Consider the following 213,370-nt stretch of genomic DNA (forward strand, 5'->3'; position numbering starts at 1 on the left):
CAGAGAGGCTGTAAAAAAAGTCAGAGCTGATTTCATTACAAAGTCGGACCTGGCAAAAAGAAAAGTGGGTTGGGCAGATAATGGCCAGTGAACCTGAACAACCTGATCTCGGCCTGAGCTGGGGCACAGGTCCAGCAATTTTGGAGCGAGAGGACCTAAGCAGACAGGGAAGGAGCAAGCTCACAGGTGAAGCTTTAGAAACTATGCCCTTCTAAACTGTACATAATACACTGAGCTACAAAGTGCTTTGTGTGCTACAGGGCAATTTCCGATCAGCATTGTCTTTATTTTCCTTATATCTGATTTGGGATTCTAGATGAACATCTTGCATTCATTGGTGCTGCTGAAATCAGCAGGGGTTGTGCTCTGAGCACACAAAGTAAGGTAGAATGCTAAGTATTCCAGAAACATTGTGTCCTGGGCAATTTAAATTGGGCTTCTAGGCTTCATGAGTAATATCATACCTCAGTTCTCTTGCAGATCAGAAGGTTCTTTTAAATTGTAAATGAAGTAATGAATAAAGTTGTTACAAAGCATTCATGTGCTCCCTGGATGAGTGTGAAGGGATGGTCTGAGTTATGAGAAAATAAGATAAATGTGCAGTGTGGAGATTATCTTTCATTTTTTCCTTTGTGCACATTTGCCTGCTGCAGCTATGCTTTGTGTTGTATGTTGGTTTTATTACTGGGCAATGCTTTGCAATAACCATAGAATCACAGAATGGCCTGGGTTGAAAAGGACCTCAAAGTTTCAAGCCCCCTGCCCTGGGCATGTTTGCCAACCACTAGACCAGACTGCCCAGAGCCACATCCAGCTTTGAACCATCAGAGAGACGGTTTGGTAGCTGGCTTTTGATGGGCAGATTATCAAGAGGAACCCTGACAGGGACTCTGGTGTGAGAAGAGATGGTTGCTCTGGAGCACCATGAGGATGCTCTTGGAAGGCTCTTCTTCTCCATTAGTGATATAAAGCATCATAGTCCTTTGTGGAAGGTCTTGTGGCTTTCTAAGCAAGTTGATTTTTCCCAGTTCCACATACATCCCCATGTGCTATGTTCAGGTGACCTGGCCAGGCTCTCTCCTGTGGCACATTGCTCCAGAGATGCTGCCTACAGGCTCCTTGCTATACCTCTTGGGTGCCTTTTGGTTGACAAGAACTAGATTTCCTAACTCATGCAAGGCCACACCTGCTTTCTTCCCTTTATTTCAGTATCTTTATAGTTACCGAATGTCCTCCTTTTGGAGTGAAGGAGGAGAAATGTCACATGTGACATGCTGTGACCCTATGGCCATCCTCCTGTGGTCCTGTGGCCATCTGAACATAGGTCTTCCTCTGGCGGCTACCCTGTGCTGGAGCTGTGTCTCTGCCCCAAGGTAAGAGCTTTGTCTGTTGTCAGTCATGTCTTTGGTTATCCGTAGATATCTTTCTTTAAAGCCTGGCTCTATTTCCTTTGGAGCTTTCAGACATGCTCATTCCTACATCATCCATATCCATCTCAATATTTGCACTACAAGTCTCTACAGACTCATTTTCAAAGCTGTTTTAATCCACACTTGTACAGTGTCAGTTTGTGGTCCACCACATCCATCAAGCCTTGGAGAAGTCCATGAGAAAACCCCTCTGCTTCTTACAAGACCGACCACAGCCAAGGGGCAAGACCAGGCTGCAAAGGACCAAGGACATAGCAGGGGGTTGGAATTGGATGATTCAAACCATTCTGTTATTGTATGATTATAGGATCATTTTTTGACTAGAGAATGCATCCTCTGTAAAATGAATCAATTAAGGTCACATAGGTAAAGTTAGTGCTGGCATCTCTGGATGGGTAGGAAGGGCAACTGATATCATCTACCTGGACTTGTGAAATGGTCTTGTACCACATCCTTATTTCTAAATTGGAGAGATATGGATTTGAAGGCTGGACAACTTGGTGGATAAATAATTGGTTGGATGGTCACAGCCAGAGGGCTGTCGTCGATGACTATATGTCCGGGTGGGGGCTGGTCATGAGTGGTGTTCCCCAGAGGACCACCTTGGAACTGGTGCTCTTCAACATAGAATCAAAGAATCATACAATCCTTAGAGTTGGATCTTTATCAATGACATATACAGTGGGATTGAGTGCTCCCTCAGCAAGTTTGCTGATGACACCAATCTGAGTGGTGCCGCTGATACAATACAAGCAGGGGACGATGTCCAGGGGGACCTGGGCAGACTCAAAAAGTGAGAACATGAGAACATCATAAGGTTCAGCAAGGCTGTGAGGAAGGTATTGTGGTTGGGTTGGGCAATCCCAGATATGCGAGAGAAGAACTCCCTGAGAGAAGCCCTACAGAGAAAGAATTGGGGATTCTGGTGGACAAAAAACTGGATGTGAGTCAGTAGTGTGCGCTTGCAGCCCAGAAGGTCAACTGTGTTCTGGGCTGCATCAACAGGGGGGTGGCAAAAGGGAGAGACAGAGGGGATTGTTCCCCTCTACTCAACTCTTGTGAGGGCCCTTCTGCAGTACTGTGCCAGGCCTGGGGCCCCCCAGTACAGGAAATATGTGGAGCAGTTGGAGTGCATCCAGAGGAGGGCCACAAAGATGATCAAAGGCCTGGAGCACCTCTCCTATGGAGACAGGCTGAGTTGGGCTTGTTCAGCTTGGAGAAGAGAAGGCTGCAGGGAGACTTCATTGCAGCCTTGCAGTACTTGGAAGGAACTTAGAAGCAGGAGGGACTGACTTTTTATGCAGTGTAATGGTGACAGAGACAAGGAGAAATGGCTTTTGATTAAGGGAGGAGATTTAGCTTAGATGTTAGGAAGGAATTATTTAGTCAGAGGGCGGTGAGGCCCTGGCACAGCTGCCCAGAGAGCTGTGCTGCCCCATCCCTGGAGGTGTTCAAAGCCAGGTTGGATGGGCCCTGGGCAGCCTGAACTGGTGGGGGGCAACCAGCCCATGGCAGGGATTGGGGCTGGGTGGGCTTTGCGTTCCCTTCCAACCCAAACCATTCTATGATTTTAAGATTATGTGACTCTATGATCTTCAAAACTTTGAGTGGTTGCCACTGCAATTTTCGTGGTTTCTGAAGATTGCTATTTGTATTCAAAAGCAAAATCATTTCTACTGGCAGTACTGTTTTTGTCTTTTTGTAACTCCTGAAAAATATTCCAGGACAGCTGGCCTATGAAAATTATCTTAAGATCTGTGAATTCATAAATATTAATTCAGTATTTCTAACAGTATTTTATTAATTTCCTTCACGTAGAATTAGGGAGAGACCTTGAAAGGGAACAAAGGTGATGCCAGCCTGTGTCTGGCAGCTTGTGCTATTCTGAACAGCTCTCAGGGGAGAATAAAGCCTTTCTTGCACTTGTTGTCACGTGAGGTTTTTCCCTTCCAGCTTTCATTCCATTCTTACTTCTGTCCCTCTCCTCTCTGTCCTTAAGGCAATTAAGGGAAATATCTGCTGAATGGGGACTTAAAGGCAGCACTTTGCTGTCACAATCCCAAGTGATACAAGAATTACTCAAGATTCTATGCCATTGCTGGACCTTCTCATTTTCCTCCTGCTCCAGCTGCAGCAGGACATGGTGCTGCTCAGCATCGGTGCTCTGAAGGCAGAACATTCCCAACCTCCCTAAGCATTTAAGCTGAACTGATGCTTGCAAGTGAATGTGATGATGACTTTTTCAAAGCTGACAGTGCAGAATATTCACAAAGCCTCTTTCTGTGATAGGTATAAGGAAGCCAAGACTCCTTGAATCACAGAATCACAGAATTGTAGGGGTTGGAAGAACCTCTGGAGATCATTGAGTCCATCCCTCTCGCTACAGCAGGCTCCCTATAGCGATTGCCCTGGAAAGTTTGACCACAGAACGTCACTAGGGAAAAGATGACAGATTTTCCCTGTATGAAATGAATTTCAGCTTCTTTTGGCATTCTGTCTGACTGCAGGGCAGCCCACCTTCCTCCTGTCAGTGCAGGATGCATGTGTTCTCCTCTCTATTGGTGGAGAGCGGAAGAGGACTGCTAAAAACAGCAATTGGAACCTCAGGAACATTAATGCTATTATCTCAGAGAGGGCATCAAGTGCTATCTCCAGACTGTCTTTACTTTCACTTCTCTTACAGAAAAAATACCACAAGTTTCCAGAGACTTGAAAATCTCATGTTTCTGGTGAGTAGAAACCACCTCCTAATTTTTTTTAATGAATGCCTTTAGCTAGCTACTACTAGTTAACACAGATGTGACTTTTATCTCAGGATCTCAAAGCACTTCCCAAAGGTTGATCCCCTTGTCCACATTTCTGTGCCACAAAGAGCAGTGGTACCCCATCCTTCAGTTACTGAGGACCTTAACATTTGCACTGAGCCATACCAGATAAGTTTCATTGCTGTTTTCTGTGCTCATTTGGGTACTGCAAGCACAGCCATCACACGGCCACTGGCAGGTAGGTATTCCTGCTGAAGTTAGTCTGTAATGGACTTAGAAAAAGCAGTAAGTATCTACTTTAAGCGCCTGGCTAGTAGAAATATGTCCTAAGAGTCTCAGGAATATCTGATCCCTCAAAACACACTGACCTGTCTCTGACACACAGATAAAGCCCCAGAAAAGCAGATTCTACTGTTCCCTAGGAGTTTGACTGTTACTCAGAGCTGCTTTTTTTCATCAAATTTTTGAGGGCTGGTGGCTAAGTGCAGCAGGTCCTGCTTCTGACAGTCTGGTAGCCTGCAGCCAAGCCACTAGCTGGGATGGTTGTGCCAACAGAGGCATGAATCACTAAAACAGCTCTCAGAGGCCTGTCTGCAAGAACTTGTCTCAGCCCTGGTAGCTGTCACCTCCCCAAAGCCCCCCCTACATTGTGACTCACAGTCAGAATGGCTGAGGTTGGACAGACCTCTGTGTGCATCTTGTCCAACCTCAGCTCCAGCAGGGACATGTGAAACAGGGTGCCCAGTGCCATGTCCAAGAGGCTTTGGAAGATCTTCAAGAAGGGAGACTTTCAAAATCCATCTGGATATGGTTCTGGGCAACTCATAACTTGCTCTTGTCATTTGCTCTCTTATTTACCCATTTTCTTTGTTATACTCGTGGGAGTGAAGCCAAGACTCTCACACTGTTCCCCTACAGCCCTGCTGTTGAAGCCCAGCAGAAGGGCAGCTCATGCTCCTGCCAGGGGCACAACAGGGTGGGCAGATGGAGGTGAAGTGGCAGGGGTAGATAATACTTTGTCTCTGCTGCTCCAGATTCCCAATCTTATGTCTTAGAGTCATAGAATTACCAAGATTGGAAAAAACCTCCAGAGTTACCTAGTCCAACCATCCACCTACTACCAATATTGCCTCACCAATATTACCCCACTAACCACCTTCCTTAGTACCACATATAGATGGTTTGTGAACACATCTGAGGACGGTGACTCCATCACCTCCCTGGGCAGCCACTGCAATGCCTGACCACTCTCGCGGAGAAGAAATTTTTCCTAATATCCAACCTGAACCTCCCCTGGTGCAACCTGAAGGCTTTGGGTTTCAGTCTGTGGCTTGCAGCAGCTCCTCTTTCATCTCACTCACATGTGGCAGTCATTTCACTGTTAAATCCTTCCTTGTACTACTGCTTTAAGCATCTCAAATAACATATAAGGATTCACTTTATATCACTTCTTCAAGGGACGTGTTCCCTGGAGCCTGAGTCAGATGTTCTGAAGGCTTCGGTTTTTATAGGAGCAGCTTTGGGCTGTCACTAGGGAAACTGAACCAAGAAGACCCTTTGAATCACCATCTATTCTCCTGGGAACTGTGTCCTCCACAGACTATCCCTGGGTTTTAGACTTGAAGGCTTTCTGTCACTGTGATGCTAGAGCAAACCTCCTGGTTTCTGCCTGAGGCTGAGCACCTTCTGAGGATCCTTACAGAGGCAGGGATGAATCTAGGCATCACTGTGGTGTCCTGGTCAGAATAAAAAGTGCTTTTATGGAAAGGGAAAGAGAAAGGGAGAAAGGGGAAGGGGAACGGGAAGGGAAAGAGGAAGGAGAAAGGGGAGGGGAAAGGAAGGGAAGAGAGGGGAGGGGACAGGAGGGGAGTACAACAACAAACCAACAAACCAACCAATCAAACTAGCTCAATAACCAAAGGTCTACCAAGGATTCCTGGCTCTGAGGTGTGAGCTCCATTGTTGCCACTGTGTGTAGAGCCAGATCCATCTAGATCAGATATGTGACGGCACATAGCACTGGACTTTAGGGATATTCCTGTGACCCTAAGACATGATTTATATTTTTTATTCTTTTCAGTTCAAAACACTATATTGCAAAAGTATGCACTAATAGTGACGTTCTAATAATGCAAACCTGAAGACAGGTACTGGATGTCCTGGAATCATGTCATCAGAGCCTTTAGGTGCAAAACTAAAGATATGTTGTAGGTATGTGTAGGCACTGGGGACCAAACTGATATTGTCTCATACCTACTGCCTTTTGAGAGCTGTTTCTCAAATGAACTATTCCCAGAAACTTGCCTGGAAATTGCCTTGGAGAAAGCTCTTTGGAACAGCCCAAAATACGGCTCAGGAATGAGCTGAGAGCCGAAGGAGGACAGCAGGGATCAAAACCTTGACTCTTTTATTTTGTAGTGCAAACATATTCCTAGCTGTCAAATAGGCAAATAGCCCTTGGAGATGTTTTCATCCTGCAATTGTTTTGAGTTGTGAAGCATCCAATAGAACTGTCATCCCATTTCAGCATGAGTAAGAGGAGAGAAGCAAACAAAACAATTCTATTGATGCTAGTGGAGATGTTTCACTTCCATTGCTTTAGGCACGTAAGGTTTTGAAGAATATGAGAGTTAAAATGTTGAACAGAATAATCACTTTCTGAAATTATGTTAGTTGGGGGGTTGTAGCTAATGATCTTTGAAGTTCCTTCCAACACAGGCCATTCTGTAATTTTATGATTTAGTGCATTCTCTTGAATATTCCATTATGAGGAAAAAAAAAACAATATTCCAACATAATGCTTTGATAAATTTTCTCACAGTCATCCAGTTGGCTGTGATGTGATTGCATTACCCCACACAGTGAAATCCAGAAGATTTATGCCTGCTCAAACTATACAGAGTCATCTTTTCCAATCTGCTCTTCTAAAGAGCATGCTTCACTTCCTGACTCGCATAAAAATCTTCTCAGGTCTTCTTCAAAGAGCATCTCCCTCTAGAGGAAATCTGAGAGATGTAACCAAAGGAAGTGCAGGATCTGAGGCTTGGTGTTGGCAGTTATGTTTGCAGACTTGCTAGTTTTGGTGCCTCATCATTGCATTAGCTACACCAGGTCACTCTGCTGGCTGCACAATTGTTAAGCTGAATAATTTCCTGAGAGGTGAGTAACTGCCAATCACTTCCCAGAGAAATGTTAGAACAATTAAAAAAAAATCATTTGTGTGTGAGAATAGCAATCCTCAAGACATTCAAAGAAATCCACTAGGAAACAACAGCAAAACAAATGCCAGGATTTACCCACTATATAAAAGCAGGTTTTGTGATGTCCTTTATGGAGAGTTTACAAACAGAGTAGAAAGGGGCATTTTGGTTATGGATTTGGATATTTTGGTGACGGCAGAGTAATAATGAGACTTAGTGCTGTCACAACACTTGGAAGAGATCACACCTTTTTCCATCTTGTTTTTCTGCAAACCTTATGTTTTCCCAAATTTTGGCTTCTTACTCCAATCCAATTTTCCCTTCCTCCATCAATTTGTTGCAGTTACTTTTCCCCTTTACCCTAATCCAACAAAGGCTCGATTTTCCCCATAGAATTTCTTGGACTACATCCCTGGCTTTCCTGAGCACAAGAAAAATATGATCTTGTCAAAAGACTTTTAAAAAGTAACTATTAAACTAAGCCTATTTTTCTGAGTCTCTACCAAATTTCACCTTCACAATAATGGGGAGAACAATTTGAGCTTTTCAAATAGAAGCATACCAAAATGCCTCCCAAGCCTCCAATGTTGTTCTTCAAATGGCTGCCACCTCCTTATCATCTCTTGTGTAGAACAGCAGCTCAGTACAACATGAGCATCAAAGAACATGAGAATGACGAGACTGCCCCAGGTGACCTTGTCTTCTTTGAATTAAAGAAAGCTTTTCTTTGTTGAAACACAGAATGTGTTCAAAAGTTCCCTCTCTGGTATGAAAAGCTGATCGTTGTTCCTAGATCCTGCTGTAACTGTTCTTCAGTGGACTTTTCTCCTTAAAGAAAGTGCCATAAGCACATGCAGAACATGCTGAAGATTTTTGCTGGAACAGTGACAAGCAGGATTAAGATTCCACAGTGAAGAAGACTTCAGCAAACGTGCTACCAGCAACATCCTCCACCTCTTGCTTTGCCATTATCCTCTGAGAACCAGGAGAAGGGAGTCCTCCCTGCCCCTGAAGTGCCCAGTGGTGAATCATAGAATCATAGAATCACTCAGGTTGGAAAAGACCTTAAAGATCATTGAGTCCAACCATGACCTAACTGAAGGGACACAAGATCATGGCTGACTTATTAAAGAGGTGGGAGTGAGAATTACTCTACTTCTGCTGTGGGCCTTTGGCAGAAGCTCTGAGATGGTGGAATCAATTTGAATGTGTGTGCAATGGTGGTTTGCCTAAGCAACTGCCCACAGCTAGAAACATGTTCCTGTTGCTATGGGAGTATCAAAACCCTGAGGCAAACACTGTGCCTGGACTCCAGCTCTTCATCCCTCCTGGTGCTGAGATTCAGTGATGCCTAATTTTGTAAGAAAGGAAGACTTCTGCTCATTCCCTCTGGTTTTGTGGATGAGTGAGCTCTCTTCGAGCAAGAAATCTTCATCAGTGACATAGATGATGGCATCGAGTGCACCACCAGCTGTTTATGAGGGTGGATAGTGATAGGACAAGGAGGAATGGTTTTAAACTGAGACAGGGGAGGTTTAGGTTAGATATTAGGAGGGAGTTTTTCACACAGAGGGTGGTGACACACTGGAACAGGTTGCCCAAGGAGGCTGTGGATGCCCCATCCCTGGAGGCATTCAAGGCCAGGCTGGATGTGGCTCTGGGCAGCCTGCTCTGGTGGTTGGTGACCCTGCACATAGCAGGGGATTGAAACCAGGTGATCATTGTGGTCCTTTTCAACCCAGGCCATTCTATGATTCTATGATTCTATGATTCTATGATTCTATGAAGTACTGCGCTGTTGCTATGAGAGAAGGGTTTTTCAGGCAGATACAAGAAGAATGAAGCAAGTGCTGTTGATCTGAAACGAAATAGCAGTTGTGGGAAGCATTTCCTACAGCTGTTTTTGGCATTAGGTACCACACATATTTCCCTGCCCCTCCACTTACTGACTTCATTAGGTTGTTTTCTGAAGAGTTAGTTTAGTCCTCTGTCTATGGCTGCTGCATATTAATGAAACAGTGTTTGTCAAGGCTGAGAAGTCATACAATTCTTCCGTCTCCCTCTTCTCTCAAGCATGCAGAGGTTGTTGTTACCTACATCTGTCCCCTTCAAAAATTCAGCAGCAAATCAGGCCTGCACTTGAAAACAGTAAGTTGACCACAGAATACTACTAAAGGATTAGAAAAAAGCATTTGGATTTAGCCAGGCTGTGGTTTGGGTACTGAGAGTGTGGGACCACCTCATGCCTCAGCCTTACAAATACCCTCTACTGCTGTCAAACTCATCACTCTTGGACAGAAGTTCCTACTTCCAAAGTTCTAAAATTCCATCACCAAGTAACTTGTATTTTCTGTAATAACAAGCAATCAAACAAAAAAAGCTCTAAAATACTAAGCATTCAGTGCTATTGTATGTCTAAACTCTTTAGTTTGTCCTTTAGTTTGTATTCAGCTCTGGACATGTTTGGTTGTGCTCTTTGGTAGCTGGTCTATGCACACTGTGCACTGAGCTGCCCTGCGGAGTTCATAAAACAGAACAAAACAGCCACTGAAACAGAGTCCTTCTCCAGTTAGCAGTGAAACCCACACTGCCTGTTTTCAGAGAAGGCTGAAGTTACAGTGAGAGCATTCACAGGGCCTAGGTCTGAAAGAGTGCTGAAAGACTACAGTTCTGTGCTTCTGTGATGCTGTGGTTCTGTGTACCTCCCGCTGCTCGGCCCATGCCTAGTGTTGTCCCATTGGTAGCCACTGTTGACTACTGAGACAGAGAGAATACCAGGATAGACAGTGTTCATCCTGACTGTCCTTACAATGCTCTCCGGAAGGCCTGGCTGCTGGGACATGGGCTGCAAGAACTGTGGTTGGTAGAAGTGCTCTTGGTCTAGAACCATTTCAGTTCAGGACATTTTTCTTCCTCATACCATGCTAAATCCACAGGGGAAAAAAAAAATGTATTACTCTCTTTGTTTCACTTAGATGAATAACTCAACATCCCCTGAGCTGGCCATTGATTGAACAATAAGATCATACATACAATGGAAAAGATAAAATAATCCAGGCGATGATTAGGTGTCAGGAAAACACTCGTGTAGTGATGACAACAATTCACTGAAGGAAATGTGCTCTAAATTCATTAAAAGTGGAATTACGAGCTTTCTTAAGTTGGCCCTATAGCACAGCCTTCCTGCACAGGCTTTTCAAATCAGACTCCAGGCCTGGACATATGCTTGGCATCAAAACTCCTGAAGGAAGTCCTGCTGAAAAACCACTCACCATTCTCAGTAAGAGAAACAAATCATGTACCTAAAATCCATCCTTTGTTCTGGAAGACTGATAACAAGTTTTAAAACTCCCCAGGAAGCTAAGAGCTACTGAGTGGTGTCAGAAGGCACAAAGAGGAGCTGGTGAGCAACTCTCCCATTTTAGGAGAATTATTTGATATCAAAATGACGTAGAGAGAACACTCAAAGGATGGCACAAAGCCAACTTAAATCTCAACTTTTAACTTCCTAATGTATTTTTAAAAAGACAGATGGATGTAAATGTTTCTAGAAATAATGTAGAGATGAACACACTAAATATGGGCCCTTTCCTTAATATCTAAATAGGAATTTTGCTCATCCTTCTAAAGAAGTAAAATACAGTGGGAGCGGTGCTACGAAATTAAAGTAGAACTGAACCAAGCAGTTGCTGCAATGCATCTTAGAACAACCAGATGCATCTGAAGACGGACATGTTTTGAGGGACTTGGTTAGTAGGCAAGGTGGCCACGGGTGGATGGTTGGACTAGATGATCTTAGAGGTCTCTTCCAACCTTGATGATCCTATGATTCTAAGAGCTCAAGCGTGCTGAGAAAGCGGCCAGTTCTTAGACAGTAAATTGCTACATGGAGTAGCTATCTTGTGCTGATGTTTCATTGACAGCTTTTTACAGCTTTTTTAGTTAAATAAATTTTGAACCAAAATTATCAGAGCAAAATTAACTATGAGAACAAAATGAAATGAACACTTTAACTGCCATGCAAAGAGTTTGCACAGGTTGTAGCATCGGGCTGCTCATACTGCACTGAGGTTGTTCAGATGTTCTTTAACTAAGTTCTTTACTATGAGAGTGGTGAGGTGCTGGAACAGGCTGCCCAGAGAGGTTGTAGATGCCCTGGAGGTGTTCAAGGCCAGGTTGGATGGGGCCCTGGGCAGCCTGGTCTAGTATTAAATGTGGAGATTGGTGGCCCTGCATGTGGCAGGGGGTTGCAGCTTGATGATCCTTGAGGTCCCTTCCAACCCTGACCCTTCTGTGATTCTGATTATGATTCTATGAGACGCTGACGTAGAATCCTCAGCCATTTACACTGCTGTAGTTCACAAAATTAATTTTATTTAAATAACCAAGAATGGATACATGCTTTATTGAAAACCTTGGAAGACAACAAGAGACTCACTGAAGCAAGTCATACTATTAAACACAAAAAGATTTAGTAAAAGGTACCGTTCATAAACATGAAACACATTACCTTCAGGAGCTTCATGTTTTAAAGACTAAGAGCTCGTTACTTATATAAACAGTTCAAACACACCCTCATCACTAAACCTTAGTATTGCACTACTGCTCCTCTGAAAACATCCAAAGCACAAGGGGTAGACAACCAAACGATTTTCTCTGAATGACAGCAGCACAGGGATCTGCACTGGGATCAGCAGAGTGGTCAGCAGCTCATGGCCACGCTGTGAGCTCATCTTAGTCCTTCAGGAGTATTTGCATGCTTCTCTTTCTGAAACGCAGACTTGGCAGAGGCAGTGACATCAGGGAGCCTTATGGAAGGCATCCATGGGATAGTCCTTGAGAATACAATTGATGTGGATGGACCTGGTTGTGCCAATCCATGTCAGGTTACGCATCCAACCAACACACCACACCACTGCAGAGTGGTGCATCTGCAGTACCCACACATAACATGGCATCAGCATAGCCAGAGACAGTACAGAAAAGGTCAGAGTGGTTGTGGGTTTGCTGGGAGAAGTAAGCAGCAGCTCAGGCCATACCCAACATACACCCCATTTCTTGCCAGTAATGCGGTGCACATTAGGATGGCAGCTGTGCTACAATCCTACAATATAAAGATTTAGCACAATATTATGACTTCAAGACTTCCTTTCAAATAAAGTTCCCCTTAGCTGGAAATCATTCCATAACCAACGTGTTCTTGTAAAACCAACACAATGTGTCTTATAGCAGCACTTGGGATCCATTTGTCTAGCAAGAGCAGCCAATTCAAGCAGGTGCATTATCTCTTTGAAATCTGCTGCAGCACATCAACAGTTCAGTGCAAAGGCTGTAACACTGATTCTTCTTTTATTCCTCATTCTCAGCACGGAGAACGCTAGCAGGCAAGAACAAAAGACATCGATGAACTGGAAAATGGAAGGCTTACCTAGCCATAACAGGCGTTAAAAAGACAACTAGAGGAGGTGACAGACAAGAGTCTTCAATTACAATAACACAGAGGATGCACAGAACAAGTGCACTCATAGCATCTGTGAAAGATATGCATCGTCATATCTGACCATCACACCCCACCCACCAAACCCTGTGCCCAAAATTCAAGACAAAGTTCATATTTATGTTCACAGAAGGTAGAGGACCTGGGCAGAGCAGGATGACATGGAAGCTGAATGCTACATTCCCTAAACCCTATATTAACAAGCTGGGACACTTTTCCAATTAACAAACACTCCTCTTTCCTTCGTCCAAACCACTTCAGCTTCTTATCTTTAATTACAATTCAGTCATGGGACATGAGGGGGAGCAACCTTTCTTTGTGTGCACATCCCTGTCACGTTGCCTATGGGGAGCTTAGCTCTGCTGAGGCACTCAAGATGCTGCTCCAGTACAATAAAAATGTCTTCTCAGGTGGGTTTTGGAAAACAGCACAGACAATTTTGCATCTGATACCACTAACACATTGAAACCCGTTCCAAATACACAAACATAAAAAAGATTTTCTACAGATTACAAAATGGAGCCAACTTCTCCAATCTTCAGTCTAAACTCCCAGAAGGATATGTTAGTCACTAAGACCGAAACAACTGACAACAGAAATGAGCCCAACATTTAGCTTATGTATCAATACAGTTTGTATAAAAAATGTTAAGACATTATTTTAGGAATACATAGAAAAATCAAAATCCCTAAAATCTGCAGTACCCCCTTACACTATGACTGCAGATCCTTTTTCCATCAGTGCCAAGTGAATAATAACACACTTCACTGTTGAGATGATTCAAGACATCTTGGGCTGAACACAGCAACCCCTATTTTTCCTGTGAAGACACAGCCAAGACCAGTGGCCAGCCACCACCTGGTACATGCTTAACCAGATTCAATAAACAAACAAACAAACAACCCCTTCAATAGGGGAGAGAGCCCCCACATGCCTCATTGAGATGGCCAAGCCCAGTGGAGCAGCATGTCAGAACACAGCATAGCCATCTCTTTTTGATGTGTGCAGGGCTGTTTCCCACCTCTGTACAAAATAGTGCCCTTTTCCGATGCTGGCTTCATGTGCATTGAGTGCATTTCACTTGTTACTCACAATAGGGGTTTCTTTTTTTGTACTTCTTGGTTCCTGTGTTTTGTTCTTTCTTTCTTTCTTTTTTTTTTCTTCAAGAAATAATGAAAGTCTACAGCATGCTTTTTCGGGTATGCGACTGACGCCTGTTATTCAACAAGCAGTCTGTAAACTGGTCTGTCCTCTGAGGAGCTGTCAGGCTCCCAGGACAGTTGCACTTCAAGAGCAGAGCAGCACCTTGTGTTCAGCACAGTGAAGGCAGAGGAAAGCCCTCTTGCAGCAGCACGAAGCTCCTGCATGCGGTGGCTGGAAGGCATCAGCATGAAGAGTCAATAAGTCTCTGGCGAAGCTTTTTATCTTCTTTCTGGCCCACGTGGCCACCTGCATCACGGTCTGCCAAAACTAAGCAGAAAGTAAACTTTTAGAAGTGACAAGCCATCAAATCACTCAACATTCTTGTTTGCAAAACTGCAGCAATGCAAAGATGGGGCAAAAAGAACAGAGGCAAGCTCTTATCAGTGTTGCCCAGTGCCAGGAAAAGAGGCAATGGGCACAAACTACAACACAGGATGTTCTCTCTGAACAACAGGAAAATTTCTCTGCTGTGCAGGTGATAGAGCAGTGGCACAGGCTGCCCAGAGGCTGTGGGGTCTCCTCCTTGGAGATCTCCAAAAGCCACCTGGACACAGCCCTGGGCACTCTGCTTCGGTTGGGGTTGGGCTACATGGACCCAGAGGACTCTTCTAACATCAGCCATTCTGTGATTCTGTGATACCCCATCCTCTTATCCCAGACACTAACCAGCATGTCCTCCTGTGCATTTCAAAGTCAACATTTACCACAATTTTGTTAACATTAATCAATTAAATTAAAGCTAATTAAAACAAGATATCACTAGCAACAGATGAAAAGATGGGGAGAAATGGGAGAATCTTTGCTGGTGGACAGTGAAATCCATCAGTCAGAACAAGAGGGCTCTGCCAGCCAAAGTGAGTCACCACATGGCAGCCTCTCTCTGTAGCAAATTTTAACATATCTTCAAGCATCTGTTTGTTCCACTCTAAACACAAGGAAACTTGAAGCCTCTGAAGTGTTTTTGTGAAATGAAAAGACTTTCAAAAGTTCTGCTTTTTGGTAAAAGTGAGTCAGATTTTCCTTAGCTTCTTCAGGTCATTAAGCAGACACCTCAACCTTCAGCTCTTCAATCCTCGTAGCAAAACAACCCACCTGTATCTTCAAGAAGGGTCACATTTAAAAGGAAAACTACGTTCTACCAGAAGTACTCCAACTTTCTCCTCTAGAACTGGCTGCCATAAGTGTTCTTTGTACAGGTTAAAATAATCCTCACTGTTCCTTCTTGTTTCCCCCGTAGTATAAATCCACTTCTCCAAACCTCAGCCAAGAACTGCTTGACCAAAGCACGGAGGAACAGTTACCCTCTGGATGCTGCTGCTTTTTTTTTTTGTATTAAATGCAGGGGCAAGGATAACTGAAAAGACAGCAATTTCATGTTTTTGTGCTGCTGAATGTTTCAAAGCATCTTCACTTCTACAAGTGAAGGACTTTGTGAGGAGGCAGGCCATGGGTCTGAGCTGTTTCACTGGGATGCAGGTGCTAGTGTCCTGCTGCTTCTGCAGGGACATCGGTGGCAGTGGCCATGCTTACATCAAATGGAAAAAAAGATTTGCCACCCTTTTTGCCTCTCTCTGGATATCTGGCTTCTCTTCAATAACTTGGCACTGGATTAGAATCACATTTAAAATACACTACATTAAAAAAAAAACATAACTCTTTTTTTAGCACAGAATATAACCCCACATCTTCTATAACAATTGCTCAGAGCCAGTAAAGTCTGGAAGATGATGGGACTATTCAGAGAACAAGTGCACCAATCCAGATCCTGACTCACCATTTTGGCAAAAACCACTTTGCAGATGATCTGCCTTTCTCTCTGCTTAATGAACAAAACACACTCGCTGGCCTTCCTTTGTCAGTTTCTGTTCCTCTGCCAGCAGCTTTTCTGAATACCACACTTATTTTTACATTAATCTAAATCTTCTGCTATATGTAAATGAAGTTATAGCAGTTATACTGCAGACAACACAGAAAAATATAAACAGGTCCGTTTTCTTGTAGAACATATTAAAGTGTGTTTGATAGAATACACACCTAGATGCGACTGGCATTGTTTTTTTTTTGTTTTTTTTTTTCCTTGTTCTCTTTTAAAGAAAGCTTAGGCCGCCTTACCTTGTAACTCTGTTGCATCTTTTTCCAACTCTTCTACAGCTGCTTCCTTCGGCTTCCCCGGCACAGCCATCCTTGGTTTCCCATCAACAGTATCTGTCTTAATTGTGCCAAGGTTTATCAAAAGTTGCATGACATCAAACTTCTCGGAAACCGCAATGTTCTCCAGCACTTTGAGGCATTTATATGATTTCAGCTCACTCACGTTTTCCTCAAGAAAGAGGATGTAAAGGCTTAAGTCATCTAAACTCTTGGACTTCAGCTTCAGAACGTCGAAAGTGGGCAGGATTTCATACACTTTGAGAATGCCCGAATTCCACCGGAAGGGAACAAACATTGCGTACACCACCAGGGGCATCACTAGGAGATAGACTATCAGGTTAATGTAGCTGAGCACCTTGAAGACACCAACAGCAATCAGCTTGCACTGAACCACTTCTGGAACAGTTGTGTCATTCTTTAAGATCCCTGTTTTAATGGTGCAGAGAAACTCGTCGCTCAAAGAGGAGAGGCTGATGTAGTAGCCCAGGTAGAGGCAGGCAATGAAAATAATCACGAGAGTGAGCAAACGACAGAAAATGTATTTGATTATTAAGCATTTGGAATTCTTCTTTGTCTTCAAGTACTGCTCCACAATTGGGTATTTAAAGTGGCTTTCGGAAATTTCCCACAAGCTGTAAGAGAGAGAAAAAAAAACCTAAGTCACACAGACTGGATGATACACCTATCTTAAATTTCTGATCAGCCTAATCCTTGAAAGTAGACACGAGGTTGGGTTTTCTCCTATTGGGGTAAATCAGCAGTAGACCTATGATAGCCAATGGAAAGATAACAGCAGTTACATGAAGAATAATGACAATCTTACACAGAAAAGCCACTTATAGAGCTCAGACGTTGGAAAATGGAAAAAGGGTATTTCCCTCACAGCAAAAAAAACTTTTGTTCCTTGCAATATGAAACAGGCATAGCGTGTACATCCACAAGGCAAAACAGACTCTCAAGAACTCATTCAGTTTACAGTAGCCTTTTCATTGTCTTTCCCTCGCCAAGGCAAACACAGAGGAGCAGATCTCCTGAGACCCCAATGCACTGCTCCTACCTGAGTCTGCATAGAGAAATGGGTGTCCCACTGAGGGTGAAGCAGACACTGGATCTGGTTGGAGCAGAGCACCAATTTGATCAGAAGGTTTGCTTTTTTGCTTATGTTGTTTGATTTTCTTTCTTTCTTTGGTGGGGGTTTTCGTGTGGCTTTTGTTCATTTGTTTTGCTGTTGTGTTTGCTGTTTTTTTTCTTTGATTTACCCAGCAACTCTGCAGACCCAGATCTAAAAGGGCAGGAGACAAGGAACTGGCTCTGTTTCGCACTGACAAGTGAGGACCACAGCTCCTCTTGTTTTCTTATCTCAGTGGGTAAAACTAACTGTTACAATGAAAAAAACAAAACAAAACAGGACATCTCAGGTAATTAATAATTGGAAGAGCTAATCAAACGTTTTCTTTGTTCAAAAAAAAAAAAAAATTGCAAGTTCCAGCTCCAAGTTCTCACTGTAATGATTTCCAATGTCTTTTTATTTAATCAATTTAAAAAGGTGTTGAGCCACCACTGAATCTTTCACAACAAATATCTTTGTGAGGGCAGGTGCCACATCTGGTCAGAGCTTAAGGAGAACAGCAAAGAAAGCCAAGCTGCAGCATCCTACCTCTGTGTCAAGTTTTCATTAGCAGCTGGAATGAAGTCAGTGGGGTCTCTGGGGTCTCCGCTACGGACACTATTTGCAGCTTTGATTGCTCTGTTATAGGCTTTGTCAAGCTCTTCCATGATAAATTTCAGGTCTGAAGAGAGGTGAGGTGCTGCTGTGAAGCGCCAGAAGAGACATGGTAGGTACAGCAGGATGGCCACGAGCAGAAGGATGTATGGGAAGAACTGAAGGGAGAAGAAAAGTTCAGATTAGGCCCCACCTGGGTATGGAATAAGCCAGCCATCATCCCCCATAAGCCTATTACATTCCCCATAAGCCCACTACATTCCCAAGAACCTTCTTTAAATGTTTCTACTAAACTGACTTTTTGTTACCAGGGACATGCAGGGCAGTTAAATCCCTTTTCACTCAGCTCCAGTAACCTCAGTGCTGCTTAGAACTTAAAAAAAAAAAAACAACAACACACACCACCACGAAAAAGCAAAATAAAGTTACCATGATCCTGACAATAGTCCCCATTGCTTAGGGAAAGGGCTGAAGAAAGCATAAAGCACAACAGCCTCAAGTCTTTCTTCTATTCATCACCAAGTAGGAGCTTTTTCACCATAAAATTAAATCTCCAACTCACTCCAGCTTCTGGAGAGAACCTATTATCTATCTGCTGTGACTTCCTATTCAAGGTATATGTTATACTCATACATAACATTACACTTACAGAGCCATGATGTACAATCTAGTTGGACAAGACATTACTATAGGGTACTGAGCAATTTGACTGCCCTTTAATTCAATATATTAAACTGTTGATAGTTTCACTGAACGCAAATCGAGCTTTAGTTCCTATGGAATTTTAAGTTAGGTGTGATGAAGAAATTCGGATTAGGCTTAAGCTATCTTCAGTGGTACAGCTGCACACATGCACGTCCACTGGAAAAGCTAAAGGGGAATTTTAGAGACAAGTTGGGCTGGAATCATTAGTCATCAAGTGGGACAGTTCTGCTTACATCAGTGGATCAACAGATATTTACAAGGCGAGAATCTAGACCTAATATCAGCTTGTGTTTGCATTAAGCAGGGGAGATTAACGCTTCGTATGCACAAAATAAATAATCTGATGATGCTGAGCATCTATCCAGGAATGCTGCTTCTAATATCATTCACCAATGTATCATCATTATTAATGCTAGAGTTGTATATGATATGTTAGCAGGGAAATGAAAACTGACTACTTAAAGGAGCTTCATTCAGCATTTGGAGACCATAAAATGAACCAGATTTTGGGATGTGCACGCTGTCTGCATAGCAGTCACACTGGAAATATGTGATATGCTGTAAGATACAGCCATGAAAAGTATTAAATAGCCACAGAAAGCAAAGAATGTTCTGTTGAAAGATCAGCTTTTCCTTGCGACCGTTTTTATAAATTCATAACTTAACTCAGTATTCCCTCCAAGTCCATACTACCTTCTTCTGCACCACTAAGCCACGCTCACTGCAGGGGTGGCCTTGCATTACCCCCAGGTGCAATGCTCTGACACTTCCAGTGGGGTTTTGCAGACATAGCATCAACTGAAACCAGCAGCTCAAGAATCTGCCCTTCTTATTTATCACTGTGGACAATGCCATCAGGTCTCTTATGTCAAAGTCCTGATCACTTACATTGCCCATACCTTTAGGGTCTCCTAGACATGTTCTTTCAGCCCTCTGAATTCCCTATTATCTAGAAGGAACCTCTGCTACCTATGAACACAAATTTATCTAAGCTCCTTATCCCAGACTTCTGTGACACCTTTTCCATGAGCCTCAACAAAGGCTAAATGATTGCTACAAATCTGTTTGACTTAACTTACTTCTGCCATACACCTCTTAACACCCTTCCACTGGTGCCAGGCGGAGAAAGAAACATTCCCTAAATGAGTAAGGAGCCACCAATGCATCTTACATTGGTTTATACGACTTGGATTCACCACTCATTCCTTTGAAGTTTTACAAGCATAAGAGGGCTTATGAATTCTCTTCCTGATCCTCACTACTGCAAAAAACATTGCCTGGTTAGCCCCTCAGATTTCTTGCCAATAAGAGACATGGCAAAAAGCACGATGGTTGACACACTGAAGGTGCAGCCCCAAACTTGCATTGTCCCAGTCCCTGAGTCTTTCTTTACCTGGACAAAGGCTCTGGTGGCACATTCTGCACTTACGTAGCAAGTAACAGTTGTGATGCTCTGCCCCAGACCTTCTCCAAGCCCACCCACCTCCCTGCCCTCCTACAACCTACTTCGCTTGCATTTTTTCCTTCCCCTGACTCCTTTACCACTGTTTCTTCACCTACAGCCATCATACTATTGGGATGCATACAAAGGCACGTCACTAAATTCCCCTCACAAGGTTCTTTAAAATCCCAAAGCTGCAGCAGATGGAAGCATGAAGAAACTCTATGAAACTCTTTGAAATGGTCACAAAATCAGAGCAGCAGCACAACCATTAGCCCAGCTCTTTTGGTTTGGAAAGAAAGCCTGTGTTTGTCAGTCCTTCCACAGCACCTGATGCTTCACTCCATCCTTCGTGGATTCTGGCTCCTTTTAAAAAGGAAGGGCATTTGTTCCATTTGTTAACAGCAGGCTTACATAACTAGCCAATTGTTCTGAATCATTACATTTTGGGGTCCTGAACCAACAGGCAGAAGTGAAAATGCAAACTCATTCAGCACGAGTCCTAGGTTTTAGAACAACAGACTTGGATTACCCTGCTCATCTGACTGCATTTAGAGTCATGCACAAAGACTTCTCATTTTATGAAATCAACACTGTGGCATTCACACATGGATGTGCATGTGCAATATGCCCCTTTTTATATATTTACTTCAAAGGCAATGAAAAAAGGGGAACTGCTGCTCCAGTCCTGGGCAGTTTGTAGTAACCAGATGAAACGGGAAGTAGCACTGACCTTGAGAGCTATACAGTTACTTCCCTAAAAGTAAAACTCAGTTTTACTTTGCTGTTTATCAAGTTCCTTTCCAAAGGCAATTTCACAGTGTTGGATTTAAAGTAGTATATGACATGGCACAACACAGAAAGTAGAACATGCACATTAGAACAGGTAAAATATCCTATGGTGTGACATGTTCTTTTCTGAACTTCATGAGTGAACTGTAGTAAGGGCTATAACACCTGGAGGCCCTGAGCTTCCATCTCCACCCAGTGCAAGAGGAAAACCAAAGGAAAGGCAAAGGCCCAACAAGTCTGGCACTCAAAAACAGAGAAGAGGAGCTTCAGCTACATTGCTCCAAGTTTGGGAGGTGCTCAGCATAGGTAATGTTTGATTATTTGCCAGGATTTGGACTTGATAATCCTTATGGGTCCTTTCCAACTCAGGATATTCTATGTTTCTATGATTATTATACTGTGTGATTATGATTCCGCACAAGAGTAATGCATGCACCAGAGACTCACAACTAGATCTTCCTATAAGTTTTCTGCCAAGCACATTTGAGCTCCAATGGAAGTACTTCCCTTGGTTGGTCACCTAGTCTGATAGTAGCCTTTGTCAAACCATCAGCTCCGAAAGGAGGCCCAGCACTACAAAGCCAAGCACTCAATTCCCTCATCCTGTTCTGCTGCAGCTCATTTAACTCCACTAATCTTGAGCACTGCATGCTTTACAGGCTGTACCTTAACTCCTCCTCAAAGCCAAGAGCATCTCAAACTTGAGCAGGATGTACAGAAGAGTCATGATGTAGAGCCACGATCCCCCATTTCAGCACAGAATGTGGTTCATGTGGTTTTCAGTCTTTACTTGCAAGAGCAGCCTTGACGGTTAGCTCTAAACAAATCAGCTATGCACACCAAAATACTTATCCTCATAGACGTGTGCTGTTTTCTTACATCCCCGATGAGAACTAGGTTGAGCAGTTTTAAATCAATACTATGAATGGAGAAGAAAAATAACCCTCATGTATGGAGTAGGAACTCTAGAAATCTATTTAGAAAATACAAAGTCATAACTATTTATTCAAGCGTCTGCAATTGATTCTCCCATGGAAGTTACCTGCACAAATTGAGTGCATGTTTTCCAAAACGTCTTACTGGGAGTCGTGAACACTTTGGTTCAGATGAATTTTCAGAATGACATGAACTATCCTCACTACATTTCCGTTCCCAGTGCACATACACAGTCTACAGTGACAGATCTAGTGCTGCAAATATCAGAATGAATTCCAAATACTCTCTTGACGTGGTTTTTTGCCATCTTTTATTGAAAGGTCCTCCACAAAACGTATCCACCTGAACAACTGGAAGCTACTGTTTAGCAACATACTATGGTCACAGCTCCAAATAACAGCAATTAGCCAAGTACAGTGCAGATCAGCTGCCCAACATCCAGCACACACTGTCACAGCTGTTTACAGGAGTCTTCCCAGGCTTTAAAGAAGCTGGAAAGTAGAAGATCCCAGGCTATTTCTAAGATCTCTGTTCTCTTCCCCTACTAAACGCCCTTCTGAGTTTCTAGAGGTTGACTTGCCTTCTTGAAGACATATGGCTCAGTCCCTTTGAACTAATCACTGAGAACTCAGCTAATTCAGCAATCAAAATGCATACGTGAGACACAAGAAGTGTCTGAGTAATGATTCTGTGTATACAGATAAGATGATTGAATCAAAGGATTGTCTTTTAAAAATGCATCATCTTCACACTCTCCTGAAGATGAGGGAAAAATCAGACTAAAACCTAAACGAGCCTGTTATATACGCCCAGAGAAGTGGATGCTCCATTATTGGAGACATTCAGTATCATACTGGTCAGGGCTCCAAGCACCAGGTCTAGCTGTAGGTGTCCCTGTAAACGAGCTGGACTAGATAGCCTTTAAGGGTCCCTTCCAACTCAAACGATTCTATGGTTCTAGGATATAGCATCCTCAGCTTCAATCATACTAAGATACTGTAAGTACACAGAAGGCAAGCTGAAAGGGCTTCTTAATGACTTCTTCATATGCTCAAATACAGTCTTGAGATTCAAAGAAAAAGCAGTTGCCAAAAGTGCAGTGATCTATTTGATAGGACTTGAGACTTGGATAAAGGCAGCGGGCAGAAAGTGAGAACCACCTCTGTGAAATTACAGAAAAAAAACATTTTCTCATTTTGCAGCATCTTCAGTCCTTATTTATTTTGGGCAAACACTATTAAAATGATTGCAAACATTCAGACTTGTACTATGGTTAATAGTGCAAAACACTAGGTCAATCACAGAATCACAGAACCATAGGATGGTTTGGGTTGGAAGGGACCTTAAAGCCTACCCAGCTCCACCCCCTGCCATGGGCTGGTTGCCCCCACCAGCTCAGGCTGCCCAGAGCAACATCCAGCCTGGCCTTGAGCACCTCCAGGGATGGGGCAGCACAGCTCTCTAGACAGCAGTGCCAGGGCCTCATCACCTCTGATCACCTCATCACAGTAATAATACTCTCTGAACAATAACACAAAGCTGTTAAACTGCCCGAGTCTGAATGACAGCCTTGAGAAAATTGACAGGCATACAGTAATACTAAACAAAGAAGGAAGCATTGAAGCACTTCTACTGATTTAGGATCAAAATATTTTTCATTAAACGATAACAATGAAGTACCAGCTTCTTCAGTCCCAAATTCCTACGAGCCAACAGGAAGAGTTCAAACAAACGAAGCATGCCCCAAACTGGCTGACAGCAACAAATTCTTCCAGAACCAAAGCTATTAAGCTCCCTCTGGATACAACCCTGTTCCTATTGCATGAGATGTTTCACCAGCTTTCAGAGCAGAAGCATGTACTGTAAATGACTCATCACTCTAAAGGTTACCACGTGGTTGAGAGACTGACCTGCCTCCAGAATCGAAAGTGAACTTCAAACCATGCATGACCTTTTTTATTCCTCCTGTTATTTGCTCTTTGCTACAATACAGCTTAAAAGCTGTTTTTCCAGATTCAAATAGTAAGGCTAATGAGACTAAACTAGCTAAAACACCACACAAAGAATGGTTCAGAAATGTATCTGTGTTCTATTTTCCTTGCACTGACAGTCTCTAATCCCTCTGGGTGGGGCTTTATTGGTGAAAGATGAGGAATCCTCAATCAACTGGGAAGTTGTTACCAGCCTGGTAACAACTGTGATAGTAATCATATCAACAACTCACTAAAGAACCTCAGGAGGGTTCGTATATCTACAGATAAGCAATTCAGAAAGCAACCCACATGTCCACAGTACATGTCAGTTCTATTACTTTCCCCACAACTTGCCTAGTTGCTATGTTTGGTGCCTACCAAAGCCGCTAAGATAACACACATTGGTCTCCCGTTTGTACCTGTATAAACCTCTCTGTGTACGATGCATTAAAAGACTTCACAGTACAGTCTTCTCCTTGACTAGACTGGCCACTCACAGAGGCCAAAAGCTTGTTTCCATTCCAGTTCAAAACAAAGTTATATTTTATCAAAACAGACCATCATCTTTAGAGATAAGAAGCAAATAAAGGGAGCAAATATGAGGGCTGCCTCTTATTTTATTATGCTGGCCTATGACCACAGAGACAAGTGTTGGTGGGATGGCAGTAGAGGCTGAACCTTCCCATCAATATCCCATTACATTTTGTTATTGTGTGACAGATGGCAGCAGAGGGGCAGTCTGACAAAATAGTGCCTGATATGGAAGTGTGGATGAAGCAAAGGTGTGTCACTGAATTCCTCCATACAGAAGGAATTGCTCCCACTGACATTTATTGATGCTTGCTGAAATTTTTTGGAGACTTAACAGTGGATGTGAGCACAGTGAGGCAGTGGGTGGTGAGGTTCAGCAGTGGTAGCAGCAGGTCACCTCTGCTGTATCCTTAAGCATAACTTGAGGGATAACGCCCTCAATAAAATGCTTTAGCTTTTTGTAAACTCTGAAGTTGTCAGGCAATTGGACTTAATGGTCTCTGTAGGTCTTTCCAACTAACCATTCTCTTCCATCCCATCCCATCCCACTGGCTGGCCTCCAAGCAGCATGTGCAGTTCTGACAGCTGCCTCACTGGCAGGGCTGGGGGCCAAGCATGGGTGCAGAGGTTAGGCCCAGGCACCCTGGCCCAGATACAAGCTGTGACTCAGCTGTCTGGATGCACTGCTCAATGCCAGCCTGCAGGGTTTCAAAAGGAAACATCACATACCATTTGCCATAGAGGAACTGTGGCAATAAGAGCCTTGCAGAGATTCCTGAGACAGCGCCAGTCAGCAAATTAACATGGGCTGTGTCATGTCAGTATGACACAAAGGCTTATTTGCCATAGCTGGCAAACTAAGAGATTTGCAGCTGCAATTGCCAGCTATCAACTGTAGCATAAAGTTCAATTAAAAGAGACAGGTAACAAGAAATCATTTCCAGGGCCCCGCCTGCCCAAGCAGACTGATGTCCCTGCAGCTTCAGTCTCCATAGGCCTGGCTGAAGTGAACTAGGGCACTCATTGAGCAAAGATGAGTTCAGGCTGGAAGCCAACAACTCTGGCTTTAATATTCATGAAATGAAGGACCTCAAGGTCCAGGTTATGAGAGGAGCTCACCGGGGAAAGCAGTAGTAAACCCTTACAGCCAGGGTTCTGGGGCAAGAAATGAAAGAGAGGTAGCCCTGAACTGCCTGTCCGAGGAGATCCAACCAGCTGACTGGACAATAAAAGCTGAGGCACTGGATGTGCCAGTAGAGCCCAGAAAAACAGGCACTGCAGGTCCCAGAGCCAAGCTGCCTCTAACACCAGGTCCTCATCCCACGGCCACTGGGGTGATTTGCTGGGACACAAAACTGTGGCTTGAATGGGAGCAGCACAGCTTCTAGCAGTGCTGCTCCCAAGGTAATAAAACAGCACATAACAAAATCCATACATCCACAGAGCTCCTGCAGTGTTTCTGACTTCATCATCAGCACTGCCCAAACATTTAAGTCAGAATCTGCAACTCATATCAAAACTCATCCAACCCCTTTGAGCCATCTCAGGTATCTCAGAACCCACTGCACTTTGCAGCACTTTCCCTTGTTGGGAACTCCTAATGACACTGCTTTGCTTGCAGTAGTGAAAGGCTTAATGGGAACAACCTGAGAAGCTCAGAAAAGCTTCTCAGAAAAGCACACAGAAACATGTTGGTGCCCATTATATACTCCACCTCTCCCAAAATCCATATCTGCCCTGCATCCAACTTTCTCCAACTGACCAAGTATAACACAATAAAAATATCAAATATTTTTACTATCCTGCTTTCCAAAATTAAGGTTTTGATACAGCATTAAGTCAGCTGCTGTGTCTTGAATCCTGAAGCTAAAGCAGTTCTTTAAAAACATGCTGGGCACCTAGCTCCAGGGCAACACATCAACATTACTCTTTTGTCAGCTAACTGGTGACATTTGTTATCCTAGAAAAACAGATCCTTTATTTATAAGCAGAAAATGTCTCTTCCAACTCTACCCCTTTGGAATTAAGAAAAAGAAAACATTCTCTCTAAAAACAGAAAGTCAAGTCAAAGCCAGGGATAACATCAGAGAAGAATCATAGAATCACAGCATCCATAGAATGGTTTGGGCTGGAAGGGACATTATAGATCATCCAGCTCCAAACCCTGCCAGGACAGGGACACCTTCTACTAGATCACTTTGCCCAGAGTCCCATCCAATCTAGCCTTGAGCATCTCAAGAGATGGGGCATCCGCAGCTCCTTTGGGCAAAAGAGGAGGAATGAGAAAGGGAATGTAAAGGCAGGCTTCTACATGTGGCCACTGTTTCCATGAGGAGACCTGTACGTACTTTATGAAGCCAGAGGGGAATGTTCTCCAGGTTGTTGTAGGCTGGCTGCTTTTGCTGCACTGCTGCCCAGCAATAGGAGTCCACGTAGGCAGCCTGGCGCCAGGAGAAGGAGCTGGGGGCAAAGCAGCTAATCTGGGCACCTGGAAAACAGAGTAGAAGGGATCATGCACTCAAAAGATGAAAGAAAATAAATCAAACTTAGGAAAAAAAAGCTCACACTTGTGATTTTGCTGCATCCAAAGCTATTACATTGAGAGTAGGAAGTATAGCAGCTCTGAGAATCACTGAATTCCCACAGAACTGCACCCGGAACTCCCACCGGGACTCTCTAATATCTCCTAAATGTTGAAACAGATGCTAGAAACATCTATCTAGACCTAATAGGTCTACTTTCATAATTCTGGGGGAAAGACTGTTACCTCTCAGACCCCTCTTCCTCAGATTGGCCAAAGGAAAGCCAACAGATGAAAAGTGTGATCACAATAGGCTGGTTTCCCAAGGAAGCAGCTACCACAGCATACCGTCTTAATCCCAAGTGCTCACCCCTCACATGTATTGAAAGAAGACCTCAAATATTATTCCCTCAGCCCTGCAGTCCATGTAGTAATGCAAAGGCAGGTGTGTCCCACACTTATTCTGCCTCTGAGCATGAGCTTTGACTTTGGGTTCAGCTTAGCCCTGCTGTAACTGCTGGCAGAGCAGGTGTGGTCCCCAGGATCTTCCAAGGATCTCCAGGTTCATTCTCACCAGCACAGGGCCAGGCACACCACAGCCATCTCTGCTCACTCCCAGCACTTCTCCAGCTGCTCTGGCACTTAGATGTAAAATTGAGGCACTAAGTGACAGCCAGAACAGCCTCAGCCCTAGAGTCAAATTCTGCTCTGACCAGATTACAGGCAGCAGCTAAGTCTTCCTGAAATGTGTATCAAGGAGGAAAAGTGGTTATTTGACATGGAGCATCAGTGGCCCCTTAGGGCCTGAGTAGCCAGTAACATAGGACAAGGGGTTTTGTTTTTCCTTTGGAAGCTGAGACAGCCACAGCAAAAAGTTTTGTAAAGTTTTCAGTGGACTTTCCTAGATGCTGGAACACAACAGCTGTTTCACCAAATGTTTACATAAAGTGGAAGTCACTCTTCCTTGAGAACCTCTATGCCAAGAAGAGCCTCCGACGCCTCCTCCAGCACAACACAAATGTCAAAAGAGCAAAAAAGGGAAATACTGCTACTTTTTTCTTTCCTTTTCTCAAAGTTAGTGGTAGATGGCATCACATCATGCTTTATGAGAGTACGTTTCTGTACAAGAATCTTGAACCTCTTTGCTAATTTACCCTCTAGAGAATAAGAACTGCTTCTGTAACAGAAGATGACTGCACTGGCTTTGTAACTCGTACAGCCTTTTTACAATGTAGCACAGCAAAGGGGCATTATAAATGAAAGCTTTTCCCTATGACTCACTATAACAATTATTAGTGAGGCTGTAGTATCATAATGATGGAGTCTGATCTGTCACAAGCCTCCCTTATGGAAAACAAGTTGCTGTTTATCAGCCCAGAGCTCACGTGGTTTAACTAACTTGCACAACACAAGCTCTTGCACTCTCCCAAAGCTTCAGAAGTTTCTGCTTTGCAGAGAAATTCCCATTACCTGTGAAAGAAATAACCTGCAGAGAAAAAAAAAAAAAAAGGAGAAAAGAAGGATGCAATTGGAGTGTCTCCGTCCTTGATGGGTACCATTTATGCTCTGCTTTCCCTAACAAACCCCCTGCTGCTGGCTGAGTGCAGCAGGAAACAAGTGGCCCTTTCATGGGGTGAGCAACAGAAGTGTTCAGCAAGATGCTTTGTCCTGTCTGTGTCTGTTCATCTGCAAAAAGAATGACATGCAGGGTGTTCATTCTCATGAATGGGCGTGAAATCACTGAAAGTGAGAGAGCCCTTAAATCAGTGATGCACAAGGCAGCTTCCACTGTGGTGTAGACACAGCTTCCTACCAGAACAGGCACAGCAATCCCAGGACAGCAAGCTCAGCTCTTCAGATCCCCACCACTTCAGCCCAGACTTAGGAGACCTTCAGACCTTCATCCAGGAGTCCAGCAGGTCAGAGACAGACAGCAGCAGCAGATAGGGACTCTCCAGTTACCACCCTGCTGCTTAATTAACTTAGTGCAGTTCTGCTTGTAAATTCTTGTTAATATAAGTACATCTTTGCACTAATCATGGTGCAAAGAGATTACATCTTCGTGCATTATCTCCACCGAACACAGATTACTCAATGCATCTGAAAGTCAACATGATTTTACATCCTTTTTCCCTTCCTTCTCCCCTCCAAAGGGACACGCAGGTCGCCTGTGTGACCTCAACTGGAGAGCAGCAAGTTGAGCTGTACCCCTGCCCAGCTCCACACAGCTTCATGCTCACCTTGCCAATACCATCCAGTGTCTCCTCTGTGCCTGGAAAACCCTTTTTTTTTTTTTTTTTTTTTTTTTTTTGCAGCTGGTCTCTGCAACTCCTATCCAGCATGGGGCAGCCCGTAGGTCGAGGTCCCACCCTGGCGACATTGTTTCATCTCCCAAGGAAAAATCCCTGATTGAAAGGGCAGAGTCCCAGTTCAGTAGATGACTGCCTTGCTGGCAAGCAAAGTGACACCTCAGGCTGTGCCTCATCCCTCACCAAGGCAGGTACCAGCAGGAAGCACTGGTTTTGTCCCCAGCAGCCCAACACCTCTCTTCCCACCAAGGCATCTAATTAAGAAACTAAAAGAGAATGCTTCCAAGAATCAATGTTAACCACATGCTGTAGTGCTTTTCCTGAACTGAGGTCAGGTGGTTTGTAGCTAAATAGATTAAACCTTCAGTGAGTAATTACTGCTTCCTACTGCACCGCAATCATTGGGAAGAGATTTGCATAGGCTCAGATGAAAACTCAGCCATTAATTACTACCATAATGACGAACTGGGCAAAATGAACCAGCCATGATATTCAAATACCTGATTTTATCCAGCAAGAATTAGCGACACCAGCAGCCACAAACAGGAAAATCAAGCAACATGTACACAATGTACAGACTGCCAGGCACCATCCAGCACACACTCTTCTCACCAATATTAAAAGACAACAAACAACCTCACACTTAAAAATATAAAAAAAAAGATGCCCTAATGCATGCCAAAGGAGAAGAAACTGGATGTGTGGGTGTGCATGCATGTATTAACAGCAGACCAGAAGGAATGTGTTCATTAGATTTATAGATGCCTCTTACAGACCAAAGTGGCACATTGGGTGAAGGAGACTCACTGTGTTCAAGAAGGGATCATGAGGGAGCTATAGTAGGAAAAAAACAACTGTTTGCCAAGGCTGACTTTAGCAATGGGGAAGCAGAACACAAAGCCCAGGTGATGCCGTATTTAAGCAGAGGAGCCATCAGGTGTCTGTCCCACTCCATGGGGCTGGGAGCTGTTCCTCAGGGAACTCACAAAACCAGGCAGTGGGAAAAGAGCTAGGTGTTGACCAGGAAAGCCTTCAGAGTGACAGATTTGTTTAATAATTGGAAAAAAAAAAAACCCTTCCCAATGAAATTCCCACCAATGAGATACAAAAACTATAAAAAGTTTCTCTTCACCCAAAGGAGAAATATCTCAGAGCTGGTGCAATGAATCTTTGGCTTCATTGCTGCTACCCCAATCCTCTGGCAATGTCAGAGGGCCACAGTGCTTTAAAACAAATTTTGGTCCCCAAAACAGCTTTCCATCATTTCTGTAAGAAATGAAAGCCTTGCTCTGTAGAAGTTGAGCAGAAAAGATTCTCCTCACTGACAGCTGAAGATATTCACCCAAAGGCAATTTGGACTTGCCAGTGAAGCAAACATTGCAGCAGGTTTGGGTTGGAAGCTCTTTGCTGCAGGTTTGGTTGGAAGGCTTGTCCCTGACAACAGGTACTTCTGATCTTCACTGAGGACTCTTCATGTGCCAAAGAGTAGCATGGCATGTGCTGCCATGGAAAAACCATGATCAGCAAATCACTAGAACATCCAGGGTGACACGAGCCAGCACTGTGCACTTATGGCCTGGAAGACCAACTGTATCCTGGGCTGCATCAACAGAGGCCAGCAGGGCAACGGAGGTGATCATCCCTCTCTACTCGGCCTTCCTGAGAACCCATCTGGAGTACAGCGCTGGTCCCCAGCACAAGAAGGATGTGGAGCTCTTGGAGCAGGTCCAGAAGAGGCCACAAAGATGCTTAGAGGGCTGGAGCATCTTCCCTATGAAAAAAGCTGAGGGAGGTGGGCTTGTTCAGCCTGGAGAAGAGAAGGCTCTGGGTAGACCTAGCTGCAGCCTTCTGGTACCTGAAGAGAGCTTAACAGGAGGGAGACCAACTTTTTCACAGTCTGATAGTGATGGAACAAGGGGGAACGGCTTTAATCTAAAAGAGGGAAAACTTAGGTTAGCAGTTAGGGAGAAATTTTTCACTCTGAAGGCGATGAAGTGGAAAGAGTTTGGGGAGGGTGAGAAGCACTGCTTCACAGTCAGTCCTCTCATGAATGCTCCCAATTTTAACAAATAAAAGCACAAGGCACAGCCCACATCTCAGCACGCAGCCTGCTTCAGCAGCACTGGGGAATGTCCTCTGAGCTCCCAGCCAGAAGCTCCATAGTAATAGTCTTTGGCCTAATGACTCCCAAACTAACCTAGCTATCACAGAAGTCACATGGTCAGATTGTTTCCCAAAAGCCAACCCCATGTCTTGTGAACATGAAAGCAGACATACCAGCAAGAAGGGTCAGCAAGGGGCTAGCAGCAGAAGCAAGAAGTCCAGTCCAAAAGATAAGGCTAATCCCCTTCATACCTCCTGTTCTACTGTCCGAGGCATCTCAAAGTCTACACACAGTCTCTTGGCAGAGATGAGAACTAAAACAAACAAGGAAAAAAAATATCCTCCCAGAAACTAGGTGGGATTTGAGCAGCACACAGAAGTTTGTCACCAGTTGGAAAACCCAAGACAGTCACTGGGAACATTAATCCTACGGTATACATGGCACAGGGTAGGGCCTCCCCACCTATGGGCACCTCCAGCACAGCAAGGTGAGTGCAACCTGAGGTCATTAGGGACAATAATACTCATTCAGTGCTACAAATTCTCATTTTGACAGACACATACCACTGCTGTGGGCTTGTCTGTGGTCAGGTACTTCCCAACCTGTCACAACTGATACGCTCATAGTACTACCCAAACCTTCATGTTGGTTATACCCAAGTTTAAGTGTTTTTACTTAGCACATGATGGTTTCCTGGTCCTGGGAAGCTGTCCAAGGGTTTGTTATGTCATATAATAAGCATAGATATTATAAGGAGGATTAACTCATGCTAGCAATACACGAGCCAGACATAGAATCATAAAATCATTTGAGTTGGAAAGGACCTTTATTAAAGGCCATTGAGTCCAACCCCCCTGCAGTGGACAGGAACACCCACAGTTTGATCAGGTGCACAGAGTCCTGTCCAGCTTGACCCTGAATGTCTTCAAGGACAGGGCATCCACCATCTCTCTGGGCAACTTGTGCCAACTTGTACCTCATCACACTTAGCGTAAAAAACTTTGTTCTTATATCCAGCTTAAATCTCCCTCTTTTAGTTTGAAACCATTTCCCCTTGTCCTATCACAACAGACCCTGCTGAAGAGTCTATCCCCTTCTTTCTTACAGCCCCTCTTTAGATAATGAGAGGCTGCCCTCTGGTTTCCCCAGAGCCTGCTCTTCTCCAGGCTGAACAGCTCCAGTTCTCTCTGCCTGTTTCAATTTCCTCTCTACCCAACGTGTTTAGGGATTGTCTTGTTGCCCTGGAAGGGTCTGGATGTGCCACTTTCCTCCACGCAGTTCCACAAAGCCCTCTGTGCTCTGAGATGCAGCAGCTGTCACAGCACTTGCTGTGAGGCAGAGGGCTTTGGAGACTTCTCCCTGCCCTTCTCCATACAGTGAGGCTGACAAAGCCCTAAGAAGTGGCACTGAAAGAGATTTCAACTGCCCATGTCTCAGTGATGGAGTAGTACCTGACCACCTGTGGTGTATTCACCCTAAAAACTGCTGAATGCCATAGGAAACAATGTAAAGCAGTCATGTAACACATATGTGCACAACGCTGTTCAAATCCTCACAACCGTATGATTATTTCCCAATTCCCAGTAGAAAACAGTATCAAATATATAGAGAGTACAACTAAGAACAAACTCAGGCAAATTCTCCCCTCCCCTGCAGCATACAGACAAGCAGAGCAGGGGCCTGCAGGGCTCCCCGATGGAGCACAGTGGATGTTACCATGCCTCCTGCATAGAAATCCTTTGCAATACACGAACTGAATCTCATCTGGTATCTGAAACTTCTATCAAAACAAGAATTTACTTGATAGAATCAGAAAACCTTTGTAAAGGTATTAATCATTTCTCATAAGCAACAGCAAACACAGATGGGATTAAAATTGCAGTTATAGGCCCCTGTGCTGCAACTGAGCACCAAACAGCAGGAAGGCAACAGCTGAAGTTGCCAAGGTACTTTAGGTGGGAAGAATATAATTATCACAATAGAAATAGGATCTGACCACTCGTTTTTGCAAAGTGCAGGCAATTTTTGTATGCAGAGGAAGAGACATTTCCATGTTGTGATTCACACATTGCTTTCACAACCACTCCAGACTTGGGGTTGCCCTTCCTCAGACCCAAAACAGACCCTACCATTTTCTCTCAGTTTAGCAACCCTGAGCTAAAAAGCACAACTGCATCAGGAAGCATTTGAAACAAATACTTACTTTCCATTCCAACACTGGCTCCACACCAGTGCCCAGGAAAGTGCCAAGACCCAATGCATCCCTCAAAACACCTTAAAAAGAAGAGCTCCTGCTCGGCAGTCAGCGCAGCGTGGAGCACAGGCAGCACACTGAGCAACTATCACTTTCTGTACGGAAACCACGTGGGTAGCTTTGCTCACACAGGGGCCTGCCAGCACATGGTTGGTCTTTTTCTTTTTGAAACACAGGAGCTGGCTTTCAAGCTTCAGGTTTTCTTCTGACGGGTTCTCAAGATCACAAGTAAAAAAATAGGGATACAAGGTGTATCCCTGGTGTGCAAAACACAGTGTATACTTAAATTTGTGCTTTGTGAATCTGCTGTCAATTTGAATGTTCACATTTGTGCTTTGTGAATCTGCTGTCAACAGAGTCAATCTGAATCATTTTCATATTGAAAGGTGCTGTATATGCCACACACCAGGGCCCAAACATTCGGTTAGTGAAAATGAGATCTTCGCTCATCCAAAAGAAAGGAAACTTTCACCAAACTCAGCAATTCAGCTGCAGGTTGGAGCTTTGCATAGAGGAGGAAAGTAGCTTTAAACTAAAAGAGGGGAGATTTAGGTTAGATGTTAAGAAGAAATTCTTTACTCATAGAATGGTGAGGCCCTGGTACAGCTGCCCAGAGAGCTATGGTGCCTCATCCCTGGAGATGCTCGAGGCCGGGCTGGATGGGCTCTGGGCAGCCTGAGCTGGTGGGGGGCAACCAGCCCACAGCAGGGGTTGGGGATGGGTGTGCTTTAAGTTCCCTTCCAACCCAAACCATTCTATGGTTTAATGATTCTCTGAAAAATGAAAGAAATACTGCTGCAGGGCTCAGCAGAGACCTTGGTGGGCAGACGTTGCTTCCAACTGAGCTGGGCACAGCACTTTCAGAGAGGAAAATGGAGGAAGAACAGATCCACACATGAACTACTTTGTGCACCTGCACAGCCCTTAAAATGAGAGCCTTCTTTTTTGTTGCTTCAAGAAGACAAGTGCACTTGTCGTAGCTGATGTGAAATGAAGAGGTTCGCTTATAGAAACGCTTCTGTGCCCTTTCAGTCTCTGACTGACCAAAGTACCATGGGACATGGTTGTCCTCAGCTCTCCCGCTTGGTTGTTTCCAAGTTCTGCATCAAAACCACATCTACTGAACCAGCCATGGCATTAGATGCATAGATAAGGTGCATAGGGCACCTTATCTATTACGCAGTTTGAGATCTGATTAGTGCCATACATGATGTTTTTCATAGAATCACGGAATCATTAAGGTAGGAAAAGACCACTAAGCTCACCATGCCCACTGCCCACATCCCTCAGTGCCGCATCCCCACGGCTCTCGAACACCTCCAAGCACGCTCTGCCCTGACCCCGACCGGACCCCCGGTGCCGAGCCCCTTCCCAAACCCCGGCGCTCGCTGCGCTGCCCCCGCCCCGCCCAAGCCTTTGTGTGCCGCGGGGAGGGGGCGGCGGGGGGCGGTTACCGATGGAGACCTCCTGGGCGAAGGCGAGGGAGATGAGGAGCAGCGGCAGCCCCACGGCGATGCAGGTGACGATCTTGTCCAGCGCCAGCTCCAGCCGCAGTCCTTTGTAACGCGTCTCGGGCGGCTCCTTCAGCAAGAAGTCCGAGAAGACGTACTCGGTGGCGATGTGCGCGATGGCCATGGCGGGCGCGGCTCGGCTCGGCTCGGCCCGGCTCGGCGCGGCGCGGCTCGGCTCGGCTCGGCTCGGCTCCGCCCCGCCCGGTTCGGCTCGGCTCCGCCCAGCAGCGCCCAGCAGCGCCCACAGCGCCCGGCCCTGCGCCGCCCCCTCGCGGCTGCTGCCATCCGTTCGCGCGGCGGTGCTGCTGGCGTGGTCTGGTGTGTTACGGGCTGAGCCCTGCGGCCCTTATCCCGTCGCTGGGCACCGCTGGAGCCTGGCTTCTAATTCATACAGCCCGGTCAGGCGTTTGTACGCACTGATATCGAGCACTGTGTAACACAACATAAGGATGTAAAACCATGAAAGAATGTCCAAAGGACGGCTACAAGGATGGGGAAGGGTCTAAGGGCGAGACCTATGAGAGGCGGCTGAGCTCAGCCCAGAGCAGAGCAGGCTGAGGGGAGGCCTGATGGCAGCTGCAGCTCCTCACAGGGAGCGGAGAGCAGCGCTGAGCTCTGCTCTGTGTGACAGCTACAGGGCTGAGGGAACAGCATGGAGCTGTGACAGGGGAGGGCAGCTGGGGGTGAGGGAAAGGGTCTGCACCAGAGGGCGATGGGCATGGAACAGCCTGCCCAGGGCAGTGGGCACGGCCCCAAACTGCTGGAGCTTAGGGAGTGTTTGGACAGTGCTCTCAGACATTGGGTTTGGGTTTTGGGTTGTGCTGTGTGGAATTGGGAGTTGGACTGATGATCCCCCTGATCAGGATGAGGAGGCTGATGAGGCCTTCCAAAAGCAACTGGATGTAGCATCACGTTCCCAGGCACTGGTGCGTATGGGGGACTTCAATTATCCAGATATTTGCTGGACGACCAACATGGCCAGGCACACACGGTCCAGATGGTTCTTGCAGTGCGTTGAAGACAACTTTCTGATGCAGGTGGTGGAGGAACTGACGTGGGGAGGGGTGTTACTGGACCTTATTCTCACCAACAGGGATGGACTTGTTAAGGAAATAAAGGTTGGGGGCAGTGTGGGTTGTAGTGATCATGAGATGGTGGAGTTCAAGATCCTGAGTGGAAGAAGCAAAGCAATAAGTAGGATTGCTACCCTGGACTTTAGGAGAGCCAACTTCAATCTCTTCCGGGACCTACTTGGAGCTATCCCGTGGGCTCGGGTGTTAGAAGGTAAGGGGGCCTCTGAGAGCTGGTCAGCATTTAAACAGCTCTTCTTCCAAGCTCAGGATCGGTGCGTCCCTGTGAGCAAGAAATCGGGAAAAAGTGGCAGGAGACCTTTGTGGATGAACAAGGAGCTCATGCGCAAGCTCAAAGGAAAGAAGAAGGTCCATGAAATGTGGAAAAAAGGGTCTGACCACTTGGGAAGAATATAGGAATGTAGTCAGGGCCTGCAGGGATGCAACGAGGAAGGCTAAAGCCCGTCTGGAATTGAATCTAGCTAAAGTGATAAAGGATAATAAAAAAGGCTTCTTCAAGTATGTTAACAGCAAAAGGAAAACTAGAGAGAATGTGGACCCCTTACTAAGTGAGGGGGGGATTCTCATAATGGGGGATGCTGAGAAGGCAGAGATACTGAATGACTTCTTTACTTCCATCTTCAGTGAAAAGGCTCTCCCGCAGGAATCCCACACCCTGGAGGTTAGGGAGAGGATCTGAGGAATGGGAGACTTCCCTTTGGTCAGGAAAGAGGACGTGCATGAGCACCTAGGCAGTACTAAGGTCCACAAGTCCATGGGACCTGATGGGGTGCATTCACGGGTGCTGAGGGAGCTGGCGGAGATCATTGCCGAACCGCTCTCCATCATTTTTGAGAGGTCTTGGACAACAGGGGAGGTCCCTGAAGACTGGAGGATAGCCAATGTCACTCCGGTCTTCAAAAAGGGCAAGAAGGAAGATCCGGGTAATTATAGGCCTGTCAGCCTCACCTCTGTCCCTGGAAAGGTGATGGAACAGCTTGTGCTGGATACCATCTCCAGACAACTGGGAGAAAAGGAGGTTATCAGGAGTAGTCAGCATGGGTTCACCAAGGGGAGGTCGTGCTCGACCAACTTGGTGGCCTTCTATGATGCTGTCACATGCTGGGTGGATGGGAGAAGAGCGATAGATGTAATCTACCTTGATTTTAGAAAGGCGTTTGATACTGTCTCCCACGACATCCTTATAACAAAGCTGAGGAAGTGTGGGATAGATGAGTGGACAGTGAGGTGGGTTGAGAACTGGCTGACTGGCAGAGCGCAGAGGGTCGTCGTTGGTGGTGCAGAGTCTGGCTGGAGACCTGTAACCAGTGGTGTCCGCCAGGGGTCTGTGCTGGGTCCGGTCTTGTTCAACATCTTCATCAATGACCTTGATGAGGGGATAGTGGCCACCCTCAGCAAGTTTGCTGATGGTACGAAGTTGGGAGGATTGGCTGACACGCCTGAAGGCTGTGCTGCCATTCAGCAAGACCTGGACAGGCTGGAGAGCTGGGCAGTAAGAAACCGGATGAGGTTCAACAAAAGCAAGTGTAGGGTCTTACACCTAGGGAGGAATAATTGCATGCACCAATACAGGCTGGGGGATGAGCTGCTGGAGAGGAGCTCTGCAGAGAGGGACCTGGGCGTCCTGGTGGATGACAGGTTGGCCATGAGCCAGCAGTGTGCCCTCGTGGCCAAAAAGGCCAATGGCATTCTGGGGTGCACTAAGAAGAGTGTGTCCAGCAGGTCGAGGGAGGTGATCCTCCCCCTCTACTCTGCCCTGGTAAGGCCTCATCTGGAGTACTGTGTCCAGTTCTGGGCTCCCCAGTACAAAAAAGACAGGGATCTCTTGGAAAGAGTCCAGCGGAGGGCCACAAAGATGGTGAAGGGCCTGGAGCATCTCCCCTATGAAGAAAGGCTAAGTGAACTGGGTCTGCTTAGCCTTGAGAAAAGACAACTGAGAGGGGACCTGATCCAGGTTTATAAATATCTGAGGTGTGGCGGCCATAGTGGTGAGGCCAGTCTCTTTTCAGTGGTACGTGGAGACAGGACGAGGGGAAACGGACATAAGCTGCAGCATAGGAAGTTTCGCACGAATGTGCGTAAGAACTTCTTCACGGTGAGGGTGACAGAGCACTGGAACAGGCTGCCCAGGGAGGTTGTGGAGTCTCCTTCTCTGGAGATATTCAAGTCTCGCCTGGACGCCTACCTGTGCGACCTGGTGTAGGGAACCTGCTTTGGCAGGGGGGTTGGTCTCGATGATCTCTAGAGGTCCCTTCCAACCCCTACAATTCTGTGATTCTGTGATTCTGTGATTCTGTGATTCTTATGGGTCCCTTCCAACTCAGGCTATTCTGTGATTCCATGATAAGATCCCCCACAGTTGCTTCCCTTTTCCAGCTCTCAGCTTCTCCTTGGTCAAGAAATGCTCTAAGCCATGCACAGTAGAGTTTCCTCCAGCCTAAGTGTTTCATCTCCACTGCCACATCTCAAGTTGTTTTTATAGGACTCATCTCCAATAACCTTTAACTGGCTTTGCCCCCTCCTTTAGATTTTTTTCCTTTTTTAATTTCTGTTAGCCCAAGTACCCTCAGCCCTCTGTCCAGGAGTTACAGAGGTGATCATCCACCTCAGCTGTGGCTTTCTGTACTGCTTCTGCCCAAAAACACAGCCCGTTCCCTTCTCCCCCAGCTCTCTGTTTGCAAAATCTGTGCTATCTGCTTTCAATTGTCCTTTCCATTTTTTCCAAGCCCTGATCCAACAAAATCATTCCTCACACAGAAATAGTTCTGCAACTCCAATTCCCTTTCTTGTTCTTTCTGGGTTGTTGTTAGATGGCATCCTTCCCTGGATGGGGCCAGGGCTGTGACTCATGCTGTATTCAGGATGCAGGTGCCCCAGACATCTATGTCACAGTGCCATGATGCTTTCTGGCTTGCTCTGTCCTTAATTCCTAGCAGTCTCTGATATCCACTTGCCTTTCTGCCCAGCTAACTTTGTTTTTGAACTATCATAGCTAAGGTTCCATTTTTGAGATGCATAGACAGTGTGGTGCTTTTAGAGCTGGGACTGTGTTTTTCAGCTACCATTAACTTATCAGAATGTTTTTTATCACTCAGAACCACAATGTACTTTTGCAGGTTTTTATACTCAGCATCATTTTTCTTGCTGCATGCACTTGTGTCTGTCACTTAACTCAGCCACCCTTTTTCTTTGCCCAGAGAGCTGTGGTGCCCCATCACTGGAGCCTCTCAAGGCCAGGTTGGATGGGTCCTGGGCAGCCTGAGCTGATGGAGGCAACCAGCCCGTGGCAGGGGTTGGAACTGGCTTTAAGGTTCTTTCCAACCCAAACCGTTCTGTGATTCTATGATTTTTTCACATCACTTGCAAAAAGCAGTGAAATGCAGAGGTCCTTGTACCCCATGGATGATTTCCACCTTGCTATCTGTCAATCCCTGTCTTTTAACCAGTTAGTTAGCCTTCAAGGGCCTTTTCTCTCACCCTACAGTGACTTTGTTTCTTTGAGAAACTTCAGCTAACTTTGACTTCCCAAATGTTTTATGGAGATGTAAGCAGGCTATTGTTCAAAACCATCAGTAAGGCACAATTTCCTTTGAGGAAAAAAAAAGAAAAAAAGAAGGTTTATTCTGCCATCATCTGTTTGGCCACTTTTTGATCACTTTTTCCATAGTTTTAGAACAGTAACTGCCAGCTTCAACTGTGTGGGTCTCAGGGCTGCTCACAGCCTTGAGTGTATGCAGGGTTGGGGCATCTACTACCTCTGCAACCTGTGCCTACACATCACTTACTGTAAAAAATGCTTTCCTTACAACCTGAATCTCCCCTCTTTCAGTTTGAAAACGTTTCCCCTTGTCCTGTCACAACAGACCTGCTGAAGAGCCTGTCCCCCTCTTTCTTACAGCCCCTTTAGATACTGAAAGCCACTCTCAGGTTTCCCCGCAGCCTTCTCTTCTCAAGGCTGAACAGCCACAGCTCTCTCAGCGTGTATTCATAGGAAAGATGTTCCATCCCTTGGACCCTCCTCTGGATGTGCTCCAACAGCTCCATGTCTGCTGTACTGAGGACTCCATATCTGGATGAAGTGCTCCAGGTGAGGCCTCACAGCAAGGAGCAGAGGAGCAGGATCACCTCCCTTGCCCTGCTGGCTGTGCTGTTCTGGCTGCAGCTCAGGATACGGTTGGCTCTCTGGGCTGTGAAGGCACGTTGCTGAGGTTGTCGTGAGCCAGTTGCAGATCTTGCACTTGGCTCTGTTGAACCTCATAAGGTTCACATGCGGCCACTGTTCGGGCCTGTTTAGGTCTCTCTGGATGGCATCCTGTCCATTGGGCACGTTGACTGCACCACATTTGGTTGATTTGCTCTGCATTCCTGCTGGTGCTTAAGCCCATCACAGATGCTGCCCTTCATTGAAGATACTTTCCACAACTCCTCAATGCAGGGCATGCCTCTGCCTGCACGAGGCAGGCAGGTAAGGCTAAATGCTGTGCTTTATGCTCTCTGTGATGCCTTCTGGTCTCTGTGACAGCCTCTGTTACCCAGGCAAACTGTGATGATGTCCCAAGGCCTTGAGGGCCTCTGGAGGCTTCGTTCTTGTTTCCCAGCCTCCATTCAGCTGAGAAGTGTGCCAAGTGAAATAAGCTGTGCCAGAAGGTTTGTACAAATAACCAGATCTTTATCAGCCTTGTCATCATTTTGGCTGGCTACTATGGAAAAAAATATATTTATGATTCTTTTTCTAAAATGTCAGACCCGTTAGCTACTCTGAAAGGAAAAGTATCAAATAATTTCCTTTATTAACTGTGAATATTTAAGTGAAAGGCTTTAGTTTTTGTATGTAGACAGAGAGCAAATGTTCTGTGCAGTGCTTTTGGACAGAAATAGATCTCAATCTTAATGTTTACAAAGTAGAAAGATAACAGGGTATGGGGGTATCTATTTTTATCAGCTCAAGGGATTTAGAAAATGAGTGTGGAAGTGTTTATTGCTATAGCATAACTCCTGTGTGGGCCCAGTCTTGCAGTTCTACTTCACGTGCATGCTCTTAAATAACTGAGAAAACAAGGAATCAAGAATCAACTGACAAGCACCCAGGAAACTTCTACATCTCAAATACCCGAGCACTGACCCAGGACATCACTAAGCTGCAGTAGGAGGGATGGGCAGCACAATTCCCTGCATTTGAACGAACTTCAAAGTACAGAACTGGGGGAAAAATAATAGAAAAGAACAGCAAAGTGGATTTACATTCAAAATCAGCTTTGGATCAACAGTTTCACAGATGTGTTTGTTCTGAAGTTCCTCTGCAAGAGCTGTAGCTGACGTGAGCAGCTGGCTGGCAAGAGTGAGTGCTATGTAATTAGACACGAGCTATAAACATTCAAGTAGTATTAAATACAGCCTGATTCTGTCTGTCTTCTCTGCAGAGCACAGATATCAGCATCCCAATTAAAGTTTGTGAATGAAGCACTGCTCGATGCAGAGAAGAGTTACAGAGTCAGGACCACAACGAGCAGCAATCACAAAGTATAACTTCATTGGGGCTGCTCAGGGCTAGATTTTTAAAGGGATTAACAAATCTGTTGCAGATGCTGAGCTTCATCAGGTGCTAAAGTATGTTGATAGGTACTTAAATGCCTTTAAAAATCTATCCCCAGTGCACAGCTTCCTCATTTAACAGGACAAAGGGAACAAAAAAAAAGGGGAAATCAGTTAAATGCTGATGAATTCATTGATGCTGACTCTGGCATAAGACTGGCTTCTCTTTGGGAAACCTCAGGAACTTGCAAACTTACACCTGTGCCTTCAGGAGCTGGATGCTAAAGCAGTGTGCGCCCTGTGGTTCTGCACAGAGCACACGGGTGCAATCCTGCCCGCTCCATCCTCCCATGGGAACGTTGGCCAAGAGATGTGGTGCCTCGGGCACAGCTGAGTGGCGGGGGTGGGGATAGCATTGGGTGATACATGGCCCTTTCCTGCAGTTCTCAGGAGTGCTGGCAATGGGATGGGACTTCCAGAGTGTGTCTTGTTCTAGCAGTAGCAGCAGCGTTTTGTGAAACCCGGCATGGCTCTGTGGATGGTGCTGAAAGTGGGGATTTACAGGAAATCTGCTAGAAGTGCACTTTTGTCATTCAGAGCCTGATACTGGATCCTGCTTCCTTGGTGGGTGATGAGGGAGAGGAAGGCCAATGTGGTCAACAGCAGAATGAGTCCGACGGAAACAAAGGCTGCGAGCATCAGGCTGGCTTCTCCAGGAGTCAGAGTTTTGTCAAAGACGTTGTCCCCTTGGCTGTCAGGATCTGTGCAAAGAGAAGTGCTTCATGAGGAATCCACACATGAACGTGGAAAGTTTGAAATGATGTTGTAAAAAATCCATACCCTTTGCGGTGGTCCTATTTTGTGCAGTAGTTGTACCATAAGCTGCTGTCGTCAGTCCTTCTTCTGAAGAGGCTTCCAGCTCTGTGCAGAGAAAGAAAGAATGCCAGCAGAGTTGAAAGGTTTGAAAAACAGTGGGAAAGTAGCACTGGTTTTCCCGAGTTCCTTCTACCTTTGTAATCTGAACAGAAATCCTGATTACATCAGCACAATTATAAATACATTGCTCCAGGCAGCTCTGTGGACTAAGTCCACTTTATCTAGTCTGTTGCTTCACTTCTGCATTTGCTTGAAATTTCAAAGCCAGAAGGGATAAAATGCATAAAATAAATTCACCTTGTCTAAGGAAGGAGGATTTGGGCTACATGTGGCATTACATTTCTCATTCTGCCCCGCCAAGGTTACAGGAACAAGGCATGCCTGCTGGGGCTGTGCAGTCCCTGCAGAGGAATGTGGGAAGCATCGACTGTGCTACCTGAGGCAGGAGATGCTGGACCTGGGTGTTTTGTGAAATTCTGTGACATGGAGGTGCTCACAAAGCATTTTTTACTTCATCTGCAAGTGGTGGAAGAGATCAGCAGCTCTGAGAAAGTTTGCCAACTTAATCAAAGGAACACCTCTTTCTTGGGCTGCATGAACAACCAAGAAAATGGAGCATCTTATAGCCCAGCTGATCTCTGCCTGTGCAAGAAGGAATGAGAGCATTCCTGTGAGCCAAAGCTGACTGCAGGAAGGAACCAGCAGGACTAAAAGACAGCTTTGCAGTTGCCTTCTGCACCACCTGTGGATGACTTGTGGTCTGCAGGCTGTCAGTGCCTCTGGGGAGGCTTTGTTGAAGCACCAACTGCTTTCACATTGCAGAATGCAGCAAAGCTGTCTGTTCCTTCCCACGTCATTCAGGCACCCCCATATGATGCTGACTGCCCAGGGCAGCATGCTGTGATTTCCAGGTGCTTCCCTGGAATGTGCGCAGTGCTGAGTCACCTGGCTTCCCTGCCTTTCACCCACATCACTGTGATACCACTTCAGAGCCCTAGGATGTATTTCTGCTACTGCACCTGATTTATTGATGGTGTAGGTAGTTTCCATGCCAGCGTGTATGTGGTCAGCTACATGGCAGTGCAGAAGCCACGTCCCAGGGTTTTCTGCTACAAGTTCAACAGTTTGGAAAGTCCCAGGAAAAAGGTCATATACATCTCCTCTGTGGTCTTTATCTGTCTGTGGCAAGGCAAAATCAGAATTGTAAGTGTCCTGCCTTACTGCATCCAAATACCCCCCAGGCACTGAAATATTCCAATTAGACTTTTTACTCTTTGAGGCAGATAAAAGGCTTCTTGTCAGCCTTACAGAGGGAAGCTGAGGCTCCCAGGAAATCTACATTTTATCAATTAATTAATTTGCAAAAGGGGTTTCCTCCTAAAGACTTCAGGTAGTGGTTGAGCTCAGGTATCGCCCTCTGAAAAACATATTTTTCTGATAGTCCTCCCAGTGCCAAGCTGTCACAACATCAAACTGTTGTGAGTAGGGAGAACTCTGCTCTCCTCCCTCCGTCTTCCCTTGTAGCTGTGGGTAAGCACGCATTTCAACCCACGTGACCATTTCCTCTAATAGTGACATGCATTCATGTTCTATAATAGGTTCAGACTTGTAGAAGCATTGCAAGGAACCCTTTCATTTTGTGTCTCCCTTACAGGCATATCTCCCACTGATCTCAGTTATCAGCAGGGCTATGTGCTCACATTGCAAAAATAGCCCAGCACTTGGACTTTTTTTTTTTCGGGAATTTCTCATCACGCTGTTAAATGTGATTCATTTTACCAACCTTGAAGATGAAGGTCTGTGCATGGAAATGGACTGTATGTACATCTACTTCATTACCCATTCCTATCAAATACCAGTTTGTCTTATCACCGTCATTCATGGTTAGACCCAGGAGACTGTTATAAATCTTCCCATTGATTGCTGGAAGAATGACAAAATAGAACTGATTAATAACTGGCTATGAAATGGGTGATGATAATCATCAGGCACCATCTGTACTTTCTCTCCAAGGAGAATGGGTGCCCAGCACAAGTGCCAGGTCAAGGGCTCTCTGTAGTGACTGCAGGGAGAGTCATGTTTCTGTTTCACCTAAGTGCATAGCAGCAACCATTTAGTTGTCTCGAGAAGCACCAGGTAGTGTTTTCACCTGTTGAGGTCAATCTCCTGAACAAACTGGGGTTTTGCTGACAAGTCCCATGGAAGAAGAGGAAACAGTAATTGCCTAAAATGAGTAGAACCTGTAGAAGCAGAAGTTTGCTTTGCCAGGGCTGTTCCTGCCCCTATTTGTTCTGTTCTGTCTGGCTCCTGGGCTGATTGCTTCTACAGACACAGATTTAAAACATCACCCTTGCATTCCTACAAGTCAACAAAGAAGGCAGCTCCCAAACGACAAGGGAATTTTGGCAGGGCAGCCTCTCCCCACAAGGATAAGACTGAACTAGCTCGTCTTGGCTGGGCCTCATGAAATCTTTTTGTTGCAGTTTATAAGGTGTCACATGGTTGGATAGTTGCAAGCTAAGCCAACATCTTCCTAAAAGTAAACCTCTATCCTCTTGGCTGCTGCCACGAGTCCTACATACCATGCTTGCTGTTGCCTTCCACAAAATTCTTAGTGGAATTAAAATCATCAGGACTCTTGTGAAGGTATGTTTCAATATTCTCTTTTAAATACCAGGATTTGTTTTCATCGAACACCATAAACAGAAGAGTAAATTCACGATCAATGTCTTTTCTCAGGCCATTTTTATCTAGAATTCCTTTTCTGCAAACTACAAGAGGGCCAATCAGACCACTGTATGTGTCCTGAAATGAAATAAAAATGTGTTACAGATTTTCTAGTTCATCCAGTTATGAAATAAACACAAATAGGCAACACATTAAATAAAGATAGAATATCTGAGGAAAAAAGTGAGAAAAAAATCATGACTTCATCTGCTTAAGCATGTCTTTCTTGTTACATTTTAGTCCCAAGTTTTAAAGTGCCTTCACCCCAAATCCCTTCAACTATTCTTTAAGGAGGGAATCATATTATCATAGTGTATCCCTGAGGATTTCAGTAGATTAAAATAACCAAGACACGTGCAACTGTTAGCAAAGATGACAAAGCATCCAGCTCAGTAAACCTTTTCTCCAACTTGTGCTCCTTGTGGAAACATCTTGCAAGACAGAATATCTAAAACAACCAACTGTAATAATAATAACCTTCTTGGTTACCTTTACAAAATTTGCTGTTGAATAGTAAACCCAAGTGATACAGTTGGGATCTGTTTTCCCAGGGCCAGATCGCTCTGGGACATTCCATCTGTAGGTGTTTATTTCCCCTGAAACAAAGAAAAATGTTTAGCAAGAACAGCTGCGTGTCAGAAGCTTTGAGTAGCACGTAACTGATAGCTGTTACTCTCCCCATCAAAAAATGATCTGCATCAAAGCTTCCCGTGAAAGCACGTGGGAATGGCATGTGCTCATGTTTCTGCATTCCAGAAGGTCGGTGAGGTTCCAGTGATGTAAAAGAAGGCAATATCACCTCCAAAAGGAGATCTGCAAATGGTGCTGGGAGCAGTAACACCCCACAGAGGGAATCTGTTCAGAGATTCAGTTTCTCAGCCTTCACCCTGGGCAAACTGGTAGATAAATGGTCTTGGAGGCCAATGCTTTAGGTCTGTTGAAATTGTAGGGAGCCAGGCTTCAGAAAATATTTCCTGGACTTTCTCAGTTGAAAGGGGCACCACAACACAGCCATTGCCACCAGGACTTTGGAGAAGGTGCTGCAGCACTATGTTGGCTCTTGTCTGGGAAAGGAGAGCTGATTAAATATCAGAACTGCTGCTGACTGGGAATGCCAGGAAGGACCCTTCCCTCTTCCCACTAAGCCACTGTTCCTTTGCAGTTGCTGAAGAGTCCCCGTTCCTTCCCCAGATCCATCACCTCTCTCTCATCCTCCCTGAGGGTAAGCAGAGATTCACTGATCTCTGATTCTTAAAAACAATCTGATGAGGAAATGACTTGTTTGGATGAGGCTCAGTTCTCTGCATTGAACACAGACATGTCTGTATTCAGATGAACTGACTATGCTATGTGTTCCCATTTGCTGGGAATTTATTTTTTTTCTGGTGCTCCAGCAAATAAAGGTCAGGAGGACAAGAAGTGGTCAACACCTTGTCCTTCTAAGTGCCAGATAAATGCTGAACAGTTTCTTTCCTAGAAGTTTTCAGGGCAACAAAACCTGAGAAAAAACTGGTAACACAGAATCATAGAATCACTAAGGTTGGAAAAGACCTCCAAGATCATCCAGTCCAACCATCCACCTATCATCAATAGTTCTCACTAAACCATGTCCTTCAACATGCTACAAGCCAGGGTAAAACAAAGAAATCCTGGAATTGTTGACCATTGCCTTGGTACAGTCACAACCCAACAGCTGCCAAGGCTGTGGGCACAGGAGCAAAAGAGAGTTTTCAAGCTTAAATGGTCATGAATTGACTGAAGTAGCTTTGCGTCACAGAGCCACTGCACTGTTTTGGTGGTTCAAGGACGTGGTTTAGCAGAGGGTCGTTAGGGTGGTACAGCTGGTTGCAGTTGGACTTGATCTGTAAGGTCTTTTCCAAGGTGAGCAATTCTATGATTCTGTGATTATGATTCATGCAATAGTGGCTGCTACTGTATGGCAATACCTAAAGACTCAAATAGCACTATATATAGGATAGGCCTATATAGGATGGGTCTCACAATGTAAATTAAGTAATATCATTTATTCTTACAGCAAAAGAACATTTTGTGCATTACAGCACAGGCTTACTGACCTAGCAGAGAACAAAAAGGCTTTCAAGGTGTACCACTACACTAACAGGACAGAAAACTAACAAGAAACTCATCAGTCTCAGAGCCATTCAGCCATTCTTGCCATGGGGACAAACACCACTTCTATTAGTCCCAGTGATGGCTTGTTTGGCTTAAATAGGACTGGATGGGCTCTGGGCAGCTTAGGGTGAGCAGCCAGCCAGGACCTCTAGGTGCAGGTGGAGGTGCTGAACAACCTAGGAATTACTTGAGCTTTGAGAGATTTGTTCTTCTTGTTAACTGCTGATTGCAAAAGCCTGAGGAAAAGCCTGCCCTGCAGGCTGGCTGACAGTACTCCTTTTGCAGACCCTAAGCCATCCCAAGCCTGCTCCCACGTGGATACGGGAGATACTACAGCAATGTGCACAGCACAACGCCTCCACTCTACAAACCCGGTGAGCAGAAACAGGCAGAGCTAAATACTGCCAACTGCAACTCTACCCCCGAGTTTCTCCATTTCTGAAACATTTTTAGAGCATCGCCCTGGCGCTAAACACTTTTAGGCTTCCCTGACTATGACTATGGGCTTTCTAATGCATTTTGGAAGTTGCAAGGGGAAACTACGTTCCTGTTTCTACCCTGATACGAACAAAGGCTCATTTTGTGCCTGAACGTGCTCAGTTTGTGCCTGAATGTGCTCACTTGATCAAGAACCTACACACACAACAACACAGAGAACTGCATCTGAATAAACACTGAGCATAATTTGCCTGGAAGAACACATAAGTGTGAATAAGCTTGAAGGAGGGAACATCATTCGTATGTTAACATATTTTTTTTTTATATATGGCCTTTGTAGCTGAAAGAAAAACAATGAGCACAGCCTTACCTGGGAGGGTGATTGGTGCCTCAGTTTGTTCCTCACAACCCACTTCTTCTACTCCATGTGCACTTATTGAATAAGGCCTGCTGGCTTTGTTCTTGAACACAATCAGCACAGAGTCACCCACCTCGGCATGAAGCAGTGGCCCTAAATGGAAACAGAAGATGCCAGAGTGATTAATGCCTCTTTTCTGAATTGTAACCATCTTCCAATAGCTCGGCCTTGGAAAGGAGCCTTGGTCTTTCCTGAAGCCCTCAGGCTCTTCTGCTCTTCCAGTGAAGCCATCAAAACCAGTCTGTTATCTCTGCCACTGAAAAATTCCATATATAGACATAATTTCTTTTTTTCTTTTTAGACAGTAGGAGAGATAATTCACTCTGGAAACAGGTCTCTGAGCAGTTTGTTTTTCAGGAAAACTTTTGTGGATTGTTTTCAGCAGCTTTTGACAGGTGCTTATCAAATTATTTCCTTCAGTTTTGCTCTTCAAAAATAAAAAGGAGATGTCAAATATATTCCTATACAGAAGTAGCATTTATATGGAGTTGACTATTTTACGATTGGTTGTTGCCCACTTCTCATCCCATAGAACCAGCTGATGGTTATTTTATGACATATACAAAACTTTATCTTGCCCAGTTCCAGATAAAAATCTATCCGCTTGTTGAATTATCTATCTACAATGCTTTCCCCATGTTACATGCTCTGATGTTAAGGTGCATCCTGTAAGGTCCATTTTTGCATCTTCCCTGTTAGGATTCTTTCAGAAACTCTGTACTTCATATCTGAGAATAAATCATCCAACTTTAAGTGTAAGAAAGCATTCTTACACTCAGCACTTATGCAAGCTTGATTTAAAATCACCAATAGCTTGGAATAGTCATCAGTGTTATCTCTTTTCCGTGTTAACAAAGCTGGAAAAACTCTTTGTTTTTAAGCTACCCTCTCACTTATCATGTCAGTCTGTGAGCCATGGGAGCTACTTGCCCAGGATTTCCAAGTGTTCCTCCTCTTCTGTCCTCTCTTTGCGCTGCGTAAAGTTCCCATTTGTATACTCCCTGTAAACCACTTTCTTGTATTTTGTACCAATTAGATCTTCCCCTTGGCTGAGAAAAATGTGCCCGTAGCTGCAAAATAAAAAGGGAAAAATGTAAAGCACAAAGTTTACCTGTCTAAATGCTCATTATAGTTGTGTTATACATAATAGATGTGACAGGAACATAAGGCTTGGTCCAATGTGATGATTTATGCAAAGCCTTGTGTACTGTAGGAGCTTTTACACAGCAAGTAATAACAATGATAATCCTCCCTAAATGTACACTGTCTTCAAAGCCAAGGACATACTGCACTCACCACAAACATCTGGGAACACAAATCCTTCAGCCAACAGAACAGCTTCAAGCTATGAGTGGCTTTGGTCACTCACTCCAGTGCATCCGTACCCCAACAAAAGACACTGTCTTTCCCTGCAGACCTGAATCATGGCTTGGGTTGGAAGGGACCCCAAGGATCACCAAATTCCAGCTCCCTGCCACTAGATCAAGTACTAGATCAGATTGCCCTGGGCCCCATCCAGCCTGGCCATGAACACCTCCACGGATGGGGCATCCACCACTGGGCAACCTGTTCAGCACCTCACCACTCTCAGTAAAAACTTTCCCCTGACATCTCACCTAATTCTCCCCTCCTTTAGTTTAAAACTGCTCCCCCTTGTCCTTTTACTATGTATCCTAGGAAAAAGTCGATTTCCCTGGTATTTATAAGCTCCCTTTAAATACTGGAAGGCATGTTATCACAATGCCTGCTTTCACTATTTTTTTGATATGGGTGAGATCAGGGAACGTTAGGAAGATAACCACAGCCTAACCTTGTGAGAGCAAATGCTATCACCAGAGGTAAGAGAAGGTTGCTATACCCTGGAGAGATTTCCTTTCCCCTCCTGCTGCAGGATGCTCTTCGAACCTCCAGCACCTGCTGCTGAGGCGGGTTCGAGCACTGCCTGGCCGCCAGGGGGCACTGGCGAGCTGTCCTGTTCATGGCTGCTCCTCCCCGAGCTCCCCCTGCCGGCCGAGCTCCCAGTGCACTGCGTACGAGCTGAAAATGCCCAGCAGCGTGCAGTGAACAGCAGCCTTTTGGCAGTAGTGGATTTAATATCCTCTTCATCACTCATAAGATTGTGCGGTAGAAGCCCTAAGCCTTCTGCACGGAGCAAAATGGACAGTCCCTTACTTCGGCTGACTAGCAGTGCTGCGCCCCACACCCACCAAACTTCTTGTTTTGTGTACCTTTCCTCGTTGCTGCTGATATTGTAAATCCTTGGTGCTGAGCTCTTATTTGAGGCATAGTCCCACTCCACCTCCTCCGCAGCGATGTAGTAGAGCCTGACGGCACTGCGCTGCTGCTGGGCTCGGCTGGCATTGCGGCAGCTGCTGACCTCGTAGAGGTGCTTCATCCCTCCGACAAAGTGATCGAAAGTCCTGCAAACCACTTTGAATGTGCCTGGGAAGGAAAGTTCTTGAGATGGAGGTGACTGTGAAAGCAAGTAACCTGGCAAATTGACTCCCCTGCTTTGTTCATCTCTGGTCTGTCATCCAAAAAAATGAACCCTAATCTGTGATGCTGTATAGAAAGCCAGGTGAGGGGCAGTTTATATCACTTTTGCAAAACTAAGATGGCTGAAAGGGAAACTAGTTGGTAATGTGAGCAAGCATCAGTCATCTCCTTTAGTCATCACATAGACTGTGGCCATGAGATGTCTCAGAGTGGGCACCCAGGAGTCCTATGTGTACCTCACCAACCTCAATTAAGGCATGGAGGAGCAGAGTGTGTGTTTCAGTTATGCATGCTCAGCTCAGTGGACCAAGATTAGAAGCATAATCCTGCCTAGTCTGGATCTCAGTCCACTCATTCCACTTCTAGGGTAGAAGTGGGGGAAAAGGTAAAGTAATGTGCTGTTAAGAAAAATCACAGGTGGTGGTGACTGTAAAGATCTGATCATTCATTCATGTCTGCTTGTGGCCAGTAGAGGATTAGCTGTCAAAGAATAATGGGCTCCCAGACTCTGTTATTCAGTGTAATTCCTAGAGCGCGGTTTTCTGATGGACAGTGGAATGTATAGAATACACACTAGAAATGAACCTGCTGCCTTGCAGAGCTCTACTCTTTGGTGTACATATACATTTCATTTTCAGCACCTTGCCAGAAAAGCAGTCCTGCCTGAATTCTCAGCTGCACTAAGTCCCCAAAGTCCAGATAGAATCACAGAATGGCTGAGCTGGGAAGGGACCTCTGTGTCCATCTGCTCCAACCCCTGCTTCAGCAGGGACACCCAGAGCAGGATGCCCAGGGCCATGTCCATGTGGCTTTGGAAGGTCTCCAAGGAGGAAACCACAGCTTCTGGGCAGCCTGTGCCACTGTTCTGTCATCCATGCAGCACAGAATCACTTTCTGGTGTTCAGAGAGAACCAACTGTTTTCCAGTTTGTGCCCATTGGCTCTTGTTGTGGCACGGACCACCACTGACAAGAGCCTGGCTCCTTCTTCACTGCCTATCCCCACTCTTTCTCTCTCCCTCACACTTCCTATCTCTCTGGTTGTTCTTTAGGCTGCCTGATTTCTGTGAGTGCCAGAACACCAAGATAAGCATAGGAACATACCCACACGGTCTGGCTGCATCAGTGCTGTCCCTGATAAATGAGGAAACAAGGCCAGGCCATCCCTCGTTGTCCCTCTTAGGTCGATGTTGTTTCCTTGAAATTGAACTCCGTGCATGTCATAGTGACTTCCCAGTCCGATGAGGTGCCAGGAGACCTTGTCATCCTTGCACATGGCCAAGCCTGGCAGGTTACCAAACAAGTAACCGTTGACAGCTAGAGGAGAAGAAAAGAGCCCGGTTAGTGGCTCAGCACAGAGCCTCCCATCACCTCTGTGGCAAGAAATTTGCAACTGAGCAAGTCATAACTTTAATTAGAGGGGCATTCTGTGAAGCAAAGGTAGCAGCAGAAGAGACCAGTTAATGTTTAAATGCTGTTCTTACAAGCTCTTAGCTCCTACATTTTTCTTAACCTATAAAATCTTGTAATAATCCCTTGTAGGGATTTAGAGATTCTCCTCTAAACTTTCCAGAGTGCTTCACAGTTGCTGGTTAAATATATAAATCAGGTACCTCCTTTTCAGTCTGGAGAAAGTATAACCAGATAATTGAGGACATGGAGTAGGATATAAAAAATTTCAGTTCTGATGCAGCTTTCCTATGTGATACTGACTTCTGATTTCCATCTTTACTCCCAAAATGTATCTCTTTTAAATTTCATCATGAGATGCCACCTCATAACAGATAAATAAAATAGAAGGGTCCAGAAAGTCTAGAGGTGAGTTTATTGTAAATGTATTCAAAGAGGGACAATCACTGCAGGGTGACAGTTGGAGACATTGTACCTGCAGTGCCTGCGCACATTTCGCTCAGTAGTTAACTGTTCACTATCAGTACATATTCTTGATGCTCTCAGGACAACCAAATCACAGGTTATGTAAAGTTGCTCAAGTCTGTCCATGTCAGGAATAATGTTGAGGATATCTGTGCCGAAGTCAGACATTTACGTACAGAAGTGATGTTTTAAACCATGACTGGACATTTCCTTAGTCTTCACCCCTCCTTTGATGGAGTGGTCACTGCCCAAGTGGAGCTGGCAGAGCAGAGAGGGTGAACCTTCATTGCTGGAGACAGTGTCAAGCCCTGTGGCTACACTGGAATCACCAGTGAACATCAACTTTTTCTGCAGCTGATGTGTGACTCTGGCATTATACCTTCTTACAGACCTAAGGCTACACTCCATTTCCCTTTCTCCAGCTGTAGTTGATATGTGGTTGCAGTCCTTGTTAATGTGTCAAGGATTCAACATTCAAAGGACATCAGGAACCAGCCATATACTGACTGACAACTTTCCACCTCACCCTCCAAGGCATTGCAGTCAGCTGTGAATGAGGACAAATTTTGTCATTGATGACTGAAGAAAAGATATCATTAACAGATATATTTCATACCATGCATTTTGTTGGATTCCTTGAAATCTGCATCATTTTCATCTACTTTTGAAGGGTCTCCAGTAAAAGCTTCAATATTCTTGTTCAGATACCAGCTGTCATTTTCATCGAAGATTGAAAAGAGGAGGTAGAATTCTCTATCTATTCCTTTCTGTAGCCAAGGAGAAAGCCAACACACTAAAATGAGTCTGCAAAGAATTATCCTAGTGAAAAATTATCTTTTTTTAATAACAACTATATATATATATATATATATAAAGCTGCAACTGCTTTCTTCCTATGTCCTTTTAGAGCATTTGGATTCGCACTCTTCAATGAGCCAGAAGAAAAAAAGAAATCCAGTGAGGATGAAAAGATGCAGTCATTGCTAATGAATGCATGGAAAAGATGGAAAACCAAGGGACAAGTCTGAGTGCTGGGGAATACCAGTTTCACCTTCTTATCCATCCCATAGGTCAGCTTTTACCCTGAGGAATGACATTTTTTCAAACTTTTAGATTTGAGCTGGGAACAGTGCAAATCCATTCTCCCCACAGCCCACCACCCTGCTGTTTTGGAGAAGCCATTCTCCACTTCGAGCACCTGCATTCCGTTCTCATTCAGTGAGTTCTTCCGACAGACCAGCAAAGGCCCCACCAGGCCAGAGCTGGTGTCCTTGACAGCGTCAGTGGCTGAGTAGTACAGGTAGGTGAGGCATGGTGGGTCACTTTCACTTGGACCTCCATTTTCAGGCACTCTCCATTTGTACGTGAAGGTTTCACCTGGCTTAACATGGGCTCCTGGCTTCATATATCCTATAGAGAGAAAGTAGAGAAAGACAAAAGTTATGGGAAGTTTATGTCCTCCAGAATACAACTCTTGGGTGGGAGTCAGGCATAGCCTCTGGTTTCTGCAGACAGGTTCAAGCACCATCCTATAGATTGGTGGCTTATAGCATAGGGACATCTCCAGAGCCCCATGCCATGGGAACACATGGACCCATTCCTTGCCAAACAAGTTTGACACAGACACTGACATAAAGCTATTTGAATTATCTGGATTTGGTCAGACTAAGCATGCAGAGCTCATCTTTTCTTTTAATTGGCTTCCTCTAATGTCTGTAGCTTACCTGCCCTATCGTGAGATTCATCTGAGATGCAACCGCAGACTCTGAATTCTCATTAAGCACCAACAAAGCAATTACATCAGCAAGTGGAGCTAAAGCTGTGACTGCTTAGAAATTCAAAGCAAATCCTGTAATTGTTTCTTTTTGATTTTGCAGCAATGCACAGGAAGCTCTGTTAGAGTCTCCAAAGAGAGGTTGGTGTTACTTTTTTCAGAAGTTAATTCTGGTGATTGTCTGCTGTCTTATATCCTATTCACCTGCATAGGGTGAATGGAGCATCACTCAGGCAGCGTAGCTACATTAAGAGTGTGCTGGTATCCACACAGAGAGCATTGTTATGAAGAAATAAATCTGGCATCAAATCTTCCTCTCCAAAGACCCAGAGGTGAACCAGTCACACTACTGCTTAATGGTCAGATTTGGTTTCATTCTGCTCTACACCAAAGGGTGCAATGCCAATGGATACTGTTAACACAGGGTTTAAACAGAAGCACAACAGGACTACAAGGAGAGAGAAAAAGCTGCCTTTTTATTAGATAACTATATCTGGTGTGGGTGGCATTAGAATACAGTGACTTCAAGGCTGAAATCAACCTAGATATTTTAGGATACAGCAGAGCCTGCTAGAAAGTGGGCTGTGTTGCACAGTCAACAATTGGAGACAAAAGAATTAGATTCAAGCCTTTTGTGTGATTTTATGACTTCGTGTGTTGACCTAATTCTCTCAGCACAATTCTCCAAAGAAGGATTATATTGTGGGAGTTTCTTTTTGATGTGTTGTGGTGGAAGCAAAACAATTTAGACAACAAGAAAACTAACTTTCTCTTCAATGCTGCAAATGCAGCAAACACATTTCCACAATATTATCTCTATAGGTGCTATGGTTAGGATTCGACTCATCTAACACAAGCTCTCTAAATCTTGGATATGTGTCCTGACCCTAATCTAGTCTCCTTTTGTAGTGAGCAGAGATAGAGACATCTCCAAGGGTGACCTACTGTCTCCTGAAATAAGTGTTCAAAGTAAATGGGATTTTGCACCTTCTGAAGGGGCTGTTTCTTGCCTCTGACTGAAGGAATTTCCTACCAATTAGACATGACACAGTACATTTAATGGTTAAATTTTGATTATAAAGATCCTATCTTTGCACAAAATGAGAGGAAGCCCTTGGTAAACATTCTGCTCCAGTGTTTACATATTTAGGAGGATCAGTAAGAAACATTACTGCTTCACATTCTGGGTCAATCAGATAAAAGATGCCTGGATGTTGACTATCCTGGGAACGAAGGAAGTAAAATAGCTGACCTGAGTTAGAAGATCAGATGTGAAGGAGTTCAGACCTGTGGATAGCTATATGCAAAAACTCAGCAAGATCACCATGGCATCATCATGCCAGATCCTATGCAACACTATTTTGGAGCACGCCCAGAGTACAGCTGGGGATATATACTGTTAGATCAGAAATCATGTGAATTGGACTGGGCTTCTGGCTTGTACTCAGCATTAACGAATGGACCTCAGCTAATTTCAGCCACCTTGCTGGGCACATGTCCAAAGGAAAGAACCAGGACAGAGGCAGACTGGGGGGTTCCTTGTGGCATTTAGGGAAGACATAAACTAATCAAATCATCCCTTCTATGCCTTAATATCCACAAAAAGGGCAAAGCTACAGAGCAACAGAAGATCTGTAGATACATGCATTCCGAATGTGACAATGCCACATTGCAGTAAAAACTTACCATCTAAGTAGGGTGCACCTTCTGACAGTTTGCTGAAGCTTACACCGTGGGCCATAATGCTATAGCTCCTTCTGGCTTTGTTGGCAAAAGTAACTAGCACTGTATCTCCCACTTCAGCTTTTATAACGGGGCCTTAAAGAGAGAGGGTAAGGGAAGGTATTAGAAGAACTGTTGACAAATGTATTCCCATCTAAACAAGATGAAGCTGGCTGGCAGCTGAATCCATTAATTTCCCCTCTGGATCCAAGAGGACTTCTGCTTTCAAATCCAATGGAATTGCAGGATGGGAAAATATTCACTGTACCAAGTATTCCCAGGTGTTTCATGTTCTCTGGCTGAATCTTCCTTTTACTGAACGTTGCGTCGGTATATTCCACATAGCGAACCTTCCAGTATAGCCCTCCTATTCTGTCAATCCCTTGTGTAAAATATATTGCAGATTCACTGTGAAATTAACAAATTGAACTGGTTAATTAACTGGATGTTTGGGCAGAAACCTTAATTCAGGATAAAGATATCACCCCAGCCATGGAAGAAATGATCTCCCAAGTCATTAGTTTGCATACACTTTTTCCAGCTCCCTAGAGGAGATATTACTGACCTGAATTACTATATACCTGAAAGCTATATATTAGTTAACAAATGGACATTCACTGTGCATTAAACTTTAGGGTGTTCAACTTAGTGCCATGTCAACTTACCTCTAACTACCTTAGGGCAAGACCTGTGCCATTCCTTGTTCTCAGTGGGTTTCTAATCTTTAGTTTTCCTGGGCCGCAATACAATTCATCTCCTAATCTTTAGTTTTCCTGGGCTGCAATACAATTCATCTCCATCAGCAATCCTGAGGGGGTAATCTGCCATTATGGCACTCTGTGATGCACTCATTTCAAATGTGAAAGCTGCCTGAGGAATCTCAACGTAAGGGCTTGCTTACATCACCAGGGCTCACTTTCTCCACAGACATAATTGTGGAGAGAGATAAGTGCTTCCAGAAGGCAACTACTAAGCATCGCAGTTACAGATCCAATTTCTCAACAAGGATGTTTAAATCCTCCCTGCCCTATCCAATTAAAATTAATAACAGTGCAGGCCCTCGCCCTGGTGAATCACAGTGGGATGTTATCCAACTCTTGAAATAAAAGCACGGCAGGAGAAGATGAGAAAGCTTACCTGCCAGTGGCATTTAAGCCCTGCCCAGTGAATTTATCATAACCGTCAGGTCCATAATTCCAGAGAACTTCTTCAGCAGCAATATAGTATCTTCTTTTGTGACTGAGTGGTGAAGGTCGAGACAGGTTTTTTTGGCAGACCTGTACATCATACAGTGCCTCCATGCCACCTGGGAGGAAAAAGAATCTGGAGACAGTCCTTGGCCAGCTGCGCAGTCAGTAATCTCATGGATACAAATGCACATTTAGAACCCTCTAGGCAGGAGCTACATGGATTGGAAAACATGACTAGGATCATTTGTGTAAATTTCTATTTCTAGACACTTCCTCCTTCTACAAGCTTCTCTTGCAAGCCGTTTATCATACCACTGGTGAAAATTGCTGAAATCCATGACACACTTTTGTGGGTTTATTTACTCAATTCCCCAATCTGGGTAAGAATGCAAAGGGATTTTGGGGACTGCAGTGCCTGCTGAAATGTGCAACATGGTATCACCTCATCTGGACTCCCACTGAAAAAGCTGGTTCATTACAGCACTGAAGACGTTTGTTGTTTGCCAAAATCAAGTCTCTGCATAATATAAATCCCACTGAATGCAATGTGCAAGTTCTTAAAAGTAAAAATCATCACAATTCATGACTGTATCTGATATCATAATTACACATTGCCTGCTGCTGCCAACCTAGTTTATGCTTTCAGGCTCTTGCACCATACAAATATATCATCATCATCATCATATTTCTTCATGTAAAGGTTTCTTACCAATCCGTATTTACAACTTTGGCCCAACATACATAATTTACCCTGGAAACTGAATTCATGATATATTTCTGGTGAAGTACTTCTGAAAGTGTCAGTCAGAGATGTCAAATCTCACTTCCAATGGAAACATCTCTGCTTTCTTTTTCTAGAGCAACAGAGGCTGAAATTTCTGTACCTGAAAAGATCAGGGATATCAGTAACACCATACCTCGTAAATGCTCGTTAACTTGGCACGTTATCAGCCACCTCCCGGGGTTCCCAGGAGTCATCTCTGCTGTGATGAACGTTGCTGCAAACAGACCGATGACATCTGCCCTCTGGTCTCTGCTAGTGAACGTGTGGCCATAGAAGTACGCAGCGTGGATATCTATTTCACTTCCCATGCCAAACAAGTGCCAGGACATGGGAGTGTCAGCACACATCTCCAAGCCAGGGAGATTTCCATAAATATAACCATTAATTGCTAAAAACAAAAGTAGAAGATTTTATGAGAGGGAAAAGAGAAGTGCCAAATGCATCTGACTTCATTTCTGAAGACAATTCTTTCCTGACCCAGAAAAGAAACTACAGATGCCCACACTCATTCCCTAGCTGAATAAAATATTCACAGGCTCCCAGATGAAGGATGCATTTTTGAGCACCCAGCTTACAGCTCTGGATGATCAATCTGCCCAAATTCTCTGGTTGGGTCCATGAAAAACTTCCTGGGTCATATCAAGATATTACAAAGGCCCAGTCAGCAGCAAGAAGGCCTAATAATGAAGTTAATTTGTTCTGCAGGCACTTAGGATGTCTGGAATCTTTTCTCTTTAATTCTGAGTCACAAGTACACTATTGTACATCTGGCTCAGGCAATATAAATTGAAAAATCATCTTATCAGTCAAATCAGTTTAGTCAGCTTTGTCTTCTTGAGCTTCCACATCTGACAATGTATCAGGACATTAGAAGAATGAGATTCACATTTTGCAAAATAATTTAGCTCCTAGGTTCCATGAAGCTTCTTAGCCCAAATTTCCAAATAGCACAAAATACTCTTACTGAACTCCAAAGGGCAAGAAATAGCAGTACCAGCTAGCCCACCAGTCTCGAGACCTTTTGAGAGCCAGAATTGTTGGACTCTTCCAATATACACATCTCAAAGTGCTCTTCAGCTTCTTTTCTCTTTTCACAGCTCATTAAGTGGTCACCAAAAATTTTACATCTATTGCCCAAGATAACATGCTAAACAAGTGGCAGAGCTGGATACGAAAACCAAATCTCCTTACTGCAATCCACTGTGTTGTGTTATGTTTAGGGAAAGGCTTTTATCAACACTTCAACATCTCAATCCATTTCGTACTGACACAGATAAGGGAGAGGCATCACAAGAGACAGAAAGTCCTAGTGATATGAAGAGCCTGATTACTGCTGTAAGTCACCATTTGCTCAAGAGTCCTGCTCACCATGCATTCGGTTGCTGGTCTGGAAACCTTCATCCTCTTTGTTAACTGTGGCTGGTTCTAAGCAGAAGGTATTTATATTCTCATCGAGGTACCAGCTGACATTTTCATCTATAATGCTAAACATCAGGGCAAAAGCATTAGCAGCACCAGTCCTTTCTATTGAGGTCTCATCTGCAGTTCCTAAATAGCAAACGAAAAGGAAAGTGCTAAAAAAGCCTTGGAGGGGATTGAATTTTAAAATGACAGTAGCTTTGGAGCATTCAAGGAAATATAGCAGTCTGCCCATGGTCAGGTTGAATCTTACCTGACTTTACCCCTTCAAGACACCTTAGTTCCACCTCCCAAACCTTTGAGTAGATGGGTGCATTCAGTAGGTAGCTTATCTCATCTAAGTCATATCGAGCTTTGATGAGCTTGACACAAGCACAAGTAGCTGCCAAAAGCTGTGGTCCCCATTTCCCCATCTTTGTCGCACTGCTTCCAACCCTGCCTCTTAGTATTACCATCCCAAAGGTAATACTAAGCCTAACCCAGCTGGTCAGAAATTAAGGAGAGGCAAGTGATGGCCTGCATTCCTGTTGCATTGAAGCAGCTTGTGAGGTATGCCCTCAGAACAGCTAAATATATGTGGTTCACTCTCCATGGATTAGCAAGGAAAGATAGACAGTTAGCTAGGACTAGATATTTACATTTTAATAGGTTTAAGATGGGATGAGTACAATCTATTCAGGCTAAGCTGAGAATCACTATCTGAGGGATCACAGGAGTGGCAACACAGGTTATTATTAACCATTGACAGATTTATATTTCATCTACTCGTCCTGCCTGTCTCTGAAACCCTGAAAACTTTTTGCTTTCCCTGTGTTGCCTAGGTTGGGACCCCAGAGCCTCTCAATCCACCCATCACCATCAGAGGGAGGAGGACTGAGGCATTGGCATTATGTAGATATCCACCTTGAAAAAGTCAACACTGAACATGCAGATAAGCCAGGCTTTCAGGCATGCTGTCTCCTAGTTTCATGTATTATCCTACAGTCTTCAGATCAGTTTCATCTACTCAGGAAGTGCTGTATGTTCCCCAGGACAAAAAAAGTCTGAGACGTTTTATTGTCAATTATTAGGAAATCAGGCCTGTTCTCTCCACATTTAAGCCTTTTTCTGGACATACAACCATTGTTTCAGGTATATGTTCTGTACTTTTGTAAAATTAGAGCTGGTTTTGTACTACAGGAGATAGTGGAAAGGTAGAAAATTTACATGTGTCCCAAATGGAGAAGGGACAATTTCTCACCTGACAGATAGAGTTAGTACATGGCTATTGGAATAAAGTACAAAGGAGAGGATGTCCCCTCAGCTGTTTAGGGCACATTCCCATGTGGCTCTGATATAAAACCAATATGCAAAACTCCGTAAGAAAAAAAAAATGACAAGGGGGTTTCAGGTTTGTAAGCACCAATGTAGAAGTCACCCACCCGACTCTAATTTCACTTCCTGGGCCAGGAGTCTCTTCATTATCCTGAAATGATCCCAGTTAGGGCACATTTATTTTTGGTGTCAGTCATGACCAGCTGGCCACAGAGCATGCTGTAGTACCTCCACCAGCTGAGGGAAATCTCTTGTGAAACTGAAGGGGAGCAGAAGGGGATTGTCCCAGAGCCATACCTACCCTGGGATGCTCCTGGAATGGCCCAGCTATTCCTTGCCCCTTTTTATGGGCTATGTAGGGATAGATTCTAGACCATCATGTTTATACCTGTAAGCAAAAATGACTGTTAAGATGCCAAGCTTGGCAGAGGGGCTTGCTTTATCAGTGTTTCTAGCTCAGTACCTTTTTTACAAACCAGCAGTGGCCCAATTAAACCAGATGCAATATCTCTTGGGGTGTCAATGTGAGAATGGTAAATCCAAGTCAAGCAGTTTGAGTCTGTCAAAGTTGGGGAATAACTTTTCCTTACTGGCCATGTGTAGGTGTAATTTCCACCAGGAACAACAAAATCATCCTCTTTGCTTTTACCACCAGTTCCATCAGGGTAAAGTGCTCCTGATAAATTTAAAAAGAAAGAAAGAAAATTCTTAGCCTCACCTTAGCTGTTCTCCTTAAATAAACGTGTGATTTCTTCTATTTTATCACAGCTTTCAAAGACAAGAACTGCTCTCACAAACTAAGAATCACTAAAAAATTGTGAAAATTTTCAGATGTTCTTGTAAAAAAGCCAAAACATGTTGACAGTTAAAATCAATTACTTATCAGTAGATGAAGCTTTACAATTCATTTAAGACACTTCAATTTTTCTTTTTCTCTTTACTCTTATCAAACATATACACATTTTGTTTGTTAACATTGTATATCTTCTCACAGAATACTGATGAGAGCAATAAGTATGGGCAAATCATGGAATTGTTAAGGTTGGAAAGACTTCCAAGATCATCTAGTCCAGCCATCAGTCCATGCCTGTGACAGCTCTAGAACATGTCACTCAGTGATCTTTTTTCTTGGAAATCTCCAGAGATGGTGACTCCACCACCCCCACCACTCACACATACGTAAGTTTTGGATTCTGAAAATGAAATCATGTGTGTTACAAACCTACAAAGAGTAAAAACATTTACATACAAGAACTCTATCAATTGAAACAGGCTAGAAGTAGAAAGGAGGAGGGAAAATACTTCAGTGACTAATAATTTGGGAAAATAATACAGGAAAAAAGACCCACCTAACCTGTTTCAGTGCTGGATTTATCCTGGGCATCAAAGGTTTGTGGCCAAAGGTTTTAAGAAATTAGTATGTTCCTGGTTTTAGTCATCAGTTGCAACTACCAATGAGTTTATGAGAGGATGATCTAAAGTCTTCTGATGTCAATGGCCAGAACAATAAGGACTTGGACAAACTTCTAGCCCTGACATTCACTACTTCAGGGGAAATGGAGAAGAGAGAAAGGCACAAACCAGCTTTTACCTTCAGATTCCTTGTCGTAGAAGACCCCATGTGGATGCACTGAGTATGGACGGGAAGCAAAGTTTTTTAAATGGATGATAAAGACATCCTCTTCTTCTGCCTTCAGGACTGGCCCAAGAAACCCCAGCCAGGCTGCCTTGGGGATTTCCTGGGAATATGTGTCATCTGTGTATTGCCTAAAAATAGCCTTTTTGTACACACGCCCTATCCGGTTGGCTCCTCTTGTTGCATACACACTTGCAAACCTAATGTTGAGAAGGGAAAATAATTCAGAGACAAAAACTCATTGGAGAGTTGATCAACTGATGCTTACAGATGAATGGTTCCCTGAGGCATATCACACAGACTGACATGTGAGGAGTCAATCTGGACAACAGTATTGGCACCCATTCCCCTTTCTGTTCAGTAACAGCCATCTACAGATCTGGTCTTTGGTGCTACAACTCCTAACTTGAGAATCAGGCACTTGGGCCTTTCTGTGCATTTTTAGTACCTTCTCCCTCTTTAGAGAGGGTGAAAACTCACATCTAAATACTTGACAATTCAGAAGGAGAAGAAAACCAAATTCTTTAAAGGTTTCTCTGAAGCTAGTAAGAGTGATTGTAAATTATTTGTTTGGCAACCCAGAAGAGTAGCATATTTTTGCATGAAATTAATAATTTCTACATTCCAGAACCTATATCTTATAGCAACGTCAAGTGATGCACAGCACATCTTGTGGTCAGTGGTTGGCTGTTAAATTCCTACTCCCTTTAATTCCTGAAATGCACTTGCAGTCTAAAATCATCTGGTTCCACATTCCCACTGGTTCCCATCGTGCCCTTCCTCACATCAAAGAGGCCACACACCATCAGGAATTTTTTTTCTATGCAGGCACTTGCACAAGTTTTAATTAATTGATTAAATTGCCTCCTACCTTTCCTCTGGACAAAACAAATGCACTGACATTCTTTATGCCATAAGTTTTCCTTGACCGTCTTTTTTGAAAGCTTTCCAATATTTCTCTTTCTCTTTTGAAGACAGAAACAAGAACTTCACATAACATACAAATAATATTCCAGCTAAAGGAGGACATACACTCAGTCAGTATTTCTTACACACCCAGAAAATGGTTTTGCTCATTTAATTATAACTGGCAACCAATTTTAGGCTATCTGTTATGATATTTAATCTTTACTTCTCTCTAGAATGCATCTAACAAGTACAGTGCACACTCTCCATGTCTAAATATCTTACACAGTGTCTGGAGGACACCTCTTTGCCACACAAACATGGCTATTACACCTCTGTGGCCACTATCTAAACCAAATCCGTGAAGCGATTCACATATAAAGGTCTCTAAAAAGAATGCTTTTACATTTGTTTATAACATGAATCATCAAGAGCTATTTTGGTATAAATGGAAGCACTGCCATAACACTGCTGTGTCAGAAGCAGTTGCTTAGGACAGAGGGGAAGAGACAGAAGCTTCTCAGTCTGATCCATCACTAAATAAGTTATGGTAGATATTAGTTAAGGAATGAGTTGCCAATAAGTCTGGATTTTTAGCAAATCAGCAGCTCTGCAGTAACTGTGTGCATAGCAAGACTTGGCACGTAACCCTGTGCTCACTAAGATGATACCTTCCCTGCCTGGGGGAAGAGGTGCTACCTCAGAATAGTAGGTGGTAGTAGTAGAAGTACAATGTAAACACCCATGCTTTCTTACCTCATGGCAATGTATTCCTGCGGCTAGGCCCTAATTTGAATTATAAATTGCTCTTATGGCTCTGGCTCTCTGGCCAGACAACATTGCATGCATAACTACAGACCCCTGGGATACACTGACTGCTCTGCACAAAAGCTCTACTCCAGAGAAACTGTACGCTTTTGAACAGGCATGGCCATGCTTGACATGAGTCTCATTCCTGTGAATGCATAGAACAAAGATCCTAAAACCCATTTAGGAATTTAAGTTCCAAGGAAATCATCCTAGAAAAACCTGTGGGCTCAGGCGCCAGAAACTTCCTTGGTGCCTAAAGCTGTGCTACAGGACTTCTTAGATAGCATTTCTATTGATCGGATCTGTGCCACTTAAAGACATCTAGGAGACGGGGGAAAAAAAAGTCCTTTTAATGCCAGCTTTCTGAAAGGATATCCATTCAAATCCTCCATCCTTTCACAGCTGCCGAGCCCACTGTCCATGTAACAGGTACCAGCCAGTCACAAGGCAGGTGATGCTCTTCTGTGCTGAACATCAAGGGATAAAGCAGTCATGGAGCCAGAAAGGGATCACAGCACAGATGAAGCAACCACCTGACTCTGTTTAACAGTGCGTTTTAGTTAAACATTTTCCAAGAGTAAACGTCAAATCAGCTCTGGGAGACAAATTCCCACACCCCAATAATGCCTAAGCTATTGGTTCCAGATTCAGGCTCATCCATAGCTCCCTTCCTTCCAGACCAACACTTTCCAAAGGGCAGAAGAGTTTACTGCTCAAAGTGCCATGATGATGCCCTGGACATTTCTTGGAGTGCAGACACTTCAGCCTCACTCCTTCTACAGTCCAGGAAAGGATAGAGTCCACTTCTTCTGCTTACACAGAGACATGCATGTATTTTCAACATGTCCTTGCCACCCTCAACAACCTGACAGAGAGCACAATGGCTGCTGTGAGTTCCACTCTAAATGTCCAGCTTCCCCATTTCCTCCCAGAGGATTTCTGCAGTGCCCACCTCATCTTTTCAAGCAGCTGGTAGCTGTGTATCTTTACATGTGTTGCTGTGCTGCACAATACAATGTTTAAAATCCTTTTCAGAAAGTCTGACTGCACTGAAACTAATGCTATCAGCCATGAGAAGCTCATAGAAAAGATGCATGCGTGTGAGTGACTTCTTTTCACCCCCATTTGTCTGGACCAATTGGTCACCATCATGTGAGCACACTGTGGGGCTGATAGCTCTATGCAGTGCCACAGAGCAGCCAGAGGATGGGTCAGAGGGTGCTGGCACTGACTTGTTCCCATGTCTTCTGCTGCTCTTTCTGTAGGACACAGAGTTTCACACCTGTCCCTCTTCTTTCTTTCATGCCAGTGTTTCACAATGTCTCTGCTGTTGTTGTTGGCACACCCTGATTCCTTCCCATTTTCAGAGTCTCTTAGAGAGATTTTCACTGCTCTGGGACTTCATTTTGCATCTTTGACAACAGCATTCTCAAAGTTCATTCCCATCTCCTGATGGAGTATGCTTCCTGGGGAAACATTGTCCCATTTCAGCCACCTACTTAAACATCTCTTTTAGCTGTATCTCCTTTCATTCTTTCCCACTCACTGTGTTTCCAACATATTATTGCGGCAGCAACTTCTCCAAATGCTGTAACAGGTAAACAAATCCAAATCTCCAAAACTGCCTTCGCTTTTTACTTCAAGTGATTATGATGTGTCTGTTCTACTTGGTACCACATGCCAAATGTCTCCTATCTCTCATTTGTCCTCTGCTTCAAGCAGACAAACCTCCCTGTTTCTTCATGATCTCCTGCTCACTAGAAATCATTTCATCTTCCTCATGGCTTCATGATACCAGTGCCCGAACCTCCTGAATGTCCTGTGTGGAAGTCCTTCTCTTGTTTCTGCATCTGATTTCATTTTGCCAGTTGACCATTCCCAGCCATTCTTAAGCTCCAAGAAAAGAGGGCAGTGCAGGAGTTATTAATAGGCAATGAACTCTCATTCTTTTAAATTAATATTAATGTAATTATAGTAAGCCATTCCTCTGTAGTGATGAGTATTGCATCTCTTCCAAACAAGAGTGTCGTGAAGACTCAACTTCAATGAATTCAAGATGAGACATACAGATAATCTGCCATCTCAGGTGAAGACCATGAGTTAAGTGTAGTTTCTACACCTATTTGTTTTATCACACAAAAAATGCATTTTATCTTACTTATGTTACCTTTGATTTTTAGAAGTAAGGTGCTTCTGTACAGTAAGAGAGCTGCACACTATGCACAAATAGTAGAACAAATAGTACAGTGCATGGAGTCAGACTCCTCGCTAATACAGTTCTGAAGCCTGCTGAGTTGGTTTGTCACTTTAATCCCCGCTGAAAACACTTCGAACAGCTGCCAGATACAGAGCCTTGAGTTTTCTCCTGCTGTTAACATGCCCAATAGCTGATGCATGCTCCTAGGTACAACTGTGGGTAAACACAATCTTTGTTTTCTGGTTATTATTCCACTGAAGTCCCATAGATTTTGCATTGGCAATACAAATTTTTCCCTAAAATCCATTGTTGATGAAACTTTTTTCTCTGCTGTCTTCACATACTCTACCACTGGGTTTATAAGAGATCTTTTCTCTGAAATCCCCCAGCTTTCCGAGGGATGGAGTAGGCAGGGAGAGTGCCCATGGCTCCAAGCTGCCCCTGTCGTGTTAACCTCTGGATTGTGCCTTCTGTTCAGCACAACCTTCTGCCAGGCAAGTTCAAGATCTATGCTGGGGGGATGGCTGGTCGAGGGGTTCAGTGGTACCTGCTCCCATTTGTTGATGGTGCCCTGATGACACAGCATCAAAAAGCAGGATGAGTTTTGTGTCCTCAAACAACAGAGAAACTTTGTGCTCAAGGGACATCTGAGGCCTTATCTGACCCACAATTGCAGCTAGAGAGGTCAGTAAAACCCCAAAAGCTTTGATGAAGCTCTGAAGTGTCACTGGTTAACTATGGCTATAATGGTTTCTCTCTTTCGATGATCTCTTTCTTCCACTGAATTCAGTGATGAAACTCCCCCTAGACTTCACTAGAGCCAGGATTTCATCTTTAATACCCTTTGGATGTTGACTCTTCCCACAGAGATCTTTTCTGCTGATGCAATTGGGTCATCTGGCCACATAATGACTCAGCCATGAGTTTAGCACCTGTGACGGCAGTTTTAATGTCATCCTCTGGGTGGGATCTCCTCACAGGCAAGTTGCACAAACTGTGTTTGACATTGTGGTAACAAAAAATACCCGTTAGTGCTGGTGGGTGCATGACTTAGCCCAGATAAATGCAGGCTTGGTGGCCTAAGGAGAAGAGATGAGTGGTTACTTTTAAGGCAAAACTTAATGACCTCTATCACAAGCAGTACAAGATTTAAGTGCCTATCGTATAAACTAGCACCAAATTAATTTAAGAGAGGTTATCAACCAAACTTTGATCCTCAGGGCTGAGCCATAGTAGGAAGGGAAAGACTAACGTAAGTCAAACCACATCATCCTGTTGCATTTTTCTTTTGAAAGGCCATGGCCTTTATGGCTATTAAAGGCAGCGGGCAATATTTGAACTTGCCTTCCCACTGCAGTGATATCCGTATCCTAACTCACAACATCTCACAGGGATCTGCAGCATGTCTGGCAAAACAGATAGCACCTTGCATCCTGCACATTCTATCCACTATGGTTTAATGATGTCAGCTCTTTCACCAGTTATATCAGGTGGGACAGGATGCTGAACACCTCAGCTTGCCCATATTCAGTGGCTGTAATTTGGATCCAGCTGTAGTTTCCAAAGTTCTGGGTGCTTTAGCAAATGTCACTTTGATGTTTGAAGGAAGAACTGAGAGTGTAATGCTTTAGTCTCATTCATAACAGCCCAAATTATGAGAGCTGATGGAACAGCTCAAGGCTTCAAGTGGACTAGACAGATGGCAAAGGCAGCAGCCTCATTATTCTTTTTACACAAGAAGCACTGTTGCACAGCAAGATACACGAGCTGTGCAAGCAGCAGGCTGGCCCTTGAGCACTGCAGCAACAGATCATCATGAAAATTAACATCCAAGCTGAATAGTGATGTTAACACAGAGCTGTATTTGAGTTAATCAGCTCTGACGAGAGGCAGCCTTTTCCTCTCACACCCAGGGAGGTGCTGATGCAGCTCCACGGCTACTGGCTCACTCAGCACCAGCAGGAACCCAGCAGTACTGCCTTGTGCCAGATCCTACTCCCCTAATTTTTAGCTCCTTGCCTCAGCCACAGGAGTCTCCTTTCCATAAAACAGCCTCATTGCTGCAAGATCTAAAGACTGAGGGAGAACTCAGCTTTGGCATGGCAGTGTTGAAAATCATCTTTATAATCTCACTATCTGATCCAAGTAATGTGACACTTTCCATTACGTGGTTGCTAACTCAGCACTTTTGTTAAGTTGCAAAGAATAAGTGGTTTTGATTATATCTCTGTGGGCTAGCTGGAATCAAAGGGAACATCCCTTTTTGTATGTGCACCAGCACTTTTAGAGATAATCAGTTTGTCTGCAAGGTCTTCATCTGCACTTCCCTGTCAATAAAACTGGGATAGTGCCCCATCAGATGGGTACTGCAAGGATGCATCACAGGTTGAGAAGTGCTGGGCTCAGCGAGCCTGAGTGCTGCTGTATGCAGAACATGGCTGGCTCAAAATGCATCCCTGCCTCAATCCAGGAGCTGATCCTTAAACTTCATTAATACAACTGTGCTTTTCTTACTCCCCATAGGAACCAGTTAGTTAGCTGAAGGGTTAAGCCATTAGTATGCAACTTTAAATTTACATTAGAAGCTACTCTAAAGAGTTGAATAGTCAAAAAAGCTGTTATTTCTTCTCTTCTTCCACGTGTCTATGCCAATAGGCCATTAATCTAGAATACAGCAGCTTTACTCTGGCCTAATTTAATACAGTTTACAAAGTAAACTAGTTCCAGGAATCATTTTTTGCAGTAGAAGGCTTCATGTAGGGACTGCACCACAAACACTCCCCAAGCTTGGGATGTAGAGTCCACCTTAAAATCCAGATTACATTTCCTCTGTGGGTAAACCCTTTGGAATTTGCATTCTCTAATTATTACATTACAACACTGACTGAAGACGCAAGCTATCATTTCTCCCTGTTGTGCCATGAAAAAGGCATTATATTAATGTCTCAGACTTTAAAGTAAATGTGCCACTTGTGTCCATGGATCTCAAAGCACAGACAGATTTAAAAGTACATTTTACAGAATAGTCTTTCTGCAAAATGAGGGAGGATCTGTCAATAGCTGTCCTTCACTTAAAGCTCCTTCCTTTCCAGTGAGAGATCTTCCAATTTAGGGAGGGGAGAAAGTTTTCCTACAAAAAGAGTAGGATGTGAGAAATTCCAGCATTTAACACAACTTAAGAACAACTTTTCCAGCAAAGAACATTTTAATAGGCTGGGGAAAAAGTATCAACCTGAATTCAGTTTAAAAGGGTAACACATATTGACTTGGATGCTAACTGGGACCTCCAGTTGTTAGTAGCATAAGCATAAGATTTTGCTGAAAAATAAAACTCCTTCTTGCCTCCTTACAGTGGAAAAAATGCTTACTTTATGAAATCTAGATAATAGTGATTCTGAATTTGCCAGCCACTAGAGAAAAGTCCTGCTTTGCCTGGGACTGTCAGAAAGGACATTAATGTCTAAATCATGGGACAAAATATAGTAGTATAGCTTTCAATGTGCCTACAGACCTGGTATAGACACTGGACCTCCTCACTCACTCACAGCTCCCATCCCATCCCTAAGCTTAAACTCAGAGGAAAGATTCCAAATTGTGTTGCCAAAGATACTGATTAAATCTGAAAATATTCCCAGGCATGTCTGAAGGCCACATGGTAGAAAGTCACTGAGGATCTGTGCCGTCTCCAGTTCATGTTTAGGCCAGTTCTCCTGGCACAGGAAGGATGTGCAGCCAACCCCGGCAGTGTAGCATGACAACTGATGCCTGCTTTCCTCTGAACTGAGGCACAGTTCATCACAGTGTTACCTATGCACTCCACTTTCAGCACAGGCAGTTGCCAGGACTTCAGTGTGTCCATTCACAGTTGTATGTAAGTACTTGCTTAAACAGATATCTTAAATGGAGATCTCCACACTTGCACACATTGCAGATAATATTCTTGTATCACACTGCAACTATTATACACATTTGAATTTTACAACGTCATACCAAACCTCCAAACTTTTCATCTCACCATGAGCAAACTCTCCTCTACATCCTATTGCCAAGATATGTGCTTGACTGTGGTGAAGTTTCACTTTGGACAACATGTCCCAGAAATGCTTGCCTCTCCATGAAATGCACACAGATGATTTTTAACCCCTTTTGAATCTGTTCTAAAATCCTCTAATCCTCTCTTGTGTTGTCCAGAGAGACTGTGGGGACTCCTCCTTTCTCCTCCTTGGAGATCTTCCAAAGCCACCTGGACATGGCCCTGGGCATCCTGCTCTGGCTGTCCCCAGTGGAGCAGGTGTTGGGCCAGATGGACCTGGAGGTCCCTGCCAACCTCAGCCATTCAGTGATCTTGTAACCCACTATGTGTTGACTCCCTGACAAATATCAGTTACTTAATGTCGCCATCAAGTACGCAAAAACTACCACTTAGCCATGATGGAAGAGAACTCTTGCCTTTAAGTCAAAATCCTGCCTGTGAGAACATCACCAATAGAACACAAAATGAAAAAAAAAAATGAATAGAAAAAGTACATCTTAAGACATTCACAGTGACATTAGCCATGTTAGTCTATTTCATTCAGAACTGTCGCTACCTTTCCAAAATACGAGAGCCCCCAGTGACTTACTTGTCCTCTAAGAGGTTCTGTCCTGTGATCAGATTCTTCCCAGACGGTGCATAGTCCCAGTTCTCTTCCACAATCCCAAGGTAATAGGTTCTGATTCTTGTTTCCACCACTGCAAACAGACAGAAGAACCCAAGAGTACGAAAGCAGCCACCACCCCACAAGGGAGGCATTTGTAGTGATTGCAAGGCTGGCAGCAGGCAGGCAGCAGCAGGATGCACCACGGGGAGCTCACCTCTCCCTCCTGGCTCTTGACAAGTTATAAATAAGGAATGGACAGAGCAAAGCTCCTCCTTTCCAGCAGGTTAGGACTGGGATAGGTAGAGAGCTCAGCTATGCAGAGCAGGGTTAGGGAGGAGGCTGCTGCCATAGCAGGACTCTTGCCAACCCTTTGGTGAATACATAAATTGCTCACCTACCTGTCCAGGCTACAGCCAGTCAGTGTTTCTTGGAAGACACACTGTTTTTTTGGGGGGACTGGGACTGGTTTTTTTGTCCTCCCTTTTCCAGATTGCTTGGTATGGCATACTGGGATAAGGGTTTTTTTGGTTTGTTTGTTTGTTGTTGGTTTTTGTCTCTTTGCCATCTCTTTCAATTTCTTTTCTAAAAATTTTATTTTATTATTTTTAACTCTTTTATCATGTCTGAGATTTATAAAGCTAGCATCTTGCTGCCTTCATTGGGTTTATTCAATGACATAACATTAGTTTATAATTCAGCTTTATCAGAGAGAGAAAAAGGGAATTTGCTAGTACCTCCCACATTTCTAGGATTTTCTAACCAATTTCCTAAGATGTCACAAAGTCTGGATGTCAGATTTGGAGTGACCAAATTGAGGGACATTTTTGCAAAGATTTCTGGAAATCAGCGCCTCTGTAAGATCCTTTTGTTTGGACAATAAGAATTAAGGCACAAAGATGAACCCTATCTTAAACTTGCAAGTTAACATGCCCACATAGCTCTCTAGAAATTCCCTTCTTTTGTAGTCTGACTCCCTCTAGGAGGATATCATGAATCATATTGATATTACTATCATCTTGGCGAAGACGAATGCAATCCTATACACGTATGAATCAATAGAATTTCCTAAACCATTTAGGTAATATTCTCAAGAAATCATCTAGGTGACAAGATCTTTGAAGTCATTAAGAGAGACATTAAACGTTGCTGTTCTGTAATGCAGCATTACACTCGGAACTCGTTTCCAGCTATGACACTTGTGAAATTCCCTTTCCACTCCAGAGCTATCTGATTTATTTCATTTGTAATTAATGATTAACATTTGCTAAGGATATCAGAAGCTTCTCAGATGAATTTGGTGGCCACAAGTTTATCTACATGAATAATAACCTATCTCTGCAATGTAAATGCATTTTTATGTGACAGTTGCATGAGGTTCACCCTCTGGCATTCAACAGTAACAGCTACACATACCTTCAGCAGCACCAGGTGCCTCCCTGTCACTGGCATGCAATTTGCTATGAAGCCACATGCACCTCAGAAAGCAGGTGAAGTTCACAATAGCCCATAAGGACTCACCTCAAGTAAGACACAGTGCACAGATGCAAGGAGGACCTGACCAAAGAAGATCTCCATTTCTTCAGGTTACACTTTGCATCTCTTTAGTGGGGAGCACTGACAGACCAATACACTTGGGTAAGGATGCAAACAACTGCAAATGATCATTTCAATTTAGATGTAATAGCAAAAGACCCTTAGCTGTGAGCTGCTCTCTGATACATGCTGATGCTCATTATATGGTTTATCCCGAGGGGGAATGGTTTTAAACTGAGACTGGGGAGGTTTAAGTTAGATATTAGGAGGAAGTTTTTCACAAAGATGGTGGTGACACACTGGAACAGGTTGCCCAAGGACGTTATGGATGCCCCATCTCTGGAGACATTCAAGGCCAGGCTGGATGTGGCTCTGGGCAGCCTGCTCTGGTGGTTGGTGACCCTGCACATAGCAGGGGGCTGAAACGTGATGATCTTTGTGGTCCTTTTCAACCCAGGCCATTCTATGATTCTATGATTCTATGATTCTATGATCCTGGCCAGGCCAATTGACCAATGGACAATGAGAAGGAGAAGAAGTGACATAACAGTATAGATGCTGTTCAGAAATGCAGATCCTCAGAAATGGCACCCACTGGCTTCCTGGTAACCTTGAAGACTTTGCTCATCTCTGTGCTCTGCTGCTGAAAAGCCGTGCTTCCCATCCTCTTTGCATCCCACATCTGCCCAAGTCAACTCTTTCAAAATACCAACACTTAAAAATCCTTTTCCACTGCTTTGTTGGGTCACTCAGTTCTCAAATGATGCCAACTAATAGTACTGGGATGCTAAAAGGCATAATTGGGAAAGAAAAGAAAAGACGGTTACTGCAGTACAGGCAGAGGCTTTCCAACTGGTGACACAGCTATCAAACAGCAGCCTGCTGCTGGTGATGGAGCTGGGAAAAGGCTGAGATGATGCTTGCAGGTAGATCCCACTGTGGTCTTTGCACAGAGCCTAGGATCCTGCAACTCCTACAGTAAGAGCCTCCTTTGCTCAATGCAGCTGTCCTGAGCCCAGGCAAACTCTGAGCATTGTGTTCTGTCTCTCATGCACTTGAGTTTAGAGAACTAGATGCCTGTTATGTGAATGTTTATTGCCGAAGTTTTACATTTGAATAGGACATAGCTTTCTTTAGAAGTTAACGAGCACTCAGAATGAAATTGTATACAGTTTGCTTAAATCGACAACTTGCATGGCTTTGTAGATATTTAATGACCAGATACAGGGCAAATTTCATCCAGATATATATAACCTGCTGTCTATTTGCTTTTTTGTAACTAAGGAGTTTTGTTATATGTTTAACAGAAGTCTATGGATGTGGACTCACGCAATTCAAAGTACTTTGAGCTGATGGGGAAGAGGAAGTGTCTAATTGTGAGCTGGCACGTGATGACACAATAGGCATATAAACAGTGTTATGTCCTAGTTTTCCTATTGCTTCTCATGCCTGGGATTGGGTCCTGGCTGCTCGCTGCCAGAAAAATCACTCAAAATCCAAATAGAAAGTTAACTTCCTTGTCTTGTACTGTAAAATTTATTTGTGTAACAGGAATAATGTATAGACACCAGCATCCTATATCAGAAACGTGTTGTAAGCCTGGTAAACGCCTTAGCTTGGCTTCAGTATTTACTAGATCTGGCACCCTGTATACCCTTTGCATCCACATATTAACAGTTAATTACCTTGTCACATCATTAAAACCAGGCACATTTACATTCCGGAGAGGTGCTGTGGAGGTGAGTCAGAAAAAGATGAAAGAATGGCTGTTTTGTCCTTGCATCAGGAATATTTCTGGGAAGTTCCCCTCTGGCAGTGAGGTAATAGGATCAAGTCTGTCCCTTTGTTCAGGATCTTTTCAGCAGCAGGGTTGGACACTGGCTCCTCTGAGACTTTCTGTCCTTCTGAAGGCTAAAATTGGTGCATGACTGGGTTGTGAAGTTTTGTAATGTGGAGCAATATTTACAGGTCTGAAGGGCGAATATCTTGAGTACCATTTCGTGCATGAGTCCTGAAACATGACCAAAGAAATTGGAGCTTTCTTTTGAAGTACCTCAGGAACAATTGCAATAATTAATGTACTAAAACCTAGTCTCGTGCCACCTAATGATAATAAATTAACTAGAATACCTCAGTTAACCTCATGATGGACATAAGGTCAATGAAGAGAGATTTTGGATATACTAATCTGCATAGACTAGCCTTCAGTTCCTTCATATTACCCGTCATGAATTCAGAGATGAGCACTTGAATTAAATTACCTTCTACTAAGAGCTGGCTTGTACTCTCCACTGAGCAGAGGATGAGCTGCTGCTCGAGCAGATTAGCTCTCCAGTTCCCTCTGCTTCTTCCTGAGGGCAACACAGCTCTCACTCCTGAATGCTCATTTCTGGTCCATCTGCTATGGAAGTTTAGCGTCTGTGCTGCAACCCAGGCTGGGGGATTGATCCACCTGCTTCCTGGTGGACAGGCCCAGGTAGGACCAGGTAAGATTGCCCTCAGCTGGTACTGCCACCAAACCTGGATCTGTGCCTATAGCTATCCCAAGGGGACAAAGAGCATCTGTAGTAAAGCTGGAAACTAAGTTACACCCTCCCAAACTTCACACCACTCTTTTAACCAAGCCATCCTTCCCCTTCCTCTGTTTTTCCCCACTCCCCAGACATGAACACGTTAAATGCAAAAACCTCACACTGGCAAAGAACAGTTTCACTTGCACTTTTTACTTGTTTTCTGAATCGCAGCAGTAGTAAGCAGAAGGTAAGGCTCACTTCACAGATTTGGATAGTCACACGAGCTGTATTAGAATTAGTTGAATCTTTTGAGTTCGTACTGATAGATTGGGAATCTGAAAAACCATGTTATCTCTATGGCTTCCACCATTTCTGCTTTCAGTTCTGCTTGTGACTGTAGTGAGAAAGACTTTCTTGACAGTTATCCAGATACCACTATTGCAAAATACTTACCTGCATGCACCTCTGTGCAGACATTCTACTTGCACAACAGCTACTTTGGTACATTAGAATTTGCAGACAAACCTTGAGCCAAGGTGTGACATGCAAAAAGGGTTCCTGCTATGTCAGAACCAGATCACAGATACTTTTTTTTCCAGCATGTTTTTGAACCGAATCCTACATCTGCCACGTTGAGGATGTAGGGAGATTCCAAAGATGATTTTAGACTGGAAAAAACGATACTATGTTGGACAAAAAGCGACTTAAATTCAAAGATTGTAAACAGGCGCTATAATAGGAAGAAAGACCTTTAACATCCGAGACAGCCAGCGCGGCTTCACCAGGGGAAGCATGACCAATCTGGTGGCCTTCTATTGATGGAGTAACAGCATCAGTGGATAAGGGGAAGGCGACCAATGTCATTTACCTGGACTTGAGCAAGGCCTTTGACATGGTCCCCCACCACATCCTTATCTCCAAATTGGAGGGATGTGGATCTGATGGGTGGACTACTCGATGGATAAGAAACTGGTTGAAAGGCCGCAGACAGAGGGTAGTCATCAATGGCTCTATGATCAGGTGGAGGCTGGCAACGAGCAGCGTCCAGCAGGGGTCTGTCTTGGGACCAGTGCTCATTGACATCTTTGTCAATGACATTGATGATGGAATCGAGTGCACCCTCAGCAAGCTGAGTGGTGCAGCTGACACGGTTGAACGAAGGGATGCCATTCAGAGGGACCTTGAGAGGCTAGAAAGGTGGGCCTGGGTGAACCTGATGAGGTTCAACATGGCAAAGTGCAGAGTTTTGCACTTGGGCCAGAGGAATTCCAGGCATCCATACAGACTGGAAGGAGTGGTCCTTGAGAGCAGCCCTGTGGAGAGGGACCAGGGGGTCTTGATAGATGAATAACTTAACATGAGCCAGCAGGGTGCCCTTGCAGCTCGGAAAGCAAATGGTATCCTGGGCTCCATCATAAGACGGGTGGCCAGCAGGGACAGGGAGGTGGTTGCCCCTCTCTACTCTGCTCTTGTGAGGCCCCATCTGCAGTACTGTGTCCAGGTCTGGAGCCTCCAGTACAAGAAAGACAGGGAGCTGTTGGAGAGGGTCCAGAAGAGGGCCACAAAGATGATCAGGGGGCTGGAGCACCTCCCCTATGAAGACAGGTTGAGGGAGCTGGGCTTGTTCAGTCTGGAGAAAAGAAGGCTGCGGGGTGACCTCATTGCAGCCTTCCAGTACCTAAAGGGAGCCTACAAACAGGAGGGAAATCAACTCTTTGAAAGGGTAGATAACTGCAGGACAAGGGGGAATGGTTTTAAGTTGAGGGAGGGAAGATTGAGTTTGGATGTCAGGGGGAAGTTCTTTACAGAGAGAGTGGTGAGGTGCTGGAACAGGCTACCCAAAGAGGCTGTGGATGCCCCGTCCCTTGAGGTGTTCAAGGCCAGTTTGGATGGGGCCCTGGGCAGCCTGGTCTAGTACTGAATGTGGAGGTTGGTGGCCCTGCCTGTGGCAGGGGGGTTGGAGATTCATGATCCTTGAGGTCCCTTTCAATCCTGGCTATTCTGTGATTCTGTGTAACACCGCATGAAAGGAGGTACTAGTTTGAAAAGATTATAATAAATTGCCAAATAGCCTGGGCAAATGAAACACATTCAGCCTCAAAAACCATTAAAGAGCAACTAAAAAAAAAGAAGTTTTGATCCTAATTAAGAGAAGCTTCTTATGTATGGTAACTCATGTAACATCTGCACTGTTAAAACAAGGCTAATACCTCGACAGAACTTCAAGGCACACTATTTATGAGTTTTTATAGTGATGCCCATTGTAGCACCTAACAAACATGAAAGGGCTTAACTTTACGTCATCACTGTGGGGCAGAGCGTGTTTATTAACCCTATTAAACAAATGAGGAAAGAGGAAGGTTAGGTAACTTCCAGGCACTCGTGAGGGACTGCAGCTGTGTCTTCTGGCTCCCAGTCCAGCACTGGGATCAGCAGCCCTCCTGCCTTCCCAGTCTGCATGAAGACAATGGAGATGGGGTTCTTGTTGGACTTTCCCTCTTCACAGGAACAATGTTTGCATTGTGAAACCCTTTCATACTCACCTTTGCTGCCAGCTTGTAGGAACACCATCACCAAGGAGTCTTGTCTCTCCCCTGAGCAGCTCTGCTGCCTGCCCGCTCTCCTCCATCTACTCCATGGGCACCATGGGCATCATTTCCATCTCACCTCATGGCATTGACCTACTTACTCTAGAGAGAAACAGGCTCTTTTGTTTTCCTCCTATGAGATCATTGCCCCATTTTCTCTCTGGATAAATATATGAATTGTGGTGAGAAACCTCAGCACTGGAAAACGAACCCAGACTATTTAATGCTGATAGCACAGAGAACAGTACTGAGCACTGTGGGGGGAAAAAAATAAAGAAGTGATGCCACTGTGTCTACACAAGTAGCTTCCAAATTATTCCTTGTTGTAGACTCACCTCTGTCAGAAAAAGCCATCCCCAAGAGTGGTGTAGATCCCCAAATTCCCAGCAGGCTTTCTCTACATTCTTTGGAGTCTGCTGATTGAATGTGAGGGTGATTTGTGTGGTGGAGTAGCTAACAGAAGTTACCTGCTGTCCTGACATCTCCTTCCATCCAGTCCCTCCATCTGAAAATAGCAAGTGGGGAAAATGTCATGACCCTGTGAAGGTCTGGATGACTGCCCACAGTGAGATAATTTATGGGACCTGCATGTGACTGCCAGCACTTGTAAAATCTTTCAATTGTTTCTATGAGGCTTTGCAATAAAGACCAGCCCTGTTGCTCTCCACTGACTCTGGTTCTTTCTATTTAAAGAAGCCTACACTACAGCTGGCGTGCCAATGACACAGAGTGAAAACCTTTCAGGCCTGGCATTAAAAAAGAGAAGGCACAGTATGTGGAAAGAAAAAACAATCCTTTCCCTTCCACCAACCAAATTATTCTTCTGAGTAACCCAACTGCATTTGAGCGATCACCTTGAAGATTTTGCTGTGGTCTTCCAAAACATCATTTGCCTTTGTTTTGACATCAAAAGCTAATATTAAATCTTACATAGTTTCCTTCTGAAGGTTTCTTCTCTGCCTAGCTCTTACTCAGTCTCACCTTTCCACTGCCAGGGATGATGTGGTACAAGAAAGACATGCAGGAGGCAAGATGAATACGGGTTAAGACCCTGGTGTTGAGTCAGAGCTCCTGTCATCCTTGCAAGTAAGGGCTTGTACACATCATGGAAGGGATGCAGCCTGGTAAGCTCTCACCATGTACACACGACTGAGTAAATTTGCCAGCTCATTTGCAGATCCTTCTCTGGAAGGGTTGCGAAGTGAAAGACAAGTGTGCCTTTGCAACTGTGGCTGCCTCAGGCTGCTGGAGTGCTTCTGCACTGGACTCCACTTCTGTTTCTGAAAATGGGAATAACTCGGAGTCACCTCAGCTCTGCCTACTCCTGCTGATGCTGACATGGTGCAGGTGGAGGTCCCTCCTCTCCCCATCCAGGTTAGTGGTTCACATGGGCATCTTCATGAATCACAGTGCTGAAGAAGCCTCCTCCAGCTCCTGCAGGTCCTAGGGCAGATCACACGTGTCCACAGGCTGTATGCTTTGGAAATAAAAAGTAGACATCAAAACCCAAATTTGAGTGCTTGAGAAAACAGTCTCAGCCTCAGAAGTGCTGAGCAACCTTCCCCAGTGGAGGAGACCTGGTTTTAGCTGACTAATTGTAAGCATTCAGTTAGCCTTCACTTCTCTGTGTGCTCATCTCCAAAGTCGGGATCATTATATCTGACTCCCTCTCCAGGTATTTGGAAGCTAATTTAGTTAATGCTTATTAAGCACTTTAAGGTCTTCAGATGAAAGGAGCCGCAGATAGGCAAAGCACTGCTACTACTATTAATTATTTCTATTGTGCAAGTAGACATGAAAGCAGCAAAGGTGGTGATTACTTGCTTCCTTTACAAGTGGCAAGACACAGAGCAAATACGCAGACAGAGACCCTCCCTTCCCTGCAGCGCTCCTAATCTCAGCAGCCAGATAAACCAGACAAAGGGCAGGGAAAGGAGCATCAGCCCAGGGAAAGGTGGTGCATGCAGTGACTTATTACTGCACACGTATTTTTGGCAACAGCTGCTTTTAAAATGTGCCCTGTTAGCCAAAAAAGGACGATATTGCCTTTCTAGGGTACTAAAAGTCATAAGTCAGGCTCTCAAGAAGATTTTCTATTTTCTTTCAAGAGATAGTAAATCTACTTCTTTCTTTGGTATCTAACTTTTGAGCAGATCAGATTTTCAGGATTTTCTCTGCAGCCAGGAAAAGTGAAAACGTTTCACAAAGAAATGCTGACATTTTCAATATGCAAGTTTCAGTTTGAAAGCATCAGGCACATTAACAGCACTACCAGTTCACTGCCAGCTGGCTGCTGTGCAGGAAGGACGTGTGTGGGTGCTAGATGGTAGCTTGTCCTCCCTCCCACATGCCCAGTGAGTCCATCACCTGTCTTGGATGGACAGGGAGACTGTGACAATTTGCTTTCTATAGTGATGAGACTCTGCAGTGATTTATTCATTTATCTAATGCCTAATACAGGCAGACATATGGAGGAAAGCAGAGCAATACCAAATACCTCAGCCAGATGTTGAAATCCCTCGTGTGGCTGCAAAAGGACTCAGTGGGAAGCAGAGCCAGTGGTGCAGTGGGATGGGGATGCCGGGGTGGGGTGTGCTGATGGAAACCATCACAGCTTTCCTTCAGAGCAAGAGGATCATGGAGGTGAAGCTTGGGCAGGGGGGCACCAGTTGGCACCTGCCTGCTTCTCCTCCTGCAGGGATGGCTTCAATCCATCTGTGGAAGGAGGTTGTAGCTGGATCCACAATATCCTGGGGGAATCTAGCATCCTCTGAACTGGTTAAATGGCATCAAGCCTCCTTTGGCTGCTGTATGAACCCAAGTGGTTTTCCTGTTTACTTTATCCCAAGTAAAGGCACCCAGTTCATTTGATACCAGTCGGTGAACATGTCTGGGACAACATCAGATTCATTTTTTGGTGAGCTAACTGTGTGAGGAAGATGCCTGAAGCTAGCACCAGATATGTGCTGTTACAACAGTTCTTAAAAGAATCCCAGCCTCCTTCATAACCAATGCTTATAAGGAAGTGGCAGCAATGTTTCTGGAAGTCATAGGTAGATGTATCCTTATCTCGTAACAGCCATATACCATAATGATGCAAGCATCATAAGGAGATGAAAATAGCTTTAAAAAGCTGAACCAGCTGTCCACCATGCACTATTTCAACTTTCCTGCATTACATCCTTTGGCTTGCACTACTCTCTGTCCCATGAACACTGACGATGAATTTCTTGGCCAGATAAGATACAGCTACAAAACCTGGGGGAGAACAGGGTGAGATGTGACTCCTGGAGAAAGACCTCCAGGATTTCATTTTTTAAATGTGTGTGGGTTCATCTTTCTGAGCTCTTTTACGACCCTGTCTCCACCCAATACCCTCCCACTCTGGATTCTTTCCCAGCCTCTGCAGACCTGCCATCATGGCAGAGTTAAATCGCATCCTGCCCTTAGGTCAACTTTGGCCCACGTCCTAAAAAAAAGAGCCAAGAAATAAAATGAGTGTATGCCAGACTCATTGTTCATCTTTTTTAAGTCTTCTTCATGCTGGCTGTGGTATAGCAGTAGGGCTGAGCCATGGAGTGGGGACCAAAACCCATGGCAGCACAGAACCACCTCTATGGACATGACATGGTGATGGGCACAAAGGGCAGTGCAGCTGCTTCTGAGCCACACTACTGTGCTGCTGTCTTGTCTTCTCTCTCTGATATATCACAGTCCTTCCCAAAACCACACAGCCACAGAATCTCTGGAGTCACTTGGTCCAAGACCCTCCTACAGCAGGGCCACCTGGAGAAGACTGCTCAGAACCATATCCAGCCGTCTTTAGGGATGGAGATGATATACCTCTAAGGATGAGGAGATGTGTGAATACACAGAGACAGGCAGGCCACTCATTTTCAGAAGAGACCTATAATTATACCTACTTTCAGTACCAAATTTTAGACAACAAAAAAGGTGCCTACAGTCTACCTTCTACCTTCACCCTCTAGAAAACTCCTTAAACTGCCTTCCAGTTGTAGTGATAGAAACAGCAAAGTCTAATTGGCTTGAAGATGGAGATTGCTTCATTTCTCTGAAAGTTCTGTGATGCAGTTGTCTGTGCAAGCATAGAATCACTTTCAGAAACCAAACACTTTGGAAAGTATTGCCCTAATTGACTTGGGCCGTTCTGTTGAAAGTGGCAAGTAAAGATGTAAAATATCCTTTTGACATTCTGTTGGCCCATACTAACAACTCCAGGGGCAAAGGAGATGCACTATACTCTCTTCAACCAGCTGGAAAAAAAAACAGACAGATCTTTGGACTTGAAGAGCTGATGCATTTCCAAAGGCTCACCCGGTTTTTCCCACATATATCTATTTCTCCAGTGCAGGCTGAAGTAAGCAGTAAGCAGATATGCTGGCAAGCACTAATTCTGCCTAGAAACCTGGCCTTGTTTACATGTTTGAAACATCACATCACAGTTACACCAGCACAATCAGGATTGATTTTTTTTTTTTTTTTGGCATCAAACCAGATGGGAACACTGGAAGGCAGGACAGTCCCCTCAGAATAACAAGACACCAAGTGATCACTCTCAGCCTACAGGCTGATGCTCTCCTCTCTCTGCTTCAGCTGCTGTCACAGGTGCCTCAGCTTCAAACTAGGTTTTCAATTTCCCCAGTCAAGTCAAAGGTTTCTCTGTTTGACCAGAAATATCAACCTGAGCTACAGACATCTTCCTTCCTGATAGTGTCAAACAGTTTTCAAGCACAATCAGCAATTTTAAACAAAACACAGATTTCATAGAATCATAGAACGAATTGGGTCAGAAGGGACCCCAAGGATCACCAAGTTCTAATTCCCCTGGCACATGCAGGTACTGGATCAGATCGTTCAGGGCCCCATCCAACCTGGCTGTGAACACCTCCAGGGATGGAGCATTCACAGCCTCTCTGGGCAGCCCGTTCAGCATCTCACCAATCTCTCAGTAAAAAACTTCCCCCTGACATCAAATCTAAATCTTCTCTCATTTAGTTTAAAATCATTCCCCCTTTGTCTATCACTATCCATGTAAAAAGTTGACTTTCCTCATGTTCATAAACTTCCTTTAAATACTGGAAGGCTGCAGTGAGGTCTCCATCAGCCTGTCTTTGTAGGGGAGGTGCTCCAGTCCTTTGATCATCTTCATGGCCCTCCTCTGGACCCTTTCCAACAGCTCCACATCTTTTCTGTGTTGGATGCCCCAGACCTGGCCACAGTACTCCAGCTGGGGCCTCATGAGGGCAGAGCAGAGGGACACATTCACTTCCCTCGCCCTGCTGGCCACCCATCTTCTGATGGAACCCAGTTTCTGTAACATATTCCCAATGTTTACTCCTCATTATTTATGGCTCTCAGGGAGAAAGATCAAGTTAGGAAGAGAGAAGAGGAATCAGCATAAGAAGTACCACTTCTCTCATTTAACAGGTAACCAGGGGTATTTCCAATGGATCCTGTTTTTAGCTCCTAATTTACCTTCACTGAGCACAGTCTGGGACAAACCACAGTGAGAAAACACGGGGGTGAGAAATGCCCCTCAGCCAAAACCAGAAAGTAGTGTTGCATGAAACCAGCAAAATGAAAGCACAAACCTCTAATTATTTTAATATTGGAGAACGACGTTGTTGCTCGATGTGAGGTGCACAAACAACCCCTGGCCACAGGTCATGGTTCACTGGCATTTCAGAAAACAGGGACACTGGCACCATGCTTTCCCTGGACAAAACAGCTGGGTAACAAAATAGAATGAGCTTTAGGATAAAACCAACAAGCATATATCTGCACAAGAGGTGGGTAATTGCTTTGCTGGGCGGTCTTTGCCAGATGTCATTTGAGTACTGTTCCAACACAGCATACAGGAGATCTTATGCAGGGCATCGGCTGTGCAAACCTAGGGTGCTCTGGGCACAGAGACTGCTAACCACAGGGCTCGTTCCCATAAGACTGTCTCCTAGTGGTGATATGAGTGTCCCTAGAGGCAATGATGTGCCAGAGGGTGAAAACCTGTGCTCCTGATACTCCTGGATACAGGCAGGCCTGTTAGCTGGGTGCCTGCTCCAGAACAGTAGGGCCAGCTGGGGCTCAATGCCCGGCCCACAGACCTGCTCAGGGCAAGCTCACCTCTCCTGGCAGCATTTTGACTGAGCACAGTGGTTTCTTCCTTAAGAAAACCTCCTTTTCCTTCAAAGTGTCGTGGGAAGCAACGACGACAGATTGTGCTCTGGTTCCAGAGAGGAATACATTGAACTGAGTGGAGCATTGCTGTGCACCTGGGATAACTCTCTGACTTCACCTGGAACTTATACTCAAATAAATGGCAGCAGAACTGCCTGGCTCCTTTTTACACAGAGTATGAACAACAAAAAAGCATTTTCTGATTAGTGCTGCAGCCGCACTCCAAGTGGGACACATCTATTAATAGAGTAAGTGGGCAGTCAGATATGCCCTTCAGAAACGCATGTGGCCGCAGATCTTCAGTTTCTAACTCACACGTTGCACCACCCAGGGAAATTGTAATGCTGGATCTGTTCTCATGCCTAGCTTGGTGAACAGGAGCATTTGCATATTTACATCTCTTCTCTACACGTGCTATAAAATGAAACTGGAAAATTAACTTAAGAGTTTTTGGCACAGTAAGTCAATATAATCAGAAGGCATTGATCAGTGGAACACAGAATGCTTTCATTGCCTTCAAAGTCGATACTGCAGAGGGAAAAATAGATGTACACAATTGTAAACACTCAGCCACAAAACACTTCACAGACAGCATTCAGTTCTTATGAATATTTTACGGGTTTTGGTGTTTTGGTTTGTGTTTTGTTAGTTTGTTTTTCCACTTCTCTAGTCTGTCACTTCAGAGAAGTTGAACACTTAAAAAAAAAACAGACAAGAGCCAAACTAAGCTCTCTGATGCTAATACAATCTTCACTTTGGTGACTGAAAACATAGGATTAAATATCCTGTGCTCTGCCTCATTCTGTGCTGTTCTTCTTTTTTCAGTGGAAAAGTCTTCAGTAGGCATAAAATGGGCCTGCTCCTATATTTTTAATGCTTTTCCCTTTGAGGTCACAGGGAAAGAGCTAGATTTCTGCATTTTAAGCTAGACAGAGACTGTTCAATACTCATCAAAGACTGAATACAGATCTTAGTAATCTGCAATTCTGAACTGCAAATCTAAACACATTCCCAAAGCAGTAAGGCAGAACTGTGTTTAATACAGCTATAATAATATACAGTATATTAATTTTTCAGTAATGGCTTGAAGCCCTTGTCATTGCCTGAGCACTTGAGCACAAAGTGCTGCACAAACACCGATGACAACACTGAATTTGTCCCAGACAGTTCCAAATCTCTGCAGCAGTACAAAAGACAACAGCTTTCTGTAGCTAATGGAAAAGCACAGTATAATAATTGTTCTGCTCATTATGCTTGTTCGAAAAACTATTAGGTGTTCTGTGGCAAATGGCACTGAGAAATATCTGAGATTAAGAGACAGTTTATCAAACTGACAGGTATCAAATCATCTAGATACTAAATGATGTCATAGATAAAGATAGGCTGTGGAAAATGAAGGGAAGAAATTTCCAGAGGTCAGCAAAGGAACACAGACAGGACACAGTTTCTATGAGAAAGTGCAGGGGTGAACCTTGCACACCATCCCAGAGGTCTATGAACTGTGCAAAATAAGAGAAAAACAGAATCCGAGTCACAGATTCTGACCCCAAATGAGATCTTTAGCTAGGTGAGAATAGGAAAGACAGGATCTTAGAGATATTATAAGAGTCTACTCTAAAACTCCAAGCAACCAGGATATGAGACTTAAGAGGAGGTTCACCTTAAGTATCATTACAAACTTTCCTTATTTGCTTCTTAACTCATTACAGAAGCTGGCAGTCTTCTCCAGCTAGCCCACCTGGCAGTGTAAACTGCTGACGGTGTTTAAGTTGTTCTAAATTGAAGTCTTTAAATGACATTAGACCTTTTGTTTTTGCCCTGTCAAAGTCTACCTAAGACTTACTTGCAAATTTTAATTTAATAAAATTTAATAAAAATCTGAATTTTGGGGCATGGACTCAATAGTTCAGCTCAGTTACCATCTCTTTTGCAATTTACACTATAAATAATTTTATTTGCCTGAGATTACTCTAGAGATTTTTCAAGATTTTCAATACAGTTGAGTAAGGATGATTACAGCTTTTCTTGCACCCTCTGCTGCTAGTGGTATTAAGTATGCAGCCCAGGATCTTATGTCCCAGGCTTTGCCCTGTGCTTTTGTAGCCATGCTGCCACACTGGCTGTCCTCATAGATGAGATTCATCTAACTGCAAGATCCCAACATCTGTATTTCATGTATTTCACAGAATCACAGAATTGCAGAGGTTGGAAGGGACCTCAAGAGATCAATGTGTCCAACCCCCTGCTAAAACAGGTTCCCTACAATTGGTCACACAGGTAGCCGTCCAGATGGTTCTTGAATATGTCCACAGAAGGAGATTCCACAACCTCTCTGGGAAACCTGTCCCAGTACTCAATCATCCGTACTGTAAAAACGTTCTTCTGCATGTTTGTTCAAAACTTCCTATGTTCAAGTTTTAGGCCATTACTCCTTGTCCTATCGCTACACACCGCCAAGAAGAGCCTGGCCTCATCTATTTGCCTCCCACCTCCTTTCAGATATTTGTAAACATTCATCAGCTCCCCTCTCAGTCTTCTTTTCCCCAGTCTGAACAAACCCAGGTTACTCAGCATTTCCTCACATGGGAGATGCTCCAGGCCCTCATCTTTGTAGCTCTGTGTGGACCCCTTCCAGGAGATCCCTGTCTTTTTTGAACCGGGGAACCCAGAATAAGTATGTGAACAACCCTGCAGTAGTTTCTTAAAAAGGTTGAGTGACTTTTTTTTCCTCAAAAGAGTTTTTTCACCAGGAATAACATAGCCTAGGATGGTGTGGACCTTACAGACATCTAAAATCATGTGAGTTGGATTCCACCCAAAATGACCAAACTTTCACAGTGTGAAACTTTTTCCAAAGATGAGTACAGGCTACTAACAGAAGAAAAGTGGTGAGGTCGAGTGTGTGAATATTCACAAAAACTCAGTTTCTTCCCCGAAAAAGTATTATCTGCACAAAAGCTATCAACTCATCTTCCCTTTTGGGCTGAAAGCATAGTGTTTTGGAGTAAAGTCAATGCCAAATTTTAACAGATGAAAGCTTGTTGTGCAGAAGACAATTCTGCACCAATTGCTGGACATTACTGCACCATTTTCTTGTGCTTTGACCACATTTTCTGCAATGCAGAGCATGCTCCCTTTTGTGCTTTTTCACCTCTCCTCCCCTCTTCATATTCTCACAGCTGAAATGGTTGTGGTAGCACAGAGGGCTCCACGGATCCTAAATTTGTGTCCTGGGGCACCAAGGCATTGACCGCTGGAACACTGCCCTCAAATAATCAATTGGACAGGGTGGCACGCAAGAATTGCGCTGGCCAACCAGCAGCAAGTTGGGGTATTTCCTCACTCTCTGGAGAGGAAGCACTATTTGTTTAATAGAGGTCACCATCTGAAAACATTGCTGTGCTCTTTTGGGCTGCCACACTCCAGGAAAGAGGAGCTGGGAAGCTGGACGTCGGCTGTGGGAAGCTCTGGGGCCTGGAGGCCATTTTGGTTCTGGTAAGCACAGGTTTTTGCCTTCTTGCATTTGTGTTACAAAGAAAAGCCTTCTAAAACCCTGGCTAACAATTAGAAGCTCACTCTTGCTGCCTTGCCTAACAAAGCTGCAGACAAAGAGTGCTTTTGTTTGCTGAATTAATAAAGCATTTTGAACGCTTCTGGCAATCCAGAGTGTTTTCCTAAGCCATAATAACATGGCCATATCATCTGATGTGTGCAGGTAGAACAGCTGCATTGATTCTGGCAGCGGAGGCTCTCATTAGATCTGGTAATTGTGGCAATTCTCCTTTCAGCGGGAAGTGGTGTTGAGATAGGTCAGGGCTGGAACCCTCCCAGAATAAATCTGCACTCTTCCAGCCGAAGCGACGTTGTGCTCCTGTGCACCAGGTGAGAACCAGGCCCTGCGGCTACGTGTGAAAGATGCTCGCCAACAAGTCTCAGCTAAATGGGAGGAGGCAAGGCTGTGCCTGTGCTTGCTTGCTTCTCTCTGTGAGGGAGCAGATGAGGTTGGGCAAATGTATGGAAAAGCGAATGTGGGAACAAAGTGAGAAAGTGGGCAGGAAAAGGTCAGCATAAAAATGCATTGGATATTTGGATAAAATGTCCAGTATTTTTTCCATCCCCTCCCCGCTTCATCCTTCTTTTGCACATTGTCTGTTTGGTTAGATTTTTATCTTTTGAAGCCAGTTTTTTGTTTGTTTGTTTGTTTGTTTGTTTTAATCCAGATGCTTGCAAAATGCCTTGCCCAAATTTAAGCATTATATAAACAACAGGTAATGACCATAAACTAAGAAACACATCTGTTAAATGTTCCTTTCTGAAATAGTTTAATGCTGGATAACTCATTTTAAGGCTGGATTAAAACACATAATGTGATTATGAAGTACTCAGAAGATAATGCAGATAAGCAGAGTGCTCTTATTAAATTCATAGTCACAGAGATCAATTTTTTGCTGTAGAAATGCAAACTCAGAAGTCTCTGGCAATCTCAAAGACCTTGCAGCAATATCCTGCATCCCTCCAAATCAGAAGTCTGTCTTCATGCCTTACCTCATTTATTTCGCTGTCTTCATTCTGTCAATGAAGCTAGGTTCAGTACGCCTCTGGTTTTCTCAAATATGTTCCTGCTCTCTCCCATTTGAGCCTTTTGCTTGGGAACACAACCCAGACTGATTTATGTACTCCCAGCCTGCTTAATACCTTCCCAACATGAACTTTTGACACAGAACTTGCAGGATTAGCCAATGCACGTGACTAAATTGAGGCACTTTTCATAGTTTACTGCCTTGGCTATTATAAAAACTATTTGCACATAAAAAACAAGGCATACTTGTGTGCACGGGTGTGTGTGCATGAATAACACAGTGTACCAAAAGGATGGGTATCCAGATCACCTTCCTTCTTTTATAACTTGTTCATTGTAAAGCAAAGCCTTCTTTGTCAAAAGCCATTGACTTTCTCTGAGAACAGAAACTTACAGATTTAAATGTTGCGGTTTTATGCATTTGAAAGCCTTAAACTGTCATGAAGTGATGATAAGAACCATAGAATGGTTTGGTTTAGAAGGGACTTCAAAGATCATCTCCTCTAATCCCCTGTCAAGGGTAAGGACATCTCTCACTAGATCAGGCTGCCCAGAACCCCATGCAACCTGGTCTTGAACTCTTCCAGGGACGGGGCATGCACAGCTTTCTTGGGCAATCTGTTCCAATGCCTCACCACTCTCATTATGAAAAATTTCTTTCTAACATCCAATCTAAATCTACCCTCTTTCAAATTAAAACCATTGTCCCTACGAGCCCTGGTGAAAAGCCTTTCTCCATCTTTCTTATAAGCCCTTTTAAATACTGAAAGGTCACAGTATGGTCTTTCCAGATCATTCTTATCTCCAGGCTACACTTCCTGATCATGAAGAAGTTGTGATCAGTTTCCAGGAGTCTGAATCTCCCAGTCTTACTTGGAGAAATGTATATGGATCCAGTTTTGAACTGATCGGCCTTCTCTTTGGCTATAGATCGCAGCTTGGGTGTAGTAGGAACTGGAGTTGTTTGGTTTGGTGAAGGGGAATCTAATAGCAACCTACACCACTACTAGAGGGAGTGACAAGGGTGACGGAGTGGTAGGAGAGGATAAAATAAGGAGCAACAGCAGTGTTTCCAGCTTGTGAAGTTCATATAAGACATGAGGAAAGATGTTTTCACTCAGATGATGTGGCAGTCCTGCAACAAATCACCAAAAGTAGTGATCATAACTCCATGCTTGGGGCTTTTCAAGGCTCAGCCACACAAAGCTAGGGCCAATGCAGATACCTAGCGCCACCAGGGTGGCAGCCCTGGTTTCAGCAGGAGGTTGGGCTGGAGACCTGCAGAGATCTCTTCCAACCAAAGCCTTATCTGTGATGATTCTTTGCTTGCAAAAAATGATTCTTTGGGTTTAAAAGAAAAAATGTTGACCACTGTAAAATGTTAAGCTGCAGTTTTGCACATTAAGTCAGATCTCTGAAAATGAGGTGGAATGGCTCTCTGACCTACCCTTAGCATATAGCCACGGAACTAGATGTGCTTACAGTTTTTCTGCATACTTTATCATGCGTGCCAAGCAGCCCCATAACCAATAGTCTTATCTACTCTTATCTGTAGATTTAGCATGTCACAGGAAACAGCCATGTTTATCCACCTCTTACTGTCTCTATAGTTTTGACTGAAGTGCACCCATAAAATCATAGAATGGTTTGGGTTGGAAGGGACCCCAAGAATCATCAAGTTCCAACCCCCTGTCTGTGGCAGGGCCACTAACCTCCAGGTCTGGTACTAGACCAGGTCATCAGGTACTACACCATCTCATCTTCTACACAAGGCCTAAGTCCCACCAGAAAATCTGCCAGGTAGGGTATCCATTTGTGTGGCCACAGTGCTGTTCTCAATGTTCCCAATGGTCAGGCAATTGCCTGTTAACGACTGAAATATAACTCTCCATCCATTTCATACGAACATCTGTTTATTCCTGGTAATTTTAAATAAATCTAATTTAAACAATCCAGTTTGGAATAATTCCATTTTAAATAAAGGCTATGAAGAGAACAGGCTTTGTATGACAATACTGCGCATGTCAGTCTTAACTAGAACATTTTTTGATTCACAACTGATTCCTCTTTCACTAAGAAGGAAAACTGCTGAAATTCTGTGCCTCCAGTGCAGCAGTAATCCAAACCTTACTGCATCTTTCCCCAGCAGAGAGCCACCATGTGCACAGGGAAGTGTTCGAGGTGCATTGGGATCACCCTGTTCCCGCTGGCTGCGTGTGCTATGGTCTCCAACATCCTCCTGTTCTTCCCCAATGGACAAGTTCTGCAGCTCAGTGAGATAACCGATCTGGTCTGGTTTTTCCAAGGCATTCTGGGAGCTGGAATACTGGTAAGAGAGAAGAGTTTCTTCTGTTTGTTTTCTAGAACTTCTGCTAATGTAACAAAAATCATGTTAATTCCTTTTCAGAAGCATCCGAGTAGGTTAACTGGGAAGGTAGAGTGCAGAGATGAGAAAGTGCATTCAAGACTAAAAAAGTCCCAGTTTCTGAAATACAGTCTATTTCTGAAATAAACATCAGCTTCTCCAGATCATGAGTAAGACTGCCTTTCCACTGTGAACAACAGTGATGTGGGTGATCATGTCTTTGCAGTCGAAGCATAGATGAGGTCCTAAACTAGCCAGAGGTGGTGAGCTTTCACCTTGGATACAATCCTTCCTTATTCCTCTCACTGATTTTATTCTTACAGAACCTATCTAAAAATATTAAGGGCAAAACTGAAATGTGTTTTGATAGGTGTTCATTAGTGACCCAGCCACTACTGTGTGAATGTGGAGCTGAAAAGGACTTGAACCCCAAATGCCTCCCACACTCCTCCACACTCAGCTCCTCTTGGATTTGGTCTGGTTTGTGCGTGCTGTTTTGTGACCAGTTCTCCATTCCAAAACTCAGAAAAAAATTGAATATCCGTAACCAGAAGGGAACATATTTGAGAATAGTGATATTTCCAGTTCATTAGAAGCCCACTCTGTGCATGTTCTTTCAGTTATCCACTCAGATGCAGGCAAAAAGCTGAGCAAGTGACATGCATATGACAAGCAGTGGATGTCACACAGCCATATTACTCACACGGAGCTTGAACGTAAGCAATGAGTGTGTGGAAGGAAGCTTAAAGGAAGAACTACATGAGAGACTGATGGAAAATTGGTATCACTGCAAGCCCAGGAGTCATTGGCGTTCAATGAAAGGAAAGGCAAATGTCAAGCATGAAAGAATCACAAGCTCATTCAAAATATGCCTTCTTTTAAGGCTGCCACAGAGGCTTTCCTGTGGTCAGCAATGCATACTTTAAAAATGAGAACAGCAAAGGGAGAGGGAAGGAAGCATTTGCATTGGCCTTCACAACACAGACACCAGCAGTAGGAGTAATTATCAATCCACAAATATTGCCATTGAGTGTACATGTTTTCCAGAAGACAGTATGAGAAATGCCAACAGGTGGAGTAGGGAAAGATCATCGGCTCCATCTTTCAGGTGCTGGAAGCATGGAAAAATGGCATCTGGCTCCTGGGCCGTAGGAGAAGTAAAGCAGAGTGCAAGAATACACCATGAGTGGAGCCCAGGCAATATCCTGACTCCACAATAAGAAAGACTGGGCTGCATAGCTCTCTGCCATAAAAATATACTTGCCTCCAACTGGAAAATCAACCCACTGATGGATCTGATGGATACCCAGGTCTTCAGCACATTCCTCAGCTGAGCAGCCAGTCTCGCTCTTTCTTTCTCCTACTGTTGCTTCTCTAATGGGAATTTACATGACATGAAAACCTTTCCATTTACTTATTTCCGAAGTTTAGGTTATAAAGAAATGAAGATTCTCTCCACGTGCCATAGTAACATCCTTACTGATGGGAAGCCTGTGTGAAGCACTGGGAAATGCCTGTTTGAGTCATGGCTCACTTGCAGTCCTCATTTTACAGACAGCAGCCAAATCTAGCAAATTCTCATTCCTGGATCAAAAAGCAGGTGTTTATAATCAGATAGTGAAAAAAAAAAAAAAAAAAAAAAAAGCTGCCAGGCAGACCCTTCATGATGAGCCAGGCTAATAAATTAAAGTGCTTACAGCTTAGATGAGAAACCTCTGATGAAGAGAGAGTTCTGAAGGAAGGGGTACACTCATTCAATGGGATGAAGTGCTAACTTCCCCTAAAAGCCAGGTGGCAATGTACTGGGACTGCCTTGGGGACCACTTGTGTTTAAGAGTTGGCTATTTTCAGGATAAGGTCATTTAATCTCACTTTTCTACCCTTGCAAGACTCCATTGTGGTTGAAGAATCACTGTAGGTGCTGGAGGCTGTCCCTGAGGGGAGCATAAAATGTAATTAGGAGTAAATTCACCAGGAAATGTTTTGGGGCTACAAGCCTAAGGAGGTTTTGTAACACTGCCCTGCACAGTCTTAAATGGATATTCACACTATACACATAAATTCCCTGGACTTCATTCACTATGAACATTCGGCTCTTCATCTCCTACATGAGACAACATCTCATGCTGATTTTACATCTTTTCCATTTTTCTTTTTCTTTTTTTTTCTTTCCTCCTCCTTTCATTAACTTCACAGGGACCATTTCCTACTTTGTAAGATACTGTTTTCTTACACAGCTGTGTGAAATGCATGCAGTAATAGTGGTGGGCAGACAGAAGGCAGCAGGAGCGCTTTGGCTGTAAAGCTAAACTGATAAAAAGCTTTCTTGCCCTCTGGCTACCAAACTAATTGCAGCCTTTCCTATCTCCAGAGCACCTGTGTAAGTGGCATTACGTCCTGAGATACAGATGGTTGCTGACTGCACTGTATCTGTCCAGATCCACCTGTTGATTACCATGGAGAAAGCTGATATGAACTGGGAGTTCCCTGCTGAGTGAAGTCCATTGTGAAGGTTTTCTGGAAGCTTAGCACGAAGAACAAAAGCTAGATGTGTTTCAGGAAGCTTAAAACTGATTTCCCAATTATAATTTAGACCAGGATGCATAAAGAATTTAAACGACCATAACTAAAGTTGTGCCAGGGGAGGGTCAGACTGGATATTAGGAAAAATTTCTTTTCAGAAATAGTGGTGATACACTGGCACATGCTGCCCAGGAAGGTGGTGGAGTCACACAAAAAAATTGTGTGCATGTGACACTGAGGGACGTGGTGTGTGGGCATGGTGAGGATGGGTTGATGGTTGAACAAGGTGATCTTGGAGGTCTTTTCCAACCTTAATGATTCCGTGAGTCTATGATCCCTATTCTGCAGGGATACAGAAATCTCTTTAGATTCTACTAAAGTGAAAGTCAAGAGGGAAGGGTTTTGTTTTGGCTCATGGAAATTTTTACTCTCTCAAGATAACATGTTTATCTTTATTATATTTTTTTTTCATGAAAATTCAAAATTCCCATTCCAGCTCAGGCAGTATCCCACAGGATAAAACATTCAACTGAGGAAGAAGAAGGAGGGCATGGCACAAATCATGACTATGGCTTATGCAAGCAAAATGTGGATGGCTTTATCTAAATCCCAATGATCTGACCACAGCCTGCTTCCTACAGATACTCCTCCAGGCCCATCCATTGGAGCAGTCCCAGCTTGGGTCAGGGAGAGAGACTGACTGACCAGTGCAGCCTTCCTAGCACTTAAATGGGAGGTGGAGGATGGAAATTCAAGTTCGAGACCAGCAAAAGGCAAAATAATTGGCCTCCTATCTCCATTGCTCCAGTAGCAAACTCTAATAGTGGAGCAGGAGGAAATATTTCAAGAGCAGAAATTATATTTTGTCAGAACAAAACCAAACAATCTCCTGCTAAAAATAAGCAGTATAGCTTCAGATAGCTTTAGCAGGCAGAATTACTGCGTTAGAAGCTTGCCAGGCAACTGTAATGCCACTCTTCTTCCTTAGTTACTTTCAGCAAGCACGGGCACCTCAACTGGTGTAATTCACAGAGATGAGCTAGAAGGTAGTTTGCATTTGAGGAACGTGGTGCTTCAGCTCCTAGACTTCAACAGCCACCCAAGCAGAAGGACTGTGAGCCAATCCAACTTATGCTTTTCTCGCAGGTTGTTTTGCCAGCATTCATGATGCTGGGAGCAGGCGGAGCAGGATGTTGCGCTAACAGATGTGGGGTAAGTAGATGTGTTGAAATGGTGCTGTGGGGTTTGCACAATAGCTCTGAAATGGCTGCTCAGCAGGTGGAAATGTAAAATAACAAATCGTCACACCACCATCAGCAGCCAAGTCATGGAAAAGCAGAAGAAGAGCTTGATTTGCAGCGTCTCTGGGCTGGGGCTAAGAGCTCATTTAGCTAACAAGAATGTAATGATATTGCAGACACTGATATGACGGGAATTGTACTCAGCCAGGCAGGTACTGGGGCATTTAGCCACAGCACTGAGGGTAGGGGAAGCAAAGATACTTCACCTCACCTTGCAAAAAGTAAAGCATGTCTCCTGCTTCCTCCTGCTTGAAGTGATGGTCCTCTTTCCTTTAAACTCCTCCATGGCAATTTTCTTTTCCATAGATTTATCCCTACTCACCTCTGTATGGGCAGATAGGGCACCTGCCAAAAGCCAGAGCTTCCACGGCTGGCACTTAGGAACCAGCACTGCTTCCCAAGGGCTGGTCCCCATGGGAGGCTCTCACCCATAGCATGCATTTGCTCAAGGGCTGTGTACATGAGAGGTGCAAATGCAACTTGAACTCTCTGTCATCCAAAGGCCAGAGAGACTTTTTCTCTTGATAATTAAGAAAATTATAAAGCAGCATATTATACAGACATGTCCATTAATTTTCATGCCCAGGGCACAGACTTCTCTGAGGCCATCATCATTAGCAGGAATAAACTGACTTATGTGTTTTTTTTTTCAGTCTGTATCCTCCCCAAGAGCGACCTATAGTAAGAGATTCCATGCAATAAAGCACTTCTGTACTCTCCAATTTATGTTTAGTTTGATACATGAAATAATCTTTACCTCTTCAAGATTTTTCATTTACTTAGTTGACTTGAATAACACAAAAATAACATTCTTCATTAGGACATCAGTGAGTACGTCCCAAAGGACAAGCCATTACATTGATTTCACTGAATGTCATGTTCACATCAAGGAGGATTTGCTAATGATGGACAAGCAGGCCAACTGCAGAGCTGGGATGTGAGCTTTCCAGTCTCCCTTCTTCCCAACAATAAGCAGTACACAGCAAAAGTCAAAGTCCCAGGACAGGCTGTGTTTCTCCCTCCTCGCACTGACTCCTGCGGTATCACGGTGTTGCCAGTAGCCCACATCTGCAGACCTCCACATGCTCCTCTGCTCACCACCACCCTCCTTTTGATGTCTGAGATGTCCCAGCTATGCCCCTTGGTGGCTAGATATCCTGTCTATACTTTCCCAGCACTGATAGGCAATGGGCAAACTGTTCTTCCTCTGCCTTATTTGAACTGGATAATCCTTATGGGTCCCTTCCCACTCAGGATATTCTACAATTCTATGATTTTAATTTGCTGTTATAGAGGCATACAACAAACATCACTGAGAAAATGGTTTGTGTTCTGCTCTATCTGTAGAAAGAGAGCCAATGGCCAGATGATGAAGCTTCTCAGCCTACACTAGCGAAAAGTCTTGATGAGGACAAAATTTCAAAAGATTTGAAATATCTGACTTCCATGACCATGGAAATTGCCCACTTCTTGACAGTGGAAACGAAAGTAGCTGTACAAGCCATCCAATTGCATAAACAGCATGTAGCCCAACATAGATACGAGATGGGTGCACAGGCAAAAAACAAGCTGCTATGAATGACATTAAAGAGCATATTCCCTGCAAAGCCCCTGGGGAGAAGTGATTTCTAAGCAGTGTGAAACATAGGAGTTGGACTTAATGATCATCGTAGGTGTCTTCCAACTTGAGATATTCTACAATTCTATAAAAGAGGTAACTTTTGTAGGGAGATCTGAAGACCAATGATGTGTTTCTTCAGGAGAAAAAATCTTAGCAAAAATTTGCTTTGGGGATAGTGGGAAGAAATGCGCAGAGACCCACAAGGTTGCTCAGACACCCTGTCAATATGGGCTGTGTACCAAAGCTGGGAATGTTGTGAGTCACCAGGCTCTGTAGAGCAGAGGAGCTCTGGGACTGGTTCAAACATGCACAGTAGCAGTTCTGAGAGGATCTGAGATGAGGTCCGCAGGTCTTGGTGGCTTGTCCACCATCTTCCACCCACTGGCAGAGAAATAACACTCAATACAGCTGCTCAGGCATCACTGAGGTCCAAGGATAGTTTCTGCTTAAGTACCTTAGAAGTAAAATGGTCACTTAGACAATGCTCAGCATGGCTTTTCAAAGAAAAAGAAAAAGGGCTGGAGAACCCATAGTACTTCGAATTATTACTCAATCAGAACATTACCATTTTCCTCAGGGTTGAGACTCTGTCCTATGATCATTTGTGCAATTCCTAGTTTAATAACTCCAGACTTCATCACAGTCTTTCCATGCTAAGTATCAACAACAATAGTAATAATAATTACTAGTTTCTCATTGTTTTATTCATCTTTTTTGTTCTCCAGTTCATAGTGATTATGTGCTGCATTGAGTAATTTTTTTATTAATCCATTTAAAATTGTTGCTGGCCGATGCATCTAGATGGCTTCTTCTTCTTGCATTATGAAGTAAAGATTTTGAAAAGTAAGAGATGTAGAAAGTGTTCAGTGTCCTGCAGCTTAGCATGTACACCACTGACAGCATTAGCAGCACTGGCACAAGGAAAAAAGCCCCTTGAAAAACAGCTTATGTCATTGCCTCAGCAAACATACGTCAGCACGTCCCACTACACCTTCCTTAGCAGTTACTAATAGAACAAGAATAACTATAACAGCTTTCCAGACCAACCAACTTAGATAAGCAAGATATCCAGATCCAGATAGCTTATTAATTCCTGAAAAACAACAACAACAACAACAAAAAAAACAACAAAAACAAACTTGGAAACAGAAAAACAGGGCAAAAAGGAGCAGTGCAGAGCAGTACCACCTGGGACACAAGAAACTTCACCAAAGCAGCTGGTGCAAATGCTCAAAGAATGAATGCTAAAAGTCTTCATTAGCTAACACAGACAGACTAACTATGTGAAGAATAAAGCATTGAAACTGCAGAAGAAAGTAAAAACAGTCAGCAAAATCAGCAAAAATGATAGCAAAATATTTTCAGGAAGTAGTCAGGCCAACACCATGAGAAAATAAGAATTTATACAAACTCAAGCATCCCAGCTTAGACTTAATACTGTAACTGAAAAACAAATGAGGAAATTATATATATATATATATAAAATAAAAGTGATAAGTGAAAATGTATAACAAGGGTAAATGATGAACAGTTGAGATGATGAAACAATTAACAAAATTGGATTTCCATACAATGTGCAACAATCCCCAAAATCTCCAGAACCATAGAATTAGTGGGCAGCTGTGTCTAGCAAACACCAAGAAGAACCAGTTCAACAGCTACACTGCAGAAACAACTGCAGCTGAGTCCCCTTCAGTGACAAGTAAACCTTTGGCTATATGATCATAGGCACAGTAAAGGAAGTATGTGAGATGAAGCCAAGCATGAAGCCAAGAGATTTCAAAGGAGAAAATCCTGTGTTTAAGAACAATCATGAAAGCTAGCCCCAACAGATACTACTAGTACTACCAGTACTAGTATTAACCACTCTAAAACAGTAATAGAAAGAAAGCATTTGTCTTTCTTTATCATAATTGTCAATGGGTCTGTTGTGCTGAGATAAAAGTAATCATAATCATAAACGAAGTCATTTAACCAAGATGTAGAACTCACAGATGAAGTAAAGGAGAAAACAGACAGGGAGTAATGGTTCAGCTCAGGTAGGAGTTTCAGACGCAGTATCAGTCACTCACCGTCACTGCGAAGCACAGCTGGTGATCTTATTATGAGAGACAAGGCATCAGCTACAACCCAGGCACTGCTTTGATCCAGGACAATACCAGACTGCCTACATTTTGCTGACCATAACCCTCCAGTAAGACACAACTCAGCCACTGTGCGGATAAAGACAAGAGCATCCAGCTTGGCAAAAATCAGACAGAATTGTGGATCAGTATGATGAAATAAGTTTCCCAAGATACCCCAGCAATTTGCAATCCAGGGATTGCTATAGAGGTGAAGAACACACAAAATGAGTCAATTCACAGGCTGACAACAGGCAAGAATGTGATTCTGTGATTCTGTGAAAGAATGTACAAAAAGCAGTAATGTCATCCTCCGGCAAGCTGGAAACTGCATCCACCAGCTTGAACATGCCTGTATAGGGAATTGTTTTCAAGACTGTGTCATAAATCTCCAGAGTGGACAGTGGATATTTCCATTTGACTCTGTAATACAGAGCTCTGCAGAGCAGCTGACATTAGGACCTTCCTTTTGGACTGATAGTTGTCACTGGGATTTGCTGGCTATGGGGAAATGGAGGCCTGAGGTGCCTGGCTTCCATCCCAAGTCATGGATGGGAGTATTCTCCATGTGCTTCCTCAGACTTGCTTGTGCCCTAACCCTTAGGCCACAGGGTTTCTTCTCTCTTCTTCTTGGCGGAGCTGTGAACAACCACAAGCTTTGTTAAGGACTCTTCACTGAACTAGTGGGTTGCCTGTCCCAGATGCAACACTAGTAGCACCTGCCTGAGTGTCTTATTCCTATTTACAGACAGCAATACATCCCATACATTAGTGGAAATCTGCCCCAGAACAAAGGGAACAGTTCTGTGGAGGTAAAGAAACACAGAATATCCCAAGCTGGAAGGGACCCACCAAGGATCACTGAGTCCAACTCCTGGCTCCACACAAAACTGCCCAAAACCCCTATGGCTGAGAATGCTGTCTAAAAGATGTGTTCTGCCTCCAAAGGAATATGCTCCTGACAGCTTATAGAGAAAATAAAGAGCATATTATAAACAAAATGTGTTTTTAAAACATGATTAGTATTTGTTAAAATTCTACAAATCTAAAATGCGAAAGTATCTCTTTTTGTTTGAAAATCTTGGCACCTGATGTACTACTGGTTGACATAAGATCTGAAATACACTTGAAATTAAATAGCTTTCTATGTATTTAATTATTAAAACCAACATTACATTGAGAAGGGTTAATTCTCAATTTATGCCAGTTTTTGACTTAAGTCAAACAGACCATGGAGATAAATGGAGAAAATACCTAAAAAAGGGTACCCAAAATACTATCGTAGAAACACAGAATGGTTTGGGTTAAAAGAGACCTTAAAGCTCATTCAGGGAACCTGCTGTGGGCTGGCTGCCCCCCACCAGCTCAGGCTGCCCAGGCCCCATCCAACCTGGCCTTGAACACCTCCAGGGATGGGGCACCACAGCTCTCTGGGCAGCCTATTCATTTGAAGCCACCATTTATTCACTGCCACGTGGACCAGAATTTTCAACATGAGTGGTGGTTACCACATTTCAAGCTATTGCAAAATGAAGGAAAGCAGCAATAAGAAAGACTGTTACATTTCTCATCAATTGGCAAAATATTATTAATGCATACTTCACTGCTTTCATACCTGGTTCAGAAACTGCTTTCTTCAGTTGGTTCAAGGGCTGAGAGAGGTGCTCTGGGAGAATAATTTGGAATGACAAGGCATATGAAATAGACCACATCATATCACAGTTTCATTCATGGCTCATCAGATTTATAACAATAAAATTAAGAAAAATTAAATCTCTGGTCTTACCTACTTTTAAAAGTAAAACACATACAATCTGAAAACTTTTAATATCTAGGATAGCTGAACTAGTTAGAAGTCAACTATCTTTTATTCCACAGATATCATCCTATGACTTTTATCATATAGTAGGAAACAGATAGCTTCCTTCCCATTCAACGTAAGTTTTCCATGATATTTGGAGCCTGTGAGTGTGTGCTAATGAAGGTCTTCTCCCTTTCAGATGCTGCTGTCAGTGCTTCTGGCTCTGCTGGGGTTTGCAGGAGCAGTGTACTGCGCAGTCTTCTCCTCAATGGGGTTGATTGGGGGCCCTCTGTGTGACACGGGTGATGGAGAATACCTCTATCCTTTCAGAAACAACACTCTAGAGTGAGTATGACTTACAGGCTCCTCTCAGTTTGTGTTCTCTGATTTCACTGTTCTTCTTTTCACAGAAAACTTTTTTTTTAAGTGAACAGATGGTCAACACTGTCTACACCCAAACTCATGCTCCTCTGAGCTGGCATGTTCCAGCTGGTCATCCCTTTGGCCAAGAGCTTACCTATAGGCAAAATGCCTACGTTTCTCCCATTGTGCTTGTCAGCAACCCCTTGTGCATGTCGCACCATGCCTTCAAAAGGCAGCTGAGCGATGAGCTGTGACTATCATCAGAGTCAAGAGGAAGTATTTGATAATTATGCCATATTAATCTGTTAAATCAACATGAATTGAGTCTACTCTGCCTACTTCTGAGAAGTAAAACAAAAATCTCCTTTGATCCTTTAAAGGCAAACTTGGCAATGACACTCTTCAAGCCAGACCTAGAGATGATGGATGGGCTGACATACCTCAGCAGAAAAGGAGAATATGGAGAAATATTTTAAAATCATTAGATACCTTTCCCCTTAGGTTTTAGCAGTGCTATAAGCATGCAGAAAAGCATGGGTATAGTCATTAATTGCACCTCTGCAAAGGGAATCCTAAAGAGAATCACCAGATTTACCAATTGCAGAGACTCCCTTTTCACACTGTGCAAACAAATTCAAAAAATGTAAAGCCAGAAAATGCCAAGTTGTTCTATAATGGCATACAGGTGAAAGCATTCTCAAATTCATATTTTCTAATACTCTGCCAATTATTCTTCTTTATAACAGATACAATTATTTGTTCAACCAGACAACATGGAGCATTTGCAAAGAACCTGAAAATATCATCCTTTGGAATATTGTCCTTTTCTCTGTTCTCCTGGCCATTGGTGTGATTGAAGCAATTCTTTGCTTAATTCAAGTCACCAATGGACTAATTGGCTTTGTGTGTGGCACATGTATGAGGAGAAGAAAGGTTGGTATGCAGTAAAAGATAGCAGAGAGCTTTACATTCTTACCACTTCTTTAATGGTAATGGTAGGTAATCAGAGAGAGATGCACAAACCCGAACTGAATACCTCTGGAAAGCAGAAGCAGCTCAGATGCATTTGCCCATTATCAGTCTCCATCTCAGTGTAGACTGGGATAACTCAGCTCTCAGATATTTCAGAATAGCTGAGAAGTGTGATACTTCCCATATTCAGTTGCACATTTGTGTTCCTGCTCAAGAAGACTTTTGGATAAAGTGTAATGGCCCTCCAAAAATGTGCAGATGGGAAATATAAGAAATAGAGGAATTGTAATTGGTAGTAGAAGTGTCATTTTACAAAACAGTAGAAAACTTATTTCCCATTTCATTTATCACCACTGCTTCCTTTCCAATCTTTGCTTTCATTGTACAAGATGCTTGCATGAAGCCTGATATCCCTCTGGAATATTAATTAACCATTTTTCATTCACTGCCTTTCAGACAAACATTTCGGGAATGTGAACCACCTGCAGGGGATACCAAGACATGCCTTGAGCTGCAAAGTCATATATTACAAAAATGATGCATTGTGCTGTATTTATGAGGGGGAACAAAGAAACCCGCAAATGTTCAGCAGCTTCAGGGGGGGTAAAATGGATTTTTTAAATGAAGAAATCAAGGTTGAAAATGGCTAGGTCATTTACATCTAAGACTCCAGATTTTCATCTGTCTAAATACTCCTGCTGAAACTCAGGTAGAGTCAGAAACACAGATCTGTCTGGTCCAGTCTGCCATGTTTATGTATAAAGTAAAGTCCCCACACAGAAGCTCACCATTTGCCCTCTTGTGTTCATGGGAAACCAAATCACTGACAATGTGTGCATTTATCAACTGCACAAAGCAAGATGTAAATAGCTCTGCCTGGATGAAAATAGTTTCCTGCCTTCTCCAGACTTACCTTGAGCTCACGTGTGTTCCTCTTAACTTGCTACCCAGGAACCCAGTTTTACTTTAGGATCCACAGAGAATATATTGAGTTGCACCCACAGCACTGCAGAGTCAAATGAAGCACACAGACTTCAGCTTCCTTCAGGCACCCTGGATCCAAATCCCTTTCTTTGCTATCTTGCTGTCACCAAAGCCCAATTCTTCAGGTGCTACTGCTACATGCAGTAGCCCTGGAAGACCATTTTGGTCAACGTAGACCATATATTTTGGAGCAAGAGTTTAACTAAGTGCAAAGGAGAACCTCAGCATCAATTTTGCCCTCACAAGACTGTGTAGAAATCTCACTAAATTCTGCACAGCTTTGTAGGGCTGTTGTAGAATAGATCACATGCATGAGCAATTAACTGGTAAAGAAAAACATTAAATGAATAAGGCGAGTAATTACACACAGCACAACAGTAACAAATCAGAGATATAATCTGAAAGGCAGCAAATTGCGTAAGTCTTACTGTTATAGCAACAGTAATCCCAAGGAGGATCTGTGTAATTCTCCACCATCATTCGCAGTCAAGCCTTTCATGCCAAAGCCCATGACTGGCAAGTTTCAGAATCCCCATCGCGTCACTGTCTTCCTCAAAGGCTATTCTTGGGCATGCCCCTGACTTCACCGAGTCAGGCAAACTGTAAGAAAATTGTTATCCATCCTGAATGCCTGTAGAGAGTTATGAAAACCTAAATATATCTAAAACTGTTGGAATCCATTTTCCAAAAAGTGGCACTTACGTTTTCTCATTCAAGTGTTCATATTTCTGTATTGTAGCATGAGAGAAAGCCTTCTGTGCACAGCCAGACCTTCTACACACATACATGGCCATATGTGCCATCCTCTAATGCAGCACACGAACCCTTTGCAAAAACTGGTGAAAGAAATGTCAGTAGTAAGAGGAGCACCTGGACACTTCCTTGAAGCATAACTTCACCCCTGGAAGCAAGCAGCTTGATCTATGAAGTTTAAAATACCTGTTGTAAAGAGAGTGTAAGACTCGTTGAGGTTTGCCAGTGTGATTTAGGTGCATCCAAACTTGCCAGGTGACCTCAAATCTGATGTGCATTGTAAGCAGCAAAGCCTGGGCAATACCACCATAAAAAACAAAACAAAACAAAACAAAAAAAACAGACACCAATTGATTCAACTGTGAAGGAAGTCAAGGAGGCAGCCAGAAGGATGCTCAGTATGTAGTCAGATTGAGAGACAGGAGTGATGAGATCTTCACAGCCCTTAAACATCAGTCCTGCCCTCATCCTTGAAGTTTTTTCACCCTGTTTCTTATCTCAACAAGAGATTCAGTTTGTGCTGCAGCAGGACCAGTACAAGGAAAGATACCCATCTGTATCTAGCATCCCACGGAAAGGTAAATGTACTGCTGCCATCTGTTTGTTCCCAGCTGTCCTGCCCTAGGGATGCTTAGTGTTGTGTCTGTATGTTAATGGGGACACCTCTGTAATCACTGGTTTCACTGACATATGTAAATATTAAATATTGCTATTCTGAAATTGTGTTCTGCTTTGATTGTGTGACCTAAATGGCTCATGGCTTCAAACTAGAATTGGTGTTGCTACTGATTCCCTTTTTTTTCCAAAATGGAAATAATTATTTCTTTTTTTGTACTGGACGCATGAAGAATTTAGTAAAACTAAGGAACTCACAATATTCTTCTGTATCTTCTTTTATTACTACTTATCCCTTATCTGTCTTCAATCTAACTACCTACCTATACATCTATCGTTTCATATCTATATTTTCACCCTAAAGAATTACAGTCAAAACTCAGACAGATATAATGACCAACTATTTACAGGGATTAAAAAAAAAAAAAAGTTGAATTCTTCTCTTCCTCCTACAGCTGAAACTGATGCAGAAGATCAGCCAGATACAAAGCTTTGCTGGTCAGAAGAGATAATACTCCTTGTTAGGATAATAAATGAGAGAAAGTGTTCCTGAGATTACCTTGGCACAGTAATAAAACTGTAGACCAAGCACAATATTTGAAAAACTGCTTCAGAGACAAATGGCCTGGTGCTGTAGCTGCCAGGGCTAAGGATGTGATTCTATATCTGGGCTGGAAACCACAGGCTGGGACAGTTGAGTATCTCAAGTATTTATCCTTTGTGTCAATGAAGATATCCTAGAATATCCTGACTGCAGGTGCTCTATAATATCTGCTTTCCCATACAGACATCTCAGGGACATCTCCTCTCCTCTCCTCTCCTCTCCTCTCCTCTCCTCTCCTCTCCTCTTCCTCTCCTCTCCTCTCCTCTCCTCTCCTCTCCTCTCCTCTCCTCTCCTCTCTCCTCTCCTCTCCTCTTCCTCTCCTCTCCTCTCCTCTCCTCTCCTCTCCTCTCCTCTCCTCTCCTCTCCTCTCCTCTCCTCTCCTCTCCTCTCCTCTCCTCTCTCTCCTCTCCTCTCCTCTCCTCTCCTCTCCTCTCCTCCCCTTTTCCCTTTTCCCTTTTCCCTTTTCCCTTTTCCCTCTCCCTTCTCCTTCTTTTTATAAAATAGATGCAATAACTGAGAGTCACCTAGTGGCAAAAGAGCACAACAACAGACTCAGTGGCGAATTGGTCTTAATGCAATTTCATGCTTGTACAATGCTTCTTGTAGACACTACATATCAGCAAAATCACCCCAGTTTCAATTACATTACATACACTTTTTCTCTAGTCTCTTTCATCTCAGTGTGTAAAGTTCTCACTTACATTTTGTCCTACAACAACTGTTCTACATCCTTCTCAAAAGAGTGTTGAGGCTGCCCAGGGAGGTGGTGGAGTCACAGTCCCTGGAGGTGTTCAAGAAATGTGGAGATGTGGCACTGAGGGATGTGGTGTGTGGGCATGGTGGAGTTGGGTTGATGGTTGGACTGGATGATCTTGGAGGTTTTTTCCAACCTTAACCATTCTATGACTCTATGAAATGAAGATGTGCTGCCTTCGTATCTCAGAAAGCAGTGCCTTCGGTGGGTCAGCAGTAAATCTCCTTTCCCCACTCCCTGGGCTTATTTTGATTATTATTGTAGGTTTAGTTCAGACAGCTTTGAAAGACGCAGCCTCAGCCCTATCTGCTGTGTTAGCCTTGGACCTAGAACCTAGAGAAATATGGACTATTTTCATAACATTGCATATCAGACAAAATATAACATTTCCCCTCTTTTAAGCCAAGCTTATTACCCCTCACATCAGTGCTCATTGGCTGTTACCAGCAGTAATTCCTGCTCTCTTATTCCCCACTCCTCATAAAAGAAAGATTTAGGTATTTCCTGAAGAAAGAGGAAGACAGAAAAACTGCCACTTCTCAACTTTGGGTTTTATATCTCTGTTTCATCTCCTGCAAAGGACAAGAAACGAATACTCATCAGTTTACAAGGCAACACTCATCTTTTTTTTCTGTTTTTTTTTTTTTCTGTGACTATCAAAGAATATAGCCATCAATCCACTATCCATATCTAAGACCTAAATTAAACAACAGAAAATGGCTCTAAATATACCAGGATTGGTATCTTTGAGTGTATTTTTTACGTTCACTTTAGCTGCTGGAATTTGGGCTTCGTGGAAAAGCAGAAAGAAGCAGCAGAATCAAAACCCAACTGAAATGGCCATCGTTGGAGGCAGGAATATAAATGTTTGCATTGGATTGTTTACTGCAACTGGTAAGCTTTCTTAAAGGACTTTTAACTTCTTCTTAAAACTTATTCTTCTTAAAATGCATGCACTACACAAATCTGGGGGCCGTTTTCTTTTCAAAGCAAGTTGCCTTTAATGTCAGGGCAGATTTTACCTGAGTGTGGCTTAAAAGGAGTATGGTTTCATGAATCATTTGGGGATGAATTCTTCCAAACCTCTTCACACTGAGCAGAACCTCATGTTTATGTAGATTAAATTAAAGAGCTTAATTTAGGAGTTTAGTTAAGAGCTGGAGAGTTTAATTTAAGAGTGCCTGAAGAATGTGACACTTTTCATTAAGGAAGACTTGTGGTCTTAATCTTGAACTAGTTTCTGTTATCCAGCATTTTTCTCCGGGATCAAACCAGTTGAAACAAACTGTTCCTGGCACTGAGCACTTGCTGGGAGCTACAAGGTGAAGTTTTCCCCCCTTCCCTCTCCGCTGCCCTCCTCTTCCATCTTCTCTTCTTGCTGCCTGGCATCAGCTGAAATTTGCTTTTCTGCCTTTTTTTTTTCTTTTTTTTTTCTTTCAAAGGCAGCTCAGGTGATATTTGTCTGAGTAAGACACCTAAGTCCAGGCTGCAAGTTTGCTCTGCTAACTGCAGTGCCTGCTTGCATTTCCTTTCCTAGTGTCTACTTCATTCCCAGAGTAAGCAGTACTCGTGAAGGATGGCCTATCAGCCACAGCAGAATACCAAACACAATTCTCTTTGTTCTAGCAAAAGTCTTCCAGTGAGAAAAAAATGAAATGCAAGATGAGCATATTCAGATTGCCTTTAAATACCTGAACACTGAGCTTTTCTGTGAATGAATTCTTTTTGAACTCAGGAATTATTTAGATTGAGACTCTAACAGTTACCTTCCCTCAGCAGGCATGATGAGTGCTCACTCTGGGGTGAGATTTGTATCAGAAACTAGGAGTGTGATTAACTGCTTGTATAAGAAAATGGTTTACAAGGTTGCACTGTCCCACAGGACAAGATGAAGATGTGCACCACAAGATTTACCTTTGTGTCTTTCATGTTTGCAGCCACCTGGGTTGGAGGAGCATACATCAATGGCACAGCTGAAATTGTCTACCTGCCTTCCAAAGGACTGCTGTGGGTCCAAGCGCCTGTGGGGTTTGCCTTGTCCCTTCTTATTGGTAAAGAATCAGGGAACAAAACCGAATGAGTGCATTAAATTGCGTAACAGAGTGTAGAGTATTTTAAATGTGATTTTGTTCCTCCAGTTTCAAAAAAACCCAGAATAAGTATTGATGTTGCTGCTTTCCAAACAGAAACATAAGGAATCAAGGTAGCTCGGAGCTGGTGTAGAGCTCTGTCTGCTTGGAGCAATTTATGCTACAAAAATCTCATCTGATAGTTTTGGGAACCTGTGTATATGTGGATGTAACTTTTTACTGTAGTCTGTTAGTCACCAACTACTGAGAGTATCAGTATCATCTGATTTTTTCCTGTGAAATTTTTCTGTGATGAACCTTTGTGATTTTGCCACTGAAGCCTTATCTCAGGGTGAATTGGTGATGCATCCAGCTGCGTCCCACTCAACAGCTGTTCACAGTTTTGTTGAAACTGAGACCCACTGGTTTCTGGTCCAATCAAGTCTGCAGTTTCCTACATCTGTTCCAATACCCAGAAATTACTGTGCTTGCACTGAGGTTCTTGCTGAGATTGAGGTTTCTTCCAGTCCACAGTGAGTTATACCATAACTCTATGGACACTGGAAGATTAAAGCGAGAAGACCTGTGCAGACCTTTGCACAGAGATTTCTAAAGGAACAATAGCCTTTATTCTCAAGTCAGAGAAAAGAGTCCAACTGACGTGAATATGAATCAGGCTTGGAAATATACTGCCAGCATTTCTTATGTGAGCAATTCTTACTAATGAAACTGGGGAGTGCAGGTCTAATCCTGCAATCTTTACTCAGGTCAGCAGTGCCCAGACAAGCAGTTCTGTTGGCTTCGGGGTTAGGCACAATACGTACTTTTTGGTTTTAATGAGATGGCTGTATGACTGAAGACTAATATTTAGATGAGGGTGGGTGAAACTCAGCTCGGTGCACAGATTAAAACAATATAATTCTGGGAAGGGACAGTAAAGACACCTAAATGAAAATGTAACTAGAAAAGTAAGTTATATCAACATGTTGCATCACATGGACAAGGACAGAAGTTCATCTATTTTTCGCCAAATATTCAACACCTCTGACGTGTTCCATGGGAAGCATTTCAGGAGACTGTGTCTCAGGTAGGTTGGTCATTGGAGATGAAGACAGACCAAGTCTGGATAGGTGTGCTCTGAGCTAATTTCTGAATTTCTGTTACAGTCGATGGAAATGTCCTTCAAATGCTCAATGAATCAAGATTTCAACTCAGTCTTAAGTCTATAGAATCATAGGATTGTTTGAGTTGGAAGGGTCATCTAATCCATCTCCTCTTGCAGTGAACAGGGACACCTGCAGCTAGATCAGGTTGCTCAGAGCCCCGTCCAGGGATGCCCTAGAGGTTTGTGCCTGGATTCCAGCAGCTACTCCTGAGACATGTACGAGTACCAAAAGTGGAGGACCATACCTATCAGCTGTAGATGTGCCTGATGACCTAGAATCTCTCAGATAGATGAAATCCCCCATTTAAGCAACTGGATCATTTCCTGGTCTTTGCTGTATCATTCCATAGGTTCCATTGAGGATGAATTTCACACTCACTATACAAATTTGAAATATATTCAACTGCTGTAGCATTCTTACATTGTATAATATGCTCAAAATTCTATTAAAATGTAAACTCTTCTGGTAGGTGGTTTCTTCTTTGTAAATCCAATGAGATCCAAGAATTACATGACAGTGATGGATCCCCTTCAGGAAGCATACGGGAACATGATGGGAAGCTTACTTTTTATTCCTCCACTGCTCGGAGAGGTGTTCTGGTTTGCAGCTATCCTGGCATCTCTGGGTAAGTAACAATTTTGCTGTTATATTTATTGAAATTCATATGACACAAATCACAGAGTAAAGTACACATGTGGTAACTGAGTTGGACTAAACTGTGGAAAGTTGTGCTTCATGTCTCTTTTTCTGAGAGGAACAAAAATATTTCCAATTTCTGGAAAATATTCTCTTAAATGGCAGTATCCATGATATTGTAACTGAAGGTTCTGGCAATATGATTTAGTACCTTCATCTTGTCTGTGGGAGAAAAGGTGCAAGGAGTCAAACTGACTGGGCTAAGGCCATGTAGGAAGGGTACCTGGGCTCCCTTGGGTCCTCACTGCATGCTTTCTGCTAGATCATGCACTCCTCCACCAACATGGTGTGCTGACTTCAAGAGAGTGATGTATCCTTATTTACTCTGTATTCTACATGTATGAAATCTCCATTAAAACATTTGACTGCTGTCCTTGTCTGCAGGAGCAACAATGAGGGTCATCTTGGATATCGGAGGCTCTTTAGCTATTACCCTCTCAGCATGCACAGTCATACTCTACACTCTACTGGGAGGCCTCTACTCTGTTGCATACACAGATGTCATCCAGTTGGTTTTCGTTACCTTCAGCCTGGCAAGTCCTGTGCATTTCTTTGTTACCATTTTCCTAACCAAGGGACAAAATCTTTCTCTTTTCAGCATGTCTTCATGAAAATAATTTGATCAGTATTATTTCTTTATCCTCTTCAGAACAAGTCTCCTGAAAGGTCTTAAAATTCTTATGCATTTTAGACATTGCTGACACAAGCTATTGGCCTTGCTGGATGACAAGCTGCTCTCAAGTAAGGTCAGCAGAGCTCGTCTAGGACAATCTTGGCTGGAAATGAGACAGATTTGTCTACTGAAGTGATTCATATACTTGATGATGTCATGAACCAGAAACATGTAGACTTAGAGTAAGGAAAGTGGGGAAAGGAAGGCTCCAAGTCTGGGTTTAAGATTATGTAGCTTTATACTCTACACGTTAACTGGATTTCAATGTCTGAATAAATTTTCCTAGAACAAGGATCCTGAAGAAATGTTAAACTATTTCAATCTCTATCCTAGTTGGTCTGTATTCCCTTTGCCCTGATAAACTCTGCAACAGAAAGTATTTACTACACTGCAACTCATAAACATTACCAAGACCCCTGGATTGGAAAAATAGAAAAACAGTATCTTGGAAGGTGGCTGGATGACTTCTTCTACCTGGTATGGAATATTTTCTTGGACAAGTGATTCTGAGAAGTAATTATATGGGATTTTCTGTATGGAAAGCTTATGGATTCTTCCAATAGTACTAAAATGCACTGGGCAGGGGCAGGATGAGGTATAAAACTTTCTCTCAGCCATTCTGCTGAATGGACCTCAGCACACTGAATGGACCTGGAAAAGGCAGTGCTTAGCTCTGAATAGGAAAGGAGGGGTAGGAAAGCATTCTGCATCCGTGTAAAGGAATATACCTCTCGAGTAAGACCATCCAGACAACTAATTCTACTCCTGACACAAAATGAGGCACTTCCTACCACCTGATATCTTGGTTTTTCAGCCTCAATAATGTGCTTTTAACATATTTACGTAAAATTTTCTCTATCTGAGAAAATCTATTAAAACAGCTCTATTGCAGGTCATCACCATGGTGCAAAGAATGATGCCATTGGCTCCACTGCACAACTCTGCTTTTGAGCTACCAATATAGCCAGGACTGCAGTGGGTTGTTACAATCTCACTAGATTGGTAATGTGAACACACAGAAGCTTGTCTTTGCTTGGTGAGGACAGAATCTTCAGATTTCATCTGATGCAATTTGTCTGTTAAGCAAGTGAAAATAATTATTCACATTTTATTATGATTTTTTTATATAAGTTATACTCTAGTTAACTTTAGGCAGATTTTGACAAAAGTTGCATTCTTGAAAAACTTATCTTCAGCTGTCCTTCCTCTGACTCTCCTTTACCATGGCAGAGAACCTATTTCTCAACTTTCTCCATTTGCAAAAGCTTTAACCTGTTTTGATCGAAATTTCACAACCATTGCAATTAAAACAAAGGATGCCCTCAATGAGAAATATTCAGCCTCAGTGACTAAAGCTGGGCAAAGTTTATGCATTTGAAGAGAGGGTTTAATAACAGGAAAGATTATCAACCATCTGAATGAATAGATGATACCATATAGCAAGCAGGAATCCAATAATTACTGCTGTTAACATCTGAATATTTCAGGTGCTTGGGAGCATCCCATGGCAAACTTTCTTCCAAAGAGTGCTGTCTTCTGCCTCACCCAGCCAGGCAAGGTTCATCTCCTACCTCTCTGGAGTAGGATGCTTTTTAATGGCCATCCCCTCCGTGTTCATTGGGGCAGTTGCAGCATCAACAGGTAAAGCTGAATTATTTGTATCTGAATAATGAACATGTTTTTTGCCAAAGCTGTTTAAAACAAGAGACAAAAAAGCCCTGATCAAATTTCCTACTAATGCATGCCAACTGCCTAAAAACCCACTATGGGAGATGTGGCCACCAAGCTAGAAGTCTGTACCAGAAATGTAGAGCCCTAGAGACATTTAAACCACCTCCAAATCTGCCTAAAGCTATTTCATTGTGGTGAAATGATTTTTCATGCACGTTGCAGTGAGGAAAGAGGAAGGCAGAACCATAAAACATTGTATAATCAGGCTTTCCTAGAAATGTTATGCTTGCTTCTCTTAATGCCTTCTGCACATAAGACCCAATAGTGCTACTATAGATTGCTTTTGATATTCAGGAGAAAATCTGCTTGGATGAATCAAGATCAGTTCCATAAACCCACAACCCCCACCCAGAGGAGTTCAGTCCTATGTTGACAGTGAGCAGGGTTAAATAGCAGCCAGATCACTGAATATTTATAGAAATCAACTGAAATTCATCAGTCATTAGGGACATCAGAGCAAAACTTCCTTCTCCTCTGAGAGACCTCTGATAAGTGAAGTCTAGAAGACTGATCTTCAAACATCTCATTCTTAGAAAAACATGAAACACAGCTATTTCTCCTGATGCTGCTGGTAAAAAGGAAAAACGTTGATCTAGTAAGAACTGCAGCATGCTTAGGAAATCACAGGAGATTATAAGAGAATACAACAGATGAATACAAGTCCAAAAATGCTTAGCAGGCTTCAGTCCTTAGCTCTGCTGTGATTGGTTTCTATTGAAAGAAATGTCAATGAAGGATCTGTTGTGAGTTTTTCTTCTTCTGTCTTAAAGATTGGAATCAGACAAGCTATGGTCTTCCAAGTCCACTCGAGAGAGGAGAATCTGCTATGATACTGCCATTTGTTTTACACTACCTCTGCCCAGCATACATCTCCATTGCTGGCTTGGGAGCCATCGCTGCTGCTGCAATGTCTTCTGCAGACTCAGCTCTTCTCTCTGCTGGCTCCATGTTTGCTCACAATATCTACAGAAAAATTTTGAGGAAAAAGGTACTTTGTTAAAGCGTTCAGCAGCTTTGGTGTCAGGATAGATGTTTTTGTTTCGGGATAGATGCAAACTTAGTCTGCACTGCCCACAGTTAGAAGTGTCTGTCCTTCAGCTGCTCAATTGAGCTCTGGAGGCAGATTTTGAAACAGAGGTCAGGGCTATTCATAGAATCATATTATCCACAGAATGGTTTGAGATGAAAGGGACCATAAAGCCCATCCAGTTCTAATACCCTGGCACAGGTGGGGCCACCTTCTACTAGACCAGGGTGCTCAAACCCTGAACACTTCCTTGATGGAACAAACACTGCCTTGAACACTTCCAGGGATGGGACATCTACAGCTTCTCTGGTAACCTGTGCCTTTTTTTTTAATTCAAAACCACTACCCCACTACTACTCTCCCACCTCTCCAACCTGTCCAGGTGTCCCTCTGGATGGAATCCCTTCCATACAGTATATCAACTACACTATGCAGCTTGGAGTTGTATCCTCAGCAGGGATACAAATACCCACAACAGTGAGCTTTGCTCTTCATAAGAGAACTGACAAAAAAAATTGACCAAGATATGAACAGAAATAGCATAAAATCAACCCTCAGGATTAGAGGGTGCAGCTCCATTGTGCGCTGTGGGAGCCATGATCAAACGGGAAACCCAACGTGCCTGCTGGAAGCAGTGAGGCCTGGGGTGGGACCCAGTCTAGGGCAAGGCAGTGCTGTGGTAATGTTACAGTCTCCTCTTTTACAGGCTACAGACAGAGAGGTCTTATGGGCCATGAGGACCTCCATGCTGGTGTTTGGGGCTGGGGCTGCCAGTCTGGCTTTTTACTCCAACTCTGTCTACGACCTGTGGTTCCTCAGCGGGGAGCTGGTTTATGCCCTGCTTTTTCCACAGCTGTGTTGTGCCCTCTTTGCTCCCAGCAGCAACACGTATGGTTCGGCTGCTGGTTTTTTGGTTGGACTCCTCCTGAGGCTGCTGGCAGGGGAACCTGCCCTGAAAATCCCCCCTATCATCTGCTATCCAGTCTGCTCCCTCCTGGATGGGTCCTACGTGCAGCTCTTCCCCTATAAGACATTCACCATGCTTTTCACCTTGGGAACGATCATTGCTGTTTCATATCTGGCTACAGTTTTGTTTCAGAGAAACCTTCTTCCCCGCAGATGGGATGTTTGCAATGTTCTGGGGGAAACCAGCACTCACACCCCCCTGCATCAGATGGACAAACAGACTGGTTTGCAAACAGTGCCATTGGAAGAGAATCGTGATTAAGCGTGGGACCTTGAAAGGACATGGTGCATTCAGCAATTAGAGTTTGGCACTGCTCTTCCCTTTGCTTTCTTCAGTAACAAATTATTTAAAGTCCTCACGGAGTAATAAAGACGCACTCCATTCATGCAAGGAGAATGAGTGAGCTCAGAGTCTGCCATGATTAAAGGCACACAGTGATGGGGCATGATCCTGTGGTAGTGACCAAGGGGCACCCTGGGCCCAAGTGATGTTTAGGGTGTCCCTTGTTTCCCACCTGAAGGCAAGGCTACTAATCGTGCTCCAACATTTATGATGTTCTCAAGTCACGTAGTTTTCTCACCTCAAAAGAGACAAATTAATGTTTAATAGATTGAGCACAACTGATTAAAAAAAAAAAAAAAGAAAAAAGTGCACAAATCTGTTCCCATTGAGCAGGGTTTTAGTGTAACAGCTAGGGTTTTAGTGTAAGCTTTCTTGGAGAGGGGGATCAGATGTAAAACAGAGATTATTGAATGCCATGTAATCTCTGCAGAGTCAATCAGCAATATTAGTTCTACACTAGTCTTTGTATTATTTAGGAAGCTTTTGCATACGCTTCTCCCCAGCTGTGGTCTAAGGTTACACCGTCCATCTAATGCTACATGGTTGTGGTGAGGATGTCCCTTCTTGTATGACCTGGTCTGGCAGAGCAGATGAGCAAGGTCATGGAGCCATAGAATCACAGAATCATTCAATCATTGTATGGTTTGTGTTAGAAGGGACCTTAAAAGCTACTTAGCACCAAACTCCTGCCATGGGCTGGTTGCCCACACCAGCTCAGGCTGCCCAGGGCCTCATCAGCCTAGTCTTGAGCACCTCCAGGGATGGGGCACCACAGCTCTTTGGGCAGCTGTGCCAGAGCCTCACCACCCCCATTTAGGGGCCTAAATCCACCCATACATCCAACAGAGCTGGGAAGCTCCTCACCACCAAACCTTTGCAGAGCAGTTGAGGGAGCTGCTGTGCATGGAAACGCCTGGCATGGGAGAGAAGATGCATACTGACATATCCTCAATACCCCACAGCAGAACAGCTGGTTGTCAGCTGAGTGGAGAGGATGAAAGCAATATGCTATTTAGTGAGCTGCTTCCAGCAAACACTGTGCACATACACAATGAAAAGCAATGCTGATGCCACCATGCACTTCTGTGTCACACTCCTTGAGGATCCATGTGCTACTCCCATTAATATCAAGGCATGGTGCAGTGGCCTGGGTCAAGAACTGGCAGCCCTTTACTCTAGATACGGCTTCCTGCCCTCCACAGGGAGCACCCTTTAAAATACCTTCCCAAGTGTCATCCTCAGGAAGACAGAAATCCTGATGCTTATCAGAAAGATATCATATAACCTCGTGCTTCACCCTATTGTTGGTAGACATCTATATACAGCAGTTCTGTTGATATGCTTTGTTAAACCCAGTCCACAAGTTCATTCCTGTATATCTAGAGACTGTGTTTAATTAAAATACATGTTTAGAGAAAGGAAAAACAGCTGTTTCGAAAATTAAATGCCCCAGGCAGTTACCCACTGAAATCTTTCATGCTCTAGTGATGTGAGTGGGAGTATGTGAGGTTGTACTCAGTTAAGGGAGACACCAAAGCTATCATTACCATAGCGCCAGAAGAACTGGGCTGCTGTTAAAACACAGTTGCTATATGCTCATTCCAGCATACCCTCCTGATTTAGGAATGACCTAGTTTGGGTAACCAGACATCCATCTGTGTGGAGCAGGTGGAGCAGACCAAAACTTACAAAATGCACTTGCATAAGGGCACAGACCTGCTGTATGGCCCAGTCAAAAACATAACTCCAAATCCCTCATGCAAGGTAAGCATCCTAACCACTGACCACCCTACCCAATGGCTGTGAAGGGTAAATGACTAGATCTGGACATACCTTTTCGCCACTCAGGTTGTCCAGAGAGGTGGCAGAAGCCTCATTCCTGGAGACACTCAAGGTCAGGCTGGATGGGCACCTGATCTAATGTAGGTATCCCTGTTCACTGCAGGGGAGCTGGACTAGGTGGCCTTTAAAGGCCCCTTCCAACTCAAACAATTCTATGGTTCTATAATTCTGTGACATAGTTGAAGAGCGTCACCACCACAGTCACATCACCACTAACAGCCACATCACAGCCACAGTCACATCACCTCCTGACATCATCATAGAAAACTTGCAGTGACTTCAGATAGGAATGCCTTGGCGCTGTAGTGGGGTACCTGGCACACTCAGCACATGCTTTGCCCTTACAAAGCTCCTCTGAATTCAATACTGCTGAAATACACTCTGCTGTGTGTGGAGAGCCTGAAATGGCTAAGATACAATTACTGTAACTCTCCTGAATGCTTACCATTTTTCATCCTTATATGACTCCCTCCTCAGAACATTAAAAGGAAAACATTCATCAAGGTCAGGCAAAGTTTTGAAAGCAATTAGCTGCAAGTAAAATAAATATAAAAACAATTCCAGTCTGTACTTAATGACAAAATGCCTCGTTGTTCCAGTCCAGCACAGCCAGTGCCTTTTAGGTACTGCCAGCATAGGAGATGTTGACCCAGCGCACACGAAATCATTCCTCTCACAGGTTGATGCCTCCAGTTCATTTAAGTCTTTTTTCTTTGTCCCCTCTTTGTAAAAAAAAAATTGCCTGGGGACTGGGGGGTCCCAGTGTGCCCTTCTATTTGTGGATTTACTACCTTTGTATCCTAGATATGTCCATGACAAGATGTCTGTACAGCTCAGGTTTTCATTAACACAAATGATATATAGCTCAGTTTTCCTTTAGTTTTGCTGGGAAATGTCTTTCTTCAACACCAAACAACTTCAAGAAGAGTCAATATTTTGTTTCAGTTCTTTGGCCAAATGGACAAAGAGGACTGGGGTTCTTTGTTTTTCTTCTTAGATCAGTTTGTGTTTTTCTAATATTCTGTCGGACTCTTGAAGCAATGTAGGAACTATCTTGCCAGAGATGTCTATTTTCCTCCTTGTTGCTGCAGTTCCCCCAACCATCTATCCTGTCTGACTCTGGAGGTGCTCTGGACAGGCTGGACTCCACAAATACACTTTTAGGAACTCATTTGGTTGACTTGTCCTTTACTTTCCCAATTCTTTAGAGAGTGACAGCGTTTTAACATTTAATTCCAAGAAGGATTTGTGAGAGCTTTGAAAGAAAGCTGTGTAACACATTGAGAACGCTTATTTTACATGAGTTGAGACATTCTGTTCAGAGTTGGAGGGCAGTTTTCCTGGTCTGTCTAACTCACAATTCTGAAGCACTGGAGGTCCAACATAACAGAAATCCAGCTTAGCTTGCTGCATGTCCTTGTTTACAAAAACTGTCAAAAATTGGGGAAAAAAAGGCTGGAATGGTCTAGATTCTTAATGTGAAAATAAATGTGATAACGACTCTTCAAGGCTCAAGGTGTCATTGCAGTTTGTCCATGACAACAAATAGAAAGATTATAGAAATGGAGAAAAGAGGAAAAAACAGATTAAATTAGCAGCTGGATGGGGTTTGGGTCAGCTGCCTTAGAGGAGATTAAGAGCCTTTTGAACATTGCTTCTGCTGGACACTCTGTGGGACAGGGAAAGGATGCAAGGGACTGAAATGCTAAATGACTGTTGGAGTAGATAATCCTAGTGGTCTTTTCCAACCTCAATGATTCAGCAATTCTGTCATGATGTGAAATGCATCAGCATGGTGAAGCAGACCCAGGCATCTATGTCAATTAGTGGAGTGAATGCAATCAGACCATGGGAGATGTTAGAGCTTGTGTAGCCCACTAGAATAGCAATGGAAGACCACAGAAGCTGGAGGAACCAAATCTAGTTCAATCTCAGCGTGATCTGGAATGAACTGTTTCCAGAGTGGCAGCTGAGTTTTGGTTTGGAAGAAACTAAAAAAGATAGAGACGTTTTACACAGTCTGACAGTGATAGGACAAAGGGGAAGGGTTTAAAACTAAAAGAGGGGAGCTTTAGGTTATATGTCAGAAGGAAATTCTTTACTCAGAGGTGGAGAGGACCTGGCACTGATGCCCAAAGAGTTGTGGTGCCCCATCCCTGGAGGTGCTCAAGGCCAGCTTGGATGGGCCCTGGCAGCCTGAGCTGGTGTGGGGTGACCAGCCCATGGCAGGAGTTGGAACTGGATGGGCTTTGAGGTCCCTTGCAACCCAAACCATCCTATGATTCAACGAGTCTGTGATTCTATGGTTCTAAGACTCTACGATTAATACACTACGCTCATGCAAAGACAATAATCAATGCCCTAGGACCTGGGAATGAACTGAGAGGATGAAATATTTACAGCAAGCAGACTTGGAGCAACAAACGCCAGCACCTGGGCAGTATGACAACATCTCCTGGCAGGCAGGATCCAGTGTGTTGCCTTGGGCTTCACTGACATTTTTAGACTTCATCTTCTGTGAAGCAGCTGGGCTGCTATCAAATGGCAATTTGATTAAGAAGCAAGAACAATGAAAAATCAGTGCTTTGTACATTAGGTAAATTAACAGATTAACTGAAAGGTCTTGAAATGTAATTACAAGCAGAAAATCATCATCTAGTATGTGAATCTCTAGTGAGGTTGATTCTTGGCACTATCCTATTGAACTGCATTTATTGATGGCTGAGTAGGCAATGAAATGCAGCCCTCATCCTGTCCTCAGCCGGGCAAACAAATGTGATGCACTTCAGTATGGGCTAATGGACAGTCTAAAACAGATGACTAGAGTCAGATCAGGTGAATCGAAGCCTAATACTCAGTACAAATACTTGCTGAAAGAAGCCTTGAGTGATGCAATGAAATGTAGCGTTGAAAGTTATTCGAATCATAACAAGAGCATGTTCCTGTTGCTTTGGTAACATCTCTTCTCTCACAGATAGGGCTTATGGAAAGATCACAGAATCCAAGAATGGTTGATATTGGAAAGTTAAAACTAAACAAATTCAGAATACGGACAAGGGTCAGCTTTGTAAACTGTAAGGTCCATTAAATGTTATAAATGTTAGAGCAATTTGCAAAGGATTGAGATGGATTCCTCATCACTGAAAATGCTACAGTGTAATGGGAAGCTTTTCTGAAAGTTGTGCTCTGTTTTACATGGAAGTTTATTCAGGAGAGATCTGATTGTGATGTCCAGCCCCAAAATCAGATCAGCGAACACCAGTGATGCATTCTGTTCACTCTCAATACCTAGTTACTAAGTCCAAGTGTAAGGAGCATCTTAACATAGAATCATAAAATGCTTTAGGTAAGAGGGGACCTCAAAGTTGCTTGTAAAGCATGTATAATATCTGAGAGCCCTTATCTAAGTGTGGTCTATGCCAGGACAATAAAACACTCATGTAGAAAAGACTGTTTACTGTCAACAAGTGATACCAAAACTCACTCAGACAATCCTGCAGGCTGAGTTAGTATGGGAAAGGACCCACCATACTCTCCAGGAGCTGAATGTCACCATAGTCAGCCCTCCTCTGCCCTGCATGACTTGGAGAATTGGGTTGGTTTGGAATTTGGAAGGTTCAGGAGGTGATGTACAGTAGAGGCTGCACTCACTGCTGCCCCTGCTCTGCTGTTGTAGGTGAGAGAGCACTTAAGTCAAGTCTGTGAAGTTTTATTTGGACCACAACACTCATCATACCCCCCTGGTGTGAGTGGCAGGCAGGGATTTTGTCACTGGTCAAAACTGAAGAGTCTCTTATTCTTCAAATAGGTTTTGAGAAAGTACTAAAAAGTCAGGATGACTTAAGACTCTTTTCTCTTAAAGCTTGCAGCTCTGTCATGTCCTGTGAGGTGTGCCCTGTTGTGCAGTGTCAACGTTCTCACCTCCTCACTAAATGTTTTAGGGACAGATTTCTTCCAGCTCTCCATTCGCACACCTCAGATGCAGAGGCTTTGATAATTTACTCTCTAGCACCACCTAAACGCAGCTCCGAGTAACAGAAACCAGCTCTCCTTTTACGGAACCCAAACGAAGCCCTGCCAGTGTCCTCACCAGGAGGCACAGGTTGCCACCATGAGCCATCTCCTGCCACTTGCTGGATAGAAGTGTACCTCCCAAAGTCTTTGAGGTCCCTTCCAACCCAAGCCATTCTACGATCCTTTGCCTGCAGTCCCTCCCTGCTTACCATGCACCATGTGCCTCTGTTGGGAGGTCCACTGCTGACTGCGATGGTTTGCATGACCTTCACCAAGCACACCACACTCCTACAAATTAGAGGCAAAAAATAAATGAAATTTTTACCTCTGGAATGTTCATGGCAGTCCTTAAGTTCTTCCCACACACACAGGCTGAGATGGGGAGCTGGGGCCACAGCTCTAATTGCTGTTGTGATATTCATGATGCTCCATGAGGAATCCACCCCTTGTGCATGTACAAGGGTCTGAGCTGGGGCTGCCCTGGGTTACCCACACTTGCTGCCACAGCAGACACCATAATTACACCAGTATACTCAATCACATCATTATTCAAAAGACCACATGCCTAAAATGCTTCAGCGGTCATTCTGCAGGGCTGGATGGATTTGATTTGATTCACTTTGGTGCTGCTCATTCCCAGCTTTTCCCACATGCCCAGACAAGGGTAGTGAGGCCAGGAGCACTGAGCACAGCTGGCTGGGGGGCACGTGGCTCAGAACTTCTGCAAGCTCAGAGAGCTAAAACAGAATGATAGACTCACAGAGGTGTAGAATGGCTTGGGTTGGAAGGGACCTCAAAGATCACCAAGTTCCAACCTCATCATAAAACAGGTGGAAAAAGGCTTCCGCTTTTGGCAGCTTGGTTAGACCAAGTGAGGACACGGCTGTGCTGACAGAGCAGGTCACAGGACATCCTTTGCACCAAGTGAAATGAAATGGAGAGTTGTCAGGTGATCTGCATAAAAATACCTACTGCGATATTTAAATGGTCTGTTTAATCTAGACTTAGTTTAATCATGTTTAATTATTGCCTTGCTTAATTATAACTCCAGCTTAATTCTTTTTAATTTCTCACCAAATCTGTGCGTATCACTCCTCTGGCATCTCAGGACAGTGACCAAATTAGACAAGGGCAATAGGCCTAATCTCTTGAGACATCCCAGGGTTTGTGATGACAAAGTGCCGGTGTGGTAATGAAGAGGAGAAAACCAAAGCTTGCAGGGAAAGGAGGGAAAGTTGAAGAGTCCATCTTTTTTTTAAGATTGTTTTCCTTTTGCATGCAGTGGATAGATGTGCCATTCCTATAGCTGAAAATATTTACACTCCTGATAGTGAATAATACAAAATCACAGAATAGAATCATAGAAGGTTGGAAAAGACCTTAAGACCATCCAGTCCAACTGTTCACTATCACCAATATTCCCCACTAAACCACATCTCCAAGTACTACATCTACCCTATCCTTAAACACCTCCAGGGATGGTGACTCTACCACCTCCCTGGGCAGCCTGTGCCAATGCCTCACCACCCTTATTGTCAAAACTTTCCCTTATATCCAGTCTAAATATCTTCGAAAACGATTTGACGATTCTTACATGTGACAAAAGCTGCTTTTGTATCTTTATTTGTGTGGTACCACACTAATTAGGCTCTTTTCTAGATAACACATAGTAACCTCAGACCTCAGATACTGATTTCATGTGAAGGATTATATGATTACTGACCTTCTGGTATCATGGCCAAACCAGAACATAAATATTGTTATTTTATCACAAACATATTGTTATTTTCCTGGTATTATCTTGTCTTCATTTTCTGTTTCTTGTGGGGCTAACATTCCACAATAAATGAAATCCAGTTGTTCCTTTCCATCCCACCTCCCCAAAAGTGTCCACACTTGCTCTGCATTTCCCATTTGGTGGGTGAGAGCCTTGCTGTTGAATGAAAATCAAGATAAAAAAGAGAGCACAACCTGCTTGTGGGATTTTGGAGCCTAGCCCAGGGGAAAGAATCATGAACTTAATCACTACAAAGGAATCAAATTCTTGAACAGCTTTAGATGAATCGAACAAGATTTTGAAATATTTACCAACTATTAATCTTGATGATGCCTTATACTGCTTTAATTTATAGCGCTGGGCTATAAAATTTGAGAAACAAACCTCCAAATGGCACATATACATCTCTCTGGGTGAGATGGTGTGCCTGTGTCACCAGATGCCCACCAACTACATCAGTCTGGGTATCCCATCCCAGCAGCTTTGGTAAAAGTGATGCAGAGATGCAGCCATTAGCTTCCTTCAGCATCTGGGAGCACCCTGATGGCAGATCACAGAATCATAAAATCTTTAAAGTAGGAAAAAACCTCTAAGATCATCAAGTCAAACCATCAACCCATCCCCACAGTGCCCACTGAACCATGTCCCTCAGTGTCACATCTCCATCTCTCCTGATGTCCTCCGGGTAACTGGAGCTGCAGTGCCCATGTCTGTGCTGGGGACTAAAAGCAGGAGGAGAGAGTGCCAGCTCCTCAATACAAGCAAGAATCTCTTCTAATTTAGCAGGGTGTGGGTATGTTTTTAAGGTCAAACCTGCCTTGGCTGGTTCAGTGGCTGCTTCTTGGGGTGAAGCTGTTTCTCCTGGCATGGTTTGTAGGGTACAAATCACATCTCACTTTTAAGGTTTTTGTCCCAGTGTCTTAGACATCGTCTGCAGGTGTGTGCAGTGTGCATGATGAGTTGGACCAAGAAGAGGGAAGGAAGATCACAAGGGTACTCAGTGGCACTGCAATCACCTGGACATCCCTACTTGAAGTACTTTGATTTGATAAATGTTATTTCCAAATGGGAAAGCATCTGTGCTTCCTCACATATTCATTCCTATGTCATTCAAAGGTGAAATTCACTTTGTTTCTTCTTTTCCTCTATTTTCCTCCCAAATCCTCAGACCTCAAACCACAGAGAGACTCAGCTCAGATAGCTCAAATAACAGAGGAATGCTGACAGACCAGCACTGCCCTGAGCCTCTCCTATTGCAGCTATTGATTCATCCAGGGTGAGAGAAGGGCTTTTTGTGCCACACGTCTGCCAAAACAGTGAACAGACAAAAAGAAAACGTTTAGACATAATGAAGATTTGGTCATTTTCTACTTTGAAGGGCTTTTTTCATCTTCTGTGGAAGGGAGGAACATTTTTTAAGACTGAAATCTCACCATCCTCTCAATGAATGTCCTTTCCACTTCCAAAAGGATGGAATAAGGCAAGCCTGGATCACTGACAGTATATGGAGGAGGAAGCTGCAGGAAGCTGCCTCTTTCCCTTATTTCTCTGGCACACGGCTTAGTTGCTGGCCCAGACCTCCCCACCAACTGCATCTACCAAAAGCATCTTAAAGAAACATGGAGCTGACCTTCTGACCCTGCAGATGCAGTGTCATCCAATCCATGGTGACGTTTCTTATCTGAATTTTCTCTGGTGGTGAAATTGCCTCTTACATAAGGTTAGAACTGCTGTGCACTTCTAACACTGGGGAATTTATTTTTTTGTTTTCATTAGCAAAAGGCAAGGTCAGGCCTTTGTCTTCTGTCCAAAAACACATCAAAGGCGAAGGATGAGTAAAAAAACACAACAACAACAACAACAACAACAAAACCTCTGTTAAAGCATTTCAGAGTACTCATGCAGCATATTAGAGAGTGAAAAGAGCTTCCTGGCTCCTATCTGACTGTTGTTGCAGTTGTTAATGTGGTTTTGTTCCATTATTAATGACAGCAGCAGAAAAAATCAGACCTTGAAGACAAACTTGAGAGACTCTCAGAGAGCAAAGCGGAGAGGGAAACCCTTAAAGCAGGAGGAATAAGTGAAGGGAAGGAGGAAATAAAATAAATACTGGAGTTAATCATGCAGCAATAAAGCTCTCCAGGTGTCTCTGGTGCTGTATGGATGGTGAAACGAATCTTTCACAAAGTCTATAAATCATTCCCAGAGCTGGCTGCTTTAAGGGCACTTTGTAATTAAACATGGAAAAACTGCTTACTTACAGCCTGCGCTTTATTGTTTGATATGCTTGTGCTCTCTAGAACTGCTGCTTGGAAAAGTGATTAAATTACGCCCAGAAGAGCAGCACTAATGGATGAAACCTCCATAACCCAGAGCAGTGTATCATTCCTCCATTTGAATGCAGCAGGACAGGATTTCAATAAAAAGCTTAGTTAGGAAAATGCATGATGAATATGCCGAGCTAAGTAATCTCAGCATTAATGACCCACTTTACAGCTTTCCTGTAAAGTTTCTCTGGTTTAGCTGCCACATCTGCTAGAGCTCTCCTATTGCATTTTGGATGCTGGGGGTGACTGGGGCTACTGATCACCTGGGATTGCCACAACTCAGGCATTAAGGTTAGATTAGGTTAAACTAGGTTAAATGAGGTTAGATTATTTTAGATATGTTGGATGTTAATAAAAAACATTATATGAACTCCTTGAAGTCAAACAGTTTGTGCCAGGGGCCACAAACCACTGTGTTCAGACATTGCTGAGGGCATGGATGGCCTTTCTAAAGCCATTAGAGCCCTTAAGTGATGCTTCTCATGCAGTAAACTCACAGAACTATAGAAAGGTTTCAGTTGAAAGGGACCTCAAAGCCCACCCAGCCCCAACCCCTGCCATGGGCTGGTTGCCCCCAACCAGCTCAGCTGCCCAGGGCCCATCCAACCTGGCCTTGAGCACCTCCAGGGATGGGGCACCACAGCTCTATGAGAAGCAGTGCCAGGGCTTCACCACCTTCTGAGTACAGAATTTCTTCATAGCATCAAACCTAAGCTTCTCTTCTTTTAGTTTAAAGCGATTCCCTCTTGTCCTATCACTATAAAAAGTTGTTCTCTTTTCTGCTTGTAAGCTCCCTTCAAGTACTGGAAGGTCACAATGAAGTCTCCCCAGAGCCCTCTCTTCTCCAGACCGAACAAGCCCAACTCCCTCAGCCTTTCTTCACAGGAGGGGTGCTCCAGCTCAACCCCCTGCTATTTAGGAAAGCAGATTGGGATTCAGCCTGTAGGTGGGCACACATCAGACTGGCCCACACCAGGCACTGCAGAGCTCCTCAAGCCATCCAGCTCACAGGGATGAGGGACACTGAGACAGAAGGTGAAAACTCCACACACATGGTTTGCTGTAGAAGTTGGCACTTGTAATGACTTTTCAGGTAGTAAATCCTGTGAGCTGCTGAGCTGAATCTTGAGAAACTCTACAAGGAATTGGGGCAGGAGCAATCAGGCTGAGTTTCCTCCTTGACCCATGTCCCCAGCAGCAGCCCTATGGCCTGGAATCTGATTAAATACTTCCTTAATACTGACTTTTTTCTCGTATACTGCAGGGTGTTTCTTGAGGCACAAGTTTGGTTGGTTGGTTTTGGTTGGATGTTTTTTCTTACTTCAATGTTCAATAATTTTCCCTCTAAAAAGAAGGAATAAAAATGTCTTTGCTGTTAATCATTGATGCTGAAAACAATTACCCATTTCTTATCCCAAGACTGAACACTTGCTGTATGCTGCAAAGCCAAAACTTCCACTATCTGGGAAGCACTTGTGATCTGGATTTCAATTTCATGGCTGCCACCTGTCATCAATAGAGCAGATTAAATCAATGGAATCAGTGTGATACATTTTAAATTACTCACAGTTAAATCCATTTTATATGAGCTCTTGCCCCATATGTTACGCTGCCAAAACAGGTCATTGAGCCAAGAGCCCAAAAACAATTTAATAAAGGCTCAAAGAAATGAATAGGGATAATGGCATAAAGTTACATCGCCATGAGACCTTCAATGCTTTGAGGAATAAAACTGCCATGAAGAGATGGGGTCAGGAAGAAATTTGCCACTGGGGCTCTCCTGAGGGAAGGACCCCATTGTTTTTTGCTGTAATATCATTTTCAGCACAAGCACAATGCTGGCTTGATCGAGAGAAGGGGAAATCACAGGAGCAGCTCACACAGATGTGGTGAATTTTGTGGGCTCTGTGCAGAGGATGTGGACTCTCGGACACGCCAGCACCATGGTTGTGCAGGATGCAAAACTTGTGCAGAGCTCTCGCTGACCTCTCTTGCTCTTGTACCCTCACCTGACATCCCGTTCTTGAGCTCTCAGGGATGTACCAGGTGTCAGGCAAGCTGGAGAATTTACTGCATTGTGATTAAAAGCTGAGCCCTGGAGTTCATGGAGGTTGCATCCTCTCTAGTCAAGGGCTGAGCTAAGAGCTTGAGGGCTCACTTCTCACCTCCGCTTTGTTGCCTCCTGTACTGGGGCTGTGCTCCTGCAGGAGCTGTCTGTGGCCCCTGCATGAGTCAGGGGATGAATATGGCATCTGGTAGTGACCATTTCTAAGCAAGGATCCATTCTCAGGAGTGGGGCACTTGCATGTTTTTCAATCCTGTTTCTCCTACCTCTTACTGTCCTAGCTTTTCTGAAGGGACGACCAGCATTTCTGGGGGCTTCTTCCAGAAGGTGAGAGGGAGACTCAGTACTTACGCTGGACATGGAGTGACGGGAACAGACACATTTTCCAGTACGGTCATCTGAGATGGTGACTGCCCCCTTGGGACAGAGGTGCTCTCTCTCATCTTTATCCATGTGAGACTGTTCAAAGAATCACAGAATGGCTGAAGCTGGGGGGCTCCCCAACTCCATCTGCTCCAACCCCTGCTCAGCAGGGACACCCAGAGCAGGGTGCCCAGGGCTGTGTCCAGGTGGCTTTGGGAGATCTCCAAGGAGGAGATCCCACAGCCTTTGTGTAACCTGTGGCACTGCTCCATCACCTGCACAGCACAGAGGTGCTTCGGGTGGTCAGAGGGAACTTCCTGTGTGCCAGTTTGTGCCCACCGCCTCCTGTCCTGGCACTGGGCACCCCTGACAAGAGCCTATCCATAAGTACCACCCCTCGGGTACTTATGGACATTAATGAGATCCCCCTGAGCCTCCTCATCTCCAAGCTGAACGGTCCCAGCTCTCAGCCTTAGACAAAAGGTTTCAATTTTGGGTGACTCTGTGTAGAGCCAGCCGGACTCGACCATCCTTGTGGGTCATTAAGGTCGGAAAAGACCTCCAAGATCACCACGTCCAACCCCAGCCCGCCCCACCGTACCCGCGACCCTCAGCGCCACATCTCCACGGTTCCCGAACACCTCCAGGGACGGTGACTCCACCCCCTCCCTGAGCAGCCCGTGCCAGCGCCTCACCACCCTCGCTGAGAAGAAATGCTTCCTAATACCCACCTCGAGCCTCCCTAGCGCAACTTAAGGCCATTCCCTCTCGTCCTATCGCTGTTACGTGCGAGCAGAGCCGACCCCCACCCGGCCACAACCTCCCCTTTCAGCTCGGGCTCTGCCACGCGGTTCCCTTGGCGGCCAATTGCATCCCGCGATCGTATCGGGGCAGCGAGGAGAGGCGCGGGCAAGGCTCAGCGGGGAGGAAGAGGAGGGAGAGCGGCGAGGAAGAGGCCTGCAGCCCGTTCTCGCGGGCCCCGCCCGGCGAGGTCAATGCCGGCGCCGCGGCCGCTCTCCAATGAGATCTCTGCGGGGCTGTCGGAGACGCGGTGCCATCGTGGGGACCGTCACCCTCTGCCTGGCGGCCGGCTGGGCTCTGCAGAGTAAGTGTGCCCGCTCCCCTTCCTTCCTCCTGCACGCACCCGCCACGCTTGGCCGCGCCTGGCCGCTTGCGGGCGCTGGGTGCGATGTTTGCTCTGCGGGCTGCTGCGCTTCTCTTGGATCCAACCGGCAGGACCGCGTGTCACAAATATTTGTCGGTGTTTAGATCTTGCGGTGCTGCGTTTGGCTCCGTGGGCTGCATGGGGAGCTCACGTATTTGCAGATAGTTCAGTGGAAGGTGTCTCTTTTTAACATTTACCTTGCAGTCATATATTCAAAAGAACTGCCTTTATCACAGCATTAGAAGGCACTGCAGAGAGACTGTCAGCTCAGCTCTAGTCAGAAACAGAGCAAAAGGCCTTTAAATAAACGCGGGGAACTGAAAACAATGAGAGCAATTTGCAGTGGTTACCAGAAGTTCCGTCTGTTTATCTCACTGTCACAAAGCCCTTTCCCTGGGTCTGCTCTGTCTCTGGTGAAGGCACAGCCTGCCCGAGAACGCCGCGGTGCTGTGGGAGGGCACGGTGAGCATGTGTGAGCATGGTGAGAACCCGCAGAGGGAGAATCCCAGCGGTCGTGTCTTGGGAAGAGCTGAGGTCCCACCGCTGTTCCCAGCTCAGCAGCAGCAGTCAGGCCACTGCTACTGAGGGTGGGTGAGCTGAACCAGGAAAAGGCCGCCCCTGTGCTTTATCTGCCTTCGGTCTGGTTTGATTTCTGCAGGCAGGAAACCCAGTTTGAGCCTCTTGCCAAGTATCACTAACGTGCCATTAACTCAAAAACTACGTGTGCCCATTGAAACTCAAATGTTTGGTGTTCTTCCAAATCCTCATGCAGGAAAACCCTCATGCAAGTAGGGTTATTGCAGTTAAACATTAAACAAAATGATCCATTCTGTTTAGCAGTTATGAGCAGCTCCATAATCACATTAGTGGGAAGTGTGTGATAATTATTCTTTCGTATACATTTTTGCCTAGAAGTTGGTGCAAAACAGCAACAAGGTCCCTCTGATGATATGTGATTTATCTGCACTGGCAGATAGCTGACTGTCCTGACGTAGCTGTTCTCTCAAACACTGCTAACATACTATTTCTGATTTAAAGCCTACATGACATCTCCAGCAGCCTGCTGTGTCCCTCTCATTATGCAAACACGATGAAGTCCTTGCCAAATCTTCATGTATTTAAGCTTGCTACAGTCCTTGCTTTGTGGGGATGATTAGTTGATATAATAGCTTACTTTGGCCGTGGCAACTAAGATTTCCATTTTAAACCTAGAACTACTTCAAAGGCAAGCCAGTTACTGATGAACACAAAAGCATTACTCTTGATCCACAGCATGAGGTAAATAAAGCAGGTTTTGTATTTCTTCAGAATGTTTGTTGTCATTTTAGTGGGGGATTAGGTTGACTTGGTCTGTCTGAGGTCCCTATAAACTGGAACGTTGTAATTGACTTTGGAAATCATAAATGCCATCCCTGTTTTGTTTGTTTGTTAAATGCTTGGCAATTGAGTTGTAAATACATCACTGTGAAACGTACCGACTTCAGGGACATAGGAGAGATGGAGCTTTGGACTGTTCATGAAAGACAGTTCATTTACCTCTGAGGAGGTGGTGGGTTACAGGGCCTTGAGAGCTTATGAAGAAAGTGCAGCACCTACTTTTCCCATACATGATAAAATACATTAAGGATGAGGTTTATGAGAACATGATGTGATTTCCATTTCTCCATTTGAGGTAATCAAAAGACCAGAGCTTCACACTTCCTTCTCAGAAAGACCCTTCCAAACTGGTTCCTCGAAACACTGAAACACAAGCTGTTACTTGTCCTATAAGATACAAACATTTCTCCTGACAACAACCAAACAAAAATACGTATTTAGTCTTAAGTTAGATACGTGTATTCCTACTGCGGTCAACAGAGAGAGAAACTCCTGTCCTGAAGTCACTAAGATAAGATGAATTGCCCTCCCAAGAGGTCCCACCCTGCCCAGGATACTCAACTGCTGCATCCCTCCTGCACTCATTGCCCCCTTTGTCTTTCAGCTCCTGGAGGAGTGTCATTAATTGTCCCACAGCCCAACATCAACGCAACGGTGGCACAAAATATCCTCCTCTCTGTTGAGTACTCCTGTAGAGGCATTGCCACTGTGGAGTGGAAACATGTGTCGAGCTGGGGCACCACCAAAATTGTGGAGTGGAAAAGTGGGAATTACATCAACATATCCAGCGCCTATAAGGACAGAGTGACTACTTTTGAAAATGGTTCTATACAGCTTCTGAACGTGGGCATGAGAGATGCTGGCTACTATTTTATCACAGTCACAGAGGAGTATGGAACCAACACCTATGGCACCATCATACTCAATGTTTATGGTATGAAACTCATGGGAGTTCTTAGCCTTACCCTGTGTTTAAACCCTAACCCGCTCATAAGCATTTTCATAACATCACGCATTTCTGCCCTCTTTGCAGAGATTATCTATGAAGATTTACATTTCGTAGTGGTTCTCTTTGTATTTCTTGCTGCAGTATCTGCCATTTTGATCTGCTTCATGTGGCTGTGTAACAAATCCCTCTACCTGTTCCAGAAGAAGACACATAAGCTAACAGGTATCTAAGAATGCAGCCAAGATACATGTTTTTCCAATCTGAGAAATTTGAGAAACTCACTCATGGTTTGAGCTGTAAAGGTGTGAAGCGGTGACATAGAAAAACGAAATTGGAAGGGCTTGGCTGAGTCATCCTGTTTAACTCTTTACTAACACAGGCAACTGAATAATAGGTATTTAATTGAAAAAGATCCACAGGACATCTACCTTATATTTTATATCAGAAACCAGAGAACAGTTCCCTACATCGTTAGCTGCCGCTGTTTTTTCACAGTGGACACACAGCTCATGAGCTTCTGTAGCTACTGAAAATGTTCTTGCCATGCCAGAATACAGAGTTTGGGTAAAGCCTCTCCTTCCTCCAGTTAAAGCCAATTTTCCTATGCAGCAAGAGTTCTTCAGAGTCTGAATTCAGTGCACTCCTTGGCAGACTTCAAGAATACTACAGTTCTGGAGACTTGTTCTGTCACCATCCAGAACAGGATCCAATGACTTATGTCTCAGTCCACCTTAGGAGAGCCCTCCTTTGGAAGTCATGGAGCCCTGTGGACTTTGTTTCACTTTTCATAGTGCTTTTTGTCTTGTACTCGACAACTGCTGTCACATTCAGGGTTTTGAGGGACTTATTATGTGGTCAGATATTTTGAAAAGATGTACTTAAAACCAAATTCTAGATGAGTAAACTGTAGTTAATATTAAAAATGTCTCAGCTATTAACATGGAGTTGTTAAATTTGCAATGCTGACTTCCCATCCATTTGCCAATCAATAATTTCATCCTTTCATTTGCAGCAAGTACAACTGAAGAAATTGAATTGGAAACCATTGAGTGTTAGCCAAGGACTGTCTCATAACAAAAATAACAACTCTACCTCAGGAGAAAGTATTGGCAAGAAAAGCCAGAAGGAACCTAAAAGGTAAAGTATTTGTGACTACCCTAAAAAATTCCTGACTTGCAGAGCTAATACAGGACTTGAAATCAGCAGTGTCTGATGGAGTTGTTTTGACCTGTTACGATTTCAGCTCTGCTAGTCAGAGTACGTGTTCATGGATGAGCACAAACACATTTTTGTGGCTAACTAATAAAATCCACAGCCTCTGCCACTTCTAAAAACAACCAACCAATAATATCTACCTGTAAGAAAATGATGGTGTTCCTGAAGGACACTTGCATTTTGGCTACAGCAAGTCCCCTGTTATACACAGAATAGCCATTAGGATCACTCTACATAATAAATTTAGTGTCTAATTACAATATTACATTAAAAAATTAACTGCAAGGGTTGAATCCTGTTTATTATGCATGTGCTGCTACTTTCAGTCATAAGGAATTTCCCAAAGCTCTGAACATAAGCTGTAATTCTCTCTGAGACAAAACTGACATTGAAATAATGCCAAGATGGTCAAAGTTCCTCTGCTTATGCTTGCAGTTGTTTACACTGCCCAGGGACATGAACACACATTTTATGACATTACTAGGAAAGGCTGTCAAACAAGGAACTGTGCACAGGCACTGAAGATGATGCTGTCTGAAATGATTGGAGGATATAAAACTGACCCCACATCAGTAGAGTGGCAGAACATTGAAAATGTAAGAGACCAATGGCTAGTCTGTGTCTACAGATACCGCATGGCTTTTTGAGCTTAACTGCTGCTACTGCCTCTTCCACACTTCAGCTCACTTGCTTCATAAAGCTTTTACGAGTCATAGAATCATAGAATTGTTTGAGTTGGAAGGGACCTTTCAAGGCCATCTGGTCCAACCCTCCTGCAGTGAGCCGGGACATCTGCAGCTTAATAAGGCGCTCATAGCCCCATCCAGTCTGACTTTGAGTGTCTCCAGGCTTGGGTCATCCACCACCTCTCTCGGGTGATAGTTTCCCTCTTCTCAAGGACAGCTGTGCTCAGCAGCTGAGATACCACAGGTTTGATCCATGAAAACAAAGAATTTCCTATCAAGTGCATAACAGTGCAGATAGAAGCCACAAAGGCTTTTTCCAAAGCGTTTGGAACACAACATTTCTGAAAAACCAGCCCCAGACTGAACTGGCCATTTGCGGCGCAAAGGGCCTTACACCCACTCATTAATTCAGGTGTTAGACTCAGCTGGCTGCTCCTTCCTGCATCCAGGAAGTAAGAAACTGAAAAATAAATGAAAATCCCAGATAAAACACAGCTCAACGAAGAAGCAGTTTGTTCCAGTTCTTCACACTAAGTATGCATTGCCAGTCCTCTGCATGTCTGAGTGAATTTAACCTAAGTGACACAGAAGCTGAAAGTGTTCCTTTAACTTCTTTAAGTTTGAAGTACTCTGAAAGGTATTCATATAGCATATAGAATACTTTTATTTCTGCATACCTATTTCCATTTATTACTTTTAATTCCCAAATCTTAGAACTTAAACAATGTGAATAGGCTTTGTATCTAGAGTTGCTTAGAAAATATGGTAAGTGCAGCTGACATTTAAAACCATTTCTTGCCTACAAATTTCCTTGAATAAATGTGACAAGTCAGAAAATGTATGCAGGCACGAATGCCTCGAGTCAAAAGTTGGTGACCACTGAAAACCCTTACAGTGTACATGCATTGTAAAAGCAAAGAGAAGTTCCCAGCTAGCATAGTAGAGCCCTGCAGAGAATGACCTGGGGGTCTTGATAGATGAAAAACTTAACATGAGCCAGTAGTGTGCTCCTGCAGCTCAGAAAGCAAATGGTATCCTGGGCTCCATCAGCAGAAGGGTGTCCAGCAGGGACAGGGAGGTGGTTGTCCCCCTCTACTCTGCTCTTGTGAGGCCCCATCTGCAGTACTGTGTCCAGGTCAAGAGCCTCCAGTACAAGAAAGACAGGGAGCTGTTGGAGAGAGTCCAGAAGAGGGCCACAAAGATGATCAGGGGACTGGAGCACCTCCCCTGTGAAGACAGGCTGAGGAAGCTGGGCTTGTTCAGCCTGGAGAAAAGAAGGCTGCAGGGTGACCTCATTGCAGCCTTCCAGTACCTAAAGGGAGCCTACAAACAGGAGGAATCAACTCTTTGAAATGGGTAGATAACTGCAGGACAAGGGTTTTAACTTGAAGGACGGAAGATTTAGGTTGGATGCCAGGGGGAAGTTCTTTACAGAGAGTGAAGTGATGGAACAGGCTGTCCAGAGAGGTTGTGGATGCCCCATCCCTGGAGGTGTTTAAGGCCAGTTTGGATGGGGCCCTGGGCAGCCTGGTCTAGTATTAAACGTGGAGGTTGGTGGCCCTGCATGCAGCAGGGGGGTTGGAGCTTCACAATCCTTGAGGGCTCTTTCAACCCTGGCCATTCTGTGATTCTGTGATTTATAGTTGGAGCTTTCAGCTTGGTGAAAGATACAGCAGCATCAGCTACCCAGCCTTGGCTATTGATGCTTTTAGATAGCGATAGCCAGAGGAACAAGGAGGGTTTCAAAAAATATTCAGTGACAACATACAGTAACTAGACTACACACTGCTTTTCCGATAGACAACTCCTTGCTGAAAAATGTTATCCAAATTTTAAAATGGTTACAGGTACAGTAATAAATTATTCCCAATTCTGTGAAACTGGTATTTGCCAATAATATTACTTATTGCGGTAACTGATATAAAGAACGTGAGGATAAAATGCCAGTGGCAGCCCATTGCTGCACAGGAGCTGGCTGAAGAATTTAAAATTTTACTGCAAGCTGTTAAAAAAGTATAAGTTTAGAAATTAACAGCAATTTATTTTCTGCTTATAAACTACATGCAAAACTGCAGCAAAAGGTAATGTTTAGAAGATTCCAAGTGATCAAGGAGATTAATGCATTTTGCATTTAAACTGTAATTAAAGAGATGTCCAAGTTCACAAAATTGCTTTGGTAATCAAGTATAAATGTCTTAGACCTCTATTAATGTATCCATCTTGTGTTTAAAGGCATGCTGCTAAGAGCTCCAAGTTTGTCTCTCAATTTAGAGGTCATATCAGCCTGTTTTCCATCAGTACTGAATACCCACGGATTCCTTTTGTAAAAGGCACTCTGCAGGCTCCTAACCACGCAGTGTTGGTTTTTTTACTAACAGCTAAGCCTGAAAGTCTAAACAACTCTCTGCGCCCATAACGTGCGTGCGCTTCTGAAACAAGATAAATGATCCCTCTGCATCCTTCTTTTTCCTCCAGAAGGAAACAAATCCTGCAAACACGACAACTTAATAGCTCCAAAGTGATTATCTGGTAACGAAGTGCTTCTTTGACAAAGAGGCCGCTGTTCCATGCAGACTTGTCAGTTGAGGTTGAAAACAGCAAAGTATACAGATCAATTTGATTAATTTTTCATACGTACTTCTGATTTTGGATGAGATCTGTTGTGCTGTGTCAGGTGCACAACGTGCATCAGGCTGCAGTGCCACCCCCTGTTCAGTAAGGAGCAAAACCCCACCTGCTAGCCAAGCAAAATGAGAACAGCAGTTGTGTAAGATTCACCCACCTCGAGATCATCAAGAGACCTTTGTGCTATTTTCAACCGTGATTTTTTCAATTTCATGAATTATCCAAGACACCTTATGAGAAATGCCTTTCTCTCCTACAGTCCAGTTGCACATACGTAAGACCTTCAAGGAACTGAAATAACAGTATGTTCCACAATGGAAAATTTCAACACAGTATAATAGCTGCTTTGGATACACCCTGAACAGCAGCTTGCCAAAAACAGTTGCTTAATAGGCATTTCTAACAGCTATTCCATATTGCTCAAGAACATAGCAAAAGAACAACTGTCACTACAGAAGTATGATGTTTAATTCAAGCACGTTCTATGTGCAAAAAGTTCTCTTCTGTATATGTATGTATATACATACCTTGTAACACAATATGGATGAAAATCTTAACCAGCTTACACAGACCAGTTTCAAAAAGACCTTTAGCCATTAATAACAAAACAAAAGGAAAATTGGGCAAAACTTCAGTAGAAACATCAAGGCAGCTGTAATTACAACAAAGAAAGAGAAACAAACAAAATTACCTCTTGAAGACCTCAAGGGAGCTGACCTCTAAGAGAATACTATCATTTTTCTGAATGGCAGTGAGTGCCAGGGCAGAAAACAAAGAACAGGCTAACTATGAAGATCCAAAGCTTACTGCATGAGTTACCCGCTCTTCCTCTCTTCCCAGTCTGTTCTTTCTAGACACGAATTTACACAAAAAAGTTACAAAAATTCAAATTGGCAGGAGAATTTTACACGAAGATAAAGATCATTTCCTCTACAAGCTTGCAAACAACAGAAATTGCAAGCAAAGTAACATATACTGCATAAAGTCATCTACAGCCACATCACAAGCAGTGACTTTATAACCCTCAACACTACTGTGCCTCTCCACAAGAAATTCAGTGGGTGACCCAGAGCCACATCAGTGTAGTGCAGAGGTATTCCCTCAACCCCCAAGCCAAGAACATCACACACTGAAGACTTGTAACTTGAAATTTAAGCAATGGTACTTCCCTCGTGATATAAGCCACTAAAAGGTTTATCAGTTGCACAGCTTAAATGTCAGAATTTTCTTTTTATCAGAAACATTTGTAAAAATCTGTTCAGAAAAAGCAGAGGCTGGGAAGGAAAGGGTATCATTTTGAGCAGGCACCTTTCATACAGCAAAGGACTTCTGAATTTCATTTTATAGAAGAAAAATACAATAATCACTCAGGTGTTGGTCTATAGAACAGCCTGCAAAGGTACAGCTAAAAGAAACTTTTGGAAAAAGCTGTATTGCACATCATTGATAATGCTTTATTATCAACCCTACAACAGATGCATCTGTACAGGAAATAAATTTGGTTCTGTTTTCTTGTATAGCCCCACAGGCTGAATTATCTTTTGTTGCACAGGCAGCACAGCAATGACTCAAAGCCCCCATGAGGAGACAGAGATGATCAGCATGGAGTTAGGGCTGCCATGAGCAGCTCCATTTTATACACGAAGTTGCGCCCTTCCATTTTATTCCACTGGACTTCCTTGAAGGGCCCTCGAAGATGGTTCCATTTGTTGTCCTGCAGTACGTCGCCCTTGGGGAGATCTTTGCACTGACTCCGTGGAAACTGAACCATCACTTTGCTGCCACTTTCAGGACCATTACGTACTGTGATGAACAAAGATTTTATGAGTATTTTTACTTGTGTTAAATACCCTCCCTCATGTATGCAGTACATTATTGTTGAGGCAATTCCAAACATGCTGGAAACAAATGACAAATTGCCTTACATACGTTTATGTTGTAAGCTGATTTCACATTTTTTCTCTACAGTTTTTATGTTGGCACTGCTCTTTGCTAAAGCAAACCAAAGAAACATTTGACAAACAATCCAGAGAATACACATTTCACATGAAGTGCAAGGAAAAACAGCCTTAGTAATGTCAAGTTGTCGGATGGTTTTCTTCTTTTTTTCCCTACTTAATTCTTATCTCCAAGGTGATCCCTAGCATTCTGTTCCAAAAAGTACATTCTAATTCTCATGAGCTGCATCTATTAAATATTTATTCCTATTGGATACCTCTCTGGAGAGGAATGAAGTCAGGACTGCTGTTATCATCAAACTGCAAAATTGGTGGAGAGAGGGTGGTATTCTCCAAGTCTAGGTGACAGTTTTTTCGCTTGTGTTTCTTTGTTGTATTGTTTTTTTTCTTTTGGTGGTGGTGGGCTCATTATTTGGTTAAGGAGGTAACACTCAGCTTTCCCAAACATTACACCTGTGGCAGCAGATCAAAATTGCTGTATGACCACTTCAGATTTGAGAAGCACAGGTGGACACACACCTTATGCACTAACCAAAACTAACACACGTGGATCCAGAAGCTACCTCAGCTGCCAGTTCTTTGCCTATGAAAGGTAATCTTCAAAATGTAGACCAGAGGAGAGGGAAAGGCACCTTCATCTAGTCCAAACCCCTGGCACAAAGCAAGGTCTTCAAGAACAGGTCAGAAAGATTTTCAGTCAGGTTTTGAAGATGGAGGTTCCACAGCCTCTTGGGGCAACCTGGGTCCAACCATCCTCACAGTGAAAAAGACTACTGTGGTTAAATGAAATTTCCTTATATCAGTTTGTGCCCATGGCTGGGTGCCACTGAAAAGAGCCTGGCTTCATTCTCACTGCACTCTTCCCTTCAGGTATTTATGGATACTAATGATGTCACCCCTCAGCCTCCTCTTCCCCAGACTCAACAGTCTGAACTCCCTCAGCCCTTCCTCACAGGAGAGGTGCTCCAGTCCCTTGATGGTCCTTGTGGCTGTTTATTGGAATTGCTCCAGCACGTCCATGCCTCTCCTGTACTGGAGAACTCAGCACCGGACACAGGACTCCAGCTGTGGCCCTACCAGTGCTAAGCAGACAGAAAAGATCCCTTCCTTCGACCTGCTGACAAGGCTCTGTGTGATGCAGTACAAAAAGCTGCTGGCCTTTGTCACAAGTACATATTCTGGCACTCTTGGGCAGCTTGCTGGTGTCTGGGCTTGTTCCTCCTCATGTGTGGGACTTAGCACTGCCCTTTACTGAACACTCTGAGGTTCCTGCCAGCCCAGTTCTCAATTTGTTCAAGTCTCTTAGAATGGCAGCACACACGTTATCACTATCAGCTACTTCTCATTTTTGTATCACCAGCAAACCTGCCCTAACATCCAGCTGCTCTAGGCAGCTGTGGTCCCAGTACTGAACTCAGGGTTATACCACACTTCTGGCATCCAGCTGGATTTCGTGGCTGAGGATCACAACCTTTTAAGCCTGGCAATTCAGCCAGCCTAGCTCCTATTCCATCACTCTGTCAATCAAGGGGGATGTTGGCGTACAGTCTCAAAAATCCTGCTAAAATAGAAAACATCCCTTGTTCTGCCCTCACTTACTGAATTAGTTATCTCACTGTAAAAAGCTTTTGGGCTGATTGAGCGTAATTTCCCCTTCATAAATTGATGTCAGCTACTCCCAATCACCTTACGTCCTTAATATGTTTGGAAACTGTTGTGTTTTTTTTACCCCTTCACCTTTTTAGTAACTGCAGTGAGCTGAGCAGATTGGGGTTTCCCATTCTTCTTCTTTAATATATGACACAGGCCTTTTTCCTGTCATCAGGAATCTCTCCTGACCAACAGGACCTTTAACGGATCAAGAGTGGATTTACAGTGACACAAACCAGGTCCTTCAGCGCTCACAGACACATCCTACATCATTCTTTGTTCTAGACTCACAGAATCATCACTCAACTTCAGTAAGGAGGGTCAAGTTAAGTCTGTGATCCACATCATGGGGTCGTGGGATTTCTGAAGGTCAGTCTTAAGACCAAGGGAAAGAAGATATCAGGTACTTTAGCCTTCTTCATGTCCTGAGCTACCAGGTCCTGTCCCCACTTAGCAGCAGGCCCAGGCTTTCCCTAGGCTTTCTTTTGCTGCTGATGTATTGACTGAAGCTCTTCTTACTACTCTGTATGTCCCACACCAAATCCAATCCCAGATGCACTTTAGCTTTCCTATTCCCATCCCTGAATTCTCAAGCAGCATCTCAGGTCACCTGCTCCCATTTTTTGTGGCTTTTTTCATCTGAGGTGAATCATAACTCCTTGTTCATGCAGACTTTCTGACACCTTTGCACAACTCGGTGCACATGCAAATGATTATTCTTGATCTGAAAGAGGTGATCTTCAGAAAAAAAAAAAAAAAGAAAAAAATAACAACCACCACCACCAACTACCTCTTCTGGACTCCTCTGTCTCTTCATAGAACAGCATCCCAGGTGATTCATCCAAGCAGATCCCTACAGAACATTCTGTGCTCCTTAAGCCCAGAGTTGTGATCTGTTGTTTACCTTATTCCCTCCTCTCAAGATCACAATGGTTTCTGCAATCTGTTTTTTCTATGTCAGTTCCAAGAACTATTTTCATGCTTGTCTAAGTCAAACCTAGTTTAATAATTAAATGGCTACTTGGCAAAGTACTCATTCTCTCTAGGTGCCAATTCCATACACAAGAGATCATTTCTAGAATATTTTGCTATAAGTTGTCATTGTTCTAAAAAATCCTGGAGCCTGATTTTAGGGGAAAACTTAAAAACCCTTTAGAACTCTGTACACATTTGAAATAGAAAGTATTACCTGAAATGGCATAGTCTCCATTTGGTGATGCTACAGTTATTGCAGATGCATTGCCAATACTCTCCACTGGCCCCAGGCCAACGTGATTACTGAAGCTCAGCACGTGCCATCCCATAACTTTTGCAAGCTGCTGAACTGCATGTACTTGGTGCTGCGACATCTGAAAGGTGACAAGAGGTTCGTCCTCTCATCAGTATTTGCAACCATAAAATGAAATACAGAGGAACTATGACTGTTTTTTTTTGTGTGTGGTTTTGTTGTTGTTTGGGTTTCTTTTCTTTGCCTGTTTTTGTTTTTTTAGTGGTGGTTGTTTTGGGGTTTGTTTGTTGTTTTTTTTTTTTAAACACGTTATATATGTCAGTATAGCTTTGTAGGCAGAGGCAACCACTATACCAAGTACACTACTCAGCCAGATGACTTTTTAAAGTACTGCTTTCAATTAGCAAAAAAATAACCTAACTGTTATGAAAAGGATTTTGAAATATCTTTTCTTGGACAAAGATCTTTGCTGTAAATATCTAAAATACCATTACAAATATGTATTAACTTTGTGAACTCATATAAAGGTTGAGGTTCTCTGGCACATGATTATCTCCATTAATGCTCAAAGGCTTTAAACTTTGAACTTCAACAACTTACAAGTTCAGAAGAGAATGTTTTTCCACATCAAAATGTAACACTTGTTGCAAAGAATAACCCAGCACTGTTAGCAGTTCTCTGAAAGTCTAAAAACATGTCTTCATGAAGAGATACCATCAACAGAATCTGTTTCAACTTGTTTTCTTTGTGTTGTGGAGTTTGATGCAACTGCACCAGGCCAAGCACTGTTATTAAAGACCTGTATTTTGACTATTTAAAGTGTGTATTAGGGAGACTCTCACTTCTGAACAGAACCAGCAGCTTGCTCCACGCAATTAACAAGCCTCAGTTCAAATATCAGCTGATTTAATAATGGTTGCTGCAAAGCAATCATTAACAACACAGTGCTGAAATGACAGTAATTGCAGGCTCATTAAGATCTCTAGATTGGATTTGGTTACAGTAAGCTTAATATATCGAATACCTTGTAGCCTGCTCTCACTGGCTTGTTCTGAAGTCAGCAAAAAACCTACTGCTCTGAAAATGATGTCAATATCAGTAGTATTTTTAATGGAAGGGCAAAAAACTGATTGCTGCTGGTGACCCGGTATTACATTTTAGTAGCAGTTGCTAAATTCACTATACAAACATACTGGAAAATCCAGTCATCCACCTTTCCCATAGGCAATAACTTCATTTCAAGTTTTCTAATGTTTTCTACACAGATAAAGGTGAGATTTTCACTTCTGTTCCCCAAAATACCAGAAGAAAAGGAAGAACAAAGTATACAAGTATACCTGAGATAAAAGGAAATCCTGCAGCTCTTGCTCTTGATGAGACAGTGTAATAACTCTTCCATCTCTGTGCACTACTCTGATTTGTTCAACTCCAATGTTGAGCTGTAGTTGAATGGATCTTTGAAAACAAGATACACATGTATTCAAAATGCATTATAACACTTCAGAAAATAGGAACACAGAATTCTTCTGATTAATTGATAAGAACTCTAAGATAAGGATAGTGCAAAGCCCGTGGAATACAGTAATAACTTCAAACATCTCAATTACACCATTCACCACAACATTCCCCTTTAGAATGCAGGGCAAATGTATTCCATGGCACATTTCCAGAGGTGGTCCACTGCTTGTTCAAGTCAAGTCCTGAGGTACCTCACAGCTCCCTCCTTGCCTCTATGCCCATTTCCTTCCAAAAGACAGGGGAAAATTTACTAAGGGATGGTTCTATCCTGCTGTCAAGACTTAAGCAGCACACGTACTCTGGAACTGCAAACTGCACCAGCGCCTGCAACATGCTCCATAGTGTGGACACAGCCAAAGAGAGCTGCCCAAAATGGCCAAAGGGTGCTAAGGCAACCAGCTCACCTACCTGAACCTATTAGTGAATGCACCAATGGTCAGCACGTAGGCATTTGTTTCCACTACTTGAAGACTCAGACTTCAATGACAATACAGTAATAACATAAATTACACGAGCTTCACACATTTCAGTGCTTCTGTAACCAAGCGAGGGCAGAGCACTGACTAACTCTCCAGGCCCAGGTTGGAAGCTTAAAGACAAGCATGTACAGAAACACTCTATGTTCAGCTATCTCCATACACCCCTGTCCTAAAGAACCACTTTCTTCTTTGAATCTTTCCCTGAAGGAAACTACTAGATAGCTACTTACTAAGTTTCTCCATTAAATGTACTGTAAAGTGGGTGAGGAGGTAGCTGTTCCTTCCCACCACTCAAAATCACAACAGTTGTACACAAAAACAGGCTCCTAGCTTTCTGTTTTACAGCAAATCTAAAATTGGGGGTTGAAACTAGATGATCCTTTTGTGGCCCTTTTCAACTCAGAACATTCTGTGATTCTATGAAAATTGCAATGCACCACTTGTATATGCTGTGCTACTGCAACGCCAGTTTACAAATAGAAAGATACAAATGTTTTCATACTTACTTGCATATCTGTTCGTATCCTTGAGAAGTTATTAGAACTTTAACACTGGATTCATATACATCATTTATATTTGACCAGTGGGCCTGAATCTGAGGATCCTCAATACGACTAGCCAGACTGTCAATGGTTCGAGCAGTTCTAGAGGAGAAAGAGACATTCCACTCAAAATAATATTGCTAATTTGTGCTGTTATCTTCTTTAAAGGAAATGAGTGGATGTACTTCAAAATTCTAGCTGCAAATTAAATATGGCTGTTTTCTGTGTCTATTTCACATATATTCTGCAGAAATATTGATGCAGTATTACTCAGTATCAACTACTCAGCAAAGAACATTAAAAAGTATAACTATTAGCAGCCTCCATCACAGCTGTCACAGACCTCACTGAAAGGAGAAATTCAGATTTCTCTAGCCAAGTGTTGTGTGATCATACATTGTTATTCTTCTCAGTACTTAAACAATCAAAGAATAGAAACTGAACACTGACGAAAATCCTGTTTTCCATAATGACACATTTCACTGCACAGCACGTGACCCACCTGCGCCTCAGAAAGATGTGTTTTGCCTGTTTTATGATCTTTTCCAGAAGTCCTTCGTTTGACTGCAAAGAACTGATTTCATTTTTATCAAAAGCCTGTGGTCCTGCTAGTCTCATTCTCTTGTGGCCAAAAGGGGCACTTGCTGGATGTGGCATCACTGTGGAGCTCAAAGTTTGCTTGTGACACTGCAAACAATTGTTAAAAGAGAAAGTAGACCAAATAATACAACTGCAAGATTTAATATGCATACTCTGAATACGCTGCTTCACATCAAATCTTAAGACTGTTGCCTTTTTCACATGACTTCATGGCTTGTGGAGCCACATCCTATGGATAGGAACACTTTCTGGAACACGCTTTCACAACTGCTTAGACATCTGCACTTTCTCTGTTCAGGAAGGGAGCACATCTCTACCTATTTCCCCAGGTCTTCCCATTCAATTACATGACAATCTAAAGCACTGAAGCAGTGATCAGGCCTTAAGTGATGCAAAGTTACTGCAGACATTTATTGTTCTTTTCTTGTGGAAGTATAATCTGAATCAATGCTCAATTCATTAAGTACTTGGCAAACACTAATTACACACAGAGGTAGAAAAGGGAAACTGATGAGCTGGACTGAAGGAACCTTTGCATGGCTTTTCCCAAGTGAGCAGCCAGGCTTAAGCTTTGGTTCAGAACTAGTGTGCCATTAAAGCACAGCTGGAACCCCTTAGTCACCAACGCACAGTAAACCTGACCAGCAGTTTGCTTCACAGAAATGGACAGAAATTTACTGGCCTCTAGTGGCCATCTGTTATTACAGCAGTGCATCAAGGCATGCAAGTCTAAACACAAGCCAAAAAAAGCCCCCTCCAATACTGGACTATGAATGCATTACCTCTCTGATAAGCTGATGCAAATTATGTTCCAGAACATAGAGATGATCCTCAGGATTCTGTTTTTCCGAAGCAGACTTCTGTGATTTTTTGTCATTGGAAGAGTGACACAGAGAAATAGACAACTGCAAACCTGTGCAAAGCAGGTTTAAAAAGATGATTAAAAAAATAATAAGGACACAGTTTCCAAGCAGGCTGTTGAGAACTTATTCTTCACCTTATACAGACATTAGCTTTACAACCAACATTCACTATCTTAGAGAAAAAAAATGTAGAAATCAAACAATGGAGAACACAGCAGCAAAAGCAGGTAACAGGTAAGTGTTGACAGCCCAACTACTACCTCAACAGATTTATTTCATGCCTATTTTTACAACTCAAACCCTCACACACAGGGAAAAAAAAAAAAGAAAAGGTAGTTGTGTATCCCTTGTATGAATTCAGTAGCTCTGACCCATCTTCATCTTCTCTAATTGTCCCCATTGAAGAGCATCACCCTTAATTCCACAGATAACCCATTAACTCACCTCTAAAGTTTCACCTACATGAAGCAATGATCTATGCAAAGCTCCCACATATGTACCTATCAGTTGACAAAACAATGTTAAGTACTACTGACAAAACCAAAAGTCTGTATAATAAAATGAGTAAATTAGAAAATGAAGTGTATTAGTTGAATTTTACTGTAATTAGCAAGTAAAATTTTGGGAAACTCTTTTTCAAAATCTTTGAAAAGCAAGGTTAACTTTGCTTTGTTTCTTAAACTAAAAGAAAAAAAAAAAGTCTCATAAAACAGAATTTCAGTCTGTAATTAAGCAAGTAATCCTACCTGGGAAAGGCTGAGAGATGATTTGATTTTTCACAACAATGTGAGGAATTTGTGATTTAATTTGAACAGCTTCTCTTGACAGCTGGGCAAAGATTTCTTTACACAGGAGAACATTCTGTGCAGTTTCCAGTTTTGTCTGCCAGTGCGGAGTACCTGAAAATATAAATTCACATCTTCAGAAAAGTAAAGAGAAGCTGCCTTTCTGTCACATACCAGATATTCTACAGTAGTTGCCTGAATGTCACCACTTGAGTAGTAAGGTGGTATTAATGGTTTTAAACTGAGACAGGAGAGGTTTAGGTTAGATATTAGGGGGAAGTTTTTCCACCCAGAGGGAGGTGACACACTGGAACAGGTTGCCCAAGGAGGCTGTGGATGCCCCATCCCTGGAGGCATTCAAGGCCAGGCTGGATGTGGCTCTGGGCAGCCTGCTCTGGTGGCTGGCGACCCTGCACATAGCAGGGGGTTGAAACTAGGTGAGCACTGTGGGCCTTCTCAACCCAGGCCATTCTATGATTCTTCTACAAATTGAGTATTTCACAGAATTTATTTAGATTAAATAAGTATATTCTTGTCCACTCTTCTTTAAAGCTTTATGTGAGAATTTTCAAATTAAATATCACCCACAAATCTACTTCTTGAGAACGCACCCAGAAAATAACATACCTGGTTTTGATTTTGGCATTGGTCTTTTAAAGAGATTGACTGTCCCAAGGTCACCAATGTCTGGAGCTTGTTTCTGAATAGAAACCTATGTGGAAAAATAAGAAAAAAGAAAAAAAGAAAAAGGTTATCTGAAGTTTATTCTTGTTTGCAAGCATGCAAATAGCATAAAATCCATGCTACTGTATTGAAGTTTCTGGCAAACCTTTATATAGGCTGATCCTTCTAAATCACTTGGGATTTGAACATCCAAAGGACAGTAATCCTCAGGTATCTTTTTATCCAGGTCGATGTCGGTGTTTTTAATCACTTCAAATGTGCCATGATGAAGGAAAAGGGAACCTAATCAAAGAAGAACAAAGACACATAAAGTAGAATCCTAAAATCATCCAGGTTGGAAAAGATCTTCAAGATCATCAAGTCCAGCCATCAATCTGATTTACCAAGTCCCATCACTAAACCATGTCCCTTAGTACATGTCCACGTATCCATTACATATCTCCACACTGGGACACCACCACCTCCCTGGGCAGCCTTTCGAACCTTAAACTACCCGCCCCATGAAGAAACTCTTTCCAGTATCCAATCTAATTTCTCCTGATACAACTTGAGACCATTTCCTTGTACCCTATCGCTTGTCACCTAAGAAAAGAGACCAACACTCTCCTTGCTGTAACCACAGAATCACAGAATGGCCAGGGTTGAAAGGGACCTCAAGGACTGTGAAGCTCCAAACCCCCCTGCCACATGCAGGGCCACCAACCTCCACATTTAATACTAGACCAGGCTGCCCAGGGCCCCATCCTGGCCTTGAACACCTCCAGGGATGGGGCATCCACAACCTCTCTGGGCAGCCTGTTCCAGCACCTCACTACTCTCATAGTAAAGAACTTCCTCCTGACATCCAAACTCAATCTTCCCTCCTTCAACTTAAAACCATTTCCCCTTGTCCTGCTTCTATCTACCCATTTCAAAGAGTTGATTCCCCTCCTGTTTGTAGGCTCCCTTTAGGTACTGAGAGGCTGCAATGAGGTCACCCTGCAGCCTTCTTTTCTCCAAGCTGAACAAGCCCAGCTCCTTCAACCTGTCTTCATAGGGGAGATGTTCCAGCCCCCTGATCATCTTTGTGGTCCTCCTCTGGACCCTCTCCAATAGCTCTCTGTCTTTCTTGTACTGGGGGCTCCAGACCTGGACACATACTGCAGATGGGGCTTCATAAGAGCAGAGTAGAGGGGGACAATCGCCTCCTTGTCCCTTCTGGCCATCCCTCTTCTGATGGAGCCCAGGATAGCATTTGTTTTCCAAGCTGCAAGGGCACCTTGCTGGCTCATGTTAAGCTTTTCATCTATCAAGACCCCCAAAACCACCTTCCAGGTAGTTGTAGGGAGCGCTGAGGTTTCCTCTCAACCTTCTATTCTCCAGACTACACAAGCCCACCGTCCTCAGCCACTCCTCATAATTCTCATTTCCTAGTCCCTCCAGCTTCGTTACTCTTCTCTGTACACATCTGAGCAACTCCACGTGCTTCTCGTAGTGAAGGGCCCAAAACTGAACCCAGTACTCAAGGTGTGGTCTCACCAATGCTGCATGGGAGGGGCAATCCTTTCCCTAGCTCTGTTGGCAGCACCATTTCTGATGCAGGCCAGGATGCCATGGGCCTTCTTGGCCACTAAAGCACACTGCTGGCTCACATTCAGACATTTTCTAACCAGCATCCCAGGTCCCTTTCTGCCAAGCAACTTCCCAGCCACTCTTTCCCACGCCTGTATTGCTGCAATGCATTTGTTGTGACCCAAGGCCAGCACCTGCCATATAACTTTGGTGAGACTCAAGGAGAGTCAGAGCTATGGCTTCTTCATTAACAGAAGATGAACAGCTCTAAATCTCTGTCCACTTTCACTGCAACAACAGGTGCCCAAAATAATCAGTTTAAATGCCTATGAATCTGTGTTCAGAGAAGATACTCCTCAGTTTAAAAAAAAAATGCTTAATGAGCTTTTGTCTATAAGGCCTACTTGTCAGCCAATATAGAATTGTTCTGTAAAGCAACCTTTACTAAAACTCTTCTCACCCTTAAAATCACTTTCTAGGTTAAGGATGGTGGGATATTTTCTCTGATAATAAAACAGGCATCCTCTTACAATTCTGTCTCGTAATTATGTGTTATTAACTGATATGTGTTATTAAACATATTCCATCTGTTTTTTTTCAGCTTAAAACACTATGTAAAATCTAAATATTCATTTCTGAGTAAAAGCAAAACACCCTACTGCATACCTGCACTTCTGTAGCTCAGATCACCAAGAATTTTGTCTCCCACTTTTCTCAGCTTCCAGTGCTGTCTCAGTCTCAGTAGTTCTGAGTTGAAATCTCTTTGTCGCTTATTTTCCTGGTTTTCTGCAACTGATTTGGATAATCTTTCTGCTCCTTTTAGCAGGATCTGAGCTGCACCTGCTAATGACTTCTTTTTTGAAATCAGCTGTAGAAACTGAGGATTCTAGGAGGAAAATAAAACCCAACAAACCTGTCATGGTTTCTGCTGGGACAGAGTTGATTTTTTTAACAGTGTCTTGTATGATGCTGTGTTTTGGCTTTGGGAGAGACATAATGTTGATAATACACCAATGTTTTAGTTGTTGCTGAGCAGTGCTCTACAGAGCCAACGATGTTTCAGCTTCTGACACTGTGCTGATAGTGAAGGAGCTTTTGCTGGATGGTAAGTAGCCTATTTAGAATTACTTTCACATCAGTATTATATGGCCACAAGAAGCACTTTGATTTACAACTCCAAGAAGCCTCTGAACTCAGCATCCTCTCCCACTCTGAGCCCTCCCAATCACCCATACAGCACAGCATGAAAACACCACGTGGAACACTACCAATTTTTGTATTTATCACTCACACAGAAAAGCCTCAGTGTAACAAAACCTTCAGTACAAACACACAGGAGATGCATAAGCTGCAACGTACCTGCTTGGCAGGAGGAGGATCCTGCACCACTGGATCCAGAGTCATAAATTTTTTATCCTTAACGATGCTGAGGACATCATACAGCACACACATTTCAGTCAGGGCACTTCTTAAGTTGTTTCTCACTGAGTCCCAAGGCCAGAGGGATGGCTGAAACTTCACCAACCCTGAAAACAAAACAAATACAGACACAAGGTATGTTTTGAGAACAAGTCTTACACCCTATCTTTTTACAAACCTGTCACAAAAGCATAAAATACAATGTGATATATGGGTTTATCTTATCTCCTTTTTACAAAGGTGTTTTCTAGGCCTCTGTCAGCAGTATTTTAGAATCATTTGAGTTAGAAGGGACCTTTAAAGATCATCTAGTCCAACTGCCCTGAAATGAACAGGGACCCCTACAGCTACAACACATTGCTCAGAGCCAAGTTCAGCCTGACCCTGAGGGTCTCCAGAGCCATCTCCATCTCCCCGGACAACCTGTTCCAGTGCCCCACCATCCTTATTGTAAAAAAAAGTTCTTTCTTATATCCAGCCTAAATTTCACTCTTTCTGTTTGAAACCATTTCCCCTTGTTCTGTCACAACAGACCCTGCTTAAGAGCCTCCCCTTCCTTTCTTACAGCCCCCCTTTAGAAACTGAAAGGCCGCTCTCAGGTCTCCCTGCAGCCTTCTCTTCTTCATGCTGAACAGCCCCAGCTCTCTCAGCCTGTCCTCATAGGAGAGGTGTTCCAGCCCTTGGAGCATTTTTGTGGCCCTCCTCTGGACGTGCTCCAACAGCTCCATGTCTGCTGTACTGAGGACTCCACATCTGGATGCAGTGCTCCAGATGAGGCCGCACCAGCACAGAGCAGAGGGGCAGGATCACCTCCCTCGCCCTGCTGGTCGCACTGCTCTGGATGCAGCCCAGGATACGGTTTGGCTCTCTAGGCTGCTAGGACACACTGCTGGCTCACGTCCAGCTTCCCACCCCCCAGTATCCTCGAGCTGTTCCCAGCAGGGCTGTTCTCTCTCCTTACATCCCCCAGCCAGCAGAGATAGCAGTGTTTGCCGTGCCGCAGACGCACACCTTGCACCAGGCTCAGGGGAACCCCACGAGGCGCTCCCGGCCCGGCCCCGCCGCCCTCCGGGGACGCACAGAGCAGCCGCAGCGGCCGCAGTCCGCGCACCCCCGCCCCGAAGGCCTCCGGCATCCACACCGCCCGGCCCGGCCGCCCCCACCTTCCTCATCCTCCGCCTCGCTCGGTTCGGCCCAGGCGCGGCCCGCCGAGCCCGGCTCGTCCTCCTCGGAGCCGGAGCCCTGGCTGAAGTCGATGCGCTGAGCCAGGCGCGCCAGGTTCTGGGACATGGAAAGGGGCTGCAGGTAGGTCTCGCTGCCATCCAGCCCCACCTCCTGCACCTGTTTCTCGCACGCCGACTCGATGCTGATGCGCACCGCCGGCACGCCCGCCATTTTGGCGCGCCCTCCTTGCTTCCTACGGGTGCCGGGCGGAGCCGCGAGCCGAGCGCGCTCGGCTGTTTCCGGAAGAGACGCTCGGGCGGGGCCGGCTTCGACGGGAACGCGCTCGGGCGCGGCCCCGACCGCAGCGCGCGTGTTTTGTTTGCCAGCGCTATTACTGATTGGGAGCGGGTTTGTTCTGCATTCCGAACGCAAATTCACTCCTAGTTCCACATCACCGAAACAATCGCATAGGAAAAGCCACCAAACAATGAACGAAGTGCAGCATTAGTAATATTTTAGTGAAATTACAGCTCGAATTCAGCCGTAACCCCTTCGGTTACAAGTCCCGTTTTCCCCCTTAACGTGAGAAGTCGGCAGTTTATTGCTGACGTAGTCGCTCTTGGCTTTGATCACTGCGTAATTAAAAAAGTTACAAAAACGATTTTTACTCGGACGAAAGCTCAGCTCCGCTCCCGGGCGGCTCAGTCCCGCCCCACGCTGTGCGTGTCCTTGGGCCGGTCGATGCGGAAGAGCAGCTCGGCGGGAGCCAAGTAGGCGCGGTACTGCGCCGCGTCCGGCGTGGTGTCCGTGTGGTAATGGCCGCCCTCCCCGTGGTGGCTGAAGCAGTGCGTGTGCTCCAGGCGCAGGTCGAAGCCCTGCGGGCAGAGAAAGGGCCCTCAGTACGTGCGGGGTGTCACTGGTTTGCGTTTGCACCGAGTGCAAAGGACGCTACAGCCGTTAAGCACCAAAAAGGTGCGGGATGTTTGTGCAGCTGCTAAGAAAGATGAAGAGCAGCTGTGTGAATCTGTATCACGGGACAGCGTGGAGAAAGAATTTAGAAACTCTGCCAGACATCAACTTTTGGTGTTCATCTCAGAGATTTCCTTTTTTTGAGTTGGGATTCAATCAAGCAATCACAGCAGTGAATCATAGACTAGAAATACAGAATCGTTAAGGCTGGAAAAGATCTCTAAGATCCTCTCACCCCATCACTGAGCCACCACTATCATGCCACTAAAGCACGTCCCTCAGTGCCACATCTACACGTTTCTTGAGCACCTGCAGGGACGGTGACTCCACCAGCTCACTAGGCAAGAGTGAGGAAGGAAGCCACACTGGAAAGTAGAACCCCTTTGCAGTGAATCCCATAGGAACGCTCCCATGAAGAAAGGCTGAGGGAACTGAGGTTGTTTGGCTTGGAGAAGGGAAGGCTCTGGGAACACCTCAGTGGGGTGCGGCTCTGGCACTGCTGCCCAGGGAGCTGTGGGTGCCCCGTGCCTGGAGGTACTCAAGGCCAGGTTAGATAGGGCCTGAAGAAGTCTGATGTAGGGGGTGGTAATCCTGCCCACAGCAGGGGGTTGGGAACTGGATGGTCTTTAAGGTCTTTGCAACCCAAACCATTCTATGATTCTATGAAACAGAACAATTCATTCACTGATAAAAACCATTTTCCACTGGCGTCTCTAATGACACTCAAGTAGTTCAACAGCATTCAGTGGAGGCTGTGTTTGGAAATATCAGAGGATACAGATAGGAACAACTGAGCTGCATCCACCACACAAGTCATGTTGGTTCTGAGCAGATCAGCTGTCTACAGCTATTTTCCAAGCAATGTTCAACAGAGTCTGAGAAGATGTACACAACCAAAAGTTGCCAAGACACAACATCTCACCACTGAGAATGTTCAAGCCAACAGCATGTTTCATTTAACTCTGGAAAATTATTTTCCAAATTATTATTTATGACTGCATTGTTACTTATAAAGCAGTCTTTTTATGTATAGTTTCCTGGTTACATTTGAACAAAGTCTTCCTAAAGGTGAACATCTTAATGGCTTTTGAAACTAGATTGTTTTCTTTCCTGAATTGTTTGCTGTTGATTTCAGTGCTTGTGAAAGACACTAGCTATCTTTTCAGCATGAGGATTTGCAGGCTTTAATTTGCATCTGCAATTGAGACTCATGCTGGAGACATTTTGACACAGTATTGTCCAAGGCAGCTCCTCTGAAAGTGAACAACACAAGCATGTGACTGATCAAGCTGCCATGCTCTTGACATTCTTCCTGATGTGGCCAGCTGTGAATGCAAACTGTGCTGATAGGTTTGGGATGCAAACACTTGTACATTGCAATTGTAACAGAACCACTGAGGTAAATCCTCTATGAACACTCACTACATTCCAGAATTGGTTGGCCAAGTCTCAACTGAAACCAATGACAGAAATGAGAAGCTGGTCTTTTATCACACCCTCTCTGAAAGCTTTTAAGACACACACACACACACACACACACACACACACACCCCTACACCCCTACCTGTTCTTAAAGGGAAAATCACATCCATAACAAAACTCATTACAAGACTCAGTTTATACTTAGAAATGTGGAGAAGACTCACTGGATCTCTTGAAACGATTACTGGCTGACAAATCAGTGGAGCCTTCATTTCAAAGAATTTGAGCCAGTTATTCACATCCTCATCAGTGTTCAGAGGACAGGTAGAAAATTCTGGAGGCTACAGTAAAAGCAAAAGCTTTAAGTAAGATAAAGATACTTACATCAAGGCATTTCTTCTACCAACTTTCCTTCACCTTCCTCCTCCCCACTATTCTGTTCAAGTTTGTTCTTGCCTTTTAGAAGCCCATTACTCTGTTTCTGCCAGAAATGGAAGTGACCAGAATATTGCTTCTTTCATTGCAGATACCTTGTGGGACAACTGTGATGATTTTCCTCCTGGTATTTTAGAAGCTCAGCTATTTTTTAAAAAATAAATGTTTATTGCTTTCTGTATCATCTCAGTTACTGTATTTTATTTTATTTCACTTTACAACTATCATACAATTCCTTCTCTAGTTGCCCATGGATTTCAGAAGAAAAGATCAAAGAAGTAAGGTCAAGTAACACAGCATCATTAGTTTTTTGTTACGTCAGTTTTGCAGTATTCACTTCTTACTTTAATACAGTGCTTATCCTAAGAGTTTACACAAATTTAAGAATACAAAAAAATAAGTCCATACAGTAAGAAATTATAGCTTGATTTATAATTCTGCTTTCAGAATGATTAAAAAAAAAAAAAAGTTGTATGAATTAAGAGCTACTTACCATAACGTGAATTTTTGCTTTTCCCTTCTGAATGATAAACGTACCACCCATCCCAACTGGCTTTTCTCCATAGTGTTTCTCTAAAATTTGTCTTAGACAAGACACAAAGTTAAGCTCCCCAGTTCTTCCATTGGCTTTCACTTCAATAACCTGGAGGACAAAGTGATTTCATCACTGCTGTCTCCTACAGCAAGTCTGCAAAGGACTGTAAAAGCTGTTCTGAAACTCTCCCATGCGTATAACCCAAGATTATTTTCTCAAAGCATGAGTTTCCCCCAGAACTGCTGCTCCACATCCTTCCAGTACTGGATCCAACTTTATTTCTGACTTTCTGTTCAACACTAGCTTTGCCTGTGAAGGGTACTGAGTCAGTTACTCACACAGAAAACAATTGTATAGGTAACTGCCTTCCATCCATCGGCTGGCTTTAGCTCTAAGTTCTTGGAAAGAGAGAAGACTGCTCAGTTTCCACGCAATAATCTGGTTTTTGGCTGCTCTGCCAGCACTGCTTTGTGACAGCTGTGTTGAGGGTAAAGCTTCTACAGAAAAAAAACCTAAGATTTTGTAAATTGTTTGTGCACAAGTCAATCATTGTACAACAACGACCTTAAGTCACTGTATGTCTGGACTGGATTTGAATGGATGATTTATGAAGGAAAAGTTTTACTAAACTATTACTTATTCCTCAACATTTTATACTCTTCTCTGTATCCAACGATTCTACTCATTCACCAGCCATGGTTTCTCACATTTGGATATTTGTTTCATGGAATTGCTCTTTTACTATTATCACACAGATGTGATTTAAGAATATTGAAAGATGAATTTCCCATCAGCCACAAGGTTCTACAAGAGAAGTCACCTTCGATCTAATACGCACCTTACCAGGTTGGCCCTCGCTGGCATAAAGGTTGGCCAACAGCCCAAATTCACAGTCTGAGTATTTACTGCTGTACTTTTCAAGAAGGCATCCTTTATCTGCAGGATTTATCTGAGCAATGTAGCTCCCATTTATAGCAGGCTTTTTTTCATTCTTAGTTTGCACAATAGGGATAAGCTGTAACAAATTGATAACAATAAGAGTCAGTATAATGAATATAACTAACATATATGCAGTTTAAGCTTTGGATTATGTGGTTTATGCACTTTTGGCATGAAACGTGTTTACTAAATGATCCATTTGCTGTAAGTGGGAATCATCGAGCATGATACCACTCTACTATTTTGATACTGAGATTAAATCACTGAGAACCATCACACTTACAGCTACTGACCTCAGCATTTACACCAACAACTCTAGATGAAACAGCTCCAGCTCCAAGAATAAAAGCTCCAGGAAGCTCTATGTCTTTTGCAACAGTATTTAGATCATAAACCTGCAAAAGAGACACAAGTCTGATTGTGGTGTGGTGCTCTGGTCTGGAGTAGTCTTTCTCAAATTGTCACTGTAACCCTGGGTGCATTCACAACATTCTCATTAGTATTTCAGATAGTCAGGATGAACACAGCACCCGAATCTAAACAACACATTTGATAGTAATAGAATGGATACATCCCTACCTGGTTTTTTGAGAGGGAAGGTCTGTGGGTATGTTCCTCTGCCATTTTACCCAAAAACTGAACTACTGTTTTTATTGAAAATTATATTTGCATAAAATAAAAAACACAACATACAAGACAGATGGGGCTGGGTGTCAGAAAGGAGACATGATATTCTTGGGAAAGGACAGAAATGTCAATCTACTGTTGACTTGAAAACACAAATACAGCCAATTGTTACTAAGAAGCATGACTTGAAATCACTGACACACAGCAAGCCATTTATAAACGTGCAGACAAGCTCTTCTAGTTTCTTCCATAGCTCTTGTCACAGATCATGAACTTTCAATACTGTCCAGTATTGAAGACAAGGCAAGAGAAGATAAACTATCGGCCAGCATAAGATATTTTTGCTAAGATGTGTAAGACTTCCTGACATGGTGTACATTTAATATACATCAGAATCAACCTTAAAGAACGTGGAAAACTCCTTCACGAGTGGAATCATACAGTATCTGTTAGGCCTGGGTTTTAATTTATTTCGATAAGATACTGCTTTTCTATTAACAAATGAATTTAAATCCCATAGCTAAAGGAAAAAAAAAAAAACAAGAACTCACTTTTTCTTTCTGTGCAAGTGGTATGAGGTATGGAACACCTCCCACATCTGCTATTCTAGGCTTTCCACAGATTCCTGGAAGAATATAGCCAGTTAATTTGATACAGTGTTTTCCCTGACAATCTTAGATCAGCATGCAGCCCAACACAGCAAAGAACAAGTTCCTCAGACATCTAACACACCTGGAGATGACAACTTCTCTAGTATGCTTAGATAAGATGCTGCACTATTAAGAAGTGTAAGGACTGTAAGCCATAAAATGGGCATGAAACACTTTCCCAAGGTGCTTCTTGCACTACACTTATGATAGAGGGAAATCATGACTTGCACAGATGAGGTACCTGTCTGCCAAACAGATAACGTCAAAGACTATGAATCCCACACAAAATAAGACAGTTTAACTTATAATATATGGATGGCAGGAATCTTAAACAAATGGAAGCATGGCTCCTTAGATTTGGATAGTGATTAGCTTGGATCTAAAACATTTATCCATGTCAAAACCTTTTGAGCACAGTAATTAAAGTGTATGAAATAAGTGAGAATTGCAGACATAGATTAAGAAAAAAAAGGAGAAAAACTGCTTGGATTATTTGTGCTTGTTCATTCATCAACTAGGAACAAAATGTGGCTTTCCCTTCATGCAAATTCTTCACCTGAAAAAAAAAACCTGAACTCTTCTAATAGCTTTAGAGAGATCTGCAGAAGTCAAGAGCACCACGTTACCTTTAGCAGGAAAATTGAAAGGCTCCTGAGTCAGATCAGGACAGTCTACAACAGAGACTTGGGCATCAGCAAAGTTTTCCTTAAGTCCTTTCTGCAAAACTATAATTAAAAAATAAGTAACAGCAAAGTTATTGGCAAGAAAAATTACAAAGAGGTTGACAAACAACTAACAGAAATCTGTGTCTAGCCTTCACTTCAGCAAGAAGTGAAGAATACACATGCCACCCTCAGAAACTCTACTGAGTTACTGAGTTAGTGCCTGTAGGTGCACTGTTTCTTGAGTCAGAACTTTAGAGAACAGCAAGAGCTTGTTCAGAGCATTGCTAGTCACCACATTAATTAAGAATTTCACAAAGTACAGCACCAGTTAAGTAACATGGATAACCTTAAACTACATTCAGTAGTGTTTTTTTTGTTTGTTTTTTTTAACAAGGTCAGACAATTGCGATCACAGCCAAGTATTGTATGAGAAGAAAAGAAGTCGTAAGTTTCAGCTGAAGTAATTTTAAAATATACGAACTGGACTGCCTTTGCCTGATTGTAATCTCAGACTGCTGTCTGGAAACACCTGCTCGTGCAGGGTATGCACTGCCACGTTTCTGTCCATGAGAAGATATTCTGACAAGTGCCACTGGCAATACAGGGCAAATAGTGAACAGAGCTGATGATCAGTCCCAAATCTGAACTTTTTCTTTTGTTTCCTATCAGTGTTTTTAGGCCCAAAACTGCCTAAGCACCTCAACAACAGGGATGATTTTGACTTAAACAAGTTCAGTATTTAACAAGAAGCTTTAAGTGCATTTTGTGAAGACTTTAGAAGGAAAAATAAGTTGTTCCCCACAGTCTGTTTCTAACTCAGTCACCAGCAGAGGAACTAGCTGAGCTCAAGGAAGAAGACCATACCGCATCTTACTAGATGTGTTCTGAGCAGTTCCAAAAGAAATACTGGAGGCAGAGGATAGCAGGTGATCCCAATTGTGTAATTAACCTCAGCCTGTGATTGTCAAACTTTCACAACCCCTATACAAACCTACAAATGCAGCCTGTTAAAGACACTGAGAGCTTGCTCATGTGCTCTAGTGACACCTGGAGCTTTGAAGGGCGAATTATCCTTTACTTTAAAGAAGTAACAGTGTATAGAAAAACAGGGCTTTACATCCCAGTGGGCCAACAGCAAGAACATTCTGCAGGTATTAGCTGTACAGAGGATTTGCTGGGAGCACTAAGGAAAGTTTGAAAAACATATTTCCAGTTTCTAAAAGGTTACATGACTTACCTCCAGCAAGCTCCTCCAGGCTTGGAACATGAAAAGCAAACTTTTCAACCTTTGCCATTGCCCGTTTGGTTCTGATTTCTACAGGTTAGAAATTACAGTATAACACACTGCAGAAGTGACTGATCTGTCAACAAGGATCACGGTTTAGTGATTAAAACACTGTTTTCAATATGCAATTTATCTGTCAAATTCATACAAAAGTACATAGACAAGAGTAGAATTGTTATTATACCATTGAGGAAAAAATCGACAGCTTCAAGATTAATGCTTTCTCACATGCTTTGGAGGAAGGTGTGCCTACCAGTCCTGCAGCTGATTCAGAGCACTACATATGCTAGTCCTCAAACTTCCAACTCAGTGCAGACAAAATATGTAATACGCTGAATCTAATTCAAGGGACAGCTCAGTTACCTGTCCTTTGTAAGCCCAAAGCCACACTGTGTTGGAAGAAAACCAGGTTCTTCTAAGCACATTCTGTGTCTTTGCTACCTTAATGTTTACTTTTCCAGCATTGGCTACTATGGACTTTCAACCTTGGCTCCCAATTTCTTATGGGCACGTGTTTCCCTCTCCAAAGGGGAAGAAGCTAGTAGCATGTCTCAAAGCAAAAAAAAAAACAAAACACCAAAAACAGCAGCAAATTTTACAGCATTGGGCTCTATATCAGCACAGAGCCCTTAACAAAAAGCTTTCTTCAGAACAGAAATGCTGGAGTTTCTTTTGAAATGAGCCATATTTCAGTCAGCCATGCAACAGCAAAATCAGCTGCAAGGGCAAACCACCAGCTCTGGGCACAAGCAGCTGGTTATATGCTACCTATAAACCAGCCCCAATAATCATTAACTCCTTAGGCACATGCCTGCTGCACAAAACAGAAAATGGGTCTCAGGCCTTGGAAGAAAAAGCAAAAAACCTAATGGCTTTCTCAGATTTCACAGAGCTTTTGTTAGAAAGGATTGTGATGTGACGTAGCTATTTGTAGATACTTTTAGCTTCTACCTAAATAAATGAATTCCTGGCTTTTATGATTGTCAAAATATGTGGAAAAAGAAAATCTACTGTCCTCTCACAGGGAAAAAAATATAGTAAAGAAAAGGATTGGGGGAACAAAGCAGTCAGCCAAGTCTTTTAGTTCAAAGGTCAGCCACCTCAAGTTCCTCCTGTAGCAAGCAGCAGAGAAAGAAAGAAAGCTATAATCGAGTGATTTCCATCTTAGTTGGGCTTATCCACTTCCACGGGTAATTCTCCCTTCTCTGACTGTGAAAGAAAAAGAAATAGGCTGGATGTGGTGCCTGTTGTCAGACGGACTGAGTCAGAGCCCAGGGCTTTTAAGAGTGCACTGAGAAAAAAGGAGCAATTAAGTCAGAGAGAGAACAGCTCCAGCAGCGTTGTTTTAAATCAGGTCCAGAAGGACTCTGGGCTCCTTGAGACACCGGCTGAAATAGTCCTGAAACAGAGCCGGCGTTGCGCAAAGGGCAGAGACAAGACTGCAGGACGCAGTTCAGCCAGGTAGGCTCCGACACAACACCCCGACCATCGCCTGCTGCGTAAAGGAGAAAAGCGCGGTCAGCTCCCGACGCGGCGCCAAAAGCTTCGTGTGTTACAACCGGGTACAAGCGGGAGGGACGCGGGTCGGTGAGCAGCGGCATGGGGACCGCGCTTGTAGCGGAGTTGGTGCGGGGTGGGAGGGAGAAGAGCACGGCGGGGCACGGGAGACTCGAATGGGCCGCGATGGAGCGACATTAGGGCTGTCAGAGGAGCTGCTGGGCGACAAACGGGAAAGGCGCACGAAGAACGGGTCCTGGATGGCACAGGAACGACAAACACGTAAAGACGTTTCAGCTTTGCTTTTCCAGGCACGGAAGGGCAGAAACCGGAAAGGAGAAGTTAACAGCTGGATAAAAACACTGCGAGGTCGGGAGGAAGGAAATATTAAGGACAAACTGGAGGCAGCAGCCAGCAAGAGAAGGGAAAGTCAGCCGTAACGCAGAGAACGGCAAAACGCCGCGGCCGTGGTCATCAGCCGGGAAGAGGTGGGGGGACACAGCAGCGGCAGGGGAAGGCAAGGCATAGGGGGGAGGGCATATCCCAAGCCACAGAGCCGAGCAGAGCCGCACCAACGTGCCGCCGAACTCAGCGCAGATGCGAGGAAAAAAAATTGGGACACGTAGGTGAGCGTAGAAAGAGCCCCAGAGCCAAACCTGCAAGAGCAACTCTCTGGAGTCCCACAGGGAACGGAATAGGAAGAAAATCCCAGAAGCTGCGCCCGCTTCAGGTCACAGCGCGAACCAACCCTCCCTACCACCCCGTCTCTCCCCGCTTTCCTCACTGCGCGCCCGCCCCCGCCTGATCTCGCGAGAGCCGAGCGCTATTTAGTCTCGGGGGCGGCCATTGCGCGCCCTTTGCGGAGACGAAGCGTAAGGTGAGCGGGGCTGGGAGCGGCGGAGGTGTGTAGCATCCGCTGCCATCTGCGGCGGGGGAACCCGGTGCGGGACTGAGGCGAAGCGAAAGCCCGTTCTCTCGCCGAGCACTTTCCTGAGGGAACGCGGGGAAGGCCCTGGGGCGGGCTGTGGGGAGCGGGCTCCTCGTGGCGGCGCGGCTTTGCGGTGGTGCGGCGGGAACCGCGCAAAATGTCCGCCTCGGGATGCTGGGCGGGCAGGGCGATCTGAGGAGAGGCAGGACGGCACTGAGCCACCGGCCGGCTGTGGGCGGGCTTCCCTTCCGAGCTTGGCAGCGGCCGTGTGGAGGCAGCCCGGACTCCCGGTCTTCCTCAGAGTTTGAGGCGCGTCGTGCCGCTCTGCGTTCGGTCCCTTTGTGTATACAGCCCTGGGCGTGGGAAGGAGTGCGCTGGATTACAGATGAGCGGAAAGCGTTTTCTTGTGGGGCTGATCTGTGCTGATGGCCGGAGAATGAAATGCTGGTAGGTTGTTACTGTAGCAGCATCTCAAGGCCGTGTAGCCAGCGAAAGATCGGGAAATCAGGGTTCTTATGCCGATCCTTTGCTGAAAATGATTGTGAATTACAGTGAAGTATTTTTATGTGGCTTAGAACTGCAACATCCCCACAAGCTAAAGCTGTTGGCATACATGCATGTGTGCTTATATGTGAAAAAAATTGCCTGGGCTAAAACATACTTTATTTTTTAGGGCAGATTAAAACATGACTGATACGGATGAATCCCACACTTCTAGTTCTGATTATCCTGATGCCCAAGATCTCATATCCCCTCAGAGGAAAAAAAGATCTAAAATACCTGAACGTGCAGCAAGCGCACAGAAGGAACATTTGTGCTCAAGGCAGAAGGGCGCCAGTCCTGAAGAGTCTTCAGATGAGATTAGTAGTACAGATACGTCTTCAGATGAGGTGGATAGCAGTGATTCAGAAATGTGAGTTATCTCTAGTTCCTTAGAATTGCTCGTAAACAGAATTCATGTGATACATCACAGAAGTATGTGTTTTGTTGAACATATGCATTTCTCTTTCAGTGATGTTTCAGCTGCTAGTGGCAGCAAGCACCACAGGAAACACTCTGCTGTACCTTCAAAGCAAAAGAAGAAATCGCAGCCTTCAAGGCAACAACCAGAAGCTGATGCAGGAGTGCCTGGCAGTGAAAGTTCTGATTCTTCTCTGCCCACTCAGAGCCCAGCGAGGCCACCTGAAGCTTCCCAGGAGAAAAAATCTAAGCTCAATCTGAAAGCCATTTTTGCCTATCACTTCAGAGGAAGGAAGTTTAAAGCTGCTGCACACAGAAAATACAGGAGCAGTGGTTCACAGAAGAAAAAGGGAGCCTCTGGGTGCTCACAGAGGCGCAGTGGGAAGCAGCCCATGACAGCCTCGCCTCAGGAGCGAAGGAAAAGGCTTAAGGATCGAGGCTTTCAGTTCCCTTTTGTTGAAAAACATTATGGGAGAAAACACATTCCCTTAAAGATGGTTCTCAGCTATGAGGTGAGCGCTCTGTTTTGTGGGAGAGAAGTTGTGATTTTAAATTTATTTTAAGGAACAATGAATGCAGCTTGGCATGTTGTGCTTCTACCTAAACGCCACAGTGAAATGAATCCACTTTTATTTTGTTACAGAGGATGACTGCTGCTTTCTATTCAATACCTTAACAAACCAGCTGACCTAAGGCTGTCATTTAATATTACAGTTCAGTTGATTATATAAATGCTTCATTTTTTTTATAGTGGCATTTAAGATGTATTTCTTTCCTCCAGCAAGCAGCTGCAAAGGGATATTTCCAGTATGTTGAAATGCTCAAATATGAAGAACACCTCAAAAAGGCTTTGAAAGCCCTTGAAGCCAGTGATGATTTAGAAAGAGAATGCCTGGCAGTGCGGAAACACAAATATTTAGATGATGAAGGCCCCCTTTCTCCTATCCAGGAGACAAAGTAAGTTCATCTTGAGTAGTATAAAATTTGCTGTTTTGTGCTCAGCTTAAATCTGGTTGTGCAGCATTGCTGTCTTTATTGTTTGGTACGTGCATTATATTCATTGGTGAAATACCTCTTAGGTTTTTTTGTAACTCAGTAATGGATTCTGGTGGCTTAGCACCATGGTGCTGTGCTCACTCCTCATCCTCAAAAGAGCAGAGAGAAAATCGATAACAGCTCATGGCTTGTAATAAGGACAGGGCGGTCACTTACAAGTTACTGTCACAGGCAGAACAGGCTCAGCACAGGGAAGTGAATGTAATTTCTTATTGGTAGCAGGTGAAAGCAAACTACAGTTTCCCCCCAAGCAGTGCAGTGGGGGCTGTGCTCATTCCATGATGTGTTGCCTCTGTCTCTCTACCCCTGATGCATGTGGAGTCATAGAATCATAGAATGGCCTGGGTTGAGAAGGACCACAATGATCACGTAGTTTCAACCCCCCTGCTATGTGCAGGGTCGCCAACCACCAGAGCAGGCTGCCCAGAGCCACATCCAGCCTGGCCTTGAATGCCTCCAGGGATGGGGCATCCACAGCCTCCTTGGGCAACCTGTTCCAGTGAGCAGTGTGTCCCTCCCATGAGATGCTGTCCTTCCCCAACTGCCCCAAAGTGGGATCCCCCTGCTATCAAAATCTTGCCACTTCAGTCCTATACACACATGTGGTGGTTGACTCCAGCCAGCACCTAGGCACCTGCATTCACTCTCCAGTAGGAGAAAAGAGAAACCTGTGAGTTGTGGTGGAAATGGTTCTGTCAGTGGCAGTAGCTGGCATCTAGTTCCAGAAACTCAGAGAGCAACCTCTTATAGAAGTGGGAGCATCCCAGACCTACAAGCTGTAGTGTTTCCATATGCATTATGAGAAAGTGGTGCTGCATTAGGAGAATAGCTTATATATGCTGTGCTACTGTAAAAGTACAGATTTTATTTCAATTTTATGTATTTCAGTGATGATGATAATAACTGCTTGGGCACTGATAATCCAGAAGACCTTGATGTCAGAGTAGTGGTGAGTAAATACTCCTTAATTTGAAAAATACTATAAGCTTTTTTTCTCTTTTGAGGTGTTAAAGAAGTAATAGATAATGCTTTGAGTACTTAATTCTTAGTTGGGTGTGGTTCTGATGTGTAGTACAAGAGGAAGCTGGTTTGAGAGAAGTCTGCACTCTTTGTAATTATGTTGAAATGTGTGGAAATTGTGGAGTTCTCTGAAGTGTTCTTAAATCTTGGGAAATGAGTCATTGTTACTGATGTGTTTCCAAACCAGAGTTGTGAATACTGTTTTTTTTTGTTCTTAGGACAACAGCTGCTTCATTATAAGCAGCAAAATTCCCAACAAGAAGAAATCAAAGGCCGAAACAAAGCGAGCAAAGTCAGCTGGAGTGGTTGAAGTAAAGAAGAGTGCGGCTGATAACTGAATGTGTGGTTCTCTTTGAGTGAACAAAACATGAATGAATAAGGTGGCAGCAGTCACTTTTCAGAGACCTTATTAAGGTCTGCTTGGCTTAAAATGTTGGTTTGAAGTCAGCGTTGAGCTGTCAGCCAGGCAACATCATCAGAATCAATTTAAGGTGAGTTTGGGTCTGAGATGGATAGGAGAAAAATGTGGCCTGTCTTTTTGCTAAACATTTTTGCAGTTGGACTTCGATCTTTAAGGTCTTTTCCAACCTGAGCAATTCTATGCTGTATGAAGCGTGCATGAGTGATTGAGTGGCTGGTAATCCTGCTGAAACACTAGCTTCTGCAGCTTGACTTCTGTCATCAATGGGTCATAGAGCTACAGAATTAAAAGTTCCAGATCTTGTAATTAAGAGGTGTTGTATAGAAATGTGTATAAACATGCATATGGACATAGGTGCACTCGTCTTACAAAGGGGAACTTAGACCCACTCCTCATGGCTTTGTGAAGGAAGCTTGAGCTTTTCTTGTTGTAACTTGGTAACTTGGAGGGAGTAAAGCTTTTGAAGAGCAGTACTTGAGGGATGTTTTTCTGTAAAATTCTTGCAAAATCCCTTTGCATTTGAAATAATGATGAAATAATTGTTTATGGCTGTATGTTCATCATGTGGAATAACATTTCAGAAAACTAATTCTCCTAAATCCAATATAATAATCTAAAGTTAATTTAAAACAACTAGCAGTGTGATGAAAAGTTCTTTTCCCTTCTTCCCTTCCTCAGTCTAGAATGGGGTTTTATGAAGTTGACTGAGCAGAAGATGGAAGCCCTTCAGCATGATAGGGACTATCTGCTCATCTCATAGCATGAGGGGAACTTGCTGCAGTTGCTCAGTCTGAAAAGAGTTGAAGTTGCATTTCTAAATCTTTGCAGAAGGAGCTTGAGACTTCCCTGTTGCAGCTTGATAGCTCTGGGGAGTGAGGCTGCAAAAATCTGCTCTTTGCTAGTTAACGATCAAATTCAATAGCAGTCCAAAGTTAATTGCTAAATATAACTTGCAGACACCTACCTGAGAAATAGTGTGTCGCTTGAAAGACTCATCCTAAATCTAGGAGTGGGGTTCTGGCAGGGTAAGGCGTAGTGAGGTGGGATGTGGAGTCCTGCTCATTCTGCAGTTCATGTGATGAATATTTCTGTTCAACTGCTGAGTGACTCAGAAATGAACTAAATTTCAATTCTGATTAGAACTGGATGTACACACCTGAAAAGTGAGTCCATTACAACTGCCAAATTGATTGCTGAAAAGTAGCTTTTGCCTTTAGGGAGCTCAGCTTATTTGACCATAATTGATAATTTTTATCCCTTTCATTTTTTTTCAGTTTGTTGCATTTGGATGATGAATATTAACCAACTGCTGTGAGAGGTAAGCTGTTACTGGTATGCAGTTCTTTCCTCCAGGTAGCTTGTGGACTTCATAACTCCTGCCAGTCCAGCCTGTAGCCTGTGCTGGAACAGAAAGCATCAGTTTTTTTAACACCTATATATTAAAAGTAGTTTGTGTTAGCACTGATACATAGCAGTGCTTGTGTCAGCTGGTGTTGAATGCTGCAGGGCAGACAAACCAACTATGGATGAAGTTGGGATCTCCACTAGGAGCACAAGGCTCCAGGAGCAGTCTGTACTGGTGTTTTGTGCAGCTGTAGTGTCTGATCAACTGCCCTGTGGTAAAACTGCAGGGGAACATCAGGAGGTGGTCTTGGATGTTACTGCCAAAGCTGTGCAGTTTCTCACAAAGGGATGTTATCAGATGTGCACCTCTTCAGGAGGGTCTAGGATGTAGCACAGAAGAAAAACTTGAGGGTTACTCTTTAACACGGGAGCCAAGAGGTACAGCTACATGAGCAATGAAAATGAGCGTGTTTCCTTGTAAGAGGATCAAACTGCGGCATCTGCTTTCAGCTTTTGTTGCAGTGAAGGTATTGGAGTAGATAATGTGTCAACTTGACACGGTGCAAATTGTTCTTACAACACTATCTGATAGTAATACTGAGCTTATTGCACCTGTTAGTAGTCCAAATCATAGCTGTCTCTTAAAAACAGGAGGCCCAGTAATGGATGGTGAAAGTTAATGGAGTAAGTATATAGCTGACTGAGAAATAACTCTGTGTGTGGTCTTCAAATGCTGTTTCAGAAACAGTGAAAAATAGCAGGAGAGCAGGTGCATTCAGTTTCAGCACGTGTTCAGTTTTTGTCTGGTGCTGTAGACAAAAACCTGGAACCTGGTGCTTAGAAAAAACCCTTCTTTCGCAACCCACAGCCGATGCATGTATTGGCTGTGTTACTTATATGAAGGGACAGTGCTTATATTTATTCAAGCAGCAATTAATCCAAAGGGCATGTTTTGTATTGCATGTGCGTGCAGAAATGTTGTCCAGTTGCATTGTTTCCTTGAATTTTTCCGGCTCTGCAGCAATGAGCTACTGTAACCGTTTTGATCTTTTTGAATTCTTACAGCTGGTGCACAAATCCTTTACTTCTGTGCTGTCCTGTGGAACACATTGGCTAAGGAGGTATGCTTTGTTTCTGCTGAGTTCTGGTGTGAGAGAACTTGCATCTGCCTTCTCAGAGAGGCTTTGGTGGAGCTTGTCACACACAGCAGTGGGGAACTCCTGGACAAGTTGTTATGTGATAAAAGTGCATTTAAGTTGACCTAGTTCTTTAATGTTTCTTGAAGTAGAGGAATATTTGAGGAAGTTTTTTTTCTCTATGGGGAGGTGGTTGTGTGAGGACTGTAAACTGAAGACTTAGCTGTTTTGTTTTTTTTTTTCCCTAAAGAAATGTTTAATTTGGAAAGACAAATCCAGCTCCCAGAAGGCAGCTAGTGATGTGTCCATGTTGGAGTTGCGGGTGTAGTGAAGAGTTAATTGTTGTGCCTTGTTATTCAGCAGGCAGACACAACTCCATGTGTGTCTCAATTGAACAACGGGGCTAGAAGAGCAACAGGTTGTGCTTTCCTCACTGTAACACCCATTGCAGTGGTGACAATGAGACCTGTAACAGGCTTACATACTGAGAGAATTATGTTAACGGTTCCAAATGTGATTACTCTTAAATTCTGAAGGATTGATATGTGGTGTTGTGAATTCTTGAATTCATAGAATCACAAGGTTGGAAAGGACCCACAAGATCATCCCGTCCAACCATCCTCCTATCACTGTTACGATTCACTAAGTTACTAAACCATATCTTGTAGCATTCTGCATCCTGCTGGCTGTGGGAAGTGGGAGAAAAACACACAGTACTGAACTGTGTAATTAGTTTATCAAAGCACTCTTGGAAGCTGTCTTGTAGTTACTTCACACCGCAGTGCCAGCTGATGTAGGTAACACCCTCACATGCATCTTCTGTGCCATAGTGCCTTTATTTCTTGAGTGTGGGTAGATTTTGTTGATAGTTTTGTGATAGACTACAATTTGAAGTGCTGCATATTCAGTGTAAGAGTACTTGAATCTTGAAATTGCTGAAATGCTGAAGAAACTTAGAACTGTTAATCAGTTCTGTACTCTGCTCTTCTTTTCAGCAAGCCCACCTGACAGTGCAGACCAGAGGAATATCTTGGTGAGTTTTATACCAGGTTAATGTAACCATTGCTTAGTGAGAGTTAGATGTTTTGCTTCAACTTTGTGAGCTGGCATATGGCTATTCTTACTGAGTACTGCTGCATCAGAGAAAACTGACTTTGAAGCTTGATGCTGTCCGAAGAAGTTGTTGTGATGATTGGCAAAATGTTCAACTGCTCTGAAGAGAGTGAGTGAGAATGGCCTTTCTGAACAAATCTACTGCCTGACTTCATACTGCGTATTCATGCTGAGGGTGGAGCATGCAGAATGTTCTCAGTGAATAAGGACTGATTTATTTTCGTTGATAAAACTTGTCAAATTACATTTTGAATGTTCATTGTAGTAGCTTGAAGTGTGATTGCAGTGGTGATTAGAAATGGCTTCTGAAGGTTCTACAACTCACTGCTGTATGTTCTACTGTATGCACATGCATGTCATTTCGTAACCCTGTGGTGATGTTGCTTTTTCAGGTGGCAAGTGACAGGAGGAAATGAGAGAAGAAATGCAGAAAGCCACTTGACAGAGAGAGAGGAGCTCCCTTATAGGTTAGTGTGCCATCTGTGCTTCTGCAGATGCATCGGTGTTTGAGGGGCTCTGGTTTTCAGTGGCTGGAGCTGTGTTCACTAGGTGAAGCTCAGTGCCTTTTGGAGTGTTGCAGGGGCATAACTCAATGATGTTAGTATATTTTAAAGTAATATTCCCTTCCAGTCTGCTTAGTGAAGATTTCTTTAACTCTGGTTTATCCCAAGAAAGATATTAGTCTGAAATGAAGTGACAAGCTTAACTTTTCTAAACATGGGCTTCACTTTAAAAGTAAATGAGTACTAAGGGAAGTTAGGAGTGTTTGAATAAATGTTGTAGTTGTAGTCCCTCCGTTTCATATTGTTCATGTAATACTGTTCACGTAATCCTAGCTTTTAACATTAAACTGTTGCTGATGTGGAGTTACTACTGCATCTTCCAAATGAAATGGTAGTGTAACATTTTGCTCCTTTTTTCCCATAAAAGTCATGACAGAAGAAAGAAGGCTCTTTATAGGAACTGTATGAGATGCTTTTCTAGTCTGCTTGATTTCTGTTGGCTGATTTATGGTCATAGAAACGTTGAGGTCTATCCCGATAGGATCTCTTCTGTAGGTTCATGTCGTTGGAAACGCCTCACAGAACAAACTTGTGGTTTAGTTTTACCCTTTGAGCTACCTGTTAGCTCTATGGGATAGAACTACAAGACAAATCTTCATGTACTATTTCAGGAATGGAAGTAACGTGTCATGTTCTCCCTCAGGTACTGGCTCATGCATTTGATATAGATGAAAAAAAATTCAAATGAAGAAGCTTGGTAAGAGTGAAAAAGAGCATGTTCTGAGATATAAAATGTAACTAACTTAATTGTGTGGGTTGAACTTGCTTTTCAGCCAGATGTCTGTGAAGGTACCAGACCTCTTTGTGTTTGTTTTTTTTTTCTGGTTGGCTTGAAGCAGACTCTTCCCTCTTCAATCCGAAAGTGATGTACTGTTCCTTGTGGAGGCTGTAGGTTTAAATTACAAAGTTCAGCCCTCTGATGTCTGTCCAGTCTTAAAGTAACTCAGTGAGCATGCTGGATTTTTGCTCTGCTATGTAATTCGGCAATGCTGCTTTTCTCTTGTTAAGTTTCAAATCTTTGAAGTCTGAGTTAATTTCTGAGCATCTCAGCCAGTTTACTGGTACAGTGTTAAAACTCCTGGGTTACATGGAGCGTAGTGCTATTCTGTAGAACATAGCTTAAAGTAAAAGAAGGACAATACTCATATAAGCCCACTGTACTGGGAATATAAAGAATACTTGAAAGAATTATGAGGCTGCTGAAATTGATGGAATTTCTTTTTCCTCTTAGCATGGCAACTTCTGTGAAATTGGTACTTCATTTCAGCTTATCACTAACTGGTGTATGGAGAGCTTGAACCTTAATGTGCATTTATTGATTGAGGACTGCTGCGTCTGTTGCACTGAATGGTATCTGCACCCAGCAGCATTCTTCTGATGGGGTGTTCAAAAATCAGTGCTACAGTACTTCAGCATTTGGCATCGTTGGTTTTCACTCTGCTGTGGTTGTTAAACCTGGTATTCTTGCTGATACAGGCTTTGTCCTCTTCAAGGATTTGACACAGTCCTTTTGTGCTGGGCAGGACTTCTCAGTGTGAGAGCTGACCACTGGTTCTCCCTGGTGTGTTCAGTTTGTTTCTTTAAACAGGTGCCTTGAGGTGCAGAGCAGTCAGTTGGCTGTGTGAAATGGATTAGCTGTGGAAGAGGAAACAGCCTGTTGGACAGGTGAGCACTGAGTTGTCAGTTCAGGAGGTTTCAGGCACGTTGATGGAAGCTCGGTTGCTGACGTATGACTCTAGATCAAAACTTCAGTAAACTGTCTAGAAACATAGAAATGACTGTCCAGTAGCAGGCAATCCTGGGCAGCACTTGCTCCAGATTTTGGCAGTATCTGGGTCAGAGTGTGTGCCTGCAAGCTAGTCTTCTGTGCTTGTAAAAACAGCAGTAAAGGGAGAAGATCTGGTCATTACCAAGGCCGCAAGGATATTCCTGTTCCTGGTGAGCTGTGGACATGACCATAAAGCAAGTCCATCAGACTCTTGAATTGCTGCTTTGTGTGGCAGTAGGTCTGCTGGAAATAAAGCTTTGGTGTAGGCCGCAGACACAGCGCTGCCTTCTGCTGGGTGTTAGTGACTTTCTTTGGCTACCAAGGAACACAAGCACTAGCTAGAATCTTCAGCTGTTGAACTCAAGTCCCAGAAGCTGCTCTTGTCAGAACTGTCATGCATTCAGAATGGAAAACAAAAATCTACTCCTTGCACTTGGCATCCAACTTCAGTTTAACTCTTTGTTTATATTAACCAGGTGTGCCTTTGTGTACCCAGAGTGCTGCTGTCACTGAATGTTGGGGTTCAGAAGCTGTATCTGAGTGCTGCCACAGCAAGTCTGTAGGTAAGATGCTTAGCAGCAGTGCTGGTACCCAGAAGAAATTCAAGGTCACTTCAAAGAGGGTTTGCCTGGCTGGAAAACCAGCAGCTCTTAACGCAGTGACCGTACATTGAACTCCTTTTAGCAGGATGCTGTAGCCACTTTGTGTGTGCTGTGGTCTATTTCAGAGGAGACAATTCTTAAGTTACATTGCTGCTTAGAATGAGAAACCACCTGTTGCTACTACTGTCACTTTCTGAGTTGCTAATGCAGGCAGAATGCTACTTGGTTTCATCTGCAACCATTTGACTTCAGCAGCATGTGGGGTTGGAAGAGAATGTTGATACAATTGTGGCATGATGAGTTGTCTTGTATCTTTAATGCTTTTTCTTTCTTGGGTGTATGGCAAGTTCTTGAAACTGCGTGGAAACAGATAATCCCAAAGAGGTGAGGAAGTGGGCAACAGTGTTGAACTGGAATATTATGGATAGAATGTGTATAGGAAACTGGAATCAGAGCCAGCATGCAAAATGATTCTTTTTGCCCCTAAACAATTTAGTAAGGGATGTATATTTGTGTGCCTGCATTACTGCTGTTACATCAGCACCATGTTATGAAGTTAGGTTGCTTCAATCTATAGGAGGTCAGGAACTTAAAGTGCTTTTCTTTCTCTTGAATTATGATGCTAATAATTTTTTTCTTCTCTCAGGTCCTGATGTGATGTTGCTGCAAGTCTCTTGCAAGAAAGAAAAGGACAGCTCTTAAATGCTCTTAATCGCTTGTAGTGTTGAAGTAGAAGTTTTGTAGAAGTTGAAGTAGTGGATCAAGATCTGGCTGTAGCAGGGAAGAATTGTCAACTGTGTTTAAACTGTTCCAGGTGTGGTGAAGGGGCTGTTTACTTCATACAAAAAGTAACATTCAAATAAAACTGAGGCCTGAAAGAACCAGCTGCAGCAAGGGAATTATTTTGTTATTTTTTGCTACACTGTGTAGAAAATTGTAACTATGTCTACCTTGTAGCCAGGTGTTACTTTGTTTTCCTTTCTCACCTGGTTACAATAAAGGAACAATATCCAGACCTGTGAGCAGCCTCTAGAAAAACACTACAGTCAAGGTGAGAGGAGAGTCTGCACACTGAAATGAGCCCTCCATTGTAGCAAGGGGCCTCTTCCTCCAGCTGTTTGTCCCGTGCATAGTTGTAACAGTTTGAGTCTCTTCAGCAATTGCAGTAACTCTACAGTGTGATCTGCAATGTATGTTAACTCTTTACAGAGAAGCTCACTAGCTGCTACCTTGTACTGCTGTATATGAAATTTGGACAGACCTAATGGAAATGAAGATGAATGCATTTCAGGTGTTCTACCTTCTGCTACAACATTCAGCTTTGTGTAGCATTGTAGCTTTGAACTTGTTCTGCCCTTAGCTCTGAAATGAAGCAAACAAACTTGAGTACAGTGACAGGCATCCCAGGGTGCTGCTGGTTGAGTCACCATCCCAAAAGGTGTTAAAAAAAGCTGTCTTGATAGATGTATGTGGTGCTCAGGGACATGGTTCAGCAGTGAGTTGTTACAGCAGTATGGTTGAGGCTGGAATTGATCTTGAAAGTTTTTAGCAACCAAGCAATTCTATGGACAGTTCTTGCAAGGTGCAGTTAGCTGGTAGAAGGCAAGCTTAAATCCACAAGTGAAGAAGACATTTCCTTAAATGATGTCATTCTGTTGGTTTCAGGGACTTTGAGATGTACATCTGCTGCACAAACCTGTACTTTGTAATGAGGATTATGTAAGTGATTAGGAACAGTAATTAAACATGAGAAAAATTGATACAAGTTTCAGTTTTTTAAAAAGGAATCTTATTGTCATGTATGCTATGAACTAAATGTTTTTTAAAAACACTTTATTTGATGTTTATGTTACAAGTGGTATAAACTCTCTTTCAAACACTAAGGCATATAAGGCTTTCCTGCAGTGTCCGTTCTACCAGTGCTGATTGCCACAAAGTAGATGGCATTGTAGAAGGCATCTGCGAGTCATTACCTGAATTAGTTTAATGCAGTTCTTACTGTTAAATACTCTGAGTTGTATCAACACAGCAATGTTTCTTGTTTAGAGGCTTCTCCTAGTCTGGGTGTTTTCCCTGGCTTCTTGGCTCGTAGCTTTTCCAGCATTTTCTGCAAGATACAAAATCATGAGAATAGCATAGCTTAAGAAATAACGGTAATAAAACTAAGCTGTACAAGTGAGGTAATGCTGCTGTATAACTCAAAGAAGTATAGCATGAGCAGGTGGAAGGGTCTTTCCAGGGAAGCATTGAGCCTGCTTTGCATGGATCACACTCAGCAATACTGTTTGACACTAGCAGCTGGATCCCCTCAGTCCTTTTCTTCGACGTCAAGTCACCACAAGAATTCAGTCTCAGGCTGATCCCCTTTAGAGAAAACTCAGTTGTAAAGGCTGTGTTGTATTAGCACACTGCCTTGACTGGGGCAGTTTTAGACAGACTAAGCCAATAGCAGTGCTTATGAAATATCTACAAGCTCAATGAATGAGCAAAGGTAGTAACTGCCAAGAGGCTGTGCTGAAATGTTAAGACCTGATTCATGGTCTCTTCAGTAATCACCACAGAATTATGCCTCCAGTCTGATTAGAAGCAAAGGGACATGAATTGACCAGCTTGAGATGCTAAGAGAGGATTACTTTACCTTTTGAAACTCCTTAGCCTTTTCTCTGTTTTTAGCATAAGTTTCTTGCCTTGTTTTTTCTTCTTTTCTGATCTTTACTTCTGAAAGTTGATTATAAAGTCTGTTAAAACATCAGAAAAAATACTGTCAGGAAGGAAAGTGGGAAAGCAGGAGTATATTAACAGCCTTAAGGGTTTAATACTGTCAAATGTGAGAAATTAAAAGCAATTCTGACTTGCTATCCCCCTGATCTGGCATCACTTCAACTAACTCTGCTAGCTGACCTAACAAAGACCCCACTCTACCACTGTATTTGTACACATGCATCATTACTAAATGCTGAGTGCAGCTGGGCAGGCTGCCAGTGCTTCCTGCTGCAAGCTTGGCAAGGGCATGTCTCAGCGTACACCAGTATAAACACACACTGCTGTTAGGGCTCACAACTTTTCATTTATTTTGTTTAAATCCAAACTTCTTCCAATGTTCATGCAGTACCTTGAGGTGCGCTGATACATTTCAGCTTCTCCAGCCTTCCTGTCTTCTGGAGAAGACACTTTCACTTCTCCTACTTTCTTCAGCTGATTGACAACTGCACCTTTTTTCCCTACAAAAGACACAAACACAAAATGTATCCTAAATCTTAATCCAGACAATACATCCATTCGTAATACAAACTACCGCGCCTCAGTAAAGGTTTGCTCAGTTTATGAAAGTAATACCATGTACTAATTGTAAAAAAAAAAATAAAAATCAACAGTTGTCAATGACAGGCTTTTTCAGAATACAAGAACTCAAAAGCTTAAGAGGTTTCAAAGGTTGAGATTAAACTACAAAACAGAATTGGTACAATGGAGATGACTGTCTTAAAACCCAGATGCCCGATGAGGCTGCTGGCTGTACTTGGAGCTAGTTGTGCTTCTCAACAGCTGCCTACCAAACCCTGCTAACAGGCATTAGAGATGGATTAGATCACTTAGTAAGTTCTTTGACAACCAGCTGTTTTGCAAAGGCACATTATGATGATAAATACAGTCTGCTTACAACATGAGACACAGCCAAACTGGGGAAAAGGAGCTCCCACATCCCTAAGGAATTAAAGAATACTCCAACTGCAAAAGCAAAGATGCAACAAATAGGAAAGGTTTTCTTTGATATTTAATAACTAAAGCAGTCCTAGGCCCATGTCACATCCCAAGTAAACATACCAGGGATAAGATGACACTCCTTTTGACTGCTTAATGTCTCAGACTTTCTCCTCTGAAACTGTCTGCCTTCTGGCTTTTCATTTTTTCTCTCTTTTTGTTTTATTTCTTCAACTCTTCTCAGGGATTTCTGGATGAAGTCCTTCTTTCTTTTTAAAAAAGATTCTTGCAAACTCCCTGGTGCAGAAGCAGACTCCAGCAGCATCACTGAGAAAGAAAAGTCCAAGTGTTTCTCACTTTCTGCAAAGAAACCACCTTTACTAATTCATACATTTCAGTGCATTTCTCCTAAGATGTTGACCATGACCAGTTTTGACAAACAGTGTCAGGAAGTGACATTTTTGCACAATAAGCAGTAATTCAGCACTAACGAATCTAGAAACCATAAGCAATGCTGCCAAAACAGATATTGCACCAAAACACACCAAAGACCTGAGAAGCCCCTAACAAATGGTTACAGCCTGGTAGATCCTTTCTTTTTTGTTTCACTATTTATATTCTATACTGTCATCAGAACAGAGTAGGACATCTTTTAAATGCAGAGGTTCCTGACTGATAGGAGACAAAAACAAGGGAAGATGCACTACGTACATAATGACAAGCAACAAAATATCACACGAGTTTCAAAGTTAAATAACTACACATAAAACCAAATAAAGTCTCGCTAATTATAGCCGTTACCATCTACTGCTTAAGATGGCCTACTATAGGAGGAGACAGGTATTTCCCTGTCAGTAAAACACAATCAAACCTGGGCTAAATGCATACAAACAGAGGCCAAACAACAACATGCACCTGTCTAAGAGAAATTATATTTTCCAAAGGAGAGGTGTATCTTAGCAGTGACTTTGTAAGTTAAAATTTCAGTATATTGAAGCTGTACAGAATTACCTGCAGTCTGATGTGATGGACACTGACCCTCATTAGCACTGTGGGCTTTGGAAGAGCTGTCAGGTCTTACCAGCACTGAACAATCTGCATCTGGAACCAGTGGTAAAAATTCTCTTTTCTGTTTAAAAAGGAATAATTAATTGAAAATGCAGAAAATACACCACAAATCTAAGTAGTCATACAGTACCCTAACATGGACAAGATACAAGAAAAGAAGTCTCTTCCCTTTAGCAGATGCAAGAAAAACATCAGAAATGGATAGTGACAGTATTAGAATGCTTCTAAAAACATTCCAAAACTTTAAAATGAAACCCATTGCAGTCCCTTTGCCCAACAGATGAACTAAGACTCACCTCAGTCAGAACACTGATGGCAGACCTGTCTGCACATGCTGGGTTATTTGTTTTATCCTCACTACTTCCCTTTTGGTTCATATGTTCAGTGTCTGATTCTGCAATACTGATGTCAGTTGAGCTCACAAGAGTGAGTTCAGGTTCTTCCATAATACCACGCCCTGACTCAGTCTCCTAGCAAATAGAAGACACAAAACCTCAGTGTAAAAGCTATGTATCATTTTATATAATGTAAAATATTAATGTATATAAATGATATATGCATTAAAATATATTTTAATTATATATATTTTAAAACCACTGTTACTAGAAATAGCAACAGCTGCTAGCTTGTAAGAGGCTCTTTCAACACAGAAAAAAAAAGAACCTGCCCCAAGCAATAACGAAATCCAGAAAGACTGCCTTACCCAAGGTGTTAATTGATACATCAAACCAATCCAACATGAAGTACAGTGGTTTGGTTTGTTTTTTAAGATCAGTAAGTAAAAAACAAATAACCCAAAGCAATCAAACAAAGCTCTCTTCCACTCACCTCGATTTAAATCACTGCTGAAATCTAGTTTCAGGCCAGGTTGGTTGATTTGTTTTAAAAATGAAAAAGGAAATAAGTTTCACATAGTTTTCAATTACTTATGCTTTGGTTCTATTATTTACCTCCTAGACTGGGTTAAGATCAGTTAAGTAACTGTGCAGTTTCATGCCCATGCTGCACCAACTAACGTCACTGCTAATTGTTTCAGTGCTGTGATCTAAAAGAGCAAGGAGAGCAAATGTCCAAGAAACATGCAAGTCTGAAACCAGAACTATAAAAGGAACATTTGCCAGGTTTTCAGACATTAAAGATCTAAAATAGCTCAGTAAAGGAAAAAAAAAAAAAAAAAAAAAAAAAAAGGACACAAACAAGTAAAAGCAAGTAAACCACCAAAACACCTGCACAAAATACTACTTTGGGAAATCTGTTCTACTTACCCAGATTGGAATACGAGACGAGCCTGCAGCCACAGAGTTAGAGTGTTTCTCATGTCTTCCCAGACAGAAAGCATTCTGTTTTACTACTGCCTGTAAATTAACGTCTGGGACTTCCAAACTGATGTCTTCAGGAGTCCTTGAAGACTTCTGTATTTCAAGAAAACTTTCACCTGGCTCCTTTGCATTTGTATTGCAATGCAAATCAACTTCCACAGCTTTATTTGCCTCAGGTACACGAAGTAATTTTTCAGGGAGCTTCACGTACTTCCTATCAAGTACCTTGACAGGTAATTTTTCAGAAGACAGAATCTCTTTTTTGAATGCTACGCCCTCTTTCAATGTGTGCTGAGGGAAAGGTTCATCCACTGTCACTGGTGTGGTACTGAGCTGATAAAATGATTTTTGTTCTTCCAGTGAATTCAGACTTTGGTTTCGCATATCCTCCACTGAACACTGCAGACCAACACATTCCATACTCCTCTCCAATTCTTCGTATTGTCTGTCAGATGAAACACTGTTCTCACTGCACCCATTTTTAATCCCAGGATTTAGTTCCAAGGAGCTCTCTGACACCACATGAATGCCCGCTGGCCGAGCAGCATTCTGACAGCGATTGCTCAGAGTAGGTTCCAAATGCATTGGGTGAAAAGATTCTTCCAAACCTGTTCCAAAAAGTTAGAGTCAAAATGTGAGCTTAACACAACCACATTGCAGCTTTAAAGAAATTCCTCCTTAACAGGGCTTTTGAGGAATGCGTGGACATCTATGCAAGCAACAAGGTTAATTAACTACATCAGATCTCCCCCTCAGTCTTCTTTTCCCAGGCTGAACAGACCCAGGTCTCTCAGCCTTTCCTCACAGAGGAGCTGCTCCAAGGCCTTTACCATCTTTGTGGATCTCCGCTGCACTCCTAGAAGATCCCTGTCCTTTTCGAACTGGGGAGCTCAGAACTGGACACAGCAGTCTAAATGTGGCCTCACCAGGGCAGAAAGAGGGAGAGGATCAGCTCCCATGACCTGCTGGTCGTGCTCTTTTTCAGGAAGTTCCATATATTGAATAATGTCCCCAAACTTACAAAGTGAGGAAATGAACAATTCTTTTTTGTAAAACTTAATAATTTCAGCCACCACTGGAATTTATGTATTATCATCATAATTGCTGCACAAAGTACCATCTGTTATAGCACCTTCAATACAAAAGTAGATCCTTGCATTCAAGTAATAACTGCTAAGTAAAGACCTTAACGTTTTTGAGTTCTACACATTAAAAATGGTAGAGAAGATGATGTCTAAGAAAGAAGAATCAGAGTTAAAACATTTCAAAGCAGAGCTTATTTAGAAGTAAAGAGTTCCTTCCCAGTCTCAACACAACAAAACAAGCTTTAAGGTTGGTATTTACACATTGGCAATGGATCCATGTTTACAGCATTGATCAGACTGCACTGTACATACCCAGAGTAACATTCTCTTTGAAAAACTCTTCTGATGTAATGTTGTTTGGCTTGCTTGTTTCAAGACTGCCCATCACACTGCCTCTTTGTGTATTCAAACTGGAGGTTCTCACTTCTAGAAACTGCTCTTCACTTTCTGTTGCAAATGTTGAAGTCTAGCAGCAGAAAAAATCCTGATTAGGCTTCATTTTATTTTATTTTATTTTTAGGAATACGAAGGATGAAAAGTTAATGGCAACATTTGCTTTTTGGATCACATTTCTCTTATAAACAGCAGAAATGCTTCCAGTTCCACACGTGTAAAAAATTACTATGGCATTTCATAAAAATAAATTTCAATCCAAATAGAGCTTTTCTGCAGTACCTTCCTCAATTCTTTGTTGCCCTGTTGAATCTTGTAGTGAGAAACGGGTGATGAAACACTGAAGGCAGGACTTGGTTCCAAAGGCTGAAATAGCCGATGGCAGAAGTTAGGAAAATGCCTCTCCGTTTCAGGGAAATCAAGCTCAGCTGCTAGAGCTATAAGAAAAGAAAAGAGGTCATTTTTAAAAAATGGAAACTGACATCTCCTCCCTTGCTTCTGGATGGAAAAAGGAGAGGATATAGGTTTTCACAGGTAAACAAATGCTAGCTTGCAAAAACAGATCTTCACAGCACTCAACTCTCCTTCACACTGACACAGTGCAAGTACAACTGTTGCAAGAAAGTGCTGAGGTCAAGAAGCTCTCTGTTAAGCACCTGAGAGACTGCATTAGAAGCTCTGTCCTGTTTTGGGTTTCCCAGTACAAAACATACACACTGATACACTGCAGCAAGCCCAGTGAGCAGCCACAAAAACAATTAAGGATGAAACACCAATGTTCAAAGAGAAACTTAAAGACTGGGTTTGTTCAGTTTTGCACAAAGTATTGAGAGCATGGGGGAAGAGGCACAGAGATCTCTGCTGTCCATGCTATTCTAGAACGAAGTACAGGGAAGGGGCAGACAGCATCTTGTTGAACATACCCAGTGAAAGAAAAGAGGCTCAAGACGATGGACAAAAGATGCAACGCAGGAAATTCTGGTTACAAATCAACTCTGTGAAAGGGTAGATAACTGCAGGACAAGGGGAAATCGTTTTAAGTTGAGGGAGGGAAGACTTAGGTTGGATGCCAGGGGGAAGTTCTTAACAGAAAGAGTGGTGAGGTGCTGGATCAGGCTGCCCAGAGAGGTTGTGGATGCCCCATCCCTGGAGGTGTTCAAGGCCAGACTGGATAGGGCCCTGGGCAGCCTGGTCTAGCATTAAATCACAGAATGGCCTGGGTTGGAAGGGACGTCAAGGATCATGAAGCTCCAACCCCCCTGCCACATGCAGAGCCACCAACCATCAGAGCAGGCTGCCCAGAGCCACATTCAGCCTGGCCTTGAATGCCTCCAGGGATGGGGCATCCACAGCCTCCTTGGACAACCTGTTCCAGTGTGTCACCACCCTCTGTGTGCAAAACTTCCTCCTACTATCTAACCTAAACCTCCCCCCATCTCAGTTTACAACCATTCCCCCTTGTCCTATCACTATCCACCCTTGTAAACAGCCATTCCCCCCCCCCCCGTTTATAAGCTTCCTTCAGGTACTGGAAGGCCACAATGAGGTCTCCCCACAGCCGCCTTTTCTCCAAGCTAAAAAATCCCAGTTCCCTCAACCTTTCTTCAGAGGAGAGGTGTTCCAGCCCTCTGATCATCTTAGTGGCCCTCCTCTGGACCTGCTTTTAATTAATATAACGATTAATATTAAACTCTATGATTCTGGGTTTTCCAACACATTCCAGAAGGAAGCAGTTCAAATTAAAATACTACTTATCACTACGACAGCTAGTAAGGATGGTTTTATTGTTATGAATCATTAAATGTGCACAGTTAAATAGCACAGAACTTCCACTACTTTGTTACCAGTGATTCTTCATCTATTAATTCTATCTGAGTAATACAGTATTATGTAGATACTGCTCTAAACTCCTTAATAGAGTTGTACATATGCAAACAATAATAGCACAAACAACAAAGAACAGTGTTGCTGTGATAAAAGGAAGCTGCACAGAGCTAGACTGTGATCCCATTATCCTCTTGGTGCACTACACAACGTAGATATATGCAATGCAATAAAGTACTTGGTTCCATTAAAGCAGGAGTTCTGCTGTACAGAACATTTATTGCAAATGTAAGCTAAATACAAGGAATACTGAATATACATAATCTTGATTAAACTCCTCATTCTGTACAACAGCACAGACACAAAAGCTTTAAAATAGAAAATACCTTCAAAATGGGTATTGTTGTCTGATGAAGAGTTCAACTCTCCACAACATTTCTCCAAGATCTGCTGAATCTGACTTCCTGTGTCAAGGCACGTTACTTCTTCAGGCAACTCGGTTTCAGGCACTCCAGGCAGATTCTCCTGCCTCTGCTGCAAGGAAAAGGGCAGCGAGGAGTCCCACGGGCTGCTTGTGATTCTTTTCAAAATTTGATCTTCCATGCTGTCAGACGACAATCCTGAAATAAGAAGCTAGATGCTCACACACTTTTATATATAAAGCATTTACATGAATTCACCTGAAAAGATGCTGCTTAATACCCTGAAATGCCCATAACACCTTTTATTATTACTTTTTTTAATATATATATATATTTTAACATCCCATTGCAGATAAAAGTATCATAGAATCATTTGAGTTGGAAGGGATTCCCAAAGGTCATCTAGTCCAACTCACTTCCATGAACTGGGACACTTACAGTTCCATCAGGTGCTCACAGCCCTGTCCAGCCTGACCAAGCAGGGAGGTGATCATTCCACTGTACTCAGCTTTGGTGAGGCCACATCTCGAGTACTGTGTTCAGTTCTGGGTTTCTCACTACAAGAAAGACATTGAGGCCCTGGAGTGTGTCCAGAGGAGGGCAGTGAAACTGGTGAGGGGTCTGGAGCACAAGTCTTATGAGGAGCAGCTGAGGGAGCTGGGATTGGTTAGCCTGGAGAAGAGAAGGCTCAGGGGAGCCATTATTGCTCTCTATAACTACCTGAAGGGAGGTTGTGGTGAGGAGGGTTTTGCCTCTTCTCCCAGGCAACGAACAGGACCCGAGAAAATGGCCACAAGTTGTACCAGGGGAGGTTTAGGTTAGACTTAAGGAAGAACTTTTTCTCTCAGAGTGGTCAGGCATTCGAATGGCCTGCCCAGGGAGGTGGTGGAGTCGCTGTCCCTGGCAGTGTTCAAAAGGCATCTGGATGAGGAGCTACGAGATATGGTTTAGTAGCTTGTGGTAGCAGTGGTGATGGGAGGATGGTTGAACTAGGTGATCTTGCAGGTTGTTTCCAACCTTGCGATTCTATGATTCTATGACCTTGTGTCTTCAAGGATGGGGCATCCACTACCACTCTGGGCATCCTCTTCCAGTGCCTCACCACCCTTAGTGTAAAATACTTCCTCCTTATATCCAGCCTAAATCTCCTCTTCATTAGTTTGAAAGCATTTCCCCTTGTCCTGTCTCAACAGACCCTGCTAAAAAGCCCATCCCCTTCTTTTTTACAGCCCCCCTTTAGATACTGCAAGGTCTCCCCAGAGCCTTCTCTTCTCCAGGCTGCACAGCCCCAGCTGTCTCAGCCTGTCCTCATAGGAGAGGTGTTCCAGCCCTTGGAGTATTTTTGTGGCCCTCCTCTGGATGTACTCCAACAACTCCATGTCTCTGCTGTACTGAGGACTCCACATCTGGATGCAGTGCTCCAGGTGAGGCCTCACAGCACAGAGCAGAGGGGCAGGATCACCTTCCTGACCCTGCTGGCCACACTTCTTTAGATGCAGCTCAGGATATGGTTGGTTTTCTGGGCTGAGGGCACATTGCTGGCTCACATCCAGCTTCCCATCTGCCAGTGCTCTAAAGTCCTTCTCAGCAGGGCTGTGCCTTGTCCTTTTGTCTCCCAGCTTGCACCGATAGTGGGGTTGCCACAAGCCAGGTGCAAGATCTTGAACTTGGATTTGCATCATGAGGTTCACCTGGATCCACTACTCAAGCTTCCTCTAGGTCTCTCTGAATGCCATTTCACCCCTCAGGTGTATCTATCACACCACACAGCTTTGTGTCAATCCTTTAATGTGACCTTGAGCATCTTTATGACATAGGGCAATCATTTTATTCCTGTTTAAACAGAAACAACCTAATGTAAATGCAACAAAATTAAAGGAATTGTGGAAACCACAAGTGGGTTCCTGGTTAGCGCACCAGTCCCTCTTTGTCTCTCCTCTTAGAGATGCAATCAGAAAAGATCTTAATAATCACTGAATGTATGGAGGAAGCAAAGCCAGACTTGAAAAGTGTATTCATGTAGCTGAGTAACCAAAACCTTAATGTTACTTTTTAAAAAATTTCTTCAAAAATAATCTTCAAAAATTGATTTATAAGCACCAAGTAACTGATATACACATATGGGTGTGTCTGAGATCAGATACGACTCAGATTAAGACAATATTAAGCCTTAAGTAAGTAAACTCACAGGATACCATATAATCTCTTCCAAATCCACCTCATATTTGCAGGTGATAAAGTTGCTATACATCATATTCTTATAATACGTGCATTCCAGTTACGCTCTGTAACATGTATTTTAAATTCTTAAGCAAAGTTCCACATTGTATTTTTCCAGAAGAATTTATATCTAGTGAATAAGATCCATTCTGCTGTAAAATAAAGAAAACATCAGTTTTTCCATTTACGAGAACAATGAAACATTTACCAGTGTCAACAGGGCTGACATCCAGTGTTTCAGTAGTCAAAAAGCTTCCAGTGGAAATAGTTGAGGATAAATCACAGGGTATTGCCTGCATGGAAGCCTCTGAACCTACATTCACGGGCACTACCTTAGGAAGTACTTCCTAGGAGGAAGCAACATATAGGTTACCATGTATTCAGACCCCCATAATCAAAACTACAATCACAGATTTTATTCTGAGCTCAGTTCAAGTGTAGAAGCCTTCATTTTTTGCAGTCAGGCAAATGAAACTCATCATTGCTCAGTACACAACACTTACGTCCAGTCTCCCAGACACAATTCCCTCCAGCACTCCCCCCACCCCCCAACACACACACCAACCCACACACCCGTACACACACACACACACACACACACACACAAGAAGCCTCTCAGAACTACCTACAAATCATGACACCTGGAAGATTATTTATCTTCTAGTGCTCAGATTTGGCTATTTCTCATCACAGACCCACTTCAGTAGAACTGTAGATCTCAGAGGAAAATAGATGTAAAACTCAGGAACGTTCCAAGTACTTTCAAGAATGTGACTTCGGAATACAGGAGAATGACTGGAGAGGTTAATTCTACTTTTATGGTTAAATATGTATCAAATTTCCTAGAAAATTGTATTCCTTAATTTTGAAGCTCTGCAGTCACAGAATAGAGACCGAGGGTTCTTACTTTCAAATTTTGAAGGATGAGATATGAACATTTTACTTCTTCCAAAACTTTGAATTAAAACACACATCAAGAAAACAAAAGATAAAAACCTAAGAAGCCCATTCCTTATACTACTTTTCATTATATACTAGCTATATTTAATATACATTTACAGATACATATTCACACTGTATGCACAAATAATGTTGTATATCTATAAACAGAAATTTTTAAACATTGTTTTTCATCTACTACCAAAATAAAAGATCTTTGGATCAGAATTTGGGTGTTACAGTCTGCATGGATGGACAACCAGACAGGTGGAAAACTGGCTGGCTCATCAGGCCCAGAAGACAGAGACCAGCAGGTAATACTCGACCTGGAAGTGGGAAAATAACTGGAGCATGACCAGCATCTACCCTGGAACCTGCCCTCTCTAACACCTTTGGTAAGGACCAAGAAGAAGCAATAGCATGCTCTCATTTGAACATCTGATGCACTCAGTAGCAGGTCTGACATCCAGGGGGAGCTCATGAAGATGAGACCTAAAGGAACATTATGAAACTCAGTAAGAACGAACACAATCCTGCACCTGGGAAGAAACCATGCATCAGTCCAAGCCAGGGATTAACTGGGGAGCAGCTCTATAAAAGAGGATCCAGGAGTCCTGGCAAACAGCAAGCTGCACACAGTGTGCTCTGGCAGCAAGGAGGGACAGCAGCATTCTGCATAAATTGGGAATGCAGCCATTAAATTCAGAGTGAGCATCTCTCTTTGTTTGGTGCTTCTTATACTGCATCTAGAATACAACGTCCAGTCTTAGGCCTCCAGTATAACACACAGGGCCCACTAAGGGCCACCAAAATGGTCAAGAGGGCTGGGGCACTTCTCCCTGGTGAACACCAAGTTGAACATGAGTAGCAAAGCCCTGACTGCAAAGAAGGTTCATGGTATCCTAGGCTGCACCAGGCAAAGTATCACTAGCAGGCTGAGGGAGGTGATCCTTCCACTTTACTCAGCACTAGTGAAGCCACACCTGCAGTGCTGGGTCCAGTTCTGGGCTTCCCAGTAGAGGAGAGACTTGGGCATACCAGGAGCCATCAAGACAATTAAGAGACTGGAGCACCTCTTTTGTGAGGAAAGGCTGAGAGTTAGGATTTTCTTTCCAGGAAAAGTGGCTCGGGATGAACTTGTCAACGTCTAAAAATATCTGAAGAGTGTGCTGTAAAAACGAAACCAGGCTGCTGCCAGTGGTGCCCAGTGCCAGGACAAGAAGCAATGGAACACAGGAGGCTCCTTCAGAACACCAGGAAGCACTTCTGAGCTGTGTGAGTGCTGGAGCACTGGCACAGGTTGCCCAGACAGGTTGTGGAGTCTCCTCTTTGGAGATCCAGGTGGCTTCTGAGGTGGCCCCTTCCCACCTTGACTGTTCTGTGCTCTGAGAAAAGAGAGCTGGTGTAGCCAGAAGAGATAGCTTGCAGGGGGAAATTAGCAGCAGCTGCCAGGAAGGTACTGAGATGAAGTCAGGCCTTCAGTGCTGCATGTCTGGAGGGCAAATACAATGGGCATGAATTGAAGAAGCAGAGGTTTGTACCAGTTATAAGGAAGAACTTTTCCAACAGGGCAGTTAAATAGCAGAACAGCTCACATGCAGGTCCTGTAAGCCTCCACGTTTGGAATTTTTCCAGATCCTACATAATAAAGTTCTGAGCAACCTTGTCTGATTCCACAGATGTCCCTGCTTCAATCAGGAGGTTGAGACAGGGACCTCTCTAAGTCCCTTATAACCTGAATTATCAGATGACTGTACTAGACTCTTACCAACTCATGAGCATGCTGAGAATACAAGTTAAAATTATCAAATGCCTAACTCAAGGCTACAAAAATAAACATGTCTTTCCATTTTGCACAGCATCCTTAAAACAAATCTCGAAAAGTAAATGACATGACACGTTTACTCTGATTGACTAACCGCACGAGTGCCTCCGAACGATGGTCCAGAATGCAGTGTGCCCCCTCCAGCTGCAGCAGCAAGAACTGGCACATCTCGAGCCACAACAGGATCTTGGGACTGAGCTAAAAACAAATTTAATAGAAAGCAGTTCATTGTTAGTGCTTTTTTTTTCTTTAATTGCTATTATTTTTTGGTACGCCAGATGGCAGTAATGCCCCACTGCTGCTATCCTCACTGCTAGGGCACTGCTTTTGCCCATTTCTTACCTTTTTCTTCTTACTTTCTGCTCCATTGCACCACAGCTACTGATTAGCAAGACTGCTCTTTGAAGAGCATGCATGAAGAGCTACAAATGCATGTTTTGGCCTTGAAGAATAAAGTACATCTCTGGTAGTGTTACTACAACCATTTATTGGAGAGGAGAAATCGTTCTGTCCTCTGTTATTATAACGATTACAAAGAAAATCAGACTTTAAAAGTAAATAAGAGAAACCAGAAACAGTGACTCTATTACTACCACAGAATTGAACCACCTCTTAGACACAGAAATAAGATGAAGATCTGTGGAAAAAGTACTATGGCAGCACTAGAAAAACACAATGTACACATTCAACGCTGACAAGCACCTTCAGGTCTGGCAGTTCTTCTAAGACCTTAAATCAACATCCAGCAGCAAACACTTCCATATTCTTGAGTATTATTTTTCAAGGAAAATGTTAAATATCAAAAAGAAGTTGCAGTTAATAGAAGCAGATACATTCTCTCCCTGTTCTACAAGAGTTGGTAACAACAGAGACATTTCAAATTCCCAATTCTCCTGAAATTTCTAACAGGAAGCAGTGGCAAGAAACAGCTGTAAAACATACAGGAACTGGAAACAGACCACTTATTTTAAAATGGAATAAAAACAGAAATGCTGAAACAAGCTACCATGGAAAGCCAGGAATTCTCATTTTCCTGTTCACTTAACATCAATATTAGATATTTCTATGAAATAAATGCTATTTAAACAGAGTGGCAAGAGATGATTCTCAAGTATCCAGTACAGTTTTGTATATATATTCTATGAAGAGCTACTCTACAATTCCTATACTGTAGTAACTTGCATTGTTCTGTGATATAAACACAAGGGACAAACAGCAGCAATTTCAAGCTATAAACCCAAATTAATTACTCATTTCAGAGTTAAAAATACAACACACTCATACCACCTGCCTTTATTACAGTAACATCCTCAAAAAGCTGCACTTGGTGACTCATAAAAGAGATGGGGTTTTTTTACTTTAATTTTTTATTTCTCCTTCCAAAATAATAGCACAGAGTTCATGTTCCTCACAGCTTCCTGACATCTGCACGGGCCTTTCATTTTAGCCTCCTGGCCACCATACAGTGACAGAAAGAAGTGCTAACTGAAACTGAAGGAAGAAGCAGCAGTAGTAATTTTAGGATGCAGCTGAGAGACCTGAATGACAAATCACTCACAGACAGTGAAAAACAGATTAGCCCAAACCTTATTATTAAAAAGAGGAGAAAGAATTCAATAGTTGTACTTGTTTCGAAATTGGTGAAGGGTAAGACTGTCTGTTGTAATAATGAATTATGGACAAATATTTGAGGTTATTAAAAATAAATTGAAGTCTTAATCTCAGGTCACACAGAAAATAATCGTGCTTGGAATAACACCTGCTTAGGGCAGCAATACATGAAAATGATCACATCTGGAACACTGCCCAAGGAGACTCTTAAAGGCAGGGATGAATGCAGAGAAAGGCTTGTTGATATGCAGGGAAGGAGAACTGTGAAAAAGATGCATGCATCAGGTCTAGTCACTGCCTTCAAGACAATTTCCCTAAGGAACTGAGGTTTGTGTGATCAAACTGTCTGTCTCATCTGTGAGATTATTCTGCTGTTCCCTATTAACAATTTACATTCTATTAGCCCTTTTTAATTCTTCTGCAAATTGAATTTAGAAGAAGAAAACTCAAATATGTTAAGTTCCTAACTCGTCTTGAGAGATATCAGTGCCATGGTAAGAGGAAGCAATCTGAATCAGTGCTACTAGTGAGGCAAACAATCCAACATCACTAACAGCTACCCATCCTCCCTGCCTGCCCAGTCTGTGCAGCACCTGTAACCACTCAATGCAGAGGTCAGGGATTCATGCTCCCCTAACCAGAAGCAATGCTCAAGTTTCCCCCTGCCCCTCTTTGCACCCAGATGTGTCTGCATCTAAATTTAGGCAGTTTTTTTTTCCCGTCATCTTGTAGTAACTGAAGAAAATAAACAGTCACAGAAACTTCCCCCCAAATTTGCCTGTCACTCAGTGACAAATCTCATATGCCAAATCAAACAAGCTTTGTTGCTGAAGCACCCAAATTGATTTACCAAGTTTATCTTTATGAACCCGCATGCCTTTAACCTTTTTATCTTTAATACTTTGATGAAGCAGGTGAACAGCCATTAATAGGATTTGTGCACATCAGGTAGTTCTACAATCACAAAATAGTACAACTTTCAGGCTGTAAAGCTGCACATTATTTGAAGGAAGGCAGAAACCTCCAAGAATAAGGTCACGATCACATGCAGAAAGTACTCATTTGCTCTTATCTTTGGAGAGACAATCATGTCTCTTGAAAACACGGGAAAAACTGCAAGCATGTTCTGGTCAGAATTAAATAGAAAACTGAATTCACTGCTACCATCCTAAGTTACAATTTAAAATGCACTTTTAAGTTTACCACAAACTAGATTTTCCTCCTGAAAATACTGTGCTAGTTTCTCCAAGTGGCATGAAGCGCTACGTCTCCTTCAAGTTATGAAAAAGATAATGGTGAGTTTCAGATGTTTTTTGAACTGCTTAACAAGACAATCACAGGAAGCTTTTCTTTGGCTTTTTTTTTTTTATTAACTAAATATGCATGTTCACATGAAGTTTCCTAATCTTTTTACATAAATTACACTGTTCATATATCACACTGATGTAAAAAGACACTAGAAAACAATATTTAATGTTAATGTGGTGACCTAGCGATGTTGGCTTACAGGCTTGAGGCAAATTGGTTCAAAGACTGTGTGGAAGAAATGGACCTGGGGATGTTGGTTGATGCTCAGCTAACCCAGCAGTGTGCTCAGGTGGCCAAGCAGCTTAATGGCATCCTGGCTTCTATCAGCAATAAAGCAGCCAGCAGGAGCAGGGAGGTGATCATCCCTCTGTACTCAGCACTGGTGAGGCCGCACCTCGAGTGCTGTGTTCAGTTTTGGGCCCCTCACTACAAGAAAGACATTGAGGCCCTGGAGTGTGTCCAGGAAAGGGCAACAAAGCTGTGAGGGGTCTGGAACACAAGTCTTACGGGGTGTGCCTGAGGAACTGGGATTGTTCATTCTGGATGAGGCCCAGGGGAGACCTTGTTGCTCTCTACAACTGCCTGACAGGAGGCTGTGGTCAGCTGAGGGTTGGCTTCTTCTCCCATGTAAGTAGGGACAGGACTAGAGGGAAAGGCCTCAAACTGCACCAGAGCAAGGTCAAGTTGCATATTATGAACTTTTTTTTCCTCCAAAGAAGTGGTCAGGTGCTAGGATGGGCTGCTCAGGGAGGTGGTGGAGTCACTATCCCTGGAGGTGTTCAAGAAACATTGAGATGTTGTACTGGGGGACATGGCTAGTGGGAAATACTGGGGGTACACTGATGGCTGGACTGGATGGACTTGGAGGTGTTCTCCAACCTTGGCGGTTCTATGATTATACAACTTATTCTAAAAACACAAGCCTTGCCTCCAAACTCTGTTAAGAAACAAAATACTTGAATTATCACTGAAGTTTAAAAGACATGCATATTTCAAACAGACTATTTTGAGCATTAAAGGAAAAAACTGAGAGAAAATCAGCTTACATGTTCTGATTTAAAGCAACTTTGATCCCTAATAAATCTTAATTGAATTCAAAAGGATGTCTCAGCACAAACTAAATTAAAATTTACCTTAATATTTGGGACAGCATCGAAAATTCTAGTAAAAACAGGAGGTACATGTGACATAGCTGTACTGCTTATAAAGAGTACATACAAGGGCAAGGTGCTGAAAACAACTGTTCTGCAGCCCTAATAATATATTTATTTTGGATAGATAATGAAAACTACACTGAATGTCAAGGTGCTGTCAACTTGTATTCAACTTCACATTGCTCAGTGTTTCACAGAACACAGAGCAGTTCATAGTAAGTCAGACATCCCATGTGCCAACTGGAACTACAATAAATTGCATTTCAATCTGCAAGAAATTTTAGAAGCTGTAAAGGCACTGCAACTGAAAGCACTGGAACCCCCAGGTTCGCTTTATGCCCAGGTCCAAAGAGACAAGCTGAATTACTACAGGCAGGAAAAACCAGCAGGATTCAAAAACCTTGACTCCACTTGTTAGGTCAAGCACTCAAAAAACCTCTTTCTAACCTGCTTTCTTCTTTGTCCTTTTATAAGCCCGTTAAGCCACCCATGACATGCTTGAACATGTCCACAAATTGCTTTATTTGAGATAACCAAAACAACTGCTTTCAATTTATGATATCAGCTTAACATTGTTGCACATGGACACAATCTAGTCTCAAAGGCATAATCTCTAATTAAAGCTCTTCACAGATGAACAGAAATACCAGAATTAAGGTAATCCTTACATTATTGCATTAGTTTTCTACCAGTTGATTCTTTGTAAGTTGTTTCTTTGCACTAAGGGTAACAATCAGCCTTCTATATTTTGTCTCTGTTGTACTTTTAAACAACTTCTTACAAACAGAGATCTCCCTGTGGCTGCCTATCAGTACAGTAACACTCCACATTTCTTTCTAAGCATGAATCTCTTGTGTCTTCAGAAGGAATCACAGAGTATTGACACAGGCACACCACTGGTCTGCTCCAGGTTCTCACGTGGAGAAGGTACACATCTGAGCATCTCACATGTACTCTGGGAAGTTCTCTCTCTTAGAGGAAGAACACAACTTCTAATCTAGCATTTTACTCTGTACACATATGAGAGCCTGCTGCTACAGCAGGGCAATCAGGTGATGCAAAAGAGGTCTCTTTACAGACAGCTCCATGAGTTACAGATTCACAATGCGTGCTTTGGATGAAAAACTGCTGACTGGCAAAGATCTGCAGTGTGACCATGGATTGCTACAATGGTAGTGGGTCACAAACAACAAGCAAAATCAAAACTCAGTCCTAAGAGGCACTTACTGAAATATCATTTTTTACAATCGAAATTAAACAGTATTTAAATAGCACTCTGCGATCTTTAACAAGTCAGGTCACATCCTCCAGATAAACAGCAGTTAAATTAGCAGTACAGAATGGTACTCACATAGGTCCCAGAAGAAAGAGGATTTCCTCACCTGAATTATATGAATTTTCAGTAGACATCATCAGCAGCTCTTGTAATAATCCAGGCTGTTTGCTTTGCCTTGGGCTTTCTACAGAGATTTGCTGCTCATAGCTCGTTATGCTCTCAGGTGACCTGCCTTCTTCATGAAGAGCATCACCATAACATTTCCTATGCGCAAACTCCCCAACAGTTGAAATGGGAGAAGGTTTTCCACCAGCAGAACTTGTTTTATCTGAATTTAAAACAACTCATCAGTTCAGGTATAGATACACAACGTTCTGCACTTTATGAAAGAACATTTCAAGGTGGGTATGCTGTTCTAAAGGAATAATCTGCTGATTTTGCTCAGTGCTCCATGTAAGTTAACCATACCAGGTTGGTAAATCCAGATATAGTCTGTCTTCTCTGCTTTGGATTACAATCTCCTTTCTCCCCAAAGCTCTCTCCTCACCAACAGCCCTTTTCAGCCACTCAATGCAATTAAAACATTCAAGTTTGTTCTTCTCTAACGTGACCAATAATGGTAATAATGGAATAAATCATCTGTCACTTAGAATAGTGTTCACACAGCACATGCACTGCCTATTCTAGAATTCCACGCAGTGTTTCAGAAGTATTTTTTGTAGTTATTCCATTTTTAATCTTTGCTGCTGTTGTTTATCAGCGGCTGTTTTTTTCATAGAATCCTAGAATGGCCTGGGTTGAAAAGGACCACAAAGATCTCGTAGTTTCAACCCCCTGCTATGTGTAGGGTCGCCAACCCCCAGAGCAGGCTGCCCAGAGCCACATCCAGCCTGGCTTTGAATGCCTCCAGGGATGGAGCATCCACAGCCTCCTTGGGCAACCTGTTCCAGTGCATCACCACCCTCTTTTATTTTGGTTTGTTTAATGAAAGTGTGTATTACTAAGACAATTGCTTTGAAGAATATATTCTTCCATCAAACACCTCAGGTACAGGAATTTGTTGTCCTGCTCTTGGCTGAGATAGAGTCAGTTCTCTTCCTAGTAGCTGCTATGATGCTGTGTTTGGGATTTAGGTTGAGAATAAGCTGTGCTCAAGAAAGGTTTAGATGCTGTTCTAAGGAACATAGTTTAGCAGGGAGATAGGGGTGGTAGGTGGACAGTTGGATTGGATGATCCTGGAGGTCTTTCCCAGCCTTGGTGATCCTATGATTTTAAGTTTTACTTGGCCTGTAGTTACTTGAATTGTTCTGCTTAATTCTTTTATGAACACTAGCACAGCATTAAAACATATATTACATTTTCGCTGTAAAGAGACTTGAGGGAGAGGGTAAGGGGAAAAATAAGAAGTTTACATTTAGAAAACATGAGTTTGTTTTATCTGTTACTTAATGTTGCTTACAAAGCATTACTAAGAACTGCATACAAATGGTAACCAACATTCCTAGAAACTGACGATTGCTTTGCATGGTTTTTGTCTGGAATTGTTACAGAATGGTTTGTAATTGGAAAAAAAACAAAAAACAAAAACCACAACTATAGAGCTTGTCTGAAAACTTCTGTAGATATTTGGTACTAGCTTCTTATTTAAAAGATTTTAAAGAAAAAGAACTTCCATCAGCTGCTCTTGCAATTAACTGATACATTCAGATCTGACTCAACCCTCACAATAAACAAGGTATGAATAGCTGCATAAAAATGCAGACCCTCTCCAGGGTCTGAGTAACTACACACAGCTTTATTCTGCACTCAAGCTTCTAACTTTGCTATTAAAGACATTTTCAGCATAGAACCTGCAAGTCTTATACGTTCAACTGAAAAATCAATCAGTCCTAGCATTACAGTGATTTTTTTTTTTTTTTTTTTGCTACATTTCTTCTAAGCTGACACTGATAAGGAAAGCTTTTCTCAACTATAATTCCCTTGAATAATATTTAAAAATTATTCAAAATTTTACCTTATGGTAAAAAAGTATCAGCTATTACTTCATTATCAATCACCTCAAAAGTTTTAGACAATAACTATTTCCTCCAATCTATACTCCTAAGAACAGAAGCATTCACATCTTCTATATGTATACACACATTTTATACTCATATTTTACCTGCAAAAGAAAGATTGCAACTCCTTGGTGTGTCTACTTCTGGAATAGCACTAAGTTCGTGCTGTTCCAAACCAAGCCCCAACTTCACTTTTGTCACAGGAGGTCTGGAAAACCTCCATTTCTGGTCTCTATGCAGAACTTCTTCAGGCTGTTCTGTAAAACAAGGTTTTATAGTTTAGGTTCCCCGAGCATTACAATATACCTATCAAATCAGCTTGGGCAAATGGAAGAGAACTCCATCTCAGAAGCAAAATGAGAAAAACAAAATACTATAATAAAACATGCCATACAGCCTTACCAATTTGCCCAGCTAGTCTGATGTACTGTGAAATCATTTCATCTCTGTAAAATTTACTCATGTCACAGTTCTCTTCCTGGTAGTTTTCTGAGTCCTGGAAAAAGTCACTCTTACTAATCCAGTCAGGCCTCTGTGGCTCTGTCATTACTCCACTCATGTTGCTGTGTCTTACCTTAAGGGGAATAAATAAATAAATAGCACCAACAGCACTCATATTCATGCTCATTAATTAAGCCAGCCTTTTATTGGGTGTACATTTCACACGATTATTCACTTTGATAAACAAGCTCAAGTGTGCATTTTGAGAAAGTTCAAGCATGCAAGCTTCACCCCTTGCATAGCTTGAAGAAGCATTTGGGTATACAGATATCCTACTTAGCTCTACAAACCAAACATGACAAAACATTATTTGTTACATTTTCAAGGTATCTGTTAGATTCTATCACAACAGTCAGCATTTTTTAGAATAAAAATTCCTAAAAATTCTGATCTTTCCACTCCTAAATTCAGAAATTTTAGCTGTATGGAGACTGCAATAGTGCAGCTCACGGCAACAGTTCTTTTAACCCGAAGCCTCCTAACCCAGAAATGAGCAAAATTCCAAGTCAAGAGTGCAATTTCCAGAACAATTCTTATATGTGCATACATATAGAGCTTTTTGAAATAAAAGATCACAGAAAATTTAATTAAGATGTTCCTAATTAAAATTTCCAATACAATAAATCACTTGAAGCTCCCAACACTCCATGAGATCCTTTACCAACTCCTAGCATTTACTCTAGAGTTTTATCCCTTACTGGATGACTCACCAAGCAAAGCACTTACAAAGCTTACCTGCTTGTTCAGAAATTCTTCCAAAGCCTCTTGTTGTTTCTGCATCTGTTCCCTCAGTTTATCCTGTTTCTGCATAAGTAGCTGTTCTTGTATTTTCTGTCTAGAAAGAAGAGCTTCTCTATGTGCATCTAGCTGCTCTTGCAATTCTTTCAAATACTGCTGCTGAGCTTGGATGCTTTCTGATGAGGCCAACACTCTGTCCCTTAAATTCAGTATACAGGAATAATTTAACAAAGATGCATCTCCACTTTCTGATACTAAGGATTCCTCAACGCCTTCTTCATGAGATAAAGACGCAGGTCCAGAAACAGAACTGGGTTCAAGGCTTGTTCTGGTGGGGCTCTCTGCAGACCCCTGCTGACAAGCCAAAGAATCAACTGTGGCTGCCTGCACTACAGGAGATCCTTTTGTTGCTGCCATAAGGGGTGTCATAGGCGGAGGCTCTTCCTCAGCCTGTGTTTCCATTTGATGGTTAGACCATCTGAGGTCTGATGCCTTAAAGTGCTCTGTTTCTGAAGGCTCAGAGGAATGTTCTGCAGGTAAGGCAAATCTAACCTGTTGTACACGTGCTTTCAGTTGCGTTCTGTCTGGAGAAACATCTTGAGTGACCAACGCTGATGGTAACTGGAACACAGATGGTTCTCTGACCTCACTGCTGGAGGTGTCCAACAATCCCACTTGTTCCTGCAAAGAACAGCTCCGTGGCAAACAAATCTCTCCAAACTTCAAATTCGATGGTTCTAGAGGATGTAGGTGCCTACCAGGATAAACACTGTGCATTTTCTCTCCATGTTTTTGTGAAGATGCATTTTCAGGAAGATTGCACATGTTGTAGGGAAGAGGTAGTGACAGCGTGTGGTCTTCTGCAGGTGACTGGGTCTGCAGAGACTGCGTTCTCTGCCTCTGTTCAACTGGTTCTGAGATAAGCTTTAAATTAACTGACGTTGTTTCCACAGAGCTTAAAACTTTCACAGGATCAGTCAAGTATCTTTGCTTCAATTTATTCTGATATTCTTGTAGACGTATTCTAGCTTCACTAATCGTCTGTTTGTGTAGCCTACAGAGAAAGAAAACCCACATCCTTCCAGACTGGTACACAGATTAACATCATTTCCAATAATCAAAGCAATTCAAATTATTTTGAAAGAGGAAGGTCAGAACTTTAATAAAGCATTTTACCTATTTTGTTGTAGAAGACGCTGTTGATAATTACGAATCACCTGTAAGTGCCTGTCTTCTCCAGGACTTCTGGTTTCTGGCACAGCAGTACTTCCAGACTAATTGAAATTAAGTGATTTTAAGTAAAAATAAACAAATAACTCATAGAAACAGTTAAAGCAACAATCTCAAGCTGTACATTCATTCTCTCAAGAATGCAGAAACCACTCCATATCACCGCTTGATGTCTGTGAACTTTTGGCCTCAGGCAATGAAGCTAAAGCAGTTTCTGGAACACACAGCCTACAGCTACAGTCCCTCTTGGCAAGTCTGGCATCCCCCATCAAAGTCAATGGTGCATGTAGGAGCTTAGCTCAAAGAGCTGAATGTACCCAGCAGCAAATTAAGCGAGCAGCGATCCAGCACGGCTGCCTTTATAAGGCAAATAGATTCTTTTAAGAGTGTGGAAATGGTTCAAAACTTAACAAAAAAAAAGAACAAACAACACACCTTTCTCCTCACTCCCCTCAGTGAAGTCCCCTTCAATTAAATAGATATTTAAGAGTTAGACAAAGATAAAAATGGATAGCTCTTTTTTTCCTAAGATTATTTTTCCTTGAAAAAGGATATTTGTATGTGCACCCTCATTATACAGCTCTAATCAGGTTTTACTAACAAGCATTTTATACAAACATGTCCCAAGGCCTCTGCAGATAACCCAATATTGAAAGTCTTCAGTGATAGATATAAGGTGATATAAAAGCTTCTACATTAGACAAAAGAAGTTACAGACTTCAGTACTGTTCAGTACAGCTCTTATTTGTGGTCTGAGAAATAAAAACAAGGTCTTCATTAATAGAATTTTAAACTGGCAATTGGAGCTCTTGGTTCTATAAAAGAAAAACAACTGAAACATACAAACCCCCAAACACCCCATTCCACAATTCCTCACCTCATGTTCTGTTTTCTTCTGTTGATCTGTAGAAGGAACGCTGCAGCTTTGTACTGGTTGACTACTCTCTTCCCCCTCCTTTTTGTTCTTAGTTTCTTCCAAACAGGTTTGCATTTGGATTTCCAGATGTGCCCTCTCTTCTTCAATTTGTTTCAGCAAGGCCAGCTGTTCCTGTTTCTGTTGCTCTATTTGCTCAAGCTATTGGGAAAAAAAAAAAAAAAGAGTCTCTAGAACTCGAGGAAAAAGACCCATACATTTTTACACAAAACTCTGTTCCAACTTCTAACTTGTAGTAAAAATTGTATCACTTATGACAGGCTTTTTCAAATTGTGAGCGGCCACTAAAAGTAGTGCTGAAGCTGTCAAGAATCATTTTAGTAGTGACTGAAATTTCTAACGGCCCCTGAATCCATTTACTATTGCACAATTATCTGCCACTGAATGAACAGAATGGATAAAAATCTAAATCTGATCATTCAAGAGGCATCATAATTTTCCCAGAGGCTGCAAAGGAAGTCCTTCTTTTGGATTGAACTCAGAAATCTATTTTGCATTTTATAGAACTTCTCATCAAAAGTTCAATGCATTTAAATGCTAATTCAAATCTTACCCAACTTCTGAAATGGCTCATGTACCACCACTTTAAGAGCACTCCAGAAATCTCTCAAGTGTTTTGTTTATTTTTATTCTCTTTCCAAGTACCTTTCATCTACGGATCACTCACAGCCACACGAAGTAACAGCATGTACACTTTTAGAATGGAAGAAAAATTTCTAAGTAGTGATGGAGGGAGCCCAAGGAGAAGCTGGAAACAGTTAACAGAAATGGAAATATAGAAATATATACATCTGGACATGTGTTAAGTGGGAGAAAACATATTAAAGAAAGTAACCACACTTCCACAGGAGACCTGTTGCGTTCTGTTCTCCTCTTCACTAAAATATTATTCTGTAAAATTTATTTCCTGAATTTCTGTACTTTAAAACTACAATTTAAGGTTGCAGTAGGACCTGAAATTCAACTTTTTTTTTTTTTTTTTTTAAATTGATAAACCACTACGTAGCAGCTGGCAGGTCTTTACCTAAGATACAATGAAAATATAATTAAATACGTATAATATAGACACATAATGCACATATCATTAACAAAGTTATCCAGTAAATACAGCAAGTGTTCGTATAGATAACAGAAGACATTCTGCATTTCATTTTATGAACTGGGAGACAAAATACTCAAGGTTTGCAAGCTTTTTCTGTCACTCTATGCAATCCTAGAGACTTTCAGATACGATTAAACAGGGTTAGTAGAATCTTCAGAGTTCTATACTGGTGATGACCTTCTCCTTAAGCCAAAACGGTACTACCTGACAACTGAAATTCTTACTTAATCATGGCATAGAATCCTTTGCCTGCAGTAGCTGTTAAATTTTACAAAAGAATTTTTCTCCACACTATTGTATATTCCAGCTAGCGTTTGCTAATTGTTATAAAAGTCACCACACAAAGGCCAAGTATAGATAATGCTGCAGTAAAAGTTCCTTTAAAATGTTAACAGTATGCTGAAAGTGTCTGTTGCAGCTTTATAACCTGAAGCATTTTATCACCTTTATTACCTTCTATAAATCACTTTTTTTTACATCATAACCGAGACAAAAAGTATATTCACTCACACTTACCCACTGCTGTCTCTCATTTTCCATTCTAATTTTAGCTGCTTGTTCTTGAGGATGGATTAGAACTGAATTTTCAAGTGCAACTCTATGTTCCAACAGCTCCTCAGACTCTAAAATACATATTATTTAACTATAAATGCACCCAGAAAGAGCTTCATATCTTGTTTACATCTTGCTTTAGTTTCCCAAGCTCTCAAAAGAAAAAACGCACAAGCAGGCAGCCTTGACAAGATGACCATCTCCATTCACTCAGCTCATCTCTGTGAGCTGGAAAGATCAGGTTTTGCATTATTTAAGTCATTAATGGGCCTTTATCACGTGCCATTCTCAACTATAAAGAAATCACAGAATGGCCTGGCTTGAAAAGGACAATGATCATCAAGTTTTAACCCCCCTGCTATGTGCAGGGTCACCAATCACCAGACCAGGCTGCCCAGAGCCACATCCAGTCTGGTGAAAGGCTCAGCAACGAGCAATGGCTCAGTTCTAACTGGATTGAACATTGGTAGCCTGATAGCAAAATCATCCTCCTCAGGTATAGAAAAAAAAAAAAAAAGCCGTAACCTCTAAGAAAAAATGGAGCATCTAAAGCCAGCACTCTCAAGGCAAATGTAAAAGCACAAAAATCAAATCTTCATACACATTCATCACCTTCAGTACTTATGTAACTAAAATAGCAACACAGGGCTGCAAACTCCAAACCAAGAGGAGCTACCAAACAAAAATGGGATGTTTAACTGCTGTAAGATCCAGTTTTATACTGAGACTTTTTGGAATGGTGCTTTGAGTCCAGGGAAAATCCCTCACTACAGACACGTCAGCTCATGCCTGTCAATCATTTCTAGCTGTGAATCTCATGAACTCAGCTTTTCTAGTTTAACAGGTAAAGAACTCCCACAACCAATTTTGCCCTGCAACTTCTGCCCCCATATGTAAACACCTTTTAAAACACAGCAGCATGAAGTCTGACCAAAATTTAGGTGAGATTTATAATATAGTGGTATTTTAGACATCTTTCTTCAGAGAGATCTTTATGGGTAAGACAAAAGGCAGAGATAAAAGAACTGTATTTACTTTCTGGCAGCATGATAAAATAGCACCACTGAAAGATTCATTCAAATTTTTTTAAAATTGTTATAGCCCACCCTATGGACTCATTCCTACGTAACAAATGTCAATGCAAGTACCTTTGGCTTCACATTCAGAATTTTTGTGTTGCTCATCATTCAGATCCAAATCAACCTGCTGTGTCTCTTTGTCAGCAGTAGTGCCTGATTCAGTAGTTTCAATGTTGCTTGGAAACTCTTTCTCACTTTTTGATATCCACTCCTCTTTTTGGTTTCTAATCTTGTTCAGCAATTTCTTCAAGGCAAGTTTTGATTGAGGTTGATGAGTCTTTACCTCTTTATGACCTACAAATAACATAAACCTTTAAGAGATTTAGGTAATGATTATCTTCATGTTACAGAAAAGAACAAAAAACAAAACAAACAACTTCTTTTAATTGCTTACAGAGCTGAATAACTAACAACATTATCAAGTTTCAAAGCTTAAGTATTTTCTTCTTGCAAGACAGAAGCAGCAATGTGTTTCAGGATGCAATAACAGGAGTGCTCAGCCTGTTGCAGCATTTCAGAACCAGATTCCTACAGACTACACTGCTGCAGAAACCAGCAGCAATACTTGTACGTTCCTGCCCTCTCTTTGTAGTGGAACTGGCAACACAATGAATGCATCACAGCCCCAGAAATGAACAGTGCCAACAAAGAGACATGGCAGAAATGCTTATCATGCAGCAACATTCAGTAATACATCTCTTGTTCACATTATGTTATTCTGTTCATGCCATGCACACATGCAACTAGTGTGGCCTATGCACAAAATGAAGCAACGTGAGCATAACACAGAGCATAAGGGATGTACAGTAAGCAGACTTTCACATGAAGTCAAGCTAAAGCAAATTTCACTGTTCACTTGGCTAATATTTCATATACCTGTGCCATCTCATCATTTGCAGTAGTTATATAGAAAACACTATAGCTAACATTATTGTTCTTGCAGCTATTATAATCTCAGTGTTCTAATGAACTGAAGTGCATTAGAAAAAGTAATTTCTACTTCAAACTTGTATGTCAGAATATTCATCATCAGTGATGAGCATCATACACCACTTAACTTTGAAACACTTCATATTCATTATGGAATTTTAGTACTTAGACATTTTAGTTAATACTAACACACAATCTCTTCTGCTATAAAACAAGAAAGACTGAGTTTAGAAGTTTACTTTCTGATTCAGCAGGGATATCCTCCTCCACCATCTGTCCCAATTCTTGTTGAGTGTCACAAACAGATTCTTGCTCCAAAGAGAGATCAAGATCGTTATCTTGAGGTCTATCAGAAGGGGATGGCAAAGGCTGCGGTTCGAACTGCAAAATCAAGTCTCCTTTCATTTCTAATTAAAGGAACACAAACACAGAAAAGTAATCAATTACAATAAAATGCAAACACCACAAGTTATACAAGTTCCTAAGAAGTTCCAATATCAACAGTTTATTTTACAACAGTTTTACTCCAACTATTTTTCTCCCCAGAACAGAAGACTTTCAAAATTGAAGCCATTTATATCATTAGCCATCTTTTTAATTCAGACCTGTGGTTTTCCATAAAACACGTTAGGTCATTCAAAGTAAGAGGATATAAACTAAAAATTCCACCTCCATGCAAAAAGCAATGCACTAAATAGAGGAAGAGCCCAGTAACCTCTTCAGAGAAAAGAAGCACCCTAAGCTGGCTGCTCACAGTGCTGTCACAGGACAACCATTGATCCCATCGTCTAGGTGCAAAATCCTGGAAGATGAATCCATGAGACAGGCTTTCTGAGGATCACTGAACAGATTGAGGGGGCCTAAGGAGGAGTGGGATTAATGGGTTTATACAAGACTTGTGGACATGTAGGGAAAGAATCAAAGGGAAGGATCAAGTTAGACTGGGAAGAAACAAGTTTTGGGGTAGAAAGAGAGGAGTAAACATATATAAATTTTAAAAAAGGTCAGATAGTACACAGGGTCTGACCTGTCTTCTTGCTGAATTCCATTTTTTGAGAGCAAGGAACCCTCTATTTTGTATGCATGCGTATGAGTGCATAACAGGCAGCAACTGAAGCAGAGACCAGAATGAGCATATTCGTATTAGTATGCAAGGATTAGCAAATAGCAAGCCAGATTAGTCCTTGTGAATAACGAGAGGCTTGGAAGCCAAGTATCAAAGCAGCCATATGACTGGGCTGGATACCAGAGAGACCAGAGGGTCTGCCTGCTGGCCACTGGAGGATCAGGAAATCCCTGCCAGCTACACGGGGGATGGTGGGGTCACAAGCTCAAGCAAGAGCTTGCTGGCATAAGTCCATACATGGTTTTGACAGAACTAGAGACGAGAGGATCCAAGGTCAGTTAATGCTGGCATTGATAACGTGTATGTGTTTGCACAGACAGCGATGTCTGTATATCAAGAGCTGGAGTGAAGCAGCAGTTCACGTGTCCAGGAGCCAGCTACTGGGGAGCCTAAGGAGCCAGCACCAGCTGGGCAGAAAGAGTATTTAAAGTCATCTTACTGAGAGATCCATAGCACATATTGAGCACAGTGGTACATCTATGGACACTGCAGGGTAAATGGAAGGCTACAAGGTCTGTGATCAGCTACTGGACAGAATGAGCATCTAACTTTAAGTACTGTCCATTCCGTGCTGAGAGCGCTATAAGGTATGCGTATGCATCTCTGTAAGCAATGGTGTCCAAACACAAGAAGCTGGAGTAGGGCTGTGAGCCTCAGCATCTTTTAAATTCAGATGCCAGTAACTGGGTAGGTCTGGGATGTAGGAACCAGTTACTGGGTCGACAGTGTCTGGAACTAACTGCTGGAGGAATCACTGCTGTACAGATGTATTTCCCACAGCCCCATACAGAGCAGGAAACAGGATGAAGCAATCTGTGCTGTTTGTGTGCATACCCACTAGGAAGAAAATGTGCAGCCTCACTACTTGCTGCACCTGGGAACACATGGCTGCAGCAGCATCCCTGGGCAGCCAGAATCAGTATCCTCCCACAGATTACTCACTTCTGTTCTCACTGTACATATCTTCAAAGGCAAACTCCAATTCTCTCTGCCACTCTTCTTTCATTTCCATGCGTTTGTATCCAGGTACAAAAAGTTGAGGTGGCATCTGTGCTACCATCTGTCTTCTACGCATTCGATCCATTCTCTGCATTTGTTCTAGTTCCTTCAGTAGCCTTTCCCTATCCTTCAAGCAAAGGGGTGATAAGCACTCAGCATTAACTTTCAGACAGCAGTATGTCAGGATTGATAAAGCACTTCCACTTGGTTACCATGAACTTAACTTGAGGAGTTTAGAATTAAATTAATGTTATTCTAGAAGCAGTGCTTCCTTGGGAGAAGACTGTACCTGACCTTTAAACACGAGAGCATTTCCAATCTAGAAGATCTGACAAAAAACAAAGTATGGGATGGTACACTGCAGGCTGGCTTCCCTAAACAGAATTAACTCTTTTGTTGTATAAATAAAGGAGTACTTCTATTAATAAGCTACTTTTAATCTGTACTTCAGTAACTGTTACTTTTAAGCAAGCCAATACTCTTGATGCTCAATATCACATTAAAACTATTTTTCATTTTTCAAGTTTTATCTATAATTTGTTAAGGGGAAAAAATCATTTGAAGTTAAAATGTTGAATACTTAAAAAGTCGTCTTCCTCATAAGAAGAATCTGAGAATCTAAGATACTTTGATACATTCCAAGAGGAAGTCATGATGAAGCTTAAAAGGTTTTTGTCAGCTTTGGGTAGAATTTTATAACAAAACAGTTATGCCCACACACTGAACTATGCATATAATAACGTATTTAACAGTTTCTCTCCTACATACACATTTAATGAAATGGGTTTTATGCCAGCAACAAATTAATAGCAAGAGAACTGCAAAGACCCAATCCAAATCCAAGTGTGGATTTGAAAACAGACTGTGAACATTTGTACCTGCTCACATCAATAACAAGAAAGAAAAAAGAAAGCAGCTCAAGAATTCACAAGCAGGCTCTGCAAGAAGTGCATATTTATATGCGAGTGTTTGCCTTTTCACTGCAGAGCAGTTCTCCTAATAGGTCACAGCTGGTGCTGCAGACAGCATTATTCAGCAGCCCTTGCAGCTGAAGAAGAATTAAGTTCATGTTATCCACACCTCTCACTGTATTGGGTAGCAAAAGGTCCTTACACCTCGTCTGAATGGGATGCAAAGGTGAGGAAAGTCTGAGAGAAGCACCAACCCCTGAATGAATACTTTAAATACAATTTTAAAATGTAAAATGAACTGTAAAATGCAAGGGAGGGAGAAGGACTGAAAATGAGTCTATAGATTCCAATTTTCTCAAAGGACATTAGTGAGATTTAGGGTGGCTGACATTCTTAGAGGCGCTTTGAAAAATGATACTCATCATTCTGGACATAATTCAAAATCATTACATGCTTTCTCCTCAATCTCACATAGCTATAATATAAACAAGCTTTTAAACAATGGCGTAGGAACAGTTGATGAAATGAGGACTCAAACCAGTGTTCTTCCAGTTCTGTGATTCATTATCTAACTACTTCAAGCACCTAACTCACGAGGCATTTCAGTTCAGAAGCACCTTTATACCAAAAAAGTCAGGCATAGCAAAAAGTCACGAAGTACAGAGCAACTTTGTCAAGGTTCTTGAAATGTGAAATGCGTTTTTTTCAATGCCATCATGTATTTAAAAGCCAAGAATTCCAGTTCCAGTTCCCACTGAACTGACACAGAGGATTCCCCTGACCTCAGCTAGCATGTAAACAAACAGCAAATACTTCAAATAAAGACACTGTAATGGTATGAAGAGCTATGGCCCAAGACAAGCTGACTGGTGATGTCTATTCTGCATCCAAATATATTTCCAATTTATTTTGGTGAAAGATCACCCTATAGGCTTCCAGACAGCTAAAATAAGCAAGTTGAGTTTGATCATGTTTTGAAAGCATTCTGAAAACCCTGTTAAGACCAAACATCTTCCTCTTGAAACCACAGCCACTCTAGCAAATGCCGACTTACAGCTCTCTTAACATTGGTCATTTTGGCAGTAAAAAAACAGGTGCTGGTATATGACATTACATGTCTGCTTTGCCTACCTGAGCCAAATGGACCTTCTTCAAGGCATGACTTCCTCTGAGATGCGCCTTCTCAAGCTGCACTCTTCTCTCCCTCTCTGCCTCTTCGTGTAGCTCCTTCAAATGTTTCACCTCCTCTTCGGCTGCCAACCGAGCATCTGGCTGGCAGACAATTACTAGTTTAGTCCACTGAGTTCTTCTGGTGGTTTAAAGTGTACTTAATATTAAGTGAGTAATTCTGTAGCAAAAACACTTGGGATTTACGAAAAAAGCATACAGCACAATACGAACCACCTTCAAAGACTTTACAGCATTCGGTGCAAGCAGGACCAAGCAATATTCATACACATGAAAAAAAAAAAAAAAAGCAAACATACACATTTTACAAGGGTTAGGTATCAAAGTATTCTAGTTCCAAACTCCACTAGAGACAATCATTCGTCCATTTTTTATTACAGTAATTATTTTTCCTACAATACCAGGTAAAAACAAACAATGCCATCAATATTACAAATTCACTACCTGAATGTTTAAAGGTTTTAAATAAGATCAGAAATGTTTCCATTCTCATTTGAGAAACCAGAAAAAAATCTGCAAGTTTTAAGTACAAACTTATTAGCACTTGAAAATTAAAAAAAAAAAAAAAAAAAATCAAATAAACAAGGCTATAAAAAAACATTTTGGAGTTTTCCAAAAACTCCAAGAGTTCAGACTAAAGCACCCACTCTTATTGTTTAGACTTTATTGTTCAAACCTTAAAATTCATGAACAAGAACAACGCCACTGGAGAGAATACTCAAAAATTCATGAGTCTCAAGAGAACTCCATCTAAACAAAGGTGATAGCAAACAGGAATTTAGACTGTGGTCTCAAATCACAAATCAGCTAAACAAGAGATCACCACCTCTAAAAGCTGAGTTCTTACTCCATGTTTTACTTTTCCAGTTCTTCCTTTTCTTCTGATCTAATTCTGACCTGGGATTGTACTGTAAACCTGAGTAAACCTTTTCATTTGGCAAAGCTCTATTCAGGATTCTTTTCCCCAAATCAGACTTTTGCAAGTTAAAGCTGTTGAATGCATGAACATCTGAGCATGAATGTGAAGTAAAGACTGCGAGTACACAGCTAAAAGAAGAGAAGAGAAAAAAGCAGGGCAAGGACATCAATTAACTTAGCTAATTGCTAAGGTGATATCCAGATATGGAATGCAGTACAAAGAAAGAAAGGTGGAAGTGTGTATCACAAACACTGGGGAGTTAATCACCTGTTCTGCATCCATTTCTCTGTCTGCATGAGGTTCTGAAATGTGGTAACGTGTAACAGAAAATTTGCCAGCACCGTGGGCCTTCATTGCAGCAATCTTCTTCACTTCCAGATTCTAGAAAGAAAAGTACAGATAAGCCATAGAGAACAGCCTCCTCTGGCAAAGCAGCTAAATGAAAGAGAAATGAGCTCCGCACTTAAATTAGCATCAAACAAAAGCAAAAAATTAAAAACGAAGAAAATTATCTCCAGAAAACACTGTCATTTCAATCTTAACATACATTTAATAATTAAATCATATCAGCATAAAGAATACTTAGAAAGCTTAATAACTGAGAGCATCTATCAACACACAGCAAACTCCTCCACAAACGTTGGCATTCATCATGGAGCTGTGCCTTCCTCTTTCAAGAGCATCAGCTTAGTTCAGAAGTGCTTAGGCTTTAATGCTCTAACACAAACCCCACGCAACAGCTGCCAATCCACCTGCACACAGGGCAGCCTCTGATCCACAATATCATTACACATAATGGTAAAACCTTTATCAAGTGCAGACTTTGTTATATAGAACTCAGAGTCCATTACGTATTAGACAGCCAGGAAAAAGAGAATTTTCCATAACCTCACTGAAAAGTGTTCATACAAACAGCACCAAGATTTTTTTTTAATAAGTTTTAGGCATACAACCACATGTCAACTCTTATCTGAAAGACATTCTGAACACTGAGTAACCAGATCTTCTCTTATTTGGCTCAGACAGATGTTCTCAGCGGGAAAGAAATGAGGTAACTTCACAAGGAATAACCCCAGACACTTTCTATCACTTCTTTACAATACTTGCTTTAACCCACACACAGTCAACTTCCATAGTAACAAAATGCTGGGCAGCAAGTAAGAAAATCTGCACAGGAGTATGCAGTAAAAGATACAAATAAAGGTATGTAAGTATCCCTTCCTTTAATCATTCTGAAAGCAGTGAGGATCAGTCCTTACTCAGTTTCTCCAGATACATCAGTGCCCTATCTTTCAAGACACAAATCTATACCTCATGTGCTGAGTGGAGCTGGGAAAAAGCTCTCATTACAGTGGCTCTGAAGGAGACTAGATTAATCTTTCCTAAATAAATACCCAAATCCTTTATTTTTTTGTCTGTGATCTGAATATTACTGAATCTGGTGGTCTGAAAGGTCACAATGTGTTAGGCAACAAACTCTGTATTAACAAATTCTGCATTAAAAGAGTTCTGTTAGTAAATTTACCTCAAAAGTTAACTACACAATCAAAAAGCACATCATGTTCTTTCTGTAGTTCAGACCTGCAGTTCTACTGTGACTTCTACACATATTCAGAATATATCTGAACTCAAAAGAAGCGTGAAGGAGACACAAAGTCATTCCCCTAAAAGGTACAGCACAGAATAAAACCACAGCTTTTAGCCCTGAGTTATTATTTTTCTATCAAAATTCAACAGCTTACCATACTTTTGGTATTCCCTACAAGAAACAGAAGAAAGACAATAATAAACACAGCAAATAAGGCGGAAGAAAACAAAATACAATGCTTACTGCTGAGCAGCCTGATCTAGCAGGTGGCAACGCTGCCAGCACGATCCTTAAGGTCCCTTCCAACCCAAGCCATTCTACGAGTCTATGACACCGCATCACCACGGCAGACAAGGGAGGCAGCATGTGTATACTGGGATAGACCACAGAGTCTAAGACCACTACAACTTTTAAATGAAAATGAAATTACAATGAGGTTCAAAGCACACATCAACCATAAAAACATCTCCTGACTATGAGAAATAAAATCCACACGAACAAGAGATAAGAAACCAAAACAAGTATCGAAGATTGGAGGTCTGTTAATGCATAATTCATTGACTTTCTTGATTACTACCAAACCACTCTCCTTGCAGTATAAAAACAGCAATTTCAGATATCCCACTGTGAGGGGTCAGAGTAATGAAGCATTGTACTGATATGGTATCCTGCAATGATGCACTATTCCATCACAGATACACACCTCAAGAGGATGTGGAGGAGGAGGTGGCAGGCTTGCAACTCTGGCTGCTCTTACTCTTTCCACATCCAGAGCGTGCTTACGTGCATCTATTCGTCTTGCAAATAAAGGAAGAGAGAAAGAAAATGATTCAAAAACCAATGACAGCACTGTGCAAAATAATAGGCAAACCAAAAATCTGATCAATCACTCCATTTAACTGCTAAGAATGAGCAAGCACATGGAAGAGTCAACAGAACTGAAAGACAGCACTGAAAAATTAACCTTGTGAAGTAATGCAAAAATGTTAATAACATACATGTTTCTTGAGATCAAAGCCAAATCTCACTTTTCACTTCTGTTTTCAGAACGCTCCACATCACTGCCGCATATTTTAATTGCTCAACTGTGTACAAAGCTAAGCATTAAGTCAGTACGTGTCAGCTCTACTTAAGCTCAGCTGTCCCCAAGAGTACACAGTTCATTTCTCATGCCAGGTCAGGTTCAGGCTGTGTCAAATGCAACAGGTCCTTTTTTCAAGTGAGTAACTTTTCATGGTGACCGAGCTGAGAACACACAGCTACATGTCACTGAATAGCTGCCAGCCAGCTGTTTGGACTGACACAGTGACCAACACAGTGAGGTGAAAGGCTGCCTGGCCACCGAGAGTGGACCAGGTCTGCTTGTATACTTGGCATTACAGCTTTGGATGTAAAACTACAAATGTTATCAAAATCATAAGTCTGTCCACACCCACACTTGAATACATTAACCCATAACATTTCAAAACTAAACAGCTCCAAACATTAGGAATTTTTCAATGTAATACCACTGACGTACACTCTGTGCTTCATGAAACTAAATAACTGTTGCATACCGGGCTTGTTCACGAAGTAATTTCTCTTTCTGCAACTTTTGCTCTTTCAGTGCTCTCTTATGTCTCTTCTCTGCTCTTTGCTTCCTTTCCTCTCCTTGCTTTGCCAGGGCTTCTACATCAGGTTCCTTAATAATAAGGATATTGCAAGCATTTAACACACAATTTTATTTACTTCTCATACTATCAGTATCAAGTTCAAAATTAAATACCTTAGGAGGAATCAGAAACCTGAAATTCTTCCCCATTGTATTAGAGTAAAAATTCTCTTAATAATCACTTTTTCTCCTCTGCTATTCTTTATTCTCCTCTTGTCTACTGCCAACAGCAGAAAACTTGCTTCAGCCAATGTAATCAAATACTGATATAGAACTCTTAGCATCTCTCTTAATCTCCTCATAACAACAGTAACATAAACATACCTGCACATCTTAGTAATGCTGATTAGTCTGTGCAAATAAAGCGCCTTATTATCTCTTGGCCATTAATTAAAACAATTACGTATCAGTGCAAATCTATGGATTTTCACCCAGCAACCTCAGCCGTCCCTCAAACTGAGTCTACGCAGACAGAATTTTGAAACAAAGACAGTTTAGTTAACAGCTGCAGAATGGAAAAGCAACACAGTCTGCAGCCTGTGCAAAAGCCTCTGAAGCCCTTAACAGTACTATGGCTGGAGGTCTAAATAAGTGAACAAAAAAAATGGAATTTGTCTTCTTAAGCATAGAAAGGAAACTGGTAGATGGTAGAGACAAAAGGTTAGGCAGTGACTGGCACATCTGAGACAACAACTCACCATGTGCACTGCAGTCAAGTACCACGGTTATCTAACACTACCATGCTAACAAAGGTTAGATCATATATACATAATTCAGGAATTTGCACAGCAAAAGCTGCAGCAGATTGGTCTGCTGGGACATATAATTTTCCAAACACAGAAAGTTGTACAAAACCCCTGGAAAAAAATATACACAAAACCTACAGACTCAAACAGGCTTCTAAAAATAATTCAGTGGGTTATCTATGCCCAAACTGAGAATCAGGATCTCCCACCAGCAGCAGTGTTGCTCTAAATCTTTCCCAACAAAAAGTCACATTCCTTCTCACCAAGCATGGCATCATGGATAAATATCTACAAAAGTAAGCATTCCATTCTTCACTCCTCAGACTCAAAGACCAGGAATATTAAAACAAACAAACAGAAAACAACAAACCAACCAAGAAACAGGCAATCTCAGTACTTCTAGAACATCGAGTATTTCTATGACAACAACATTAAGCTGTTTACTTACATTCTCCTTGGCTTGTCGGTGACCCTCACCAACAGCTCTTAAGCTTGATAAAAACAGTTTTTCTAAAGCCTTCATCTTCTCCTCTTGTGCTTTCTGCCATTCAACTCTCAGTGCCTCCTCTAACTGATGTAGCTTCTCTTCCCTCCTCTGCTTTACTTTCTGTCTTATCTGCAAGGATATATACTTCTGTTGCTCTCTAACCTGCAGAAATAGAATTCATGTTTTGTCAGTAACATTAAAGGGTGCAGTATGTTTTTTAACAAGTATTTCCATAACACGCTCTACTTTTATCTCTTTCCACTTATCTACTTTTACATTAAAAATCTATCCAGAAAACGCCTTAAACATGCTATTAGCTTTTTCCAAAATGAATAATATATTCTAAATTTAATCTTCATTAAGAGTTTAAAGTGAATGAGCAACAAACAGCAGACAAAATGCAAAAACTGCCTGGAACAGCCTTCATACCCAAACTACAACACAATAACTTAAAGCCTTCTTACAACACAACACACTCTAAAGAAACTTAGAACAGTACTGCCCAATTCAAGCTTGCTTACTAAGTTTGTTCTCCACCTTTGTCAGTAAAACTCTCTTTTCTGAACAGAAATACGTGCAAAAAAAAAAAAAAAAAAAGACATCTTAGAGAATGTTAGTGTATATGATTTTTGAAGGTAGGAAAGACTGGGACAGCTTGTACAGGACAGCACAGAGGAAGGCTGGGGAAGGAAAGAAATATATTTAAAAAAAAAAAAAGGGAAAATAGCCTTGTGCCCTTACAGCTGCACAGCATAACAAAAATGAAGAAAAACAAGACAATGAACAGGCACTTAATTCTCAAAGGAGCAATATTTCAAGCATCAAGAGCTGTGACATCATAACAACTCAGTTGATCAAGTGGAAAACTGTTCAGTTCTGTATTTGCCTCAGCTGGCTTATTTGTGCTCCGCTATGTGAAACATCAGAGGAAGAGAGACCTGCATGCTGACTGCCAACAAACAAACACACGAAACCACAGTGCAGTTGGCAGGGAAGCAGTAGTTCTGGAACAGAGGTCCACGTGAATGTAACAAACTGAGAAGGTACCCACAATAGAAATATGCCCATACTTTTAAATAAACATGGCAATGGAAAATAATTCACAAGCTAAATCTAAGCCTAATATTATTACATTGAAGACTCTAGCTTATATGAAATAAAACTTATTTTCCATTATGAAACAGACAACTTGCAAAAATGGAAGCATACTTGCTGCAGCCTCAGCTTTCTTCTTCTTTCATATTCTTCTTTCAGAAGCATGGTTTCTTCATTAGGACTAAGCCTCAGTTTTCCAACTTTTGACACTTTCCTCTTCATCTTCAGAAACACAGAATAATCAATTTCTATAGGATAACAGAAAACAGAGATTTAGGTATAAGTGACATAAGTTAAGATAGCTAGAAGGTAGGAAAAAAAAACAAATATATTACCATAATCTTACAAAACTATCAAGGTACTAAGAGTATGAGCTGCAACTGTTCATACCCGTTCCACTTGCATCCAACAGCTCTGCCAGCCACAAATGGCAGTTCCATGAACTATTCTGTTATACAACCTCCCACAGGGAACCTGCTTTACAAGGGGAGCTGGACTCCATGATCCCCAAAAGTCCCTTCCAGCTCCTCTGGTTCAGTGACTTTATGTAGAAACACCACAACAGTATTACTTTCACAATCTACACCACGCACGTCATACCTGAAAGTGAATAACAAGCACCATTCCAGTCCTTGGAAGCCAAAAAGTTATCACAAACCTCACCATACAGTTAAAGCGGGCTGGTCATGTCTTACATTGTCTTATACTGAAATATTAGCATAACAATAGCAAGATTTAAGAATCAGAGACTGTTCACATAGCCGACTGCAGCCCAAAGTTTTCAAGTTCAATACAGAATAGAAAGGGACAAAAGGTTGTGATTCCTGCCAGCTGACCTTATTCAGCTGCTGAGGTACAAATCAAAAATTTCACAAAATCACAGGGGTTAGAAGGGACCTCTGGAGATCACTGATTCCACCTCACTGCTAACGCAGGTTCCCTACAGCAGTTTGCACAGTGAAGTGTCCAGATGGATCATGAATATCTGCAGAAAAGGAGACTCCACCACCTCCCTGGGCAGCCTGTTCCATTGCTCCATCACCCTCAAACTAAAGTTCTTCATGCTTACATGGATCTTCCTGTGTTCCAGCTTTAGCCCATTTCCCCTTGTCCTGTTACCAAGCACCACTGCAAAGAGCATCACCCCATCCATTGGACTCCTGCTCTTTAGGTACTTATAAACAGTGATAATATCTCCTCTCAGAATTCTCCAGGCAGAACAGCCCCAGATCGTTCAGCCTTTCCTCATACAGGAGATCTCCAAGCCCATTATCACCTTTGCAGCTTTCCTCCAGACTCTGCAATTTCTCTGCCTTTCTTGAACTGGGGAGCCCAGCACAGGACACCACTCCAAATGTGGCCTCACCAAGGCAGAGTAAAAGGTAAAGATTACCTATCTCAACCTGCCGGCCAAGCTCTTTTTGATGTACCCTAGGATGCATTTGCCTTGGCCACCAGGGCACAGTGCTGGCTCATGGCCCACCAGGACACCCAGATCCTTCTCCTCCGAGCCCTGTTCCAGCAGATCAGTCCCCAGCCCATGGGTCTTCAACCCTCTGGCTTTGCCTGGGCCTCATCAAGTAAAGAGGAATTGAACTGCGCTGCATATACAGAAGTTGCTCCAAAAATAATGTCTCCTTTATTTCCACAGAAACTACAACCAATACAAAGAGCGCAATTAGATAGAGCAAATTTTCATCTACAAAACACTATTTTTAAACATAATCACCACCATTAACTGTGTGTTTTCGTCAGTGATCAACAAGAGCCTGCATGCCACACTCACAGAATGGCCAGGGTTGGAAGATACCTCAAGGATCATGAATCTTCAAACCCCCCTGCCATTTGCAAGACCACCAACCTCCAACCTCCCCATTTAATACTAGACCAGGCTGCCCAGGACTGCATCCAATCTGGCCTTGAACACCTCCAGGGATGGTGCATTCACAACCTCTCTGGGCAGCCTGTTCCAGCACCTCACCACTCTCTCTGTAAAGAGCTTCCCCCTGACGTCCAACCTAAATCTTCCCTCCCTCAACTTAAAACCGTTTCCCCTTGTCCTGCAGTTATCTACCCTTTCACAGAGTTGATATGTAACCAGAATTTCCTGTGTTGCATCTTTTGTCCATCGTTCCCCTCCCCTCTGTAGGCTCCCTTTAGGTACTGAAAGGCTGCAATGAGGTCACCCCGCGGCCCTCCTTTCTTCAGGCTGAACAAGCCCAGCTCTTTCAGCACTCATAAAAACCTGTACGACTAGAGGTGACCCAGCACTGCCTCTGCTGAAATGCACCAACCAATGCCTCACTGTGCTCACATCCTCTGTTTGGTCTCCATAAAAGGTTCAGCAAGCACCAATGAATGCCAATGGGTGCCATATTTTCCACTTGGAAGAATTCAGTGATACGCCTTTGCTCCATCCATACTTCGATGTCAGACACCATTTTGTCAGACTGCCCTTCTGCTGCCATTTATCACACAGCAACAAAACATAAAGGGACACTGATGGGAACGTTCACCCTCTGCTACCATGCCACCAATATCTGCCTCTGAAATCACAGGCCAAAAAAAAAAAACAAAACCACCAGCACAACCCTGACTGGGCAGAAAGCAGCGGGGAAGCACGCAGCAAACCGAACTATGGCAGGCTGCTCGCGAACGCCCCCCACCCCTCAGCCCGAGCACGCAGCCCTCCTTAAGGGCCGCAAAACGTCAGGGTTAACGGGAGACCCACCCCCCGCCAGAAAGCCCTGCCCGGAGCCCTCTCGGTCACCTGGAGCCGGGGACAAGGCTGCTGGAGAGAACCGACGAGGAGAAAAAAGAAAAGAAAGACACTGCTCGGCACGGCCCCACACCGCCTCAGGGCCCAACGGCCCACAGCTCCCGCCTCCCGCGACACTGCCAGCAGCCAATCAGAGCGAGCGCGGCGGGAAACCGAGAGCCCCGGCGGGTCTCCGGATCTGCGCACGCGCAATGCTCTCCTCTCCACTTCCCGCTCGCCGAGACGCTACGTGTAGGCGTGCCGCCCGGCCGTTCCCCAGGGCTAGGGCAGCTGTGTGGGTATTTCGCAGAATCACAGAAACACCAAGGTTGGAAAAGACCTACGAGATCATCCAGTCCAACCATCCACATATCACCAATAGTTCTCACTAAACCATGTCCCTCAACACAAAATCCAACCGTTCCTTGAACACCTCCAGGGTCAGTGACTCCACCACCTCCCTGGGCAGCCCATTCCACTGCCTGACCACTCTTTCGGAAAAGCAGTATCTCCTAAAGTCCAGCCTAAATCTCCCCTAGCACAGCCTGAAGCCATTCCCTCTAGTCCTATCACAAGTTACACGAGAGAAGAGGCCGACCCCCAGCTGCCTTCAGGTAGTTATAGAGAGAATAAGGTCTCCCCTGAGCCTCCTCCAGACTGAAGACAGAGCGGCTTTGCCATGAGGTCCCCGAGGTGAATGGGGTTTGTGCCTGGAGTTCTGTGTCTCTGCAGGGGTTCAGTGTGTGGCACTGTGCATGTCGGCTCAGCCCAAGGTGGCAGGGATGAGGGGGCAGGCAGGAGGACCACACTGCATCGTGGCTTAGTCAGCGTGCCTGGGGAGCGTGCTGGACTGAGTTTGGACTGGAAGTGCATGGATTTGGAAGTGTCCGGCAGCCTTGGTTTGTGAGGAACAGCCAGAGCTCATTACTGGCACTGAGAGAGACAGGGAGAAACGAGAGGCTGTGCTAGAGGTCTTCTTTGCGTTGAAGATTTCCTCAGGGCCTGAGCTTCTGCTTCAAGGAAGGCAGAAACGCTTGTAATGTTGGGTGCAGGAGGCAATCTGCTATATGCTGAAATCACAGTCACAGAATGGTTTGGGTTGGAGGGGACCTCAAAGCCCACCCAGCCCCAACCCCTGCCATGGGCTGGTTGCCCCCACCAGCTCAGGCTGCCCAGGGCCCATTCAACCTGGCCTTGAGCACCTCCAGGGATGGGGCACCACATCTCTCTGGGCATCAGTGCCAGAGCATCAATGCCCTCAGAGCGAAAAATTTCCCCCTAATATCTATCCTGAATCTCCCCTCTTTTAGTTTAAAGTCATTTTCTTAACCCTGCTAAAGACTTTTTCCCTATCTATGCTTTAGGACCCCTTTAAATGCCAGTGCGAAATATGACTGGTTTCCACAGCAGTTTTCTCTAGAGACAGGAAAAAGTAACTTTTTACTACCAGCTAACCAGCATAGTAACCCACTGTACTGTGCCCTACAGGACCAAAGTCAGCAGGGCTAAGATTACTTCATAAAACTTACATGGTATTGGTGTATGTGGTTGCATGGCTGCGCATGAAATACACTGAAAATTAAAGGACTGCAAAACAAAAGACACAAGCGTAGAAGTGTAGAAGGTTGGAAAGGGCCACTAAGACCACCATGTCCAACCATCAGCCCACCATGCCCACACACCATGTCCCCCAGTGCCATCTCCACGGCTTTTGAACACCTCCAGGGACAGTGATTCCACCATCTCTGGGCAGCTTGTTCCAAATGGGAATAGGAATTCCAAGATGCTTAGGAAGAAGACGTTACATAGCAGCTATATAGTGCTGAATTGCCTTCTTATTCAAAGACTTCTGTGCTATGGGATCATTTAGGGAGATCATTTGCTTTCTATGAAGCAACTTGCTGCAAACTATTGGCTGTAATAGCTGGTTACAAAGTTAATACCTGATTGTACCTTAAAGACAACCAGATGTTTC

The 213,370-nt window shown here is 43.1% G+C and overlaps 9 protein-coding genes, 2 long non-coding RNA genes and 7 other non-coding genes across 41 annotated transcripts; 10 read left to right on the top strand and 8 right to left on the bottom strand.

The window, feature by feature from the left end:
- Positions 1-11,747: 11,747 nt before the first annotated feature.
- PANX1 (pannexin 1) lies at positions 11,748-35,275 on the bottom strand. Of its 3 annotated transcripts, none has more exons than XM_085216360.1 (5): positions 34,990-35,275; positions 26,696-26,835; positions 17,904-18,127; positions 16,208-16,878; positions 11,748-14,362 (listed from the first exon to the last, which is right to left on the bottom strand). In XM_085216360.1, the coding sequence occupies exons 1-5, from the start codon at positions 35,168-35,170 to the stop codon at positions 14,277-14,279; spliced, it is 1,302 nt and encodes a 433-aa protein (XP_085072486.1). In that variant the 5' UTR covers positions 35,171-35,275; the 3' UTR covers positions 11,748-14,276. The 3 variants fall into 3 exon arrangements, with proteins under 3 accessions (XP_085072486.1, XP_085072485.1, XP_085072484.1); XM_085216359.1 differs by lacking the exon at positions 34,990-35,275 and adding an exon at positions 33,485-34,034; XM_085216358.1 differs by lacking the exon at positions 34,990-35,275 and adding an exon at positions 31,455-33,057.
- Positions 35,276-40,910: 5,635 nt separating this feature from the next.
- On the bottom strand, positions 40,911-72,016 carry HEPHL1 (hephaestin like 1). 2 transcript variants are annotated; one of them, XM_085216365.1, is made up of 20 exons: positions 71,005-72,016; positions 62,425-62,669; positions 61,297-61,509; positions 59,469-59,648; positions 58,234-58,488; positions 57,264-57,432; positions 56,395-56,534; positions 56,091-56,222; positions 53,829-54,040; positions 53,247-53,397; positions 51,860-52,072; positions 50,490-50,703; positions 49,192-49,331; positions 48,214-48,354; positions 45,762-45,868; positions 45,128-45,350; positions 44,329-44,468; positions 43,565-43,724; positions 42,510-42,590; positions 40,911-42,430 (listed from the first exon to the last, which is right to left on the bottom strand). In XM_085216365.1, exons 1-20 carry the CDS (start codon positions 71,172-71,174, stop codon positions 42,228-42,230), a joined length of 3,489 nt encoding a protein of 1,162 aa, XP_085072491.1. In that variant the 5' UTR covers positions 71,175-72,016; the 3' UTR covers positions 40,911-42,227. The 2 variants fall into 2 exon arrangements, with proteins under 2 accessions (XP_085072491.1, XP_085072492.1); XM_085216366.1 differs by lacking the exons at positions 62,425-62,669; positions 71,005-72,016 and adding an exon at positions 61,135-61,221 and having other exon boundaries at positions 61,297-61,430.
- Positions 72,017-72,784: 768 nt separating this feature from the next.
- LOC146545821 (uncharacterized) lies at positions 72,785-88,557 on the bottom strand. Of its 4 annotated transcripts, none has more exons than XR_014881126.1 (4): positions 88,397-88,557; positions 78,638-79,133; positions 77,992-78,161; positions 72,785-74,566 (listed from the first exon to the last, which is right to left on the bottom strand). It is a non-coding gene; the product is annotated as an uncharacterized LOC146545821 (long non-coding RNA). The 4 variants fall into 4 exon arrangements; XR_014881127.1 differs by having other exon boundaries at positions 72,785-77,758; XR_014881125.1 differs by having other exon boundaries at positions 77,612-78,161.
- On the top strand, positions 87,199-103,956 carry LOC100546895 (transmembrane 4 L6 family member 1-like). Of its 2 annotated transcripts, none has more exons than XM_010706102.4 (6): positions 87,199-87,346; positions 90,577-90,759; positions 94,465-94,530; positions 100,364-100,509; positions 101,274-101,460; positions 101,956-103,956. In XM_010706102.4, exons 2-6 carry the CDS (start codon positions 90,589-90,591, stop codon positions 101,974-101,976), a joined length of 591 nt encoding a protein of 196 aa, XP_010704404.2. In that variant the 5' UTR covers positions 87,199-87,346; positions 90,577-90,588; the 3' UTR covers positions 101,977-103,956. The 2 variants fall into 2 exon arrangements, with proteins under 2 accessions (XP_010704404.2, XP_085072501.1); XM_085216375.1 differs by having other exon boundaries at positions 87,238-87,346; positions 90,580-90,759.
- Positions 103,957-104,862: 906 nt separating this feature from the next.
- LOC100548429 (high affinity choline transporter 1-like) lies at positions 104,863-113,934 on the top strand. The gene is made up of 8 exons (XM_003203514.5): positions 104,863-106,103; positions 107,147-107,260; positions 108,914-109,069; positions 109,525-109,673; positions 110,147-110,290; positions 111,301-111,454; positions 112,315-112,532; positions 113,278-113,934. Exons 1-8 carry the CDS (start codon positions 105,926-105,928, stop codon positions 113,797-113,799), a joined length of 1,635 nt encoding a protein of 544 aa, XP_003203562.2. The 5' UTR covers positions 104,863-105,925; the 3' UTR covers positions 113,800-113,934.
- Positions 113,935-123,246: 9,312 nt separating this feature from the next.
- Positions 123,247-127,137, bottom strand: LOC104909374 (uncharacterized). Its single transcript, XR_014881123.1, has 3 exons — positions 127,000-127,137; positions 126,257-126,364; positions 123,247-125,346 (listed from the first exon to the last, which is right to left on the bottom strand). It is a non-coding gene; the product is annotated as an uncharacterized LOC104909374 (long non-coding RNA).
- Positions 127,138-127,238: 101 nt separating this feature from the next.
- On the top strand, positions 127,239-139,319 carry VSTM5 (V-set and transmembrane domain containing 5). 5 transcript variants are annotated; one of them, XM_085216370.1, is made up of 5 exons: positions 127,239-127,373; positions 129,415-129,744; positions 129,844-129,981; positions 130,772-130,896; positions 134,545-139,319. In XM_085216370.1, the coding sequence occupies exons 1-4, from the start codon at positions 127,289-127,291 to the stop codon at positions 130,813-130,815; spliced, it is 597 nt and encodes a 198-aa protein (XP_085072496.1). In that variant the 5' UTR covers positions 127,239-127,288; the 3' UTR covers positions 130,816-130,896; positions 134,545-139,319. The 5 variants fall into 5 exon arrangements, with proteins under 5 accessions (XP_085072496.1, XP_010704407.1, XP_085072497.1 ...); XM_010706105.4 differs by having other exon boundaries at positions 135,838-139,319; XM_085216371.1 differs by lacking the exon at positions 134,545-139,319 and adding an exon at positions 134,136-134,538.
- Positions 134,730-149,011, bottom strand: MED17 (mediator complex subunit 17). Its single transcript, XM_085216367.1, has 12 exons — positions 148,726-149,011; positions 147,503-147,669; positions 146,810-147,029; positions 144,738-144,874; positions 144,536-144,620; positions 143,870-144,022; positions 143,043-143,173; positions 142,163-142,347; positions 141,625-141,762; positions 140,459-140,576; positions 139,083-139,242; positions 134,730-136,088 (listed from the first exon to the last, which is right to left on the bottom strand). The coding sequence occupies exons 1-12, from the start codon at positions 148,955-148,957 to the stop codon at positions 135,883-135,885; spliced, it is 1,932 nt and encodes a 643-aa protein (XP_085072493.1). The 5' UTR covers positions 148,958-149,011; the 3' UTR covers positions 134,730-135,882.
- Positions 149,012-149,219: 208 nt separating this feature from the next.
- BKGD (beta-keto-L-gulonate decarboxylase) lies at positions 149,220-158,543 on the bottom strand. 2 transcript variants are annotated; one of them, XM_003203506.5, is made up of 9 exons: positions 158,407-158,543; positions 156,206-156,329; positions 154,930-155,028; positions 154,205-154,278; positions 153,320-153,421; positions 152,926-153,102; positions 152,046-152,195; positions 151,342-151,458; positions 149,220-149,601 (listed from the first exon to the last, which is right to left on the bottom strand). In XM_003203506.5, exons 2-9 carry the CDS (start codon positions 156,261-156,263, stop codon positions 149,428-149,430), a joined length of 951 nt encoding a protein of 316 aa, XP_003203554.1. In that variant the 5' UTR covers positions 156,264-156,329; positions 158,407-158,543; the 3' UTR covers positions 149,220-149,427. The 2 variants fall into 2 exon arrangements, with proteins under 2 accessions (XP_003203554.1, XP_031407941.1); XM_031552081.2 differs by having other exon boundaries at positions 156,206-156,283; positions 158,407-158,485.
- Positions 157,211-169,542, top strand: TAF1D (TATA-box binding protein associated factor, RNA polymerase I subunit D). Of its 7 annotated transcripts, XM_019612297.2 has the most exons (14): positions 158,493-158,627; positions 159,352-159,591; positions 159,691-160,150; positions 160,420-160,595; positions 161,583-161,643; positions 161,933-162,205; positions 163,410-163,453; positions 164,545-164,600; positions 165,611-165,648; positions 166,121-166,195; positions 166,935-166,988; positions 167,880-167,956; positions 168,536-168,622; positions 169,308-169,542. In XM_019612297.2, exons 2-6 carry the CDS (start codon positions 159,365-159,367, stop codon positions 162,050-162,052), a joined length of 1,044 nt encoding a protein of 347 aa, XP_019467842.2. In that variant the 5' UTR covers positions 158,493-158,627; positions 159,352-159,364; the 3' UTR covers positions 162,053-162,205; positions 163,410-163,453; positions 164,545-164,600; positions 165,611-165,648; positions 166,121-166,195; positions 166,935-166,988; positions 167,880-167,956; positions 168,536-168,622; positions 169,308-169,542. The 7 variants fall into 7 exon arrangements, with proteins under 7 accessions (XP_085072495.1, XP_019467842.2, XP_019467840.2 ...); XM_019612295.3 differs by having other exon boundaries at positions 166,121-166,988; XM_019612298.3 differs by lacking the exon at positions 166,935-166,988 and having other exon boundaries at positions 166,121-166,934.
- Positions 163,205-163,276, top strand: LOC116216258 (small nucleolar RNA SNORD5). Its single transcript, XR_004158711.1, has one exon. It is a non-coding gene; the product is annotated as a small nucleolar RNA SNORD5 (small nucleolar RNA).
- LOC116216251 (small nucleolar RNA SNORA40) lies at positions 164,263-164,389 on the top strand. The gene has a single exon (XR_004158704.1). It is a non-coding gene; the product is annotated as a small nucleolar RNA SNORA40 (small nucleolar RNA).
- On the top strand, positions 164,961-165,092 carry LOC116216244 (small nucleolar RNA SNORA1). Its single transcript, XR_004158697.1, has one exon. It is a non-coding gene; the product is annotated as a small nucleolar RNA SNORA1 (small nucleolar RNA).
- LOC116216242 (small nucleolar RNA Z40) lies at positions 165,794-165,866 on the top strand. Its single transcript, XR_004158695.1, has one exon. It is a non-coding gene; the product is annotated as a small nucleolar RNA Z40 (small nucleolar RNA).
- On the top strand, positions 166,753-166,884 carry LOC116216246 (small nucleolar RNA SNORA18). The gene has a single exon (XR_004158699.1). It is a non-coding gene; the product is annotated as a small nucleolar RNA SNORA18 (small nucleolar RNA).
- On the top strand, positions 167,631-167,769 carry LOC116216243 (small nucleolar RNA SNORA8). Its single transcript, XR_004158696.1, has one exon. It is a non-coding gene; the product is annotated as a small nucleolar RNA SNORA8 (small nucleolar RNA).
- Positions 169,543-170,477: 935 nt separating the features above from the next.
- Positions 170,478-211,562, bottom strand: CEP295 (centrosomal protein 295). 6 transcript variants are annotated; one of them, XM_085216362.1, is made up of 29 exons: positions 211,408-211,562; positions 208,752-208,885; positions 207,504-207,704; positions 206,215-206,339; positions 205,362-205,455; positions 203,338-203,451; positions 202,095-202,235; positions 199,996-200,179; positions 198,167-198,334; positions 197,067-197,291; positions 195,883-195,989; positions 194,208-194,405; positions 193,277-193,374; positions 192,098-193,154; positions 191,264-191,357; positions 190,966-191,118; positions 188,911-189,132; positions 183,550-183,653; positions 180,900-181,038; positions 178,436-178,669; positions 176,508-176,662; positions 176,145-176,298; positions 174,694-175,355; positions 173,725-173,898; positions 173,372-173,489; positions 172,484-172,720; positions 171,774-171,882; positions 171,300-171,399; positions 170,478-170,768 (listed from the first exon to the last, which is right to left on the bottom strand). In XM_085216362.1, the coding sequence occupies exons 2-29, from the start codon at positions 208,857-208,859 to the stop codon at positions 170,682-170,684; spliced, it is 5,562 nt and encodes a 1,853-aa protein (XP_085072488.1). In that variant the 5' UTR covers positions 208,860-208,885; positions 211,408-211,562; the 3' UTR covers positions 170,478-170,681. The 6 variants fall into 6 exon arrangements, with proteins under 6 accessions (XP_085072488.1, XP_010704402.2, XP_085072487.1 ...); XM_010706100.4 differs by having other exon boundaries at positions 172,484-172,687; positions 191,264-191,435; XM_085216361.1 differs by having other exon boundaries at positions 191,264-191,435.
- Positions 181,305-181,387, bottom strand: LOC116216248 (small nucleolar RNA U2-19). Its single transcript, XR_004158701.1, has one exon. It is a non-coding gene; the product is annotated as a small nucleolar RNA U2-19 (small nucleolar RNA).
- Positions 211,563-213,370: the final 1,808 nt, after the last annotated feature.

The sequence above is a fragment of the Meleagris gallopavo genome, chromosome 1 (assembly GCF_905368555.1).
Source record: "Meleagris gallopavo chromosome 1, MGAL_WU_HG_1.1, whole genome shotgun sequence".
NCBI classification, from domain to species: Eukaryota; Metazoa; Chordata; class Aves; order Galliformes; family Phasianidae; genus Meleagris; species Meleagris gallopavo.

Bases quoted from the DNA above. Each gene is read 5' to 3' on its own strand.
- PANX1 (XM_085216360.1), bottom strand. From the start codon at position 35,170: ATGGCCATCGCGCACATCGCCACCGAGTACGTCTTCTCGGACTTCTTG. The intron at 26,836-34,989 runs GTAACCGCCCCC...TCTGTTTTCCAG, and splicing joins CGCCCAGGAGGTCTCCATCG to GTGCCCAGATTAGCTGCTTT. The intron at 16,879-17,903 runs GTAGGATGCTGC...TCTCTCTTACAG, and splicing joins AATGAAAACTTGACACAGAG to CTTGTGGGAAATTTCCGAAA.
- HEPHL1 (XM_085216365.1), bottom strand. From the start codon at position 71,174: ATGCCTCCCTTGTGGGGTGGTGGCTGCTTTCGTACTCTTGGGTTCTTC. The intron at 59,649-61,296 runs GTACTGAGCTAG...TTTGCTATTTAG, and splicing joins ACTGCTGGTTTGTAAAAAAG to GAACTGCAGATGAGACCTCA. The intron at 45,351-45,761 runs GTAACCAAGAAG...ATTTCATTTCAG, and splicing joins CAACAGCAAATTTTGTAAAG to GACACATACAGTGGTCTGAT.
- LOC100546895 (XM_010706102.4), top strand. From the start codon at position 90,589: ATGTGCACAGGGAAGTGTTCGAGGTGCATTGGGATCACCCTGTTCCCG. The intron at 90,760-94,464 runs GTAAGAGAGAAG...CTTTTCTCGCAG, and splicing joins TTCTGGGAGCTGGAATACTG to GTTGTTTTGCCAGCATTCAT. The intron at 101,461-101,955 runs GTTGGTATGCAG...ACTGCCTTTCAG, and splicing joins CATGTATGAGGAGAAGAAAG to ACAAACATTTCGGGAATGTG.
- LOC100548429 (XM_003203514.5), top strand. From the start codon at position 105,926: ATGGCTCTAAATATACCAGGATTGGTATCTTTGAGTGTATTTTTTACG. The intron at 110,291-111,300 runs GTATGGAATATT...TGAATATTTCAG, and splicing joins TGGATGACTTCTTCTACCTG to GTGCTTGGGAGCATCCCATG. The intron at 112,533-113,277 runs GTACTTTGTTAA...CCTCTTTTACAG, and splicing joins GAAAAATTTTGAGGAAAAAG to GCTACAGACAGAGAGGTCTT.
- VSTM5 (XM_085216370.1), top strand. From the start codon at position 127,289: ATGAGATCTCTGCGGGGCTGTCGGAGACGCGGTGCCATCGTGGGGACC. The intron at 127,374-129,414 runs GTAAGTGTGCCC...TTTGTCTTTCAG, and splicing joins GGCCGGCTGGGCTCTGCAGA to CTCCTGGAGGAGTGTCATTA. The intron at 129,982-130,771 runs GTATCTAAGAAT...TTTCATTTGCAG, and splicing joins GAAGACACATAAGCTAACAG to CAAGTACAACTGAAGAAATT.
- MED17 (XM_085216367.1), bottom strand. From the start codon at position 148,957: ATGGCGGGCGTGCCGGCGGTGCGCATCAGCATCGAGTCGGCGTGCGAG. The intron at 147,670-148,725 runs GTGGGGGCGGCC...TTTTGTTTTCAG, and splicing joins CGAGGCGGAGGATGAGGAAG to GGTTGGTGAAGTTTCAGCCA. The intron at 140,577-141,624 runs GTAAGTATGAAA...TTGTTTTCAAAG, and splicing joins GGATACGAACAGATATGCAA to ATCCATTCAACTACAGCTCA.
- BKGD (XM_003203506.5), bottom strand. From the start codon at position 156,263: ATGGCAAAGGTTGAAAAGTTTGCTTTTCATGTTCCAAGCCTGGAGGAG. The intron at 154,279-154,929 runs GTAACGTGGTGC...ATATTCTTCCAG, and splicing joins TTTCAATTTTCCTGCTAAAG to GAATCTGTGGAAAGCCTAGA. The intron at 153,103-153,319 runs GTCAGTAGCTGT...AATTTGTTACAG, and splicing joins TTGTTGGTGTAAATGCTGAG to CTTATCCCTATTGTGCAAAC.
- TAF1D (XM_085216369.1), top strand. From the start codon at position 159,365: ATGACTGATACGGATGAATCCCACACTTCTAGTTCTGATTATCCTGAT. The intron at 159,592-159,690 runs GTGAGTTATCTC...TTTCTCTTTCAG, and splicing joins GATAGCAGTGATTCAGAAAT to TGATGTTTCAGCTGCTAGTG. The intron at 161,644-161,932 runs GTGAGTAAATAC...TTTTGTTCTTAG, and splicing joins ACCTTGATGTCAGAGTAGTG to GACAACAGCTGCTTCATTAT.
- CEP295 (XM_085216361.1), bottom strand. From the start codon at position 208,859: ATGAAGAGGAAAGTGTCAAAAGTTGGAAAACTGAGGCTTAGTCCTAAT. The intron at 203,452-205,361 runs GTGTGTATCTGT...TTTTCTTTCTAG, and splicing joins CTCCTCCACATCCTCTTGAG to AATCTGGAAGTGAAGAAGAT. The intron at 194,406-195,882 runs GTAAGTGTGAGT...TTTTCCCAATAG, and splicing joins AAAATGAGAGACAGCAGTGG to CTTGAGCAAATAGAGCAACA.